This window comes from Bos indicus, chromosome 7 (assembly GCF_029378745.1).
Source record: "Bos indicus isolate NIAB-ARS_2022 breed Sahiwal x Tharparkar chromosome 7, NIAB-ARS_B.indTharparkar_mat_pri_1.0, whole genome shotgun sequence".
In the NCBI taxonomy this organism is placed as follows: Eukaryota; Metazoa; Chordata; class Mammalia; order Artiodactyla; family Bovidae; genus Bos; species Bos indicus.
Genome location: NC_091766.1, coordinates 45,453,049 through 45,741,406, shown reverse-complemented (window position 1 = coordinate 45,741,406; position 288,358 = coordinate 45,453,049). Strand labels below are relative to the sequence as shown.

Sequence of the window (288,358 nt, the reverse complement as noted above, 5' to 3'; positions counted from 1 at the left end):
ACAAAGCGGTTAATGCCTACTCCACCATTTGGTACCTGTTTGAACATGGGCAAGGTACTTGACCTCTCTGTACCTTATTTACTTCACTTATAAAATGGAAATAATGAGGACTTTCCTGGTGGCCCAGTGGTTAGGACTCTGAACCTCCACTGCCAGAGGCCCGGGTTCAACCCTTGGTCGAGGAACTAAGATCCCACGAGCCATGTGGTACGGCCAAAAAGAATAATAAATAAATAAAATGGAAATAATGATAGTCCTTATCTTGAAGGGTCATTGTGAAGATCAAATGAGATCACCCAGGGGCTGGCATTAATAAAGAGCAGGTAGTAGAGGGTATCATTGTTATTACCTGTAGGGCTCCCCAGGCAGCACAGGGGTGAAGAATCTACCTACTAATGCAAGAGATGGTGAGTTCAACCCCTGGGTCAGGAAGATCCCCTGGAGTAGGAAGTGGCAACATGCTCCAGTATTCTTCCTGGGAAACTCCATGGACAGAGGAGCCTGGTGGGCTACTTTGCCCCTCTCTTTCAGCTCCTCAAGTCCAGTCTGGTCACGTTCCTAAAGTCTGAACCGGGGTAAGCTGGTCAGGTCCTGCTTCCAGGTGAATGGGAGACAAGGATGTGTGTCTGAGTATCCTGCATCCCTGGTCATTAAGCTAGAATAACTCTTCCAGAAAACTAGGATGCTGTCTCTTTGGCCACCACACTCCTAATTCAAGGGGATTTCAAGAATCAGCATTTCTGTGGTAGAAGCCAAAGCCAAGAAACAGAGGGTGAGAAAATAATTGAAGGTCACACAGAAAGCTCAGGCCAAAGTTGAGTGAGAGCCCCAATGGACCTGCCACCCAGCTCTCCTCCCCACCTGATGTAAGCTTTCTTTCCTTCAGAAACTTCAATAGAAGCCTCCTTTTGGAGCTTCACTTTCAGAAAAAGCAGAAAACAAAGTGTGGAGTCAGTCCCCCTGGGCCTGGACCCACAGGATGACGGAGACGTTACCAGAGCTGATGATTCAACTTCCTGCCTTTTGAGAGCACCCAGACCACAGAAGTCTTCTTGCTTGGAGGAGGGGGTGTCTCACTGCTGAGGGCCAAGCAGGGTGGGACAAGGCCCCACCACAAACCACAAGACAAGGCAGTGCATGGGGCAGGCTCTAAGGGGCCATTCTGGAACCCTGGCCAGCTGCTTCCTGCTACCATCTCTTTGGGTGATTGATTACTACCTAGGGTGACCAACTGTCCTGGTTTTAGCACCCAAAATCCCACATCCTGGGAAACCCCTCAGTTCTGGGCAAATCAGAAGGGTTGGTCACTTTATTACCACCCACATTTCTACAGGACGTGACTGCCTCAGTGACTCTGGGAGTCTGGGCCCAGGACAGGGCATTCTAGAACAGGGAATTAGCAAACTACGACTGGAGGGATCTGGCCCTCTGGCTATTTTGAATAGCCCATCAGCTAAGAATAGTTTTTACATTTTTTAATGCTTCAAAACAAAATTAAAGAAGAATAATATTTCATGACAAGTAGAAATTAAATGAAATTCGAATTTCAGTGTTCATATAGGAACACAGCCAAGCCCATTAATTTACATATTGTTTCTGGCTATTTTCACATTACAAGGCAGAGTTGAACAGCTGCAAGAGACCATATGGACCTACGGACCACAATGTCTAAAATATTCAGTCTGACCCTGTAGACAAACAGTTTACAGACCCCTGTTCTAGAGGCAGGCCAAAGGTATGGTGCCTGATCTGGGCTGCATGTGAGTAGCGTGTCAGTGGGCAGTGATGCTTGTGTGCAGAAGCTCAGACCTGGAGGAGAGAGAGATTCAAGGCAATATCTCAACTTATTTCTTAGACTGCAAATACTTGCCAACCCAATTCCAAAAGTGATTCAGGAATGACATCCCCATCCATTGCTAACAATTCTGCTGAGCTTGGGTTTGTAGGGGGCACCAGGGTCTGCAAGGTATATGCAATACCAGACCCTTGGCCCTACAGGCAACAGAGTCTTGCCCAGGCATCAGTGGGCCCTACTATCTCAGAAACCCAAATGTGAACATGGAGCCTGACAACTGGACAGCGTATTTGAATCTGGGACCATTCTAGGAAACCCATTGTTCTGACTGTGGGTAAAAACAGTGAGATTCCATGTAGGGTGAGGCATCCCACGGTTGTCATATGGTGCCATAAATACAACAGGGGCTCCATGTGCCTGAGCAAGTCTCTCCACTTGTGCCATGATTATCCACCTGTGTAGCTGACTTAGCAGCTCAGGACTGATAGAGGGCTTGCAAGCTGTTCTCAGAGTCTATTGGGGAATGATCCCATCTGCTCTGTCTCTGAGCAGTTTCTAATTCACGTGACCCTGAGTCATTGTTACTGTTAACACCTTCAAGTAGGATTTCTCAGAATTGGATCCTGCCCTCAAGTCATTCTCTCTGGTCTAGGTCTTCAATCCTTGGAATGACAGAACTGACTGCATCTCTGAAAGAAACCCCCTCCATATCTTGGGAAAGAAGGTAGCTCCATTTAAGTTTGAGTCATGCTTTCTACACTTTGAAGCCTAGTCAAGAGCAAGGACCATCATTAGGATGCCAGGAAGAATTTTATAATAGACCGAGGTTAGTTTCTCGAACTCTATATAGACAATGTATGTTCTTGGTTGAGTTGCCTCAGCCACGTGATCAGTTTGTTTCTAGCTATACATCCTCAAACTGGCTTCTATGGACTTAAGACTGAGATTTGGTTCAGGATGGGGAACACATGTATAATTTTTTTTAATTAAAATTGAAAAAAAAAAAAAAAGAAATACAATTGAGAGCAGCAGTATTGCAAGTAAGAATATTAAATATATCTTGTCAAATAAGAAAAAAAAAAAAAAAACACTGTTTCCAAGGGTCCTGCCCACTTTCCTATTTCTATTTCTAATTAAAGAAAGTTTAAGCACAGCATTCTAAATTCCTGATTTAGTAATTTCATTAAATGATAAAAATGAAAAAAAAAAAAAAAGACTGAGATTTGGGGAGATTAGGGAGTCCCCTCATAATAGGTGTCTAGGTCTATGCTGTGTATTCTGAGCTGTTGGTTAGTTGTCCCTCTGGGTCACCATCTGTAAAATGAATGATTTGGGAGACTTGCCTTCTCATGGGACTCTGAAGAACTGTTATACCAGAGAGAAGGCCCTCTGTTGACTTCATTGTGGATATTCCTAAGGAGTTGGCTCAAGGCTGGTACTTTGGCAGAGTGTGTGTGTGTGTGTGTGTGTGTGTGTGTGTGTGTGTGTTGTGGTGGGGGGTGGGGGTGGGGATCAATTAGAACTCTTTTAGCTTTAAGTAATATGAAATTCACCTAAACCTGCTTAAGCAAAAGGGATCTATTTATTTGTTTGGTGGGTTTACATAAGGGAAAAGTTCAGGGGCTTCAGGTACAGCTTGGTCCAGAGCCTCAAAAATGTCAACAAGATCAGGTTATTCTTTTTTTTTTTTAAAGCATAGTTGATTTATAATGTTGTATTAGTTAGGTGTACAGCAAAGTGATTCAGTTTTATATATATATATATATATATATATATATATATATATATATATATATGCTGTGCTGTGCTTAGTTGCTCAGTCATGTCCAACTCTTTGCAATTTCAAGATCTGCAGCTCGCCAGACTCCTCTGTCCATGGGGATTCTCCAGGCAAGAATACTGGAATGGGTTGCCATGCCTTCCTTCAGGGGATCTTCCCGACCCAGGGTTCAAACTTAGGTCTCCTGCATTGCAGGTGGATTCTTTACCATCTGAGCCACCAGGGAAGCCTTATATATATCAGATCAGATCAGTCGCTCAGTCGTGTCCGACTCTTTGTGACCCCATGAATCGCAGCACACCAGGCCTCCCCTCCCTGTCCTACACCAACTCCCGGAGTTCACTCAGACTCACGTCCATCGAGTCAGTGATGCCATCCAGCCATCTCATCCTCTGTTGTCCCCTTCTCCTCCTGCCCCCAATCCCTCCCAGCATCAGGGTCTTTTCCAATGAGTCAACTCTTTGCATGAGGTGGCCAAAGTACTGGAGTTTCAACTTTAGCGTCATTCCTTCCAAAGAAATCCCAGGGCTGATCTTCAGAATGGACTGGTTGGATCTCCTTGCAGTCCAAGGGACTCTCAAGAGTCTTCTCCAACACCACAGTTCAAAAGCATCAATTCTTCGGCGCTCAGCCTTCTTCATAGTCCAACTCTCACATCCATACATGATCACAGGAAAAACCATAGCCTTGACTAGACGGACCTTTGGGGCAAAGTAATGTCTCTGCTTTTGAATATGCTATCTAGGTTGGTCATAACTTTCCTTCCAAGGAGTAAGCATCTTTTAATTTCATGGCTGCAGTCACCAGCTGTAGTGATTTTAGAGCCCAGAAAAATAAAGTTTGACACTGTTTCCACTGTTTCCCCATCTATTTCCCATGAAGTGATGGGACAGGATGCCATGATCTTCGTTTTCTGAATGTTGAGCTTTAAGCCAACTTTTTCACTCTCCTCTTTCACTTTCATCAAGAGGCTTTTGAGTTCCTCTTCACTTTCTGCCATAAGGGTGGTGTCATCTGCATATCTGAGGTTATTGATATTTCTCCCGGCAATCTTGATTCCAGCTTGTGTTTCTTCCAGTCCAGCATTTCTCATGATGTACTCTGCACAGAAGTTAAATAAACAGGGTGACAATATACAGCCTTGATGAACTCCTTTTCCTATTTGGAACCAGTCTGTTGTTCCATGTCCAGTTATATGTATATAATATATATTCTTTTTAGAATTCTGTCTCCTTATAGGTTATTACAAAATATTGAGTATAGTTCCCTGTGCTGTACAATAGGACCAGGCTTGTCTTCATTTCTGCTTTCTTTAGCATTGACTCTGTTCTTAGGCTGTGATGCCAAGACAGCTGGAAACAGCTTCAAGATGACACCCTCACATCTCCAAATGCAGATGAAAGGATGGCATATTTTTCTAGGCCACTCAAACACCTGGTATTTGTTCCAATAGACCTCATGGCTTGGCTTATGTCACATGCCCATCCCTAAACCAATTATTATGCAACTATGAATAGCATACAATGCATTATGCTACTCTGATTGGCCAGGCCTGATTCACATGTGACTCTCAAGACAAGGAATCAACCACCTGAAGTACCTGTGCTGAAAATGACAAGAGGAGTAGTTCCTAGGTGAAAGTAGGTGGCTGTTACCAGAAGAGGCGGGATGGACACTAAGCAGGAAAACTACAACAGTTCTCAGCAGGGAACAGACATGTATAGGCAGGAATCCTTGTGCATCAGTGGATGGATGCATAGCTCTAGCATACAAAATGAGAATATGAGATACCTCCCACCTCCAAGAAAATGTTGGACTGCCTCAGAAACCCCCAAAATATTGCCCACTCCACTGGACTTTGTGCCTCATAGTGAATCAGAGTATGATTGGGGCACCCTGAAATCTGCAAGAGTTACCAGCCCGTGCCTGGAGCAGGGGTCATCTGGCCCGTGCCTGGAGCAGGGGTCATCTGGCCCATGCCTGCTTAATTTCCTGATTGTATTGTGCTCTCTTTGAGGGCAGGGGCCACAGATTTCTTCCTTCTGTATCTGCAGAAGTATTTTTAGAATGAATAATCATCTTCAGCAGGTGTGTGGAGCTTGGTAATTTTTCAAACCCCTTTGACATCTACTATCATATTTGATTGTTCTTCTCTTTGGCTACCCAGGATCAGAACCCTCTTCCTGTGATGGGGAATTCCCCTCATTCTGAGGCTGAGTCTACTTCCCACCAGAGAGGCTGAAAGTACCATGTGCATGTGTTTCCCAGCCTGCCTGTGACTGGGCAAGGGCCCCTGACTTAGGCTCTGACAATCAGATATACAGGCTCCAGATTGCGACCCAGGAACTACTGGCCTGAAGTAGCACTTGCTGGTTATCACGGGTGCAGCAGACCCACGTTCTGGGGCGGTGGAGGCTGTGATACCCGAGGGCAAGGGCAGGAGGCTACAGGCCAGCCGCACAGCCTGATGCATGATGGTGGCGGTGGTGCAGTGACAGCAGGATGGCTCTGCCTGAGTTCTGCACTGCGACTGGGGGCCTTGTGCGAAGCTGTGGAGTCTTTGGGGCTGCTTCTCTGCCCGGAGATTCTCTGAGCTGCTCAATATTCTTATTCTTTTTCAGCTTAAATCAATTTAACTTGAGTCAACTACGTCAATCTGTTTAAGAATCGACTTCTGTTGCTTACAGCTAAAAACTCTGTTATAAATCCTTGAGACAAGACAACCGCATAATTCCCTTTCCCCAGATGGATAAATTGAGGCTGAGATTGGCCCAAGCTCATGCAACAGTTTCTACGGTGAGACCAGAACTCTGGACTAGGTGAGACAGACATACAACTAGCAGGTGGGAGCCCAGGCAAGGAAGAAATTTCTCACAAGTAGAGCAGCCTCACCTGGTAGGAAGCCCCCTGTTACTGGAGGCATACAAGCAGATCTGAGAGTGAGGGAGAAGCCAAACAAAGTAACTCCAGTTCACTTATTCCTCGCATGTAATTATCTGCCCAACTCAGATTCCTCTTTGTGAACACAAATGTATTAAAGTAAAAATACAACTCCTGGTGCTACAGTTTCAAATCCCCACAATCTCTTTACCAGCTTGCCTGTTTCTGGCCCAAAATACAACAGCTGCTAGTCCCATATCCCAGAGCAAAGTCATGGTGTTTATTGGCCTCCGTCACTTTAATGAAAAAGCCCCTACACCAAACAAATACAAGCACAGACATTTGCAACTAATTATGGTATTGCTGATCAGTCAAATTTCATTGCAAATTGCATGTTGAAATTGATAGTGGGCGAGTCATGAATAAACTGGTTGTCTGGAAAAGTGACATGGGCACACCGGACTAGATTAATAATTCAATTTAGACTCAGCCAGACACTCTGAAGAAAAGGAAAAAGCAGATTAGCATTGCCCCAAGATTGCTTGTTTACCCGTGTACCTCCTGCCAATGTGCCTTCTAAGGGAAGCTGATCCTCCTTTAGGATCCTCCCACTTTGGGAGACCGCAGGGCGTTGAGTATTCCAGCCTTTAATTCTTGGTTTGCAAAATTGCAGCCTTGAGTGGTGTGGGGAGGGGAAGATGGCTCTACGTTTCATCTGCTGCTAAGAAGCCCACTTAGGAGGCTTCTTGGAGGATGGATGCCTCCTGCTGCAGTGAACAGCTCTCTTGGTCTTCCATCTGTGGGTACTGGGCTAGGGGAACATAACCCACCTTGGAAGTCCAGGTGGGTTTCCCAGGTTAGGTATGGATCCAGAAGAGTAACCCCAGAGAAGGTAGGAAAGGAGCCAGAGGGGTGTTACAAAGCTCCCCACTTGGCCTGGGCACTGCAGGGTCCCAGAGACCTACGGAGTCCAAAGGAGAGACAATGCATCAAGTCCACAAGATGGAAGGGCAGTGTCCTCAGGATTGGGTCTTCCTGGAAAGTCACTATGTCTCTGCACTTGGGGAGGAAGCAGGAAGGAGACACAGAGCAGGCAGAGTGCACAGGTGTGGAGGGGTAGGCTCCTGTATGCATGTAAGATGCAGCCACAGGAGTGCTTAACCCACCCAGGAGTGCTTCCCTCTGAGCTTCTCAGCTATTCCAGATGCCCTGGCTCCAAAGACCCATGTAGAAGGAAAGTCTTAATTTTTATCTTCTAATTGGGGTTTAAAACTCAAATGTCTCCATGGAAGTGGGCGAGCTCTGGACTGGGCAGACTTGGTAAGATTGGGCCTGACTTGGGGGGAGCCATGATTCAGCTTCAGGAGACTGCCTGGAGACAATATGAGTGGGAATACAGAAAAAGATTTAGGCCAGGGATATAAATTTGGAAGTCGTCAACAACTGAATTATATTTAAAGCCAGGACACTGGAGAAGATTAGCAACGGAGTGAGTGGAGATAAGAGGTCCGGGGACTGAGTCTTAAAGATGAGGAAATGTCAGCAAAGGGGCACTTAGTGAAGGAGCAGCCAGAGAGACAGGAGGGAAACCAGGAGAGGGGGGTGATGATCCAGGCACCAAGGAGGGAAAGATGAACTCTCATGTTCTATGAAGAGGCAAGGAAAGTGAGGCTTGAGATTTAACAACATGGAGAGTCCTTGACAGAGGCAGTCTTGGCGTAGTGGTGAGGGCTGATGGGAGTGGATGGGAGAAAGCAAGGGAAGAAAGGACTTGAAGGTAGCAAGAAGAGTCAATTCCTTTCAGGAGTTGTGCCATAAATAGGAGCAGAGAAATAGGGTGACAGTTTGAAGGGGATATAAAGCCAAGAGAAGGTTTTTCTTTAAGATGGAAAAATTACAGTATTTTTGTGTTTTTTGGGGGAATAATTCTGGAGAGAGGGGAATTTTGATGATGCAGGTGAGAAACGGATAAATGTTGGACTGAAGTCCTTGAATAAACAGGTGGAGATGGCATCTGCTGCACAAAAAAAGGGGGCTGTCCTTAAAAAGGAGCATGGGAAGGTTCACCCATATTAGCGAAAGGAAAGGCAGAGTTGAGGAGCACAGATGCAGGTGGGCGGAGGAAGTAGTGGTGGCGCCCATGGAACTTCTCTTCTATTTTCTTAAACTAGGAAGAGGTTGTTAGCTGTGAGTGAGGTGGAGGAGGTGTGAAGTGATAGGCTGGAAGAGTGTGTGAGTAGACCTGGGGATGAAGTATGAATCCTGGGTAAGCCTTTAGGGCTCACTTAGGAAGGGTTGTGGTCATTGATTTAAAGTAAGGCTGTGTAACAAAAAAAGAAGGAGACTCACAAATACAGAGAACAAACTAGTGGTTACCAATGGTGGGGAAGGGCAACATAGGGGTTGGGAGGTACAAACTGCTGACTGTAAGGTAGGCTCAAGGATGTATCCTCAACATGAGGATAAAAAAGCGTGACATCAGTATAAAGACAGAAACAGATGCACACAACACCCGATCAAGTGGTTTTCAATAGTACCAAGGCAATTCAGTAGGGAATAATCTTTCCCCTGGAATTACTGGCAACCCACTCCAGTATCCTTGCTTGGAGAATCCCATAGACAGAGGAGCCTGGTGGGCTGCAGTCTATAGGGGGTCGCAAAGAGTCAGACACAACTGAAGTGACCTAGCACGCAGCATACAAGATAATGAATTTTGACCCTTACTCACATCATGGACCACATACAAAAATTAACTGGATGTGAATTAAAGGCCTATAAGTATGAGCCATATACAAAACTACACATACAAATATAATACAAAAATGAGCAAAAGACCAACTGAAGAAGACTTTAGCCAAACTGATATTTAGATAACAAACACATGAGAAGATGCACAACATCATTTGTCATTAGGGAAATACTAATTAAAACTACATGCTAAAAGGACTGGAATTTTTAAGACTGCCCATATTAAGTATTGGCAAGGATAGGATCATTCATTGCCCTGGAACAGATGGGTCTCAGAGGTAAATGAAGAAACACTTGGGAATTATGGGTATGTTGTTTTGCCAAGAAAATGCACTGGTCATAGCAAACACCCTCTTCCAACAACACAAGAGAAGACTCTACACATGGACATCACCAGATGGTCAACACCAAAATCAGATTGATTATATTCTTTGCAGCCAAAGATGGAGAAGCTCTGTACAGTCAACAAAAACAAGACCAGGAGCTGACTGTGGCTCAGATCATGAACTCCTTGTTACCAAATTCAGACTTAAATTGAAGAAAGTAGGGAAAACCACTAGACCATTCAGATATATCCCTTATGATTATACAGTGGAAGTGAGAAATAGATTTAAGGGTCTAGATCTGATAGATAGAGTACCTGATGAACTATGGAATGAGGTTCGTGACATTGTACAGGAGACAGGGATCAAGACCATCCCCATGGAAAAGAAATGCAAAAAAGCAAAATGGCTGTCTGGGGAGGCCTTACAAATAGCTGTGAAAAGAAGAGAAGTGAAAAGCAAAGGAGAAAAGGAAAGATATAAACATCTGAATGCAGAGTCCAAAGAATAGCAAGGAGAGATAAGAAAGCCTTCCTCAGCAATCAATGCAAAGAAATAGAGGGAAACAACAGAATGGGAAAGACTAGAGATCTCTTCAAGAAAATTAGAGATACCAAGGGAACATTTCATGCAAAGATGGGCTCGATAAAGGACAGAAATGGTATGGACCTAACACAAGCAGAAGATATTAAGAAGAGGTGGCAAGAATACACAGAAGAACTGTACAAAAAAGATCTTCACGACCCAGATAATCATGATGGTGTGATCACTGACCTAGAGCCAGACATCCTGGAATGTGAAGTCAAGTGGGCCTTAGAAAGCATCACTATGAACAAAGCTAGTGGAGGTGATGGAATTCCAGTTGAGCAATTTCAAATCCTGAAAGATGATGCTGTGAAAGTGCTGCACTCAATATGCCAGCAAATTTGGAAAACCCAGCAGTGGCCACAGGACTGGAAAAGGTCAGTTTTCATTCCAATCCCAAAGAAAGGCAATGCCAAACAATGCTCAAACTACCGCACAATTGCACTCATCTCACATGCTAGTAAAGTAATGCTCAAAATTCTCCAAGCCAGGCTTCAGTAATATGTGAACCGTGAACTTCCTGATGTTCAAGCTGGTTTTAGAAAAGGCAGAGGAACCAGAGATCAAATTGCCAACATCCGCTGGATCATGGAAAAAGCAAGAGAGTTCCAGAAAAACATCTATTTCTGCTTTATTGACTATGCCAAAGCCTTTGACTGTGTGGATCACAATAAACTGTGGAAAATTCTTGAAGAGATAGGAATACCAGACCAACTGACCTGCCTCTTGAGAAATCTGTATGCAGGTCAGGAGGCAACAGTTAGAACTGGACATGGAACAACAGACTGGTTCCAAATAGGAAAAGGAGTATGTCAAGGCTGTATATTGTCACCCTGCTTATTTAACTTCTATGCAGAGTACATCATGAGAAATGCTGGACTGGAAGAAGCACAAGGTGGAATCAAGATTGCCGGGAGAAATATCAATAACCTCAGATATGCAGATGACACCACCCGTATGGCAGAAAGTGAAGAGGAACTCAAAAGCCTCTTGATGAAAGTGAAAGTGGAGAGTGAAAAAGTTGGCTTAAAGCTCAACATTCAGAAAACGAAGATCATGGCATCCGGTCCCATCACTTCATGGGAAATAGGTGGGGAAACAGTGGAAACAGTGTCAGACTTTCTTTTTTTGGGCTCCAAAATCACTGCAGATGGTGACTGCAGCCATGAAATTAAAAGATGCTTACTCCTTGGAAGGAAAGTTATGACCAACCTAGATAGCACATTCAAAAGCAGAGACATTACTTTGCCAACAAAGGTCTGTCTAGTCAAGGCTATGGTTTTTCCTGTGGTCATGTATGGATGTGAGAGTTGGACTTTGAAGAAGGCTGAGCGCTGAAGAATTGATGCTTTTGAACTGTGGTGTTGGAGAAGACTCTTGAGAATCCCTTGGACTGCAAGGAGATCCATCCAGTCCATTCTGAAGATCAGCCCTGGGATTTCTTTGGAAGGAATGACGCTAAAGTTGAAACTCCAGTACTTTGGCCACCTCATGCGAAGAGTTGACTCATTGGAAAAGACTCTGATGCTGGGAGGGATTGGGGGCAGGAGGAGAAGGGGACGACAGAGGATGAGATGGCTGGATGGCATCACTGACTCGATGGACGTGAGTCTGAGTGAACTCCGGGAGTTGGTGATGGACAGGGAGGCCTGGCGTACTGCGATTCATGGGGTCGCAAAGAGTCGGACACGACTGAGCGGCTGAACTGAACTGAACTGAACTATAAGAACATAGCAGAGTTTAACCTCTCTGCAGTTGACAGACATTTAGGTTGTTGCCAGTTTGGCCTTTGGCAGTTGCAAAGATTGCCACTCAGATTCTTCCTCAAGGAAGAATTTGCTCTCCAGTTGCTGGCAGTGTGATTAGCAGAAACCTGCAAGCTTCTTTGGGGTTCACTGGAGCTGCAGATGGTGCCTGTCTCTTCCCAGAGCAGCTTGTATTGTGTGAGTGAACAAAGGAAGGATATGAAGGCTGGGCCATTTTTATCTGCTATAGGAGTGTTCAGATGAAAAATATTTGCTTCAGAGTTCCCTACCAAGATGGCCTAGACTTTGTTGAACCTGTATTAGAGTTTGACTTCTTCCACTCAATTCCGCTTTTCTCCCTTCCTTTCACAGATGCTGATCCCTAATATTCTTAATAAATTTCTTGTACCCTAAACTCCATCTCAGCATCTGTTTCCTGGGAACCTGACAGGGCAATTAGAACAAAGCTTCTGTGATCATTCTTATCCATGTTTCCTGTCCTATAAACACTTTCTGTAGGATATTAACATAAGCATGGAATTACTGGGTCACTGCTGCTGCTGCTGCTGCTGCTGCTGCTAAGTTGCTTCAGTCATGTCCGACTCTGTGCGACCCCATAGACGGCAGCCCACCAGGCTCCCCCATCCCTGGGATTCTCCAGGCAAGAACACTGGAGTGGGTTGCCATTTCCTTCTCCATTGCATGAAAGTGAAAAGTGAAAGTGAAGTCACTCAGTCGTGTCTGACTCTTGAGTATGCAATTTTCAGCCTAATTGAAATAAAGCTGAAGTGTTTTCCAAAGTGAGTGTACAAGTTTATGTAGATTGATGTGGATGAATATTTTTGCTAATCCTTGGTATTGTGACTTTTAAATTTTATTCAACTTGATTAGTGTGTAATATCATGATTTTAACTTGCATTTCCCTGATTACCAAAGAAGTTGAGCACTTTTTAAAATGTTAGTGGCCTTTGTGTTTCTCATTTTTCAAAGTGCCTATCTTTTGCCCATTTTTCCTTTTCTTTCTGCCAAGTTATTTTTAAATTATTACTTATTTATTTCTTTTAAGACCACTTTTTTTGAGGTATGATTGACATTTTAAAAAGCTTTACATATTTCACCTATACAACAGGATGAATTCGAATTGCACATTTTTTTATTTGGTTGTCTTTTATCATTAATTCTAATGAGTCTGTATATATTTTAGATAAAAGCCCTTTGTTAATCTTATCTCTTGCAATAATTTCTGCTATTCTATAGCTTGCCTTTTAACTCTCTTAGTGTCTTTGATGAAGAGTGATTCTTCATTTTATTAGTATTTCTCTTATAGTATTGCTTTTTGTACTTTGTTTAAGAAAATTTTCCTTACCCAAGATTATGAAGATATCCTTCTACATTATTGTTTTAAAATTACGGTTTTGTCTTTTATACTTATATGCCATTTGCTCCTGGAGTCGATTTTGGTGTATGGTGTGAGATGGGGTCCAATTTAATTCTTTTTTTTTTCCTCCTATTTTTGGCCATGCTGTGAAGCATGCAGGATCCTAGTTCACTCACCAGGGATAGAAGTCCTGCCTCCTGCAGTGTAAGCCTGGTGTCTCAACCACTGGACCACTACGGAAGTTCCAATTTAATTCTTTTTTGATATGGATATCTAGTTGTTCCAGCCAAGTCTATTTGAGAGTCCATCTTTTTGCCACTGCTACACATGCCATCTCTGTTACAAATCAAGCATGTGGATTTGTGCAGGTCTGTTTCCATAATGTCCTCTCTATTCCATGGAATTGTGTGTGTGTGGGTGTGTGCGCGCTCAGTTGCTCAGTTGTATCTGACTCTTTGCCACCCTATGGACTGTAGTCCATAGCCCGCCAGGTTCCTCTATCCATGTAATTTCTCAGGCAAGAATACTGGAGCAGGTTGCCATTTCCTTCTCCAGGGGATCTTCCCGACCCAGGAATCGAACCTACTTCTCCTGCATCTCCTACACTGGAAGAAGGATTCTTTACCACTGCACCACCTGGGAAGCATTCCATTAAAACTGTCTATACCTGGGGCTTCCCAGGTGGTGCAGTGGTAAAGAATTTGCCTGCCATTGCAGGAGACACAGCAGACTCGGGTTTGATCTCTGGGTTGGGAAGATCCCCTGGAGAAGGGAATGGCAACCTACTCCAGTATTCTTGGCTGGAAAATCCCATGGACAGAAGGGCCTGGTGGGCTACAGTCCATGGCATCACAGAAGAGTAGGACACAACTGAGTGACTGAGCGTGCACGCGATTCAATGCCACACTCTCTTAATCACTCTAACTGTATAGTAATCTGGCAGAGCAATTCATCTAGTCTTGTTCTTTCCTCCAGAATGACTTAGCTATTCTTGGCCTTTTGCATGTCCATATAAAGATAAGTTTGTGTCATGGTTCACAAAAAAAATCCTGATGAGTTTTTATTAGAAATAAAATTGGATCTGTAGATTACTTTGGGAAGAACTGACAATCTTCATAATATTGAGTCTTCTAAGCCATGAACATCATATCTCCACTTAATAAGATCTTTAATTTCTGTCCAAAAAATGCTTTCATTTTTTCTGCATTGGAGATTTACCTAACTTTCATTAGATTTATTCCTAGTGATTTGCCATTTTTAATTGATATCACAAATGCTATCCTTCAAAGCTTTTCTCTTTGTTGCTGCTATTAAGTACATTGATTTTTAAAGTCCAGGACACTGGCTGAGCTCTCTTAATAATTCTAATTACTGATAGGTTATTTTTTAATTTCTCTGTACACTATCCTATAATCTATAAATAATGGCAGTTTTGTTTCTTTTCCCAGTCTTTATTCCTTTTCTTTCTTCACTGTGCTGGCCATAACCTCCAGTATAATTTTGAAAAAAAGTGGTAGTAATGGATATCTTTGTTTTGTTCCAATTTTCAAAAGGAAAAACTTTCACTCTTTCACCACTAAGTACGATGCTTGCTTTAGTTATTTTTCAAAAGACAGCTTTTAGAAAATTAAGGAATTTTCTTTCCAATTCCAGTTTGGCAAAAATTTTTTAACTATTCTCATCCGTTTGATTTAATGGATGTTGAGTTTTATCAAATACTTTTTCTTTATCTACTGAGATAACCATAAAACTTTTCCCTTTAATCTGTTAATATGATAAATTATATGTTTTTTAATATTAAACAAAACTTATATTCATAGAGTTAATTATAACTTGGTCATATGATCCTAATTTTTCTAATAATACTTTTTTTAAAGTTTTTTTTTCTTTATGGCCATGCCACACAGCATGAGGAATCTTAGTTCCCTGACCAGGGATTGAACCCATACCCCTGCATTGAAAGCTCAGAGTCTCAACCTCCACACTGCCAGGGAAGTCCAATAATATTTTTATATGATCCTAAATTTTGTTCAATAATACTTTAGTTAGCGTTTTTATATCTATGTCATAAGTGAACATAAGTTCATAAATGCATGCATTCATGCATACATGTATGCATGCATGCCCAATTGTGTCCAACTCTTTGTGACCTCATAGACTGCAGCCTACCAGCCTCCTCTGCCCATGGAATTTTCCAGGCAAGAATACTGGAGTGGGTTGTCATTTCTTCCTCCAGGGGATTTTTGCGACGCTGGAATTGAACCTGCATCTCCTGTGTTTCCTGCAGGCAGATTCTTTACTGAGCTATTGCCCTTTAGTTTTCCTATATTGATCCTGTCAGATTTGGGAGTTAGGGTCATATTAGTTCCATGAAATGAGTTGAGGAGTGTAACTTTGATTTTAGGGGAATAGAAACTTCTAAACTTCCAGAAGTTTTTGTATGAATGAAATTTTATTTTCCTTGAATGTTCACTATAATTCACAGGTAAAGCTATCTGGATTTGAAGTTTTCTTCGGGGAAGATTTTAATTACTGATTCAATAAAATATATCAGAATACATGCCTAAGGAGGTAAAAGACTTGTACTTGGAAACCTATAAACTACTGATGAAAGAAACTGAAGACAATACACAACAGATGAAGAGATAGACTGTGTTCATGGATTGGAAAAATTAACATTTAATATGGTTAAAATGACCATATTATCAAAGGCAATCTATAGATTCAATGCAATTTCTATCAGAATACCAAGGACAAAAAAAATACCAAGGGCATTTTTCATAGAATTAGAAAAACTAATGTTAAAATTTGTATAGAAACACAGAAGACTCTAAAGAGCCAAATTAATTTTGAGGAAGAAGAACAGAGAAGGAAGAATCACACTCCCTGACTTCAGACTATACTACAAAGCGATAGTAATCAAACAGTATGTAACTGGCATAAAAACAGACACATAGATCAATGGGAGAGAGTAGAGTCCAGAAATAAAGCCATGCTCTTATGATCAATTAATCTATGACACAGGATGGAAGAATATACAATGGAGAAAAGAGAGTCTCTAATAAGTGGTGCTGGGGAAAGTGGACGCCTACATACAAAACAATGAAATAAAACATTCTGTAATACCATATACAAAAATAAACTCAAAATGGATTAGAGACCTAAATATAAGACCAGAAACCATAAAACCCCTAGAAAAAAAACAAAGGCAGAACACTTTTTGATATAAATTATAGCAATAATTTTTTTGATCAGTCTCCTAAAGCAAAGGAAATGAAAACAAAATTAAACCGATGGGACCTAATTAAACTTAAAAGTTTTTGCACAGTAAAGGAAACCATTAACAAAACAAAAAGAAAAGTTACTGAATGGCAGAAAATATTTGCAAATGATATGACCGATAAGGGGTTAATATTTAAAATATATAAATAGCTTATACAACTCAACATCAAAAAACAACTTGATCAAAAAATGGACAGAAGACATGAATAGACATTTTTTCCATAGAGGACATGCAGATGGTCAACCGGCACATAAAAAGATGCTCAACATTATTAATCATCACAGACACACTAATCAAAACTACAGTGAGACGTCACCTTCCATATGTCAGAAGGGCTACCATCAGAAAGAACACAAATAACAATACTGGTGAAGATGTGGAGAAAAAGGAACTCTTGTAACTGTTGGTGGGGATGCAAATTAGTGCAGCCACTGTGGAAAACAGTACAGAGGTTTCTCAAAAGACTAAAAATAGAATATCATATGACCCAGCAATTCCACTCCTGAGTGGAATCCACAAAAAACCACAAAAACACTACATAAAAAAGATACATGCACCTCCCCCAATGTTCATAGCACATTATTTACAGTTGTCAAGACATAATAGCAACCTAAGTGTCCGTCAACAGAATGGATAAAGAAGATGTGATACATATATGTGTGTGTATATGTACACATGTATGTAACACATTGGAGAAGGAAATGGCAACCCACTCCAGTGCTCTGGCCTGGAAAATTCCATGTATGGAGGAGCCTGGGAGGCTACAGTCCATGGGATCGCAAAGAGTTGGACACAACTGAGCGACTTCACTTTCACTGTCATGTACACATATATATACACATAGACAAATGTCTAAATGTACATATACAGTGAAATACCAGTCATAAAAAGAATGAAATTTTGCCATTTGCAATGACACGATGGACTTGGAGAATATTATGCTAAGTGAAATGTCAGAGAAAGACAAACATTGTATGATACTGAATTGGCCAAAAAATTCATTTGGGGTTTTCCATCATATCTATGGTAAAAACTGAAAAACCCGAACAAATTTTTGGCCAACCCAATATTTCTTATTTGTGGAATCTAAAAAATAAAACAAGCTAGTGAATATAACAAAAAAGAAACATTCACAGACATAGAGAATAAGTTAGTGTTTACCACAGGGAAGCCTGGTTGCGTTGCAATCCATGGGATAGAAAAGAGCCAGACACAATTTAGCGACTGAACAACAACAACCAGGGGGAAGAGGGAACGGGGTCGGGGCAAGGTAGCGGTAGTGGATTAAGACCTACAAAGTATTATGTATAAAATAAATAAGCTACAAGGTTATACTGTACAACACAAGGAATATAGTCAGTATTTTGTAGTAACTACAAATGGAATATAACCTTTAAAATTGTGAATCATGTAAGATGTAAAACTGTGCATCAACTATACTTCAATTTTACATCAATAGATAGATATTGATTCAATCTCTTTAATATTTAAGGAACTATTCAGATTTTCCATTTCTTCATGAGTCACTTTTTCTAAATTATTATTTCTATAGATTTTTTCCATTTTATTTTAACTTTTTACATTTATTGGCATTAAGTTGTTTTTTAATATCTTCCCAGTATCTTCTAAATGTGTATGGTTCTCTAGTAAAATCCTCTTCTTCATTCTTACTATTATTTGTTTATTCTCTTTTTTGTCTTTATTAGTCTCATAATAAAGAGTTATTTAAATTTTCTTATTTTTTTGAAAAACAAAGTTTAGTATTAAAATATTCTATTGTATGTTTGGTTTCTATTTCATTGATTTCTCATCTTCCATTTATTATTTCATTCTTCTACTTTCTTTGAATATAACTTCCTGAAATACATCTTTGGTTGATATACTCAACAATTCTTTTCAAATATATATATTTAATGCTATAGATTTTCCTCTAAATACTACTTTAGATACACTCAAAAATTTTTATACACAATATTTTTGCAATTACTCAGTTATTTTTCTTATGAATTTATAGGAGGTCTTGATAAAATCTGGATACAAGCCATTTACTAGTTATATGATTTGTCAGTATTTTCTCTGAATCTGTATCTTTCTAGTTAACTTGTAATAATACTTCAATGAACAGGAAACTTTAATATGAGAATAATTCAATTTACATATTAATTTTGTGTTTCTTTGAGTGAGTCTAGCTTAAATTTTTCTCTCTTCTGTAATTGTGAAGATATTCTCCTACAGTATATTATAAAACTTTATTTTTTGCCTTTTTCAGCAAAGATTTATTTAAAATATAATAATTGCTGAAGCTGTGTAAAAAAATTGGCAGTGAATTTAAAGAATCTTATAAATGTTGATTCCTCCCTTTTGACCCACTCACTTACAGGATTCAATCCTAAGTAAATGATAATTGGTTTAGGAAATAATAACTTGGGAAATAATTCACTTCTAATAAACAGTGTTATGGCTAAAGCATGATACATGACAATAATTTTAAAAGAGCTATATATATAACAAAATAAAGCATATCTCTAATGAAATATTCTATAGTTCCTTAGAAATTATTATGAGATTCTGAGATTTGCACATAAACCTTAACTATTATTTTACTTCATAACAAAATATGCACATATTATAATTTTTAAAATCTAATAAAATATTTTAAAATCATACTTTTAAAGAGTTTTATCACATACACTAAAGCTCAAAAATGTATTTTTGTATTGAGGTAAAATTCACTTAACATAATCACTTTAAAATGAACAATTCAGTGGCATTTAGTACATTCTCAACGTTGTGCAACCACCACCTCTGAATAGTTCCAAACATTACCCTCACCTCGAAAAGAAACCCTGCACTCACTAAGCATCCATTCCACAGTCCTCCCACCTCCCAAACACACACAGTCTCTAGCCCCTGGCAACCACTAATCTGCATTCTGTTTCTGCGGATTTACCTTAATTTATGGCTATCTTACAGAAATGGAACCATATAATATGTGACTTTTATGTTTGACTTTTTCACATAGTATTATATTTTTAAAGTTCATTCATGTTGTAGAATGTGTCGGTACTTCATTACTTCTTATGGGTGAATAACACTGGGCTTTCCTAGTGGCTCAGTGGTAAAGAATCCACCTGCCAATGCAGGAGTCACAGGTTCAATCCCTGGATTGGGAAGATCCCCTGGAGAAGGAAAAGAAAACTCAGAGGAAGAAGCCTAGTGGGCCCCAGTTCCATGGGGTTACAAAGAGTCAGACATGACTTAGGAACTAAATAATAACAAGAACAACATTTCATTGTAGCTCAGAAATGTAATTTTAACATTTAAAAAAAGCACAGCATTCCAAACTGCATACAGAGCATGATGCCAATTTCTTATTTTAATATGTATAAGCATAGGAAAAATGGGAAGGAAATACTTTTAAATATTAACAATGGTACTCTACTTAGTGAGATTAAGAGTAATTTTAATTTTAGTTATACTTTTCTGTATTTTCTTGTTTTTGCAATATGAAAACCAAGTCATTTAAAAATATAAATAGTAGGAGGTCAGTATTACTCTGGTATCAAAATCAGAAAACTACAGACCAATATATTTAATGAATATATCTATCTATATATATATATATATAAATCAACAAAATATTAGAAAACCAAATCCAACAACATACAAAAAATTTATAAACCATGACCAAGTGTGATTTATTTCAGGAACACAATTTGTTTTGTTAACATCTGAAACTAATATATATATATATATATATATATATATATATATATATCATAGCAACAGAATAAAAAAGAAAAACCACATGATAATATCAACAGCTTTTGACAAAATTCAACAGCTCTTCATGCTAAAAACACTCACAAACTAGGAATAGATAGGAACTTCCTCAGCCTGATAAAGAAAATCTACCAAAAAACTTTAAGAAATGAGGAGAGGCTGAATGCTTTCCCCTGAAGATCAGAAATAAGACAGAATGTCCACTCTTGTCACTTCTATTTAATACTGTAATGAAATTTCTAGTCAGAGTAATTAGGCAAGTAAAAGAAATAAATGGCATCTGGACCAGAAAGAAAGGAAGAAGAAAAACCATCTTTTGTTCACAGATGACATGGTCTAGTATATAGAAAATCCCAAGAAATCCACTAAACAACTATTAGAACTAATAAATAAGATCAACAAGTTTGCAGAATACAAAATCAATACACAAACATCCACTGTATTTCTATATACAAGCAATATAATCCAAAAATGAATTAAGAAAAATTCAAAGAATAAAATACTTAGGAATAAATTTGACAAGGTACTATAAGATACATACTGAAAACTACAAAATATTTTTTAAAGAAATTAAAAAAAAACATAAATAAATAGAAAGACATCCCATGACCATGGATCAGAAGACTTAATGTTGTTGAGATGGTAATTTATAGATTGAATGCAATCTCCATGAAATTCCAATGGACTTCTTTGCAGAAAGTGACAAGCTGATCCTAAAATTCATGTGGCAATGCAAGGGAGCAAGAACAACCAAAACAGCCTGGGGGAAAAAAGAACTCACTCACACATTCTGCTTTCAAAACTTATTACACAAAGCTACAGGAATCAAGACTGTGATTCTGGCATAAGGATCAGACATACAGATCAACAGAATAGAACTGAAAATTCAGAAATAAACCCTTCCTTACATTTAAGGTCAACTGTTTTTTTTTTCTTTGCCCATAGTGTCACATGGCTTGTAGGATCTTAGTTCTCCATACTGGGATTGAACCTGGATCCTCAGCAGCAAAAGCACAGAGTCCCAACCTCAGGACTGCCAGGAAATTCCCTAATGTCAACAGATTTTTTACAAGGGTAGCAGGACAATTCAACAGGGGAAGAATAGTCTTCAACAAATAGTGCTGGAACAATGAAATATTCACACACGAAAGTCAGAACCCTATCTCACTCCATCTGGAAAAATCAATTCAAAACAGATCAAAGACCTACATGTCACATGTAAAACTCTAAAATTCTTAAGAGAAACCACAGGAATAAATATTTGTTACTTGGATTAGGCAATGGCTTCGTAGCTATGAAATCAAAAGCACGAGCAATCAAAGAAAAAAGAGATAAATTGGACTGTGTCAAAATTTAAAAAAATGTGTGCTGCAGACAGCATCATCAAGAAAGTAAAAAGAACAACCCAGATGATGGAAGAAAATTTTTACAAATCATGTATCTGACAAGAGACTTATATTTAGAATATATAAATGACTCCTACAATTCAATAATAGAAAGACAAATAGTTTAAATAAATGGGTAAAGGATCTGAATATACATTTCTTCAAAGAACAGATAGTGAAATGGCCAATAAGCACATGAAAAAACATTCAACATCATTAGCCATCAGGGAAAAGCAAAGCAAACTATAATGAGATACTATGTCATATTACTATGATAACTTGTAATCAAAAGGACATACACAGAATTAGAGTTTGGGGTTAGCAGATGAAAATTATTATATATAGAATAGATAAATAATAAGGTCCTATTATATAACACAGGGAACTATATTCAATATCTTGTGATAAACCATGATGGAAAAGAATATAAAAAAGAATGTATATATATATGTATAACTGAATCAGTTTGCCATACTGCAGAAGTTAACACAATACTGTAAATCAACTATACTTCTATCTTTAAAAAAAGAAAGGACAGATAATAATAAATGCTGGGAAGAATGTGGAAAAATTGGAACCCCCACACACTGCTGATGGGAACATTAAACAATACAGCTGCTTTGGAAAAACAATCTGACAGTTCCTCAAAACACTAGAGTCACCATATAACCTAGCAATTACTCCCAGCAATATACCCAAGGAAATGAAAATATATTTCCACACAAAAATTCATATGTGAATGTCCATAGTAGCATTATTCACTTATCCAAAATGTAGAAACCACCTAAATGTCCATGGACAGATGAATGGATAAATCAAATGTAGTACATCCATACAATGGAATATTATCCAGCCATAAAAAGTAATGAAATTCTAATACATGATACAACATGGGTGAACCTTGAAAACATTATGTAAGTGAAAGAAGCCACATATTATATATGAGCCCATTTAGATGAAATATCCAGAACAGGCAAATCCATAAAGACAGAAAGTAGACTAGTGGTAATCTAGGTCTAGAAGTGGAGCATGAGGGGACAAGTAAAATGATTCCTAATGGGCATGGTTTTTTGAGGAGGGTGATGAAGTGTTCTGAAATTGATTGTGGTGATCACTGCACTACTCTGAATATCCTAAAAACCACTGAATTGTATACTTTAAATAGGTGAATTGTATGATGTCTGAATTAGATCCCAATCAAGTTGCTTATTTTTTAAAACATCAATGGGCCTGACAGTTAGGAGGACTCTGGTAACACCCAGCCAAAGCCATTGCAGTGCCATGTCGGGGTATTGGAAAGCAACAGGCTAGGGAGTAACGTCGGAGAAGGCAGTGGCACCCCACTCCAGTACTCTTGCCTGGAAAATACCATGGACGGAGGAGCCTGGAAGGCTGCAGTCCATGGGGTCGCTGAGGGTTGGGCGACTTCACTTTCACTTTTCACTTTCATGCATTGGAGAAGGAAATGGCAACCCACTCCAGTGTTCTTGCCTGGAGAATCCCAGGGACGGGGGAGCCTGGTGGGCTGCCGTCTATGGGGTCGCACAGAGTTGGACACGACTGAAGTGATTTAGCAGCAGCAGGGAGTAACGTGAGCAAGGAAGAAAGGAAAATACATGGAGAAGACTTGGGAGGCGCATTGGCTCATGAGGAGCAGGAGTGAGGTCTGGTGCAGGGGAGGGCTTGAGGATTTGCAAGAAATATAGTGAGACACACTATATTTCTAAGCCTAAGATCCAGCTCCTCAAAGAAGTTGGTGATGATGACTCTCTGGGCCTCTCCAGCCTTCTATCCTGATGCTGGCTGGAGTGGCCAAGCCAGTCCACTCTTTTCTATACCACTATTACTTAGCCATCTGAAGAGACTTGCCTCACCCTGCCTCATCTTGGAGCTCCCTTCCCTGGAGGTGCTAGCTCCCACGGACCTCTTGCTTCTCAGCATGCTCTCACACTACACATAAGATGTCATCACCATACTATATCTTAACAGTTATCGGAGAAACCTGCAGGTATGGCAAGGATACAGGTACACACACAGCTTCCCCAGCCTGTGAGGACAAAGGGGACCCAAGTGTGGTTCCAGCTTATATATCCCTGATTCTCACCTGCTCAATCAAGGTTTCTGCAGCCCTCTACTTGGTGCCCCTAGGATTTCTGGGAGCCCCAAGAAATGCTCTGAAATGTCCAGGAAGGTCTCATGCAGGGTCCACTATCTCTTCTAGTGACCCTCTACCTTCCAGTGAGGATGCAGGTATTGGTGTTGGTTATACTTTGTCAAAGGGGTCCCTGAGCAGCATAGCTTAGATGCCACTGCTTTACTAAAGCCTAATTTTTTAGGACTACCTTTGCTCCTTTGCTTTATGTGGAGTCAGACAGTTGGCCATATAATGCTCAGCTCAGGATATGTCTTAATGGAGGAACTACAATGAATGCAGCCACAGTCAGCCTTAAGGCCACAACCTATAAACTCTAGTCAGTACGTTTTCTGCCTAGGCCATGGGATTCCCTAACCATGACCAGGTATCCCTGATTCACCCAAGTTAACCTGGGACCTGATTTTGGTAACAGGATATTGCCTGGAGCCTGTAACCCAGATCTGTGAATCTGCCAGACTCAAAGATTTCTCTTATGACCACGGTCCCTTGCCTGGGGCATCCCTACAGGCTCACCTCCCTTGAGGAAATGGTCATTGAATCTGGGTTTCTAGGAAAACCAGGATTTCCTTGGTGATTACATGTGCCATCCATTTCACCTGGGCTAGAGCCAGCAAGGAAGATACACTTGTTAACCCAGTGTGTATCAGAAGAGCACCAAGTCCCATGGGGCTGGGCTTAAGGTGGCAGAGGGTCTTCTGCATACTTTGTCCCTTTCTTGAAGAACAAAGATGCTCATTAACTAGTATATGAAAAAAAGGCTCTGGTAAAGTCTGCAGTGAATGGTGTTTAGGTTTTCTGAAAACACTGCTTCCTAAACACACTTGTCCATGGGACTCGTTTTTTGACCACTCCACTCATTATCATCCAGGGACACATCGCCCTAACGATAAAGTCCAGAATTTATGACTGGCGTTTGGAGCCTACAGATTTCATTGGTCAACCTCTCTCCTCTCCTGCCACCAGGACTCCTCTTCACATCTTGCGTGTGCTTCTCCTCCAAGGCACAGCCCACAGCTGTCTCCACCTGTTGGGGTGCCAGTATCCCTCAGCCAGTGTTTCCTTAAACACTCGAAGACCCCGCCCCCACCTTCCCACAAATCCACTGCTGGCTATTACTTCCATCCTCAAGTATGCCTACCCCTGGATGCCTGTCCTTTCCCTCTCCTCTTTTCCAGGTCATTTCTTGCTGCTCTCTGGGTGCTCTTGTGAGATCAAAGGCATGGGATACTACACTTAACAACAAGGCAAGGGGGCAGGACTGGGTCTTGAACCATTCTCAGAACCTGAGCCTCCTCTCTCAGCCTCCTAACAGAGATTCTGCTTCAGGCAGTGGAACTGTGCGGGGTAGGATCAGAGGTGGAGAGGGTGGGTGGAGGAAAACCCAGTACCAGCTCCTTCCCTGGGCAGGGACCAGAGGCTGTCTCCATGCCTCAATCTGGCACTTGGTGAATGAACAGTGACAGTTCTGAGAGAAGCCCCTACCCACAGTTCAGGACACATTTCCCAAGTGGGAATTTGCCAACTTCCCCAAACTCAAGACACATCCTGGCTGGAGCTGCCTGTGGGCTGGGCACCTCCGGGGCAGCCGGGCAGGGCGGGGTGGCCTGCAGAGCCGCGGATGGGCCTCACACCCAGCAAGGGCCAGGACACCCAGTCCTTGGCGGAGGCCCAAACAGGCTCTGTTTACAGAATCTGTCAGCTCTATTTCCCCCTCCCCCTCCCACCACTTCCCCTTGAGTCCTGGGGGCTGGGAGCCCGGCAGGCGGGGCCTGAGGGAGCCTAGGAGGCAGCCTAATCCCAGGCGGGCCCCTCAGTTCTCCTCCCCTCCTTGGCTCCCAGGGTCCAGCCGTCCCGCTGTTCCAATCTTCTGGTTTTCCCTTTAAAGCACTGAGTGGGAATGCGCATTTTAAAAAGAGAAGCCTGAAGTAGTCAATGCTTACAATCCCAAGAAAAGTTTAGACAAAGGTGGAAAGATAGGCGCTGTGCCAGGAGGCACAGGGAGATTTTTCTAAGCCGGGGGCTTCCTGGATACCTCCAGACAGTCAGAAAGGTGGGTCCCTCTTTCCTAAGAACCCCAAACCGATGGGCCCCGGGGAATTTTTCCAGAAGTGCCGGAGGGACTTGGCGCAAATTAGCTGTAGCCGGGCAGGCCGGCCGGGGGCTTTCATGGGGTAGACCAGTCTTGAGATAAGGCCAACGGCCAGCCAGGCCGCAGTGACTCAGCTGCGGCAGCAGCAAGGAGCTGCTCCGCCGGCCCCCGAGGAACGGGACAGCAGAGGCGGGGCCCAACCTGGGACGCCCCGCCCCGCCCCGGGGCTCCGGGAAGACCGGCCCACCGCCCCCAACTTCCCAGATGCGCCCGGATTTCCCACGGGTTTCCCCGTCTGCTGCAAATAGTAACAAAAGCTGGCACTCTCAGAGCGCTCACTATATGTTCGGCACTTCGCCTGCATCCTGTCATGTTATCTCCATCAAAGCTCTGAAGCAGGCGGTATTATTACCTCCATTCAAAGACAGGGAATCTGAGGCTCAGAGATGCAAGAGACTTGCTCAAGGTCACACAGCTACTGAATGATAAGGGCCAGTTTCCAACCCCCCAGACACCTTTTGCTCCTTCCCAGCTCCCATGTCTCTCATGTCCTGCCCTTCCAGGTGCTAGCAGGTTCCCTAAGGGTGCTTTCCTACGCAAAACCAGAAACCTGGACATCCCCTGGCCTGGGGGCTAACTCAATACAAATATTTATCATTTTTGAGGCAAATGCAGCGGTCTTGATTATGCATCTGCTGAACTCCCAGCTTGGTTTCAGGTGGCGGCAAAGTTCCCCAGCCCTAAGTTTCCCTTCGACCTCCATTCTGAGGGGAAACTCCTAGGCACAGGGCTAGGTCCCCAGGGAACACTGGGCTGCCAGCACCCAGCCCTTTCCTCTGGAGAGATGTGGTCTCCGGAAAGGCCCTGCCTTGCTCACAGATTAGCTCCCCAAACGTTGGGCCTTGCCAAATGAGAAGCAGGCGACACACAGCACCCCACTGCTGCTGGCTGGCTCCTGCCTGTGTGGGGTCATGGCTGGGCTGTGCCACAGAAAGCCAAGTGAGAGCCCCACCAGGGGTGGAGGAGCACAGAGCACCCCAGGGCTGGCCCTGGGAGGAAGTGAGCTCCCTGTTATCTAGGGTGGGGGAGCACCTGTGGAAGACATGATTCAAAAAGAGGGTGGGATGAGATGACCTTTAAAACTCAGAACTCCTCTATTCTGTGAGTCAGGCAGTGTCCAAGTGAATGGCTTGTTCTGACAGCTGCTCAAATGGAAACTTTCCCAGACTCTCCCACTTCCTTCCCCTTTGACCTCTTTCTGCTGGGGCCTGTGATCTTCCTCATGGAGACTCAGAGAATATTGGAAAGAAAATGACTCCCACGTATCCCTGCCTCAGTTTGCCACTGTGCCTCAGTGGCCATTGTGTGGGCTCTGGGAGGCAATGATTCATGGGGAAAAGGAAGGAAGAGAAGGAAGGAAAGATGAATTTTAAGATGAATATGCCTAGTCCTCTGTGGTTGAACTGGTTTGACATGGGCCCCAGTCCCAGCTCCAACCTCTTCTCCCAGATATGTGACCTTGAACAATGTCACTTTACCTCCCAGCGCCTTTGCCAAATGAGAGAATTTTAATACCAACCAACCTTCCTGTGAGGGTAGTTAGTAGCAACAATGAATGACCACTCGTAGGTAAAGTGTTCCCAAGCATGACGGTATGATAGTGCCCAGCAGGTAGCTCAGCTTTACAGGCAAACATCATTCTTCGTGGTTCTGTTTGAGGAGGTAAGTCCTCAGGGACCTGGAGAAGGAAATGGCAACCTACTCCAGTATTCCTTTTTTTTTTTTTACTCCAGTATTGTTGCTCGAAGAATCCCATGAACAGAGGAACTTGACAGGCTACAGTCCATGGGGTCGCAAAGAGTCGGATACGACTGAGCGACTAGCACGTCCTTAGGAATAGGCAAGGTTTGGTGGGAGAGAAGGGAGAAGGGGGCCTAAGTAAAGGGCTGCAGGAGATGGATTTCCTGCAGTGGGAAAGACTGTCCTAAAGATACTATTAATCCTAAGTATCCCTGCTGTGTGCCAAGCATGCATTGTCACATTTAGTTCTATCTGTAAAGTAGGTACTAGTATTACCCCATTTTACAGGTACCAAAATCAAGGCATAGAGAGGTTAAGAGACTTTCCAGTGGAGGAGCCAGAATTCACAGCCAGGCAGACTGACTTTGAAGCCCTGTCCTGCCCAAGTCCTGACTCTGGTCCCTTGCCCCTCACCCATAGGTGCTTGGAGGCTGGCACCCCATGGCCTGTCTGATTGTGCCTAGTCCTCCAAGATCCCTGCCCTTTCCTGGCACCCTCCTCTGCCAGCTGCCTTGTCCAGCCAGAGTGGCTCTGGCCAACCAGAGACAGTCTGGCATCTTAACTGTATTGGATCTTGTGCAGAGAGATCAGGGTTTGACAGGGGCTAGGATCAAAGCCCCCAATTACAGGAGATAAATAAGATATGGGGGTAGGGTCCTGGTTTGTGCTTACTCTTGCACAGCAAAGGAGAAAAGGAAGACGGGGAGGCAGGTAGCCACCTCTGCCAGCCCTGCACCCAGAACTAAGAAGTGACCTTGGATCCTACTGTACAGCACATGGAATTCTGCTCGATGTTATGTGGCAGCCTGAATGGGAGGGCAGTCTGGGGAAGAATATGTATATGTATGACTGAGTCCCTTGTGATAGGTTCACCTGAACCTATCACAACATTGTTAGTTGGCTATACTCCAATATAAAATTAAAAAGTTTAAAAAAAAAAGTGACCTTGGGCACCTGAGATCAGCTTTGGTTCCATAAGGGTTGAGGACAGTTTTAGACAGTTATTTAGGAAAGCCGTAAGACTGAGGCTGCCCCAACTATAAGATGATATTGGAGGACCCCAGGAGCTTCCCAAAACACCCCCCGACCCCATATACATACACTCTCCCGTCAGAGTCATGTCTGGCCTGGGGCATGCCCTAGTCAAGCCCTACACTGAAGTCTTCCTGGCCATTATGAATAATCTCTGTCCAGTGGCGTGGAACCCCCAAAGGGCCCCCCCCTTCCTTTTTAGTAAAAGAGCCCCCTCTTTGCCCTCTCACCTCCACTCCCAGTTGACTCTTAATCTTTTCTTGGAAACAAATCACTCCCAACTTCAAAGTATCATAATTCCCCCCAAAGAGCAATCTCGAGAATGTCAAGGGGAAATTATTGAATTATCCTGGTTGGCAGAAAAATCTAATTTATAGCAAAACATTTCTCCTGAAGTTTTAATAGATTTTTTTTCCTTTCAATGGATTTTAATGCACAATTGTTTCCTGGGCTTGGAAATTTAGTTTGATGCACTGACATTGCTTTTCAGTTCTTGATTTATTGCCAGCTCTCTGCTTTTGGGCCTGATACCATACCCAACATCCTATTTTCCCTTAAATGTGAGAGGACTGCTCTCTCTGTTCAGCCTGCTGTACCAGATACCTGATGGCACTGCCACCTCATTAAGGGTGTGAGGAGGCCTGGAGACCTGGCTCAACCCTCCCTGCCCTCCTTGACTCGCTCTCCAGGGAAAGTTCCTTATTTGAGGATTTTGCTAGACTTGAACCTCAATGCCATGTGTATGAGGATACCGCTGGTCTCTGGGCACCCATCGAAGCATGGCTAACCTTCCTTTCTGCCCACTCCCTGCCTTCTAGCCTATCAAGTTGGCTGGTGCAAAATAGGAGCTCAGCCAACAGGTGTCAGTGATATCAAGCATGGCATGGCTGAGAGTCAGAGGCCTGCTTGGGCCAGTGAAAGCTTAAGCTCCCATTAGCAGAGGAATGTTGTGTTGACATCTTTCCCCAGGCTGCAGTCCCTTGGATTGGAATCATCTGGGCATAGCATAGGGGCAGCAGGCAAGGGTGCTGCCTACAGGTCTTAACTTATGGGGGCATGGCCAGTCTGGGAAAGGGGGCTAGAGGGCCCAGTGGCACCAGAAAAATGCATCCTCCCCCAAAGATGAGAAGCTCATTACGCCCCCAGTCACCTTTCAAGAGTATCTGACTAAGGCAGTGTTTAACCAAAACTTGCTAAGGAGAGTAGGCTTTTGGAATGAATGGCAGGCAGAAAAGGGAAATATTTTTTAAAAAATCAGCTGTTTTGAGCTGTTGGAGTGGTGATACCCATTTTACAGATGCATAAACTGAGGCTCAGAGAGGGGCAGAAACACAGGAAGCTTTGGCAAATAGCCAAAGTGACACTGAGACCCAGATGTTCAACTCCCTGAGGGCTCATCTAAAAGTGTGGGAGGCTGTACCTGGCTTACTAACCTGACCCTGCAGGACCTAGCAAAAATCAGGCTCCTTTGGGAGGGTGAGGGTCCCTCAGACCCTAAGGAGGCTGCCCCCCCATGCAGTTTTAGAGCAAGCTGATAGGCCCATGAGGAATCCTTCCTAGGTCACAGCTGTTCCCTGGGGGTTTCTTCTAGCAATCCTCCTATCCCTGACCCCATCTTCCAAATATCCAGAGTCCCTAGAGATTTCAGCCTCTTTCTTCCAAGAGATTGCTGTGGTGGCAAGTGGGAGAATCACCTGGCCAGAGAGGGGTGGTAAACAACGGGTAAAGGGGAGAGTGTCTTCACCTTCCCATCACTCCTTTTCACAGTAATATGCCCTTCTCCATCTCTCGTCACTGCCTGGCATTTCATCCTCAGGCAACTGGGGTTTCCTGTCTCAGGGCATTACCAGAAACAGAGAAACAAATGGCCTGACCACTGAAAATTCCTGAGGGGTTCCCTAAGCATGGAGGGCACACTGGCCAGGGTCCCTGTATGGACATGGAAATAGAGGGAGCACTAACCTCCCCCAGGAAAGTCACAGGACACAATATTATGAGCAGAGGGGCCTGGCATGTGGGTTGCCTTGTTTACTACACAGAATAGGATGGCATGCAGGGATGGGCACTTCTATCCTATGCCTAGAACCTGGGGCAGAAGGATGGCAGGAAAGGAGGGCACAGTCCTGACTTTGCTAGCTCACCTGCTTGCTCACCCTCAAGAGTCTAGTGCTCTTAGCAGTGGCTGATGCAGGAGACGAAAGTGATTAGGATTTGGGGGAGCCCTTGGAGCCATCAGAGGTGGCTGCTGGGAGAACACAGTGTGGCTGAGTCTCCCCCAGGTGACCTAACCTTATAGCCATCAGTCCTTCTCTTAGCACTCTCGCTGGTCCCTGGCAAGCCTCAATCCCTACAACATTTCTGCACGTGGCCAGGGCCAGCCCCTGCCTGAAGTGGACCCTGGACACTTTGTGGGCCCCTTCTATCCCCATGCAGCCCTCTGGAGCAAATCAAGGACCCCAGCCAGGAGCAGGGTGATTTGAAGGCACTCATAGGATTGTGAACAGGTGGTCAGAGACAGGTGTTTCTATGTGACTTAAGGGCAGAACCAAGCCTAGGGCTGAAGATCCTGGAGACCCCGCTCCTACAAGGAAGGTATCCTCACCACTCAAGCCACAAAAGCATGGAACAGGAGGCATCAGGGGGAAAGAGCACCCTGTTACAGGGTTAGTCCCCTAGAGACCTGCCTCTCACTGACTTGCCATGTATTTGGGGTCTCATTGGGCTGCATCACACAAGCTTCTGCAGGAGAAGCCACGGAATCCACCCTGCTCCTCCACAGTTCATGACTCCCACATCATCTCTCCTGGGACAACTCCCTGGCTCGGCCCCAGCCAGCTGGAGCCCAGGTCACCTCGTCCCTTCCCAATGCTCATCCCTTTACCCTTTGGCAGGCCTGTGACTACACCAGACATGGCCTGTGGCCATGGGCCCTGTGAGCTGGGCCCAGGAGAGCTAAGCGGTGGGTGGATGGACAGGAGAAGGAAACCTAAGTAGGCTGGTCATCTGATCCCAGCTTCTGGGAATGGGAAACTCATGCAAGGCCAGGACTGGGACCCTTCCCTGTGGTTGTCAGGGAGCAGGCTTCCAGGATGGGGGCCATTGCAGCACTGATTAACACTTTCCAGAAGGGCATGATAGGGATTAGGGATGATGAGACCCCAAATACATGGCAAGTCAGTCTTGGGTAGGTCTGTGAGTTTTGAGGGTCCCAGTTGGCCAGCTGGGGGGCAGATCCAAGGGGGCTTCTGCCCATGGCTCCCCAGTCCCCAGTTGCAGTTTGATAAGATGAGGTGTAGGGCAGCCCAGCCCTGGAAGAAGTTATGCCTGGCACAGCCCTGAGAGTCCCCAGTGCCACAGCCCATGTAGACCAGCTATTTGGATCAGACCACGGGACAGGGCCCCTTGCCCGAGTTTCTGAAGCTTTGCCCTCTGGTGAGTAATTTCTTGGAGTTTGTGTCTGGCATTAAGATCAGAGGTTTTGCTCTCCACCCCTACCTCTGAAGGAATCATGAAGTATAACCTTTCTCAAGGGCCCTGGGGGATGCTTCTGATCTGAGAGAGGGCTCCAGAGGCAGGATGAAGGGCATGTGTGGACCTGAAGTGCTTGGGGCAAGAGGCTTTTGTACTGGGTCCTCCGGCCCACGCACCCTGGCAGGGCTCCCTGGGTCTGAGTCTGATGGGCACCGCAGGTTGGCATGCTTGTTAGTGGTCATGCAAGAGGCATGCCTGCCACCCAAGCCCTTGGCCACCAGCCCATGCTTCAGCCCCACTCAGCTCCAAACAGACTCACCAAGGGCAGCCTGGAATGGCTAGAGCTCCAATTGCAACTGGAAGGTCAGGGTTAGACTCAAAGAACTTTCTGAGTATAAGAGTTGTGATGTGTAATCAGCAAAGGTGAACTGATCCCTCAACTCTCAGCAACCAGGTGCCAGCCTTGTCCCTTCAACCTGTCCTTGAAACTGGTTAGATCTCAGTAAGTGGTATTACCATCCACCTAGCCACCCAAGTCCCAGGAGCAGCAAGCCCCTGAGCCCCATGGCCAATCTAGCTGCAGGTCTTGGCAACTCTTCCTCCTGACCCTGTCCAGAATCTGTCCATAGCCCTCCACCTCCATTGGCACCACCCGGGCCAAGCCACCACCATCTCTCTTCTGAATGTCTGCAGCAGCTTCTCACTGCCTGTCTGCTCCCACCCATGCCCCCTGCTGTTCATTCTTCACCCAGTAGCCAGAGTGAGCTTCTCAGAATGTAAGTCAAATGGATCTCTCTCCCACTACAGACTGGCTGTAGTCCTCTTGGGTAAATGTCCTGCCCAATATGACTCCAGCCTCACCTCCTGCTATCTTGACCACAGAATTCTGTTGCCAGGGGCCTTATTCTATGTGCCCCTAGCTTGACTGTGACTCTCCTGTCTCTCTGGCCTCTTGACTGTCACTTACTCATCTTCTAAGACTAGGAAGACTTTTTGATCTGCCAACCACCTCCAAGGCTTTGAGAATCTCTGCTGAACCTGAATCTACCTTCCCAGCACCTGTCACCTCTTACTGTCACACTTCTTTATTCTTGAGTCTACCTACTTCAGAATGACAGTCACAATCGAGACAACACATACATAACAGACATACAAAATGACCACAAGTTAGAGAGGTAGAAATAAAGGGTGGTTGGGGTGGAGGTGGGGAATAGACAGCCCCCTTCCTTTGCCCCCACCCCTCCCACTATCCCCTAGGGTCAGAAGTAAGCTCTCAAAAAAGGACACTTACATATATAGGTGCCTGACTCCCATTCAACTTTTTCTTTTTTTATTGTGGTAAAATATATGTAACATAAAATTTACCATTTTAACTATTTTAAAGTATAGTTTAGTGGCACAAAACTATTGGAAAAGACTCTGATGCTGGAAAAGATTGGAGGAAAAAGGAGAAGTGGGTGGCAGAGGATGAGATGGTTAGATAGCATCACTGGCTCAATGAGCATGAATTTGAGCAAACCCTGGGCAATAGTGAAGGATAGCCTGCCATGCTGCAGTCCATGGGGTCGCAAAGATTTGGACATGATTTAGGGACTGAACAACAATGGTTTAGTGACATTAAGTAAATACACATCAATGTACAACAATCACTACCATCCATCTCCAGGACTTTTTCATCATCCCAAAATGAAACTGTGTACCCATTAAACAATAATTCCGCATACCTTAGCCTCATCCACTAGCCCACAACCACCATTCTACTTTCTGTCTCTATGAACTTGACTACTCCAGGTACCTTATACAAGTGGAATCATACAATATTTGTCTTCTTGTGTCTGGTTTATTTCACCCAGCATACTATCCTCACAGTTCATCCGTATGGTCATATATGTCAGAATTCCCTTCCTTTTTAAGAAGAATAATATTCCATTTTATGTATATACCTCATTTTGTTTATTGATTCATCTATTGATGTGCATTTGAGTTACCACCACTTTTTTGCCTATTGTGAATTATACTGCTGTGAACACAAGTGTACAAACATCTGTTCAAGTTTCTGCTTTCAGTTATTTTAGGAGTATACCCATAATGGAATCACTGGATCATATGGTAATTCTTTGAGGAGCTGCCATGTCATTTCCCACAGCAGCTGCACCATTTTACATTCTCACTGGCAATGCACAACGGTTCCAATTTGTCCACATCCTTACCAACACATGCTATTTTCTGTTCTTTTTTTTTTTTAGTAGTAGTCATCCAAATGGGTGTGAAGTAGTATCTCACAGTGATTTTATTTTTTTTAATTTCCTAATAATTAGTGATATTGAATACCTTTTTCATGTGTTTCTCTTCTTTGGAGAAATGTCTGTTCAAGTCCTTTGCCAATTTTTAAATTTGGTTGTATGCTTGTTTTTTGTTGTTGAGTTGTGGGAGTTGTTTATATATTCTGAATATTAACCCTTTATATGATTTGCAAATATTTCTCCCATTCTGTGGGTTGCCTTTTCACTATATTGGTATCGGTATTGTCCTTTGATGCACAAAAGTTTTTTAACTTCGATGAAACCCTATTTATCTATTTTTCCTTTTGCTCTCTGTGTTCTTGGTGTCATTTGCAAGAAATCATTGCCAAATCCAAATGATATGGAGCTTTTCCCTTATGTTTTCTTTTAAGAGTTTTATAGTTTAGTGTGGTCTCCAGGTCTGAGGTGGGTGCTGCCTGTGTGTGCATGTAGGTGAGAGTGTTGAAGACAGGCGAGTGTAGCACATAGGAGCTCATAGAACAGCAACTTTCTAAGTTGGCAAAAAAAATAAGCTGACAATAGAGACCTATTTTTATATTTTTAAGAAAGGGGCAGAAGGCATGTCAGGTGAGTTCGATCAACGTTTTTGTCCCTGCTTTGCCCCTATAGATTCAGCAGTAAGTGAAACTCTTAGTGAAAAAGAGGGGCACCCTTTGCTAGGAGTCCCTGTAAGCATAAACTATAATTCTTTGTATATAGAAACAAATTACTGTAAAGTTTAATTTTACTCTTAAGAAAAAGTGTTTTATTGTTTACCTCTATGTTTAGGTCTTTGATCCACTATGAGTTAATATTTGTATATGGTGTAAAGTAAGGATCCAACTTCATTCTTTTAAATGTAGATATCCAGTAGTAGTTTTCCCAAAACTATTTGTTGAAAAGACTGTCCTTTCCTTTCAAGGGTGTCTTGGCACCCTTGTCATATACATGCATACATATACATACCTCTGCATATACATGCAAAGATTTATTTCTAGGCTCTCTATTATATGTCATTAGTCTATATGTCTGTCTCTATGCCAGTGCCACACTCTTTTGATTACTATAGCTTTGAAGTAAGTTTTGAGATTAAGTAATACGAGGCATCCAAGTTTGTTCTTTTTCAAGATTGTTTTGGCAATTCAGGGTCCCTTGAGATTCCATATGAATTTTAGTGTGGATTTTTCTATATCTGAAAAAAAGTGTCAGGATTTTGACAGTGATTATATTGACCTTTGTAACTTTAAGTAGGGCCTAGGCTAGCTAGAGGCATCCCAATGTGACCAGGAACCTGCAGTGCAGTAAGAATGAATGGTGGTCTGAGCAGGAGAAGGCACAGACTTAGTATATTGAAGAGTGGGGGCAAGAGGCTACCCTTCTCTAAAATACCAAAATTTCTGGCTCCTCCTGGGCCTCTATCAGAGGCAGGTCTCCATGGCAGCAGTTTTCCCATCTGTATAATGGGCTTTGCATTCCTAAGCCACTGAAATGGCTCCTCTAGAGTCAGATGGCTCCTCCTTTTCCTCCTTTAGGTTTTTCAGCTCCTGAAAAACCTTGTTAATCTGTTAGGACCTCGAACTCCCTATCCTGGCTCTTGGGGATATTAGCGCTAATTTTGATGTAGCTGGGTCACTCTGATCCCTGACCAGTTCATTCCTCTAGTCCAGCCAGCTACCCTTTCCAGGAGGAGCATGTGTCCTCAAGACTGGGGGGAATAAGAATGGGTAGTTCTGAGCCCCTGGGGAGAGGATGGCTGGGCAGAATACCTTTGTGAAGATTATAGAGATGGTCTCCCCATCCTGGTGCATCTTATAAGCAGATCTAGACCTCAGCAGGTGAGGTCCACCTGCAGCAGGGAAAGCAATGGTGGATGCAGGCAGCTTTCTTGTGCAGCCTAGACTTTTGAGAGATGACTCACTGGGCCCAAAGACTTAAATCTGGCTCTGCCTCAGAAAAACTCCTACACTCAGTCCATCGCTAAAGACAAACAGATGGATAAATGAGTAGGGAGCACTCTGAACCCATAATGGGGCTCAATTCTCAGTTCTGAGTTGTGACACTCACTCACCCTGCCTGCCTGGCCATCAGCACATAGAAAAGCCATTACTGCCCTACCTCTAGGAGGCATGGTTGGGTCTTCTGGCAACTCATCCCCTCTGGAAGGGGCTGTGTAACTCCAGCTCTGACAGAGGGCTCTGGGGTTTCTGGCACAGCCTGAATTTCTGTCTCAGGGTTTATATGTGTGTGACTAGGGGCCAGAAAATAAGGTCCTTGAGCCAAATGGGAACCTTTATCCTCGTTGTTTTTAAAGCATCCCAAACTTTATCAGGCTATCTGGAGTCATTTTAGACACAGAAGTAAAGCAGCAAGCAGGGAACGGTCTTCCTGTTTCAGAGATGAAATGATAGAGGCCTAGAAGATTGTCAGTGCTAGGAAGGGTCTCACCCAATTCAGCTTTTCTTTTGCCAAGTGAAATCTATCCATCTCTTCGTTCATGCATTCATGCCTACCACTGGACAGGTCCCTCACCAGGGGCTGGGGATACAACAATGAGTAAGACAGAGCCTCTCTCTTGGAAGGCACAGTCTGCTGGGGGAGGCAGATGGTAGCAAACAACCAAATAAACAAAAACCCCTCATGAAAGAGGCAATAAAACATGACTCCAGGGAAATATTTAACTAAAGAATATGACCTGGATCGAGAAATCAGTGAGGTCTTCCCTGAGAAAGCAGAGACCTGAAGGATGAATCAAACAGACAAAGGGGAAAGGAAGCGTATTTCAGGCAGAGGGAATAGCATGTGCAAAGACCTGGGGACTGGAGGGACAGACCCAAAGAGGAAGGGTCACCTGGGAAGCTGCAGACTATAACCAATGGTTTGGGATTCCTACTTATATTCTTCCACTATTCCCTGCAGGTCAATGCTGCCCAGTTTCACGGCCTCAGGTATACTATCAGCCCCTATTGGGCTGCTCTCCAAGTGCCCAGAAGAACTTAAAGACAGACCACAGAGTGCAGAATATCAGAACTGTGCAAAGAACATATAAGGTATATCCAACTTTGTTGAAGCCTCTTCAGGTCCCTATGGTTGGTGAAAGCCTCTGGTTAAGTCTAGTTAAGACTAGAGGCCAAAGACTGAGTGCAAAATTGAAGAGTTTTACTGCCAGAGACACTGTGCCAGCAGTTTAGGTTGAAGAAGGGGGAGAAATGGAGTTGTTTATGAACTATCTCGTTCTTTATTCAAAGAAAGATTTCTGAGTGTTGCTGATTGATGGGGATATCTAGCTTATAGGTCAGGTGAGCACTGGGTTGGCTGGGAGTGCTCACATGTGGACATGGGGTATCTTCCTCAGGATTATGGTGTCTACAAGCCTCTGTGTGTACACGATATGCCCAAATCAAGATTTGGGGGCCCAATCAGGTTTGCACTGATGTCAGCAGGCTAGATGGCCTGAATGGAGCTTATCACTGGCCACTGGCCATCAATCCTTACATGTGTGTGGGGAGCTCCAGATTCCTTCCTCTCCCTCACCCCCACATGCTGTGTTGAATTCTACTTCCTCTCATGTTCCCCTGTGCCTGCCCTAGTCTAGTCTACTATTATTGCTCACCCAAAGGCATTCATTTCCTCCAAACTTATTACCTCTAGCTCATGGTCCATGAGTCATCGGCCTAAAATGTCACTTATCTTCTTAAAACCCTTCCTTGACTTCCTGTGGCCACTGGGACAAAACCCTAAGCACACCCAAGCAGTTTGCACACCCAAGCAGTTGACTTCTCCAACCACATCCCTCTCACACACTAGGCTCAGCCACAGTGAATTTCTAGTTTCTCGAAAGTCATGCTCCCTCTCACTGGTAGGCCTTGGCTAGTAGTGTTTCTTCTGTATGGAATACTCTTCTCACCTTCACCTGACCACCTCCTGCCTATTTTCCAAGTGTCAGTTTATATGCCAATACCTTGGAGCTTTCCCTGACATCCTTAAATTGAAGTTAGGTAGTCACACTCCAGTACTCTTGCCTGGAAAATCCCATGGATGGAGGAGCCTGGTGGACTACAGTCCTTGGGGTTGCTAAGAGTCAGACACGACTGAGCGACTGCACTTTCACTTTTCACTTTCATGCATTGGAGAAGGAAATGGCAACCCACTCCAGTGTTCTTGCCTGGAGAATCCCAGGGACAGGGGAGCCTGGTGGGCTTCTGTCTATTGGGTCGCACAGAGTCAGACACGACTGAAGCGACTTAGCAGCAGCAGCAGCAGTCACACCTTAGGGTTTCCCAGGTGGCTCAGTGGTAAAGAAACTGCCTGCCAATGCAGGAAATACAAGACTCAGGTTCAATCCCTGGGTTGGGAAGATCCTCTGGAGGAAAAAATGGCAACCCATTCCAGTATTCTTGCCTGGAGAACCCCATGGACAGAGGAGCCTGGCAGGCTACAGTCCATAGGGTCACAAAGAGTCGGACACGACTGAAGCGACTTAGCACGCATACATACACAGTCCTACTTTGGTGAGCCCTAGTCCCTTCTCTTTTTAAAATATTTATTTGAATTGGAGTGTGTTGAGGGGAAATGTGATACCTAGGGTCATTTAGGGAAGACGTCTACCCGCTGTTCCTCAAACTGCCTGGAAACATGGGCTGGAACCCCTGGAGAAGGAGATGCCAGCACAGCTCTGCTTCTTCCTCTAGTTCCTACTCTAAGGAGGACTGAATAGTCCCTTTGGTGGGTTCTTCTCCTGAGCCAGGCTGTCAGGAGAACCACTGCTTTGTGAGCAGGGCCCAGGGTAGGTGGAGGGTTCCAGGCTGACCAGCCAGACCATTGGATGTACAGGGGTCAGGCAAGGGCCCAGGCTGGAGAAAAGAAGGCCAGCGTTCAAACTCAGCTCTCTATCGGACCAAGTAACCATGCCATTAAAACTGCCTGATTTCCTGCTCAGTTCAGTCTGGCCTTGTAGTGGGGGTTGTGCTAGGTCAAGAGGATTCTCCGACAGCCTGTTTGCCTCTGAACTTGAGTTTCTGGCTCTTGGGTGAACAGAATAAATATCCACCAGTGAAAGAGAAATGCTTCCCTGGGGCTCTGTTCTTTTAAAGAAATCAAGGGGTCCCATAGTCGGACCTTGAGGATTTTTTTCCAAAGCCAACACAAGTCACTACTCTCTGAAGACTTCCATCACCTCTGCTCCTCCCCACCACCACCCTGCCACCACCATGTCAAGTGGTGATGGAAGGTTCTCAAAGGCCCCATCTCCTATTGTGCATGCCCGACTGTTGACTGGGGTGAGTTCTAGAGAGAGGAGAGTTGGTCGGACATAAACACTGTACTTTGTATGCTGCTACAATGTGGGAATGTTTTTACAAGCATGGATGACTCCTATAATTAAAGATACAAATCTAGTAAAAAGTTTCATCCCATAGGCTATAGGTTCAGAGAGTGAAAAGGAAGACTTGATAGGTGAGACACCACTGGAGCTGGGCCTGGTCAGGAGGGCAGCAGCAACAAGGGGGCCTTTGGACCAGGGAAAGGCAGGATGCAATGGTCAAAACTGAGAAAGCTTTAGGAGCAGAGGACAAAAAATGATGGGCATACACTGGGCTGGAGGAGGAGTTTATAGAAGACTTCTGAGAGGTGAATTAGCACTCTAGGATGTAGGGCCTTGGATGCCAGACCAAGAATTTATATTAAGGGGCTTCTGAAACAGAAAGATGTGACCTGAGCTAGGCCTTGGGCCTGGAAATGGCAAAAATGAGAGAAAGGCCAGGCCTCTCAGGAGGCTATTTGCACTTCCCAGTGAGAAGAGCAACAATCAGGGGAAAGACGTTCCTGGATTGCTGGGCACTTGCAGCTCTGCATGAGGTTCCTGGTTCACCTGTGGCTAGAGACAAGGTGACATCTCAGTGTACCTTTGGTTCACTCTTACTTGCCCACCCTGACCCAGAAAGAAGGTGGTGCCAACTACACCTCTGGGGGCCTCCAGTTCCTTTTGCCTTCGTAGAACAACTCCAGAGCAGCTGTTTGATTTGGGTCACCTCGTGATTCATTTGCATATCATATTTCCCTGGTTCCCAGAGGAAAAGCAAGCCTGTACACCACCAAAAAACTTACTAGTATGTGCCAACTTGAGCCAGATGACGATTCTCACACTGGAGGGCCACCTGCAAGAGGCAGGTCAGGTGCTTTGGCAATGCTGGGGGTTCCCAAGGGTTCCAGAGAGGCACAGACACCTCGAGGGACTGGGCCTTGACAGTAGGACAGGCAGGCTAGCGACCCCATTCTGCGAACCTCCCAGGCCTGCCTCCCGCCCCATCAGAGGCTGCTGGGGACAGTCGTGCCTAAGGGGCCATCCAGGGGCACTGAAGGACCTACACATAATGAACTGGGCCTTGGGCTGGTTCTTCAAGATCAAAGAACCCTCCCTTCTCCTCTTCATAATTATAGTTCTCCCACTTTTATGACCAGGTACCAAAGATTCAAAGTTCAAAGAAAACCCAATAAGCAGAGAGAGAGCACTTTCTCCCTTCTCTGACACCTCCGAGGTGCTTAATGAAAAGAGATCAAGGCCACTGAACCCAAAAGGGCCCAGACCCTTCAGAGTCTAATGAACACATTAGGCTAGGAAAATCTCTTCCTCTACCTCTGGTCGTCTCAGCTAAGAGCTCTGGGGCCCGCTCTTCCCTTTGCCAGGAGGCCTGTTCTCACCTGGCCCCACGGAGGCTGAGGAACTCCTGCTCTTTTAGGAAGGTATCACCTCTTCTGTGAAGTGAAGCGTTCCATTACCACTCCACTAGCACACTCCCCTCCTCCTTTGTTTCCATGTCTTGTGTTTAGCCTATCACTGCATATTGCACCCTCTGCTGTTTTGCTTTATTTATGGTCTGGTGTGATGTCATGTGAGCCTTCCTCTGCTCTGGGTCCCTAGTGGGTAGCCTAGTGTCTGCCTCATTGAACAGGAACTCAGCAAGCATTGGTACAATAGAGCCATGAAGCACAGTCCTAGATTTCCCAAGCCAATTCCAGGCCATTTGGGGATGCTTTACCCTTCTTCACCACCCACTACCAGTTACCCTTAGCCTCTGACAGCTCTCTACCCCAACCTAAGTTTGGAACTGGATATCAGTCAGTCACACCTAAAGATGACTTTCTTGAAAAGGTCCTCAGACCAGCAGCCTGTAGAGGTCCCCCAAGTTCTCAGTGAACTTCGTACTCAGACCAAGGCAGAGTGGGGAAGGCTGGAGCTGTGGAGGTAGACCCTTATGCAGTAGCAGTGTGGTGATGATGGACAGTCCATGTACAATAAGGAGCATGGGCTGTGACCCAGGGGAAGTGAGCATGCTGTCTACTCAGGGTGTCCTGACACTCCATCTGGAAGTGGACTCTGGACCCAGGACAGTATCCAGCTTGGGAAATAGGCAGGGCAGTTGAAACTCACCAGGCAGGTCGAAGACCACAGCCACCCTCCATGAAACAAAATCCCTGATCCATCTCTTCCACCCTCAAGATAAAGATCCAAGGTCCAGGCAGGCCTTGGCAGTGAGGAAAGAGTCAGCCTTGGCCACAGCCTTGGCAGTACTAGCTGCCCCCTTGGATGTCCCAGCTCTAGGCTTCTTGCTCCAGACTTTGCATTCCTCTAGAATGCCAGTGCCCTCTGTTTCTGGTCACTTGGCCGAGTCAGAGCCTTGCCCTCCTTCTGCCAGGGCAGCTTTTTGTGGGCTTCTCAAGCCTTAGAATTCTCTGGCTGGCTGACGGCTCATCTTCTGCTTAGCCAGGCTCCAATGCTGGGCTTACCCCCAACTTGAGTCAGCACCCAGCTGGCTGCTCAAGCCCTGGCTCTGGTCTCTAAGAGGTCTCTGGGCAAATCTGCAGCTCAGCGCTAAACACATTTGCATTTGGTCTCTTCGGTTCATTGATCAGGAATCATATGATCTTTTAAAAACACAGCTGGTAGAGTTGCCCATCTGTGCTTCTGCATTTGGATCATAAATTGGGCTGCCTAGAATTTATTTAAACCTGCAGGTCTGGGTGCAGAGTAAGGTTGCTCTCACAGTGTCTCCTGTGATGATCTCCTCATTTTCTGGATCATCCTAATTCTTGGGACCACTCTTGGCTGGGTTTCTAGGACTTGGTCTGTTTTTAATGCTCATTTGTCTCCTGAGTTATTCTAAGGACTATTTCCTCTGGACACTGAGATTCTCTAATTGCAGGGTAAAGCACTTATATGCACTCCTCCCCTATCCCTGCACCACACACACACACACGATTCCCAGACAAGATGGGTCAGAAGTCCTTAGCCAGGACAGTAACCTAAGATAGTGATGTTCTATATGTTCCCCTTCCCACTCCATCCTTTGAATTATACACAGGAACATTGCTGATAGACTGCCCTGTGTTCCCTGATATCTGGTTTAGTTGAGCACACTGGCATCCAAAATAAATACTACATTTCCCAGCCTCTTTTCCAGCTACATGACTAAGTTTTGGTCAATGAGATATAAGTAGGGTGGTATATCCAACTTCTAAAGTATCTTTAAAGGGAAAGGCATACCTTACTTTCTTCATACTAGCCACAAATCACCTTTTGTGATGTGATAGCTGGAGTTAGAGCAGCCACATTAGAACATGAGGATAAAACCGTTCTGTGAAGATGGCAGATATGGTAGCCCATCTTCTGAGATGGCCTCCAGTGATTCTCAGCTTCTCATATGTCCTTGTTTCATTCTTTCCCATATTCAACAGGACTGACATGTACCCACTAGGGTATTGCAAAAATGGCAGCGTGACTTCTGAGATTCCTTCATAAAAGACATTGCAGCTTCTGCCTTATTCTCTTTTGGATCACTTGCTCTAGGCTAGCGGAAGCCAGCTGCTCTGTTGTAAGCACACTCAAGCAGCCCTATGGAGGATTATAGGTGGTGAGGAACTGAGGCTTCCTGCCAACAGCCAGAACCAATTTGCCGGCAATGCTGAGGTGCCAGTCAAGCCTTCAAGGGATCACAGCTCCCTTAGACTACAACCTTATGAGAAAGCTTAAGCTGGAACCACCCAGAAAAGTCACTCCTGAATTACTGACACAGAAACTGTGAGATAATAAATGCTTATTGTTGTTTTAAGCCACTGAGTTTTGAGATAATTTGTTTACACAACAATAGGGGAGAGCACCAAAACAGAAGGAGTCTTGACCCTCTGAAACTATGGAGGACCTTGGCAACCCTTAAATTTATCTCTGATGTTTTTTGAAGGGATATAAACTTCTCTTATTTTCACAGCTATTATCTTGAGTTTTCTGTCATTCCTATTCCTAGTTTTATTTTGGAATCACTCATTCAGAGACTCTTTTAAGAATTGCTAACTGAAAGTGCCTTGGGAGGCCATCCCTGTCATTCCTGCTGCTGGTGGCATGTTGAGGCCTAAATCTTCCCAAGATGATGGGTAGTTAATGTCTAAAAATGTCTGTGAAAGAAATTTTATAATGAGAAGCACTGGCCAAGGATGAGGAGACCCTGGCTCAACCCCCTCCTGAGAGCTCTCACTTATTTAACACTTTGGTGACCTTACCTGGCACAGAGAGACACTGTCTTTATATGGGATGTCCATGAGGCTCAAAAATATGTGTAAATAAGCAATGTGGGGAGTGCCAAGCTGCTCTACTGACTGAAGAAAGCACTCTTGCTGTGGGTCTGGCTGTTTCTGGATGGAGCCAGCCTGCCTCAGAATCTACAGGTGTTTCTTTCATGGACCAGCTTTCAGGAGTGCATCTCTGTGACCTACTGAACAAATCCTCACCAGTGATGAGACACCCTTCTCAGATCCACTCAGCCATGGCAGTTGACAGGGCAGAGTGATGGCAGCCCTGTTAGCCTAGTTTTTAACCAAAACACTTCTTCCCATTGCCCTGGTTGCAAGACAATGGTCAGCCCTCTGACACTCCCTCACCACCCCGTGTCCTGCTTCATTAGAGACCACAGTTCCCAAGTGGACTAAGCACCCAACATGATTCCTGACCCGCAGCATCACAGTTCCCAGACCTGCTTAAGACTCCTCACCTTCTCCCATTGGCTCTTGCCACATTGTGGGGTACCTTCTCTCTAAAATCTTAGCTTCCTCTACCAGAGGCCTTCATCTCCAGCTTTCTAGATTTTTCCAGTCTGCTCTCCACTCCTGCTTTGGCACTTTAACAAAGGCCTTCTATCTCAAGGGGCTTCAGTTGATTCTCCAGCCTGGTTTGGAGAATCATCTGAACAACCAACAAATTTCTTAAACCCTATATTAGTTAAGGTAATGCTTAGATGCTACAACAAACAAATTCCAAAATGTATATTGGCTCAGACAATATCACTGATTTCTTGTTCAGCTCACATAAGTGTTTTTAATTGGTGGTGTCTGTCCTCCAAGTGATGATTCAGGGACCAAGATCCTTCCACCTTGTGGCTCTGCTGTCTCCAACATGTGATTTCCAAGGGAACCTCAAACTAAAAGGAGAAAAGAAGGGAAGAGAAGGCACATCTGCTTCTTAACTATCTGGGGCTGGAAAATACACTGATCAACAACCAATCACAGATGTCATCCCTGATCAACATCCCACTGGCAAGAATGTGTCACTTGACTCCTCTCAGATGTAGCAGATGTGAGGGGAGCAGTGTATGCTGGGAAATGCAACCCTTGCTGGGAAGCCCCTTTGTAGCTTCAGCTCTGTTCTATGGAAGGACAAGGGATATACTGGGTTTGTTTTTTTTGTTTTGTTTTGTTTTGTTTTTTTTTGTGAACAGTTAGCTCTCTTGGCTACACACTCAGAAGGAAGTAAACCTTCGTCCACAACTGTCTTGCAAGACTGCAGCCCAGGCACTATGGGCCGACCCAACCTACCTTCCTGGTTTCCATTTCCTGGAGAAAACCCCAAGGAGGATAGGTCAACATCAATGCAGATTTATGACCTTCAAAGCCACCAGGGCCCCTGTACTGCTTGGCTTGGGTCAGATTCTCTGCTATTTCCCCTAACCGATGTTCCAAATATCCTCTCCTTGCCCTCAGCCACTTCCCAACCTGTATTCTCAACAAGTGCAAATTTTAAGGCTGAAGGCATGATGCCTCTCCACTCCTTCCCCTGCTCTCTCCTCCCCAGCCACACTCATATAAATCTGTTTGTGTCCACATTCCCTCCAGCTTCATGGTCCGACCTGCTCCTTAGGTTCCAGACCTCTGTGTGTCCATCTGCCTTTGGATGCCCCTACCCACATGCACATGGGTCCTTCATACTCACCACATCTCAAACTGAACTCACCAATATCCAGCATCCCCCTCTCCCCCAAACCTGCTTCTCCTCCTGTGGTTTCTTTCTTCTGAGATGGCGACACCCTAACCACGTAGTTATCTTTGCTGAAAACATGTCAGTCATCATTGTCTCATTTCTCAGGTTAAATCCTGGCCAAAACATTTCTTGAATCGGTTCCCTCCACTTGTCTCCTCAGTTCAGGTCATCGCTTCTGCTCAGTGCCTGGAGCCACTGCCAAACAGGTATTTATCCTCTAGTCTGTTTCCCTCCAGCCACTCTGCATGGCAGCCAGAGAGACAGTTCTACAGCACAAATCTGCCCACAGCACTCCTCCCAAAGCACTCTGCACAGAGAGGGTGACTCCTCCTGTCCTGGGAGCATTGTGGCTCACTTCCTACCACATGACTGGCCTGGCAGTACACTCACACTCATGTCTGCCACTGGACCTCCATGGGAAAAGGCCAGAAAGAAGCATGGCCTCCCACTTTTAAGATAAGAAAACCTGTCCATAGGAAATGAGGTGATTGCCCAAGGGTATTTGTTCTTTTCTACTGTGAGGCAGGTATTTGTTCTTTTCCACCATGTCATAGACCCACTCTGCTGATGTAATGCCCTGTGGTGCCAACACAGACCCTAGGCTCTGTGAGAAACTGCCTCAGACACCACCCCAGCCCCTTAGGTCATCATATATCTTGCATGTCAGCTATTCCCTTGGGTAAGGAATTATTGGAACAGACACCCACCCAAGCTGACTCCAGCATAAAGAGGACTCTCACAGAATCCAAATGCACAGAGTCATCTCAGGAACTGGAAGCTCGTTAGACAACCATTCCATCTTTAGTGCTGGACTACAGGCCCTTTCTCCCTGCATTTCTAATCTCTTCCCTTTTTCACAAAACCCTTAACCATCTTTTACAAGACCCAACATGATCACCGGTTCTGAGTCAGCCTGACTCACAACTCCAGGGCCCACCCCAAAGAAGCAGTGTCAGGGCTGTGGGAGCACTTGGCTGGCCCAGCCTGGGTGCTTGTTGGTCCTCTCAGGCTAAGTTTTCTGCCCTGACCCATCATCTGGAACACATACAACAACACGTCAGCTGGTACAAACAGGGCAATAGGGATTGTTGGCAGGGGAATTCCAAGGAGGGATGTAGAGAGGGAGCCAATTACAAGTGTAGAGAAAACTGTGAAAGATGTTGAATTTAGTGGGTGTCCTGAATAACTTACCCACCTAGGTTCTTTCTGCTTTTTGTTGTCTTTGACTAGACATTTCTCAGCTCTAAAGATGGAAGTAAAGTTGTAAAACCTTGACAGTAATGCAAATAATTCCTGTTCACAGTAATACAAATTGTGTCTAGTGGAAGACAACTGACTATTGCCTTGTGTATATTGGCCAATTTTGCATCCATTTCTGAAGTGATTTCAGCATTCCTTATCTGACTATCATATGTGATACTGTGAGTTCTCCTTTGAATTGATTATAATGTTTTAGTGGTTCTCTCATTAATTAATGAGTTAAACTAAATCTTTGACATGTTAATTTTATATCATGGGACAGACATGATTATATACTCTTTTAAAATTTATCATTAAATACAGACAAAGTTTGTATGATCACATACTCACTTTAGAACTATTAATGATTAGAGAAAAAAATTTAGGATACACAAGAAACTGTTAGAGTTCACCTGTGGGGAAAATGCAGGGTAGAGGCACTTAACTTTTCATTTTATATTTTTTTGAACTGTTTTAATTTTTAAACTGTTATAAGAATTTCAGTGGATGCTGCCTTGGCCAGGCAAAGGTTTAAGGGTCATCTGTTTTCTTTTTTTAAACTTTTCCCTATTAAAAAAAATAACATTAAGTTTATAGTTATTTGTTAAGCTTACATATGGTTGTTTGGACTTTCCTGATTGTATGTTATGTTTTTAAATTTAAAAATTGGATACTTGTTGGGACTTCCCCGGTGGTCCAGTGGCTAAGCCTCTGTGCTTCCAATGCAGAGGCCCCAGGTTTGATCCCTGGTGGAGGACCTAGATCCCACAAGCCACAGATATGAAAAAAAACAAGAGTCTGCATGCCACAACTCGGCACAGCCAAGAATAAAAAATCCGATACTTCAAAATTTAAAGGGAAAAGCAAATCAAATAAGAAAAACTACATCTTGGCATATTGCTCCAAGCCAGCCCTGGGCAGCCAGTGGTGGTTATGATGTACTGCCTGTCTTCAGGGAAGAGGATAAGGTTCAGGCTACACCCACAGGTCCAAGGGCTCCAGGCACCCTCCCTTCACACACATTCTGTGTTAGGGCTATCCAGGAGAGGGACCTTCCTTGTTGTTCAATACTTGTCGCGAACCCTCCCTCTTGCTCTCTTGGCAGCCCGACGCAAGGAACACTGATGGAAGATCATGCCAGAATGGGAACATTCCTTCTTCCTCCCCTTCCTCCCCTGACAACTGAGAGGCATCCCGCCCTCCCTGGCTGGCCACTGGAAGGCAAGAATCACTGCCAAACCACTGCTTGCACAACAATGTGCTTCTGAGCAGGGTACATACAATTTTTGTCCTTTGAATCCTGTGTTCCTCCTGACTTACATGATGGTCCAGATATACTCTGGCTTCCATGCTCAAGGGAGGCTTATCCGCTAGTAATGGCTTAACATTCTTTTGTCTTCATTAACCAACCTATAAACTGGCATTTAAGTTCATGAGGATAGAGCCTTCCTTCCAGGAATTTCTCCAGGCTTGGATGTTTGTCTCTGCTGTTTTCTTCGTGTGTGTGTGGTGAAGGAGGCAATACCCACAGGCAGTGGGACCATCTCTAAGCCCCTGACCTGGGCATGAGTGTGTGCCATCCCTTGCATTTGGCACATCTGCACACAGGTGCTTTGCTACTAAACTCTGGCCTAGGAAAACTGAGGAAGAAGGCAGGCAGGAGCCTAGTCCTCCTCTCACTTGCTGTGCACTCACAGCTGGCCTGACCAGAGCTGACCCTTCCCACACTACCTACTAAGCACAGCGTCATGGTCACCTCTGAATCCTGGGGCTGCTGCTCCAGGCGCTCCAGAACACTCTCCACTGCCACAGGGAGGGAGAGTTTCACTCCTAGCGCCATTACTTGGGATGTTTGAGCCCAGATACCCAATGTCGTGTGACTACATCGCTCTCTCCCTTCAGCCCTCAGTGGCTCTCCATTGCCTGCAGGATCAAGTCCAAGCTCCATGGCCTGGCCTTCAAGTCCCTAGATGTGCAATCTGGACCCAGGTATACCTCTGCCACTATCTCCCGACACCACATTCAGCCCAGGCACACTGGAGTCCAATTTATGCATAAGTCTAAAGGCTGTTTTCCAAACTTTGTAGCTGCCCCAAATGCCTCATTTCAATGACAGCTTCTCTCTTATTAACTGATGTCATCAGAATTACACTATACAGATGCAGATGCAGGCGTGCCAATGCCTGTTCTAATGCGGGGCCTTACCCTGGTACTCACACCACCCTTGAGGCTGCACCTGGCTGAACATCACACAGACCACTCTCTAGAATGGCTCTCTCGACGTGAGCAGCTGCAGATTCCTCCCACCTCCCCAGAGCTCACTGCTGTGGAGCAGAGGCAGTTGTATTAGGACATATCACAGCATCTTGCTGCCAAAGTGACAACCACAATTATGTTTTGGCCGACAGCTAGAGATGAGAGAATGTACGGCCAAGGCCTCATGGGCCTTCATGACTCAGCAGATTGCGCTGTGTGTCCAACTGATAGGTGAGGTGGGCCCAATCTGCCCACTGCCCAGGCCCTCCCTTGGTAGGCAAACTGCTAGCTACGACCTCGAGTTAATACCTGGGGCCCTCAGGTGAAGTCCTTCACTGGGGTGTGATAGTTAATCCCCCAAGGGACACCCTAGGTCCAGAGGAGAGAAACAGTAGAGTGGTCATGCCTAGGCATGGCCCAAACCAAAGACAGACAATTGATTCCTTGGGAAGGGCAGGGGCAGGCCATACAAAGCCAAGCTGCCTAGGGGTGAGCTCCATCATGCAGGGCAGCCTGATGCAGGGGACGCTTGTGATGGACAGAGTCTCTTGAGGCTCAGGACACCACCTCCATGAGGAATCTTGGTGCCAAAGGCTGTGGGCAGAGGATGGTGTCAGTGTAGGGGCCCAGATGATGCAGCAAGAACAAGCGGCAGCTCCCACTTACTGAGCCCTTCCGAGTGCCTGGCAATGTGCTGACTACTTTGCATATCTTTCTTCTTTGCATCTTCCCCAAACCCAGTGAGGTAGGTTCTGTTATTATCTCCACTTTACCAGGAAGGAAACTGAGTCTAAGGGAGGAATGTGATGGTGGTCGCGAAGCTGGCACGTGTACAGACAGAATTGGAGCCCAGACAGTCTGGCTCCAGAGCTTGATTGGTTTGTGTTCTCATTATCTTGGTTTGACCCTTTCAATCCAGTCTTGGTTGCAGGAAGTTAAGAGACCCCCCCACCCCCAGCACATTCCTCACAGACTGTGAGTTGAGTTGGGGCCTCCAAGTAGACTTTGACCTGTAAGCCAAAATATTACCAAGGAAAATAAACAACAGCTATTTCAGGTAACAGGTACTGGGCTATGGAATTGGGAGGAGAAAAAAAGCTATCAGGATTTCCTCAAAGTCCATATTTGCATGTTCAGCAGAACAAGCATCACCAGGAAGCTGCTCTGTGGCCAGTGTTGCCCCTGGAGACTGGGCAGGAGCAGGAACGGTCCTTCCTCTCTGACCCGCAGGCCTCCTGGTAGCCCAGGGCTTGCCTCTTACTCAGCCCTGACCTGGCTCTGGCTGAGGCCCTGGGAGGTGGGGCTCAGGCTCTTCCAGTACTCTGAGGAGCCCTGCTGCCCTTTTCAGGCCCCTTGTTGAGGCAGAACCTGCTTGTCCGCACACCCTGCCCAAAGGCATGCAGAGTGGAAGCAGTAGACTAGCAACTCTGTTCTACATGCTTCCAAAGTGGGCATCTGAAAGGCTGGCGAGGCTGGGACATGGGAGCATTTGTATTTCAAGTGACTGCTGCCCATGAATCACCAATTTCATTCTGTGCTCTCAGCTCTGTGAAGACATCATTTCCACCCAGCCTCACATGGAGCTGGCGGCCAGAGCCTCTTAGTGGGGCTATAAATAGCAGATCATCAACTCACCTCTTCTGAGCTCATCACAGGCTCCTGGGTTTACTGCGTGTCTTCCTGCTGCCTGCACGTCATCATCACTCAGATTTCCCAGGTGAGGCGTGGCTGAGAAACCCAGGGCATGCTCTGGGGGCTGCAGGGTTTGAATTTTCAGAACTGTTCAGGGTGACAGCAAGGGCAATGGCAGACTTTTGGAGAGCTCGGCATTTAGGGCGTCATAATTATAATCTCGGGTCTCTGAGATCCTCTCCAATTAAACACAGTAGCAAGGGACTGTCATTTCTCCAGAAGTCCTAGAAATAAAAGGCAAAGGACTCACCAAACACACACCCAGAGAAAGCCACCCAGAGTGGGTAGCACGAAACGAGAGGTTTCATGCCTTCCTGTGGACTTGTCTCCTAACACTGAATGAAATACTTTATGGCTCTCCGGCTTTAGAAGTGAGATACACTGAATGAAATATTTTATGGCTCCCTGGCTTCAGAAGTCAGATCACATTTTTTTAGTATTACTCAGAGCTACCATTATGGAGTGCTCCCTGCGTGCCAGGCTCTGTGCCCAGCCTTGGCATGCAGCGTCTCATCAAGTCATCACAACAACCATATTGAGTTAACTGCTAGTGGCGTTGGCTTTCTATTGGTGAGGAGGCTGAGGCTCCCAGTCTCAGGGACAGGGCTGCTGGATTCCAGAGCCCAGTCTCTGAACCACCCTTTCTGCCTCCTGCAGAGAACGACTGTGTGTCTACTTCCGTGTTCATGTGTAGCCATGCATGTGTCCATGCACATGTGCGAACAGAAGGATCTGAACCGTAGTCTCCTTTTCCCAGCTTCACATATTCCACGACTACAGTAGGAGCCAGATGCTCGTAGTCATCTTCCCCCAAGTCCCAGGCCTCTTTAGCATCATGAACGTTCCCCATTGTCATCTTCTCCTAATTGTGATCTTCTTCTAGTTTCTCCTGCAGGAGGGGCCCAGCCTCCATTTGGCTCTTGAGGCCCAACTTGATGGTATTCCTCATGCCTCCCTCCCTTCAGGCCTTAAACAGTCAGAGGTCAGGTGGGACTCCATCTCTCCCCTTTGCTCTCCCCCTACTTCCCACCCTAAGGGCAGCCTCCCTTCAATCTGTGTCCTCCTTCGCCTCCCAGAGTCACAGCCCCATATTTGAGGTCCAGGGCCCTTATTGGCTTGTTTCAGTAGCCTTCCAGCTCAGTGCTGCACCTGATGAATGTACTGAGAACACAGATTCTTAGTCCCCTCTCTACACTACCTGAAACAAAATCTGGCAGGGTAGAGGCTAGGGTACACATTTTTAAAAAGCTCTTCCAGTCATCTATGCAGCCAGGATTAAGAGACCCTTTGTCTAACTAGCCACCTAGACTCCAACCTCTCCCTGCTCCAAACCCTCCCACTCACAGCTATACGCTTAAACTTCTTTTCTTTTTAAAAGGTGTTTATTTATTTATTTGGCTGGGCCCGATCTTAGCACTGGGATCTTCGTTGTAGCATGTGGGATCTTTCCCTGAAGCACATGGGCTTCTATAGTTGTGGGGTGCATGCTTCTCTCTGGTCATGACATGCAGGCTTAGTTGCCCCTTGGTGTGTATCATCTTAGTTCCCTGACCAGGGATTGAACTGGCATCCCCTGAATTAGAAGGTGGATTCTCAACCACTGGACCACTAGGGAAGTCCCATAAGCTTAGTTATCTTAAAGCTCAGTTTATCTCATGTCACTCTCCTGCTCAAGATTCCTTGGGTGGCTCCCACTGCCTGCAGGACAGTGCAAAGTCCTTACTGTGGACTTCAAAAGCCTTTCCATCCTGATCTACTCTTGTCCTGCTAACCTTTGCCCCGTCCACAGAGTCATCCTTCCCTGTAACACCCTCCTGACCCTGCTCTCTCTCCTTGTCTGGACTTTAAGATGTCAGCTGGCACAGCAGAGCACACTGAAACAGCAGTGATCCTTTCCTAAGACTTTGAGCCCTTCAATAAGAGGAATGAAGAATTATTGCTAAAATGCCCTCTTAATTGAAGAGCCATGCCTGCAGCTTTAAATGAAGAGGGTTTTGTATGGCCATGAAAGGAGATCTGCCAGCAGATATAACACAATAGCAGTAATGTATAAACACAAGATAGCAGGAGAGGTGGGGCTCATGATTAATTCAAAGAAGATGGTATTTCAGCATTCTCCCTGGTTTTATTCAAGCCCAAAAGACAGAGCAAGTCTGGAAAGCATTGGTGCCAAGGCCATGTTTCAAACTGCCTCTCATGCTTTTCTGTCCCCATTCCTAGACAAAAGCAGAGAAGAACATTTGGATCTTGTTCAAAAGGTCAAAAATGTCTTACTAACATGATTAAACAATGTGTGTATTTGAACTTTGCTCCATTTCCCACAAAGAAAACACCTAGCTCAAAACAAAATAAAGAATGACTATGCTGGGGAAGGGGGTCAGATGAATTGGGAGATTGGGATTGACATATATATACTACTATATACAGTATTTTTGGTATAGTGCAGGAACTTGGTGCTCTGTGGTGACCTAAATGGGAAGGAAATCCAAAAAAGGGATATATGTATATGTATGGCTAATTCATACTGGAAAAGAAATGCAAAAAAGCAAAATGGCTGTCTGGGGAGGGCTTACAAATAGCTGTGAAAAGAAGAGAAGTGAAAAGCAAAGGAGAAAAGGAAAGATATAAGCATCTGAATGCAGAGTTCCAAAGAATAGCAAGAAGAGATAAGAAAGCCTTCCACAGCGATCAATGCAAAGAAATAGAGGAAAACAACAGAACGGGAAAGACTAGCGATCTCTTCAAGAAAATTAGAGATACCAAAGGAACATTTCATGCAAAGATGGGCTCGATAAAGGACAAAAATGGTATGGACCTAACAGAAGCAGAAGAGGTGGCAAGAACACACAGAAGAACTGTACAAAAAAGATCTTCACGACCCAGATAGTCACGATGGTATGATCACTCGTCTAGAGCCAGACATCCTGGAATGTGAAGTCAAGTGGGCCTTAGAAAGCATCACTATGAACAAAGCTAGTGGAGGTGATGGAATTCCAGTTGAGCTATTTCAAATCCTGAAAGATGATGCTGTGAAAGTGCTGCACTCAATATGCCAGCAAATTTGGAAAACTCAGCAGTGGCCACAAGGCAATGGCAAGGAATGCTCAAACTACCGCACAATTGCACTCATCTCACATGCTAGTAAAGTAATGCTCAAAATTCTCCAAGCCAGGCTTCAGCAATACGTGAACTGTGAACTTCCTGATGTTCAAGCTGGTTTTAGAAAAAGCAGAGGAACCAGAGATCAAATTGCCAACATCTGCTGGATCATCGAAAAAGCAAGAGAGTTCCAGAAAAACATCTATTTCTGCTTTATTGACTATGCCAAAGCCTTTGACTGTGTGGATCACAATAAACTGTGGAAAATTCTTCAAGAGATGGGAATACCAGACCACCTGACCTGCCTCTTGAGAAATCTGTGTGCAGGTCAGGAAGCAACAGTTAGAACTGGACATGGAACAACAGACTGGTTCCAAATAGGAAAAGGAGTACGTCAAGGCTATATATTGTCACCCTGCTTATTTAACTTATATGCAGAGTACATCATGAGAAATGCTGGACTGGAAGAAACTCAAACTGGAATCAAGATTTCCAGGAGAAATATCAATAACCTCAGATATGCAGATGACACCACCCGTATGGCAGAAAGTGAAGAGGAACTCAAAAGCCTCTTGATGAAAGTGAAAGTGGAGAGTGAAAAGTTGACTTAAAGCTCAACATTCAGAAAACGAAGATCATGGCATCCGGTCCCACCACTTCATGGGAAATAGATGGAGAAACAGTGGAAACAGTGTCAGACTTTCTTTTTTTGGGCTCCAAAATCACTGCAGATGGTGACTGCAGCCATGAAATTAAAAGATGCTTACTCCTTGGAAGGAAAGTTATGACCAACCTAGATAGCATATTCAAAAGCAGAGACATTACTTTGCCAACAAAGTTCCGTCTAGTCAAGGCTATGGTTTTTCCTGTGGTCATGTATGGATGTGAGAGTTGGACTATGAAGAAGGCTGAGCGCCAAAGAATTGATGCTTTTGAACTGTGGTGTTGGAGAAGACTCTTGAGAGTCCCTTGGACTGCAAGGAGATCCAACCAGTCCATTCTGAAGGAGATCAGCCCTGGGATTTCTTTGGAAGGAATGATGCTAAAGCTGAAACTCCAGTACTTTGGTCACCTGATGCGAAGAGTTGACTCATTGGAAAAGACTCTGATGCTGGGAGGGATTGGGGGCAGGAGGAGAAGGGGACGACAGAGGATGAGATGGCTGGATGGCATCACTGACTCGATGGATGTGAGTCTGGGTGAACTCCGGGAGTTGGTGTAGGACAGGGAGGCCTGGCGTGCTGCAATTCATGCAGTTGCAAAGAGTCGGACATGACTGAGCAACTGAACTGAACTGATGGCTAATTCACTTTGCTGTACAGCAGAAACAGACTCAGCAATGTAAAGCAACTATACTCCAATTTTTAAAAAGGTAACTGTGTTGACTGACAGCAGAAATTATTTCAGAACATGGCCTGGAAATTTTTCCCCCCAAGTACTTCAAAGTGAAAAGAGACTCTAAAGAACTTCGAACCAAATGTGACAGAAGAACCTCTCAAGAATCTGTCTGCTCCCTCCCAAAGCCCTACTACAAACAACCATAAGGGAATAAAAAGAGTTACACATTGACAAGTCTATGCAAACAGGGGAAGACATGGCAGCAGACTGAGCCACCTCAGCACATTTTTGAAAGGCAGGAAGCAGTGGTGAGCCACATGGCAGCACAGGAGGCTGAAGGCCTCGCGCCTACAGAGAGCTTCCGGATAAGACGTGGGCAGGTTGCTGGGACAGGGAAGGCAGAGCTGCACACAGCAGGGACTGGTGGAGACTGCATGAAAGCACAAATCCCACTGGGTAGTGGGGTCACATCTCGCTTCTTCCTGTAGGAAACATGAAGTGCCCACTGGGGAACTTGGGTCAGCTCCTCAGGCACTGTAGAAGGTGAGTATGGAGTACAAAACTGAAAATATGGAGAGTAAATGGAAACTCTGAAACTAAGAGGTAAACTGCCAGACCCTTTTTCTCATTCTGTTTCTAAGAAGCTTGATAAGCAGGCATCCTCTAGACTGAAGACTCACAAACTCTTTTCTGAAGAAACTGAGCACACTCAAGGGAAAGACCTACAGATACATACATGATACGGATACAGACCCCCAGAAGAAGAGCCAGCTCATGACCAGCCACCCTCTACAGGGACGTCCACTGACAGACAATCCACCCATGCATGCTGACCATCCAATCATCTGTTCAGCACATAGCTCCTAAATATGATCAGAGAGCCAAGATCCCCAGACATTTAATGAAAGCCTTAGACATGAAAGGTAGGTGTAGGAGAGGGAGGAAGAATGCATATGTTTAGAGAGAAGAAGAAAGCTTTACAAATGCTATGAAATATTCAGGGAGAGAAAATAAGATTTCTATTTCAAGACTCACTTTCATGAAATGTCAAAACACCAGGGATAAAGAAAAGGCTCCAAAAGAACTCAGAAAGGAAATACAGGTCAGTTGAAAGGATCAGGGATGAGAACAACACCAGACCTCTCAGTAGCAACACTGGAAGCTGGAGGATAATGGAGTCACAGACTCAGAATTCTGAATGAGAATTATTTTAGCTTAGAAATCTAAACTCAAACCATCAAGAGAAATGGTAGAACAAAAAATACTTGAAAACATGGAAAATCACAAAAAATTTGCCTCTCATGCTCCTTTTCTTAGGAAGCTCTCCACCCAAATAACAGAAGAATGAAATACTTTATACTCTCTCACATAAATAAGAGAACTATGCAAGAATGAGCAAGACATACTCAGGAGAGGGCAGAGGCATTCTCAGGATGATGGTGAAGGATATCTGGTGCCAGATGGGCCAGATGGATTACCTAATAGGTATGAATAGGTGGGAAATTATGTTCAGGGGCTATTAGATGGTTCCAAGAATTAGCAATAAGTTTATGGTGATTGCAGTCATGAAATTAAAAGACGCTTACTCCTTGGAAGGAAAGTTATGACCAACCTAGATAGCATATTCAAAAGCAGAGACATTACTTTGCCAACAAAGTTCCGTCTAGTCAAGGCTATGGTTTTCCCTGTGGTCATGTATGGATGTGAGAGTTGGACTGTGAAGAAGGCTGAGCGCCGAAGAATTGATGTTTTTGAACTGTGGTGTTGGAGAAGACTCTTGAGAGTCCCTTGGACTGCAAGGAGATCCAACCAGTCCATTCTGAAGGAGATCAGCCCTGGGATTTCTTTGGAGGGAATGATGCTAAAGCTGAAACTCCAGTACTTTGGCCACCTGATGCGAAGAGTTGACTTATTGGAAAAGACTCTGATGCTGGGAGGGATTGGGGGCAGGAGGAGAAGGGGATGACAGAGGATGAGATGGCTGGATGGCATCACTGACTCGATGGATGTGAGTCTGGGTGAACTCCGGGAGTTGGTGATGGACAGGGAGGCCTGGCATGCGGTGATTCATGGGGTTGCAAAGAGTCGGACACGACTGAGCAACTGAACTGAACTGAACTTACCAAAAACTGAGTCAATAAAAAAGTCTGAGGCAACTGCTACCTACGGATAACTCCACAACACATAAACTGTAAAAGAAGATAAAGGCAACACAAAACAATTTACAGAGCTATAATAATGTTAACACAGATTACTAATTAATCAGTATCTGTAATGTACAGTACTGGGAAGCTGGAGAAAAGGGAAGGAGGATGTAGGTAGAAGAGAGTAAAAGAAGTCAGTCTTCATATACCATGATTACAAATAAACGGGTAATGTTTAAAATTGACAACTCAACAAATGAACACTATAATATAAGATTTAGAAAGGTTAAAACTGGGAGAAACAGCTGAAAGAGTTTAACTGGGTACCTCTGGGCATCAAGCAGGGAGTTAGGGTTGGGTGGGGTAGGAGGCTACTATTTTTCACCATATGCCTTTTAGTTCTATTTTATATTTTAATTTGGGGGATTGTATGTGTTATTTTTATGAAAATAAAAAAAAATTACCTAGAGGGGTGGGATGGGGAGAGTGGTGGGAGGGAGGTTCAAGAGGGAGGGAACAGGGACATATCATGGCTGATTCAAGTTGATGCTTGGCAGAAACCAACACAATACTATAAAGCAATTATCCTTCAATTGAAAATAAATAAAATTTTAAAATTAAGAAAAATCATTAGAAAATATTTTAAATTTAAATATTTAAAACTCACCCAAGGGCCACATGACTTGAAAAGGTCAGTTTACATTCCAATCTCAAAGAAGGGAAATGCAAAAGAATGTTCAAACTACTGTTCCTGTAGAACAGTTGTGCTCATTTCACATGCTAGCAAGGTAATGCTCAAAATCCTTCAAGCTAGGCTTCAGCAGTACATGATCTGAGAACTTCAAATGTACAAGCTAGGTTTGGAAGAAGCAGAGGAATCAGAGGTCAAATTGCCAACATTCACTAGATCACAGAGAAAGCAAGGGAATTCCAGAAAAATATCTACTTCTGCTTCATTGACTACACTAAAGCCTTTGACTGTGTGGATTATGACAAACTGTGGAAAATTCTTAAAGAGATGGGAATATCAGACTATCTCACCCATCTGCTGAGAAACCTGTATGCAGGTCACAAAGTAACTGTTAGAATTGGACATGGAAAAATGGGCTGGTTCAAAACTGGGAAAGGAGTATGACAGGTTGTATATTGTCACCCTGCTTATTTAACTTATATGCAGAGTACATCATGAGAAATGCGAGGCTGGATGAATCACAAGCTGGAATCAAGATTGCCGGGAGAAATATCAACAATCTCAGATATGCAGATGATATCACTAATGACAGAAAGTGAAACGGAACTAAAAGCTTCTTGATAAAGGTGAAAAAGCTGGCTTGAAACTCAACATTCAAAAAACTAAGATCATGGCAAGCAGTCCCATCACTTCATGGCAAATAGAAGGGAAAAATGTGGAAGCAGTGACAGATTTTATTTTCTTGGGCTTCAAAATCACTGCAGATGGTGACTGTAGCCATGAAATTAAAAGACACTCCTTGGAAGAAAAGCTAAGACAAACTTAGGCAGCATATTAAAAAGCAGAGATATCACTTTGCCGACATAGATCCATATAGTCCAAACTATAGTTTTTCCAGTAATCGTGTATGGATGTGAGAGTTGGACCATAAAGAAGGCTGAGCACTGAAGAATTGACACTTTTGAACTGTGCTGTTAGAGAAGACCCTTGAGTTCCTTGGACAGCAAGGAGATCAAACTAGTCAATCGTAAAGGAAATCAACCCTGAATATTCATTGAAAGGACTGATGCTGAGGCTGATGCTCCAATAATTTGGCCACCTGATGTGAAAAGCCGACTCACTGGAAAAGATCCTGATGCTGAGGAAGACTGAAAGCAAAAAGAGAAGGCAGCAGCAGAGGATGAGATGGTTAGATAGCATCACTGACTTAATGGACATGAATTTGAGCAAATTTGGGGAGACAGTGAAGGCTGGTGTGCTGCAGTGCATGGGGTTGCATAGAGTTGGACACAACTTAGCAATTGAAGAACAGCAACAAAATTTTAAATTGACAAACTATTTTTTTAAGTGTTAAATTTTCATTAATTACACCTCTGTGATTTGTTTCTGTCCTATTGATCTTCCTGACTATTCATTTATTCATTCATTCATTTTTCCTTTCAAAGTCTTAAATACTGATTGGAAAAATGCAGTAGGTTGCTAGAGAGAACACATTTGGGATATACTAATACTAAAAAAAAAAAAAAAAAAAAAAAACGGAGAAGGCAATGGCACCCCACTCCAGTACTCTTGCCTGGAAAATCCCATGGACAGAGGAGCCTGGTAGGCTGCAGTCCATGGGGTCGCTAAGAGTCAGACACGACTGAGCGACTTCACTTTCACTTTTCACTTTCATGCATTGGAGAAGGAAATGGCAAGCCACTCCAGTGTTCTTGCCTGGAGAATCCCAGGGACAGGGGAGCCTGGTGGGCTGCCGTCTCTGGGGTCTCACAGAATCGGACACGACAGAAGCGACTTAGCAGCAGTAGCAGCAGCAATACTAAAAAATTATTTATCTGAAATCCAAATTTAACCAAGCTTCGGAATTTCTCTGTGTGTCCTAAATCTGGCACATTAAAATGTGATTCTTCCATTAGCCCCACAAGTTAATACTGTGGCTAAAGATAGGGCGGAACCAGAAAGTTTGTCTGCACTTAATAGTCACAGTGTGGGAGAGGACACAGCATGTGACAAAACTTCCTGGTTAGATGCTGAAAAGCAATCTGGTATCTAGTTATGGCATGGTGCCAACCAGTCCTTGGCCAGTCTTGGTTAGTCCAAAAGTATTATAAAGTGCAGTTCTTGCCCTGTGACTGGCAGCTGTGTCCACCCCAGGCCCAGCACTTGGCAACCTGCCTCTATCTGTCCCTCAGGACATAAGAGATGAGCCCAGGGCTCTTGCATTCATCACCATTCCTTTGTTGCATTTTCTTTCTTAAGAAGAGACAGGGCAAGATAAAAAACAAACTTATTTTAGCTAAATTCAGGAGTGAAACCACATCCATATCATCCCTTCTTGCCTTTTTTTTTTTTTTTAATAAAAAACCAAAATTGCTAGTTGGTTTTTTTTTTTTTTTTCTGTCAGGCCACTTGACTTACAGGATCTTAGTTCCCCAACCAGAGACTGAACTCAGGCCCCAACAGAGCAAGTGCTGAGTCCTGATCAGTGGACCACCAGGGAATTTCCCCGTCTTGCTTTTTATTGAAAAACTCTCTCCTTTTTTATTGAAGTACAGTTTTTACATAATGAATGACCTCACTCTCTCAGCTTTATTTACTTTTGGTTGTGCTGGGTCTTTGTTGCTGCATGTGAACTTTTCCCTAATTGTGGCAAGAGAAGGCTACTCTTTGTTGTGGTGCATAGAATTCTCACTGTGGTGGCTTCTTTTGTTGCGGAGTGCAGGCTCCAGGGTATGCAGGCTTCAGTAGTTGTGGTGTTTGGGCTCAGCAGTTGTGGCGCATGGGCTTAGCTGCCCTGCAGCATGTGGGATCTTCCTGGACCAGGGATCAAACCTGTGTCCCCTGCATTGGTAGGCAGATTCCTAACCACTGGACTACTAGGGAGGTCCCTGAAGTATACTTGATTTACAATGTTGTGTTAGTTTCAGGTGTACAGCGAAGTGACTCAGTTATAGGTTATTATAAGGTATGGTGGTGGTGGTGGTTTAGTCACTAAGTCATGTCTGACTCTTGTGACCCCATGGACAGAGGAGCCTGGCAGGATACAGTCCATAGGATTCTCCAGGCAAGAATACTGGAGTGGGAAAAAAAAAAGAATACTGGAGGAATGGGTTGCCATTTCCTTCTCCATTATAAGTTATAGGTCCTTGTTTTCTATTATACATTATTATAAAATATAGTCCTTATTATTTATCAATTTAATATATAGCAGTGTGTATCTGTTAATCCCAAACTCCTAATTTATCCCTTCCTCTCCCCTTCCCCCTTTGGTAACCATAAATTTGTTTTCTATATCTGTGAGCCTGTTGCTGTTTTATAAATAAATTCATTTGTATCATTTTTTTAGATTCCACAATGAGTGATATCATATGATATTTGTCTTTCTCCATCTGACTTACTTCACTCAGTATGATAATCTTTAGGTCCACCCATGTTGCTGCAAATGGCATTATTTCATTCTCTTTTATGGCTGAGTAATACTGCATTGTACCATATACCATATACTCATGCATTCATCTGTTGATGGACACTTTGGTTGCTTCCATGTCTTAGCTATTGTAAATTATGCTACTATGAACATTGGGATGCATATATCTTTTTGAATTAGAGTTTTTGTCTTTTCTGAATATATGCCTAAGAGTGGGACTGCTGGATATATTGCAACTTTATTTTTAGTTTAAGGAATCTCCATGCTGTTCTCCATAGTGGCTCCAAGAATTTACATTCCCATCAATAGTGTAGGAGGGTTCCCTTTTCTCCACACCTCCTCTAGCATTTATTATTTGTAGACTTTTTGGTGATGTCCATTCTGACTGGTGTGAGGTGATACCTCACTGTAGTTCTGATTTACATTTCTCTAATAATTAGCAATGTGAGGCATCTTTTCAATCAAGCCTGTTGGCCATCTGAATATCTTCTTTGGAGAAATGTCTATTTAAGTCTTCAGCCCATTTTTTGATGGGTTGTTTGGAAAAACTACCTCTTTCAGCAAATTTCTTACACAAAAACTGTACTATGTGCTTACTTAAGAGTTTCACTCTCACAGAGAATTTTGTTCTTGAACTGTGGGGAAATCCTCTACCGCCACTGACCAACGATAGGAATGTTGGGAAATGGCTCTTTGGGGTTAACAGAATTAATACAAAGGATATGTGAGTCCTCCTGAAAGATAAAATTATCTCTGGAATATATAAATTCATAATTTGGAAATACACATACATAAATGCATATAGAGAAAGAGAAAGAGTTAACATTTGGAAATTTAAAAATGAGGGAGAATGCAAATATAAAGCATTATTGAGTTTTTGCTATTAATTATACCTTATGTGCTGCTGCTAAGTTACTTCAGTCGTGTCTGACTCTGTGCAACCCCATAGTCAAAGGCAACCAGGCAGGCAACAGGTTTCAGAACTCCAACTGGGATTAAGATGATCAGCCACAGTGTCCTGTTCTGCAAAGTTAACAGGTAACAAGAGAGTTTGCTTTTTAAAAGACATTTTGAGCTCTTATCATGTTTTTTTTTAATTGTGAAATATTTAATTATGTATCTGGTTCAATCATGAATTTATTGTAGATGTGCGATGGCTGGGAGCTCGGTTCAAGTCAAGGAAGCTTTTTTTATTTTTCAGACATCTCTAATAAAGTTCTTATATTTAAAGATGAAATCTAACTTTATAGAGTTCTCACTCTTTGGCCCTATGCCTGCCTCAAAAAGCAATTAAGAATGAGCCATCTTTTACAAAACAGCCCTTCAAAGACGGGAAGACAGTCCTAGGGCCTCTCCAACGGTGTCCTTTGCTCCCATGTAACCTGGTCTCCGACTTCCCTCCTCCACCTCCCCTCCTCCACCTCCTTCCATGTGAACACTTCAGTTCATCAGTGCTGTGCTTAAAATGAGGCAAACTCAACTCCTGGTATGCCCTGAGGTGTACAAAATAGCGAGGAACTATAACTTTCTGTGATCTGAGAGCTGAACATCCATTCAGTTAAAGCAGCCACTCAACTGCTGTTTTAAGAATACCAATTTTAACATTTCTAGCAGAGAGAAGACTAATTCAACAGAAAAAAAAGTTAAGCTTACATTTACAACAAGTTCAAGCATTCATGATTTTGATCTTTAAAAAACCCACCATCTTATATGAATATAAATAATGGATTAACGAACTTTTGCACAACAGAAGCTAACCTGATTTTAATCTTTATTACCTGTGCAGAAAGGAGCAGAGTAACTTCCTGCAGTAGGAAGCCTTTGGGGAATGTAATTTTCACTGCCTTGTGATGTTAATTTGAGATAATTATCATAAGCGGACTAAAAAAAGTTGTGCATATTATTTGTCTCTCTGAGAACCTTCTGCTGTTGACTAGGCAGGATACCAAAGAAGCCCTGGGAGAGGAATATTTAGAATTTAGATATTTCTTTAATAGCCGTGGATCCCAGAGTTTCAAAACTTTTAATGTTTCCCAGCTTGAGAAGCCAGATCCAAAAGCTCTCTCCACTCGGTATTTTTAATGCACCCTCATTGTCAACTTTTCCAAAGCAGGATGGGTAAGAATAAAGCCGTTTCTCTAGACCATTTGGCTATTTTGGAATAGTTTTGTCACGTATGGAGGGAAACTACGTATTTTTTTTTTCACTTGGTACCTCCAGGACCATTATGAATTTAGGTTATTTGCTGAGAAAAAGGAAGCCCTGGAGTCCCTGGTTCAGTGCTCTCATCTGACTGCCCACTAGGAGGCCTTGAGCCATTTCCAGGAGCATTTTCACCTGTTGGACTGGCCTCCCTTTTCAAGACCAAAATCAGAACAGAACAGCTGAAAGTGCTGGAAGGTAAATAAGCACTAGCTGTTTTTCCAGTCTCAGGCCTCCATGCCATGGCCTTTAGGCAGGAGGTTCTTCTACAGAGCACCAGCCACAAAGTGGGAGCCTGAACAAAGAGAAGGGAGGTTTTGCTCAACAGAGTCTGGAAACATTAGAATGTGCTGAGCAGTGATTGCAGAAACTGTTCACCAGCTTTAAAGAGAAAGCCTGTGGCTAGTAGATATGGAAACTCAGGTGCAAACTTTCTAGGGGATACTTTGGCATAGTAAAAGTGTGAATGCCCTTCTGAACCAGGAATTTCACTTTTAGGAGTTTGTCAGAAGGAAAAAAATACCCTGATGTCCACAGAGGTTTAGCTGAAAGAATGTCTTAGTGGAAATAACATTTTTTATTATAATTTCAAAATAGGAAAATGTTCCATTTCTGAAGGAACAGTTTAGTTCTGAATGGTCTCATACTTAACAAGGACAACAGCAAACCTGTCAACTACGCAGTTATGAAACCAGGAGAAAAATGCAACCTCCGAAGTGTTTTTAAAGAACTGCAGGGGTGAAAACCTTGAGTAAAGAGGGGATGTATAGCCTTAGAGAGCTCAGAAATCTCAGCAATGATTCTCTTCTGGAAGGAGAGGACCCTACTATGAAAGGGAACTATGAAAACAAGGTCTAAATTGAACATAGCAGAACTGCTGGGGACACTGAAAAATCTTGGAAAGCACTGTAGAAAAAAAAAAAAGAACTTTAAAACGTGGGTCTAATTTTCCTAGAGACAAAGGCTGTGAAGAAATCTGAGAAACAGAAACTCTCCAGGGGACAGGTGCCTTCTCAAGGGGTCCATATCAGAAGTTCATCACTGTGGCAACAGAGAGCTCCCCCAGCCCCACATTTCAACCACTTCTCCAGGGCAACAAGCATTACTGCAAACTGGACCCAAACCTGCAAGACCCTCGAAGGAAGGAAAGTATGAGCCAAGAGTTCTGTCCAGCCAAACTGATCTTCAAGTACACAGCCTGCAGATAAACATTTAAAAATCTGTAAGAAATCAGAGAATACTATTCTCATGAGCCTTTTCAGAGGAACCTGCTAGAACCATAGGACAGCAGTTGCAGCACCCCTGAGCAAGCCTGAGGAAATCAGGATAAAAGGACCTTCCTTGAGCACTGGCTGTATTAAATTGTAGAAATAAAACAAATACAGAGAATAGGGTGACAGATCAGAATGCAGATATTACATACCTTACTTAATATTGTAGACATTTCTCATTATAAATAAAAAATTGAAGAAAGAGAAAATAGGAGTAAGAATAATTTTACTGATCACCTCAAATTACTTGATTCAAAGGATAGTATTTAAAGTTTCCAAATCAAGTAGAAGCTTAATCACATTCAACATAAACACTAATTCTATTGACTGAATGGCAGAGGAGGCATGAGGCAGAGAGGGTGAAATTAAAAGGTAATTTTATTGTTGCTCATAGTAGAGAATCAAGATACAGTCCCCAGAAAGAATGGATCCAGGGTATTTTACAAAGGTAACTTTTAGAGCAAAAATACAAACCTTCCTAAGTATCAAAACTACATTAAGAAAAAGGGCAAATACAAAAGTAAATAATGAAAACACAACATAAAGTAATATGACAGAATTGAAACCAAATATATCTGTCAATTCAATAAATATAAGTGGGTTTAACTCATCTATTTTTAGAATGGTTTTCAAAATAGATTGCAAAGCCTAATCCAGCTCTAGGTTATATACATCTACGACAAAATGACTCAGAAAGGTTAAAATGAAAGGATGGGCAAAAAAAGCATACCAGAAAAATATAAACATTAAAAATCTTAATATCTGACAACACAAAATTCAGGACAAAAAGCTTCAAACAAAATAAAGAGAAGTACATTTAAATGCCAAAGGATATAAAATTTATTATGAACATTTAAACTGTGAATATGTACCAAATAACACAACAGGAACTTTCACATAATACAATATAGAGATGCAAGGACATCTAGACAAAGACACCTTGTGGCAGGGCCCAGCCGTAAGGGCTGGAAGAACACAGGATTGGAGATGTATGAAACACAGCCAATACTCAATGCATAGTCGTTTGGTCTGTTGCACACAATTAACACACAACACAGTTTAGTCAAAGTAGTGAAAATAGAAAAGGGTAATGAACCACTCCAAGGGGAAGTCCCCAGAAGAAGGTATCTCAGCAGTGGTCCCCCGTCACTCAGCAGGTCTCACAACAAGCCTGAGTGAGCAGTCACCCTCTACTCCAACAGTCTCTGGCAGTTTTGGTATGGAACAGCTCTCAGCAGACTGGAATCCAGTCCTCCAGCAAAGAGCTTTCAAGTCACCTGACTCAATGACCTTTTTTAAAAAAAAAAAAATTTTTTTTTATTTATTTGGCTATGTTAGGTCTTAAGTTGCGGCACACGGGATCTTTCATTATGGTGCACAGACTCTCTAGTTGTGGCGTGCGAGCTTAGTTGCTCCACAGCATATGTGATCTCAGTTCTCTGACCAGGATTGAACCTGCGTCCCCTGCTTAGACCATCTATGGTCTTATTTTAAGGAGTCCACCAGTAGGGTATAATGATTACACCACAGGCAGTCTTGTCTCTATCCAATGTTCTTTCTGTTCCAGTGAAGTCTATCTGCAGATTACCAAACAAAATTCTTATCTAAAGTAACACTCTTAATTTCTAACACTAAGACACTCACAATTCTACATCAGACATTTCAAAACAACTAATATGGAAGTTCACATTGGCCACTGTGATTCCATTTTGAACTGTTTAAAAAGCTTAAATTCTATCAGCAGTAAAAGAACTGAATAGAGGTATTCTAGAGTATTTTCTAAAGTATCTTCTAGAATTCTGTTAAAAGTTTCTAGGCCTACAATTAAAAGAATTGGTGAAGAATATTCTAGAAAACAATCTTAGAAGGAGGAGGAGAGAGGAGAGGCAAAAACAGTCAGAAGAGGAAGAAAGAGAAGAAAGAAAAGGAAAAAACAAGAGAAGAGAAAAAAATTTTTTAAATGAAGATGAGAAGGTAATAGCACCCTACTCCAGTACTCTTGCCTGGAAAATCCCATGGATGGAGGAGCCTGGTGGGCTGCAGTCCATGGGGTCGCTAAGAGTCGGACACGACTGAGCGACTTCACTTTCATTTTTCATTTTCATGCATTGGAGAAGGAAATGGCAACCCACTCCAGTGTTCTTGCCTGGAGAATCCCAGGGATGGGGAAGCCTGATGGGTTGCCGTCTATGGGGTCGCACAGAGTTGGACACGACTGAAGTGACTTAGCAGTGGTTTAAAATTCATTCACAAATTCTCTGACACTCTATTTAAAAGGTGGAGCCTAACATATCTTGCCCTCAAATATGCAGTGGACTTAATAATTTACTTCTAAGTTAGAGTGATGGTATGGAACCTCTGAGTCTGTGTCATGTAAGATATTGCAGCTCTCCCTTGCTCCTCCTTGGCTTGCTTACTCTGAAAGCAGGCCTCCACCATGTGAGGACACACAGGCAGCCCTGCAGAGAGTCCGTGTCAGGAGAAACGGAGCCCTGAAACAAACAGCCACGTGACTGGGCCATCTTAGAGGCGGCTCCTGCGCTCCTACCTAAGCCTTCACATAACTAAAGCACTAAACAGCAAATGTATTGAAACCACATCAGAGACCCTGAGCCAGAACCACCCAGTTAAACTACTCTGTGAATTCCTAATTCACAGAAACTGTGAGATAATAAATAGTTATTGTTTTAAGTCACTAAGTTTTGGGGTGATTTTTATTCAGCCAAACAACAAACACAGAAGGAAAATAAAAATTTTAAATTTGACAAAAAGTGAGCTGCCACTAACAGACTAAAGGAAATGTTAACAAATTTTTCAAGTAAAAGAAAAGTAAAAAAGATGGAAAGTAAGAAGCAGAGAATGAATGAAGAATAACAAATAAAGTGGCAAATATGTGTTTAAATCTAATGTTTCAACAGATTTTAAAATATACCATAACAATAAGACCTAAATAAATGGAGATATACCATGTTTATGAATTGGAAGACTCGATATTAAGATGTTAATTCTCCCCCATTGATCCATAGATTCAATGCAATCCCAATTAAAATCCTAGCAGCTTTGTTTTTCTAAAAATTGAGAAACTGATGCTAAAATTTGTATTGAAAAGCAATAGACTAAAATAGCCAAAACAATTTTGTGAAAGAACACAGCTGAATAACTCAAATGACATGATCTAGAGACTTAACATAAAGCTACAGCAGGAGTTGATGAAAAATGATTTTCATGTTTTTAAACAATTGAAAAAAGAAAGAAACAAAAGTATCTAACAGGAATTATATAATAGCCACCCTTTACAGAAAAAGCTTGCTCTTTGTGCTACTATGCTCAAAATTCTTCAAGCCAGGCTTCAGCAATATGTGAACCCTGAACTTCCTGATGTTCAAGCTGGTTTTAGAAAAGGCAGAGGAACCAGAGATCAAATTGCCAACATCTGCTGGATCATGGAAAAAGCAAGAGAGTTCCAGAAAAACATCTATTTCTGCTTTATTGACTATGCCAAAGCCTTTGACTGTATGATCACAATAAACTGTGGGAAATTCTGAAAGAGATGGGCATACCAGACCACCTGATCTGCCTCTTGAGAAATTTGTATGCAGGTCAGGAAGCAACAGTTAGAACTGGACATGGAACAACAGACTGGTTCCAAATAGGAAAAGGAGTACGTCAAGGCTATATATTGTCACCTTGCTTATTTAACTTATATGCAGAGTACATCATGAGAAACGCTGGACTGGAAGAAACACAAGGTGGAATCAAGATTGCCGGGAGAAATATCAATAACCTCAGATATGCAGATGACACCACCCTTATGGCAGAAAGTGAAGAGGAACTCAAAAGCCTCTTGATGAAAGTGAAAGTGGAGAGTGAAAAGTTGGCTTAAAGCTCAACATTCAGAAAACGAAGATCATGGCATCAGGTCCCATCACTTCATGGGAAATAGATGGTGAAACAGTGGAAAGTGTCAGACTTTCTTTTTTTGGGCTCCAAAATCACTGCAGATGGTGACTGCAGCCATGAAATTAAAAGACACTCCTTGGAAGGAAAGTTATGACCAACCTAGATAGCATATTCAAAAGCAGAGACATTACTTTGCCAACAAAGTTCCGTCTAGTCAAGGCTATGGTTTTTCCAGTGGTCATGTATGGATGTGAGACTTGGACTGTGAAGAAGGCTGAGCGCCAAAGAATTGATGCTTTTGAACTGTGGTGTTGGAGAAGACTCTTGAGAGTCCCTTGGACTGCAAGGAGATCCAAACCAGTCCATTCTGAAAGAGAGCAGCCCTGGGATTTCTTTGGAAGGAATGATGCTAAAGCTGAAACTCCAATACTTTGGCCACCTGATGCGAAGAGTTGACTTATTGGAAAAGACTCTGATGCTGGGAGGGATTGGGGGCAGGAGGAGAAGGGGATGACAGAGGATGAGATGGCTGGATGGCATCACTGACTTGATGGACGTGAGTCTGGTTGAATTCCGGGAGTTGGTGATGGACAGGGAGGCCTGGCGTGCTGCAATTCATGGGGTCGCATAGAATTGGACATGACTGAGCGACTGAACTGAACTGAACTGAATCAAGACACTATCGTATTGGTAAAAAGATATACACATAGATCAATGGAGCAGATTAGACTCCAGAAATAGATTCACACATAGATGGTCAATTAATTCTTGACAAAGATATTAAAGTACAATAATTGAATGGAAAAAAGACAGTCTTTTTCAACAAATTGAACTGGACCAATTAGACGACCACATGCAAAAAAAGAAAAAGAAAAAACAACCTATGCTGGGAAACAATTTTCCATGGGTGTCCTATGTATCTGCACATCTTAAGAGTTAGACACTAATTGCCCTTTTGTTCCAGATTGTCTTTTCAAGGATATTTGTCCATGAAGCAGTCTAGGGAGAGTGTCTATCTTCAAAATAAAGGGTCAGTTTGTTTACTGTCCAGATAAAAAAGATAATGTACTCCTCTGGGGCAAAGGTTGAGCAGGTTTGCTTGCAGCCTTTTATGAAAGACTGTGTGTATGCGTGCACTCAGTCATGTCTGACTCTTTGCGACCCCATGGACTGTAGCCCACCGGGCTCCTCTGTCCATGGGATTCTCCAGGCAAGAATACTTGAGCAGGTTGCCATTTCTTCCTCCAAGAGATCTTTCCAATCCAGGGATAGAACCTTCGTCTCTTTTATCTCCTGCATGGCTGGTGGATTCTTTACCACTAGCACCACCTGGGAAGCCCTTATAAAAGACTGATGTTCCCTAAACTTGGGGTTCCTCAGCAGTCATACAAATCCATTGTCTGTACCTGTTTGTACCTCATCCACCGCTGATCTTTTGTCATAACCCCTGTGGGACTTAAGGGACAAGAGGAACCAATGCAAACATAAAGCTTATGCTGTTTGTTGTACTGTGATCACAGTACAGAATTCTTTGTCTCTGTTTTAGGAGTCTTAAATATTTTGCCAGCATCCACTGAACCTATGACAGGAGAAACTTTTAACTTTTAAATGTGGTACATGAATGTTCACAGTAGCATTATTTATACTAGTCAAGGTGTAGAAACAATCCAAATGTCTAGCAACTGATGAAAGGATAAACAAAATGAAGTGTATCCATATGATGGAATGTTACTCAGCCACAAAAATGGAATGGAATACTAACACATGCTACAACATGGATGAATCTTGAAAACATTGTGTAAGTGAAGAGCTAGTCACAAGAGACCACACGTTGTATGAGTCCACTAATGTTAAATGCCCAGAATAGGAAACCTATAGAGATAAAAAGCAGATTAGTTGTTGCCAGGGGCTTGAGTGAGTACAAAGCAATTGCTAATGGGTATGGAGTCTCTTTTAGGGGTGATGAAAATGTTTTATATTTAATTTGTGTTGATGGTTGCACAAATCTGTGAATATATTGAAACCACTAAATTCATCCATTTAAAATACTCAATGGTACCCACTCCAGTATTCTTGCCTGGAGAATTCCATGAACAGAGGAGACTGGCAGGCTATGGTCCATGGAGTTGCAAAGAGTTGAACACGATTGAACAACTTTCACACATACACAACGATGTTTTAAAAAGAAGATAAGGTAGGAAAACTGTACTTGTCTATATAAGTATTTCACTTTAAGAAAATCTGAATCACAGAAACGAGTTAGAAACAATAACCTGGGCAGTGACTGGACTTGCCACAGGGCCCTGTAAAATGTTAATATTAACTAACATTTTTAGGCTACTTTACATTTCGAAAGTATAATGTTAACAAGATCATAGTATAAAAAAGAATACCTATTTGTGTACGTTTGCGTTCTTATGACCTGCATGCATGTATGAATATGTCTATATGTAGGTACACATATGCATATGTCTCATCATTATTAAAGATGATTCTAAATGAGATAGTTGCCAGATGACCTCTTAGCCTTTACACAAGTTAGTTATGTAGCTGCAGTTGTTGGTCACAAAGTCCAGGTTCCTATTTCTGGGCCAACCTCTCCACCATACAATCAGGTGACCAAGAATTTGGTCCCAAGAATCCTCATCAATGTTTTTCAAAGTTTGGTCAGCTGCAGATGGAATCAATTTCCTAGAGCCTTGATGCAAAATCCAGTTATGGGCCTGGGACTCTGCTATTTTTGGCTATGTATCACAGCTTTCATAATTTCAGTTTCTTGACCAGGGACTGAACCTGGGCCATGGCAGCGAAAACACCAAATCCTAACCACTGGACAACCAGGCAACTCTTAAGGAATCTGTTATTTTAACAAGCTCCCTAGGTGATGTAATCTACACTTAATTTCGGGAACCCCAGCTCTGGGTACCTATTGCTGACTGATGCGGAGAAGCTGAGTCTGTCTGATTTCACAGGTCTGCTCACATTCTTCCCAATAACCAGGGTAAAAGTAGCATGCCTCCCTACTGTTAACCACAGTGGATGTCACTGAGCCTGGTACTGGTATTTGCAGGCACAGTCTACTTGTGAGACTGCCTGATATTTCCATTCTATACCTGTTTTCTGCCTGCTAGAGGCCCTGATGTCTCATCACAAGCTGCAGAAGCAGGAGACAGCTCATAGGTTGCTTTGCTCCTAAGCCTCACAATACTGTACCTACATTGAAGCCTTGGATCCTGGATTCTAGGCTCAGTTCTGTACTCCAACCCACATTTGATGGGGGAGGATGGGGAAGCCTATTAGCTCAGTAACTTCCCAAGGTTGAAGGAAGTGCAAGTGGTTTCCCAGGTCCTGAATGAGATGTGAAATTCAGCTTTTATGAGCTCGTTTGTCCATGGGTCTACCTGACCCTAGAACTGACAGCAGAGTCAGGCCAACTCACCTGCTCATTTCCTCCAGACACATCCATTTTGGCCCCTGCCAACATCTTTTGGAAATACCTGGTTAAAATCCTTCAGTGGTTCCCCATTCTTTTTAGGGCCTAGACCACAACTCCTTCCGTGAACCACTGTCCTTTGTGATCTTTGCATCCTTATCTCCTCCACTGTCCCCCTACTCTAGGATTTGTCATACAGATCTTGCAGGGTCTCCTGTGGTGCCCTACTCTTCCGTGCAGTTAACTTCTGTAAATTCCTCAGCTCTCCAGGATCATTTACCTGACCAAGTCTGCATCAGGTCTCTTGCTTATTCATGCTCCTGGCACTCTGGGTCTCTCTTTTATTAAATTTTGTCAATGCTGAAAAGTTTCCCTTGAGCAATTATTAAGTATTCACTAGTAATGTCTATCTCCCCCAGGAGACTAAAGTTCACTAGAGGAGCGCTCTGAGTTTGCTGTCATACCATCCCAGCACCTAGCAAAGAGTCTGGGAAGTACTCAGCTGGATCTCTAATTGGTTCCAGGAAGTCGGGCCACAAGCTGGGTGGAGTGTCAAGGCCTCTGGGAATGGATAAAAGGAGACCCTGAGCAACTACACCTGTAATTCCTTGGAACTGTGGGCAAAGGTCCTGCGGGCCGGGTGCTCGGGGAATTCCCAGGTCAAGGACACTGTAAAAGCCCTGACTGACATCCAGCTGCCGAATGGGAGAGGGCCGTCCTTGCTGTGTGCTTGGGAAGGCCTCCGTTTCCCTACTGGTTTCCCACCGGGTCCAGTGAGAACTGCCCCTGAGGCCCTGAGGTAGAGCCACTCCAGAGGCGCCGGCTGCAAGTCTGAGGTGCCGGTTCCGGCTGGGTGAGGCCGCCGCGCCCGCCGAGGGCGCTCCAGACCAATCCTCCTGCGCAGTCGCGCGCCGCCGGTGCTCCTCTAGCCGCAGAGAGGTGGCGCAGTGCATGTCGGGAAGGCAGTGGGCGGGTCCGGCCCTTAGTTGTGGAGGGCGCCATGGTGGGTGGCGAGGCGGCCGCTGCCGTGGAGGAGCTAATCTCCGGTGTGCGGCGAGCGACTGACTTTGCTGAGCAGTTCCGCTCCTACTCGGAGAGCGAGAAGCAATGGAAGGCCCGCATGGAATTCATCCTGCGCCACCTGCCCGATTACCGCGATCCACCCGACGGTGGCGGCCGCCTGGACCAGCTGCTATCCCTCTCCATGGTCTGGGCCAACCACCTCTTCCTGGGTTGCAGGTGCGGACCCCTGCCGGCTAACTGACCCTGTCCCAACCCGCAGTCCTAACCCCAGGGCTAACCCCTGCCCAAGGCTGACTCCGTCCCCAGTCTCCAACCGTACTAGCCAGGCCTAAGGCAGAGTCCCATCTTAGCCAATTCTTGAAAAGATACTTAACCTCTCAGAGCTTCGACTTTCTCATCTGGAAAATGAATTGTGATGACTACAGTATTAAAGGGTGAAAAACACTTAGCACAGGCTGTCATCTAGCAAGAAGAGCCCTATAATATGCTAGGCGTTCGAGTTTGTATTATTTTGTAATACAAAATACAAATATTTTGTTTGTATTATTACTGTAATTACTTCAAACCATCCTCTTTCTGAGTGCATAATATTAAGTTCATTAGCTCCTTCCACATGGCAAACCTGCAGGGACAGAAACTGAGATCCCCAGTTTACATAAGCAACTGAAGAGAGGGAAAGAGACATACCTAAGGACCATGCAGCTTCTGGCAGGATTGGTGGATTTTACCATTATGGCAGGATGTAGTTTGTGGTCCTTGGCTTTTTCTCTCATATCCTAGTCTGCTGGACCCAGTAGCAAGCAGCACTCTGCCTGTCTGCCTTTCCTTTTATGAAATGCCTTCAAGGAACTGTGTTTGAAATGCTTGAAATATGGCACTCTACCACTCCATGAAGCAGGTGGCAAATCTTTAGGCTCCATCCTTTTATTTAGCATTTCCTGAAATTCTGTTAGGATAATGAAATGACTTAGTTGACTAGTTCTGGTCTCTGTGCTCCTTATGGCTGTGTGGTCACATGGCCCCTGCAGTCCTAAGCCACTTGGTTTTACTTTCAGATTTGGGGAGTTATTGGAACAGGATTTGGGGAAGCAGTGCCTGCTGCATCCCTTCCGTTTCTCTGACTTCCAGGTGCCCCTAGTAAATTCTAGTTAACAAGATGCAAGATTAGGCAAAAGTAAGAATATTGGACAAATGAACAAGTAATGTTATTTTCATTAGACCAGTATTCCACATATTAAAAAAAAAAAAATTTGGCCCTCATACCATATCCATGAATACGTACTGCCAGATGTACAGTGCCTCTGTTTTTGTAAGTCTTGTTTTGTAAATCTTAACAACACCTGCTCTGTTGGCATTCCTAATGCCGCTTCTGTAGCCACATGCGGAAGAACTATTTTCTAACTTGATGTTGCTATCAGTTTCCCCAGTAGTATCAAATTGTTCCTCTGAGAGTTGAGTTTATAGTCCAGCTACCTGCAATTTCTTTTTAGCCCACAGTGACAATAATTCTTCCAGGGTTTTTATCTTACTACTTTTTATTGTGCAGTTACAACAAAGACCTTTTAGACAAGGTGATGGAAATGGCTGATGGGATTGAAGTGGAAGACCTGCCACAGTTTACTACCAGAAGTGAATTAATGAAAAAGGTAAACAGGATTTCCAAGTGCATTTGAAAGGGTATAGAGCTAATGGCCCCTGCCTGTATGGTGATGTACTAGAGTATATTGTCTTCTGAATGCTCTTGTTTACTACCCCAATCTAAGCCCTTTCATTTCTCTGTAACTGGTATAAAGCTTTTCATAACCAGGTAACAACTCAGTAGGTAAATTACACATTGTGGGTGGAGTAACACATAAATTCAACCCCTTTAGTTCCTTTAGGAACATTCTGTTTTGAGCTTTTTGCTTGAATTTTAAGAAAATGTTGGTTAGAGTGCTACAGTTTCCCACTTATTAAAAAATCTTATTGATAACATTAACTTATCCTTACCGCAGTGGTTGAGGACACCACCAGACTTGTTTGGCCTCTCTGACTTGTTGATGGAAATGTGGATGGTGTGATATCCACACATCATGCCTGTTTCCTATTCTGCCAGGCTTGGTCTGATGTGAGGCTGTGAATTTTTTCCATAGTGAGCTGTTGCCTGTCAAGCGTTGCATTTGCCTGTAGGGGCAGGGGCCATAGAGAGTGTGGCAGAAGAAAGCTCAGAGGATACCAACTGCTTTTTACTATCTCCCAAGATAGGGTTTTTCTTATTTGCCCTGGTCTTCTTAGGCAGTGGAATTAATTGTTTCCTCATCCCCCATAGCACTTCACCAAGACCTTTTTAAGGGCACATGGTAAGCTTCTTGAGAGATGAGAGGGTACTTAAGACATTGATCCTGTTAACTCTGAAACCTGGTATAGGCATGCACTAGAGAAGGTGCTCAGAAAATGCTTACAGAATTGACAAAGAGTGAAGGCTGCTAGCCTCTGTTAGTTCTCATCTCAGAAACATAGGCAAACGCTTGCTTCACCCCACTTGGGTCTTGTTTTGGGAAGCAGGGCATAGAAAAAGGTTCCCTTCATTGTGGGTTTTGGGAACTAATCAAATCCTCAGCTGCCCCAAAAGTACTTCAGCCCCAAACAGCAAACCCCACTTGATTGCAGATAGTTTCCTTTTAAAAGTATTGTTTTTTAACTGAATCTGGAATCAAAAGTTTCAGGTTGAGTTCAAGGGGCTATTTTGTTTTTCATATCAGCTGTTAACAGGGCTGCTGTTTGTAGCCAGGGAGCCATTGGGAATTGGGAATTTGTGACTTTTGGAATTCTCCTATGAAATATTAAAAAAAAATCTGGGGTAAGTCCCTTGGTATCCAGGTCGTGAGGTTCCTTGGGCCTAGGCATGGGACAGTTAGATAATTTCTGGCCACCTGGTTGCACCCCATGGGTTAGGGGCAGGCAGGGAGTAGGGTGAGCTTTCATTTCCTGACTGCTCATGGCCAATTCTTTCCTTGACTTTTTGCTCCTAAGAGGTGGTCTGCCCTCTCTAAGATCTGTTTTTTCTCATAAATACTATATTTCTCTCTTTACAGTCATACTGGGATATTGGAGGTCATAACACTTCGTGATTTTTGGGTTTCAGACTCCAGATGAGACTAAGGAGTTTTTGTAATTAACAAGCATGTCCCTAACATTATCCATAGACCAGAGTGAAGAAGTTATGTGTGTGTGGTGAGGGGAAGAATTTCTAAACTGTTAAACATTTTGTAAAGGGGTCTGGAACCTCAAAAATGTAGGGAACCCCTGTCCTGGGTTCATTTTTGAATCCTCTGTTCATTTTTGACACTTACAGTGTCAGCCTCCAGAGTCGAGTCCTCAGAGATGAACTTTGGCATCCCTGAAGCCAGCTCTGCTGTCAGACTAATCACTGGCACCTAGTTACCTGGAAGAAGCCTTCAGGGTGGCTGCATTTCTATAGCACTTTTAGATTATGTGTGTTAGAACTTCCTTCAAATAAAACTTAGGTTTTTTTAGTAACAGAGTTTAATTTTAGATTGTCAGTGTCACTGAAAATGAAGCTAAGTAGATTCTGAAAAGTGAGATACTTGGAGGATGTGTGGTGTTTTGCCAGTTGGTAAAGAGTCTTTTAGATAAGCCTGTCCTGCATATGAGTCATCTTACCTGTTCCATGACAGAATTATGGTGTGTTGAAGGCTGTCCCTTCTCTTCTGAAAGCCACCCTGAGTGCCCCCTGGAAAGAGAGCCCTGGGGGCTTTGCAGCAGTTTGTGTGTGTGTGTGTCTTGCCTGAAGTCTTTGCATGTAATAGAGGTTGGCAAACATTAAGCACCATTCCCAGCCCAGAGATAAAAAAACAAAACAAAGAACCTTGATACTGAGCCATGCACTTGAAAAGGTCAGTTATGGTTCTGCCCAGATTTGATCCTTAGCTCTGAAGAGTTTTTAGTTGGGTTTTGAAGCTAGCTACCAAGTGGAAATGAATAGCCTGGCATCACTGGTATACAGAGACTGGATAGTGAAGATTACTTAGAGACATAAGTTCTTTAAAGATTTTAAAAATACTTTATGGCTATTTGGCACTTTTAAGGCCAGTAAAACTGAGGTCTGTCCAGCTTTTTTGTTTTTAAGCGGGGGGCGGTGTGGGCAAATCTGATAAAAGAAATGAGCATGGGACTCTGACAGGTGGTATTTGTCAGACAGTTGCAGTGTATGATTTTTCTTTGGAAAAAAAGGAGATTCAAACAAATATATTGAACAATCTCAATTATCTAACGGCCCTCCCAAGGTACCTACCAGCAGAACTTTGTGATCGATCATGTTACCCATTAATGAGCAATAATTAACAAAGTGCAGCAGCTCCCTCAGGAATGGTGGTGTTACTGAGACTGTATATTATTTCCAAGGCATCATCTTAAGGAGAAAGAGCAGTGAATGAATGAAGTTATCATTATTGGCCAAAGAAAGAATCTGTCCACTTAATAACTCCGTTTTTCCTGAGAACATTTTTATCCAAGAGGGAAAATGGCAGTATGGAAAGTGACTAAATATGAAATATGGAAGAGAAGTTAGAAAAGTGTTTGCCTTTCAGAGAATTTTTCTTCTTGTACATTATATCCAGTCTTGGCAAGCTCTAAAGTAATGGAGCAGCCACTCCACTGATGGAAGATGTGGTTCTAGTAAGATGGCAAGTATTTGTGAGTATTAAAAAAATTTTTTTCAGCCTGCCAGAGTAGTTAAATCAGGTTTTGTCTTGGATCCTAAGATAAATGCTTTGTGGAGCTACCTTTCTTTTTCCCTTTATCCACAGAAATAGAACCAGCCAGAAGAGCTGTGTCTGATGCTCCGGGCCAGTCTGTTGCCTGGTGCCCAGCATGAGTGAATCACCTACCAATACTAGTGTCAAAGACCAGACCTGAAACAGCCAAAGCCAGGGGCAGCTCTGCTGCTACTGTAGTCTTGGTCTGTCCTGTTGGAAATTGAAGAGAGGGCTTATGGGATTCTCTTTCCCTTTGGAATAAAGGTGGTTTTTTTAGGTGGTAACTGCATTCTTCTCAAAGGAGAAAGACCTCTTATATTTTGCTCTTGCTGAGGAATTTTGCTTCTTCACTTCTCAGAGACTGATATGACAGGCTTAAGCCAGGAAATATGTCATACCTTGGAAACTGATTGCTAAAAAGACTCTGATTGACTCACTTGCACTGCTAAATGTTAAGGAAATCCATTCAAATAGGTGACAGCCAAAATGATTTCTTCACACCCTGCTTAAAAGTTGTCTAAAGCCAAGTTTAAATTTACCAAAGGTGCTAGAGAGTACCCAGAAAGAATGTATCTGCTTCAGTTCATCACTATTTGAAGACATGCATTTACAGTTTCTAATAGTGTGAAATTCAGAAACATAACCTTCACATCTTCTAAATATCCTGAGTCAATGTGAAATGTTGTGAATTACTACCTGGATTCAACTGATTTTAATTTAGAACAATAAAGGGTTTGTGTGATTCTGTTTTTAGAAGCCTTCATTGCAGAGCATGCCATAGAAAAAGTTATTTTTTAAGTATTTCTGTTATCATTGTGAATTGTGAACATTAACAGATCACAAGTGACAAAACAAAAACTCTGGCTTCCAAATGGATGGTATGGTCAGTGTTTTGCTCTATCTTCTGTATATAGTAAAATCTTAATAATTTCTGAGTCTACCTACATACCATCTGGGTAGGACATAAAATTTGTATCACTGCTGTATTTTTACTTATGAATTTGATTCATTAGACTAACACGGCTACTAACTTTTTCTTTTTTTTCCTAGCATCAAAGCTAAGGCAGAAGATTCATCACACTTTCATCATTAGTTACAGGCTTGGAAAGGAGGCTGGCATGAATGCAACATTGACCTCAGCAGCCTCTTAAGATTCTTGGTATTAACAACATGTAGGAAAGAGGCAATTAGAATGAAAGGGAATCTTGTCTAGATTGGCATTTTTAAAGTTCTCATTTTTCTAGTAGCTATCATTGTAAAAGTATGCATGGATATTTATGTGTTTATAAATCATGCCCTCTTTTGTTGGTCGAAATGTTTAAAATGCCTATTTTTTTTATGTTGATGTAATAATGGCAGGTAATGAATTATACACTTTGGATTTTTCAACAGTGTACCTTTAATTGTGATTCTGCTTTATAGTCTTTTTTCTCTGCTGAGGCAAATCATATCCCTTATGTCTACCTGAAGTTTACACCATCCATATACCCTGTTTTCACACACATTTCACCTTTTTTAGAGATGAGTGAAAATCAAAATCATAGGGCTTCAGGTTTATCTACCAGATCATGGAAAGAGGCAGCCTTATTTTTAAAAAAGCCTTATTTTTTTTTAAAAAAGCCTTATTTTAAAGCTCAATGAAACAAGATTCCACAGCTTGGTCTCTAAAAGGCCTTCCAGGCTGCTGAGTAAAAAGCCCATATTCTTTCTTCCTGGAGGGAGCCTGAGGTTTGGTTTTCTAGACTTGAGGAATTGCTTTGTACAGTCCCTCAAGAAATACTTAGTGCAGTGCTGCTTTGCTTTGAAGTTATCATTAATTTCCCTCTTTCAGTTGATGTATGTTTCTTACCCTCTGCCCCTGTTCCTCTTTCTTATTTAGTACCCACTCTTACATGCTTATCTCTAAGCATAAATACTGAGGACTTCATGTGGGGACAGCAGTGTAACAGTCAGTCACGGCAGGATTCCCTATCACTGTGCTTGGTACTGGAGATAGTGGTAAGATAGGATAGTGGGCCTGCCTGAGCTTAATCTGCTGGTGAACTCAGGACACTGAAGTGCTAAAGAGGAGAGTGACTGGGAGCCTGGTGCCTGGGAGCAGAGAAGGGGGACGACTCTCACCCGTGATTCGAGGCTGAGGCCAAATAGCACACCACATCTCTGCAGCTTCTAGCTCTGATCTGTAGTGACCACTAAGGTGGGCCAAGTGAAGACCTTGGGACCTCTGACAAGTCACTTCTCTCTTGTGGCCTTTCCTGGGAAGTGATAATCATAGAAATGGCTACCACAGAGACTTGTTACAAAGATTAAGATTATGGTGCTCAGTTAGCCCCGGCCTCTACAAGATATAATTCCCCAATAAAATGTTCAATAATAATATCCTATCAGGAGTATATCCATTGCAAATTCAGCTTATTTTTGAAGACTTCGCCAGTTAATCAAATTTTCTGATGTCGTTTTCTAGTGGATTTTCTCTCTTTGCTCAGCTTAAACTGCCTTAAAAAAAAAACAACTTTATTTTAGAACAATTTACAGGAAGTCTGTAAAAACAGTTTATAGAGTTCCTGTATACTCTGCAGTTTCCCCTATTATTAGCATCTTATGTTAGTATGGTACATTTTTTACCATTAACAAGCCAATATTGATACACTCTTAACTAATGTCCAGGATGTCCACGCTTCACTGAGACTTCATTTTCACTTGATATCCTTTTTCTGTTTCAGGATCCCATTACTCTCCCCAGGATAAGTTGCCTGTTTTTCATCTTACCTTTACCTCTGTGGCTATCTCTCCTATAAAATTAATCAGTATTTTAGACTTTTATCCTTTGCTTACTTGGAATATAAAGTGGCATAGAAATCTAATATTCTGCATTGCAGCACCCCTTGCAGCGAAAGTAAAATGGCCCACTTTTAGATTTGAAACAGGAGCTCACAGGTAAGATACAAGCTACAAGCCACTGGTCTCCTCATATATACAGTCTTGCCCACAAAATGGAGTGAGGATCAAGTGAGATTATACAAAGGGACATGGTAAAGTATTACCTCGAGTAATGCCTAGGAGAGGCGCTCATCTGTTAAAGGTTAATATTAAGCCTCAAGACCTTTTGAGAAGCAACCACAATTGATAGAGGAACCACCCATGGATTCAATCAACTGCAGATCATGTAGTACTGGAGGTCCTTGTTTATTGGTAACAATTTATGTGTAAGTGGACCTGTGCAGTTCAGACCTGTGTGTGGGTCATCTATACTAACAGTACACTTTAGGGTGCTCACTTAATAGTGATGCCGTTTCATGTTATCCAGAAATTGCTTTTTGAAACATTGCTCAGAGTCTGTGGCCCACCTGATCAATCCCTTTCTACCTGTGCACAGGCAAGGATTCCCTGTAAGCTTTTCCAGGATCCACTTAGATCTGTGGCTTACCTATTCTATGGGCACGGGGTGGAATCACATTAACTGTCACTGCCCATCCTCTGTTGCTCTGCTATCTGTAGTAAATGAGTCAATACACATTGTGGTATCTGATGTGAGATATATTACCGTGTTTCCCAGCTGTCCAGCTCTATCTAACGTCTCTGCCTGGGTACCCTTATGTCTGAAAGGAGACTGAAACCTCAGGGGTCTGAAAGTCACCTTGTCATCTAGCCCTGTCTCTCATTCTTGACTAGGTTAGGGAACCTTTCGGTTCTGTAGTAGTAAGAATAAACATAACCCTTAAGAGGCATGAATTTTAGAACTTAAAGGTTTGGGATCATATGGAAATAGCTTCCTTCAACAAACAAGTACATGCTAAAAAAAAAAACAAAAAACTGCCATCATGCATAGTATACACACACACTCCCTAAGAAACAGAACCTTACCTGGCTTGTTTGTCATTAAAATCAATAAATAGCCAAATAACCTATTTATTTAAATGAAAAGCAAGCCAAGCAAGTTCTGTTTCTTTCCCGAAGTTTACTCTGTCCCTTCAAAGTTAGGACTCCTGGGGCAAGGCACAGCAGTGTTTCACTGCCTTTCTCATTTTGGTTTGGAAGGCTTTTTCACACTGCCAGCAGTAGAGGCAGAGTTCTTCGCATGTGCTCCTACCTGAGATGGAGATGGGCCTGAAGCCTTGCTCATAGATAAGAGTTCCAGCTGAGGAGGTGGAGTAACAAGACTACATCACGTATACAGATTCCCTTGGAAATCAGACTAAAGTTGAGACTATTAAAAGCTCCCATTAGATGGAACTAATTCTTACCTGTTCTAGACCTTGGTACGTGAACCAGTTTTTTCCCCTTGACGTGCTGTCAGACAAGGGTGCTTCTTTAGAACATAACCCAGGCAGTCACAACCCAAGTCCTATCTTTTCCCAACCAAGTAAAAGTAGGTTAGCAAACCAAAAATATTCTTGAATAAGGCCCTTCAACCTGTGTCTCTGGGAGAAAGTTGCTGTTAGGAGCCTGAGACAGGTCTTGGTCCACCTGTGATTTAGTGAAGGGGCAATTAACAGTAAAGTCATCCTTGAACTGCACGGGCCTGGTGACTAAAGCCCTTGCTTTGCTGTCAATGCTAGCACCAAAATCTCATACTGCTAGGGCTGCATTTTTCTTTCCCTTTGACATTTTCATTAAGAATGTTTAATTATCCCTAGTAGTTGTGGACTGGTAGTAATTCCTTCCTCTTGAGTTCCTCGATGTTAGGATGATTCCTACTTTAATGTTTATTGGAGGATTCCATAGAAAAACTGTGTAAGTACCTGGCCCTTAGTGAGCTCCCACTGCTTCATTTCTGCCCTGCTTTTCCTTTGAGACCATGATGGGAAGATATGAAATGTTTCAACTAAAATTTACATTAAGATAAAAATAAACACCCATAATCACCCCTCCATGCCAGGCTTCATCCCCAAAGCTGCAGAAGGGTGGACCTAACATGCTACCTGGCACCCATTAGGTGCCAGCATTATCAGCAGACTTGTGACAGAACAAATGGCAGCAGGCACTGTACAGTACAGCACAAATTAAATACCGGGCAGAAGCAGGATGGGAGGAGAGGGGTTAGCATGTGGCCAGCCTTGGAATCCCTACATCTAGGGGTCTGGGGCCTGTAAAGGCTGAGGACATGTTCCTTTCTCCAGGAATGTGGCCTTTGCCCTAGTAGTGGCTGAAAGGCAGACGTCTTGCCCTAGAGTATCACACTGTAAATTGCCTAGATTCCTTATCACTCTTGGGTGTGAATTTTGGGCCTCAGACAACTGGAAAAATTTGGTCTTAGACCAACACCTACAGTCCTCACTTCCTCTTAAGCCAGCTGTTTTCAGCTGCTCAGGTGGTGAGAATGACTCATGCTTCCTTCTACCTTTGTGCTTACTGAATTCTTTTTTATGACAATGTTCTACTTTTGTAACAAAAAACAGCTGCTAATTAAAGTGTTCCCAGAGGATTCATGGACCCTGGAGGTTCACTGCTGTCCTGCTGGCCTTCTGCCCAGGCCTGTGCATGTACTGCCAGAGTTATCTGGAAAGCAGTTCCGAGTGTTAGCTCCACTCTATGGTACTTACATTATGGCTCACCCTGATACCTCAAACATAGTCTTGAGAGGGTGCCATGGTGATTGTGGTCTGTCCTCAAGCTCCCTTGTGCACAGCGCCCAGCCCCTGTCAAAGAACCAATCTGTAAAGGCTAACAAAAGCTAGAATGGAAACTTCTTCCTAACAGATGGTATCATCAACTCACCACCAGGCCCCAGGGCCACCCTCATATTTCTGACTTGCAAAAGGTTTCTTGTACCTAACCCCTGGGATTGTCTTCATTCTAAAGGCAGTTTTCCAGCTGATATTCCAGAGTCTCAACCTGAAATCACAGCCTTAAGTGCTCATGCAGGTAGTCACTACAATACAGCAAGGTCACTAATCTAGAGTTTTCTTTGGAGGCCACATTCTAAACCTTGAGGAAGATACGGGCTGAAGTCTCTGGATTCTTTCCTCTTCTCTGCCCAGGATGGTTATCCGAACAAGAAGCTTCCCGTTCTCTTTGTATTACCACCAACACAAAAACAGAAAATCTCCCAACTCAGGTTTTGTAGGATGACTTTACACAGAGGCTAGCCAAAGAGCTGCAAATCTCTCTGCACCTGCATTCTTCTGTCCTAGAGTGCCGCTAATCCAATTCAGCTGGTGGGCTGCAGTATTCTTGGCATAAGGCCTTCTTTGTAAACGGGAGAGAGCAAGAGGGGCTTCAGACAGGAAGCAGCATTAAGAAGTCTCCCTTAAGTGTGCTACGTTTGCACTTTGGCAGCGTTCAGCACACCACAGATGCTCTCCTGCCTTCTAGGAAGAATGACAACTAAAGTAGATCAGGCTGATGAGTGGATCCTTTCAGAGAGAGGCTCTGGTCTCCTCTAGACAAAATTCCTAACCCAGTGGTACATGAAAGATCCCAGTCTTGCAGGTAAGACTTTAGATCAGTTAAAATATCCTCCCAAAAGACTACAGAAGCATTACACTTGTAACCAAACCAAGACCATCACCATATAAAGACCTCTCTAGCTAAAAGGTTATTATTTCCTTTTACTCAGCAGAGAACACTATTTAGTCTTCCCAAACACACGATTCCAGAAGTCACTGGTAAACAAAAGCATCTTGTGGCCAAGCCTTAGCACTACGTCAATGGCAGAGCTCCTGACAGTCCATGCAGGCTTCTAACCTAAGTCTGAGTCCCCCATGTGCCAGAGAGGAAGCTTGGAGCCTTTCCTTCCAGAGCTCTTGATTTCAACCAGCTAATGTTGCTGAGCTAAGAAAGATTTGCAAAGGGTGCATCTCATTCAGCTTTTGGACCCAACTAAAAGAAAGCCCAGTCCAGGCTATGAACAGGAAACTCAAAACAGCACACACATCTGTGTATTTTTTCAAAGGACAGAGGAAAAAGTCAATTCTTTCAAACAAAATTTTGTTTCTAATATATCTTTGTGCTCTATATCATATACTAGAATAACAAGATAACTAAAATTTCCCCTTATCAGACAATAGCTTAACTAGATGGTAAATGAAGTGACAGAGCTACCGTCTTTGCACAAGGCCCCTGCCCTACGGATAGTTTCCTTTAACAGCTTTCCACCTAGTCACTTTTCTGTTTACATACACAATCCCCACATACCAGGTTCCTTTGGGACTCGGCAATGCTGAATGAAGCAGAAAGGAATTGTAATAACCACCACCAAAACCTAAACATTTTCTCTCTCTCAAAACCTGGAGGAATTGAGATCAAAATACCTCATACGTAACTTTTGAGCCCCAGGCTTCTCTTTTAAAAGAGTACTAATTCAATAAATTAAGACAGGTACCTTGTTTACTGGACGTAACAACAGACTATTAACTAAATAAGTCACCTTCAGTAACTTTCTTCACTACCTTCCACCGACATGAGAAAGAATCTTAGATCAGTCCCAAAAGTTATTCATATACATGGAATCTTTAAATTTTGGGGGGTGTATGTGACTGTGTCTGTACAGACTCGAGGATATTTCTACAAAGGGGGGAAAATTGGGGTCTTTAAGTCAAGTGCTTTCTATCAGAAACTAGATAGTGTTCCTATATTCAGACTTGTACATTTTTTAAAAATGGTGGAAAATGCTGTAAACCTCTTCACTGGATAGATACAACTCTATATACAAAACTCTTATGAATTTTCACAAGTTGGGATGAATATTTAAATTCAGTACAATTTTTAAAACTAAACTCAATCCCTTAATATTTCTTAAGGAATAGTAGTTACTGGCTAAAAGACCAGACTGCCTGGGTTCAGATGCCAGCTCTATCACATACTGGTTGGTTGGCCTTGAGAAAGTCACTTGATCTGTATCTAAGTTTTCTTATCTGTAATACAATAGTACCCACACCTCATAAGATTACTTGAGTTTGAAATGTGATCATATTAAAGTGCTTAGAATGGTGCCCTGCACAGACAGTACGTGTTAGAAGTATTGTTACAGAGGAATTACACATCACAAATGCACTTAAACATTAACATGAAATCCAACTTTGTACTAAAATGAATAAATCAGTTCTAGCCTCTTGCCATACCATACATTTATAAACTTTTATGTAGTAAATGATAAAAGTAAACATTCTTTGTATGATGTGACTTTGTAAACTGAAGTACATCTGGTATTCAACCAAATAAGCAATCTGTTTCAAGGCTGAAGAAAAAACCTGAGGAATTGAAAGATGGAACGTTCCTAAGAGTTTTCTCCAGTAGGATGGGGACTAGGTATGAGGTTACGCACATGTGTTGAATTTAGGAATTAGAGCTTATTAACCCTTTGTAAAGTAAGATATAATCTCCTTGTAACTATCTAGCAATACTTGAAATTTCTTATTTTTACTTTTTGGCTGTGCTTCATAGCATGTGGGACCTCAGTGACCTCACCAGAAACTGAACCTGCGCCCCCTGTACTGGGAGCACAGAATGAAACGGGAAAGAAAACAGGTTAAGGATGAAAATAGATTTTGAAGCATTATCCAAATAGCATTTAATATATTAAGAGGGGAGACTATCACAGCTACTGCATATTTAATCTAAGAGTCGGTCACTGGATTAAATGTCTAAAGAAACTATAATTTTAGAGCTGAATATAAAAGTATCACACATTTGATATGACGAAAAACTACCTTTAAATACAGCATCTTTTTTTGGGGGGGGGGGCCATAATTCCAGTGAGTGAACTCCCAATTGTATCAAAAGTTCCCTGAGATCATACACTTATCCCCAAATTTCCTAAGCATTAACTTTTAAAGGGAAACATCAGCACTTCTCCTTTCTAAGCTCTGCTTAATAGAAACTATAGAAATTGTCCTTCTAAGTCTTCCAGTAGAAAAGAAAATCCATCTTCTAATAGAAAAGATGCTGTTAGCTAACTAAGCTAGTATGAATGTGCAAGAAACTTTTGGGGTTAATGAAATAGCTGTTTTAACTACTAGAAAGACTACACAGGTGGTTCAACAGAATTTACTTGTATATTTTCCATTTTCTATACTATTTGAAGGCATAGGATAGCTTGGATTAAGCTTTCTACAAATACTGTGTTTTAAGTTTATCCAGTAAACTAAGATGCAGTACAGCTTTTATACAATTTAGGAGATTAAAAAAAAAAATCTCCACAAGAGAAAGCAACTCAACAGGCCCTGGTATTAAAACATTTTTCCAGAACAAACAGATAGGCAATTGCATTAAAAGGCAGTTTTCAAATATTTAAATTACACTAAGATTCCTTCCAAATATCTGCCTTGTTCAAACCAATGCAACAAATTCTTATATTGTTAATTGTAGGGCATGGATTTTTGTTTAACGTTGATCGTTTTACTTTCTTCATTATCAAAAATCTTGTAAAGTATTATCAAGCAGCAAAGTAAGTTGCATAAGCTCTCTGCTCAAGGTAGAGGTGCCAATACCCGATGGTGGAGGTGCAAATTGTGAAATCAAAGGGTGCAGTTTAACAGTAAGTAGTGCATGAAGAAACAGTAATAAGTGGCCTAAATACAGAGTTGGACAGAATCAAACCAGTTATAATTGCTCAACTAAAACTAATAAAGGTACATTCAAAATAAAGTTTGAGATTATAATTGGTATCTAGAATCAAATCTGAATTTCTTGATAAAATATAAATCTGTTCTTTTGAAATTGGAAATGAAACTATCAATTGATAGAGAGCTAGAGACTTATTAACCCCTCCTACTTAGATAAGGAAATAAGTGACAAAGTCTCTTGCACTGAAGTATGTATTTTAACAGCTTTACATGTAATATTCATATATAAAAAACTTTAAGTGCTTTTCTCCAATTTAAAAATCTAAAGAATTCAAAAATAAGGCATTCAATATTTGAAAAAAGTACAGATTTACAAAATGTGTATATTCTGTCATGAAAACTCCACACCAACATTATACACTTGGAAAAAAATACAAACAGGATATATTACAAATTTATGTAAGCAATAACTTAGTTCACACCATGCAATAAAAAGTACATTAATCAAGATACACAAGCTTTTGTAGGTTCTAAACTGAAGGACTTTTTTTCTGCAGAATCCTTAAAACCTGTGGCACTTAAAATTTGTTAGCCTTTCTACTGAGAGGTAAATTATACACAACAATGATGAAAAAGATTAACAGACCAGTTGTCTATTATGAATCATTCCAGCTTTGTTCAACAATGGCCGAAACTCTTTTCTCATATTCTCGTTTGTTTTCCTGATAAAGCTGTGCTGCCTGACTATTGGCTGGACTATTTGGATTCGGTTCATCCAGCAGAGACTAGAAGGAAAGACAAAAGAAAAAACACGTATGTAGAGTTATTTTTTATATTAACATGGTCAGATATGGAGCACAAAAGTGATAGAAAACAAATTACTTAAAGAAGAAAGAAATTAGTATGTCTCATGTATTTTCAGATCTAAACACAGTAAGAAGTTTCCTATTGCTACAAACTTCAGTTTTCAAAACAGATAGCTCTCAATTGCCTTAAGACCTCTAATTTCAAAGAAACTGGAAAAGAACAAATATTCTTCAGCATATTTGATTTGGTTAATATACAATGTCTACAAAATAGCTCAGCAACTAACATTTTCCAAAGTTAAACTCTATTATTGTGATAGGTTTGCAAATTCCTGGCAGTAAGTTGGGTAGTATACCTTATTTCCTTTAATCAACAAAACATATACACCTAGCAGCAAGGGAATATATTAATAACAGGAAGGCTGAAAATACTGTTTATGACTCAAATTAAAGCAGAAGTGTGACAGAAAAAACTTGAAGGCCACAAACCAAAATATCACATCTGCTCCTCTCAAATCCATGTAACTAAAATTTGACTCCACCCCAAACCTTCCTCCTGAACTGTCATTCAAGGTCAACTCTGAAATATTCTGCCAGAGTGCTTTGGTTGGAAGTTACATTACTTTCCTTTGAAATAGCCTTTCTTGGATGGGGCAAAATGATGCTTTTCTGCACTGCAGTTTCTTAAGGTCCCTATGTTTTTACTAAACAATTATCTTTCTCTCTCCCAAGATTTTTTCATCTTTCTCCATAACCTCTGGCTATGCTTTCTGCTGCTGCTGCTGCTAAGTCGCTTCAGTCGTGTTCGACTCTGTGCGACTCCATGACAGCAGCCCATCAGGCTCCACCGTCCCTGGGATTTTCCAGGCAAGAACACTGGAGCGAGTTGCCATTTCCTTCTCCAATGCATGAAAGTGAAAAGTGAAAGTGAAGTCGCTCAGTCGTGTCCAACCCTCAGCGACCCCATGGACTGCAGCCTACCAGGCTCCTCCATCCATGGGATTTTCCAGGCAAGAGTACTGGAGTGGGGTGCCATTGCCTTCTCCGGGCTATACTTTCTAGGCATGAATAATATTTGACTGGTGAGGGAATTTCCTGGTGGTCCAGTGGTTATGACTCTGCACTTGCACCACAGGGGGCACGAGTTCTGTCTTTGGTTGGGGAACTAAGACCCCAAGGCTGCAAGATGCAGCGAAAAATTAAAAAAAAAAAAAAGAACCCCCAAACCAAAGAAACAAAACAAAATCACTTGATCTGTCAGAACAATTTATACTTTAATTTTATCAGGAAAATGATCGTGGATTTGATCCAACATGATCACTAATGAGAAAGCAGATCAGTTGTATGAAAATCCTGAGGAATCTGTATGAGGTCTGCCACTGGTAACCTTAGCGTTGGGAAGGTCAGTTTGCTCACCTGGCCTTTAAACTGATCCTAAAAGAGTCAATTATATGCCACAGAATCTTGAAAAATTAAGATGCATTCTAACATGCTTACCTGAATTGATGTTAAGATAGAAGATACATCGTATGTTGGACTCCATCTATTCTGAAGGATATCTAAACATATGCTACCATCAGCATACACTGCAAAGACAACACTAAAATTGGTTACATGTTAACTTGGTCATATCTAATAATTAAACAGTAATTTTTTTTTTTTTACCACAAACAGAATGCTTGGTTCAGTCATAAGCCTTGAACATTGGTTAATAACTAAAACTTTCTGTCTCACAGGAAAATCAGTCTCAAACTAAGGACTGTTTACAACATATCTTTTGATGAGGAGGCTGAGTGACAGTTAAATTTTTTCAGCACATAACATATAACAAATCTGTTTAAATTCCACACTTCTAAATATTCCTAAATAAAGCTCTTGGCTGGGGGGCTAATTTTTTGAAATAGCAATTCTACTTTAAAAGTGCACATGCAAAGTTTTATTTACAGCATGTTCTCTATAATACTCTTTACAGAAGTGAAAACCTGGAAATGATTTGTGGTCCACAGTGAGGGGACTGGCTAAGTAACAGTACATTATTAATGGCACATACCAATACTGCTGCCAGAAATGATACACGTCTACCATATGTTAATTAACATAGAATGACATCCCTAATATATTACATTAGTAAGTTTCCAATTACTATTATAATTCCATTTCTTATAAAGAATCATTTACAAATACTTTAATTTGAAGTACAGGCAGTCACAGAAACATTTGTAAGACTCAATGCCAAAATGTAGATATCTGTAAATAGTAGGATTATGAAGGATCTTATTTACCTTCACTTGTACTTTGATTTGTTTTTCCAATAAGTATGCATTCCTCTCATAATAAAAATAAGAATCAAGTGATTACTATTTTAAAAGTTTAATATTTGAGAGTGGATTTTTCCCCTTCTTGAATTGGTTATGTGAGAATACAAACAATGAACATAAATTTTTATCCACTTGCCAGATTATGTATATGTACAATAAATTTACAAAAATAGAATCACTGTGTTGACAATGAATACGTGCATTTGAATGTTACTGATACTATCAAATTGTGGAAAGCTTCACAGAACAAGTCTGATCACTCTACATCAAAACAGGAGGAAGTGAGGCCTTTTTGGGGAGAGGAGGTAAATTACACTTAATACTGTCATTCTTCAGGACTCTATCCTTGGTCTTCTTCCATCTTATACCCTTTACACAACCTCTGGGGGCAACTTTATTCATGGCCTCAATTACTGTCTATGTGCTAGGTATTTCCAATTGTTAGCGTCAGACCAGATTTAACTCTCAGCTTTAAAAGCAGCATAGCCAACTGCATACTGTGTACTCCACAGAACATCAAACATAGCAAGTTCAAAGCAAAAATCATCACCTCTGTAAAACCCATAAAAATGCAAAATGATTTTAAAGTTTTGAAGTAGTAACTATTTTTGAGAAGTAATACAAAAGTAAATTAGAAACCGAACATCCATCAACTGATAAACCAAATGTAGTCTATTCATACAATGGATTATAACTCAGCAATAAAATGAAGTACAGTACGTGTTACGAGATGAACCTGAAAACTATGGCAGCTGAAAGAAATCAATTACAAAGGATCACATACATTATATGACACATATATGACTCCATTTATATGTAATGTCCAGAATAAGCAAACCTACATAGAGAAAATAAACCAGTGGTTGCCTATGGCTGGGAGGCAAGGGGATAGGGATGGGGAGGGACTGCTAACAGGAATGGGATTTTTTTGGGAGAGTGATAAAAATGTTCTAAAATTGATTATGGTGATGACTGTACAACTCAGTCAAGGTACTAAAAACCACTGAATTGTACAACTTAAATGGGTGAATAGCAAGTATATGAATCTTTTAATAATAAAGATTAAAAAAAAAAAAGTAAACCAGGAAGTTAACTAAATGAAGTTTTCCACTCATAGTGGGAAAAAAGGGAAACCATGCTATCAATATGGAGGGTTAACAAAAATAACCAAAGGACCTCCCTGGTGATCCAGTGGTTGAGACTCCACCCTCCCTATGCAGGGGGCACAGGTTCCATCCCTGGTTAGGGAACTAAGATCTGACACGCCACACGATCAGCCAAAAAAAAAAGAAAAAGGATATTTCCTTAATTTTACATATAACATGATCTCAATTTTGAACATTTGTTTGTAGTTTTACAGCTAAACTTTAAGCTACAAATTCTTTTTAGTATCTTTCACATTCTGACAAATAAATAGATATTAGATCAGAAGTTAATAAAACTTCCCTCAAATCAGGAACCTTGGTAAGATTCCAGACTAAAAAAGTATGGTTAATACTGACATGGAAGCAACATTGAGAGGTGGGCCCTAATAATGAAAAGCATAGGCAACAGCTAAAAGGATGAAACAACTCTTTCTTCCTCCTATCATTTGCAAAAGCTAATAAAATGCTACTTACCATTTGGATGAAACATTTTGGATAAAAACCTAACAGTTGGCGGCTTATTTGGATATTCTTCAGAAAATTCTATTACTAGTTTAAAAGTACCTAGATAGAAAACAAACCAAAATAATTACAGTAATGACAAGCATAACTTTTCTATCTTGTCACCAATTAATTCCCAACCCCATGCTGGCTTTTGCACAACCACACAAAAATTAATGTTAATTTTGGTTTAGCATATAAAACATACTAAATATATTTCTATTTATGTATTGATAATATACAACACTGGCAAGCATTTGGGGGTACAAGCACTTAACATATACTACTGGTAAGAACATTAACTGTCATATTTTTGGCAGGCAATTTTGCCCTAGTTACCAAACTTTTAAATGCACATTTGAGTAACTACAGTTAATTTACCATAACTTAGAAGGAGGTGCCAAATGATTTTGAGAGGAGCTATATGACAAAGGACTCAGACTGGAGGGTATGACCACTAATGTGAAAAAGTCTTTTTCTGTTCCCAACATTTAAGTCAAGAATCAGTTAAGCATTAGTGTAACTGTCTACTGTTGGTTATAAACCAATATGATACATTTTGGTCAGCCTAAATCATTATTTGCTGGTCAAGAGACAGGCATTAAAAAAAAAATTATGTATTTGTAACAAAGTCAATCTGTTCAGTGTACAAAGAACTCTCAACTCAAATTACAAATCTATTTAAGCAGACACAGCCACCATTAATATATAGTTTTATGTTTGTCATTCTGGACTCCTTTTGTGTTTATACACTATCCAGAGATGTTTCACTTTGAGGAAATATACCTGAAGGCTCCATAGGCGCTCCAATTACCCACTGTGGGCTTACTCAGTAAGTTGAAGCCTATTCCTAATGAAGTCAATAAAAGTTTAAACCATTCAAGATGTCTCCACAAGCTTCTCTCCTTATTTATCAATTCAATTAAAAAAAAAAAAAAACACACTTTCTCAACCTAAATTCTAAACTCATGACTTCAGTCTACCAAGATCAAAGACATGTATTTAGTAAAATATTTAACACTATTTTCATTGCTCATATATTCAATATATAACCTCTACCTCTTTAAATTTTTTGTTGTTTGGAAATTTGGGATTAGGGAGGCCAAAGATACAAACAAAATCAAAGGTGATATTTAACTCACGTTCTGATATATTAAGAGGTTCTATGAAATGTATAGTTCATTAGCAAAGAGAGCCTTATAACCTAATATATTTTTAATACCTAATGTTATATATATTTTACACTTACTTTTAATTTTCCTTCATTACAAAATGTACAATGTAAACATTTCATGTAAACACAAATAAAAAACAGCTTTAAGCTTGCTTTCTTCATATTTATGGGATCTCTGGACCCCTTTATACTCTTACTCCCAATCACACCAAGCTTCGAATGTGAAGTCACTGAACATGAAGATGGGAAGAGATGCATGCAACAGCACACCATTTTATGGCATTTCCACCAAAAATTAATTAAAAAAAAAATTCCCCTAATTTTTAAACAATCCATTCTCATAATTGGTATAAACTGTCTCCAGCACACCTTGTGCTATCACTATTGATATCTGTTGTATTAGAAATGATTACTCAAAGAAATCTTAAAATACTTAACAACTATAAATTCATTACACATTAACCTAAGTAACATTTAATGAAAATAACTATATTTCCTCCACCAAGTTAGTGAGAAGTGTAGCACTGTTTATCTGCAAATCTCTTTAATGATTAGCTTAACAGAAAACAGCTGCATTCTCTCAGCTGCCTCTGCATTCAATCTGTTGCAACATGCTGTTCTGGTTGAGATACATGAAGAAAATCAGGCCTCTTCCATATATGTAAAGGAAAAAGGAAGGAGTATTTTCGTAGCCTTTTCAGATAAAGGTAGATATTCTTTTTTGATATTACATAGAAGAAATGGTAAAGTTTTTAAAGATTAGCTACAACATAAAATTTGAAGCCATATAAACTTTTTGCATCATTTATATTAATGACTAATGCACAATTGCATGTATCTTTTATCCATCCATAATTTCCTAACACAATGGCCATTTGGAAAATACCAGTTCACTGAGTTATCTAAATCATCTAAATGTTGCCATATTTCATTTGATATGTATCTATATACACCAGGGCTTCCCTCATAGCTCAGTCAGTCAAGAATCTGCCTGCAATGCAGGAGACCTAGGTTTAATTCCTGGGTCGGGAAGATCCCTTGGAGAAGGAAATGGCAACCCACTCCAGTATTCTTGCTTGGAGAACACCAAGGACAGAGGAGCCTGGCAGGCTACAGTACATGGGGTCACAAGAGTCGGACATGACTTAGTGACTAGAGAGAAAGATATACACCATCAAAAACAAAGTCACAACCGTAATACCATCTACTAATCTCATCAGAGAAAAAAGTATTGGGAAACCATAATTTTATCAGCAGCAACAAATCCTGTCAGTCACTTTCCTCAACTTAATTTAAAATCTTCCCTGGTGGCTCCGATAGTAAAGAATCTGCCTGCAATGTGGGATACCCAGGTTTGATCCCTGGAAAAGGGAATGGCTATCCATTCCAGTTTTCTTGCCTAGAGAATTCCATGGACAGAGGAGCCTGGCGAGCCATAGTCCATGGAGTCACCAAGAGTCAGACATGACTGAGCAACTAACACTTTCACTAAGAATATGGCAACCAAATACATACTCAAATCTAAATAACCAAAGTTTGCCAGTCATTCTTTCAAGTAAAAATGTTCCATGAAAAAAGCAGTAATTCAAGTTGTAACTCAAACAACCGCAGAAACTGCTTTCCCTCCAACCATCAAACTGGTATGCAAGAGAAGTGCTGTATGCATACTTCCAACTTCATCAAGCAGAATATCAGAAAGCAGCATACTCAATGGTCAGAATTTAGCAATATTAGTAATTCCCACTTTTTCATCAAAACATTTTAAAGTGAAACTGACATCTTGTATTAAAAAAATGCAAAAAATACGACTCCAAGCACAGTTTGGTGCCACTGTCTTGGTATGTGCCAAGGCACTAAATTGCTTAGGGCCAGTTTTAGTCACTAATGCTTTTGTACCATCAGTGCTATGCTAATACAACATAAAAGGTAGGAAAAGAAAAGCCTTACTATTGCTATGAAGACAGTTTTGATCACAGGAAACCCCTGAAAAGGTCTCAGGAAACTTAAAGAGCTTGTGGACCACCCTTGAGAATCCTTGGTACAGAGTAAAAAGCAGAACCCCTTGAGTACCTTTCTTCAACTCCTTACCCCTCCCCCACCATCTAGAGGTAACCACTGATAGCAGTATGGTATACAAGCCTTTAAACACACACACACACACACAGGCATGTATGCTAGTCAGTAAAACTGCGGTATTGTAACATACATTCTACAACTTTTTTGTCTCCTCAGACATACAATCAGATCTACCTTATTCTTTAATAGGTACATAATACTCTACAGTCTAGATATTTAATAATTTGCTTAACCATTTCTCCTACTAAACATTCAGGTTTTCTCCTTAAAAATACTTCTGCAATCATTATTTGTGTAAATAACCTTGATGGGTTAATTCTGGAGCCACTGTGATAAACTAAGACAAATCTATTTAACACATTTTAAAAATTCATGCTGTATTAGGGAAAACTTTAAGTATCTGGTTAAAATCAATTTAATAAGTTCAACTCTAAGTACACATTAGAACAAGTTTTCCATTTTTCTGGCTCTTGGTTAAATACTGAATTTAAGATGCAAAAGATTCTGTAGAATGCTAACTATTTACAGGTGTCAAAAGATAGCTGTTAAGTCAATCTACTGGCAGTTACACACAATTAAGAGCACTGATCAACATATATAAAGTTAAAAATGCATGATAAATACTCCTCTGATGTTTACCTCAGGGACACCTTTAGCATGCTATGAGGTCATTTAAATTTAAAACTATTCTCAATGTAGACCCCACCACGTAGGCCTAGAGTTCAAGAGCCAATACAAAAGTAACAGAAGAACTAGCAATGAAGGTGATCAAGCTGACATGGGAAGAAAGTTCTTTGTAAACTATAAATTCTCAGTAGCATTATTTAGTTTTAATCCGATCTATTAATAGAAAATAGCCTTAACTAGATAGATTGGTGTTATAATTTTCTACTAAAAAGAAGCTTCTTAACACTATAGAAAACATATTGAGAATGACTTACCATCTTCAAAGGGTGTCCCTTCTGGTCTGAAAACAAGAAGATTTATGATTAAAAAAAGTTTTTCTTTCTGCTTTTTCCTGATTTTCAAAGAGTGGAGAGGATAAACTCAAACAAGAGAAAGAGGAGCTCATTCCGATAATTGGTGGATTATTTATTGTTAATATCACCTTAGCCCTGGATTTGTATTTATATACACATAAAAGGGGTTTCCTTGGTGGCTCAGACAGTAAAGAATCTGCCTGCAATGCGGGAGACCCAGGTTGGATACCTGGGTTGGGAAGAGTCCCTGGAGAAGGGAATGGCTAACCACTCCAGTATCCTTGCCTGGAGAATTCCATGGACAGCGGAGCCTGGCGGGCTATAGACTATGGGGTCACAAAGAGTCAGACACAACTGAGCAACTAACAACAACAAACGCAAGACATAAATGGTAACTTTCATTTTCCAAGTTTTCCTTTTAGAATGGTTTCACAAAAAACAAAAGAAACTTGTCATAAATTTAGCACAGAAAAAATTCAGTTCATAAATATCAATCCTTTTGTAAATATATTAACAGAAAAATTCCTATTTTCAATATGTATCAATGAAATGGAAGTCAATACCCTTTAGTTTAAGATAATTATGATACCAAAGTATCCTGCTTTTCAAAAGAGAAATAGCTCTTTGTTCAACCCAACTAAATTTATCTGATGTCACCAAGAATGCCAGTTTCTTTTGTCCACGTCTTTTCATTGTACCATATCCCTATCTCATCTTTCCTAAGCAGCAACCTGAAGTTTACTTTAAAAATTTTTTTTTTAAGTTTGTTTTTTTAATTGCTTTACAAAGCTGGGTTGGTAAGGTTTAATTATTATTTGCAAGGTACATTCAAGATCTCAAAGAAGCATGCTACCGGCCTGATTTAATACGACTTTACTTTCGAAGGGTGAACTACACTCATTTTCCCCACTAATTTTTAATGTAGACTCTTAAAATGGAGTCAATGGCAATTCAGAATTCTGTTTACAGAAGTGTTCCTTTTAAGTTTTAGTGCAAAACCCTAGTATAAAAAGAGCAACAAGAGATTTCCCTGGAGGTCCAGAAGTCAAGAATCCACTTGTCAACGCAGGAGACACAGGTTCGATCCCTGGTCTGGGACGGTCCCACAAGTAGAGGAGCAACTAAGCCCACGGACCACAGCTACTGAACCCGTGCCCTCTAGGGCCCTCATGCCACAACTACTGAGCCCGTGTGCTGCGACTACCGAGCTTGAAGGCCTCGCTCTGCAACAAGAGAAGCCACTGCAATGAGAAGTCAGGGCACTGTAACTAGAGATAGTCCACACACAGCAAAAAATAATAAAGAAAATTAAATTTTTTTAAAGAGTGAAAGAAAATAAAATCCAGCTCAGGAAAACCAAAGAAAGAGCATGAAGAAATAATGCTCTTATGCAAATAAGCCTACATGCAATATATACTATATGTAAAATATAAGACTGCACCTTGAAAGGCTCCATTCAGTTATTTCACATTAAGCTGTGAAACACTTTTTATTTAAATTCTTACTATGGTGGAAGTTATCAATATTTTTGGTTCCTACTCTTTTTACAGTTCTAGTAGAATGCATACTAAGCATTTGCTTGGCACATTTTGTACAAACTAACTTATCATTCTCCTGTAGTCTCAAATGATATTTTTATCAAATAAAACCCATTGATTATAAAATCAAATTTTATATGACTGCCAAAAGTCTTTATCAGAATTTTTTTTAATCTTACAGTTTCTGTAAGATTCCTCATCCCTCAGTTTCCTTTCCTAGCTGTTATACATTCAATTTTCTTAAAAGAATCACCTTACCTACCATTTGTTATTTCTTTCAACTCACCCAAATATAACTGCATTCCACTGCATGATGTTGTTTTCAGATGGTGCGCCACTGACACCCACAGGTGGGTCCTCTTGCAATCTAGAAATCCAGAATAGAAATTTTAAAACTTGAACATTAAGGCCACTAAGAAGGCCAATCAAACATCTTTGAACCATCTACTTTGAGAAACAAACTAAATCCATTTTCTTGCTGTGCTGAGCTGGAATAAACCATACCACTTTAAATGGCTTGGGAGTCATCCCTCTTCAAATATCACCAAGGTTAAGATATCTGTTCAAGAACTACTTTAAACAATAACAACAAAGGAAAAACCTCAAGTGCAAAAAAACACTATTTACTCAACCATCAACTTTGCTACTGTAAACTCTCAAAGGCTGTGTGAGTCCTAACCAAAGCTACTTGGGCAACACGGCCACCAAAAAAACTCTCCCCCAAACAAAATATAAAGACCCCAGCTCAGTGTAAACATTAAATGACTGAAAAACACTTGCATCCAGTTTAATCAGCAAACTAGTTTGGGGGAGTAGAACTACTTTATTCCATTTGCTTTAGTTAGCAGTAGCTTTTAGAGTAAGCAAAGCTCTGGCTAGGTTTTCCCTCAGTCCCTATTTTAAAAGCTCTGCACCAATACTGCATTTTATCTCTCAGATCATGCGCCCATATACAGAGCTATCTTCCAACACCTGTCACAAATTCTTGCAAACGAAGACCCTTGGAAAACTACCGAAGGTGCCAAGCACACAACTCAGAATTAAGCAGAGAACTGCAATGAAAAACCAGGGTACCAAAGGCCAGGAATCTTGAAATTTTATTATTGGAATTTCACTCATGGTTTCAAGCTGTAGAAACCGAGTTTTGCACCAAAAGGAGTATCTCCTTTTAAAACTGTCATCTCGGGGAAAAAAAAAAGTAAACGCGACACTAAATATATATATATATACACACACACATATATACACACACAAATACACCGTCATGTGGTATGATTCTTGGAATTAGCCCCCCCAAAATGGCTTTTAGTCAACCTCAAGCAATACAAGCCATGACGAAGAGAACCCTTGGAAGATACGCTGCGTGTGACATCGCCCACCAAAGATAAAGGCTAAGTTACCAATACACTCAAGGCCAAACTGGGCAAAGCCCGAAACAATGGCCTCCAAGTGCTTCATTTAAAGGTTTACAATGAAGTTGAGAGGTTACTTCCTGATAAGCCAATCCAAGTTTTTACACTGCATTTTTTCTCTTAAGCAGGGCAGGTCTCCCTAGAACACCACCTAAAAATGAGCATGGGAGCGTAACGCTAAGTTTTCTTGGTTATTTTCTTCTCCGTACCTGTAAGCATTCAAAGTAAAACAACTGGGGGGAAAAAAGTCACTTCCTCATCATCAACCCTAACATCTAACAAAACCCTATTTTACAAAGGAGGCTCAGGGAGTATCAGGTTAGCGCCAGCCTCCAGGAAGGCATTTTTCCAGACTTTGGAGGCTATAGATAGGTCTTTATACACTAGGCTACAGAGCTGAGTTCCAGAAAGCATTGGCAGCCGGGTTTGCCAGCCCGAGTCCCAGCCCTCTAAGCCAGTTCTCAAGGTCCTTTCAGGCGGGCGGGGGGGGAGGGGGGGGGAAGAGTCGGGTTTCGGAGGATGGGTTAACAACCTCCGGCCCTCGCGCATCAGACCCCACCCTCACTGCAGAAAGAATGGGGAGGGAGGCGGGGGTTGGCCCCAACCCTGGCAGTCGGAGAAGACTGCAAGGCCATCGAACAAAGCTGATTGGTGTAGCTAGCGGTGGAAAGGCTTCTGCAAGGGCTCGCTCTTAGGGCAGAGAGAAGAGGCACCGCAGGGTGCAGAGGCGAAGGATGAGATTTGAAAGCTAGGGCGAGGTATCAGGCAACTGGCCGCAGTGGGCAGCAAGGAATCGTAGGACAGACCATAGCCATCTTTTTACTTTTTTGTGGGGGTAGGGTGGTGGTGAGGAAGTATCAAAATTTCTTACGTAGGACAAGTGAACAACCAAGGAGAAGAGAGTGCTAAAACGGGGCTAGAACTGGGCTACCGTCTGTCCCCCTGGGCCCACAGCAGCCCTCTTAGGGTCAAGAGGGGAAGGTGTCCCGGATCCCCACCCTAGCCCCGTAGCTTTGGGGAGGAGTCGTCATTCAGGCGAAAATGAAGGCGCTTACCGCTTGAAATCCCGCATAAGCCTCCTCCGGGCCGGGGTCGACATGCTCCCCAGCAGCCCCGCGGTCAGTCTGAAAGAAAAGAGTCCCGCGCAGCCCCCCCACCCCCCGGCGCGGCGGCCGAATCACTGTGGGTCACCGCCGCCGCCGAGGTTGCACAAACAACCCTGCAATGACGTCTCCCTCCGCCGCCTCCAGATCCCTCCGCCCTCCGCCGGTACCATGCAGTGAGGGGTGGGGGAGAAGGGAACGGGACGTAGGAGAGCTAGTTATGGGAGCCCTTCAGCAGGGACCTTATCCCTTTTGTCTCCTTGAACGAATCGACCAATTATTGTTCCCTATGCTCAGACTGGAGGTTGTGATTAAGAAGGACCGAAACTGAAACACCAACCCGTCTCCCCCTCTTTCACTAGTTTAGGCTCAGCCGGGTGGGGAGAGAGGGACACATCCGGGGCCAGAGATTTCAGGGAAAGGAGGTAGGATGACGTAAGATCACGTGACCGCCGGCGGCGTTGTCAACAATCCACCTCCGAGGGGGAGGGGACGAAGTATCTAGAACCACGTGTCCCTATGACGCCATTAGGACCGATCACGTGAGAGCGTCGCCTGGATTTAACTTTCGGCCAAGTCTTTCAGCCCGGTAGTTAAATTTACAGGCTGAGGGCTGGTATGCACTTTTATGTTTTTTCTCCATTTTGTTCTACGAACAGCTATTGATGAGATTGTGTCGGAAGCAGTAGTTTGTTTTGCTTCTTAAATCTCTAAAGCCCCAAATAATTTGGATTTAAAACTCCCCTCTGGTTGGCTCAATGGCTTATCAAATCTGGCACCTGAGGAAAAGTGAAGGGATGTCCGTTTTCCTCAGCTGAATGCTGAGGCCCATACAAAGCGAAATCCCCTGAAATGCTTCCTTAGGGCCACCAGATATTACAGTATGAACATTGCGGGGTTTCCAGGGTTGGCAATGCTGGGCAGAGATGAAAGAACGATGTGCAGATTGTTTAATGTTTGTTTACAATCCCCACAGGATTGTAAACGGAATTTTGTTTTTCCTTTATGAGTCTGCTCTTATTTGAGGCTTTGTGTCAGAGTCCTTGGATTTGTCTACAGTGGGGTACCGTTGTATTTGTCAAGAAATGCGCGGGTTTGATCATAGTGTGTATAAAGAGAGTGTAGATGACTGGTTGTCAAACCTAAAAGTTTGACTCACATGTGGGGGAGAGATCATGCAGACGTGAATAGGGGTTGTGTATCTAGCCTGAGTAACTTATTTCAGATTTTCAACACTAGTAAGTTAATGGCCTGAAATGTCCCCCACCGGGGCTCGGAGATATTGGCCGTTGGAGTTCTGACATTATTTCTAGTCATTGAGTTCCCTTCCTCTATCACCTCCAATTCTGTTCTTAAAGACGTTTTCGGGCTGAATCCTGAGCTCTTTAAGTCCATTTGGGTGATTCCTCAACCCAAGTTGTTACAGGAAGACAGAATTAGGAATATGGCGTTGGGCATACTTTCATTGAACTAGAAAAGGTTAATTTCCCCTACTTTTCTGGTACCTCTCTTTCTTCAATCTCTGAATTCTTTCTCTTGCTTTTATTAACTGCCTTGGTGATCAAGTTAGCCAGATCTAATACTTGATAGATACCCACTGACAAATGTAATTCTGTAAGTCAAAAAGTGATTTTCTTATTTTCATTTTTTTGCCTTCCTGCCATAGCAATTCTTAGCCTCCCTATAGCTAAGGATGGAGACATACTGTTAGGGTTACCTATAGTGAAATGCTAAATTAAAAAAAAAAAATCTGTCATGTCATTTGTTTAGCAATTATAATTGTTTTGGAAATCTACAGGTCATGGTTTTCCAGAATGAAGTAATGCTTTCGATCAAACCAAGTAAGTTTCATTAAAGTCTGAGAGCTTTATTGTATAAGCAAGAATCATACGTTGTCCTGGTTACCAACCCTGTCATAACCTAGTTGTAGAAAGGATAGTTTTAAGGCTATAATTTTATAGTATAGACTCAGTTGCTCTAGATTGTGAGCTCACTGAGAGCAGGGACTGATTCATGCTTTGATCTTTGACAACATAATAAGTCAACAACAAATATTTAATAAGTGTGCTTTACAAGTCTGAGTTCAGTATAAGATTTACTATAATATTCATAGAAAATATAACATAGTTGAATAACTTTTCAAAAGGAAAGACAATTTTGAATATTTTTATCGTGATAAGCAAAAACCATGACCACCTTTCTTTCCCCTCCGTGTCTCAATATAAGCTGTCGCAACATAGAAACACTTAGGAATGTTTTAAAATACCAATTTCTTTATCCTAACTCATTTAAATCAGGATCTCTGGGGGTGGGGCCTTTTAACTAGCTCTCTAGGTGTGATTTTAATGTGCATGTTGGGGTAAGACCAACTGGACTAGAATTTATTGGATAATAATGACACTTTCTCTTATTCATAAGCAAAGTGAGATCTGGCCTCTTACGCTTTTCTTCTTCTTTTTTTTTTAACAGGAAAATGAAAGCCATAACGAAAACAGCACTGCCTGGGCACTTCCAGTGATATTCCTTTTATTCATTGGAGGCTGTCACTCGATCCGAACCCCATGTCTAGTTCTTAGGCAATTAAGATTTCGGGAGGTGGGGTGCCTTATATGTCACTCTATTTTGTGGTGGAGCCCTTTGAATTATTTGTTTTTCCAAAGAGGGCCTTTTACGAGTTTTGACGTGTAGAAAGGGAATTTTTATAAAAGAGGATTACTATGAGTTCAAGAAAAAAATTTTAAGCATATAAGAGGTGTTCAAGAAATGTTCTTATGAATCGTCTTATCCCTGTTTTAAGGATGAATGTCGACAGCTGAGCTCAAACACAGATTATGTAACATTAAGATAACTAGGTAACTTAGAAAACTATAATTTTACAAGACTTCCTTGGAAGTCTCGTTTTACAAGAAGTCTCAACCTGTGACACCAAGCATCCTTTTAGGATCCAGCACAAGCAGCAAGTGTTCTCGGGCTTACGGGCGTCTAAGATGCAGGTCGGATAAACTTCCACCCCGGTTCCCCTTCCCTAGAGGATTTGCAGTCTCTCGAGCTTTTGCCAAAATATGATCCTCCCCTGTCGCGGCTCAGAACCAACCTTATGTAGTGGCCCCAGTTTGATCGACAGCTGCTCGTATTACCGACCTCCACCCGCAGGGAAGTTTCCAGTTAGCCCCCACAGGAACTTGTGTCCGCGCGTTCCCATTTTCCCTTCCAGGTCGGGCCTGGCCGGTTTTCCGGTCTTGCGCAGTAGACCCCAAGCTAGTGACCTGCTGCACCGTTGCTATGGTAGTAGGCAATGGGGAGCTAGCAAGCCAGGTAGGGTGGAAGTCGCTGCGACTGCACTGAGCCAGGCTGGCAGGATCACAGAATGGGCTGAGGCAGCGGTGGCTGCCCGGACGAGGTCGACGGTGGGGAAAGGGGCGCGGCACTGGTCTGGGACCCTAAGACTCCTGGTTTGAGGAGCGGGCGGGACCAAGGTTTTCTTGGGTCCCGGGGCCTGATCTGTTGGTGACTGCAGCTTTGCGGAAAACTTAGATTTGATGGGGCTTGACGAGACGTGTGGGGACCCTACCCATGATGAATAGGTGACATGTAGTGAGAGCATCTTAAATCTTGGTGGGAATGATGGAGACAGTAGGAAGTTCCCCTAAGTTCTGGTGGTGGCCGAAGCCACATAAGGACACCTTGCTGCCGAACTGGCAGAATTCCCAGAGACAAACAGGACTCGTGGAAAAGATTCCTAGTTTACCCTTTTCTGTAATTTAAAGTATTAGTTTATTGTGATATTGCATTATCCACCTTGAATAAATAAAGGTATGAATGTTTAATCTTCTCCCCCCCCACCCCATCCTTTCTTTCCATAAAGAAAAAACCGGGCTTCAAAATGGAGATGTATGAAACCCTTGGAAAAGTGGGAGAGGGAAGTTATGGAACAGTCATGAAGTGTAAACATAAGGATACTGGGCAGATAGTGGCCATTAAGATATTTTATGAAAAACCAGAAAAGTCTGTCAACAAAATTGCAATGAGGGAAATAAAGTTTCTAAAGGTTTGCTTCTTTTACCTTAATTGCTCTCCGTAAGTCAAAAAAGAGATTGTTATGAAATAAAAACTTATATAACAAATACTTGAGTTAACATAGGTATTTGGAATAGAAAAACAAGGGTGATAGCTTACCTTATTGTGTACAGTGATACTAGATAAAAGTGCTTGTGTATAATGTAACAGAGACTGCCAAATGTGAAAGAATTATTCGATTATTTAGTTTGATAACACTTAATAAAAATTTCTGTGTTTGTGCCAGATGTTTTGACTATAATGAGGTAAGAGACAGTACCTGCTCTTCAGAACTTTTATTATTTAATCAGAAAGACAAGAGGGCATATAAAAATAACAGTGAATTTTAAGTGATTCACAATAAAAGCCAGTGATTAACACAAAGTCCTACTAGATAGGGAAGATTTCTTGGAGAAGATGGAACTTGAATTGGGCTTTAAAGGGTACGTAGGATTTAAGAAAGAGGAAGAGACTACTGTTTCCCAGGTTAGGGGAACAGCTTAAGCTCAGAGAGCCTAAAGCAAGACAAAGGACAAAGAGCAGAGCAGAGTGAACAAAGAGCATTTGCCTGTAGAGTTTCTTATACAGAAGTGGAAAGCAGTGAGATTAGAGAAGTAAATTGGAGGTAGGTTTTAAAGTCTTTTAGGCTGAGAAATCAAAACTTGATTTTTCTGAGAGATTTTGAATTCAGAGTAAAGAAATGGTTAATATTAATCTAGCATTATTTTTTAGAATAGATTGGAGGACTGAGAAATTAAAAATAGGGAGATGTGTTGTGGCCTTAATTCAAGAATCCTGTTAAATGTGAGGGACCATGCTAGAATGCAACAATTGAATGGAAAGTAGTAATATATTACTAAAGAAGACATGAAAGTGTAGAAGGCAACAAAGAGGAGGAATCAAAGGTATCTTTGAGGTTCCGTGATTGCTACTATTGATGGAAATATCAGAGACTCAAAAGAGACATGGTTTGGGAACTAGTTCAGTTTTAGAAATGTTGAATTCAAGGTGACAGGAAATCAGTAAAGATGACCAGTAGGCTTTTAGACATGGGGAACAATATGAGGAGAGATCAGGGGACAAGGTAGAATTTCACGTAGGTATGATAGGTCCACCCAAGGGAAAGACTTAAAGAAGTGTAAAGAAAGGAGCATTAACATTCCTAGGGGATTGGGTACAAAACTAGTGATTTAAAAAAAAAAAAAAAAATATATATATATATATATATACATACACATATGTATTTTGTTTATTGGGATTTAGATGCTTTAAGGTTCATAGTCTAGATATTTTATACGTGATGAAAAAAACAGCTTCTCGTTCATTTTTATCTGATACAAAAGTAATATTCTCTTCTTGCTTTGTAAGTCTGTATTAGATATGATGGATCAATTTGCTTTCTAAATAGAAGAAATATATTAGGCATCTGTGGATTGTTGGAACTGCTCTATATCTAGACAATGAAAAGGGAAGTTAAAGTCAGTAGAGATGTTATGATTTTGTCAGAGATACATGTCCTTATCCAGATGACCTAAAACATAATAATACTGGAAGGCAACTTTGTGCACCATAAGTGAAATCTGATTAGGAGACCTTTTCCCAGGCAATATCTTTTGCTCTTTTTTTTTTAGCTTTGTTGCATTTAAGCAGATTTTTTTTTCCTTCTTGATTGTTTTGTAAAAATAACTGATATGTGGCAAGAACACAGAGATGAATTTGACAATTTACTATTATAACTATTCAAGCTATTTTGAGATACCCTAACTTTTTTTCCCATTGGTTTATTTCTTGTAGAATTTTTAGTTTAATCAAATCTAATTCCACAAGAGACATTTCTTGGATTAGTTAACATTCTTAGTCTAAAAACAACTGCCATAATGACTTAATTAGAACTAAATTTTTATCTGCTAGAATTTCATTAAATAAGTTAGAGTAATTAGTGGGAATATCTGTAGAAAAGTTTTCCATTTACAAAAGAAAACAAAAATAACCTGAAAAAGGACAGTGGAGTATTTCTGGGGGTTTCAAGGTTTATCTGAGGAAGTCACTGATCCCTTATCCCTAGATGCTGCTGCTGCTGCTAAGTCGCTTCAGTCATGTCCGACTCTGTGCGACCCCATAGACAGCAGCCCACCAGGCTCCTCTGTCCACGGGATTCTCTAGGCAAGAATAGTGGAATGGGTTGCCATTTCCTTCTCCAGTACCCCTGGATGGATGTTCCTTAATGCTTATTAACTTGTACTCACTCTTCTCTGCTTTAGCCTTTAAAATTACAACTGGACAAGAAAACATTAATTTTCCATAGTTGAAGGATTATATTGTAGTATCCAAAGGCAGTCTTTTTTTTTTCGCTACTACCAGCATGTTGCTATAGCACTCTGGTACCCCACCAACCAAGGAAATTGGAGCAAAAATAGGAAAGGAATCTGGCATTATATTTTGGCATGTTTTTCTGTTAGTCATGTTTTGAGGACTTTAGTTTGTATATTAATACAGATAACTAGAAAAATTGATATTGTGCCATTGGAATAAAGGCAAACGTTTTTCATACAAGTTAACTTTTTGATGAATCCAACATTGAAAATATACCCCTTAATTTTTAACCAAATGAATAAATATTTTTGGTAATTGAAATTACAGTCAATTTGAAAATTGATTGTAATTAAGTCAGTGTGTTAAAAAATAGAATAAGCAGCATAAAATGTTAAACCTCTTTTAGTTTTCTAAGCTGATATATTCCATTATTGACATTTTGAAATTATCTTCAGTGAGTGCTTACCAATGTAAAAACATGTTTCATTGCTTAATAGAATCTTACAATGAGCTAAAATGTACCCACAGATAATTGTATATTTATATAAATTTCCTATGGATATACATTGGTATTTCACATATCTGAAAAGTTTCTAGATATTTTTATATCTTTTTGTTACAGTGTGATGAATTTATAACCTCCACCTGGAACTTACATTTTACTCTTTAGCATTCAGGACCAAACAGCAATTAATTTCTATAAATTCGGATTACATGCTCAGTGGCACTGGAATTCATGCTCATTTGAAATCATAAGGACCTTTTAATCACAGCCAATTTAAAGGATAGGACAATATCTCTTAGCAGAATACAAAGTTACATTTCAGCATGTTAACTCTGAATTATTTTAGTAAGCAACCAAATGTCAACTTAAAGTAAAGCAATATATCTCCCTTTGTTCTATATATATTAACTATGAAATAAATAAACATTTAAAAAAATAGGAATGTAAGTAAATCAACAAATTTTTATTGAAATGCATGGTGCAAAAGAAACAGAATTTTCCTCTTTTTAAAATTATATGAGTCTTATATGTACAAATTATGGTGCATGAGATACTTATTAAAAATCCATTTCTTTTGTTGATAGCAATTTCGTCATGAAAACCTGGTCAATCTGATTGAAGTTTTTAGACAGAAAAAGAAAATTCATTTGGTGTTTGAATTTATTGACCACACAGTTTTAGATGAGTTACAACATTATTGTCACGGATTAGAGAGTAAACGACTTAGAAAATACCTCTTCCAGATTCTTCGAGCAATTGAATATCTTCACAATAATAATGTAAGTGCTTCAAAGTAACCCAAACTATAGGAAAACCATGAATTGTAAGTGCCTTTTAAACATTGTTCTGTTTTTATGAAAGTTGTTAAAATTATTTTTCTGTACAATATCAACATTGTGAAAATGGAAAGAAGGTTGGGGGAATTACTACCTTATAATTCAGTCACAGAACCAAAAAACATATTGAACACACAATAATTGTAAGTATAAAGCAGACCAACTCTGAGATGCTAAGGAGGTATAGAAAAATCAGCAGTCAACTCTGGTGTCTTTTATTAGTGAAAATATATTAAGACATCGAAAGTCAAGCCAGCCCAGATGATGGGAGGTCTGGAAGTAGGAATTGGAAACTAAGCCAGGGGAATGGCAAGAGAATGTGGATGCCTTTAGGGAAAAAAAGGAGAGAAAGTGGCTGAGGAGTAAAGAGCCTTGTCTTTTAAATCAAGAAAGGAAAGAAGATCAACTGTTTTGATTTTTAGTGTTGCCTTTTAACATTGTTTAGTTACTGTTTATTTCAGCAGGTTTTTATGGACATACTTTGTTCCCAACATGAACTCTACTTTCTGTAAAGTTAGACATAGTAAGTGATATTAGGCATAACATCTATATAGCCTAAGCTTTTTCAGATACCTTAATTTCTAATAGTCTGTCTCAGTGCATCTCCTGTTGCAACTTTGTTGTAATGGCATCTAGGACTCAGATTGTAATTTCCTTGCCCAAATGGATTCCTTGCCCAAAGGGGAGGCAGTATAATGTAATATTTAACAGCACACAGTCTTTGGAATCAGACTATGCTAGGTTTTTACCTAGTGGCTTATCTGGAGATAACCACACAACTTGTGTAGCTCACAGTTACATAATGAAAGGTCCCATTACTCTGTGGCCCCAGGAAAATTATCTAACCTTTCTGAGCCTCAGTTTCCTCATCTGTAAAATAATGCTACAGTACCTCACAGATTTTTTTGTAAAGATCAAATTAGGTAATAGCTATGTAGTGTTTAGCACTGTGTCAGGTATATTTTAAGTGCTCAATAAACAGCGCTGATAGGGAGTCAGATATAGTTATCTCTATCCTTATAGTGTCTTGCCTGTAGTAGACTCAAAACATTTCTTGAATAATGGGAGACACCAGTAAAATTAAAGTAAGAATTTTGAACTTAGGTGTTTAAATTCAGGCACATAGGGAAACAACCCAAGGGCTTAACAGACAATTAAGATGTCATTGATACACATATGAATATTACTAAGCCACGGAAAAGAGTGAAACATCACCATTTGCAGCAGCACGGATGGACCTAGTGAATATCAGACTAAGTTAAATCAGACAGAGAAAGATAAATATATCACTTAAATGTGGAATCTAAAAAATAATAGTAATGAATCTATATACAAAACAGAAGCAGATTCACAGACATAGGAAACAGACTTACAGTTACCAAAGGGGAAATGGGAGGGCTAAACTGGGAGTATAGGATTAACAGATACAAACTACTACATGTTGGATACATAAGCAGCAAGGATTTACTTTATAGCACAGGGAAGTATAGTTAATATCTTATAATACCTGTAATGGAAAATAATCTGAAAAATAATGTGTATATAACTGAATCACTTTGCTGTACATCTGAAATTGACACAATATTTTGATTCACCTATAGTTCACTAAAACAAAAATGGCTTAATAGAATCAAAATGGAGTAAAAATGTAAATGATCTTGAAACTAATAAAATGAATCAAAAAATTTCAAGCACATAGAGCTAATAGAACAGAATTATTATCATTGTAATAGGAGTTCTATGCATTGTGGGAGATTTCACTACAAAATAAAGGAGAATCAAACTCACTGTTTGAATCCAAAATGTGATAATTCATATCATATACAAAAAATAACTCTAAATGGATTAATGACCTAAATGTAAGCACCAGAACTATAAAACTCAGAAGAAAACATAGGTGGTAATCTTTGTGGCCATGTGTTAGGCAATAGTTCTTTAGATATGACCTCAAAAGCAAAAGTAATCAAAATAGACAAATTGGACTCCATCAAAATTAAAACCTTTTGTGCATTGAAGGACACCATCAAGAAAGTAAAAAGACAGTTCACAGATGGGAGAAAATATTTGAAAATCAAATATGATAAGCAACTAGTTTCTAGATTATATAAAACACAATTCAACATAAAAAGACAACCCAGTTTAAAAATAGGCAAAGGACTTAGTAGACATTTCTCCAAAGAAGATAAACAAATGGCTAATAGCACATGAAATGATGCTCAATATCTCAAGTCATTATGGTAATGCATATCAAAAATCGCAGTGAGGTACCATTTCACACTCACTAGGCTGGCTGTAATTTAAAAAACAGACAAGAGCGAATGTTGGCAAGGAATTTGAGAAACTGGAACCTTTATACACTGCTGGTGGTAATGTAAAATGGTGCAGCTGCTATGGAAAACAGCTTGGCAGTTCCTCAAAAAGTTAAACAGAATTAGCATATGACCCAGCAATTTTACTCCTAGCTATCTATCCAAGAGAATTGATAGCATATGTTCACATAAAAACCTGCCCAGGAATGTCATATAAGCATTATTCAAAATAGCTGAAAAGTAGAAACAAATATATATTAGCTGATGAATGGATAAACAAAATGAAGTATACCCAATAATGGGATTTATTCAGCCTCAAAAAGGAATAGATTGCTGATGCATCCTACAGAATGAGTGAAACTTGAAAACATGTTGAAAAAAATCAAATGCAAAAAACACGTAAGTATAAATTCCACTTAAATGAAAAATTCAGAAAAGGCATTTTTGTCTCCAGATACGATGGAGTCCAATTTGTCTGGGCTTCCCAGATGGCACTAGTGGTAAAGAATTCGTCTGCCAATGCAGAAGACACAAGAGACCTGGGCTCAGTCCCTGGGTTGTCGGAAAGGTCTCCTGGAGAAGGAAATGGCAACCCACTCCAGTATGCTTGCCTGGGAAATCCCATGGACAGAGGAGCCCGGTGGGCTACAGTCCACAGAGTTGCAGAGTTGCACATGACTGAACATCTTTCTTTGATTGCTTTTGCTTTTGATGTCATATCTAAAGCAAAATAAGTTTATATTTGTTTATTTTTGAAGAAATGTCTATTCAAGTTCTCTGCTCATTTTTAAATTGGGTTATTTGTCTTTCTATTGTCAAGTTGTATTTTCTATATTTTGGATAGTAGATCCTTATCAGATACATGGTTTGCTATTATTTTCTCTTTGGGGTTGCCTTTCTGCTTTCTTAATACTGTTTTTTTCCCACTCTGCTTAGTTTTTTTAAATCATTTCTTTCTCTTTATTGATATCCTTTATTTGGTGAGACATTCTGTTGATACTTTTCTTTAGTTCTTTAGATATGGTTTCCTTTTATCTTGAACATATTTAAGCAATGCAAGAGAAGACTCTACACATGGACATCACCAGATGGCCAACACCGAAATCAGATTGAATATATTCTTTGCAGCCAAAGATGGAGAAGCTGTATACAGTCAGCAAAAACAAGACCTGGGGCTGACTGTGGCTCAGATCATGAGATCTTTAGTGCCAGATTAAGACTTATATTGAAGAAAGTCGGGAAAACCACTAAACCATTCAGGTATGACCTAAATCAAAACCCTTATGATTATACAGTGGAAGTGAGAAATAGATTTAAGGGACTAAATCTGATAGAGTATCTGATGAACTATGGACATGAACAGAGGTTCATGACATTGTACAGGAGACAGGGATCAAGACCATGTCCAAGAAAAATAAATGCAAAAAAGTAAAATGGCTGTCTGAGGAGGCCTTACAAATAGCTGTGAAAAGGAGAGAAGTGAAAAGCAAAGGAGACAAGGAAAGATATACGCATTTGAATGCAGAGTTCCAAACAATAGCAAGGAGAGATAAGAAAGCCTTCCTTAGCGATCAGTGCAAAGAAATGGAGGAAAACAATAAAATGGGAAAGACTAGAGATCTCTTCAAGAAAATTAGAGATATCAAGGGAGCATTTCATGCAAAGATGGGCTCAATAAAGGACAGAAATGGTATGGACCTAACAGAAGCAGAAGATATTAAGAAGAGGTGCCAAGAATATACAGAAGAACTGTACAAAAAAGATCTTCATGACCCAGATAATCATGATGGTGTGATCACTGACCTAGAGCCAGACATCCTGGAATGTGAAGTCAAGTAGGCCTTAGGAAGCATTACTACGAATAAAGCTAGTGGAGGTGATGGAATCCCAGTTGAGCTATTCCAAATCCTAAAAGATGATGCTGTGAAAGTGCTGCACTCAATATGTCAACAAATTTGGAAAACTCAGCAGTGGCCAAAGGACTGGAAAAGGTCAGTTGTCATTCCAATCCCAAAGAAAGGCAATGCCAAAGAATGCTCAAACTACCACACAATTGTACTCATCTCACACACTAGTAAAGTAACACTCAAAATTCTCCAAGCCAGGCTTCAGCAACATGAACCATGAACTTCCAGATGTTCAAGCTGGTTTTAGAAAAGGCAGAGGAACCAGAGAACAAATTGCCAGCATCCATTGGATCGTTGAAAAAGCAAGAGAGTTCCAGAAAAACATCTATTTCTGCTTTATTGACTACGCCAAAGCCTTTGACTGTGTGGATCACAATAAACTGTGGAAAATTCTGAAGGAAATGGGAATACCAGACCACCTAACCTGCCTCTTGAGAAACCTGTATGCAGGTCAGAAAGCAACAGTTAGAACTGGACATGGAACAACAGACTAGTTCCAAATAGGAAAAGGAGTACGTCAAGGCTGTATATTGTTACCCTGCTTATTTATCTTATATGCAGAGTATATCATGAGAAATGCTGGACTGGAAGAAGCACAAGCTGGAATCAAGATTGCCGGGAGAAATATCAATAACCTCAGATATGCTGATGAAACCACCCTTATGGCAGAAAGTGAAGAAGAACTAAAGAGCTTCTTGATAAAAGTGAAAGAGGAGAGTGAAAAAGTTGGCTTAAAGCTCAACATTCAGAAAACTAAGATCATGGCATCCAGTCCCATCACTTCATGGCATCTAGTCCCATCACTTCATGGCAAGTAGATGGGGAAACAGTGGACAGAGTGGCTGACTTTATTTTTGGGGGCTCCAAAATCACTGCAGATGGTGATTGCAGCCATGAAATTAAAAGATGCTTACTCCTTGGAAGGAAAGTTACAACCAACCTAGACAGCATATTAAAAAGCAGAGACATTATTTTGCCAACAAAGGTCCGTCTAGTCAAGGCTGTGATTTTTCCAGTGGTCATGTATGGATGTGAGAGTTGGACTATAAAGAAAGCTGAGCACAGAAGAATTGATGCTTTTGAACTGTGGTGTTGGAGAAGACTCTTGAGAGTCCCTTGGACTGCAAGGAGATCCAACCAGTCCATCCTAAAGGAGATCAGTCCTGGGTGTTCATTGGTAGGGCTCATGTTGAAGCTGAAACTCCAATGCTTTGGCCACCTGATGCGAAGAGCTGACTCATTGGAAAAGATCCAGATGGTGGGAAAGATTGAGGGCAGGAGAAGGGGACGACAGAGGATGAGATGGTTGAATGGCATCACCGACTCGATGGACATAAGTTTGGGTAAACTCCGGGAGTTGGTGACGGACAGGGAGGCCTGGCATGCTGCAGTTCATGGGGTCACAAAGAGTCGAACATGACTGAGCGACTGAACTGAAAAGAACTGAATAGTCTTTTTCTTGCAGGTTATATCTGGGCTTCTTCAGGCAAAGCTTCTTATTGACTGCTTTTTCCCCTTATGAATGGCCATATATCTTTCTTTGCACACCTTTTTTGGGGAATTTTCTTGGAAATTTTGTAATTTTTTGTTGATAACTGGACATGTAAAATAATACATTGTGGCAATCTGGAGATCAGAATTTCCTATGTCTCAAGGTTTTCAGTTGTAACTGTTTGTTAGTTATTTTCCTGAACTAATTTGTGAAGTCTGTATTGTTTGTCATGTATGACCACTGAAATCTCTGCTCAGTTAGCTTACTGGTCAGCTAATGTTTGAACAGAGATTTCCTTAAATTCTTGAAACTAATAAATCTCTCAGCCATATTTACTGGGTATTTACTGAGGGCTCCTTCTCTCTCTGTGTTGGGGCATTTCTTCAGTGTTTAGGCAGAAAGTTTACAACTTAGCCCTTCTTGCTTGTGTAGAACCTAAATTCCACCAGACTTGAGAGCTTAGGGACAATCTCAGGTCTTTCCTAGTGTGTGCACAGCTGGACATGTACCCTTCATGATTCTCAGTAATATGTTGGAACTTTGCAGATCTTTTATGGACATCTCACTCCCAGCCTCTCTTTTTAATTAAGTATTTTGGTCAGCTTGTTGTTTGTCCTGTTATAGCTCCCTCAGGTGGCTATAATGTTATTTGCTGCTGCTGCTAAGTTGCTTCAGTCATGTCCGTCTCTGTGCGACCCCATAGACGGCAGCCTACCAGGCTCCTCTGTCCCTGGGATTCTCCAGGCAAGAACACTGAAGTGGGTTGCCATTGCCTTCTCCAGTAATGTTATTTAGTAGCTGCTAATTGTTTCTGACAAAGGCCCTTTGCCCTGGGCGAGCTCTGAGTTAGGTCAGTGAAGACAAAACTTCTGGTGGAGTTTTCCAGTAATCTGACAGACATGTTAGATAATGACTGTTACCTGGGAATGGGGCTTTGGAGGAGATCCAACGCTATAGCTAGGAGATACAGCTTCCTCTGGTGGCTACTAGGCTGCTAGTTTTCAGCATGATTTGGGGGTGTTGGTCTACCATGCTACCAGGAACTGGGGAGTGGGGAATAGAAATAGGATAACTCAAGAATACCAGTGGATCATATGGTGAGGTTATGTTTTCACTTTTTGAAGAAACTGGCCAAAGTGGCTATACCATTTTATATCTCCACCAACAATGTATCCGTTTTTCTGTGTCCTCCCAGTATTGTTATTGTCTTTTGATTATCACTATTCCAGTGGATGTGAAGTCGTATCTCTCTCTCTCTTTTTTTTTTTTTTTGAGCAGTAAAACTGTCTTTATTCACCAATGACATGATCATTTCTGTAGAAAATTTTATGGAATCTACAGTAAAGTTAAAAGAACTAAGCTGTAAGTTTGGGATTTCCCTGGTGGTCCAGTGGTTAAGATTCCATGCTTCCAATGCAGGGGGCACGGGTTCCATTCCTGGTCTGGAAACAAAATCCCACATACCACAACTAGCCAAATAAATAAATAAAAGTATTTTTTAAAAAAAGAACTAAGCTGTAAGTTTATTAAGATTGTAGGATAGAAGATCAATATACCAAAATTATTTGTATTTCTGTGTATTAGCAAACTCAGAAACTGAATTAAAAATACCATTGTAATAACATCAAAAAAGAAAATACTTAGAGAAAATAAGACCTATACACTGAAAACTATTAAACATTGATGAGAAAAATTAGAGAAAATCTACACACATAGAAATACTGTTTATAGAGGTCTCAGTGTGATTGTCAAAGACCAAAGAGGATGTTGTTAAAACAGAATTTTAGAAGTTGGAATTCAGAGAGTGCTTGATTCTCAAAGATAACAAAATTCTGCATGTAGTCAGGGTGTTAACTGTTAAATAGAGTGAACATATTAGGGTGTCAACTGAGTGTATCTTTATGCATGTTTAGAGTACTGAGGAGGAGAGAGCAATGGCACCCCACTCCAGTACTCTTGCCTGGAGAATCCCATGGATGGAGGAGCCTGGAAGGCTGTGGTCCGTGGGGTTGCTGAGGGTCGGACATGACCGAGCAACTTCAGTTTCACTTTTCACTTTCATGCATTGGAGAAGGAAATGGCAACCCACTCCAGTGTTCTTGCCTGGAGAATCCCAAAGATGGGGCATCTGGTGGGCTGCCGTCCATGGGGTTGCAGAGAGTTGGACACGACTGAAGTGACTCAGCAGCAGCAGAGTACTGAGGAGGAGGGTCACGGCTGTGTAGTAGGCAGAATATGTAAAGTGATATTTTAAAGTGCTTTTCCATGTCTACTTTTGCTCATGTTATATTCTCAGATCTTGGTATAGTACCTGGCATGTAGTAGTCACTCAGTAAAAGTTGTGAAAGTAAAGAGGGACTAACAAAGTTTTACAGATGGTGCCTTTAAGCTGATTCATTACCCTAAGATAATTATTTGGCCAATTAGGAGGAAGACTTGAGGCAGAACAAAAGCTAAACCCAAAAGCTTATAGCAATAAGTTATATAAAAAAGGAAAGATCCCAGAATTCTGTCACCAAGATATTTTCACTTGTGCTATGATACTTTGCTGGTGATGAGAGTATGCTTAATGCATTGATAAAGTTTTTAAACGCCTTCTTTGTTTCAGGCACTGTACTGGGCATGGGGGATATAGCCTCAACAAAACAGATACACATCTTACCCTCATGGAACTTACTGTCCAATGGGAATGACAAGTAAATAGGCAAATAATAATAAAGCACGACAAATAACTGTGAAGGAGGAAATGTAGAATAATATGTAAAAGGAACCTCTATTGCAGACATCTCAGCTGAGACATAAGGAAATAGTTGGCGAGGCAGTGTTCTAGGCGGCTGGAACAGCATTAGCAAATGCAAATGATGACACAAACCTGGAAAATTGGGAAACTAATATTCTATAGGCTAGGGAAGAACAGCTGAGAATGTGAGCAGAGGCCAAATCCTGTAAGTCCTTACCAGCCATTTTATGTAGCTTCAGATTTGTCCTATGGCATGGGGAATCCTTGAAGGAGTGACATAATCATACACATGATTTTAAAATAATACTCAGATTTCATTGTGGGCAATGAATGGGAGGGGATCAGAGGGAATTCAGGGAAACCATTTAGTAAGGTAATTTTGATGAGAGAGCTGAGGGACCTTGAACTAGGGAGAGAAGTGGATGGAGAGAATATGGGACCTGAGGGAGAAATGTGCCTTGATTTCTGGCTTGAGCCTTGAGGTCAATGTTGGTTCCATTCACTGAGCTAAAGGACTCTTAAGAACAAATGGGTTTTGGGGAGAAGATAGTCCATTTAGTTTTTAATTATCTGAGTTTGTGGGAGTGTGTGGGTCAGCCTTATGGGACTTCTTGCAGGCTTCTTCTTCTTATGGAAACCAAGAGAAATATCTTGGTTAGAGATAGAAATATGGAAATCATTAGTATATAGATAGTCACTAAGGCCTGTAAGAGTAGGTGAGATTGAGATGAAACAGCCATAGGTGGGAAGAAGCCCAAAAGAATATGGTATTCCCATAACCAAGTAAAGAAAGTGCTAAAAAAAAAAAAAAAGTAGATGAGATTGTGCAAGAAACAAGATGCATGAGAAGAGAAGCCTAAGACCAGAACCCTACATTTACAGACAGAGAAAAAGAAACTGCCATTGGAGGAAACTGGTCCCAGAAGTCAGGAATGGAGTGGTTGCCTATATTTTTACACTAAGATGTCTAGTGAGGGCTTCCCTGGTGGCTCAGCTGATAAAGAATTGCCTGCAACGCAGGAAACCTGTGTTCGATCCCTGGGTTACAAAGAGCCCCTGGAGAAGGGAACAGGGGCTACCAGCTCCAGTATTCTGGCCTAGAGAATTCCATGGACTATATATAGTCCATGAGGGTCACAAAGAGTAGGTCACGACTGAGCAATTTTCACTTCACATCTGGCAAGATATGTATTGAGGGGTGTCTGTTGGATGTAGCAACAATGAAGTTGTTGATGACTTTGGCCTGGACACTTTTTTAAATTATTTTTTATTGGAATATAGTTGTTTTGCGAGCTTCCCAGGTGGCACAATTGGTAAAGAATCCACCTACCAATGCAGGAGATGTAAGAGATGCGGGTTTGATCCCTGGGTCAGAAAGATCCCCTGGAGTAGAAAATGGCTCCCCACTCCCATATTCTTGCCTGGAAAGTTCCCTGGACAGAGGAACCTGGTGTCCTACAGTCCATTTGGGTCACAGAGAGTTGGACACAACTAGGGGACTAAGCAAATAGTTGTTTTAAATTGTGTTAGTTTCTGCTGCACAGCAAAGTGAGTCATATATATATATATTCCCACATTTTTTGATTTCCTTCCCATTTAGGTTTCTGCAGAGCATTGAATAGAGTTGCTAGGGCAGTTTGAATGGGGGAGCAGAAGACAAGATTGCTCACCTTCCACTTGAGCAGTGAATGAGTGATCAGAAAGTGAATAAGTAAAAATAATGTTTTCAAGAAGTTTAGCTATGAAGGAAATGAGACAAGGGGCAGTACCTGAAGTGTGACATGGGGTTAATGGAAAGTTAAACTTTTTCCATTAAGTTCTTTTTTATTTTTCTTTTAGGAATGTGATTTATCTTTTCAGTATTACCTTCATTATTATCTTTTCAAGGGGTTGGGACGATCCCCTGGAGTAGAAAATGGCAACCCACTACAGTATTCTTGCCTGGAAAATACCGTGCACAGAAGAGCTTAGTGAGCTACAGTCAGTGGGGCACAAAGAGTCAGACACAACTGAGTACACACACACAACTATTTATAGTTACATATTTTTGCACTGTGTAGTTAATCCTTTGCATGTGGTAAGAAAATAACTTTACTATCTTAATTAGCTAGATTTTCTCTTAATTGTTGAGAAATGTTCTAGATAATGAAATCTCATTTCAATGTATTACATCTTCTGTTTGTTTTTTAGATCATTCATCGAGATATAAAACCTGAGAATATTTTAGTATCCCAATCAGGAATTACTAAACTCTGTGATTTTGGTTTTGCACGAACGCTAGCAGCTCCTGGAGATGTTTATACGGACTATGTGGCTACACGCTGGTATAGAGCTCCAGAATTAGTATTAAAAGATACCTCTTATGGAAAGTATGTATACTTGGGGATCCTGCCTGGCCTTTCCTAGCCATCTTTTTTTTCCCTTGGTGTTATTTGTCACCTGAACTACTGACAAACTCTGCCTTCTGCATCTGGGCTTGGGAGAGAAAAGGGACACCCCCAAATAGAGCAGAGAGACCCTAGACATCTATCCTGCTGCTGTTGATGTTGCCACACTTGCCCCTTGGAGCTGAGTGGCCCCAGCCCCAGGAAACTTATGCAGAAATCTCTCAGGCTGCCATCCATGCTTGCCTTAAGCTGTGCCCCACCCTTTACAGAGTGGCCTCCTTGCTTCTCTGTAGACTCTAGATTCTGCAGACATTTTAAAATCTACTCTGGCAGTGTTATCACAAGTTTCCTAGTTCCTGAGTATGGCAAAGTCTTTGCAAACACTGACAAATAATAATTTTTAAATTGTACTAGATATTTCAAAAAGTAGAAAGGCCTCAGTCTGTTGTGAATCAGTAAAAATAGTATAGGAAACAACAATCTAATAAACAAATAATGAATCTTGAAGAATGTAAAGACACCATCAAGAGTGTGAGGGTTACAAATTCCTCTGTATCCTCACCAGCACTTGTTATTATCTGACTTTTGGATTCTAGTTATCCTTATAGGTGTAAAGTGGTATCTCCTTATGGGTTTGATTTCCATTTCCTTGATAACTAATGATTTTTGGACTTCATTGTTGATTTTTTTTATGTGCTTATTGACCATTTATATATCTTCCTTGGAGAAATTTCTATTCAGATCCTTAGCCCTTTCTTAAATTGGACTAGCTTTTTATTATTAAATTGTAAGAATTCTTTGTATATCTAGATATAAATTCTTTATCAGATACTTATTTGCAGATATTTTCTCTTATTTAGTTGTCTCTTGATTTTCTTGATGGTGTGTGTCATTTGAGAAACAGAATTTTTAATTTCGATGAAGTTCATTCTGTCTGTTTTTATGCTTTTGGTTTTGCCAAGTCCAAGACTGTGAAAGGCCTCTGTTTTAAGAGGTTTGTAGTTCTAGTTCTTAGATTTATGTCTTCCATCCATTTTGAGTCAATTTTTATAAGTGGTGTAAGATAAGGTTATGGACATAGGTTCAATCACTGGTTGGGTAACTAAGATCCTGCAAGTTGCACAGCATGGCCAAAAAAAAAAGGGTTTTTAAGAAAAGATGTTTTATATATTTCTCCATGAAAGAGTGATTTATTCTTGTCTGTTTCAGACCTGTGGATATCTGGGCTCTGGGCTGTATGATCATTGAGATGGCCACTGGAAATCCCTATCTTCCTAGCAGCTCTGATTTGGATTTACTTCATAAAATTGTTTTAAAAGTAGGTAGGTATTACTGAAATGTACTGTTAAATGCCTAAATAAGTGTTTTCAGATAAATTCTGCTTGATTTTCAAATTTAGTCTCTCTTTATAAGAATAAGGAAGCATACTGTTTTGATAGATGAAAGTAGATGGATGCTTTGGGCTGATAAAAAAAATGTAGAAAAATTCTGTTTTTGAAAATAATATATTTTTTTGCCTGGATGCAAATAGCTGTACCATGTTGATGGTTGATACTAAGAAAAATAGTAAAATAGGAACCTACTTCAGTTTGTCTGAAAGTTGTTATAAAATTTTGACTTCTACAAATATTTGCTTCTTTCAAAGAGGACTTTTAAATAATAGAATTGATTTTGATTTTGATGCTCTTTTAAAGTGCTTGGAAATAGAAAACCAGTTGTTTACTAAGAAAACTTTTATTAACCACAGTAGATAAGCAGATAGCTAAATATCTTATTCAAAAATATGTTTGATGATAGCTGAATTATTTGATGATCTGCTTTGACTACCCAAACATTTTCATGGTTAGTGTTGCTCATGGAGTTTCAAAGATATATTTCTGATTGAGGAGCTTGAGCAACCTATTTTGTGATGAGAAAGCTATACATAAACATAGAATTACAGGATCATGAGGTAGGTACTTTGAACAACTCTAAAATCTGTGAATCTGGATAAATATTGGTTAAAGATACAGTTCACACCCTTAAAGCATCATACTCTTTTCTGTCATATTTAAAATTCTGGTTATGAGATTAATGGTGAGAGAACTCTAGAGATGATGGGATCAGTTTTGTCGTTTTACAAATGACAAAACCAAGATACAGAAAGGGAAGATTTGCCCAAGGTCACAGAACTAGTTAAGAGCAAAACTAGTGGTAGAACTTAGCTCTTTCCACTCCTATTTATAGTTCTCTACATTCTGCTACTAATCTATAGCCTTGTTTTTTCTTTACAATATTTTTATTTCTATATAATTTTAGTATTTTAGCTGTTTTGAATAAGACTTTGCTGATAAACACTTGCTAGATAAACCATTTTGATACCCTTATAGAAATACGTAAAACTTTGAATGTAAGCATTATATATTATGTCTTGTATTTTGAAAAAAGAAAATGCACCTGTGGTTTTTTATTCTCTACTGCCTATGTCCTATCAACAGATTACTGGGGAACTCACTTTTTTATGCTATATTCAGAAGGTAGTTCCTTATGCTATATTCAGAAGATAGTTTCTTGTTCAACTTTTAAAAATTGAGAGAACTTAATTGTTATTCTTTCTTTTAGTAATTTGATGCAGACCATATAACAATTTGATTATTTTGATTGTAGAATAATATCCCTGTTTTCTTATGTATGTATTTTTTTCTCTTTTCAGGCAATTTGACACCTCACTTGCAGAATATCTTTTCCAAGAGTCCCATTTTTGCTGGGGTGGTCCTTCCTCAAGTTCAACATCCCAAAAGTGCAAGAAAAAAATACCCAAAGCTAAATGGATTGTTGGCTGACATAGTTCATGTATGTTAAGAGATTAAGGACTTATTTCTTGGAAATTTGCATAAATTATAATACAGTTTTAAGATATGACTTTAATGACATTCCAAAAGGATTCATGGAGTAATATTAACTGTTCAAAGTTACTATATTCTTCTGTGTTTATGTCTTTAGTTCAGAGAAGTTAAAAGTCACAGACTGTTAGAACTGAAAGGCCCCTGGGATAATCCGGTCTATTCTTTTTTGTTAATTCCAATTTTATTGATAAACTGGAAATTTTTAAGGATAAACTGGAAAATGTTAAGGACTTACCATGTTGATCAACACCTCTTAACAGCCAGTCTTCCCAGCAGTCTACCCAAGAGATTTCTTCCTTGTACAGTGATATTCTAAGGTATGTCAAGGCATTGGCAGCTATAGTTGTAATGTTGTTTGAGGATATACCAGTGCCAAAATTCAGGTTGAGTTGGAGAAAACAAAAACATATAGCACTTTTAAATTAGTTTAAAATTTAAATTTTATTTTGAACTGCATAATAAATATACCAGCATACTTAGAATAGAATTCAAGAAGTGAGAGAGCTACTTGCTTCTGTTTATTTTCTCTTCCCAGCCAATTTTCTTTCCCAGGGTCAATTAACTTGTCTTACTTCTAATGTACAGCCCTTAAAAAAAGTGGTAATCTAACTTCAAAGCAAGTATAGCATGGTGTTTATGAGAGGGGGCTCTGAATTCACATGAACTTTCTTTAAAACCCAGCTCTGTTACTAATTAGCTCCATAAACTTGAGCAAGTCAATCTCCATGCCTCAGTTTACTGAGTTATAAAAAACATTAACAATATTTATCTTCTGGAGCTGGAGGATAAAATGAGTTAATGGTAGAAACCTTCTTAGCACAGAGCCTTGAATAAGCTGTCAACAAATGTTGTTAATGTTAACTGTTGTTGCTGTCTTTTAGATAAAACAAAACATGACATGTAACATCTAAAGACTTATCAAAGGAAGAAAGTTGTTTCTTTGGTAACTGTAAAGAACTAGAGTTTATTAAAGGATCAGTTTTTTTTTTGCTACACTTTCCACTTTAATTTCTTTTTTTTCATGTCATAGTTTTGATTTTACAAAGAATACATAATGATCATAACAAAATAGAATACTTGATAGAGAAGTTAACATTTTCCCAACCCCCACAATCCAGGAAAAATTACTGTTGATGTTTTGGTTTATATACTTTTCCCAACCAAATACATGCATAACTGTTTATGCTTTTTAAAAGGTGTCATACTTTATTGTGGTTTAGTCACTAAGTTGTGTTTGACTCTTTTGTGACCCCATGGGCTGTAGCCCTCCAGGCTCCTCTGTCTATGGGATTTCCCAGGCAAGAATACAGGAGTGCATTGCCCTTTCCTTCTTGAGGGGATCTTCCCCACTCAGGGATGGAACCCGCATCTGCTGCATTGGCAGGCAGTTTCTTTACCACTGAGCCACCTGGGAAGCCCTGTCTTACTTTACACACTGCTATGTAACCTGTTTATTTTCACTTAGCATTATAGTTTAAGCATACTGCCATGTCAGTAAATATGGAGCTGTGTCATAATTTTAGTGCTTGCATAGTGTTTCATTGTATGACTATACTATAGTTTATCTTGAAATTTTGGACATTAGGTTTCAGGTTTTTTCCCTTGCTGGTAAAGATGCTACAGTAGACATCTTTTATATGTCTGTATGAACTTGTGGTATTATTTGCTTGGGATAAATTCCTAGAAGTGTGACTGGTAGGCCAAAGGGTTTATACTTGTTAGGACTTTTGGCATACCTAGCTATTTTTCCCTCCAGAAAGATTTTATAGATTTATACCCAAGTAGCATTGGGTATAAATCTCTATTCTCAGTCTAACATTGAATATTATATATTAAAAATATTTGCAACTTAATTAACCAGAAATAAAGTATATTTTTAAAAATTGCGCTTTCTTCATTACAGGGAAGTTGGACATGTTACTGACATTAATTGGTCATTTGTAGTTCTTATTTAAGAATCCTTAAACTATTTGTGATTTAAAGTATACTTTTACATTGACTTGCCAAATAATCATATTAGTGTCCTGTTTTATATGTTCTAAATACTTTTTTCAACTTGAATAATCCAGTGATTTGGAATGCCACATTTATCATAGACAGATTGCTTATACATGCTGAGGTATATTTGTATTTCACTGATTTCTCTCCTTATTCTATTACAAGTACAATTTTGAGTATTATAACATTCAAATACATCTTTTTTTTTGGTCACACCATGCAGCTTGTGGGATCTTAGTTCCCCAACCAGTGATTGAACCTGGGCCCTGGTAGTGAAAGCGCTGAGTCCTAACCACTGGACCGCCAAAGAATTTCCTAAAATACATCTTTATACCTGGTGTAGAGCATGTATTTTTTTTCATAGATTTAAAAATTTTAAACAATATTATAATGGTATAATTTCTATACAGTAAGCTACATGATTTCAGATGTACAATTTGATGAGTTTTGGTAAATGTATACACACCTGTGAAACCACCACTACAATCAACATACCTAAAATTTCCATCACTTCCCAAAATGTCCTTGCATCCTTTTGTCATCCATTTTTCCCTTCATTCCTGTCCCTAAATAACCACTGATTTATTTTCCACTATAGTTTGTATTTTCTAGAATAGTCTGTAAATGGAATCAAACAGTGTATATACCCTTTTATGTCAGTCTTTTTTAACTCAGCGTTATAGTCTAGAGATTCAGTTCATGTTTTTGTGTGTATCAGTAGTTTATTCCTTTTGATTGCTGAGTAATATTCCATGTATGAACATATCACAATTTTAAAAAAAAATCTGTTTCCCTGTTTTGGGTTGTTTCCTCTTTTTGGCTACTACAAGTAAAATCGCTGTTGACATTCACTTCTAAGTCTTTGTGTAGGTGTGCGTTTTTATTTTGCAAGGGACAACAGCCAGTCTGTTTCTCAAAGTGTCATATTTTACATTTTCCAAACCAGGGCAAACGTTTAACTTCTGTAAATTATACTGTTTACAGAAGGAATATTTATCTGCTTCCAATTGGCTGTGACCTTTTAGCATTTTTCTTCCTAAGTTTTATTGATGGGTAACTATTAACGTTCTAAAATAAGCACATACTTTTAGCTAGTTTCAGTCTTAAGGATATGACTATTCTCACATCATAAAGACGATAATAGACTTTATGAGTCAATTTTTTTAAATTGTGGTAAAAAAAAAAACCAACCACGTAACATAAGATCTATCCTCTTAACCAAATTTTAAAATGTACAGTATGATATGGTTAACTATATGCAAATTCTTGTATAGCAGATCTCTATAACTTTGTCTGTGAATCAACTTAAACTAGACTTTGTGAAATAATCAGAAGTGTAATGTTCTGTGCAATTACTTTATACATTCTGGATTTTAACTATTGTTTCCATTTATGAGATCTTAGACCAATTACTTGTCCTCTTTGGGCCTTAGTCTCCTCATCTGTACAATGAAGATAGTAGGCGTACCCACCTTGTAGGGTTGTTGCTGGGATCAGGCAATAGGAAAAGACTAGACAGAGTGTTGTATGACAAACACATAATAAGCATAAATAAAAGTTACCTATTATTAGTATGTTTTGCCTTCTTTTGGAGGAAGAATGAAAATTATCAGGCAAATGGCTTTTATTCAAATTATGTCTTTAATATTTGCATTAATGTATTCTAATTATGATTATTTGATTATATGTAGATTCATTATATACAACTTATTTTCTGATACTCTTACTTCACTGTCTCTTTGTTTTGTGGGGGTTTTTTGGTTCTCAGTTGAAGTAATCCCAAGTGAAGGGAAGCAGAAAATAGCTGTTCTGATAATGGGTTATTGAAGGATTTGGGGGCTTGGATATTTGTGAAATTGTTTTATGCCATATAAAAAGCATTGAATTAGGAATCAGACAATATGAGTTAAAATTCTAGTTTGGCAAATTACTAAACATGCTTCTAGCTCTATAAAATGGAAATAAGTTATGAACTTTCTTCCTTACAGAGCTAGATAAGAGGACCAAAATGAGCTAATTAATTCCTACTAATTCCAGCAGAAATAGACTGACTTCTGTTTTGGCTACAAATAGGACATTTAACCTGTAGTACTGCTTTACAAGTACAAATTTCTTACGGAAACAAGTGGTCAGAACTCACTGTCAAAAATTCCTGAGGTCTAAATTCTATCTTTTCAAGAACTCTTTTAGCTCTGGGTAATTAATTATACCTGCATTTGTGAAATTTAACATTTACCTTAAGGAGACATGTTACGAATTTGTTTAACATGGAATCTTTTTTCATTTTCTAGGCTTGCTTACAAATTGATCCTGCTGAGAGGATGTCATCTACCGATCTTTTGCATCATGAGTATTTTACTAGAGATGGATTTATTGAAAAGTAAGCATTTTGAGTGAGTGTGGACTTTTTCGTGTTTTGTATTAGGAAATTTTACTACCATGAAAATTGCTACATAGGTTAATGTTACACAAAAGAATTCAGTTTATCAAAAACTTACTGAGTTTTTGTATTAACTAGATATATGGTAGACTTACAGATGTCATGGTGAAAACTCTAATAATAAAAATAGTGCAGTTAACATTTATTACACAGTTACTATGTCCTATACAGTGAGCTAAGCTCTTCACATGCATTTTTCAATTCTTACTATAGGGCAGAGATAACATTAAATAAACCATCAATACTTTTTAGCCTTGTTTCTACTTAGATCCCTGACTCAGAATAGTCCAGTTTTTCCTCTTGATAGCATCTCTGACCTATATATTATAATTAGCATTCATTTCCCAGATGATTTTTTTCCTCTGCTTTACTTATTATCTGTTGCAGTTCCTGTTGTTTTATTCTCCCCACCAAACTGGAAGTTCCCTGAAGACAGGGACCATGGCTCTTAAAGCCTTTCTCTGTCCCACACTGTATCTAAAATATATGCTAACAATGTGGATTCATAAATCAGCCATGCTTCTTTAAAAAAAGAAAACACCATTTTATATTTGGGCTTTGAAAGAAACAGGAAAAGTTTGTTAATTGCAAAATTATTGTTTGCCTTGGAGTATGAGGCAGAAACATAAATATAAATTTAAAATGTGTTGGAGTTAGGATCAGGCATAGGAAAGTCCAGGACCTCCATCGAAAATAGACTGAAGTAGAAAAAATCAAAGAAAAGGGAACTGTTGAGAGTAAGTAGAACCTGAAGCATTTCAAGAATTTTATTCTAAAACAGAAAATGAGAAGATATATTAAAAGTGCCATTGATGAGAAGTATCAGTTATTGAATAAAAGAGTTGCTTCCTGTCAATTCTATATAGACTCATTTGATTTCTCTTGGATATTTAGCTATTGGGATTTTACTATCACAGGGTGAAAGTTCTTGAGTTCCACAAGGCAAGGAAATTTTAACAGAAATGTACCATTTTCTTATTCAGCCGAACTAATCACACTGGTTTTTTTTTTTCCCTTCATCTCACACTTACCCTTTTATTATAATTCTAGGGAAGATTTCATTCATGGTAGAACTTATTCAGTCTCAAACTGATAGCAGTAGCTGCTTCAAGAAGAGAAACTGTGTAGCTCGGGGAAAAGGGTGGAAAAGGAGACTTTTCAGTATAACCTTTTGAGTTTTGAGCCATACAAACTGGACTTTCTATTTAAAAATAAATAACTTTTATAAAAAGCCAAACTAGGACTTCCATAGTGGTCCAGTGGTTAAGAATCTGCCTGCCAGTGCAGGGGACATGGGTCCAACCCCTGGTCCAGGAAGATTCCACATTCCGCAGGGCAACTGAGCCCATGTTCCAGGCCACAACAGCTGAAGCCTGTGTGCCCAAGAGGCCATGCTCCGCAACGAGAGAAGCAACTACAATGAGAGAAGCCCATACACCACAACTAGAGAGTGGCCCCTCTCTACTAGAAGGGCAACTGGAGAAGCAGTGTGCAGCAATGAAGACCCAGTACAGCCAAAAATAAATAAATAAGTATATATTTTTAAGTCAACCTAAAGCCAAAACAATCTCGCTTCAATATTGATGTATTCTATTATAATTCAAAAATATGTCTCTAGAGTAAGATTTTAGAAACTAGTTCATCTTTAAAGTCCTGTTAAAAGAACAGGATTTAAATGTACTCTTGGGCACACAGGCTTCAGCTGTTGTGGCATGGAACATGGACTCAGTTGCCCTGTTAAAAGAACAGGACTTAAAAGGGACAGAGTGGCCTGAGTCTTCTTTGAAGAGAATAGTACATTTATCAGGATTGAAAGCAGTGTTTTTATTAAGTAAGCTTTACATCACAAAAGAAAACTAATTCATATGTCTATCTTGTGAAAGTTTTATTAATAGTAAATTACCATGGAGAAATTGTTGAAAGATGTATCTTTACCAGGAAACAACCTGTATTAGGTAAATATTGTGCCATCTCTTGGCATGCATTACTGACAACTTGTTTATGCTGTAGCTCAAATGTAAGTTAATTGATTAAAAGGTCTTTTAAAGATAAAACAGTATCTACATAAATAAAATTATTTGATATTGCTTGTTTTATCAGATTCATACCAGAACTGAAAGCTAAATTGCTCCAAGAAGCAAAAGTCAATTCATTCATAAAACCAAAAGAGAATTCTAAAGAAAATGACTTTATGAAAGAAGAAAGAAAAACAATTTATACCAATACACTGCAAAGTACTTCAGTTTGGGGAAAGGTAAAAACTGGTCTTATTTTTAGCTAGTATAACTGTATTATAGTTAGTACTCTAGTGATAAAAATAACTGTTCTCCTGACTCAGATTTTGGATGTATCTATTCTAGGAATTGGAAAAAGAGAAAAAGCCCAAGGAGATCAAAGTCAGAGTTACTAAAGTTAAAGGAGGAAAAGGAGATATCTTAGAACCAAAAAAGATAGTGTGTGAAGGTGGACATTGTCAACAGGTTGCAGCTGAAATTGCTCATACTGTGTCTCAAGATACAAAACCTGTAATCAGTGAGCCCCCAAACCCTGTCAATCCCAGCACTAACGCTATAGGCATGAAAGACGATCCATGTGCTGGAGGTGGTATGGTAATGCCACCCATCAATCTAACTAGCAGTAACTTGATGGCTTCAAATCCCAATTCAAACCTCTCCCACTCCAATTCAAGGTGAGTTTTAACAGAAAATGAACAGAAGGAAATGGACCTAAGTTTTATAATGTTTTTATATAATGGTATTTCAAAGAAGCAAGTTTGTAATGTCTGTATATAAACTGAATTGGAAGGTGTATTGAAATTATAATCATATAATGGGCCATTACTAAATTCTTCTTAAGAATGCTATAGAAGAAATTAACTTTTCTTGGCTATGCTCTAGGTGTGTGGTTTTTCACTAATGCAGTTTGCAAAAACCTCATTTTGAAAAAAAGGCCCTCAGAAAAATTACTTCCCGTTTGAAGAGAAAAATGTAATGTGACCTCACTTTTGGTATTGATGTGCCTTCATATAGCAAAGTAAGCTTTATTTTCCTATTGTAGCAAATTATCTAAATGGAAAAAAGATAGTTGAAAATAATTTTATGTAGTCAGATAGCTTTTCAAGGTCAAATATTTTGGGAGAAAAACAACATACTGGATCAATTTTAGATTCAACTACCAATACAGATTTGAGACACTGGTACCATGAACCTAATTAATCAAGGGCAGTGTGACGGATGGATGGCAAGAGTCTGTCTAGCAAGGCATCAGGGCCAGTTCTAAATTTAGGGAACTGCTATGGCTCTAGATGGAAAAGGAGGCTCGGTTCAGCATCCTAGAAGACTAGTTCAATCCTAGCAGGCTGGTTTGGGCTGTAAGTTGTGAAGCTTAGGGGTCTGCAGAGGTGGCAAGTGGACATGTCTATACAACAGACTACAGACAGCAAGTGTCAGTCGTTCTTGAGGTAACTCCCAAGCCATGGTTGTAATAACCATAATTATAAACTAGCCTTGGTCAAAAGCTCAGAAATTCATGAACCCAGTAGTTAAGAGATCCAGGTTCAGAACAGATAGAAAGGACCAAGTGGGCCAGCTGGAGTAACCCCACCCACAGCATGGTGTCACCACCACGAGTGAGTTGTTCTCTGCTCTGTTTTTACCTCTTAGAGTAGTTGGTACTTAAGGACTAACAATTGCATTTTGGCACATGTTCAAACAGTGGACTACCATGGTATAACTTATCATTATTGAAGCTAAAACAGAAGTATTTCTGAGGAATTTTAATAACTTCTAATTTGTTTTTAAATAATAGGTTAACTGAAAGAGCCAAAAAGAGACGTACGTCTTCACAATCTATTGGACAAGTTATATCTAACAGGCATGAGGATACAGGTTCCACTCAAGTAAGGCAAGAACCTCATCATTAAATTACGTCCTTTTTCAGCATTATTCTCTCACCCTGTGTCCTTGTCTTTGTCTTTAGGGCTCTAACATTTTTTTTTAATGTGCTTTTATTTTTCCCTTTTACCCTGGAGTGAAAATAGGTCATCATTTCCTTAATGCTTTCACAGTTTTAGTTAATTTCTTATAACTTGATTTGTGTATTCAATGAGTGACTTGGGGGAAAAAAGGTAAGATTTTCCTTTAAAAATCACAAGACTCTTTGATTTTTCACTTCAAAAAATGATTTTAATATCTTACTTTATAGATTAAGAGCAATTGCCAAATAAATACATCTTACTTTTCCCAAGAAAACATAATTGGTGTCATTCATTTCCCATTTTTCACATAGGAAAATAGTTTACTTTATAATTGAAACAGTGTTATTTATAATAATAAGACATTGAAAACAACACATCCATCCAAGAACAAGTGACTGGTTAAATATGTTAGAGTTTATCCACATAATGGGATACTGAGCATTACATTGTGGAAGTATTCATTAACCTAAGAAACTTTCTATCATCTGTTGTAAAATAAGCAAAAACAGGTAGCACAAAAGTTTTTCCAGAATGCTGAGTTTACAAGTAATTTTTTCCTTTGGGTTTTCCCAGTGTCCAGAGCACATCATTTTGTAAATTGAAAAATAAGTTATTAATAAAATGAACCAGAGCAGTTTGTTCAAAATCAGAGTGCAATGAATAGGATAAAAAATTAAAAGTTGAGACTGTGACTCTCATGATCAAGACTATTCTCAGAATATTGAGTAAGCTAAAAAAATTTATGAAATTTTTATTGGAGTTTGATCCGTTTATATGTTTGATGATACTCTCTTCTACGTCTTTTTAGAAAAAATGATTTATCTTCGGCTGTGCTCAGACTTTACCGTTGCACAGATTCTCCTCCAGTTGCAGCGAGCAGGGCCTACTGTCTAGCTGTAGTGCCGGGCTTCTCACTGCAGTGGCTTCTCTTGCCGTGCAGCACGGGCTCTAGAGCGTGTGGGCTCAGTAGTTGCGGCTCTCGGGCTCTAGAGCACAGGCTCAGTGGTTGTGGCGCACCAGCTCAGTTGCTCCGTGGCATGTAGGACTCTCCCAGACCAGGGATTGAACCCTTGTCTTCTGCATTGGCAGGCGGATTCTTTACCACTGAGCCACCAGGGAAAGCCCTCTCTTCTACTTCTTAATTATTAAAATAACCTTGCAAAGACTAATTTTATGCCTATCTTACACCATCCAAAAGGCTGGAATTTGTTGGCTCCTCATCCAGTAAGTAGTTACACACCTTTCTTCAAATTAACTCTTGTTTGTTTGTTTTTTTTAGAGCCAAATGGAGAAGTGTGTGTTTAATGAGCGAACCAGCCAAACTGACCAAATGGCAAATGGAAACAAAAGGAAGCTGAATTTTCCCAGATCTGACAGGAAAGAATTCCATTTCCCAGAATTGCCTTTCATAATACAATCAAAGGAGATGAAAGGAATGGAAGGTACACATTTGTTGCATAGTTTTACAAATCTCCAGATAGAATATTTTAAAAAAACTTTTTTGGTAATATAACTTACATTTATGATTTAGGTAGAAAGAAGTATGTGTGTGTGTGTGTGTGTGTGCATGCTCAGTCCCTTCAGTCGTGTCTGACTCCGTGTGAAGCTGTGGACTGTAGCCCTCCAGGCTCCATGGGGTTCTCCAGGCAAGAATACTGGAGTGAGTTTCCATGCCCTTCTCCAGGGGATCTTCCTGATCTAGGGATCGAACCCACATCTCTTACATCTCCTGCACTGGCAGACAGGTTCTTTACCACTAGCGCCACCTGGGAAGCCCCAGAATGGAGTATATTTCTAGGCAAAATATTTTCATTGATGAAAAAAATTATTTTCCATAGTGAAATAAAGGGTAAGACTTAAAGGAGATAATTTTAAAGAAGGGTTAAGAAAATTTTAAAAATAAAAATTTTATTAGCTCAATTTTGTTGAAATGTTAGAATAGTATTTGAGGAAGATGTTTTTGGTTTAGTATATGACCTAGGGTAATTGCAGTTTCCTCTGTTTTTCTGTGATAACTTGCCCATGTAATAGCCGGAATGATGTATGTGTGCTTCAGCCATTCAAGGATTTAGTCAATTAAGATTTTATAACATGTATTGAGCTCATAAAATGAAACTCATTTTTTTTGCAGTCATTTCTTTGAAGAACAGTGACACCTTGTGAAAAGATAATATAATAGCAAGAAAATAGTACTTGCACAGCTCAAGAGGAATTATCTGATCCATTTAACAGTAATACTCAGAATTTTAAAAGTAAATGTCTTCTTTATTTAGAGGACAGACTGGTAGACTATTTGTAAAATTATATAACAAATCATTTATGACTGATATTTTATACCATTACAGCTCATGATTTGTTTAGTTCCTTTATAATAAACTGAGAAACTGACTTTAGTGGATATCAGAATTTCCATTTGAAACTCTTGAAAAGGAAAATAAAATTTCAAGGTAAGAGTAACAAGTTCTCATATATATTTTTGCAAAAGTGAAACAGATAAAAGTGTTGAAGAGGGAATCAAAGAGAACGGATTCATCTAAAATACCAACTTTACTTAATGCAGATCAATATCAAGAAAAACAAGAGGTAAAACTTTTTATTGATAGCTTTTACTAAGTAATGATGTTTAGAACATTTGACTTAGTATATAATTTTAGTTATTACTGTTGGAAAGTTAGATAAAATTTCAAAATTCTGTAATCTTTGACCTCTAGAAACAGAACTATATTTTCCTAGAAAATTATAAAGGTTTTAAAAAATGTCTTATTTTTGAGGGTAGTAAATTTGAACCCTCATTTGAATGTTGAGTGATTGAATATATGCTACCCAGAGAAAATAGTATGTGTGTTATGTATACTACTTGGTGGTAGGTAAACCATGCCAGAGGAAAGGAATAGTGGTATAAACATAGGATTATCCTGGCCACAAGAACATATATATTTTGTCTTTAGCCTTTTTCTTCCTATTTTTTCCTCCAATTTATTCCCCCATCTCTGCTCTCTAACTACTGTCCTATTTTCACAAAGATATGCTCTCAGCTAAGTATCAGATAAGCTTGAATTTCATTTGGGGATCTTGAAGCGATCAGTATCTATTATAAATTAATACTTTTTAAAGTTTTTTTTTTTTAAGGGAAAGGGATTGTGCTGAGCATCCACTGAATTAAATTATATTAACAGCCTTCTATCCTGTACACCTGTGAGGTCATCAACTTTGTTATCTTGGTTTCTTATTTTCTAAATAAAATTGACTACATTTTTATTTGTGATAAAATTAGCACATACTTATTAAGGAAATTTGAGGAACTTATAAAAATAGAAACCATCATCTGAAACTATGTAAGAAGGTATTTTTAACTAAGTCTATTAATTTCTAAAACATTAGGTAAGAATTATCAGACACTGTTAGATATACTTTCACAGTGACATTTAGGCCTTATTCCTGGCCTTGAACTTGTTGACAACTCCACAATCAGTTTTGCAGAGAAGAAATATTGTCTAGATAGAACAAGAAAGGCATTAATGGTTATTTTTTAGTTTGTTATAAAAAAGAATAGGTGACTTCAAACGTTTAAACCTGGGTGACTTACTGATGTCACAGCATGTTGAACAGCACACCATTTGCACATTTTTTGAATAATCGGATGAGGTAAGGGTCTTGAGTTTGGGTGGACTAGTAATGTGCTACATGTGTTTGTCCTACCGTGCTGTGAAAGCCCTCAGAACTAAAATTACATTTTAATTCAGGAAGAAAGGAACTCTTAAGACAGTTCTGACATTTTAAAAATACATAATAGGAAGGGAAAATCCCTTTTTGTGCACATGATGTAGAACTCCTGAAAAGATGATCTTTTTAAGAGTAACAGTGAAACAGTTGTAGTTATTAGAAATATCCAGAAGTCATCAATGATAATTATAGTTTATATGTATCAGATTGGCCAAAAAGTTTGTTTAGGTTTTCCATAAGATGGTAAGGAAAAACCCAACCCAACACTAGTCATTCAAATACAGTTCTGACAAGTGACAGAAATTACATATGAGGCTGATTCAAATGCTTTTAATAAATTAATGTCAGAATTAAGAAAATGTCCTAAATTTCAAGTTGATAGGTTGTTAATTTAGAGCGTGAGAGAATATGATATGTTTTTAAAAACTTAAGACAGGGAATGGCAGCTTATTTGTTCTATTCACGGATTTGTTTCTGACTTACTAAATCACATCCAGGCACTTCCCAGTTAATAGTGTAGGCATGTATTCAATAGATTCTATGACCTAGAGAGAAATTCCAATTACTGCTGAGTGAGTTAGGCAAGAAAGAAGAGTCCACAGAAAAGCCTCCTTCAGTTTTGTCTTATGATGATAATAAGGACTCCTTTGCTAAGTAGTCTCCCTGTGCCGTATAAAATAGCTCCCAGGTGCAAAGTACAAGTACTTATCTGTGGCTGTATTTCCTTAGCCAAAGACTCACCATTTCCTCAATTAAGGTCCTGTTTCTATTTACTTTTTAGAATACAGGAAATGCACAAACTGAAAGGAAGAAGAACCTGCCAGATGTAGAGTAGAAAATGCAGCAGCTGAAAATTCAGGGAACCCCAGAATCACACTGTATGGTTAAAAAAATCCTTTTTATTAATATTACATACACAAAAACGTTGACTAGAGAATTCTACAGATAGATCATAAATCCTCTGTAGTTATGTGTAAATTCAACCTAAATTTGTTTTTAAATTTATTAATCTATAAATGTTTCATGTTTTCTTAATTTGAACATTAATTTATAAAAATTGCCTGACTGGTACATCCTAATAAAACTACAGCTTATGTTTGGTCATATGATTTTATTTGATGACCTGTTATCTCAGTCATGTTTGATTACTGGTCATTCTTAGCTTTGGTTCAGAACTTTATAGATAGAAAGATTTCTAAATGTGTAGTAAAGTGAGATTCCGATGTCTGGGAGCACCAGACATTTCTGAGCAAGCAAGTACACTTGATAGCATGAAACATGGGTTTGGTTTTATGCTGGACATTCTGGAGCAGTATTTAATTGAACATATCATGAAACATGTTTAAAATGATGGAAATTGAGCCAAATATTGAAGGAAATCTTTTGGCTTGACCAGCATGTTTATCATTTAGTAGTTTATATAGAATATATTGTTATGTATAATTTAACATAAACATAGTCAAAGTTTTGACAACATGTATTTATATTCTTATCCCTGGTTCTTACTGGCTTGGTTTCTGATTTTAGGATGGAGATGGCCATTGTAAGGGGAAGAATTTGAAGAGGAACAGACTTTTTTTCTGGTAGTGTCTTCTCTTTTAAATCTTAAAAAATACAAATTAGCAAGTCTTCCCTTTTAATTTTATGTACAACAGAAACATAACATGAGCTGTTACGACAGTAGTTAGTCCACAGTAGCATCATCCAACTTTGTTTTGTTAGCAAACCATTAATAGTTTTCTTCTTTCTTCTAAAAATTCTGTTCATGTGATGTTATGATTTGGAATTATAAAGTCATCTCCTCTCTACGTGCTTTTTTACTTGCCATGATTACTGAGTAGGTAACACATCCTGTCATATGACCCATACTGTATTTCTACTGATCTCTGCCCTCTGCTAGTCATGTAATCTAAGTGTCAGTTCCTCTGCTAGTCATGTAATCTAAGTGTCAGTTTTTTTCTAGACTGCTCTAGCTTCCTGAAGTGAGTTCTTAATGAAATGTCTGACATTTTTAAAAAAAAGTAGTCCATTATATGATTAAAAATATGTTCTGTTAATTAGCTATAAAAATATTTATAATACTTATAAAGTATCAAAACTATATCATATTAAATGTTAATTTTTTTTATTCCTTTAAACAACTGCCAGCACTCTTTCAGGTTCCTAGTTCAATCTGATAGTGCCTTTTATGTAGTACAAACTTTTTCTATTTATGTATGACCCAGAAGAGAAACACTACCAAAATTCTTGGTTGTCATATTATTCAAAACACAAAATGAGATTGCTTGGTATTTTAACAAGACTCTGCCTGATTTTGTATTTACCAAATAGACTTGAAAAACAAAGGAAAACATAATTTCTTTATTATGATATTGTGATCTCTTTTCAACTTATTAAAAGGTTCATTAAAATTTGCAGTGAGAGCTGCTAGCGGCCAAGGGAGGGGGATACCCTCTTTAAAAAAAAAAAAAAAATTTGCAGTGAGTTCTCTGGTGGTCCAGTGGCTAAGACTCCATGCTCCCAATTCAGGGGGCCCGGGTTTGATCCCTGGTTGAGGAACTAGATCCCAGTTCAGTTCAGTTCAGTCACTCAGTCGTGTCTGACTCTTTGTGACCCCTTGGACTGCAGCATGCCAGGCCTCCCTGTCCATCACCAACTCCCAGAGTTTACTCAAACTTATGTCCATTGAGTCAGTAATGCCATCCAACCATCTCATCCTCTGTCGTCCCCTTCTCCTCCCACCTTCAATCTTTCCCAGCATCAGGGTCTTTTCCAATGAGTCAGTTCTTTGCATCAGGTGGCCAAAGTATTGGAGTTTCAGTTTCAGCATGTCCTTCCAATGAACACCCAGGACTTGACTTCACATTCCAGGATGTCTGGCTCTAGATGAGTGATCACACCATTGTGGTTATCTGGGTCATGAAGATCTTTTTTGTATAGTTCTTCTGTGTATTCTTGCCACCTCTTCTTAATATCTTCTGCTTCTGTTAGGTCCATACCATTTCTGTCCTTTATTGTGCCATCTTTACATGAAATGTTCCCTTGATATCTCTGATTTTCTTGAGATCTCCAGTCTTTCCCATTCTATTGTTTTCCTCTATTTCTTTGCATTGATCATGGAGGAAGGCTTTCTTATCTCTCCTTGCTGTTCTTTGGAACTCTGCATTCAAATGGGTATATCTTTCCTTTTCTCTTTTGCGTTTTGCTTTTCTTCTTTTCACAGCTATTTGTAAGGCCTCCTCGACAACCATTTTGCCTTTTTGCATTTCTGTCTCCTGGAGTTTGCTAAGATTCATGTTCATTGAGTCATTGTCCCATCCTCTGCTGCCCCCTTCTTCTTTTGCCTTCAGTCTTTCCCAGCATCAGGGTCTTTTCCAATGAGCTGGCTCTGTGCATCAGGTGCCAAATGCTGGAACTTCAGCTTCAGCAACAGACCTTCCAGTGAATATTCAGGGTTGATTCCATTACAGTTGACTGGTTTGATCTCTGCAGTCCAGAGTTCTTTCAAGAGTCTTCTCCAGCACCACAATTCAAAAGCATCGATTCTTTGGCACTCAGCCTTCTTTATGGTCCAACTTTAACATCCGTGGATGACTACTGGAAAAACCATAGCTTTGACTATACAGATTTTTGTCAGCAAAGTGATGTCTCTGTTTTTTAATACACTATCTAGGTTTGTCATAGGTTTCCTTCCAAGGAGAAAGCATCTTTTAATTCCATGGCTACAGTCATCATCCACAGTGATTTTGGAGTCCAGTCCAAAATCCAAATAAATAAAATCTTCCAATCCAAAATAAAATCTGTCACTGCTTCCATTTTCCCCCATCTATCTGCCATGAAGTGGGACCAGATACCATGATCTTAGTTTTTTGAATGTTGAGTTTCAAGCCAGATTTTTCACTCTCCTCTTTCACCTTCATCAAGAGGCTCTTTAGTTCCTCTTCACTTTCTGCCATTATGAGTGGTATCATTTCCATGTCTGAGGTTGTTGATATTTCTCCCGGCAATCCTGACTCCAGCTCGTGATTCATCCAACCCAGCGTTTCACATGATGTACTCTGTATATATGTTAAATCAGCAGGGTGACAATATACAGCCTTGTTGTACTCCTTTCCCAATTTTGAACCATTTTGTTCCATGTCTAGTTCTGACTACTGCTTCTTGTCCCACATACAGGTTTCTCAGGAGACAGGTAAGGTAGTCTGGTACTTTCATCTCTTTTACGAATTACCCATAATTTGTTGTGATCTAAACAAAGGCTTTAGCATAGTCAGTGAAGCGGAAGTAGATGTTTGATCCTTAAAGGATTGTCCTTTTTTTTTTCTTCAGTTCCTACAAAAATGCCTGCTGGGATTTTGACTGGGATTGTGTTAAAGTCTATACATCAATTTGAGGAGAATAGATATTTTAGAAATACTGAATTTTCCAATCCACAAACATGGTATAAGCACTACATTTAGTTAGATCTTTAAATTTTTTCTGTAGTATTTCTTAGCAGTCTTATACATCATTCATTAAATTTACTCCAGTGTTTTGGATTTTGATGCAATTATAAATGGTATTTTAAAAAATATCTTAGTTGGTTGTTACTAGTAGTACAGAGGTACAATTTGTCTTTCTATATTGATCTTGTGTTTTGAGACCTTGCTGAATTCAAGTTATTCTAGTAGGTTTACTTCATTCCTTCCTTCTTTTCTTTTTTGTCTATTCCTTAGGATTTCCTATATAAACAATTACAACATCTGTAGATAAAGATACTTTTACCTCTTCCTTCCCAGTGTTGCTGTGATGTGTGACAGTGCTGCACAGAGGTGGGGAGAGCGGACATTCTTGCCTTTTTTCCTATACCAGAGAGAAAGCATTCAGCCTTTTCCCATTAAGTATGATGTGAATTGTAGGTTTTATGTAGATAACTTTTATTAGGTTGAAGAAGGTTCCTTCTATTTCTGTTTGTTGAATGTCCTTACCATGAGCAGGTATTAAATTTTATTAAATACTTTTCTTGTATCTTCTGAGATGATTTATGATTTTTCCTCTTTATTTCTGTTAGTATGAATTATATTAATTGATGTTTTAATGCTAAATCAACCCACATTCCTAGGGTTAAAATCCACTTGATCCTTTTTATGTCTTGTATTGAATTTGCTTTGTTAATATTTTATTAAGATATTGGCATCTACATTAATGAGGGATTTTAGTCCATTCCTTTTTCTTGTGTTATCTTTGCCTGCCTTTGATATCAATGTTACAGTGCTTCATAAATGAGTTGGAAAGTTTTCCCTCCTCTTTCCTGAAAGAATTTGTGCAAGATTAATTGTACTTTCTCCTTAAATACTTATTAGAAATCACCAGTGAGGCCAGCAAGACCTACAGTTTCCTTTGTGGAAAGACTTTAAGATGCAAATTCAATTTCCTCAAATTTATTTAATACATATGGAGCTATCTAGATTTGCTATTTCTCCTGTGTCAGTTTTGGTAGTTTGCCTCTTTCAAGGAATTTATCTATTCCACCAAAGTTGTTGATTTTTATTGGCATAACATTGCTTACCACTTTCCCTTGTTACCATTTAAGAAGTGATGTCCCGCTTATCATTTCTTGTATTGGTAATTCGTGGGGGATTTTTTTAGTAAGTCTACCTAGAGGTTTATCAACTTTCCTAATTTTTTTTTTTTTTGAAGAACCAACTTTTGGTTTTATTTCTATTGTTTGTTTCTTATTTTACTGATTTATGCTCTTCTTTTGGGCTTAATTTGCTCTTTGTGATATTGTGATATAGTAACAAATACAAATTTTAGGTCTTTGTCGCCTTTTCCTGACACAGAGCTCCCAAAACATTTATAATTTCCTGGCTGAGGAGTGAGAGGAGTGTCTTTTGTTATTCATAATAAACCCCTTTCACCCATACCTGAGTTCATGCTAATGAGGTATTTAGGTCTCATATCTTTGCTAATCTTCAGTCTGCTAGTTTATTAATTGCTGAGGGAGGATTATTACAATCTTCAACTGCAATGATGGATTTGTCTGTTTATTCTTTCAGTTCTAGTAGCAGTTGGTTTCTGCATGTTAAGCTTTGTTACCAGATGCATGTATATTTAGGGCCATTATATTTCTGGTGAAACTGACCTTATTCTGCTGTCCATTGTGTGAAAACAGTTGTTTTATTTATTTTTTCCAGTTTTATCATTGTTTAAGGTAATGCCAATACCTATTAGTCAATGATGCCTGGAACTAGAAATTTAAAGAATTCTGAAAGTGAAGATCTAGTCAAAGTTGTGAATAAGGAATAACCTTTAGAGTCATTACCAAAATTTCTAGCTCTGTCTTATATAAAATGTCCCTGATTGATCATGTGCTCTTTTAGTTTAAGACTATCCCTAAGGATGTGGATATGTGGATAGGAATTTATAATGGCTTGCCTGATCTTTTTGTTGTTGTTATTCAGTTATTGTAACTCATTTATTCTGTGAATTCTTTGCCAATAATATGAAAGTTTGAAGTATGAGGTTTGCCAATGGAACTTCAGCAGTGGACATAGATAGGATGGATAGTCTATTGGTTGATAATACTTTGTCAAAAGATGTTAGTCAGACAAGTGTGTTTGAGTTGTATTTCTGGCCTGTTTTCATTTTCCATGTGTGAATCTAACTTGTAAATATTTGTTACAAAGCAATTGGTTGAGGTAATGGGCTGCTTCCATCAAAACTGAAAATGTCCCATGGTGGCTAGAACATGAAGACATTAGATGGAGCTCAGAGACGACACAGTACTGATTTCTGTGTTTAATTTCTTTCTATTCCATGCCTGCATCTCTCTCATCAGCTCTGCCCAAGGAGTTGGACAATAGATAATCACTATGAACTTACTTTAATCTCATTGGTTTCTCTTAATTAATAACTTAATGAGTCCTGTAAGCAAAGGGAAAGCGAGGGATATAATAGCTATGTAGTTCAAGTAATCAACAAGCATTTGGTCTCTGTTCTTAGATCTCTTTTCTCTCTACACTCCCTAGGTGAGCTCACCTAGGTGTATGGCCTTAAATATCACTTATGTATTGATGACTCTTAATTCGCTCTCTCTAGACTGGACTTGACTTCTTAACTCCAGATTCAAATTTCCACTTGTCCATTCAGTAGTTCTACTAAAGCATATAATAGATATCTTATGTCCCAAATTAAGGTCTTGATCTCTCCCCCACTCTCGTGTTCCTCTTACCTGCTCCATGTTTCTTCATTTTGGTTAAGGGCAACTCTGTTTCTTCCAGTTGCTCAGTAATCCTTGCTTCTCTCTTCATCTCTATATCTCTAACTTATGCTTTCAGCTCTACCTTTAAAGTATTTCTAAGAAGTGACTGCTTTCCTCCCTCTACTGTTACAACATTTCTTGCCTGGATTTTGTAGTAGTCTTCTGGTACCTGATCTTCCCGCTTTATCACTGTTCCACCTTCAGTTTCTTATCAGCTCAGAATAAAAGCTGCAGACGTCACAGCAACCTCCAGGACCCTGCACAGCCTGCCTCTTCCTTCTCTCTGATGCTGTTCCTCTTCTACTACTTATTTTGTTCCAGGCCCACTGGCTTCCTTGCTGTTCCTGCCTCAGAACCTTTGTTCTTGCTGTTTCCTCTGATGAGAAATATCTTTCCTCAGGTAACGCAAGAGTCCCTCCTTTAACTCTTCCTGTTGTTCAGAACAACCTCCTTACTGACTTACTCATACATGAAGCTTTCTCTATCAGGTTACTTAAGGTGACAACTTTCCCCATTCTCATTCCTGTTTCCTGCTTGACTTCTTCATGTATCATTCCCTATCTGACAAACTTTATTTATTAATGATCTCCCTCCAATAAACTATGAACTACATGAGAACAGGGAAATTAGTGTTTTGTTTGTTGCTATATTCCCCAGCATAGAATAGTGCCTAGCATATATTGACCCTCAGTAACGTTTTCTTGCGAATTAATGAATTTATTAACCACCTACATAGTAATCACTTGAAAAAAACCAAAGAATAAACTATGAGATAATTTTATTGATGTGGTAGAATGTGCTCTCTATATCATGTTAATATTCGTTGTCAAGTAGCTGAATGAGTAGCAGTCATTCAGCATGGAGGTTAAAGGTGAAGGAGATGAGGTAAGCTTACAGCTTGTTAGCATTTTAATGGAGGAATTGAAACGTAGGTACTTTTAGAGATAAAACTTGAAGGATGCTTTTTAGGAATGGAATCCAGAGGAATCTCAGATAAGAAAATTTTTTTCTCGAAATTTAGAAAGAGACAAGGAAATTCAGGTAAGATAGGTGAAAGGGTAAAAAGAAATAATGCTCTACAATATATGGGTCAGAATTACGCATATGAGTTACAGTATATGGGTCAGAATTTTAGATTTTCCACCTAAAGTGACCACATTTCTGTTTCTTTAGTAACTACGTATCAGGAGACCTAAGTTAATATACTTAGTGCTTGCCACAGAGTGAGAAATTGTGTGAGTACTGTCTCAGTGTTATGCACGTCTCTCAAGTAACTCTTGGCTTAGAACAAGCAAAGTGATTTATTTGCTTAATTGCATGGTATTGAAAGTATAAACAAAATGTATAATGTAAAGAGATAAGTAAAACAAAATTTGCTTCAGATTTACTTGCTTTTATTTTTAAATACTTATTTATTTGGCTGTATTAGCTCTTCCTTGGGGCCCACAGGCTCTTGAGTTGCGGCATGCAGGTTTTCTTGCCCTGTGGCACATGGGACCTTAGTTCCTCAACCAGGGATCAAACCTGTGTCCCCTGCACTGGAGGGCGGATTCCCATCCACCAGGGAAGTCCCTCAGATTGATTTTCAGACTAACTTTGGGTTAAGATTCTTGCTCTTTACAACTGGTGTTTTATTTAATGGATAGCAGAATAGAGACTACAGGCATCCAATGGCTATTATGTAGTCTCTGTGCCTGGCTTGCCAAAGCATAAAGATGATTCCAAAGTTCTCTTTCAAGTCAGTTAGTCCTAACCTCCTCCAGAGGGAGCCCAATAGCCATCATTTTCAGGACCAGGAGCTCTTGTCTACCCTGATCTAACAGGACAAGTCATTCAGCTCCGTGTTCGACTGAATCTAGTGTATGAAGATGGGGTCCTAATGAGGCAGTGGTTTTTGCCCTTAAATCAGTTGTTTTTGCTCCCTAGGATGAGAAATGCAAGAAACAATGCATGCTAGGATTTGAGTTTCCTCAGATGAATGACTCCAAAGTCTTAAGACTTTTCAGATCAAACCTGATTATTTATATACATTTCAGGCAGCTTCTCTTGGACGTCTCTGAGTAATTTCTTTGTAGTTACTAATATTACATTTATCAGTATTATTAAACTGTTTAAAGCATCTGATGCCTCATGAAAAACCTTTGTTGTTGTTCAGTCACTAAGTCGTACATGACTCTTTTCAACCCAATGGACTGCAGCACACCAGGCTTCCCTGTCCCTCACCATCTCTTGGAGCTTGCTCAAACTCATGTCCATTGAGTTGGTGATGCCATCCAACCATCTCATCCTCTGTCGTTCCCTTCTCCTCCTGCCCCCAATCTTTCCCAGCATCAACCTTAAAAAAGTTCTGCCACCAGTAGTCTCCCTTGATTTGTTGTTTGATAGATTTGAATTTGGAAAAAGGGTTCCTTTAATTACTGTCCTTCAAACAATATCTAGTGGTAACAGAATATTTATTGAAACTATATCTATGAACTCCTGGGGCTTTTCTCTCTTTAAAAATATTTGTTGAAAAGATTAATCTCCAAAATATACAATCTGCTCATGCACCTCAATATTAGAAAAACAACCCAATCAAAAAATGGACAGAAGACCTAAACAGACATTTCTCCAACGAAGAAATACAAATGGGCAAAAAGCACATGAAAAGATGCCCAACATCACTCATTGTTAGAAAAATAATCAAATTGAAACTACAATGAGTTATCACCTCACCGTGGTCAGAATCGCCATTATCAAAAAACCTACAAACAATAAATGCTGGAGAGGATGTGGAGAAAAGGGAGTCCTCCTGCACTGTGGCTAGGAATGTAAACTGATACAGTCACTGTGGGGAACAGTATGGAGACTATTCAAAAAACTAGGAATAAAACTACCGTATGACCCAGAAATCTCATTATTTGGCATATACGGCAAAACCATAATTCAAAAGACACATTGTTCATTGCAACAATATTTATGATAGCCAGGATATGAAAGCAACCTAGATGTCCATTGACAGATAAGTGGATAAAGAAGTTGTGATACATATATAAATGGAATATTACTCAGCCATAAAAAGAAATGAATTTTTAGTCAGTGAAGTAAGTCAGAAAGAGAAAAACAAACATTGTATATTAATGCATATATTTCAAGTTTTAAAAGAGAATTGTGTAACGGATCTCCTTTTGAAGTTAGGAAGAAAGTCAGTCTCTGCTGATTCAGTAGCACTTTTTTTAGAGTTGTGCCATGTCAGGGGAGAGACTAGTATCATTGTTTAGTCTCTAAGTCATGTCTGACTCTTCTGAGACCCAGTGGACTGTAGCCTGCCAGGCTCCTCTGTCCGTGGGATTTCCCAGGCAAGAGTATTGGAATGAGTTGTTATTTCCTTCTCCAGGGGATCTTCCTGACCCAGGAATCTGCATTGGCAGGCAGATTCTTTACCACTGAGCCACCTGGGGTATTGTATCTGTTCTGTCCTGGGAAAACCAAGTCAAGACCTGCAGTTTCTAGTGTTTCTCCTTTGAGCCTACATTGGATTTTCTCAGAGTGTTTGTGCATTACAAGGGTAGGTAAGTTGATGTTACAAATGTGGCTGTGGTAGGGTGCTGAGTAGATGAGTTACGCGTTAATATAAGGAGATGAAGGTTTTATGAAGCCTGAAGCTTTTAGATTTGAAGGCCCCTCTGAGGAAAAAAACAATACAAATTTTTAATTATGAAATTGTTAGGGCTGTTCTCATGGCCTTGGAAGGCACCTATACAAGGGAGAGGACTTTATTGACTTCTTGGCATATATGCCTCTGCAGATAGGGTTGCCATTACTTGGTTCTGTGGCCACCAAAAGTCACTGAGAAGTGGGAGAGGCAGAGGCAGTCGCAGCTGAATTGGCAGTCAACCAGGTCAGGTTTTGAAATCTATCGAGTATATACTCATGTGATGATTAGAATCCTGGTTCTAGTCCTTTGGCCAAGTGGAGTTGTTATAAGTGGAAGGGTTTACAACCGGTAGCTCAGCAGGTTGCTGCTGTGTGGCACTCATCTCCCTTCATTTGGAAGAAGGAACACAGGATACCATTCCAGTGATAGGACGCACCCTGATATATTTATCACCTTGAAGAATAGACTTCCATTTTTACTGCTTATACCATATATGTAAATAAATTTATATGTTTCACATCCTGCTTTATAATGCTAGTTACCTCTTTATTTTATCTTTGTTCCTTAACACCCTACCCCCAGTACCTTCATATAATTATGTACCTTGATATGTATGGAACAAATCATTTAAATTCAAAATGACCTTGGTAGTTTGGAGACTTGCTGAAGAATCAATGGATGATGTCAAAACTGAGCAGTAAGAATCTGAGACATGGATGTCACAGACCAAGCTTGTCAGAAGAAGTTTTGGGATGGTTGTTAGTGATGTCATGTTGCAGTTCTTCCTTAAAATTTCAGAACACTCACAGTTCCATGTGCTTTTAGGAGCATTTAGTTGAATTTTTTCTCAGGTTTCAGTTTGAGCACATGAATGCCAGAAATAAAAATGAGTTTTCCCAGCTTTCCTTACATATAGTTAGCACTATCAGAGAAATAGTGATAGTAGCAATTTGTATGGAGAAGGCAATGGCACCCCACTCCAGTACTGTTGCCCGGAAAATCCCATGGATGGAGGAGCCTGGTAGGCTGCAGTCCATGGGGTCACTAAGAGTCAGACACGACTGAGCGATTTTACTTTCACGTTCCACTTTCATGCATTGAAGGAAATGGCAACCCACTCCAGTGTTCTTGCCTGGAGAATCCCATGGACGGAGAAGCCTGGTAGGCTGCAGTCCATGGGGTCGCACAGAGTTGGACATGACTGAAGCGACTTAGCAGCAGCAACAGCAGCAATTTGTATTAATCTCTGATAAGTCAAAGATTTTGCTTTATTGCTGTCAAGGCCCTGGGCAACAGGCAGCCCAGGACTGTGATCTCTGAGAGAAGAAAAATTATTGAAACAATCATTGTGATCACACAGGCTTTCTACAATTTCTGGATCACTGAACAGGGAGGTGGTGATTCAGTGAGAGACTGGCACATTTGGTGAGTTTATGAGGTGGGGATATAAGCTTAGGGAGGTCAAGATGGCTGGAGTTGGTAAGGCAGAATACTAGAGAAGGAAAAACTATGTAGAGAAGGAACTTAGAAATCTGCATGGATTCCTCTCCAATATCTGGCTGGGTAGTAATCAGAGAATGTGTGACAGTCATGAAAATGCACCTCCTAGAGCTCCAACTGCAGGGAGTGCAAATTACCTTACACCAAAAGAATTACAAGAATTAGCTAGCTTACTGGGAAGATTCAGGAAAATATCCCTGGTATTAGATTTGGGGCATTTAATCAAGGGGACTGGAATATATGCCTAGATAAGCAAGAGTTCACTGACTTGGGGGAAACCTGTCAGGACATGAGATTTAACACTCTAGCAAGGACCTTACGGAATGTAGGAAGCACACTGCTGTGTTTGCTCTTAAAAGCCTGGGAATAACTATGGCCAACATCCAGGGAAGTAGAAGTGCCTGAATTGCCTTTACAGTGAGAAAGGAAGAGAGAAATAGGATAGAGAATAGAATAAATGTATTATATAAGACCAGGAGACAACCAGAGAATAATGTTCCATGGGAGGGCCCAAGGGACACAAGTTCATTAGGAATACCCTGGTGAAAGGAAGTGCAAGTCTTATATACTGAGAACTACAGTGAAGAGACTGATGCTGAGCCCCTGATATGGCATCATTCCTTGAGGAGACTAACTGGCTAATTGGTGGCAAGTCAAATATATCAGGCTGTTTCATCCTTCCCAAACTTCCTTAGAGATATAGTGCAGTGTAAATGTTTTCCACTCAATCTTAATTTCATCCCTCTCTCCTTCATAAGTGTCAGCACTGCCTTGCAGTCTTATGACACCCTTAGCTACCCCTGGCTGTCTTCCAATTTTTCCTTATGGGTATTTACTTCCGTAAATCTCTTTCATGTCACATCCTCTTCTTGGCATCTGCTTCTTGCAGTAACCAGACTGACAAGGTATGCATAGAGGAAATTTACAAAGCCAGCCGAAGAGTATCTGCCAGGGAGCTATAAGCTGAATACTTCTTAGAGATCACACAGAGTTAGGAGAGACTCAAGTTTCTGACAGCCAAGTGCAGGGGGTGGCGGGGAGTAGATGATGAACCTGAGACATATTATTGTAACAGTAAGTTCCTTTAAAAGAGATGCTGAAAGGACACAGACACCAACTAGAAGGAACTCCTAATGGTCAAATCTGAGACAATAGGAACAACAAAACAGCTGAATGCAGAGTTCTAGAGAAAGCCTTCTTAAATGAACAATGCAAAGAAATAGAAAACAATGTAATGGGAAAGACTAGAGATCTCTCCAAGAAAACTGGAGATACCAAGGGAACATTTCATGCAAAGACTGGCTCAGTAAAGGACAGAAACAGCAAGGACCTAACAGAAGCAGAAGAGATTAAGAAGAGATTAAGAAGAGGTAGCAAAAATACATAGAACTATACAAAAAAGGTCTCAATGACCCTGATAACCATGATGGTGTGATCACTTACCTAGGCCAGACATCCTGGAGTATGAAGTCAAGTGGGCCTTAGGAAACATCAGTACGAACAAAGCTAGTGGAGGTGATGAAATTCCAGTTGAGCTATTTAAAATCCTAAAAGATGATGCTATTAAAATGCTTCACTCAGTGAAGCAAATTTGAAAAATTCAGCAAATTTGGAAAATTCAGCAATGGCCACAGGACTGTAAAAGATCAGTTTTCATTCCAATCCCAAAGAAAAGCAATGCCAAAGAATGTTAAACTACCGACAATTGCACTCATCTCACATGCTAGCAAGGTAATCCTCAAAATCCTTCAAGCTATAGGCTTCAACAGTACGTGAACTGAGAACTTCCAGATGTTCAAGCTGGATTTAGAAAAGGCAGAGGAACCAGAGATCAAATTGCCAACATACGTTGGATCATAGAAAAAGCAAGGGAATTCCAAAAATACATCTATTTCTGCTTTATTGACTATGCTAAAGACTTTGTGTGAATCACAACAAACTGTGGAAAATTCTTCAAAAGATGGGAATACCAGATCCCTTTACCTGCCTCCTCAGAAACCTGTATGCAGGTCAAGAAGCAACAGTTTGAACTGGGCCTGGAACAACAGACTGGTTCAAAATTGGGAAAGGAGTACGTCAAGGCTGTATATTGTCACCCTGCTTATTTCACTTATATGCAGAGTACATCATGCAAAATACTGGGCTGGATGAATCACAATCTGGAATAAAGATTGCCAGAAGAAATATCAACAACCTCAGATATACAGATGATACCACTTTAATGGCAGAAAGTGAAGAGGAACTAAGGACCCTCCTGATGAGGGTGAAAGAGGAGAGTGAAAAAGCTAGCTTAAAACTCAACATTAAAAAAAACTAAGATCGTGGCATCCCATCACTTTGTGGCAAATAGAATGGGAAAAAGTAAGAACAGTGGCAGATTTTATCTTTTTGGGCTCCAAGATCACTGCCGATAGTGACTGCAGCCATGAAATTAAAAGACGCTTGTTCTTTGGAAGAAAAGCTATGACAAATCTAGACAGTGTATTAAAAAGCAGAGACATCACTTTGCCGACAAAGTTCTGTCTAGTCAAAGCTATGGTTTTTCCAGTAGTCATGTATGGATGTGAGAGTTGGACCATAAAGAAGGCTGAGCACTGAAGAATTGATGCTTTTGAACTGTGGTGCTAGAGAAGACTTGGACAGCAAGGAGATCAAACCAGTCAATCCTAAAGGAAGTCAACCTTGAATATTCATTGGAAGGACTGATGCTGAACCTCCAATACTCTGACTACCTGATGTGAAGAGCTGACTCATTGGAAAAGCCCCTGATGCTAGCAAAGATTGAGGGAAGAGGAGAAAGGGGCGACAGAGGATGAGATGGTTGGATGGCATCACAAACTCAATGGACATGAATTTGAGCAAACCCCGGGAGATAGTGAAGGATAGAGAAGCCTGGCCTGCTGCAGTCCACGGGGTCGCAAAGAATAGGACACGACTTAGGGACTGAACAATAACAATGGTCGTATAAATAAAAATGAGTATGATTCTATGAACATATAAATGAATAATTCAAAAAATAAGTAAATAGGGGAGAAGACACAGCTCTTTCTTGCAGTAGAGCTGCATTTAATAAATGTAGAAGGAATGATGGAAAAAGAAAATCATCATTTACCAGCACACTAATAATTGATGCTGGCAAAAATCACTGAAGGGTGCTAAAACTAAAGAGGATATTGCATAGTGTCTCCCCATAGATAAATTATTCATTACAAAGGGGAAAGTAATTTTATAGAGGAGTAATCTTAGTAAATTGGTTAAAGTGAACATTTTCAGTAATGGCACAAATTGATATAATTTACCACTTGACAGGATGCAATGAGAAGAACAACATTATTTCTCTGATAGTCCTGCCAAAAATGCATGACCTGAATCTAAACTTGAGGAAATATCAGGAAAACAAAATCTGAAGCCCTATAGAAAAACAACTGGCCCGCAGTACTCAAAAGGATCAAGGCCATGGCAGTCAAGGAGAGACGGAAGAACTTTTCCATACTGAAAGAGAAGAAGAGAGATGAAAGCTAAATAAAACATGTGATCCTGGACTAGCATGCTTTGCTATTAAAAACATACTGGAAAAACCTTGAATGAGGACTCTGGATTAACACCATACTATTATATTAGTGTTAATTTCCTACTTTTGATTGTTGTACTGAGGTTGAGTAAGAAAATAACATTTGGCAAAAATTGTCAATTCCAAGTAGGGTGTATTATACAGTGCTAGTGGGAATGCACATTGGCACAACCACTTTGGAAAATCTGGCATTACATCTACTCAAGTTGCAGATGAGCCTGCACTAACTCAACTGTTCCTCTCCTTGGTGTTTACCCTAGAGAAAGTCTTGCACGTGGACTTCAGGAGTTAAGTAGTATAAGGATGTTTCTAGCAGTGTGGTTTATTGTAGCAAAAGTTGGAAACAAACCAGAAGTCCTTCAACAATAGACTGGATAAACAATGATATATTTAATACACACACACACACACACACACAGAGTCTTTAAGTGACTGAACTACAGCTCCAGTGCATCAGCATCAATAAATCTCACCAACATCTTTCATCAAAAAAGCAAGTCACAGTATGATTCCACGTGTAAATTAAAAACATGCAAAACTGTATCTTAAAATATACAGTATATGATTAGATTATTTTATTTTTATTTAAAAAAAATTTTTTTTTTTTATTTGGCTGCACCGGGTCTTAGTTGCAGCATGTGGGACCTAATTCCCTGACCAGGGATGGAACCTGTGGCCCACCGCTTTGGGACTACAGGCAGAGTCTTAGCCACCTGACCACCGGGGAACTCCCTAGATTATTTTAAAAGGTGGTACTAACAAACACAAAATTCAGGATAGCAACTCTATCTGCTGGGAATGTGATCAGAGAGTGTACCTGGAACTTCTATGGGACTAGCAATGTTGAGTTTCTTGAGTTACTATACTTCAACAGTGTCTGTTTTATTACTATTCTTTAAATATGCTAGTTACATTTTTGTATTTTTATAATAAAAATATTTTAACCAAAGAAAACAACCCAATTCTTACAAACTGAGATAGAAATTGATATTATTCTTCAAAGTCAGTACAGGAAGTGCAGGACTCTTCAGACATCCCTACAGATGATTGTCCACTTTCTATTTCATTTTTTATTTTTAATTTATATGTTTTTATTGTGAAACATTTTAGAAATATAAAGATGCTTAGAGAATAATACAGTAATCACTTATGTGTCCATGACCACATGTTAAAACTTAACAAAAAATAGTTGAAGCTCCTTGTGTAACCATCAATTACATTTCCTTTCCTGCATTCCAATAACTATAGTTCTGAAATTTGTATCTGGAATTACCATTCTTATCTTACTGACTTTATGCAGGTACCCTTAAAATCTGTATTGTACTGTTTGGCATGTTTGACATTTTATTAAATGTTATCATCCTGTACATACACTCTTGCAACTTATTTTTCCCCAGTTAAAAAAACAACTTTGTCCATGGCAGGATTCTTTGCATCTAGTTTTAATTTATGTTTCCAATGCTCCAAAATTAAAAAAAAAATTTATTATGAGAAGTTTCAAATATATACAAGAGTATATATCCATCTCAGAGAAGGCAATGGTACCCCTTTCCAGTACTCTTGCCTGGAAAATCCCATGGACTGAGGAGCCTGGTAGGCTGAAGTCCATGGAGTCGCTAAGGGTCGGACACGACTGAGCGACTTCACTTTCACTTTTCACTTTCATGCATTGGAGAAGGCAATGGCAACCCACGCCAGTGTTCTTGCCTGGAGAATCCCAGGGACGGGGGAGCCTAATGGGCTGCCGTCTATGGAGTCGCACAGAGTCGGACACGACTGAAGCAACTTAGCAGCAGCATATATCCATCTACATCTAAAAGAGTAGATGGAGTATCATTTTGATACATGCACAATGAACCCCTATGTACTCATCACCCAGATTTAACAATTATCAACACATGGTCAGTTATATTTCATTCATTCCCCTACTTATTTCCTCCCCTCTTCTATTATTTTGAAGCAAATACTGACATCAGTATAATTCTTCCCTAAATACTTCAATGTGTATATCTAAAAGCTAAGTCCTCTTTTTATAAAGACATAATTGTCTTTACAACAGTTTTGAAGTTTAATATTATCAATACCCAATCAGTGTTCAAATTCCATATTTCTCCTGTTTTTACATTTTATTTGAATCAGGTCTTTCTTTTACTTTTTTTTTAAACTGCTGGTGGACTACCCTGTGTAAGGCATTAAGTATAAAGTTCTACTGAAAATGTGTGGGGCTGAAGATCTCAGTCTGAGTGAAGAGCAGCTCACTCCCTCCATCAATGGGGTCAGAATCTAGACTTCTTCAGGTGGCTTGTGGAAACCAGCAACCATTTCCACAGAAGCCTGGTTTGTTCATCACTGATAATCATCTAACTCTGTGAGAATGTTGTTTTTTGTTCTTCTTACAGAATGTGTAAAAAGTTCCTGTAACATATCTTTTTTCTTAACACCCCATTAGATGGTTATGCTATTATTCAATATTTACCATGTCAAGTAAAGACATAAATAATACTTTTCTGTTTACTAATAATCCATGCTAAACAAATACTTATTTCCATCATCCTACTATCCTTGTTCTTTCTTGAGACTGAAGAAGGGTGTGGGATGAGATGAGAGTGAGGTGAGAGCCCCTTGAAAGTATTGATCTTAACCGATTGAAACCCATCACGTGCTCTCCGTACACAGGTTGCTTTAATAGAACAAGCAGCCTCCTCTCTCAGACATTTTAAATTTGTATTCACTGTAATTCCAGTTTCTCCTTAGTTGACCTGTCTTACTTTCAGGCTCTCAGCCATCATTTGGGCTATTGAAGTCTAATACGCCCTGCCAAGTCCATGGTGCAGTCTTGAAAGTGTTGCTCTTGTTGTTAGCATAATGGTGCTTATGGGACAATTTAAATATTTTACTCTTTCTGGGGTAAAAATAAAAATTATTTGCAGTGGAAAAATGAGACTGCTGATGCTAGTGATTAGAAGCGTCACTCTGCACACACATGTACACATGTGCACATGCACACACACAAACACGAAAGCAGCCCACTCTCATGAATGTGATTGAATTAAGACAAAGATGAGCTCCTTCGGGGTGCTTAGAGGGTGCTAACGAATCTTAAGCCTCAGCTGAACTCTTACATGCCAGATGTCACATGGCAGATGACATACTCAGTTGTGAAGAAAAAAAATACATATATATGTGTGTATGTGTGCTGGAAACATGTTGTTTGACACTGATTAAACTGTGAGACATGTTTTTAACTATTTTGGAATGAACTGTCCTTAAAAACATTTAAACAAGATGCATGTTTGAAATACACTTGACTTTTGAAGATGTTTTCAAAAAACACAAAGCTGCCTATAGTTGAATAAGGCTTCCTTTCCCACAGTTACCCACAGAGCTAGAACTCAGGAGGAAGAGGGAAGAAACCAGCTTAGCTCTGCTCCTGGTCACAGTGCTCAGGCAGCCTGGAGGGGAGGACAGCAGGAGAAAGGGGTGGTGAGCTCCGCCCAGGACGACGAGCCACTCCTCTTTCTTTGGCAGCCCCGAGCAATTATTTCATGAGAAGCCATCTTGATGACATGTGTCCCATTCACATGCCCCAAATATGCTGTCCAGCTGCACTGTTTCCTGTGTGGAAGCATTGTATGAGTAATCTACTGGTATTTGGGTGAAGCAGGAACCTGAGCAGATCTCACTTGAAGTTTCGTTGACCCTGAGAACCTGGCACTGATTTAGAGCATCACTTAGTACAGGTAGGGGATTCTGCAGCAGTTAGGACTGCCAGCTTTCCACAGCCAAAATTCAGTGGTAGTCACTGACCTCACGGTCTTGACAGTCTCTAGGCAGGGTTAGAGGATGCAGCATGGACATGCAGCGTTCACCATCTGCTCTGCCCTCGAATTACAGATACACCAACAATACACATCACAACGACATCAGCAGGAAAAGGAGGATAGAAGCGCTTCTAGCCCTGTGCCATGTTTTAGATCCAACACTTTGTGCACTTATTGTGGAAAAAGCTTTGGGAACAGAGGAAGTCATAGTTTGATGGCATTGTTTGAATTTGGCAACATCACTGGTACAACTTTTCCTTCAATAGTTTCCTAAATTCAGCTATGTTCACTATATATGTTCTTAAGAGGTAAATTCTGTTTAGTAGTAGGGGAAATGGTCATGATCCTTGGGTTAAAATCTAGGTCATACTTTGAGATTATTCTGTACAAGAGAACCTCAGGAAAAACAGAGTTTCATAATGATAATGAGCCACAGCTTTATTCAACAAACATTGTTTTTGAGTGAATTGTATTGAGTTATCAATGTTTGGTAACTAGAGTGTGAATACTTGTATGGCAAAAAACCAAGTTTTCTTCATCTTTTATTCGCTATGGCAGTTAGTAGATGGCAGAGATTCAGTAAAATAGAGCAGAGTAGCAATGTGTCTGAATAATAATAATACTGAGTTGACCAAAATGTTCCTTCAGGGTTTCCATAACATCATACAGAAAAACCCAAAAGAACATCTTGGCCAACCCTGTAGTTAGTATTGAGAAAGAGATTATTAATGATCTGTGGGATCCTAGAGGGAGAGATGAGACTGGGGGAACTAAAAATGCTTCAAGGGGTAGTGTTTTCTGACAGGTAGATGGACCTTAATAGACTGAAATAAGGGCCATGATATATTGGGTATTTAATGTGTGCCAGGCACTGTGCTAAGCATTTTGCATGCATAATCCAACAGAATCCTCCAAGCAACCCTATGAGAAAAGCACAATCAACATCCCCATTTTAGTGCTGAAGAAACTTGTGGCTCAGGCAGATTAAGTCATCAAAGTCACATAGCTGCAAGGTGACAGAGTCAGAACTGAATCTAGTCAAACATGAAGGGTATGCTCTTTAACACTGGGCTATATTGTTCTCTATTCTAGGAAGTGAGACAAGTGGTTTAGTGTTTGGGACCACATTCTAAAAGCATCTATTAGTTGATGTGACTGGAGAGTAGAATATGTGGATTGGAGAACAGTGGGAAACAAGGTTGTTCCAATAAGTCAGGACACATCTCAGAGAACTTGAAATGATGCTATCCTAAGGAATTGGGGGTTTTTGGAAGGTGATGGAAACATTCAATGCCTATTATTGAAGTGGCAGGATCAGATACGTGCTTCAGGAAGACAGCTCGGTGTGAAGGGGCAGAATGAGAAGCAGAAAAACCAGTAAGGTGGCTATGGCAGTCGTGGCGCAGGAGTGGCAAGGCGTGCTGTAACACCGAGAATAGGTGGTTTCCTCTTGCAAGTCTAACTGGGGTTGTTTCATTTTAAGAAAAACAAAAACACATCTAAAAATCTAGACTCAAAAGGAACATAATTGAGGAAATAATTATTAGCTTTATAAAATGTGTTCTACTTGTGAGCTTTTAAATAGGATTCAAGAACTGATGCCTTCAAATTGTGGTGTTGGAGAAGGCCCTTGAGAGTCCCTTGGACTGTGAGGAGATCAGTCAATCCTAAAGGAAATCAACCCCAATCAATGAATATTGGAAGGATTGATTGATGCTGAAGCTGAAGCTTCAATACTTTGGCCTCCTGATGCAAAGGGCTGACTCATTGGAAAAGACCCTGATGCTGGGAAAGACTGAGAGCAGGAGAAGGGAACGACAGAGGATGAGATGGTTGGGTGGCATCACTGACTCAATGAACATGAGTTTGAACAAACTCCAGGAGATAGTGAAGGACAGGGAAGCCTGGGGTGCCACAGTCCATGGGGTCACAGTCTGGCATGACTTAGTGACTGAACAACAACAAAACAGAATTTAGGGGATTTTTGCACATCTCTGGGAACTATGTAAACCAGCCTGTATTTCTGTAACATTCTGTGTATATATATTGTCTTTATTTTTGGTTTACTGGCTCTTCGTTGCTTCTCAGGCTTTTCTGTAGTTGTGGAGAGCAGGGGCTTCTCTAGTGGTGGTGCACAGGCTCTCACTGTGGTGGCTTCTCTTGTTTAGAGCACAGGCTCTAGGGCACGTGGGCTTCAGGAGTCGTGGCGCATGGACTCAGTAGTTGCGGTCCCTGGGCTCTAGAGCACAGGCTCAGTAGTTGTGGCGCACGGGCTTAGTTGTACTGTGGCACGTGGCATCTTCCCAGACCAAGGATTGAACCTGTGTCCCCTGCATTGGCAGTGAATTCTTTACCACTGAGCCACCAGGGAAGCCCTTGTGTGACATTCTTAAAGGAACATTTGTTGATCAATCATCACAAAGTAATATAGGGAATGTGTATAAGTCCCTTAAAACAAAACCCCCTTTTCTACATGACTCTACTTTCTCTTCTAACCCTTATGAATGCCACTTATATGTCATTACATCTTCAATAAATTCCTGAAATATTTCCAAAGAAATAGAAATCAGTAGAATTAAGCACTGGAAAACTCTCAGACAATTGCTCCTGGACTGTGCTCTGGATCTACAAGTAATTCCCTGGCTTACAATGCTCACTCATATTCCCGAGCTGTGTGTGGAGAACTGAGGCAAGCGAGACACCACGACAGGGACTGAATACACAGACTCTCCCCTTGTCCAAAGGGAATCACTCATGAGAAGGCAGGCTCTCTCATCTTCCTTTCAGAGGGATTTCATCCCGTGATTCTCACCCAGAAATGCAGAATAAACAAATAACAACAATTAGGTTGACTGTGAGATCTCATCACCCACTTTCTGAGGTCTTAACAGGCAACCTAGAAGCATGTCCTGTTGAACCACAGTGATGGAATGACAGTTTCATATCTCTATGGCCGTGGGGATATTTTGCCTGTCTCCACAGGTCAGCATTTTTCATTTGTTCCCTAAAACACGATCACATGGATGCTGTGGAATTATTAATTTCAAATGTGGGAGCAATTATGTTAAAATGAGTTTTTTGTCTTTTAGAGATACATAATGAATATGTATAGATGAAATTATATGATGCTGGGACTTCCCAGGTGGCCCAAAGGCTAAGACTCCATGCTCCCAGTGCAGGGGGGCCGGGTTTGATCTTTGGTCAGGCAACTAGATCCCACTTACTGCAGCTAAGACTTGTCATGCACAACTAAGGATCCTGTATGCTGCAACTAAGACCCAGTGCTGCCAAATAAATATTTTATAATAAAAAATTTTTTAAAAAGGAATTCTACAGTGCCTAGAATTTGCTTCACAATGGCACAGGAGGACTTCCCTCGTGGCTCAATGGGAATGAATCTGCCTGCCAACGCAGGGGACATGGGTTTGATCCCTGATCCGAGAAGATCTCACCTGCCATGGAACACCTAAGTCCTCATGCTCCAACTACTGAGCCTGTGCTCTAGAGCCCAGGAACCACGACTATCGAAACCAAGTGCCCTAGAGCCTGTGCTCCGCAGCAAGAGAAGCCACCCCAGGGAGAAGCCACACACCGAAACTAGAGAGGAACCCCCACTCGCCACAGCTAGAGAAAAAGCGTGCGCAGCAATGAAGACCCAGCACAGCCAAAAGTAAAACAAACAAACAAAATTTTTAAATGGCACAGGATGGAGGGGAATTAGTGTGAGGGGGTGTGCAGACAAAATAATAATGGCCAGGAGTTGATGATTGTTAATGCTGGAGAATGGGTGCATGAGGAATCATTATATTATTCACTATATAAGTTAGTGAATAATTACTATCTTTATAAAAAGCCTACTATTTATATGTTTTAAATTATACATAATTTTAAAATGAGCACTCTTTATGTAGAGGGCAGAATTAGCAATGTTTAGATTTGGGGTTGAGCATTGTAGTGAAAAAGAAATGGTGATGAATTATTTCTAGAAAAATGTGTATGTCCAGTAATTTCTCTTTGTTGTGCATTATACACTATTCTGTCCACCACCTGCCTCTAAGGCTACACTAACTCTACAGAGCTGTGCTTAGTTTCTTATGCATGTACCTGAGTCTTTTATCTTTATTTCTAGAGTTTTTTCACCTCTGGTTTGTCTCTTTCATTGGATTAATAATCTCATCATGGCAGGACATTCCATGTAACCAGCCCCTCACTCCATAGCCCTGAGTGCTATGATTTTCCAAGAATGATAAAATTTTTAAAAGATGGGAGATCAGAGTGTAAGCCAATATTTTTCAAAAGACTTGCAATGGGATGGTTAATTATCTAAATGTTGGTTTATGCATCAGAAACTGCTGAGTTTGCTTCAGTCACCAACACTGATTCTGAAGTTAAGGGGGAGACATACTTTTTCTTCCTGTAAAACAGAAATAGGGCTTTCCTGGTTGCTCAGACAGTAAAGACTTTGCCTGTAATGCAGGAGATGTGGGTTCGATTCCTGGGTCAAGAAGATCCTCTGGAGAAGGGAATGACAACCTGCTCCAGTATTCTTGCCTGGAGAATCCCATGAACAGAGGAGCCTGGTGGGCTACAGTCCATGGGGTTGCAAAGACACGACTGAGCAACTAAGCACACACACAGGAAACAGAAATAATCTAGTCTCAGAATGATTCTGAGAAGGGAGAGGAGGCGGGAAAGGAGGGAAACAGGGGTGGGACTGGCAGCAGTTCTTCTGTTAACCAATGGTTGTCCCGAAATTCATTCCTAAGTGGCGAAAGTGAAAGGAAGTCATTCAGTCATCACTCAGTCGTGTCCTGACTCTTTGCGACCCCATGGACTGTAGCCTACCAGGCTCCTCCCTCCATGGGATTTTCCAGGCAAGAGTACTGGAGTGGGTTGCCATTTCCTTCTCCAGGGGATCTTCCCAACCCAGGGATCGAACCCGGGTCTCCCGCATTGCAGGCAGATGCTTTAACATCTGAGCCACCAGGGAAGCCCTCCTAAGTGGTAGAGACCACAAACCTGTCCCCAGGTGGCTGTGCCCACAACCCTGAGTCTTGTTTCTTATTTGTGTGGCTACAACACGGTTCTGACTCTTCTGAGTAGGTAAAGTTGCTTCCAGAAGTCTTCTGTAGCCACTGTAGCCCCTTTACCTCTTTTTAGCATAGAGTTCTAGAAAATGTTATTGCTGAAAACGGTCAGAGCATCATCATAAAGGTTACCAAAGGCCCTGAACGTGCAGGGCTCACAGCATATGCCAGGTCTCAGTTCCACCAGCCAGCTCCCTACCTCCACCCAGGTCCTAGAGATGCACCTTGGAGGTTTGTTTAGAAAGTTTTAGTCTGATAGGAATCAAGGGATAGATTGAGTACCCCGTTTGAGAACTATAATCTCTAGTTTTGGCTTTCAAAAGGAAGTTCAAAGAAAGTGACTTACCTCTTAAGCAACTGCTAAGATGACGGAGCGAACTGCTGTGAGAAAGTCATGACGTCGTCAGTCTTTTCTGGCCTCCACACAGAAACTGCAACTCTTGGTTAGAAAATAAAGGAGGAAGTGAAGCAGATTTATCATTGCTTAAGGAGCTTGGTATGCAGAGCTAGGATTTCCTAGCTGTTGGCTGAGGCAACAGGGGGATACTTTCTCGTGTGTGTGCTGGGCCCCCGCTGAGAACTGGGGAGCTGCTGGTTACTAGGCTGGACCTGCTTATCTGTGTTCTCCTAGAAGCTCACTGGGTACTACTGTGATCTCCTTTCTTCTATGTCCAACATTGTTCAATACCTCCAGGAAGTTTTCTTTAGTAGAAACCTTTCATAGCAGTTCTGCATGGATAATTGGCAAACATGGTTGTGACACAACAGGTAAGACTGGATGATTCGAAAGTTTCTTCTGCTAAATGGACATTAATATTTTAAGATTCCCCTTCCCTTGGCCCCGTGAGTGGTTAAGAAAGTGAGTAGTGAACAGGCCCACACTCCAGGGCTTCCAGACAGCAGACGGAACAGGTAGTCTGAGCTCCTGGAATCCTAGCCAGGCTCTCAGCTCTCCTTTTTCCTCTAGGAAGAGGTTCTTGTTCAGTTATTAAAAATGAAAAATCCTGCTCCCTAGAGCATCTAGCCACTCTGCAGTGGTGTTACCTGATCTGAAAGGCACCTTGGCCTTCCCCTGATTGCAGACAGCATGCGTCCTGTCTAGACTACACAAGGTCTCCTGCTCTGTCTGTTGCTTGAAGGGCTTTGGAATGAGTTGACGTCCTCATCCTCCTGCCCATGGCTAGTCCAATCTGTGTTTCCTCTTTTATAAAATACTTCATCAGGACCCAAATTAAATCTCCCTTGCCTTAATTTGGGTCCATTTCTTCTTGATTAGTCATCTCAGATGACATTATAATTTCTTGTTTTTAGTGTATTTTATTGAAGTATAGTTGATTTATTTATTTGGGCATACAATGCAGTGTGTGGGAATCTTAGTTCCCCAACCAGAGAACCCACAGCCCCTGCATTGGAAACACAGAGTCTCCTGGAAAGCCGGGGAAGTCCCATGGCATCTTTGTTTTGGAGGGTGGGAAGCTGTAAGCTCTGGGAGTGCCCGTTTAATGGGGAGCAGAGAGGCCACGTGCAGTGTATGTGTGTGGTAGAGTGTCTGCAGCAATCAGGAATGGCAGACTGGAGTGGGCATGGCAGTGTGGATGGGCCTCAAAAATGAAGTGCAAAGTGGAAAAAGTAAGATACGATAAGATCTATATCACAAAGTCAATGATGTAAATTAAAATGCATGCAAACCAGACAACACACACTCCCTTGAACACATACAAGCCAAAAATAGAATTAAAGATATTAAAATGGTTGCATGGGGCTTTCCTGGGGGTCCAGTAGTTAAGACTCTGTTCTTCCACTGTAGAGGGCATGGTTTGATCCTTGGTCGGAATCCTGCATGCCACACAGCAGGGTCAATAAAGAAATATAGCAGTTGCTTGTGGGAAGAACAGGAGTGAGAAATGGGCATAAGAGGAAATAAATGTGTGTATACTTAAAAGTGCAGCCTTGTATGGACCAGTTAAGAGTATAATGTCCTGTGAACTGAAAAGTGTGATTAACACTCAGCACCAAAGGCCTAATAAGTTAAAAAAAAAAAAATGAAATGAAGTGCCCTGAGCCTTGCCAAATCCTCAGTTCTGTTTGGTCTGGTTTCTCATAAATCCTGCATCCACTTTTTGCATCCAGCCAAGGGTGGCAGTGGATGGGTCGGACTGGGCCCTCAGTCATGGGAAAACAGCGTCTTGACTTCTTCAGATATAGGTCTAGATCATCCTAGACCAATGCAGTCATAAAGTACCTAGCACTAAAAACTTTCACCATTTAAAAAAACTAACTTGGGGACTTCCCTGGTGGTACAGTGGATAAGAAATCTGCCTGCCAATGCAGGGGCACAGGTTCAATCCCTGATTCCAGGAAGATCCCATATGCCGAGGAGGAATTAAGTACATGTGCCACAACTACTGAGCCCACTTGCCCTAGAGCCCATGCTTGGCAACAAAAGAAGCCACCTCAATGAGAAGCCTGTGCATGGCAATGAAGACCCAGCACAACCAATATATAAATAAATAAATAATATATAATTTTTATTTTTTTGAGATATTTCTTGGTCAACAGTGTGTACAACTTAAACCAAAAAAAAAAAAAAAAAAAGACCTAACATTCTCCAAATTAGCATGTGTTCAATAAGTACTCTGGTGGCTCAGAAGGTAAAGAATCTGCTTGCAGTACAGGAGACCCGGATTTGGTCCTGGGGTCAGAAAGATCCCCTAGAGAAGGGTATGGCTGCCCACTCCAGTATTCTTGCTTGGAGAAACCCATGGACAGAGGAATCTAGTAGGTCACAAAGAGCCAAACATGACTAAGCAACTAACACGTTCACTTTTTTTTCAAGCTTAAGTTAAACTGATCTTTTTTGGGGGTGGGGCGGGGCCAAGCCTCAAGGCTTGTGGGATCTTAGTTCCTTGACCAAGGATCAAACCAGTGCCCTCTGCAGTGAAAGTGCAGGGTTCTAACCACTGAATTGCCAGGGAATTCCCAGGTTGAGTGATCTACCATCCATTCAGACAGCTCTTCCCCATACGACATCTTATGTGTATTAGAAATGCGCCTCTTCCTGAAGGTACAGCCCCACAGTCAGGCGCAGGTGTGGGAAGTGGAGCTGGGTTACAGTCCCCCTGGCCCTCTCTGTTGTTCAGGGCACAGTCCACACAACTGTAGCACACAGCCCTGTGAACAAATAGACTTCTCTCTGTCTCTCTGCTGCGTTTCTCCACTGTTTGCTGGTCGGTCTAGGAAAGGCAGGCTTGACTGGCCATCCTAATCACCAAGTAGAGCAACATATCTCCCATCCCACATGCTCTTCTGGAACTCTGCCCCTGCCTCTCTAAAGGTGGAGACTGATTTCACGCTCCTCAAGTCTGGGTGAGCTAGTGACTCATTCCAAAAACCAACAGGACACAGCAAAAGTGACACTGATTTCTGGGGTTTAGGTCATAAAAAGTGATACAGCATCCACCCTGTTGGCCGGAACACTTCCTTGCACTCAGAGCCTTCAACTGCTGTGTAAGAAGTCTGACAATGCTGAGGAAAGCCATGCCATGTGGAGAGGCTGAGTGTGGGTACTGGGGCCAGCGGTCCTAGTTTTTGAGTGCTCCAGGCTCTGACATCAGACATGTGCAAGAACAAGCCTTCGATGCTTCTAGCTCCCACTTGTGAAGTCATCACCAGACTTCGAATCTCCCCAGCTGAGGCCCACACAGCTAAAAGCAGAGAGAAGCCACTGTGATGGTCCCCTTGATGAATTCCTGACACATAGAATTCATGAACACAAATTGGTGGTGGTTTGATGCCACTAAGTTTGGGGTGAGTTGTTACACAGCTGCTGCTGCTGCCGCCGCTAAGTCGCTTCAGTCGCGTCCGACTCTGTGAGACCCCATAGACAGCAGCCCACCAGGCTCCCCCGTCCCTGGGATTCTCCAGGCAAGAGTACTGGAGTGGGGTGCCATTGCCTTCTCTGTGTTACATAGCAATAGTAACTAAAAGACCCATTATCTTCAACAATCCCAAAGAGTAGAGCAATAAGAAAGGGAAACTGTTATAAATTAAATTTTTTAGAAGTATCAAGTGACATATCAACAAACACAAATGACATGGTTTGGTTCCTGACTAGAATAAAGCATTACAGGAAGATTCTTAGGAAAATTAGGGTAATAGGACTTTTGACTGGATACCAGATAACAGTAAGGAATTACTGCTTTAAAAAAAAAAGGAATTGATAAAAGTGTGATACAGTAGTTATTGAAAAAAGTCTTATTTCTTACAGATAAATACAGAAGTATTTAACTATGAAAGTATCTCTGACTTGCTTTAAATTGATTTTAAAATAGAGGTTGGTATTGATGCAACAAGAGTGCCATACGTTGATAATCACTGAAGCCAAGTGATAGGTGTGTGTGTATGCAGGCTAAGTTGCTTCAGTTGTGTCTGACTCTGTGTGACCCTATGGACTGTAGCCCCCCTGGACTGTCCAGGGGGTTCTCCAGGCAAGAACGCTAGAGTGGGCTGCCATGCCCTTCTCCAGGGTATCTTCCCCACCCAGGGGTTGAAACTGTGTCTGTCTTGTCTCCTGAATTGACAGGCAGGTTCTTTACCACTAGTGCCACCTGGGAAGCCCCAGGTGATAGGTACATGAGAATTTATTAGATTATTATTTCTCCTCTTGTACATATTTGAAAATTCCCATAAGAAACAGTTCGACAAAAGAGAGGATGTTAGGTCATCTGTCCTAGTCTTCCAGGCTGTGGTTTTGTGCTAACAGATGCCAGTGGTTTAAATAGATTGCTTCTCTTGCAAACATGATCTCTGTGTACTTCTGGAGACCCAGGATCCTACACTCATGTGGAGATCTCAGACAGAGAAGTGGACTAGCAGAGGAAAGCATATTTTTAGGTAAATGTTTATACTCAAATTAGTATAATTTTTGGTGGCTAGAATTCCCCTTAAAGACAAAATTCTCCTCCCTGACAATACCCAGTATTAGGTACACAGAGGGGATCCTGATAAATTGGTGTGACTTAAGAAACCTGATTGTTCAGGATTCATTCATCAGCTTACTCTGAAGGTTAGATAATGTTTGATTTCAAACCTTGAAATGTATCTGTCAGCAGAAAACACGCTGCATGTTGCTATGCAGATGACATTTTTTTGCAAGGTCCTTCTGTTTGCATGTGAGTTCTCTCCTTGAAGGAAGACTATTAACTCATGCTACAGCCTGCTGCTCTCTGCTTGGTTCTGGCTATGCCACTAAGCCCAAAATAGAAAGTTCTTTTTACTGCAGAGCAGGGAAAGAGGTTTAAATTTCTCAATTCAAATAACAAAGGGTAGCACTATCTTGGCATTTCTTGGGAGGGGGTGGGGAGAGATACTGCCTGCTTCATCAAGGAGGAGTCATGTGACGCTGGCAGAGGCCAGGACCAAGAGACAAACACACACTGTGGTAAACTGGGCTCGTTTCCCATCCTGGCCCCCCTCATCCCCTCTGTGCCACTGTGTCACCTCTTTTAGGACATGGGAAAGCAGCTGAGCCACTGGGGATTCAGTCCCAGAAATGTCACTGAAGTTATCAGGCTGGAAACAGTTCTCTGAGCCAAACCCCTTCTCTCTCAGCTTTTAGTGGAATCAGTACCTTGCCACAGAGTTAAACAGTAGGGAGATTTTCTTTTCTTTTCTTCCTGTTAAATGGTCAAAAACTTGATCTCTAGGGTCAGAAAGAGTTTGGGGAAATGGCATTCTTATATATTACTAGAAGGAGGTAGATTGACCCAGCCAACTGGAAAGCAATCTGACAAGACGGATCCATGATATAGCAAAGGATGTAGATCCAGAGGCTCTCTCATCTACAGCTGGAGGCAGTATAAACTGGTTCCACAGACAAACTCTTGTACAAGTACCGCAGGGGACATTTACAGTTATGTTCACAGCAGCAATGTGAACAAGACCTAAATCTTAGCAACAATGTACTTGCCCATGAGCAGGAGAGTGAGTGGTGAACTCTGGTGTATTTATGCACTGGGGTATTTTACACCAGCCAAAATGAACTACAGTGGAATGTAATGATACAGATGGATTTTTTAGCAAAGTAATATTAAGTGGAGAAAAAAGTCCTGAAAGATTACATACAACATGACATCCTTTTTATAAAGCTAGGAACAGGACTTCCGCAGTGGTTAAAAGTCTGCCTGCCAGTGCAGGAGACACGGGTTCAGTCCCTGCTGCGGGAAGACGCTATATGCCACAGGCAACTAAGCCCATGTGCCGCAGCTACCGAAGCCTGCCTGTGCTCTAGAGCCTGTGCGCCACAGTAAGAGAAGCCCGCACACCACAGTTAGAGAGTAGCCCCAGCTCGCTGCAACTAGAGAAAGCCCATGCGCAGCATCCAAGACTGAGCACAGCCAAAAATAAATAAACAAAAATTAAAAAAAAATAAAGCTAAGAACAATTTTTTAAAATTACAAAATACAGTAAACCCAGGTAACACGAACATCTGCAGCAGGATGGTCCTCTTGGTTGGGGAGCACAGGGAAATGAGGGGGAAGGCCTTATGAGTTAAATACTGGTTATTGTTGAAGTCCTAGTTTTTGTTTTGGGTTGTCAATTGACAGGTACTGATTACATTATTAAGATGAATTTACCACCTAAATTAACAAAATCATGCCATCCAGTAACAATTATCATAATGTCACAAACCAAGGGTTGTGGTTAATCCAATTCTGTGTACCTGACATTAGCATAAAACAAAAACAGTTCCAGAAATGTCACTGGAGCTATTAATAATTGGCACAGTTATTCTGTTTCTAAATATTTATCTTAAGGAATAGACAGAGATGCACATAAAAATTTATGAACAAGAATTTATCATTGTATTTATAAATATAAAAATAGGAAACTACCAAACTAAGTGATTCGTTGGATAAATTTGGTTACATCCCTATGCTTGAAAAAAGGTAGTCTTTTCAAAATATTCTAAGAGTATTTAAATATGTGAGAAAATACTATGTATCAGATGAATAAAACAGGTTACAGAACAGACAAATATAAACCCAGTTTTTTAAAATTTCCTGTTGGTATATATATGTACACACACACACACACAGAAAACTGGGAAGATTATACATCAAAATGATTTATTGTTCCCCAGGTGTCACAATTATTTTTTCCTAAACACTTAAGTAGTTCACAAATTTTCTACAGTGATCATTAATTCCTTTACAATCATAATTTTACTATAAAAATGGATTTTAATAATAGTAGCTAATGTAGATGGAATACTTGTCATCTGCTAAGAGCTTTACATGGGCTAATTTATTTAAAGCTTAAAATAACCCTATGAGAATGGCAGTATTATGATCCCTGTCTTACAGATGAAGATACTGAAGTTTAGGGGGTTAAATAACTTGAGGATACAGAGGTTCTAAGAAGTAGTGCCTTGAATCAGGCTTCTAGCGGGCTCTTCAAAGAGTGGGCTTGACAGAAGGATTGTGATCTTCCTGGCAGAGGGATGGCTCCAGCAGAGAGAATGATCTTCCTGAGAACAGCACTGGGAACTAAGCAGTCTGATGTGGACCTGAAATCCATATAGAGAAAAGACCCCAAAGGGTGCCTAAGTCAGAGCCAACACAAGGGAGCCAACTGTTGAACCTGGGGAGGGCAGGCATGGGGGAGCCAGGGCACCCACCCCTGAGGATTTCTGATGAGCCCTTGTGGAAAAGGAGGTCCCACTGATTGGAGAAATGGTTGGAGAGCAGAGATGTTTTGCTCGTGGCTCTGGCCAACTCTGATTCCCACCAGCCACTGCACTAGGATTGGCGTCCAAAGCCTTTGGTAGAGAGGAAGAGGGTGCTCTAGACATGGGACAGGGCCGAGGATTTAGCTGCGGTCTCTTATCATCACTCATGCTTTAAATATAAGCTCTGATGTGATCGTGGCGTCAGAGATAAAATGCCTTTCTCAAACTAAGTCAGCAGGATCTGGTATCCAATTTGGACAAGACAGTGGAAAATAGGCTCAGGGGGAAAAAATCCATTGGCTCCAACACCAACACACAGGAGTTGAAGAATCTGACACCTTAATATTGTAGAATAAACAAATGTAGGCATGTTTTCTTATGTTTTCTCCAAAATATCTAGAATAGATATGATTTAAGAAGGAATGAATTTTTAAAACGAGAGAGAATGGATTTTAACAGTTCTCTGCTGAAGAATTCTGGACTATTTTTTTAACATGTAGCTCAAGCATCAGCTTCATGGAAATACTTACCAAGCTGCCTCAAGCAACAAGGCCATCTCTCTTCTATAAATGTCTAATGAATGACTTGTTTACCTGTCGGACTGTCTTCCCTGCTGGAGCATAGCTCAGTGACCTGTGTTCTACACCTCTCGGTTTTCCTGCTCTCCCTGCGTCTCTTTCTGTCAACTCTCCCCCACATACATTCCTATTCGTGCCATGTGGTAAGTCCTAATTAAGTGTTGCTGTTGGAACAGAGAGCTATAGAGGTCTGGGGTGTGGTCTTCTAGAATTCCCAGAGCTGGGAACCAATCCCCCTTTTGCATCTCTGTTACTGGAGAGCCCTTCCCCAGAAAACACATGAAAAAGAAAATTCCCAACTGTATAGCAGTAAATACACAAACACTCACCAACAACTACACAAATGAATGCATGTAAAACTGGGAAAATCTGAATAAGATAGATACATTTTATGAATATCAATATCCCCATTGTGGGGTAGCTCCTCCCGGCCGCCACCCCAGGCTTCAGCAATACGTGAACCGTGAAATTCCAGATGTTCAAGCTGGTTTTAGAAAAGGCAGAGGAACCAGAGATCAAATTGCCAACATCTGCTGGATCATCGAAAAAGCAAGAGAGTTCCAGAAAAACATCTATTTCTGCTTTATTGACTATGCCAAAGCCTTTGACTGTGTGGATCACAATAAACTGTGGGAAATTCTGAAAGAGATGGGAATACCAGACCACCTGACCTGCCTCTTGAGAAACCTATATGCAGGTCAGGAAGCAACAGTTTAGAACTGGACATGGAACAACAGACTGGTTCCAAATAGGAAAAGGAGTATGTCAAGGCTGTATATTGTCACCCTGCTTATTTAACTTCTATGCAGAGTACATCATGAGAAATGCTGGACTGGAAGAAGCACAAGGTGGAATCAAGATTGCTGGGAGAAATATCAATAACCTCAGATATGCAGATGACACCACCCTTAGGGCAGAAAGTGAAGAGGAACTAAAGAGCCTCTTGATGAAAGTGAAAGAGGAGAGTGAAAAAGTTGGCTTAAAGCTCAACATTCAGAAAACGAAGATCATGGCATCTGGTCCCATCAGTACATGGGAAATAGATGAGGAAACAGTGGAAACAGTGTCAGACTATTTTTTTGGGCTCCAAAATCACTGCAGATGGTGACTGCAGCCATGAAATTAAAAAATGCTTACTCCTTGGAAGAATAGTTATGACCAACCTAGATAGCATATTGAAAAGCAGAGACATTACTTTGCCAACAAAGGTCCATCTCGTCAAGGCTATGGTTTTTCCAGTGGTCATGTATGGATGTGAGAGTTGGACTGTGAAGAAAGCTGAGCGCCAAAGAATTGATGCTTTTGAACTGTGGTGTTGGAGAAGACTCTTGAGAGTCCCTTGGATTGCAAGGAGATCCAACCAGTCCATTCTAAAGGAGATCAGCCCTGGGATTTCTTTGGAAGGAATGATGCTAAAGCTGAAACTCCAGTACTTTGGCCACCTCATGTGAAGAGTTGACTCATTGGAAAAGACTCTGATGCTGGGAGGGATTGGGGCCAGGAGGAAAAGGGGACAACAGAGGATGAGATGGCTGGATGGCATCACCGACTTGATGGACTGAGTTTGAGTGAACTCCGGGAGATGGTGATGGACAGGGAGGCCTGGCGTGCTGTGATTCATGGGGTCGCAAAGAGTCAGACATGACTGAGCGACTGAACTGAACTGAACTGAACAGTACAAGATGTTACCACTGGGAAACTGGGATCTCTAGTATTTCTTACAACTGCATATGAATCTAAAATTATCAATAAAAATTTTAATTAAAAAAATTCCTATACATTATCCTTTAGGAATTGATGGGGCCCCCTGAATTCACCCACAAATAATTTGAGAACTCGCCAGTATAGTCTAATCTCTACCTTGTTGAATGGGGAAACCAGTAGGAAAGGATGTACTCAGTCATACAGACTGTTGATGGCAGAAGTGGAGATGAGCCCAGCTTTCCTTGCACTTCAGTTGGCTCCTGGGAGGAGGACAGTGCAGTCCACATTGTGTTTTTTACTTGACTTAAAGGCAGGACAAACCAATCTGGGCAACTAATACTCCCTGACATGGGGAATGAGCTGGGCAATTTGTTTGCAGAATAATTTAGTCTTTTTTTCTTCTCATTGCTTTTTAGGCTGCCAGTGCTCAGCCTAAGAATGGAAAGGACTTTATTCCCAAAGAAGATGGCTTGAAAAGGTGTAGCTCAGGGACCAGAAGCCTATTTGACTCTGATTGCCATTTGTTGTTACTATTGAGTTACTAAGTCACGTCTGACTCTGCAACCCCAGAGACTGTAGCCCTCCAGGCTCCTTTGTCCATGGGATTTCCCAGGCAAGAATACTGGAGTGGGTTGCCATTTCCTTCTTCAGGGGATCTTCCTGACCCAGGGATCGACCACATTGGCAGGCAGATTCTTTACCACTGAGCCTCCAAGGAAGCCCCTGACTGCCATAAGAGCAGCCAGACGGTGCCTACGGGTTATCCCAACAGGCTGGAAATGAAGGAACAGTAGAGAAAGAAAGAGAACAAGAGGGTACATCAGAAGGAAGGAGAGCAGAAGGGCATAGTACAAGGAGACAGTGGAGGAGGAGATGGGATGGACGTATTTAGGGAGTAGGATTGATGTGGTGGGTTGAACCACAGGCCACTCCCTGCAGTCTTTAAGGACTCTATTCTTGGAGACAGTTAGGCATTGAAAATGTCAGGTGGTTGAGTGGTCAAGTTCTTCCTTTTGTGAAAATTACTCATGATCTGATGCTAAAGGCTCTCCAGGAGTTAAGAGTTTGGGTACTTAATACCAGTTATTTTACATTATACAAGTTACTTAATCCCTTTGTGCCTCAGTTTCATCATCTGTAAAAAGAGGATATTATATAATAGTACCTGCCTCATGAGTGGTGCGGAGAAGGCAATGGCACCCCACTCCAGTACTCTTGCCTGGAAAATCCCATGGACGGAGGAGCCTAGTAGGTTGCAGTCCATGGGGTCGCTAGGAGTCCGACATGACTGAGCGACTTCACTTTCACTTTTCACTTTCATGCATTGGAGAAGGAAATGGCAACCCACTCCAGTGTTCTTGCCTGGAGAATCCCAGGGACGGGGGAGCCTGGTGGGCTGCCGTCTATGGGGTCACACAGAGTTGGACACGACTGAAGCGACTTAGCAGCAGCAGCAGCAGCATGAGTGGTGAGGAATAAATTATATAATACATATAAAACATTTAGAAGAGTACCTGACACATAGTAAGTGCTTAATTAATGCTGGCTTTATAATTGTTGGGCTTCCCTGATAGTTCAGTTGATAAACAACCTGCCTGTAATGCAGGAGACCCCGGTTTGATTCCTGGGTTGGGAAGATTCGCTACCCACTCCTGTATTCTTAGAATTCCCTTGTGGCATAGCTGGTAAAGAATCTGCCTGCAATGCAGGAGACCTGGGTTTGATCCCTGGGTTGGGAAGATCCCCTGGAGAAGGGAAAGGTTACCCACTCCAGTTTTATGGCCTGGAGAATTCCATGGACTGTATAGTACATGGGGGCACAAAGAATCGGACACAACTGAACAACTTTCACTTAATAATTGTTACTACAGGACAGCAGTTCATTTCCTCTTGCTTGTTCCTCCAAAGATAGAGACAGCTGATAAGCATCCTTCCTCTAAGAAACAACCGTCAACATGCTGGCACTACATTATCCATCAGTTTTCTCTTTTCTGCACACACTGGTCATTCTCCTGTTTGTGGAACCAATTCCACTACCATACACCACAATGAGAACTTAAAGAGGAGCACATAAGTTCATGGTAATCAAGGGGTCTCCTTACCTGGTGTTTAGAGCACAAACACTCTGTAAGGGGAAAGTTTGTTTCTTTCCATCAGACAGGAGAGCAGTATGGTCCTATTCTATTTTTGCAAATTAACTTGAAAGCCCTGTTTAGATGCCTCTATGCTTGCCGTCTATGGGGTTGCACAGAGTCGGACACGACTGAAGCAACTTAGCAGCAGCAGCAGCAGCATGCTTGCAAATCCACTTTCTTTGGGGAATCTGATTTCTAAATTTTGCCTAGCATGAAGCTAGAGCCCTGATGAACTGTTAATCTGGAAAACAAAGAACAAGATTTTTTTACTCTGGCCTCCCGCAAAATGTCCCCCTCCTTGGCAGTGTTTGCAGGAGGCTTTAGGGAACACCTCCCGTGGGCTCACCAATAAGTCCTCTATTCATACATCTCTACTCTGACAAGTGCCAGGTCTCTCTGAGGTTCCACTAGATTCTGGGGCTAGGAACTCCCAATCAAGAGAAATCTAGAGTCCTCAGAGAAGACTCCTCAGAGGACGCAGGGCTTGAGTAGGGTTCATATAGCTACAAGGGGCTATCTGGAGAGCAAGGACAGGCTGAACAAAGAGGTCAAAGTAGGAATGGAATGGATGAGCACAGCATTGGTCTGGGGGAAGAAGGGGTCCACAGAGCTGAGGAGAAGAGCTTTGAGTGAGAGGTAAGGCAGGAAAAAGGCCATATTGAAATACTTTGTGAGAACTTTTGAGAAGGTCACAGGAGAGACAAGACTTCTTTTCACAAGAAAGTGGGGGCCCTTGAGTAGTATTCCAGGGCACAGTGGAATATTTACTAGAACTGTTGGCTACACGTACTTTGGGCTTGCAGTTCCCCTAAAAGGTGCTTTGTCATGTTTACTCAGATAATATGATTTTCTTTTCACAATTATAAAAGCAATGTTTTCATTACAGGAGAATGAAGTAAAAAGAAAATAAAAGGGAGTTCCCTGATGGTTGAATGGTTAGGACTCTGTGCCTCCACTGCAAGGAGGCCTGGAGCTGCTGGAATGGCCAAAATAAATAAATAAAAAAACAATTCTGCTCACTAGAAGCAACTGCTGTTATTAATACTTCACTGTATATCTTTCTAAAGCCTCTTATAATCAGATATTTATAGTATATATTTAATAAAATTAGGACTAGATCATACATGCTATTTTATAAAGGCACTTTTTTCACTTAAAATATCTTGCAAATAATGTTCTGTCAATAAACATACTTCTATGATAAGATTTTTAATAACTGCAAAGTTGATGACAGTATTCTTCAGGTTTACCCAGCCTTTCAGAGTGATGACATTTTCTTTTCATTTCAGATTTTTTTTTTTTCCCTTTAACAGAAAAAAATATTTTCTCTGTAACTGAGAATGGTATCTGGATGTCATGGACATTCCTGGGGGACATGGTCATTTCTCTTTTTTCTTTAGCCAAACTGCAGTAGCTAAGGAAAATGGCTGATTTATTTCTATGGCAAAGTTCCTGGTCACAAAATTTGGGCCACATCTATCGAATTCTAATTTCAGGTGAAATGGCAATATAAATTTAATTTTGGGGGGAAACCAGGAAGGAGAGGAATAGGGATAGATGCGAAAGCATCATTGCATATCCTAGGTGCAGAAATCCTTGGGCAGGCCCAGTCAATCAGAGCTTGGCAGGCTTCTCACAGGCAGAGCCACTAAGCTGTTGACTTCCTGGGTCTGTTTTGAGGTTTCTGGGGCATAGAAGGCCTTGCTGCAAAGAGCGTGTTGTCAGATATGGCACCTTTTTCAGGTAGAAGATTCTAGCTGAGAGGAGCATAGGACTGACGAACTGAATTAATTCCTGGATTCATTCCTAAGTGACTTACTCTTTGTACAACAAACTTTCTGATCATTTGCTTGCTGGCAGGGAAAGAGAGAGGATGTAGTTTTTGTTCCATCTCTACTCTCTTTCCTTGGACTTCCTCCCACTTCCTCATTTTCCACAATGGTATTGTGTGGAAAAACCTATAAGACACACAGCTTGCGGGATCTTAGTTTCCAACTAGGGATTGAAGCTGTGCCCCCCACAGTGGAAGCGTAGAGTCCTAAGTACTGGACCACCGGGGAATCCCTATCTGGTGTTTTTGATAGTTATGTTCTGTTTCCAAAGACCAGAATGTATTTCATGGCAGGCATTGAAGGGCTCCAACTGACACTAAAGGATATTTAGAATCAGAGACCACTTAGAAATAATACTTACTGGATATTTATTATATACTTTCTGGTGTATTACGTCTATAATTTCATTTAATTCTCAGGAAAATCCTCTTATTTGGCTATTAAAATGATTCCCACTTTATGGATTAGAAAACTCAGAAAAGTTAGATAGCTTACCTAACCTTACACATTTAGGCAGTTGCAGAACCAGAATTCAAAGCTGATCCATCTGATGCCAGATGCTATTTCTTACCTATACAGCTCAACTTTCTGTCTTAGTAAATTCAGACGTCAGAGAACTGAAAGAAACAACAAAATAAACCTAACCCAAGGCCAGGAGAAGTACCAACAAATAAAATACGTCTCATTTCTTCTCCATAGGAAGAAAGAAAGAAATGTAGTCGCTCAGTCATGTCCAACTCTTTGCGACCCCGTGGACTGTAGCTTGCCAGGCTCTTCCAGCCATGGGACTTTCCAGGCAAGAATAGTGTAGTGGGTTGCCATTTCCTCTTCCAGGGGATCTTCCCAACCCAGGGATTGAACCCAGGTCTCCTGCATTGCAGGTGGACTCCTTACCATCTGAGTCACCAGGGAAGTTTAATGTCAATTTTTATACCTTGACTAAGAGTGCCTTTTATAAAGCTATTTGCTCAAGGTTATCTTCCTCATACCCTGCCCCTGTCATCAGATGATTTTTATTTGTAGCTATGTTTAGGCAACACTCAGACTCACTGTATACTGAATTTGCCATCTTGGCAAAGATCTTTTTAGCATATTTGCTTTATTCATCCTCTGGTTTTTGCCAAGAAATAAAAAGGACAGTTCTTTTCAGCTTGCTTTTAATTTTTTGTTTCAGGTATTCCTCAGCTCTAGAATTGAGACAGGTCTAATTAGCCAAGATCAGATAAATCAAGCTGAATTTTCAGATCCATTGGCTATTTTCAATTCTACAGAGCAAAAAAAAAATTCTTCTAAGAAAATGATATTCTGATTTAGTTCTGTACTGTTTATAATCATATATGCTTTACTTCACTGCTTGAATGCTAATAAGAGCTTCCTAGAATTCATTCCTTAAGATGTTAAGTCATGGCATCTAATTATTTGGCAGGATGTTTTAAGTATATATAATTATATCTTCCCTTTTTGTGGTGGTGGTGAGCCAGGTCATATGCGTCAAGAGAAAATAATACCTACATTAATGCTACCAACAAGGAGCTCACAGCATTTTGGAAAAACCCACTTATTATAATTTTAGCACATATTGGGCACTCAGTACTTTTTAATCTGCCAAACTAACATCACCCCCATCTTTTTAGATAAGAAAAGTCAGGCAAAGGGTAATTATACTGACCTTGCTCCATATTTCAATCTTTAGAGGTCAGTTGTGTGAGTGTGGCTGACACCTTGCACTTGGAAGTATGAAGTTTTAAATCCTGAGCAGTACCTTGGGCAAGTCCCTTCTCTTTTTTGAGTGCCAGTCTGCTTCTTGCCTTATGAGACAGGACCACTTTTCACACAAATACAGGGCAGTGGTGAATAAGATAGCACACTGGGCATGTCTTTATAATTATGGACACCAAGTGATGCTCTTTTTCCCTCCGTTCATTCCACATGATCTTAACTCTTACTCCTCTGTGTTTGAGGATGTTAATTGCAAAACATAGTCAGAAACTGGGAAAGCGAAATTGCAATTTCCAGCTCCGGGGTAGACCAAGTCAGTCAGCTTCGCCAAACAGGCTGTCTTTGGATGAAGAATTTTTAGTCCCATATTGACTGATCTACCCTCCGCGGTCTTCTACAGCCTTGTCTGTCGTCCGGAGGTCGGCCTGACGTTCTCAGGGCTGCTGAGTGAGAGCTCTCCTCCAGCACTTTGCTGCGTGCTTGGGTCAGCTGCTATGGGGGGGTAAGCAGTCTAGAAGACAGGGACTAGGTCCAGCTCTGGCCTTGCCCTTTGAGGTTTAATGTCCTTTAGAAAGCTGTCTCTCAGGTGCTGTGGACACCATAATAGCTCTTCTGCCTATCTGTCCCCAGACCATTCTAGGAAATACTGTTGGGAGAATACATGTGCCACCAGGGTAAGATATTTTGTCTGTCTGGGTGATCCTTCTGTCTCCCAGGCATGGATCTAGCACATAGTTGGCACTCTACGGAGCCAAGTATTTCTGTGAATGCAGGGACAACGAAATGTGAAAACATTTAATAAATCTCAAAGAGATTCATAGCCAGACGGAGGTCCGATCCTAAGGTATCTGAGCTTTCTTTAAAGCGGGGATCTTAGCTGCTTCTAACAGGGTCGCGGGCAGGACGGGTGCGTTCACCTCCTCGCAGCTTTCCCTTGAGAATGAAGGCCAGAGTGGGCGGAGCGTTTACCCACTCTGAGAGAGAGTTTGGGGGGAGCGTTTCTCGTTCCCTGGAATAATTGGAGTCGGAGGGAGACGCACACCTGGGGAGAGACGCTACAAGGGGAGAGGCTTCGCGGTGCGTGCGGAGCCAGGAGTGCTACGAGGCCCCAGCTGTTGGGCCGGAATCTAGGCCTGGGGACAGGTGTGTGCGGGGGGCGGAATCAGGTGCACCGCGCGGCCTTCCCCCAACAGGTACACCCTCCTCCGCCTACGAGTGACCTAATTACAAGGTGCCGACCGCGCCCGGAGGAGCAAGTGGCTACTCCAACCACGCTACCATTCGGCGCCCATTCTTGCCCCCAAGATGCAAGAATTCCACGCAATTTCAGTACTGTTGTATCATGCAGGAACCATGCGGTCGCATTTCTAGTTTCCTTAATTTGACTTTAGTCGCCAGGTGAAAAGCCGAAGGGTATCACCTTAGGGAAGAAGTCTCCAGCTGCAAGGAGCCATCCTCGCACCCCAACCGCGCCTGCGCCATGTTCACGCCCGCGCAGCGCAGGATTTAGTGCTCCAGGATTAGCCTACATCCCAGCAGCAAGCCAGGCCCCTACTCGGTCTCGGACTTCCCTTCCCTCGGCCCCTCCCTGCTAGAGGACCACGCCCTAAAGGCCAAGGTGCCTCAGTAACCAGCGGGCTGCTTTGCGCCTGCGCGTCGAGCCCTACCTCGCGAGTCTGGCGGCGGATCGTGGCTGGCGCTGCAGTTGCGCAGCTCCGGTCCCGGCCCTTCTACCCCTCCGCACCCTGCCGCCTCCTGACGCCGGGCGTGACGTCACCACGCCGGCGGCCGCCATTACAGAGAGCAGAGCTTCGGGGCTAGAGCGAGTGGAGGAGGGCAGCGGCCGGTGGCCGAGCACAGAGGGGCGAGCCAGAGGGCCAGCGCTAGCGCCGAGCAACCGCCAGTACCCTCACAAATACCCCGGGAACCGGCGGCGGCGTGTGCGTGTGGCCCGTGTGCGGGCGGCGGCGCGGGAGGAGCGCGGAGCGGCAGCCGGTTCGGGCGGGTGGCATCATGGACGAGAAGGTGTTCACCAAGGAGCTGGACCAGTGGATCGAGCAGCTGAACGAGTGCAAGCAGCTGTCTGAGTCCCAGGTTAAGAGCCTCTGCGAGAAGGTGAGCTACATCTCGGATGGGGGAGCCGCGGCGGGCAGAGCCTTCTCGAGAAAGAGGGCGCTCTGGGGAGGGTGCAACATGGCGGAGGCCCCGGCCCCCCGAGCCTCCCGGACCCGCGCCCGGCACGGCCCGGAGGCGGCTCCCGGGCGACCCGGCGCCCCCTGCCTCCCGCGCAGGGATTGGTTGTCGCTGCCACGGCCGCCTAAAATGGCGCCGTTCACTCAACTCCGGGGCTTTAGAGCTTCCCGGCCTTGGCGCGGGGAGAGATGGCTGGGGGGAGCTAGACCCTGTGGGTCGGAGTTGGGGAAGGTTTAGGTAAGAGAACTTGGGTTCTATGGGTTGGGAAGGTTTAAGTAAGAGAACTTGGGTTCTATGGGTTGGGAATGGGGCATGGAACTCTTCTCTGAGGTGAGTAAGAGGCTTTTTTTTTTACTGGTTCTCTGGCCTAATTCTCAGGTCCAGAGCTGTCCAGAGGCTCCCCGAAAGGCAAGCTTGTAGACCAGATCCCAGGTCCTACCTAAAGGCCCCACAGCTTTAAGTACTCTCTCTCTCTTCTGGAGACTTAAGGTGTGTTTTCAAAGAATTTTAAGATGGATCTCGAACCTACGAGTATCAGAGGTGGTAGTTATAGGGAGGAGTGTAACTTCTTTTTCATAGTTGGAAGAAATGGAGAATTTGGTGAGTCATACTCCATAAGGAACTTTGGATTGGAAATCAAGTGTCAGTTTATGATTTATATGCTGACTCAAATTGGGTAGTGTGAAACCCTTCTCTAATCCTAACGTACTTGGCATTTTGCCATTTATTTTTTAAATGAGCACCATGAACTGAAAGAGCAGCAAATATTGTGTCCTAGCTCCTTGTTGGAAAAGTTGTGTATTTGTGACTTTAAATAGTGATAGTAATAATAATATATCTTGATTGAGCTTTTACTGTATTCCAGACATTGTGCTTAGTGTTAAAATAATTTATCTCACAGATGTTGAGATTGGAATGTTGTAGTCTGTTTCAGCAAATGCATTTTAAGTTACCTAATTCCAATTTCTTTTTCCCATGGAGTTGGGGAAACAGGTAGCCTGTTGGATTTAAGTCCTATAATTCAGTTTTCTAAAGTAGAGAAAATGATGAGCTCCACCATGAATGCTTCAGCTTAACCTTCTCAAAATTACCTTTGTAGCATCTCATTTTAGTTTCACAGAATTGTGGAATGTCAGCCTTTCTGGAATAGTGAAGGTAATTATTAGACAGCAATTATGCTGACTTGCGGTTTAATGTGAGTTTGATGTATATGCTCCTAAAACAGGCTGTTTCAGATACTATTCTGTGAGTAATTGCAATTTAAGTGAGTCTAATTCAGATATGTTTATTCCCAAGCTTCGACAGAAACTGCTAGTTGATGAGGTGGCACATCATCTCACTGAGCTGAATTTTAATAGGAACAGTGTAGTCTTCTGTTGCTTCTTGATCCTTAATTCATGTGGATGACATTTGTTTTAAAGGGTTAGAAATAGACTTTTAAGGATCACTTAATGTATAATGTTAGGTCTTAGTGTTTAGGTACTACTGTAAGTGATGATTTTAATGACTTCTAGGGTTGAGTTCTTACTCTGTATAATGACTTTGAGTCAGCAGTTGGCTCGGTGACTAGTCATTTGCGTAGAAAACATTGCAAGAGAGCAAGGATGTAATTAGAAGCCCACTGAAATGTGCGATAGACCTGGACACTAGTCCTCTTTCTGCCACCAAGTAATTGTGTCTGACCTTGAGGCAGCCACTTCACTTGGGCCTCCTGCCTATAAGCTAGAATTAAAACAGATGTCCCAAGGTTCTTGCTAATCTGAGATAGTACGGTTCTATTTTAAATTAGTACTGTATTTAAATACTGAAAACTTACTAGATATCCATGACTGCTTGCTTTTATGAGAAGAATGAAAAATAATCATGCTTGTCCTCAAGGAGACTGAATCTAGTTGGAAATCAGTTGTAGGTGGACCACGAGGTAGAGTGTTCTTGTTGGAGACAACAGAAGATACTACTGGAGTTAACAGTGGGGTGCTGAAGCTTGATCTATTTGGTAAATGGCCATTGTTTCCCACCTTTGTAAAATTTAGATGTGGTGAGATTAATCAATTTATGCTTAATTCTCCATTGCTCATTTACTGCATCAAGATTTTAATTCTTAGAGCCAAAAAAAACGAAAAAATACTTGAAGCTAGATTTCTAAGTCTTGGATCCTTTCAGGGAGATAACCACACAGCTTTCAAAATGTTTTTAACTTGTTAAGTATTCCAAGTCTTAGAGTTCTATTAATCTTTCAAGCTAAGTTAATTTGAAGGCAGTTTTTTAGGTAGACGAGACAAGTTAAAGTACATGACTTACCATCTTTTGTTCAACTCTCTTTAGTGAAAGAGAAAAGTTCTCTTTTCACCATTAATATTTGTATGACTAGTAGTGCATCTAGTGAAGGCTACAGATTTTGAAAACCTTGAAGGAAAAACTTTGATTAGTATTATAGTTTTTTTCTTTTTTCCCTTTTTGTTTTTAAAGAAAAGATACTTGGTGGAGATGGCTAATTCATAATTTCTTTAGTTATGAGAAGAAAAGTGTGTATTTATAAACAAGAGTGAATATGGTTTTTATGCTTTTAACTAGTTAAGATTTTCTCCCCCCAGGATGTGATCTATATCAAAGCCAAGGATGATGTTGTGTGCCTAGTGCTAGTAAACAGTCTTGTTTTGTTCAGCAGTGGTTTCATTTAGGTATGGTTTTTGGCCTTGTGCTTTCATGTCTTACCAAACTTGTGGAGAATGTTGTTTGTATCCAGAGGAGTTCTTTACCTAGGCATGCTATTTTCTATTGCTGTACAAGCACTATAAATAAAATGCAGTATTAGTCTTCCTTCTGGTTGGATGACCTGCAAAATACTTGACCAAGGTTAAATTCCTATATGAAATGGGTAATATATTTTTGTGAGTCTGTGTGTGTGTGTTTAATTTAAAAGGTTGTTTGACTCATTTCCATAAAGGTAATTTGAATATCAAGAACAAGCAGTTGTGGGGCCAGCATGGTACAACATACTGTTTTCATCATACTGTCACGTACACAGTTCTCTTAACAAGCTTATGAAACAGTTATCCTCATAGATAGAAACCACACCTCAGAAAGGTAAAGAGACTTGGCTACAGTGACTGAATTCAGATTGCCTAGTTGTATAGACTTTAAGCCCAGTGTTCTAGTCTTACTGCACAGCCTCCCTCTCTTCTGAGGTAGTGTTAGTAATGAAAGATGCAGATGAATTGAGGCCAGACTGAATTGCAGAATCCTCAGCTGTGTAAAAGAAAGTATAATTTTTGTTCTGATTGCTTGAAAGCTTCCTATTCATGTCACATACTGTTGTCTCACTCTGTCCTGGAGGAGGAAACAGTAATTATTCTTCAATATTGGATGTGGCTAACTGCATTTGCCTCTCAAATAAGATTAGTGAGGTGAAAACCCCAGTTCATTTTCTGTGTATTCTAAGATAGTGTAAATCATGATCCAGAGAACGAGCTCTAAAATATTCTAATAAAGCGTAACTGACATTTATATTGTTCATTACAGCTTGTTAAAATGCCTTTCTTTTTATCCTCATAGCTACCTTGATCAAGGCTGTCTGCCTGGGTGTATTTTGTGATCTTCCAGGCATGAATCAGTAGTGCAGTTGTCTTTGAGTTGACTTAATGAGGAAACACTAAAAAGGTGAACAGATCTTTTTGGACACACAAATTTCCCCCCTCCCCCAACTCTGCCTTTGTTTCTCTGTCAGAATCAAGAGTTCTGTGTCTGCAAATACGGGCAGTAGAACTAAGGTGAAACTCATGCTATAAAAAGAATGACGGGCACTGGAAGAGCACTTGAGATAACTCTTGTTCGGTGTTCTTTTTCCTGGTTTTATTGTAAGTCAGGTTTGTCAGTTACTTGTTGAGGAGTATTTATTTAGTTTTGAGGAGATAAACTTTAAGGAAAACCAGGAGACATTGGGTTTGGATTAATGTATGGTGGAGAGGTGGTCTCTCTTGAGGGTGCTGAGAAGTAGGAGAAGTTACGTTTGGCATAGAATCAACCCCCCTCCTTTTACTATTTTCTTTATATTTAGAGCTGTTTCTCTTATTTGCACCTTTTTTCCTTACCATTTCTCATTATCATCCTTTTGTGAAAAAACCTCAACCTGCAGTCCACTGGACAAGTGAAATTTGAAATAGAATATAACTGTGAAGGGGATTTCAACTTCTGGAGCAAAAGTTGTAGCAGAGACTGAAGTAGAGAGAGGTCTGGTAGCCAGTAAATGGCTGGGGTGAGTGAGGTCTGAAAGGACTGGAAAAAGCAATCTAGGACTGACTGCTTAATTTTTTCACAGTACAAAGTTGCTGTTGCCCATTGATTTATTGGTATTGTGATTTGGAATGGATGAATAAAGCAGTGACAGATATATCTGCATCTGGGTATTTTCTAAACTATACATGACCAGCTGACCAGTCACTCTGGCACACCCTGTCCCCACCTCTGCCTTAGTCATTTAGTTACTACCACCAATGGGAACTTTTACCTTTCTGTTGTCGAGAGGCCTGAAAGAAGATTGACAACCTTTTTTCTAGAGTGCCTCTGAAAGATAAACAGTAGATAACGTAGTCATGCAAAGTGTAGTTCACACAAGTTATGGAGTGTCAGTAATACTGGTAACTGTGACAGTGTACATTTGTCTTTGGAATACATTCAACCAAAAATTTTTATACTCTCCTTATATGTGCTATTTTCACTATTTAAGTTTGTCTAAATAGTGTTGTTGTTGTAGGGATTTGTTATTGCTCTGTAGCAGGGTTTTGGATTAGTCAGGAGATTGAACTTGTAAGCTCCAGATAGGGAAGATTTTAGAATTTTTGTGCTAGTGGCTATCAGGTTAATTGTCTTTCTCTGCTGCCCATCATCTGTAAACTAGCAATGTTGCCTGCTATCTGTTGGGGGGCTTTGACTTCCAATAAAAAAGCTTTTTAGTGGTGAAAGTGAAAGTCACTCCAGTTGTGTCCGACTCTTTGCAATCCCATGGCTTGTACAGTCCATGGAATTCTCCAGGCCAGAATACTGGAGTGGGTAGCCTTCCCCTTCTTCAGGGGATCTTCTCAACCTAGGATCGAACCCAGGTCTCCTGCATTGCAGGCAGATTCTTTACCAGCTGAACCACAAGGGAAGCCCAAGAATACTGGAGTGGGTAGCCTATCCCTTCTCCAGTGGGTCTTCCCTACCCAGGAATCCAACAGGGGTCTGTCTCCTGCATTGCAGGCGGATTCTTACCAACTGAGCTATGAGGGAAGCCCTTTTAAGTGATGAAAAGAACTTTAAAGGTCCTCAAGGCTAAGTCACCTTTCACAGATGAGAGAAGAGATCAGACTCAGTGAGGATGAATCTCATTCAGGATGGATTCTTGTGAAAAATTTTTAACTGTGTATATAGCAACATTTCTCAGTTTAGTAGATTAACATTTTTTTTCCTACGCAGAAACAATTGGGACTGTTTAATTCATGCACATGGGTATGTTTGTTGGTAGAGATGTAGGCCAGCCTGTTGCAAGTGAGGCATACTGCTTTAAAGAAAAGGTCAGGACTTCCCTGGTAGTCCAGAGACTGGGAATCTGCTTGCCAGTGCAGGGAACACAGGTTCAGTTCCTGATCTGGGAAGATCCCACACGCATGAGGCAACTACTGAGCCCACGTGCCACAACTGCTGAAGTCTGGGCGCCCTAGTGCCTGTGCTACCCAACAAGAGAAGCCACTGCAATAGAAGCTCACACATACCAACAAAGAGTAGTTATTTCTCTAGTTGCTTGGGGCAGCTAGAGAAAGCTCGTGAACGGTCATAAATAAATAATTTAAAATATAAGTTTTTTAATGTTCATTTTGGTCAGAAGTAAGATGGTTATTTGACAGAAACAGATGGGAAAACATCACATATTCTCTTGATAGAATTTTAGGATTCCCCTCATCCCTGATCTTTTTCTTTCCATTAGACCCTAAATCAAAAAGCAAAGTGTGAAAGTGAAAGTTGCTCAGTCGTGTCCAAATCTTTTTGACCCCATGGGCTGTACAGTCCACAGAATTCTCCAGGCCAGAATACTGGAGTGGGTAGCCTTTCCCTTCTCCAGGGGACTTTTGAATACAGAATTTAAATAAAAAATGACTGAAATATTTCATAAAATATTAGCGGCATCTGATCAGTATAATTAATGAAAGACTAAGTTTATGAAGAAAGATTTGGTAGTTGGAGATAATTAATTCAAGATTCATTTGCTTCTAGAGCTTAGTAATATGTCCTACCTTATGTATGACACCAAAATAAAAATCTGGTCACATATTTATCACGAACTTAAAAAACTTTTCTATCCATAAAGGCAGTATGAAGCAAAATGAATGTCTTAGGTTATTGAAAAACTTCATTATTGCAAACTTACTGTGCTTTTTATTTTATATTTTGAAATATCTTTCCATGCCTAACCAGGATACCTAACGTGGTTGTTTGACCCTACAGGCATTTTATTTATTTTTACTTCTTATTTTTTTGGTCACACTGAGCAGTATGCAAAATTCCTTGCAGTAGAAGCATGGAGTCTTAAAAAACTTTTCAGATGTCTTTAATTTTTCACTTAAACTGAGAAGTAAAATGCAAAAATTACTTTTTTGTTTGCTTCTCATGTCTTTATGGCTATATTGGTAGAAGATGTATTCATATTCAACTGATTAAAATATGAAATGTTAAATTTACTTGAACTAGAGTTCTAATGAACACTAGAATTACCAGATTTTTAATAGAAAGATATCTAGTTTGTGTGGACACATTGTATAGGAGAAGAAATACCTGATGCTATATAAACATGGAATAAAAAGTCTGAACTCTAAATGAAAAGTGTCAGTTAAATCAGAAGATAACACTTCATACCTGAAAGAGCTGAGAATGGGTACAATCTTCCCATTTATTACTGCATAACAAGTTGGGCAGTAGTTGGTCCAGTAGTATGTAGAAAACAAAAAATGTTAACACTGTAATGACAATTGAAAATTTCCTGAAAGAAAATGATTCAAATAAATAATAATACATGGATAGATCGTTCAGGAGCATATTATACAACAGTTTACATTGATATAGGAAACTGGATCAGTATTCGGAACTTTAGGACACAGATTGAGATGGTGGCCACTTGTAAACTGGAAGGGAATACAAAGAAATGAAAATAGCTTTTGTTGGTATGGTAAAATTGAGAAGGCCATATTCTTACAGGTTAACCATGTTTTCCTTGATTTAATAATAAAATGCATAAATACATTGCCTGTTTTTTATTTAAAATGTAAAAATGCATAAATGTGTTGCATAGCTTTTTCTGCTGTGTAAATTACATAGAAATGATATCACTATTGCATATCCTTAAGGAAATTCAGAATGGCTGAAGAATCTCTTGTTCATGTTTTGTTTTATTTGCTTTCCTTGAAAAATATTGGCTTTGTTGATCTATTGATCTGTTTTCAGTCTGATTTGTTTGCAATTTCACACTGTTATGGAGAAGGCAATGGCAACCCACTCTAGTACTCTTGCCTGGAAAATCCCATGGATGGAGGAGCCTGGTAGGCTGCAGTCCATGGGGTCTCTAAGAGTCAGAAATGACTGAGTGACTTCACTTTCACTCTTCACTTTCATGCATTGGAGAAGGAAATGGCAACCCACTCCAGTGTTCTTGCCTGGATGATCCCAGGGACGGGGGAGGCTGGTGGGCTGCCGTCCATGGGGTCGCACGGAGTTGGACACGACTGAAGCGACTTAGCGGCAGTAGCAGTCACATTGTTATGGTGGTTAGGGATAGTCCATATCTAAGAATATAAAACTATAAAAAATATTAAAGTCTATAGGTCACTGACCTTATTACCTGATGGTTTTATAGTAGGTTGAAAATAAAATGAGATTTCTGAATCTGAACTCAGAATGCTGAGAGGATGTTTATAATAAGTTATTGTTTCTGAAGGTTACTGTCCTTTGGGTGAATCTTTAAGTTTTAAAATTTTAGGACATGTAAAAAATTTTAACTTTCCACAGTTACTTGTGATAAGCTCTTATTAAATGGAATAACTTGTTTCAGTTTTGACTTTGTTCTGGGAAGGTACTACCTTGATTTAATTCATATCAATCTGTATCATTTGACTGAATTTCAGTAGGGGTCCAATAAAGCAATATGGTGCTAGTTACACTAATTTTTAGAACTTGATCTTCATTCTTTTTTCAAATATTAATTATATTAGCTGAGACTTTGAAGTCCTTGAGAAGTGTTTTAGGGGAAATAGAAGTTTGGGAGGGGTGTTGCTTTTGCTTCTGTGAATAATTCAGATGACCTGAGGCTTTCAGTTTTGGGAGTTAGAATACCATGAGAGTGAAAAGGTAGTTACTAAATTTTTTTTTAATGTTTAATGTTAATTAAGTTACCTTGAAAGTCTGGTTCTGCCATTTACTTTGAGTATTAAACCAGAGAGTTGAAGTTGTATACCTGTCTTTGAAACTGGTGGTTGGTAGAGGCTTGGACACTAAAGGTGGTGACTCATTAGCGGTCCCTTTGGGTGACCCGTAGAGGGGGCTTCTGTTAGGTGCTTCTGGGATTTATAAGGCCTGACTCCTTGTGATAGCACAGCTTCTCTCAGACATTTCTATGATTAGTTTTCCTGACTGTAGAATAATCTTTAACAAGACGTCTGCAGTCTTTTTTGTTATGCTCTTCTGGGAATTTCATCTTTTTGTGTAGTGATCATCTGAGCGCTGGTAAATTGAGAGAATTTTTTTCTTAAGTGTGTTTTAAACTGGTCCTTTATAAGCTTGACTATTTATAACAATATACTTAATAGTTGGCTGGATTGCATCTGATACATACTACTGATTTCTTCGGGATTTAATTATAATTTTTCTGGTCTAAAATTTGCTGGGAAGGGAGGAGCAAGCTTTGACTTTCCCAGGGTGAGAGTGTTCACTTTATCTTTTACAGTGGCCTTTCCTTTTCGGAGGACAGTGTGGTAGTGTCAACATAAAAATAGTACAAACTGCTGTATATGCTCATAGGTCCACTTCATGGAATCTTCTTTCAGGAAACACGCCTGCATACGGATACAAGGGAGCAGGTACTGGGATATACATTTCAGTACGCACTCCTTGTATCCTAATCCTTCAGGAAGTACTTTTACTTCCAGTGTGAGAAATTGACCTGGTCTGTATGTATATGCATTATGAACTCTGAGGAGGCTGCTTTTCCCTTAATATTGCTTCTAGTTTAAAAATGCAAAGAAAACTATTACGTTTCTGTGGGAATATAATATGTATATAAAGTTTTAAAATGAGACTTCGGAAGGATATACCTCAGAATGCTATGGTTGGTTATTTTTCCCAAGAAAAGTAGAATTCTGGAGAGTGGTCAGAAGGGATATTTAGTTTTATCTGCTAAAATTTTTTTTACAAGAATGTATTACTGTTGGGACTTCCCTGGCAGTCCAGTGGTTAAAGACTTCGCTTTCCAGTGCAGGGGGGTGTGGGTTGGATTCTAGTCAGAAAGCTAGGTTCCCACATGCCTGCTGCTAAGTCACTTCAGTCGCGTCCGACTCTGTGTGACCCCAGAGATGGCAGCCCACCAGGCTCCCCCATCCCTGGGATTCTCCAGGAAAGAACACTGGAGTGGGTTGCCATTTCCTTCTCCAATGCATGAAAGTGAAAAGGAAGTCGCTCAGTCGTGTCTGACTCTTGGTGACCCCATGGACTGCAGCCTACCAGGCTCCTCCATCCCTGGGATTTTCCAGGCAAGAAAATCTGGAGTGGGGTGCCATTGGTATAAAAAAAAAAAGACAAACTGAAACATAGAACACAAGCAATATTGTAACAAGTTAAAGACTAAAAAATAAAATTGAAGGTAGATAGTGTTTATCATTGTGATTTATCTAAATTTGAAATACCTAAAAGGAACAAATAGCATTTAGACTTTTCTTTTATGATTTGAATAGAAATTTTGAGTAGATTATAAGGGATTTAAGGCAGTTACAAGCTCAGCTCCATGCTCTCTGATGACCTAGATAGGTAAGATGGGGAGTGGGGTGAGAGGAAGGGGATTTATGTATACATATAGTTGATTCCCTGGTGGCTCAGACAGTAAAGAATCCGCCTGCAGTGCTGGAGACCTGGGTAGATCCCTGGGTTGGGAAGATCCCCTGGAGGGAGGACATGGCCACCCACTCCAGTATTCTTGTCTGGAGAATCACCATGGACAGAGGAGCCTGGCGGGCTACAGTCCAAGGGGTCACAAAGAGTTGAACATAACTGAGTGACTAAGCACAGCACACATAGCTGATTCACTTCACTGTATGACAGGAACTACACAACATTGTAAAGCAATTATACTCCAGTTTAGAAACAGTAATCACAGGAAATAATATTTTTAAAAAGGCAGTCATTAATGACAACTTTTTATCATTCATATAGACTATAATCTTGCAGGTACTCAAGTGTCCAGATGTATTTTAAAATTTAACTTCTGGTGGAAGTAAGTGTGGTAGCATCAAGGCAAGATTTACATGGGTTTAAGTAGAACCTATCATTTCATTCATAGTATGTACTGAGGACCTCCCAGGTGGCTCAGTGGTAAAGAATCCACCTGCAATGCAGGAGACCCAGGTTCAGTCCCTGGGTGGGAAAGATCCCCTGGAGGAGAGCAGGGCAACCCAGTCTAGTATTCTTGTCTCGAAAATCCTATAGACAGAGGAGCCTAGCAGACTTGAGACCATGAGGTTGCCAGGAGTCAGACGCAACTTGGCGACTGAGCACACATGTATATACTAGGTGCTGATAACATTAGGCCCAGTATTAGTTCCAAATAGACTTAGTAATGGAATATTTAATAATAGAATATTCTGCTTTTCAGTAATAATGAACTGGGAAGTTGGAATTACTGTAGAGAGATAGAGTATATGTATTTCTTAAGAAATGCCTCTTTTTGAAACAGAATTTTTTTCTAAATTTAAAAATGTTAGATCAAACTAATTAACATTTCTATGTCAGTGGTTGATAAGTGTCCTGAAATAGTCTCCCCAGAATGTTCAGGGACTTCAAAATAGTTCTTCTTAAGCTTGACTGCACCCAAGAAAGCATAGGGTAAGGAAGGAAGACTTATTTATGCTTGGATCCCACCCACGAAGATTCTGACTTAATTGGGAGAAGTAGTAGTTGGGCATCTGAATATTTTTAAAGGTTTTCTAAGTGATTTTTTAATGTGCTGCTAAGGTTGCGTACCACTTCCTTAAAACCAGTCTGTAGGGGATTTACCTGGTGGTCTAGCAGTTAAAAATACCCCTGCCACTGCAGGGGATGTGGGTTCCCTGGTCCGGGAAAGTTGTACATGCTGCAGGGCAACTAAGCCCATGCTCCAACAAGAGAAGCCACTGCAATGAGATGCCCTCGCACTGCATCAGGAGAGTAGCCCCCACTCACCACAACTGGAGAAAGCCCATGCACAGCAACCCAGTGCAGCAATAAGTAAATCAGTCCTTGACATCCATGGTTGTTGCTCACACTGTAGTGAGCCACAGTGCTCTCCCTGAGAAAGTCTTGTACCTTCTGTAGTAGCTCCCCCAGGTGGATGTGTTCTGCCTTCTTTTACTTGAGAATAAAATCCCTTGTTTGTCAGGCTTCTGTCCTCAACCTAGATACTTGGGCTTTTTTCTTCACAGCTATTACCTGTTGTTTCTTCATTATCCGGAGAACTTGGGTACCATTTTCTAAGCCTGTACTTGTGCCATTGTCCTGGGAGACATTCAGGGCTTTCCCTAAAGACGCCAGTACCTATCTAGTATCTCAAAATAGTTCTTGATCCTCTGAAAATAAGAAATGCCTTCAACATCTGGGGCATTGTTCTAGCGAGGTGCTGTGTGGTCAAGCAGTCCCCAACCTTTTGACATCAGGGACCGGTTTTATGGAGGACTATTTTTCCATAGAGGAGGCTAGTTTGAGGGTGATCCAAGCATGTTACATTTATTGTGCACTTCATTTTTGTTATCATTACATCAGCTCCACCTCAGATCATTAGGCATTAGATCCCAGAGGTTGGGGACCCCTGGTTTAGACAGTGGTGGATAAAGTGAATCTGGTGATAATTTTTAAGCTGTTACTTTGCTTGTTACATGGCAAGTAAATTGGAGGAGGAAGACTAGAAAGAGGGAGATCATTGTGGAGGCTAACAGTAATCCAGGTGAAATGATGGTCATTTGGATCAGGATGTTGACAAAATATGTAGAAGCATACGGATTGAGATATGTTTTGGAAGGAGTCAGGCAAGACTTGTTGGTCGTTTGGTCCCTCAGTACTGGTGGGTGACCTTTAAGCTCTACTCCACCTCAGGTATCCACAGTCATACCTCTACTTCTGAAATCCTAAATTCACTCATCAGATCTTCCGTCTGTTGGATCTTTGTTTTGCTACTACTTTAGACTTGTTTTCAGTCCATATCCATGCTCTGTTCTCCCCCTATATTTCCTACCTGGATGACCAGCTGTCATTGTGGTTTGCCTGGATGCAACTGACGTATTTCCTGGGATTTAGGACTACCAGTGCTAAAATCAGGTGGCTTGTTGCCCTCACCTTAGTCTGCCCTTGTCTGTTTTTCCATACTGTGCTATAACCATGTTAACCTTTCCTGGTTAATTCCTTGGACTTTAATACTGCATCTATTAATTGTAATCATTCCCCAAATCCCCCTCACCAACCCTGGCTTGAGAATGATCTGTCTTACTCACTATACCTCCAGGGACTAGCATGGGGTCTTGCACAAAGTATCACTCATAGTCTAGCAAATGAGTGGTTATCTCCCAGTCAATCCACAGTTTTTAGCATACAGTAACAGGAAGATCCCTTGAGGAAGGGAATGGCAACCCACTCCAGTATTCTTGCCTGTAACATTCCATGGACAGACCATGGGGTTGCAAAGAGTTGGACATGACTGAGAAACTAACACAAGTGATTAATAAATGTGTGTTGGAAATAAATGAAAGAGTTTCTACTGAGTGGAATATTATGTTACTCTTAAAACTAACGTTTGGAACTTCCCTGGTTGTCCAGTGGTTAAAATTCTGCCTGGCAGTGCAGGGGACATAGGTTTGACCCTGGTCCTGGAAGATCCCACATGCTGAGGAGCAATTAAGCCCCTGTGCCACAACTACTGAGCCTACACGTTCTAGGTCCCTCACGCCCCAACTGCCAAGCCTGTGTTCCGCAACAAGAGAAGCCAACACAGTGAGAAGCCCGCACACTGGAATGAAGAGAAAGCCCATGCGTGGCAAGGAAGACCCAGCACAGCCAAAAAGATAATAATTAATCAGCAAGAAATAAAGATAAAAATTGAGTTTCCTGTCTTTTTTTAAAGTAATGTTGGAATTTGTGGTTAATGGGGAAATGCATAGGATGCTAGTTTTCTAAAAGCAGCATAAAAACCATGTATATTGAATAGTCACAGTTGTAAAACAGTAAGTTTGTACTTTGATATTAAGAGGGTAAAAACAAAATACTAAGTTTTAATATCTTCCCCATAATCTTTTTTAAATAAAGTAGGCCTAAGAAACCTCTCCACATAGCCGGAAATCCTAGAGTATATTGTAGTTAGAACTCTAAAGCTGAGGAACTAGGTACCTGAGTGTCTTGTTCCATGTGACTGCTAATAATGATCTCTTTAGCATTTAGTTAGATGTCAACTGGTAGGCCTAAAACTTGGGGTACTGATGGGAAGAATGGGACTGTGCACCTTGATGCATGTTTTTCCTGAGATCAGGGATGAGATAGCTGTTGAATAGATTTTAGGCGTGTCTTGCCTTTTTGTTTTGATGGGGTCATAATTATCTGCTTTTTCATCTTATGCTGAGCCTGCCCTTTAAAGCTGTATTAAGTGCAGCTTGTATCTTAAGTGTAGCTAAACATATCTTTGTTTATGTTGTTTAATGCTAAGTGTCTTGGTTTATTTTTTCCATCTGTAGGCTAAAGAAATCCTGACAAAAGAATCCAATGTGCAAGAAGTTCGATGTCCAGTCACTGTCTGTGGAGATGTGCATGGGCAATTTCATGATCTCATGGAACTGTTTAGAATTGGTGGCAAATCACCAGATACAAATTACTTGTTTATGGGCGATTATGTTGACAGAGGATATTATTCAGTGGAAACAGTTACTCTGCTTGTAGCTCTTAAGGTAATTTCAATTTTATATTTGAGCATTTTGAACTGGATATGACAGCCCTCTTAAATGTCCTTTTTCCCCTCCAGCAGTGATTTGTGGTCTTCTCTATCTGCATGTTAGATTTTAGAATAAATCTCCACATTTAGGAATCTAGATATTCAGGTTTTGGACTTAATAAATCATGTCTATATCTTCATTCTGAATGTGAGGGAATGGTACAGAATATAAAAATGAGTTATTTTCTAAGGAAAAGAATGCCTCAGATGATTTAAAAATGCTAGAGGGCTGGTTAAATAGAAGTTTTATTTAATAAATTGGAGTTAGAACAGGTAATATAATTAACCTTTCTAGATATTTTTGAAGCATATTCACTAACAGAGCAGCACATTTCCAATATTGGCATGTTTATATCCTCTGACTCAACAACCATGTAACTAAATTGTACTGAGGAAGAAGTTTTAAGAGGAAAGAAGCTTTGCCTATATGAAAACGTAAATTGTAGCATTATCTTTAATTCAGAGAAGGAATTGATATAAATAACAGTAAGTGAATATCTAAAGTATGGCTTATCTCAGTGGAATAGTTTGCAGCTGTTAGACATGACATGATAATCTAGTACAATAGAAATGATAGAGAAATCAAGCTGTTTTATACCAGTTGTAGCTTTGGGAAATATACAGAGATTTGAAGGTAAAACACAAAATGGTAGAAAATATTTTAGGATAACCTTTCGCTTAAATTATTAGACTTTTCTTTTGGGTAGATAATTTTTATTAATATGTAAAAATGGTATGATGACTGACAGCATTTTCTAGTACTGGAGAAGCACTGAGATGTAGTTTTGGCAAAAACTGAATTTTGAGCAATTGACAGAAATGGTAGTGTTGATGAAGCAACTAGTCTGAATCATGTCAAGTGCTGCAAAACATTTTCCGAGGTCATTATATTCTGTATCTGTAAATTGAAGGAGTGGAATTAAATGATGGAAAGTTTCTGCAGTGACTGTAGATGGTATGAAAGCAATCTTGCAAGCTAACCTATACTTAAAGCCCAGGATGAGTCCTAATGCTCAGAGGAAGAATAAATACACTGCCTTTTAAGAATTCATGTTTGGGTCTTCTCTGGTGGCTCACTGGTAAAGAATCTGCTTGCCAGTGGTGCAGGGGACACAGATTTGATCCCTGGTCCATGAAGATCCTGTGTGCTGCGGGACAGCTTTCTCGGTGTGCCAAAAGTACTGAGTCAGTGCCCTAGAGCCTGTGAGCCACAACTCCTGAAGTCCGAGCACCCTAGATCCCATTCTCTGCAACAAGAGAAACTGCTGTAATGAGAAACCCATGGGCCTAGAGAGTAGTTCCTGCTCGCTGCAACTGGAGAAGGCCTGTGTGTGCAGCAACAAGACCCAGTGCAGCCATAAATAAATAAAAAAATTTTTAATAGTAAACACCATTATGTTCATTATGTTCATAAAATAACATAACCATCAGTTACGAACTGAATTTGCCACTACCACCTCTTCCCCAAATTCATGCTGCATCCTAACTCCCAGTACCTCAGAATACCTAGCTGTATTGGAGATGGGACCTTTGAAGAGGTAATTAAGGTAAAATGAGATCATATGGGTCACCCCTAATCCAGTATGACTGGTGTCCTTGTAAGAGGAGATAGAGCACAAAAACAGTGGAAAGAAACGTGGAGAAGATGGCCATTTCCTAGCCATGGAAGAGAGACCTCAGAAGAAACCAGCCCTGCTGACACCTTGATCTTGGACTTCTAGCCTCTAGAATTGTGAGGAAATAAATTTCTGTTGCTTAAATTCAGACTTAAATTGAAGAAAGTAGGGAAAACCACTAGACCATTCAGGTATGACCTAAATCAAATCCCTTATGATTATACAGTGGAAGTGAGAAATAGATTTAAGGGACTAGATCTGATAGAGTGCCTGATGAACTATGGACAGAGGTTCATGACATTGTACAGGAGACAGGGATCAAGACCATCCCCATGGAAAAGAAATGCGAAAAAGCAAAATGGCTGTCTGGGGAGGCGTTACAAATAACTGTGAAAAGAAGAGATGTGAAAAGGAAAGATACAAGCATCTGAATGCAGAATTCCAAAGAAGAGCAAGGAGAGATAAAGTCTTCCTCAGTGATCAGTGCAAAGAAATAGAGGAAAACAACAGAATGGAAAAGACTAGAGATCTCTTCAAGAAAATTAGATACCAAGGGAACATTTCATGCAAAGATGGGCTCGATAAAGGACAGAAATGGTATGGACCTAACAGAAGCAGAAGATATTAAGAAGAGATGGCAAGAGTACACAGAAGAACTGTACAAAAAAGATCTTCACGACCCAGATACTCAATGATGGTGTGATCACTGACCTACAGCCAGACATCCTGGAGTGTGAAGTCAAGTGGGCCTTAGAAAGCATCACTACGAACAAAGCTAGTGGAGGTGATGGAATTCCAGTTGAGCTATTCCAAATCCTGAAAGATGATGCTGTGAAAGTGCTGCACTCAATATGCCAGCAAATTTGGAAAACTCAGCAGTGGCCACAGGACTGGAAAAGGTCAGTTTTCATTCCAATCCCAAAGAAAGGCAATGCCAAAGAATGCTCAAACTACTGCACAGTTGCACTCATCTCACACGTTAGTAAAGTAATGCTCAAAATTCTCCAAGCCAGGCTTCAGCAGTACGTGAACCGTGAAATTCCAGATGTTCAAGCTGGTTTTAGAAAAGGCAGAGGAACCAGAGATCAAATTGCCAAAATCTGGATCATTGAAAAAGCAAGAGAGTTCCAGAAAAAACATCTATTTCTGCTTTATTGACTATGCCAAAGCCTTTGACTGTATGGATCACAATAAACTGTGGAAAATTCTGAAAGAGATGGGAATACCAGACCACCTGACCTGCCTCTTGAGAAATCTGTATGCAGGTCAGGAAGCAACAGTTAGAACTGGACATGGAACAACAGACTGGTTCCAAATAGGAAAAGGAGTATGTCAAGGCTGCATATCGTTACCCTGCTTATTTCACTTCTATGAAGAGTACATCATGAGAAATGCTGGGCTGGCAGAAGCACAGGCTGGAATCAAGATTGCTGGGAGAAATATCAATAACCTCAGATATGCAGATGACACCACCCTTATGGCAGAAAGTGAAGAGGAACTAAAGAGCCTCTTGATGAAAGTGAAAGAGGAGACTGAAAAAGTTGACTTAAAGCTCAACAATTCAGAAAACTAAGATCATGGCATCTGGTCCCATCAGTTCATGGGAAATAGAAGGGGAAACAGTGTCAGACTATTTTTTTGGGCTCCAAAATCACTGCAGATGGTGACTGCAGCCATGAAATTAAAAGACGCTTACTCCTTGGAAGGAAAGTTATGACCAACCTAGATAATATATTCAGAGAAGGCAATGGCACCCCACTCCAGTACTCTTGCCTGGAAAATCCCATGGACAGAGGAGCCTGGTAGGCTGCAGTCCATGGGGTCGCTGAGGGCACGACTGAACGACTTCACTTTCACTTTTCACTTTTCACTTTCATGCATTGGAGAAGGAAATGGCAACCCACTCCAGTGTTCTTGCCTGGAGAATCCCAGGGACGGGGGAGCCTGGTGGGCTGCCGTCTATGGGGTTGCACAGAGTCAGACACGAATGAAGCGACTTAGCAGCAGTAGCAGATAACATATTAAAAAGCAGAGACATTACTTTGCCAACAAAGGTCCGTCTAGTCAAGGCTACGGTTTTTCCAGTGATCACGTATCGATGTGAGAGTTGGACTGTGAAGAAAGCTGAGTACCAAAGAATTGGTGCTTTTGAACTGTGGTGTTGGAGAAGACTTGAGAGTCCCTTGGACTGCAAGGAGATCCAACCAGTCCATCCTAAAGGAGATCGTTCCTGGGTGTTCATTGGAAGGACTGTTGCTGAAGCTGAGACTCCCAATACTTTGGCCACCTCGTGCGAAGAGTTGACTCATTGGAAAAGACTCTAATGCTGGGAGGGATTGGGGGCAGGAGGAAAAGGGGACGACAGAGGATGAGATGGCTGGATGGAATCACCGACTTGATGGACGTGAGTCTGAGTGAACTCCGGGAGTTGGTGATGGACAGGGAGGCTTGGCGTGCTGCGATTCCCGGGGTCGCAAAGAGTCAGACACGACTGAGCAACTGAACTGAACTAAGCTTTCTAATCTCTGTTATCTTGTATGGTAGTCCTAGCAGACTTAATACAGGGGAAAGGAAACTTCAGCAAATAATGCTGGAACTGTTGGGTATCCGTATGCAAAAAGGTAACTTAAGCTCCTCATACTCTACAGATGGGTCAAAATTAATGAGAGGTCTCAATCTGAATTACTAAAACTGAAACTTCTGAAATAATACATAGGAGAAAATTAGTTTTGTATCCTTGGGTTTGACAAAGATGATTTAGGTATGCTACCAAAAGCACAATCCATTAAAATGCCAATAAATTAGACTTCCATCAAATTGATTTTTTGTTCTTCAAGAGACACCACTAAAAAAAATTTGTATTCATATATATTTTTAAAACCTAACTCAATAAGAGAACAAATAATTTTTAAGTGGACAAAATATTTGAATAGATGTTTCACCCATGAAGGTGTATGAATCGTCATTAAGTACATGAAAAGATGGTCAAACCTTAGTTATCAGGGAAATGCAAATTAAAGTCAAAATTAGGGCCAGGGACTTCCCTGGTGGTCCAGGGGGTACGACTGCTCCCAGTAAAGGGGTTTCAGGTTCAGTCCCTGATTGGGGAACTGAGATCCCACAGGCCATGTGTGGCACAGCCCGAAATAAATAAGACCCTTTAGAATAGTTTTCATGGGTAAGGCTAGTCATACCAAGTATTAATTTGTTGAAGATACATTAGAACCATAGGAATCCACCCAAGAGAATTGAGAGTGTATATGCATACAAAAATTTCTTACATGGCAGTAGGATCATAGAAACATTGACAATAGCCTTAAACTGCAAACAGTCCAAATGTTCAGCCAGCTGATGAATAAAAAGCCAAAACAGTGTAGTCATATAATGGAATGCTGTGCAGCAGTAAGAGACAAACCACTAATCAATATACAGATGAGTCTCAAAAATACTCCGCTAAGTTAAAGAAGCCAAACACAAAAAAAACTACATTTTGCATGGTTTCATTTGTATGAAATTTCTAGAGAAAGCAAATCTCAAGAGAGTATTAATAGTTGCCGAGAGTGGGAATTGGAAATGATTGCAAACAGGCATGAGGGATCTTTGGGTTAATGGAAAGGTTCTAGAACTGGATTGTAATGGTTGTATAACTAATAAAAAAAAAACTCATGGATGGAGCTTTGCAGCTGATGATTATGCTTGACATAAAGTCGGTGGTAGTGAGATGGGGTTGGCAGATATCCCGTGGGATAAATATCTGTAGGTGTGATTTCACTTTTGTGTGATGTGGGAGTGTGAGATATTTTTTCCAATAAAATTGAAATTCTGTATTTTCCTGTAGAATGTTTGCTGGGTTGTTAACTTGGTTTTGGAAGGAGCCAGCTGTTCATGTTTTCCATTTTTTTGTTTCAGGTTCGTTACCGTGAACGTATCACCATTCTTCGAGGAAATCATGAGAGCAGACAGATCACACAAGTATATGGTTTCTACGATGAGTGTTTAAGGAAATACGGAAATGCAAATGTTTGGAAGTATTTTACAGACCTTTTTGACTATCTTCCTCTCACTGCCTTGGTGGATGGGCAGGTATGTAAGTCTTCTTAAAGCTTATGTTGCCAGTTATTTTCAGACTTCTGCTTTCTTAACATTTAGGCGCCAGTAACTTATTTTTCCATCCTCATGTCCTTCTGGGCCCTTATTTTGTGAGTGGCACTGAACCACGGAGTAGGGTGGGAGATATAGCCCATCCATCCTCTTAGGCTGTTTCTGGATGTGTTGGGGAGATGTAATTAACTATTTTCTGGTCCCAGTAGACAAGTGCACAGAGAAATTTCAAGAAAATTCTATGAGAAGGAAAATAATAGTCTATGATGAGGGTAAAGTCAAGATCTGATTGGAGTTTGGGTGCAATAGGGATGGTTTATCATCAGTCAGAAAAAGTATATTCCATAGTTAACAGTGGGATGAAAGAAAGATCCTGCAGAAACAAGCCCAGTTCTGGGAGAACACAGAAACACCAAGGGGCTGAGTGATGTGGGCTACTGTTTGCAGCTTAGTGTGTAGTGTTTATTTTAAATGAAGGTAATGTTGGAAACCATTCTTTTCAGATCTTCTGTCTACATGGTGGCCTCTCACCATCCATAGATACACTGGATCACATCAGAGCACTTGATCGCCTACAAGAAGTTCCTCATGAGGTATTACTCTTTTTGATAATAAAATTTTTTCTTTTCAGAAAACTTTAGAAAGAGGAACTGTTCTTAATTGTAACTTAGTTCATTTTATGTATTTTCTTGTTAATTCTCAAAAATCATCCCATGTGGTGTGAGCACTCTCATTGACCCTATTCTTCAGAAGCTAACATTAAGAAACCTGCCAAGATCATGACAGCTCTGGGACTGGGTTTAGGACCGAGGTGATGACTGTTTTCAGAGCATCTACTTTAATTACTAAACTATACTATTAATTAGTTAGGGCTTGTTGCTGTTGGAACTCATTGGTGTAGGCCGTGCTTCTTAAAGACATCTGGAAATAGTTTCTTACTTATTTGACACAGATACTTTACTATCTGCAAAACCTTTTACTGGTTTTGGCAAACACCGTTCAACAAGTGACTTAGTAGGGTGCTTCTGATTAAATTACTAAGATCACATATTAACCAGTTTTCCAAGAGGTAGTCTAAAACTTAACTTGCTTTTTAGGGTCCAATGTGTGACTTGCTGTGGTCAGATCCAGATGACCGTGGAGGTTGGGGTATATCTCCTCGAGGAGCTGGTTACACCTTTGGGCAGGATATTTCTGAGACATTTAATCATGCCAATGGCCTCACGTTGGTGTCTAGAGCTCATCAGCTGGTGATGGAGGTACGTTTGTTCTTTGACATTGACTTGCTTTTTAAATAAACTTAAGATCTTAGGAAATTTTAAATTATATGGTATTAGTGAGAATATGCATGTATTTTTCTGATTATACCGTTCTGAGTGTACCATTATAGCCTGAGCCTTTTTGATGGAGGTACACTAGAATTAAAATCCCAAGCTTTTGGGGCTTCCCTGGTGATCCAGTGGTTAAGAATCTACTTTGCAATGCAAGGAACACCAATTTGATCCCTGGACCAGGAAGATCCCACATGGGGCAGAGCTAACAAAGCATTTCAGCTGCGACTACTAAAGCCAGAGCGCCTAGAGCCTGTGCTTCAGAACAAGGGGAGCCGCTGCAGTGAGAGCCTGCGTACCACAGCAGAGAGTGGTCCCAACCTGCAATGACTGAGCAGTGCTTGGGAGTTAAGGCTGGGAAAGTAAGGTGGAGGAGATGGAAATACACCACTTTTTAATCTCAATTTTATTACATATATTTAACATGCATATATATGGAGGAGAGTTTGGCAAGAAATACACCCAAAATGTTTAAGTGATCCTTTGGATAGTAGGATTACAGGTGATTTAAAAGAAGAAACTAAAGGGAAAGGGGCTAAATTCTTAGCGTAAAACATTGATTAAGCATACTTATAAAATTAAGATTCAATTTAGATTAATACTGACACAGCTCTGTGATTATCCATAAAGTCTGACTTTGCTTGGGATAGGGAAAGAAATTTGTGAACAGTACTTTAAAAGTTACTCATACGTTCAGGTGAACTTTGGGGGGATGAGGTTGGGGTTCCTAGAGTCATCTCTCCTTCGTATCTGGGCAGTTCAAGTAATGCCTGTAATGAGGACAGAATCAATAAGGTTCTGGTCTCCAGGAGTGTGTATCTGCCTGTACAAGGAATGGCCATATACTCATTCTTATATCATGTTTAGGGCCTTTATAATAAGAAATGTGAGAGAAGTAGTTTATCCTTTTGAGATTGGTGGTTTTGTTTTTTTGTTGTTGTTTTTAGGACTTCTTGAGTTCTGCATAGGGAGTTCCTGGTGGTCTAGTGGTTAGGATTCAGTGTTTTTGCTGCTGTGGCCTGGGTTCATTCCCTGAATGGGGAACTGAGATCCCACAAGCTGTGCAGCATGGCCAGAAGGTGGGGAGGGGTCATTCTGCAGAGTATAGGAAATTATTAAATCATCCAAAAACAAAGCAGTACTTTTTAAAAAACCTTTTGGGGAAAAGGGCAGATCTATTTTCCTTCTTGAAGGGAGTCACCTTTAGTTGTGTAAATAAAGGAGTAAAATAGAGTTGTTGTTGTTTTTCCTGTTCTTTTTCCTTGTAGGGATATAACTGGTGCCATGACCGAAATGTAGTAACGATTTTCAGTGCTCCAAACTATTGTTATCGTTGTGGTAACCAAGCTGCAATCATGGAACTTGATGATACTCTAAAATACTCTTTGTAAGTATTCACACCTGAGTAGTTGGTTACCATTACTTGAATATTAGTTTTAATGGGAGGTTTAATAGTTCAAGAGTTTATGCTAAATCCAGATTCCAAACAGATTTTTAGGTTTCCTTTGAAATACATCAACAGAAACCTAGACCTTAATATGAATTATTAGGATCTTAACTTTTAAACCTATACTTTTATTGTAGAGTAGATAAATCCTGAGGATGAAATGATTATATATACAGTAGGCTCTTTAAAATTTGTTCAGTAGAATCTTTTCAAATGGTCTCAGAAGGAACCACAATGTATAGAAGCATATCCTCTGGCTGATGTTGCCTTGGCTCTTTTGAGGAGGCATACAGCTAGAAAACGCATGTAAAACGCATGATAAAGCTATAATTAGGGTCCTATTATGCAAGTCATTGGATAGAAAAAAGTGTAAAAATGTGCATAAGAATGAAATGTACAGCATGTGGAATACAGTCGAATAATACAGTAATAACTTTGGTGACAGGTGGTGGTTAGACTTACATAGGTGACTCTTGCTGTAATTAATGTATAGAAATTTCAAAACAACATGTTATACTGCCGCTGCTGCTGCTGCTAAGTCGCTTCAGTCGTGTCCAACCCTGTGCAACCCCATAGACGGCAGCCCACCAGGCTCCCCCGTCCTTGGGATTCTCCAGGAAGAAGGCTGTATGGGTTGCCATTTCCTTCTCCAATGAATGAAAGTGAAAAGTGAAAGGGAAGTCGTTCAGTCGTGTCCAACTCTTAGCGACCCCATGGACTGCAGCCTACCAGGCTCCTCTGTCCATGGGATTTTCCAGGCAAGAGTACTGGAGTGGGTTGCCATTGCCTTTTCTACTATGTTGTACATCTGGAACTAAAACCGAGACTAATATTGATATAAATTATCAGTACATTGATGTCTTAGAGCAAATATGTCTTTGTTTTTCAGCTTGCAGTTTGACCCAGCACCTCGCAGAGGCGAGCCACATGTTACTCGTCGTACCCCAGACTACTTCCTGTAATGAAATTTTAAACTTGTACAGTATTGCCATGAACCATATATTGACCTAATGGATATGGGAAGAGCAACAGTAACTCCACAAGTGTCAGAGAATAGTTAACATTCAAAAAAACTTGTTTTCACACGGACCAAAAAGATGTGCCATATAAAAATACAAAGCCTGTCATCAACAGCCGTGACCACTTTAGAATGAACCAGTTCATTGCATGCTGAAGCGACATTGTTGGTCAAGAAACCAGTTTCTGGCATAGCGCTATTTGTAGTTACTTTGCTTTCTCTGAGAGACTGCAGATAAGATGTAAACATTAACACCTCGTGAATACAATTTAACTTCCATTTAGCTATAGCTTTACTCAGCATGACTGTAGATAAGAATAGCAGCAAACAATCATTGGAGCTTAATGAACATTTTTAAAAATAAGTACCAAGGCCTCCCCTCTACTTGTGAGTTTTAAAATCGTTTTTGTTTATTTTCAGGGATACCGTTTAATTTAATTGTATGATTTGTCTGCACTCAGTTTATTTTCCCTTCTCAAATCTCAGCCTCATGTTGTTCTTTGTTACTGTCAGAACCTGGTGAGTTGTTTTGAATGGAACTGTTTTTTTTTCTCCCTGCTGTAAGATGATGTTACTGCACAAGAGCACTGCAGTGTTTTTCATAATAAACTTGTGAACTAAGAGATGAAAAAGTCAAATTTTAATTGTATCAATGGGCAAGACTGGTGCTGTTTATTTAAAAGATACATCAATTGATAAATTTTAGAATCTGTAGAATTCTAGGAAAAAATAAAAATCAAGGCCACAACATAATCTCTCTCGTAACTCCTTGACATTCTTTAAATGAATTGCAGGACTTGTAGTCCAGATAGTATGATTTGTCAGATTGCCCACATGCTCTTTGTGGATTCTTCCTGCATATTGTCTGCAAGAAAGGAAGTGAAATCTGTGTGCTCCTTCAGTAAGACCTGATTGTAAAACCATATGAATCAAGATACAACATGTTCACATTTTGTTGAAAGCATGTTTTCAGGTAGAGCTTAACAAACTAATGTGTCTACTTATCAGTCACTGCAGTTTCTGGTAGTAAATATTGCTGTGTAAAATGGACATTTTAAGACAATTGAGAGATTGGTAAGTTTTTAACAAATACTTGTACATTGCTTGTCACATGACCTTACAGTTAAATTGTCTCCGATAAGATATAGCTCTTAAAATATTTTCCTCTATTAATTTTAAGTTCTTTAAATGATACTAAATCAAATGAAAAACTATTACTGGATCATGGTTTAGTGTTATGCACATTCACCCAAGGATAAAAATGGCATTTGAAATGAAGTGGCAGCGATAAACACATAATGAGTTCCCCCCCCAGCCTGTCTTTTATCCTTTGAATAGTATTAGGAAGTTGAAATAGATACTAATACTTGATTGTTTTAAGCTACCAGGATAAATAAACTTCAGGACACTTAATTGTGTAGGTGTAGTAATAAAAGTTTTGCTTTGTACTGTGGTGAATTTGGAACTGATGAGGAAATTTCTCTAAGATCCTTGAAGAAAATACACACATACACAGTATATTTTTTTAAGTGGTCCATTCTCTTCTCTGTTCTAATTGACAATATTTTTGGTAGCTCGTGGAGTTGATTGTCCAGAAGACCTTAGTTTTTCCATGTCTCCGTTTCATTTTGTTCTTAAATGCTTTCATGAGAAATACATCCTTCTCTCTCTCTGTCTCTCTTTTAATCATTTTATGCCTTTTATTTCTGACTGGACAAATAGTTTATTAATGTGCAGTACTGATGATCCAGTGTCCAAGTGATCTAGATACAAGCAGTGGTTTTACAAGTCCTGTGGTTAAAATTTACTCCAAAGGAACTCACGTCTTGTAATTGAGTTTTTATTGTCATCCAGGTACAAATTCTCTAAAGTAAACTTTGTGGTTAACAGAAAAGGGCTTGTGGGGACTTCCTGGAGGTAAAGTGATTAAGACTCCAAGCTTCCACTACAGGGGTTTAGGGGATCGATCCCTGCTGGAGCAGTTAAGATCCCACCATCCTTTCTGTGTGGCTCAAAAAACCCTACCTGATTATGAACTGGATAAAGAAAATGCATTGTTAAAACGTTGTAAATCAATAATACTTCAGTTTTAAAAAGTTTTTAAAAAATAAAATGCATTGTTAAGTATAGTAAATTTCCTTTAAAGAAATATAATTGCTGTTGGTGATTTCTCAGTAACGGATTAAAATACGATTTTCAGTTTTACAAAGCTGCTTGTTCAAAAAAGGGAGTGTGTGTCTTGAGTATTCTAGACTGAAGAATTGGAGAAATTTGCTTTGGAACTTACTTTGTAAGGGTGAAATGAATCAATAAAATGATGTACTCATTTCTTAGGTTGAATATCCTAAGCAGACACGGTGACTTTTTCTTGATTGCAGTAGGTGTGTTTTGAATGGAAGTGTAGTATGTCAATATTGGATAATTTTTCAGAAAGATCTTCCTGTGGCTTAATAAGGGAAGGATGTTTTTTCCTATTGTTCTTAACATTGATGCCCATAGAGATTTTATATCTAGATTTAAGAGCCACTGCTCAGTTTTCCAACTACAAATTGAAGAATACTGGATTTTGTGGTGATTGATGGTGATCATGGGTTTTAGTAAATAATTAAAATATACCATGTGACTGTTCTTTCAGTAGTGACTTAACCTGTCCTGTGTGCTAAGTAGTCCTTCATTTTCAACTGTAATGTGTCCCTAGGGATGGACCTTAAAATTGAGTAATAGGCTTGTTTGTTACGAGGTAGATTGTGTTCTCAAGAGCTAAGATGTTTTTTCATTAAAGCCTTAATCTCTTCTCACATGTTCTTTGATGTATTACTAGCTTTCATGAACTTTTTTTTGGCCACACCACACTACCACACATGTGAGATCTTAATTCCCAGATCAGAGATGGAGCAGACAAGAGTAATGGGAGGAGAAGCTATATGGTGTATTTGGCCTTGAGTAGTCTTTGTTTCTTGGAAGGAAAGTTATGACCAACCTAGATAGCATATTAAAAAGCAGAGACATTACTTTGCCAACAAAGGTCCGTCTAGTCAAGGCTATGGTTTTTCCATAGCCTAGTCATGTATGGATGTGAGAGTTGGACTGTGAAGAAAGCTGAGTGCCGAAGAATTGATGCTTTTGAACTGTGGTGTTCAATACTCCTCAGACTCCCATAGACTGCAAGGAGATCCAACCAGTCCATCCTAAAGGAGATCATTCCTGGGTGTTCTTTGGAAGGAATGATGCTAAAGCTGAAACTCCAGTACTTTGGCCACCTCATGCAAAAAGTTGACTCATTGGAAAAGACTCTGGTGCTGGGAGGGATTAGGGCCAGGAGGAAAAGGGGATGACAGAGGATGAGATGGCTGGATGGCATCACCGACTTGATGGACGTGAGTTTGAGTGAACTCCGGTAGTTGGTGATGGACAGGGAGGCCTGGCATGCTGCAATTCATGGGGTCGCAAAGAGTTGGACATGACTGAGCGACTGAACTGAATCTTTGTTTCCTGGAATCAGATGGAAAAGAATAATCTCTGTTGTATAGTTACAAAGTTGTGCCTGACTCTGCAGCCTCATGGACTGTGGCTTGCCAGGCTTCCCTGTTCTTCACTATCTCCTGGAGTTGGTGGTGCCAGCCAACCATCTTTTCTGTTACCCCCTTTTCCTCCTGCCCTCAATCTTTCCCAGCATCATGGTCTTTTCCAGTGAGTTGGCTCTTCGTATCATGTGGTCAAAGTATTAGAGCTTCAGTATCAGTCCTTCCAATGAATATTCAGGGTTCCTTGGTCCAAATAAAACGACCTCTTTAATTTTCATTCTTCTAATATGTGACTGAAAGTAGACCATGAAGACAATAAGCCCTAGCTCACCACTCCCTCCCTGTAGCCACACCAGAGCCGATTGTCCAGAAAAGGGCTAGAAAGGACAATCAAGGACATATCAAGATATTTTTAATAGTGGTATAATAGCTTTCATGTCCTCTGCAAAGCTCAGGGTGATAGGAAATATGGTTACGGCCTCTGGTACCACAGCAGGATATTTTATCCTTGGCTGAGTTTTATTTCTTTAGATTAAAGTATGGTTGATTTACAATATTGCATTAGTTTTAAGTGTTGGGTTTCCTTAAAGCAGAAGCTTTTTTTCTGACTGTGCTGTCAGGCATGTGGGATCTTACTTCCCAACCAGGGATCAAACCTATGCCCCTTGCATTGGAAGTGTGGAGTCTTAACCACTGGGAGTCAGGAAGGTCTCTAAAGCAGGATCTTAATGATTGCACTGTAGGTCATTTGTAGTGTTTTTCCAGCTTTTCCTCAGATGCTAGGGAAAATACCCAACACCAGAAATTAGAATCCAGGATGGCTAGATGACTTGAGTGAGGATATTTGTTTAAGCCACCTTTTAGAAGCACATTGACATTTCTGCTTTCATCTTGAGTGGTAGATAGCCTACAACATTAGGTGTGTTTGAATGCAGAAGGAGTGATTTGTGGCTTCTGAAGTACATGAATTTGATACTGCAATCCTAAAAGCAGTTGCTGATGTTCTAAACTAGGTTAGTTCTGGTGGTGTCGTCATTTGTGAATGAGGAGAGGGGAGTGCTGAAATGACCATTACTGTGAAGGGGTTAATTGAATTCAGAATGGTCAGGAGAGCATTAAGCATTGGACGTTCAGGTCTTGAAATGGCAGAAATAGCTAATAGTGAATAATGTCAAATATTGAGCATTTCCCATCTGCCAGACATTTTACATGGATTATTTTATTGAGTTGTCTTAACAGTTTAAAAGGGGTGGGAAGGTGAAGGTGTTTTGGCAGTGTTACCCAATTCCTTGAATTTCAGAAGGCATTAGAATGTGCTTTCCTTTGCTGAGATTTGTATTCAGTGGCCTTTAGGTAAGAGCTACACAGCTTTTGGCTCTAGGTATGTGCCTGATCCTGCTTCAGATAAGCCACATAATGCAGTAGGCCCTTTGGGAAGCATGGTCGAGGAGGTTTTTACACTGGCCCTCTTGAGTGTTGGCGCGAGTCAAGTATACTGGTCACTGCACTACTAAACTTCTGAAGCTTGTGTAATAACTTCACTGTGTGTCTAAAGGACATTTATATGAGTTAGATTCTGAGAATTGACTCTGATTAAGAAAAATTATTTTTCACTTTTGCTATCTACCACCATAGCCTTGTTATTCCTGAAGATAAAGGAACATTCACAGGGGACTTAGATTGACAAATGTATTAAAGACAAAAAGGAAAACCTATGATTTATTTTAAGGAGGTATGTGTGGAATCGGATATCCCATCCTCCAGTTTTTTTTTTTTTTTTTTTTTTTTTTTTTGAGAGAGAGAAAATGTGGGTTCACAGCAAAATTGAGATGGGACAGAGGTTTCCCATATGTCCTCTACCCCAGCATATGCATAACCTCCCCTACTGTGAACATCCCCTATCAGAGTGGTAAATTTGTTAAAGTTGATGAACCTACATTGACATAATCTCCTGGAATTTACAGTTTACATTAGGGTCCATCCAGTCTTAGTGTACATTCTCTGGTTTTGAAACCATTCACCTCAGATTGGAAGCTGAACCCATGTGCTGGGACTCAAGCCCAGCCAAAATCCACAACCAAGATCACACATCTAGTTTCAGGACTTAATTACGCTTTGGTTCTTGATGTCTCATGCCAGAAAGAATTCAGTGAGAAAGTGATAGGAAGTGGATTTATATAGAGAAACACTCCACAGAGCGTGGGTCATCTCAGAAGCTGAGAGTGGCCTCGAAATGTGATGAGGTTAGCTTTTATGGGCTGGGAAATTTCATAGAGAAATCTGCATGCAGGTCAAGAAGCAACGGTTAGAATTGGACATGGAACAACACATTGGTTCCAAATCAGGAAAGGAGTACGTCAAGGCTGTATATTGTCACCCTGCTTATTTAACTTATATGCAGAGTCCATCATGTGAAATGCAGGGCTGGATAAAGCACAAGCTGGAGTCAAGATTGCTGGGAGAAATATCAATAACCTCAGATAGGTAGATGACACCACCCTTATGGCAGAAAGCAAAGAAGAACTAAAGAGCCTCTTGATGAAAGTGAAAGGAGAATAAAAATTTGGCTTAAAACTCAACATTCAGAAAACTAAGATCGTGACATCTGGTCCCATCACTTTATGGCAAATAGATAGGGAAACAGTGGAAACAGACTTTATTTTGGGAGGCTCCAAAATCGCTGCAGATGGTGACTGCAGCCATGAAATTAAGACACTTGCTCCTTGGAAGAAAAGCTATGACCAACCTAGACAGCATATTAAAAAGCAGAGACATCACTTTGCCAACAAAGGACCATCTACAAAGCTATGGTTTTTCCAGTGGTCATGTATGGATGGGAAAGCTGGGACTATAAAGAAAGCTCAGTGCCAAAGAATTGATGCTTTTGAACTGTGGTGTTGGAGAAGACTCTTGAAAGTCCCTTGTACAGCAAGGAGATCCAAACAGTCCATCCTAAAGGAAATTAGTCCTGAGTATTCATTGTAAGGACTGAAGCTGAAGCTCCAATACTTTAGCCACCTGATTCCAAGAAGTGACTCATAGGAAAAGACTTTGATGCTGGGAAAGATTGAAGGTAGGAGGAGGAGAGGACAGGATGAGATGGTTGGATCGCTCGTTGGAAAAGACCCTGATGCTGGGAAAGATTGAAGGTGGGAGGAGAAGGAGAGGACAGGATGAGATGGTTGGATGGCATCCATGGACATGAGTTTGAGTAAACTCTGGGAGTTGGTGATGGACAGGGAAGTCTGGTGTGCTGCAGTCCATGGGGTCACAAAAAGTCAGACACCAATGTGCAACTGAACTGAATTTCACAGGCTAATGAGTTGGAGAATTATTTCAACTCTTTTGGAGAAGGGACAAACTTCCAGGAATTGGACCACTGCCTACTTTTTGGTTGATGGTTGGCCTTGTTCTGATCAGTTTATATTCTGTCCTTGGGCTGTGTCATTCATTCAAAGGTTGTGCCCTCCTACCCTTTCCTTCCTATTTTGGTTTTGGACATGTATGACTTAACATGGCTTCCTTGGTATCTCAGCTTGTGCAGAATCCACCTGCAATGAAGGATTCTGTCCAATAAAGGACAGAAATGGTATGGACTTAACAGAAGCAGAAGATATTAAGAAGAGGTGGCAAAAATACACAGAAGAACTATACAAAAAATATCTTAATGATCCAGATAGCCATGATACTGTGATTACTCACCTAGAGCCAGACATCCTGGAATGTGAAGTCAAGTGGGCCTTAGAAAGCATCACTACGAACGAACCTAGTGGAGGTGATGGAATTCCAGCTTAGCTATTTCAAATCCTAAAAGATGATGCTATGAAAGTGCTGCAGTCAATATGCCAGCAAATTTGGAAACCTCAGCAGTGGCCACAGGACTGGAAAAGGTCAGTTTTCATTCCAGTCCCAAAGAAAGGCAATGCCAAAGAACATTCAAACTACCACACAATTGCACTCATCTCACACACTAGCAAAGTAATGGTCAAGTCTCCAAGCTAGGCTTCAACAGTTTGTGAACCAAGAATTTCCAGATGTTCAAGCTGGATTTAGAAAAGGCAGAGGAACCAGAGATCAAATTGTCAACATCCATTGGATCATAGAAAAAGCAAGAGAATTCCAGAAAAACATTTGTTTCATTGACTACTCTAAAGGCTTTGACTGTGTGGATCACAACAAACTGGAAAATTCTGAAAGAGATGGGAATACCAGACCACCTTACCTGTTCCCTGAGAAACCTGTATGCAGGTCAAGAAGCAACAGTTAGAACTGGACATGGAACAATGGACTGGTTCCAAATTGGGAAAGAAGTACGTCAAGGCTATATATTGTCACCTTACTTACTTATACACAGAGTACATCATGTGAAATGCTCGGCTGAAAGAAGCACAAAATGGAATCAAGATTGACAGGAGAAATATCAATAACCTCAGATACGCAGATGACAGCACCCTATAGGAGAAAGTGAAACCAAAGAGCCTCCTGAAAGTGAAAGAGGCGAGTAAAAAGCTGGCTTAAAATTCAACATTCAGAAAACCTAAGATCATGGCAAACGGTCCCATCACTTCATGGCAAATAGATAGGGAAACAATGGGAACAGTGAGAGACTTCTTTTCTTGGGCTCCAGAATCATTGCAGTTGTGACTGCAGCCATGAAATTAAAAGATGCTTGCTCCTTGGAAGAAAAAATATGACCAATCTAGACAGCATATTAAAAAGCATAGACATTACTTTGCCAACAAAGGTCCATCTAGTCAAAGCTAAGGTTTTTCCAGTGGTCACGTATGGATGTGAGACTTGGACTATAAAGAAAGCTGAATGCCAAAGAATTGCTGCTTTTGAACTGTGGTGCTGGAGAAGACTCTTGAGTCCCTTGGACAGCAAGGATCCAACTAGTCCATCCTAAAGGAAATTAGTCCTGAATATTCATTGTAAGGACTGATGCTGAAGCTAAAACTCCAATACTTTGGCCACCTGACGTGAAAATTGACTCATTGGGAAAGACCCTGATGTTGGGAAAGATTGAAGGCAGGAGGAGAAGGGGATGACAGAGGATGAGATGGTTGGATGGCATCACCAACTCAATGGACATGAGTTTGCGCAAGCTCCGGAAGTTGGTGATGAACAGGGAAGCCTGGCGTGCAACAGGGGATCACAACGAGTTGGACAGGACTGAGCAACTGAACTGAATGGCTTAATTTTTGTTATTCAGTCGCTGAGTCATGTCCGACTTTTTGTGACCCCAGGGTGGTGCTAGTGGTAAACTTTTGGGGTCCTTCAATGGACTGGGACCTGGCGGTCCAGAGGCAGCGGTAAGAAAGTGAAGGAGAGAGTCCTGGTTTACGCAGAAAACCAATAAAGCCCTTGACACACGACTTGCGTCTCTCACAAAGGCACCGGGCGCCTTCTTGAGAGAGTCTTAGAAGCCCAGGCAGGAAAGTGAGCAAGACGGGTTTCTGTGCTCCAAAGAATCAGCTGAGGAGAGAGAGAGAGAGATAAAGAAAGACAGACAGACACGGGGACCCAAACTCTGATGGAGCAAAGGTGCTTTAATGATTTCTCTGTGAGTATATAAAGGCTGTGGTACAAGAAGTTTCTTTCGACAATGATAAAGATCAGAAAACCAAATGTACAGCACTGTCACCAAGGGAACAAGGGATTAATAATGGTCACAAGGTCAGGAGACAATCCATATCTCAAGAAAGGGGATTGAGACTAAGCAGTTTTGTCATAAAGAGAATGTTTACTAACAGATTCAAGCTTGTCTCACACAATGATCTCAGTTCCTGGGAGCAGCATGCTGTTCTGCTTAAAAAGAAATGAAGGACTTGTGAGAAACAGCACATAGGAATCCTCCTGTTAAACATTCCCTGACAGTAAACCCACCTGCCAATGCAGGAGGCATAAGAGACACAAGTTCAATCCCTGGGTCAGGAAGATCCCCTGGAGGAGGCCATAGCAACCCACTCCAATATTGTCTGGAGAATCCCATAGACAGAGGAGCCTGGAGGCCTCATACAGTTCATGGGCTCACAAAGAGTCAGACATGCTTGAAGCGACTTAGCATGCATGGACTATAGCATGCCAGGCTTCCCTGTCCTTCACTATCTCCTGGAGTTTGCTGAAGTTCATGTCCATTGAGTTAATGATGCTATCTAACTATCTCATCCTCTGTCATCCCCTTCTTGTCCTGTCTTCTATCTTTTCCAGCATCAGGGTCTTTTCCAATGAGTCATCTCTTTGCATCAGTGGCCAAAGTATTGGAGCTTCAGCTTTAGCATCAGTCCTTCTAATGAGTATTCAGGATTGGTTTCCTTTAGGATGGACTGGTTTGATCTCCTTGCTGTCCAAGGAACTCTCAAGAGTCTTCTCCCACGCCACAGTTCGAATACATCAGTTCTTCAGTGTTCAGCCTTCTTTATGGTCCAACTCTCATGTCCATACATAACTACTGGAAAAATGATAGCTTTGACTAGATGGACCTTTGTCAGCAAAGTGATGTGTCTGCTTTTTACTTTTTTATTAATATTTTGTCTAAGTTTGTCATAGCTTTCCTTCCAAGGAGCAAGCATCTTTTCATGGCTGTAGTCACCATCTGCAGTGATTTTGCATCCACTATTGTAGTATGCAGTGCTCTCACTGCCCCAAATATGTTCTGTGCTCCACCTGTTCACAACTTCCTCACCCCACCCCATTCTGTTGCATTCTATCTAAGTGTGATAATTTACTTTTCTCTCTGTTAGCCCAAATTCATTTTTGATCATACCGAAATGATCCTGGTATTCTATACTCTTTAATTAAACATCTGGTATTTTGTACAGGACCGTTGGAAACTAGTCAGTTGTTTAGGCTTTAACAAGGAGAGTAAGTGGAAGCTTCTGCTTGCTTTTCATCACTTAACAACCTCTCCTTTCTGAAGACCATTAACTTAGTTGATATTTTAATACTCATAGTAAATTCAAGCAGTAAAGATGTATACAAAAATCTCGCCCACCTTACATCCTGTGAGGTTCTTTTAATGATTCTAGATACCTCCACAAGCATACATACCAGCATGTGCCTTTTGTATGATGGTCATGCTATATCCCTCATGATAATCATGAAAAGTAAATTGCTTCCCTGGGAGTAACTTGGGTTTGCTTTACAATTGTCCTTCATCATCTCCTGGAGTTTGCACATAGTATTCTGTGTTACTCCTGGCCCTTTTCAAACAAATGGTCACGGACACTTCGGTACACTGCTTTGGTTTAGCACATTATCCAGGTTTTAACATCTTGGATATTGTGCCAACTGCATGCACTTCCAGTTATTTCACAAGTAACAATAGTGAGCTGGTGAACGTATGCTGGGCCTTTGATGTAGCTAAGTTTTAAACAGGGAGGCAAAATTAAGTTAATTCACAAGGTGTTTGTTCTGTTGTTTTTTTAAAATATTTATTTTAAGATGTTTGAATATGGTAATAGTTGGGCACAGTTCCAACATAGGGTGTTTGTGAAGCCCTTGAGAATTTCCCAGGAAGCAGAGCTTTCAGTTTGAGAACTGGGACAGTTGGGCACCCCAGTATGGGGTTCTGTACCTACCTCTTGTGCATACATAAAATCTCTCCTGCTCTTAGCAGAATCAAGGCTCTGCTTTGGCTGTCATCTGGGTTTCTGGTGGAGGAGTGCAGGAGGGGAGATGGTAGCTGGATGGATACATTCACACCTGAATCCTAAGTCCTATTATTGGACTGGTCAGCAGGAACCAACTTATATTTAAAAGCCTATGTCTCTAGGGTTTACTGACTCCCAGCATTGCAAGCCTTGTTCTTTATTAATGCTCTTGTTTATAAGAGAATTTCAAGGCTCCCCAAGTCTTGAAGCACAGGAAAGAGATACTTGTCCAAAGGGGAGATGAGAAGTAGGAGTATCACAGACAAGTGACAGGATGGCCTGGGGATGGGGGACTTGGGAACCATTTTGATGTCATTGCAGCACAAGGCTGTGTCCTTTCCTCATAAGACAACTGGATGGTGAAGAAAGTGGAGAGTATACTGAGGCAGGCCTCCTGATTGCTGGTGTGTTGTCCTGCATAACTGTAGCTTTGAAGTTTCTTCATTAGATACTTCTCTTTTGTTAGCCAGGAGCTTCTTAAAATATAACAGACTTTGAAAGGGCAAAGAGATTTAAACACTCATTCAGCAACTACTTACTGAGCCACCTGTTAGGTGCCAGGTATTATTCATTTCCGTTCAGTTCAGTAGCTCAGTCGTGTCTGACTCTTTGCGACCCCATGGGCTGCAGCATGCCAGGCTTCCCTGTCTATCACCAACTCCTGGAGCCTACTCAAACTCAGGTCCATTGCCTCGGTGATGCCGTCCAACCATCTCATCCTCTGTCGTCCCCTTCTCCTCCTGCCTTCAATCTTTCCCAGCATCAGGGTCTTTTCCATTGAGTTGGTTCTTCGCATCAGGTGGTCAAAGTATTGGAGTTTCAGCTTTAGCTTCAGTCCTTCTGATGAATATTCAGAACTGATTTCCTTTAGGATTGACTGGTTGATCTCCTTGCAGTCCAAGAGACTCTCAAGAGTCTTCCCCAACACCAAAGTTCAAAAGCATCAATTCTTTGGCGCTCAGCTTTCTTTACAGTCCAACTCTCACATCCATACATGACCACTGGAAAAACCATAGTCTTGACTAGACGGACCACTATGCACCTGCCTTTTTATCCCCTATTTCTTATAGGCAAGACTCCAGCCTGCATGATATTCCCTGAGTTCCAAAGAGCAGATTCAAACAGTTCCTAATCAAGGGAGGTGGTTGTTATTTAATCGCTCAGTTGTGACCAACTCTTTATGACCACATGGACTGCAGCATGCCAGGCTTCCCTGTCCTTCACCATCTCCCAGAGCTTGCTCAAACTCATGTCCACTGAGTTGGTGATGCCATCCAACCATCTCATCCTCTGTTGTCCCCTTCTCCTTCTGCATTCAATCTTCCCCAGCATCAGGGTCTTTTCTAATGAGTCAGCTCTTAGCATCGGGTGGCCAAAGAATTGGAGCTTCAGCACCAGTCCTTCCAATGAATATTCAGGATAGATTTCCTTTAGGATTGACTGGTTTGATCTCCTTGCTGTCCAAGGGACTCTCAAGAGTCTTCTCCAACACCACAGTTCAAAAGCATAAATTCTTTGATGCTCAGCTTTCTTTATGGTCCCACTCTCAAATCCACATACATGACTACTGGAAAACCCAAGAAAGTGAAAAGTCACTCAGTCGTGTCTGACTCTTTGTGACCCCATGGTCTGTAGCCTGCCAGGCTTCTCTGTCCATGGGGATTCTCCAGACAAGAATACTGGAGTGGGTTTCCACGCCATCCTCCAGGGGATCTTCCCAACCCAGGGATGGAACCCAGGTCTCCCACATTACAGGCAGCTTCTTTACCATCTGAGCCACCAGGGAAAACCCATAGATTTGACTATAGGGACTTTTGTCCATATAGGCAAAGATCAAGAGAGGAGCAGCCACAAAACCACCTGATTAGGAGACCTGACCAGCTAAAACCCTCCACCCTAACACCCCAGTCTTGTCAGAAACCCCACCCACCCTTTTAAATTTTGTAGAAGAGAATGCCAGACTGTTATTCCCTTGATCCTTATCACATAACCCTACCAGACTATGTAACCTTTCCTTATTCCTGGGGTGGGGGTTTGGGATGGCACAGTTCTTGAGGTTCTACCCTAGTGTTTTCCCCTTTGCCTGGCAAATAAATAAATCCACTTTTTCCTTCTCCTCCAAGACTCTGTCTCTCTATTTCTGTGCACCAAGAGCCAAGATTTGGGTAGCAGCAACATCCCCATCTGCAAGGAGATTAAACCAGTCAGTCCTAAAGGAAATCAGTCCTGAATATTCACTGGAAGGACTAATGCTGAAGCTGAAGCTCCAATACTTTAACCACCTGATGTGTAGAACTACTCATTGAAAAGGACCCTGATGCTGGGAAAGATTGAAGGCGGGAGGAGAAGGGGGACTACAGAGGATGAGATGGCTGGATGGCATCATCACCTCGATGGACATGAGTTTGAGCAAGCTCCAGGAGTTGGTGATGGGCAGAGAAGCCTGGCATGCTGCAGTCCATGGGGTTGCAAAGACTCGGACATGGCTGAGTGGCTGAACTGAACTGAATATCCCCAGAGATTTTTGTCTTCACCTGCTGGGACAGAGAGGTTGGGGGCAGCAGGACAGAAGCTGCTGAATGATAACCTGTTATAATCTAGCATGGGATTTTCTGACCAGAGCCTGTGGCTGAACCTGACCAAGCAGAACATGGCTAGGGAAACTGACACAACTATACTGTAGGGACTCATACAGATGTCAAAGGGACTGTAGTTACCGCCAGAGGATCCCCTTCACTTCCTGAGATTTCTTCTCAGTCATCAGGACTGACACAGATTGCCAGCACCTTCCCTCCAGAACTCTGATGACCTTGCCTGTTAACACCAGCACAGTATAATCAGACAAGATCTCTTTCCTTCCTCCTGCCACCAGCTCCATCAGCTTATCTCTAATTTTAATTTCCTCAATTGGATTATTCTCAGCAGCATAAACAAACATGGCCCATTATCTTCAATCCTAAAAGCAAACTCCTTTCACCTCATAGCCCCCATAAGTGTCTACTCTTTTTCTCTACTCTTCTTAGCAAAGCTCCTTGAAAGAAATGTTATCTATTATTTTCATATTATATTCTCTTCTCAGTACACCACTTTGCTGAAATGATTAACTTTATTAAGATTACTTACATACTGCCAAGAACAGCAGATATTTTTCTGAATATTAAATTCCAGTTTCTTACATTTGAAGCAAGTGATCTAAACAGTTTCCTGGAAATAATTTATTCTTCCACCTTTACTCAGTTGGAGAAGGAAATGGCAACCCACTCTAGTACCCTTGCTTGGAAAATCCCATGGACAGAGGAGCCTAATGGGCTACAGTCCATGGGGTCGAAAAGAATCAGACACGACTGAGCGACTTCACTTTCACTTTACTCAATTCAGTTCAGTCACTCAGTCGTGTCTGACTCTTTGCAACCCCATGGACTGCAGCACGCCAGGCCTCCCTGTCCATCACCAACTCCCAGAGTTTACTCAAACTCGTGTCCATTGACTCAGTGATGCCATCCAACCATCTCATCCACCTTCAATCTTTCCCAGCATCAGGGTCTTTTCAAATGAGTCAACATCAGGTGGCCAAAATATTAGAGTTTCAGCTTCAACATCAGTCCTTCCAATGAATATTCAGGACTGATCTCCTTTAGGATGGACTGGTTGGATCTCCTTGCAGTCCAAGGGACTCTCAAGAGTCTTCTCCCACACCACAGTTCAAAAGCATCAATTCCACCCCCTCTCCCCTACTTCAGCTCTTATTTTCTTCATGGTGCTTATCTGCTTAACAGTCCCTTATTTGTGCTTGTCACATTAGAAGATAGACTCCCTGGTGTCAGAAGTCTTCTTGTTTACCACTGCCTCTAACATGGTGGGGTACAGCAGAAGCTACAGAGTATGAGATAAATACTCATTGAAGAACTGACACAGTCCATACACTGGCAGTTTTCTGGGCCAGTTAGTGGGTCACTAGTCACAGATTCTCTTGCGGAAATCCTTGACACTCAGTGGCCTCTTGGCTGATTGGCCTTTCTGCCTGGGCATTCAGTAGTCACAAACTGACACCTGCCTTGTAGGACCTAATCAAACCACACTTGCCTTCACTTCACTGATGTCTTCCTGAGTCTGGCTCATAGAATGCTCAGCATCTCAGGGCCTGGGCTGGAGCTCCACAGGCCAACAGCTAGCAGGCTAGGCTGCAAGCCTTTCAGACAGATTGCTCTGTCTGGTAGTCTCTGTCCCAGTCAGCTGGCTCCAGATTCTATGCTGGTACTGGGGTCTTCTGATCCCCCACATAGGCAAACAATGGGAAGACACAGCTGGAGTCTGTAGGTCATGCCTGTCATAGTTTTGTCATTTGCATAAGAAACTTTGATGCCCTGCACTGCCCTGCTCCTGACTGAGCCTAGTTGACTCCTGCTGCCAGGACTTGCTGTGTGTGAATTCGATTTCACAGACTGACACTGTGGTCCACAGGACTGGAACAACCACAGTGTGTGTGAAAAAGCTGTCCCAGCATTCATGCTCTAGTAGTCAGACCAGGGATCTGGACAGGATTCTGGGTCCAGAGGGGAGAGAGGGCAGGGCAAAGAGGACAAAACTTGGAGGGGAAAGGCTCAGTAAAGATGCTCCCCTTGGACAGCCATCTGGGCCCTCAGGCACTATCTGCTGCCTAAATCTAGTCGGTGTTGGCAGTTCTTGGGGATTCAAGACCAGCCTGTTGTTGTTGTTCAGTTGCTCAGTTGTGTCCAACTCTTTGTGACACCATGGACTGCAGCACGCCAGGCTTCCCTGTCCTTCACCATCTCCCAGAACTCATGTCCACTGAGTCGCTAATGACATCCAACCATTTGGTCCTCTGGCGTCCACTTCTTCTCCTGCCTTCAATCTTTCCCGGCATCAGGTTCTTTTCTACTGTATCAGCTCTTTGCATCAGATGGTCAAAGTATCAGAGCTTCAGCTTCAGCATCTGTCCTTCCAATGAGTTTTCAGGATTGATTTCCTTTAGGATTGATTGGTTTGATCTCCTTACTGTCCAAGGAACTCTCAAGAGTCTTCTCCAGCACTACAGTTCAAATACATCAATTCTTCGGTGCTCAGCCTTCTTTACGGTCCAACTCTCACATCCATACATAACTACTGGTAAAATCATAGCTTTAACTATATAGACTTTTGTTGGCAAAGTAATGTCTCTGCTTTTGAACATGCTATCTAGGTTGGTCATAACTTTCCTTCCAAGGAGTAAGCGTCTTTTAATTTCATGGCTGCAGTCACCATCTGCAGTGATTTTGGAGCCCAGAAAAATAAAGTCTGACACTGTTTCCACTGTTTCCCCATCTATTTCCCATGAAGTGGTGGGACCGGATGCCATGATCTTCATTTTCTGAATGTTGAGCTTTAAGCCAACTTTTTCACTCTCCACTTTCACTTTCATCAAGAGGCTTTTGAGTTCCTCTTCACTTTCTGCCAGGGAAAACCACTAGACCATTCAGGTATGACCTAAATCAAATCCCTTATGATTATACAGTGGAAATGAGAAATAGATTTAAGGGCCTAGATCTGATAGAGTGCCTGATGAACTATGGAATGAGGTTCGTGACACTGTACAGGAGACAGGGATCAAGACCATTCCCATGGAAAAGAAATGCAAAAAAGCAAAATGGCTGTCTGGGGAGGCCTTACAAATAGCTGTGAAAAGAAGAGAAGCAAAAAGCAAAGGAGAAAAGGAAAGATATAAACATCTGAATGCAGAGTTCCAAAGAATAGCAAGAAGAGATAAGAAAGCCTTCTTCAGCGATCACTGCAAAGAAATAGAGGAAAACAACAGAATGGGAAAGACTAGGGATCTCTTCAAGAAAATCAGAGATACCAAAGGAACATTTCATGCAAAGATGAGCTCGATAAAGGACAGAAATGGTATGGACCTAACAAAAGCAGAAGATATTAAGAAGAGATGGCAAGAATACAGAGAAGAACTGTACAAAAAAGATCTTCACGACCCAGACAATCACGATGATGTGATCACTGACCTACAGCCAGACATCCTGGAATGTGAAGTCAAGTGGGCCTTAGAAAGCATCACTACGAACAAAGCTAGTGGAGGTGATGGAATTCCAGTTGAGCTATTCCAAATCCTGAAAGATGATGCTGTGAAAGTGCTGCACTCAATATGCCAGCAAATTTGGAAAACTCAGCAGTGGCCACAGGACTGGAAAAGGTCAGTTTTCATTCCAATCCCAAAGAAAGGCAATGCCAAAGAATGCTCAAACTACCGCACAATTGCACTCATCTCACACGCTAGTAAAGTAACACTCAAAATTCTCCAAGCCAGGCTTCAGCAATATGTGAACTGTGAACTTCCTGATGTTCAAGCTGGTTTTAGAAAAGGCAGAGGAACCAGAGATCAAATTGCCAACATCTGCTGGATCATGGAAAAAGCAAGAGAGTTCCAGAAAAACATCTATTTCTGCTTTATTGACTATGCCAAAGCCTTTGACTGTGTGGATCACAATAAACTGTGGAAAATTCTTAGAGATGGGAATACCAGACCACCTGACCTGCCTCTTGAGAAATCTGTATGCAGGTCAGGAAGCAACAGTTAGAACTGGACATGGAATAACAGACTGGTTCCAAATAGGAAAAGGACTTCGTCAAGATTGTATATTGTCACCCTGTTTATTTAACTTATATGCAGAGTACATCATGAGAAACGCTGGACTGGAAGAAACACAAGCTGGAATCAAGATTGCCGGGAGAAATATCAATAACCTCAGATATGCAGATGACACCACCATTATGGCAGAGAGTGAAGAGGAACTCAAAAGCCTCTTGATGAAAGTGAAAGTGGAGAGTGAAAAAGTTGGCTTAAAGCTCAACATTCAGAAAATGAAGATCACGGCATCCGGTCCCACCACTTCATGGGAAATAGATGGGGAAACAGTGGAAACAGTGTCAGACTTTATTTTTCTGGGCTCCAAAATCACTGCAGATGGTGACTGCAGCCATGAAATTAAAAGACACTTACTCCTTGGAAGGAAAGTTATGACCAACCTAGATAGCATGTTCAAAAGCAGAGACATTACTTGGCCAACAAAGGTCCATCTAGTCAAGGCTATGGTTTTTCCTGTGGTCATGTATGGATGTGAGAGTTGGACTGTGAAGAAGGCTGAGCACTGAAGAATTGATGCTTTTGAACTGTGGTGTTGGAGAAGACTCTTGAGAGTCTTGGACTGCAAGAAGATCCAACCAGTCCATTCTGAAGGAGATCAGCCCTGGGATATCTTTGGAAGAAATGATGCTAAAGCTGAAACTCCAGTACTTTGGCCACCTCATGCGAAGAGTTGACTCATTGGAAAAGACTCTGATGCTGGGAGGGATTGGGGGCAGGAGGAGAAGGGGATGACAGAGGATGAGATGGCTGGATGGCATCACTGACTCGATGGACGTGAGTCTGAGTGAACTCTGGGAGTTGGTGATGGACAGGGAGGCCTGGCGTGCTACGATTCCTGGGGTTGCAAAGAGTCGGACACGACTGAGCGACTGATCTGATCTGATCTCACTTTCTGCCATAAGGGTGGTGTCATCTGCATATCTGAGGTTGTTGATATTTCTCCTGGCAATCTTGATTCCAGCTTGTGTTTCTTCCAGTCCAGCGTTTCTCATGATGTACTCTGCATATAAGTTAAATAAACAGGGTGACAATATACAATCTTGACGAAGTCCTTTTCCTATTTGGAACCAGTCTGTTCTTCCATGTCCAGTTCTAACTGTTGCTTCCTGACCTGCATACAGATTTCTCAAGAGGCAGGTCAGGTGGTCTGGTATTCCCATCTCTTGAAGAATTTTCCACAGTTTATTGTGATCCACACAGTCAAAGGCTTTGGCATAGTCAATAAAGCAGAAATAGATGTTTTTCTGGAACTCTCTTGCTTTTTCCATGATCCAGCAGATGTTGGCAATTTGATCTCTGGTTCCTCTGCCTTTTCTAAAACCAGCTTGAACATCAGGAAGTTCACAGTTCACATATTGCTGAAGCCTGGCTTGGAGAATTTTGAGTGTTACTTTACTAGCGTGTGAGATGAGTGCAATTGTGCGGTAGTTTGAGCATTCTTTGGCATTGCCTTTCTTTGGGATTGGAATGAAAACTGACCTTTTCCAGTCCTGTGGCCACTGCTGAGTTTTCCAAATTTGCTGGCATATTGAGTGCAGCACTTTCACAGCATCATCTTTCAGGATTTGGAATAGCTCAACTGGAATTCCATCACCTCCACTAGCTTTGTTCGTAGTGATGCTTTCTAAGGCCCACTTGACTTCACATTCCAGGATGTCTGGCTGTAGGTCAGTGATCACACCATCGTGATTATCTGGGTCGTGATACAATGGATGTTGACAATTTGATTTCTCGTTCTTTGACCTTTTCTGAATCCAGCTTCAACATCTGGAAGTTCTCTGTTCACGTACTTTTGAAGCCTAGGTTGGAGAATTTTGAGTATTACTTTGCTAGAGTGTGAGATGAGTGCAATTGTGCGGTAGTGTGAACATTTTTTGGCATTGCCTTTCTTTGGGATTGGCATGAAAACTGACCTTTCTAGTCCTATGGCCACTGCTGAGTTTTCTGAATTTGGTGGCATACTGAATGCACCACTTTCACAGCATCATCTTTTAGGATTTGAAATAGATCAGCTGGAATTCCATCACCTCCACAAGCTTTGTTCGTAGTGATGCTTCCCAAGGACCACTTGACTTCTTGCTCCAGGATGTGTGGCTCTAGGTGAGTGATCACACTATCATTGTTATCTGGGTCATTAAGATCTTTCTTATATAGTTCTTCTGTATATTCTTGCCACCTCTTCTTAATATCTTCTGCTTCTGTTAGGTCCATACATTTTCTGTCCTTTATTGTACCCATCTTCACATGAAATGCAAGACCAGCCTGTAGGGCAACCCTATACCTGTCCCTGCCTTCACAGGGTACAGTCTGCCCACTCTGAGCCCACAGGGGCACCTACATGTTCCCATAAACTTTCCTTCCGGGAGAGAGAGTGGAACAGAGAAGAACCTGTGTTCTTCTGGGAAACCTTGATTTTTCTGCAGTGAGTCAGCCAAACCTAGGTTCAAATCTCACCTCCCCGCTTGTCTGCTGAGTGGCTGGGACAATTTTCATAATCCATCTCAGTCTTATGGGCAGGCCCACTCTGGCTTGATAGTCCTCCAGTCGAGCCTGTGCCCACAGCTCTGTGATGGTACTTGGTACAAATATGGATCAGGACATTTTCTCCTGTACCGTTTAAGTTGGATGCCCTTCTACTGAGAGCTTCCACGGCAACTTCCAGCGGGTGGGTCCATAGCCCTCCAGGGGAGACCCAGCGCATGGATTGGCTGTAATAGAATCAAGGAAGCCGACTAGTGGCCGTTCCCATAGTGTTGCCTAAGGCCTCAGTTAGATACTTCCACCCTGGGCAGATGAGACACAGGGGCCTTGCAAAACTTCCCACTTTCCTTCCCATTGTTTTTCAGTACTTTTGCAGACTGGGTTGTGGAAGGTTGGGTACCACGTGAAGGACAGGCTGTGGGCATGTGTGCTCAGTCACTCAGTCATGTCCGACTTTTACTCCATGGACTGTAGCCCACTAGGCTCCTCTGTCCATGGAATTTTCCAGGCAGGAATACTGGAATGGGTTGCCACTTCCTGCTTCAGGCAGTCTTCCTGACCCAGGGGTGGAACCCACATCTTCTGAGTCTCCTGTACTCTTTATGCAGATTCTTTACCACTTGAGCGATCTGGGAAGCCCTGAAGGGGAGGCTACAGGGGCTTGAAGTTCCATTTGGACTTGACTCTGGATCCATGCTAAGCACACAACATCCATTTTCATATACCGCCCCCCCCCCAACTTTTAAATTGTTATGACTTGTATACAATACACAAATATGATTATAGCTCAGTAAATTTTTATATGTGCATACACCTATGAAACTACCACCTGAATCAAGTTAGGTAACTGCCAGCATCCCAGAGCTTCCCTCATCAGTACCTGCTTTTCCTGGCAAAGGGAACTATTATTCTATCTTCTCTCACCAACGTTAGTGTTTGCCTGTTTTTGGTCTTAATTTCAGTGGACTCATAAAATAAGTACTCCTGTGTCTACCTTCTTTTGGTCAACATTGTGAGATACATCCATGGTTATATAAGAGGTTTCTTTTTCATTGCTGTTTAGTGTTCCATTGTACAAAGATATAACAATTTATTTTTTCATTTAACAGTTGTTGGATTTATTATTTCTATTTTTTTCCTCTTAAAAGTTACTGGGAACATTCCTAAACATATCTTTTGATGGACATGAGGACTTATTCGTGTTGCAGATTAGTCCAGAATTGGGATTACTGAGCCACTAGGTATATGCATGTTTAGTTTTAGTAGATGTTGTCAATTTTCTGAAATATAGCAATTGGTACTCCCACCAGCAATGTGTGAGAGTTCCATTTGTTCCACATCCTTGGTAATACTTGGTATTATCATTCATGCTTAGCCATTCTAGTGATTGAAATAAGTTTCATAAAAATTCTGTGAGGTAGGTATTACCAAAAGCCCCATTCTACAGACATCGAAACTGAGGCTAGAAGGGAAGCCACATAGCCCACCCAGATCACACAGAATGTGAAGAGCAAGTGGGCAGCAGCGGATCTATATGATTCCTGTGCACCCTGGCTGTATGAGATTTTGTCAGAAAATTTGGGTGTGCCAAAATGATAGGTCTCTTTTTTACATATAATTTTATTTATTTATTTATTTTTGGCTGCGCTGGGTCTTTGTTGCTGCTCTGGATTTTCTCTAGTTGTGGCGAATGGGGGCTACTCTCTAGTTTTAGTGTGTGGGTTCCTCATTGAAGTGACTTTTTTGTGGAGCATGGGCTCTAGGCCACTCTGGCTTCAGTAATTGTGGCTAATGAGCTCAGTAGTTGCGGCTCTCGGGCTCTAGAGCACAGGCCTAATAGTTGTGGTGCATGGGCTTTTTTGTTCTGCAGCATGTGGCATCTTCCTGTACCAGGGATTGAACCCACGTCTCCTGCATTGGCAAGAGAATTCTTTGCCACTGAGCCACCAGGGAAGGCTGATGGCTCTCATTACTTTCTATAGTACCTACTTCCATTTGACAGCAAAAATATAACCTGTTCATTTCAGACGGTTGTATGATCATTCAGTCATTTCAGGGGTGTGCTCAGTCAAGTTGAGGGTTTTGTCCCTCTTCTTCTATCCAGGGTCACAACTATATCCTGAGCTTATGTGATCATGGCATGGAGTGGGAGTTGAGGGGGCTGGAGATTGCCTGGTCCTTGGTCAACATCCATCTTCAACTGCTCATCGAGGCAGGTAGACTTGACCTCTACTAGCTGTGAACTGTCATCCTTGATTTCTACTGTGCCCACAGATGTCTATGTTTGTCCATGGTCTCTGGCTTGGATTGTCCAGATTCTTCTAGGTTCATTTGGTTCTGTTTATTACATCCCACAACCTACTGTCTGCCTATCTAGGCCCTCTTTGAGCAACTTACAGACCAAGCACAGATTCTCTTCACTCTCAGAGCTCCCAAAACTTTTTTGGGGGTCCTATTCTCCCCTTATCCCTGGGTAGAGGGGATTGGGGGAGGAAATGAGAGAGTCTCTTCTCAGAGACCCACCCCAGTAGCTAACTGTAATGCTCTCTTTGATATAATTTTTCCCCACCCCCATTCTTTTGGAAAACTGACTCTGGTATTATCATACCTTCTTCCTGACTCTGCTATTGCTGATGTAAAATATGAGTCCTTCAGCCTCTTGGATTTTCACTGCTCTAAAAGAATTTTCTTGCTCTAAACAGCTTTGGGTTTCAAGAGTCCATTTTGCAAATCAAGATCCAAGAATTTCACTCTTTTTTTCTTTGCATTCAGCACTCTCTCCACAGGAGTAATAAGGAAGTCTTATTTTAGGTGATTTTAGATGGAAGACTTAAGAGTTTGACAACAGGGAAGAAGGAGGGGCTAAGCAGAGGAATGTGAGGCTTAGAGAGGTGAAATAACTTGCCTAAGGTTACATAACAGTCAACAGTGGCTGTGCTCACCACTCTATCAGGAGAGCAAGACTGAGAAAGTTGACACAGCAGGAGAGTACAGCCAGTGGATCTCTGACCATGAAGACTGTGTTACTTCTTAGCTTACATGCTGTCCTATGGGCTATAGGTAGTTGTCTGAGAAAGGGAATGTGATTGAATTCTGGGCAGGAAAATCTGATTTTAGATCCACTGAGAGGGCAGGTCTTCATAGGAATGCTGTCAACCCTTTTCAGCAGTGAAACTCTATTTACAAAAGGAGATCATCTCTAGAAATGAATTCACCATAAAAACCAGATTTTCCCACCTGGACTGTTTGAATCCCAGGGCTTTAGCTTCCCTGGAGGTATAATATGCTGGGTATGGTTAATCAGAAAATATTCCTGGCATTTGAGGATGGGGCTAAAATTCAATATCTGGTTACAGAAGCATAGCTGGTGCTGGAACCTCAGCCCTGCTCTGCAGTAGCTTTGTGACACTGGAAAAGTCCTTTCTCCTTCAAAGATCCTTTTTGATCACATGGTGTGTGGAGTAATTGAAGTAAGCATGAGACTTCAGCCTTCTCGATGCCACTGTGGAATCAGCAGAACTCCGCCTCACACCCCCATATTCCAAGGGGACTGTGTGGAGGCCAGTCCTTTCTGATCTGGTGATTATGTATATGTGCTAAGTTGCTTTAGTCGTGTCCGACTCTATGCAACCCTATGGACTGCAGCTCATCAGGCTTCTCTGTCCATGGGATTCTCCAGGCAAGAATACTGGAGTGGACTGTCATTTCCTTCTCCAGTGATTATGTATAAATGAGTGGAAATTCGTGTTCCCCAGCCTGTAGCTCACAGTCCTGCAACTGTCTTATCTCTCCTGAGTGGAGGGTAAGGTTGATTCAGAAAATGTGAAGCTAAATGAGTCACCCTTGACAGACACTGCTGGCCCCTTCTTAGCAGTGCTTCATCACTGAGTTCCTACCATAGTGGTTTCTCAACTTACCCTTTAAGAATCACTTGAGAGAACTTGTTCAAAGGCAGAAAAACCTGCCCCCAGGGAGTCTGATTCATTAGATCAAGACTGGACCCAGGAATCCTCATTTTTCTTGACCTGATGCCAATTTTTTTGAAGTAAAGAAAATTTTGAATATGTCATACATTTATATGGATTTATATGGATCTTCTCTCTTCACCTAGTTCCCCTCCCCTGAGGCAAACAACTACTTGTTTATCTTTCCTGAGATAATCTATGCAAGGATAGCTGTAAGAGTAATAAGATCTGCATTTAAAAAACAAGACTTTCAGGGAGTTCCCTGGTTAAGACTTCACCTTCCAATGCAAAGGGAGCGTCCCTGGTCAGGGAGCTAAAATACCACATGTCTCCGGCCAAAAAGCCAAAATAGAAACAATACTGTAACAAATTCAATAAAGACTTTAACAATGGTGTACATCACAAAAAATTTAAAAAAAAAGATTCTCTTTGTGATTCTAATGCTGAGGGAGCACAGACATACTTGGAAAAAGCATACTCTTACTTTATGCCAGGCCCTGTGTGGGATCTTCAGATTAGATGTGTGATTGGCACTGATTAGTATGCTCAACAAGACTAGCCGGTGCCACCTGGTATGCCGTAAGCAGGGGAGCAAAGGGACTCCAGTGGGCCTTGACTAGGAGACCAGAAACTGGAGCTAGTGAGGGCAGGGTTGTGCTGTGATAAAAAAAGTATGAGGCCTGCAGGTCCTTTGATCTTCCTGTCATCAGCTGTGGCACCTGGCAGACACTGGATACCACAGCTTGCAGACAAAGACCTGGTAACCCAAGGAGCTGCTTGGCCTCCCTGCCCAGTCCCATCCCACAAGAGCTGTGGGCCTCTGCTTTCTTTAGGGGCCCCTGTGTGGAAGTGTCTTTTGTCTCTTTGGCGTCAAGAATACCAGTCACGTGCTTGTTGGTTAGGTGAGCTGGCGCCTTGTCTCCTGGGGTGGGGTGGCTGTTGTTCCCTAGGCAGAGCAGGGTAGGGTCAAAGTCCCTGACTGGCGAGGGTGGGTGTGGGAATTTTCAGACTTATCCCTTTCCCTTATGGGTTCAGTTCAGTTCAGTTCAGTCGCTCAGTCGTGTCTTAAGGGTTGGGTTCATCCAAAGCAAAATTATCAGGGAGCATCCCACACAAGTGTTCAGAGCGGGTTGGACTCTGGCTGCCTAGTTTGCTGCAGAGCTCTTCCCCAGTCCTCGCCCCCACCCCCCAACTCCCGCCCCAGGCTCAATACACTTATGCAGAACGGATGTTCACCGGTTGAGACCTCCACTCTAGACTTGGGCTCTCCCTGGTTATTTTGGACTAGAGGCCTCTTCAGAAGTCCTTGGCAGGAAATACGGGTTAAGAGTATCAAAAACTCCTTGCACTGCCTCGTTCTGAACCTGTTCCCTCACAAATAAAAAAGGGAATAACGATATTTCACCATATGGATTATTGTGAAGAGTGAGGTAACTCATGTTAGGTTCAGGGGAGGGCACGGAGGCCCTAAGCAGAATCTCACAACGCTGCCTGCCAGCTCCATTCTGAGTCCCAGTTTCCCTACCCTGAAAGGGAGTCACAGCCCCTCCCAAACATCACCCACCCAAGAACACCTCTTCCTCCCTCAAACCCCCCTTCCCCACCTCTATCCCCACCCTTCTCCTCCCAGTTCACTCCCTTCCCCCTCCTTCCCCTACGCCCGTGGCTTTTAGGCTTTTCAAGACCTGGGTCTTTAATTCAGTTTAGGACACCCCCGCCTGAAGGACCCCTGCAGACCGTGATTTACCGCAGCCAGTTCGCCGTTCCTGTTTTGAGGAGTGCGAGCCGAGCTTTCGAGGAAGTGGGTGAGAATCAAGGCCCGCCGGACCTCGCCCAGCCGCGTCTCCACCTTGCCCGTCCCGTTGGCCTCCGCCTGCCGTCAGGCGATCTCGCCGGCCAGCCCCGCCGGTTCTGTGACGTCACGGGCCCCAGGGTCCTCGGCGCCTGCGCCCGCTCCTATAAAGGCCGACGCCGCGCCGCCCCACCGCGCTGTAGTGGCCTTGTTCTCCGCTTTTCAGTGTTGCTGTTTGACGACGTTGCCCTGCTCACTTCAGCCTCCGGCCCGCCATCTCCTTGAGCCCTACCACCGTAAGTGGACGCCGACGGGGCTGGAAGGGGCGGGTTGCGAGCTGGTGGTCATACCGTTAGGGCTTTGGCCAGGAGGAGGCGGGAGGCACCTGGGCCTGGCCTCACCTCAGGCCTGGTGGAACAGTTGTCGACCCCCATTCTCCGGGAGGTGCCAGCGGGCCCAGTTCTCCCACCCCTCGGTTCGACTCGAGGAGGCGGCCTCTAGTCGCGCGTCTTCACGGCGCCCCGGTGAGTGCCCGGCGGGCGGGAGGGAGAAGGTGCGAGTCGAGCCTGGGATTGGGCCTCCTCTCCACGGGGCGACCATCAGCCGCCGCGGTGTTCGGCTGCAGGCCCAGTCTGGGGCCGGGGGCCTCCCTTGTCCGTAAACCTGCCGGCCCCAGGACCCAGGGCGAGGGTGGCGGTGGGGCTTTTAATGGAGTTCCAGGGGTTGTCGTGAGTGTGGGCGTGTGTCCATGTTTATTGTTTTGGTGTCCGGAGCGAGCGTGGCAGTGGTAGTCCGGGAACGCTGGATTCTTGGTTCACATCCTTTCTCGCCTGTGTATCTGGCGTCACTAGTCACCGGTCCTACCTAACTGCTGGGACCGAATCTTGACAGAGAGCCGCCTGCTCCTTCAGAATATTTCTGTTTTACCACAGCTAGGGATTGCTGAAACGGTTGTTGTAATAGCAGATGCCATCGTCATAGTGGTGTGGTTTTTTAGGTGCGTTAACTCCAGGTGCCTGGCTTTTTTTTGAAAGGATATTCATTCCCTGCTTTGGTTCACTTTTTAATGGAGACTTCACGCTTAGATTTGGGGTCATGAATTTTTTTCATCAGAGCCTTATTATAGTAGAAGGTTTCTGTGTTATAGAGCAATGCAGGTTTCATTCTACCCCCTAAAAGGTGTTAGAATTTCGAGTCACTTAAAACAGGCTTTTCCCTCTTTTTCCTCTATAAAACCTACCTCATAGAGGGTGATTTAATTTACAAATACCGGAGCATAAGGAATTGAAGGAATAGTCTTGAAAGCATTTCAAACAAAATTTCATCCATTATTAAATTTTGCTCTGAATTCCAGATGTTTGACCCTAAAAAAATTTATTTGAGTATCAAGTTTAGTGTTACAAAGGGCATCGAATTACAGATTAAGCGATTGCTTCCTTGCTGTTGAGTAAGATCTCAACTCCTTTAAAAGTAACCTAATACACGAATTTGACTGTGAGTAAGCAGATCTTGCTGTTTATCGAAAGTCATTTGAAATATGCTTAAACGTAATTTTATCAGCTGTTTTGCCGGACTTGGGGTTGTCTAATAATTTTCACTCCAGTACATGGAAAGTAAAAAAAAACAACAAAGAATGTTTCATAATTAGAAATTGAACTCACATTAAAATACTTCTTTTGGGGATACCTTTTGTTAGCACCTTGTTACAGAGAAGGTCCTCTGCTCTGGGTCTTTACCCATGGAACTTGACAACTGCATTATTGGCAGGTACTGAGCAACATGGAGAAAACAGACATATTTGTGAAATGAAAAATGAAATCTGATTCTCTCCAACCATGGATGAGGGAGAGCTGGGTATTTCAATGGCTTGTTTTAAAACAACTTTACCTTTTTGCTTCCTTGTGCTAATTTGTCTCTTTGGGAAATGGGGATACTTATCTGGGGAAAGCAGAATGAATATTTTAACTGTTTTAATGGGTTTTAAGTCTTGGGACCCTAACAAAGGTTCAATCGGTGTTTTCAGTGTCAAATTCTATGTTTTTAAGTTGTAATGATGTCACAGGATTGAAAAATTTATACTTGAAATTGAAAGAGGTCTTGAATTTTTAGGGTCAGGTATTGCTGCCATTACCCTCTTCCCTGAACCACTCACCCAAAAATCTGAAGATGGTAAGAAATTGCTGGCTTAGACGCTTAGAACGTTTCAATTTTAAAGAGGTTTTTTTTAAAAAAAATTTTTGTCAGAATTCAGCTCTTTTGAATTGTTTAATTTTATGTAAGAGGTGTCCTTTTCCTAATGACTCATAATTAACGTTGAGTTAATAAATTTTTTTTGGAGCAAATAATAGGTTATTACTCTGAGGATTTTGGAAGATCTTAAACTGGGGATACCTGGACAGTCAGTAATAATGAAAGATAAAAAGAAAATTTAAGTTAATTATGTTTAAGTCATTAGGACAACATCTTCTCATTAAATATTATATTCACTTGTATATGGTCTTGCATTGATCCAAACATAAGTATATCCTGATCTACTCTTTAGATCTGAACTCATTTTTCACTGACAAGTCTCACTGCTGGGAAAATTACTATCTTATTTGGTAGCTTTGGGAGGGATTGGGGGCAGGAGGAGAAGGGGATGACAGAGGATGAGATGGCTGGATGGCATCACTGACTCGATGGACTTGAGTCTCAGTGAACTCCGGGAGTTGGTGATGGACAGGGAGGCCTGGCGTGCTGCGATTCATGGGGTCGCAAAGAGTCGGACATGACTGAGTGACTGATCTGATCTGATCTGATCTCAGGTGTGCAGGTGGTTAATAGTGGCAGTTAACTATTCAAATAGGGGTAGTCAGTGAGAGCAGAAAGGCAGAGTCAGTAAGTCCATTTTAGATGTATTTTGCATCAGAATTATAAATTATTTATTCTAAATCTTAAACCAGTGAGAGCAGGTGTGAAAAGCTTCTGTACCTAGGAGTTATACTTAGAAAAAAGGTTTCTACCTTTGTGTGCTAGCCTGTGAATAATCAGAGTGTTTACAGTGTTATATACTATAGGTCCTTAGGATTTTATGGTTAATGAGTTGGAAGGGCTCTAACAGGCTACAGTTGATGAAATGCCATATAGAAGTATTACCTCTTTTTCAAATTCGGTATGATACCTTTTTTTTAGATGCCTTCAATTAAGTTGCAGAGCTCTGATGGAGAGATATTCGAAGTTGATGTTGAAATTGCAAAACAATCTGTGACCATCAAGACTATGTTGGAAGGTAAGTTTATTAGAAAACCTGGGTCAGGGGAAAGGGGAAGAAATATGTAGTTTGATATAACCTGTAAACATAGTCTGGAAGTAACATTCTGTCAAAATTGCTCAAGGGTATGAAGAGGTAAAGTTTTTTCTTTAAAGTATTAACTACATCTATCTGATAGAGGTCATTTTTTCAGCATTTTCTGAGTTAGTTTTTTCTCTTATTAAGTAGATAATATTGTAGGCTATTAATAATATGGAAATGATTTCCAAGACTCAGATAATGGCTCATTTCTCTTCCAAGTAAATTTGCATTTACATTTCTAATGGCAAAAACTAAAGCCTTTGTAAAAAGATACCTTATATATGGTAGTTAAATAGAACACCTTGTTTCAACAGAGGGAGTAAACTGAGTAGATTGTAAACCAAGTAAAAAAAAACCAAGGTGTTTTTTTTAAACCAAGTTTTCCCTTTTATTTTGTCATTCCTTTGAAACTGCAGAGCATGAACACTACATAAAGAAGGCAAGAAAACAAATCCTGAAGCGTTTTAAAACTTTTACTATTAACATGGATCTCTTACTAATATCATTGGGTTGGTAGACATCAATAATATATGGAGATACACAAATCAGTTTCTAGAACTGGTGGAGAAAAATACTTAGAGTGGTAAAAATGTTCTTTAGTACAGTTGTCCCCATATCTGCAAGGGATTGGTTTCAGGACCCTCTGTGAATACCAAAATTTATGGATACTCAACGGTCACATGATATAATTAATGCATTAGTCCAAGCGGTGCTATGGAAACATCTTGGCTGCTGTTATTCTTTAGGCTTGTGGAGAGAGTATAGTGTGTAGTCCTAGTGAGGTGATACTTCAAACTAGTAAAGATGTTTTGGCAGAGCATTCTGAGGTAAACTGAGACAGGATGTGTTTAAAATTTGAGGTTTTTTTGTTGGGGTTGTGATTGTGATGCTGTACTTGATAGAGCTGAGTAACAAGTTTGAGGGGAATGGAAAGTAAATGACTTTGAGCTTGAACATGTTGTGTAAGAGATTCCCTCAAAAGATCTTTGTAATAACCTACTGGTCAATTGACTGTTGGCTCTTGGTCCCTGAGTTATAGATCACTGGAGATCGACTTACTTTGTATGGGGTGTGTGTGTGTGTGTGTAAGTAAATGAGATTGGCAAGTGGCCATATTGAGGCAGGGTGGGGTGTTAGGAGTGGAAAAGTCAGAAGTGGAGAACCTGGAGTAGGATTTGTGAAAGCCAAGGGAAAAGGGAGGATTATCAGATTGAAGACTGATCAGTTAGGATTTCAGAGATAATTTAGACTTCTAACAAGTCAGATACTAGGTGTGGTAGAGATGGAAGCTGAGAGGCAGAAGGTTTGTCTTCTGTTTTTTTTAAAAGAAAATAAAATCTGAACATACTTTGAGATTTTTCAGTTTTTTAGTTTGGCAATTGACGACAGTAATGTGGCACTTAACTATGTGGTTAACCAGTCCTGTACACTGGTTAACTTACATGGATTACTTCAGTTAAGTTGTAAACCCCTTGATACATCCCACAATCACTGTTCACCAAGTACGTGTTGAATGAATGAACTGTGGTATGGTCACATAGGAATGTGAAAGCTAACCAAGTATTCCTAAAGGCAGATGAGTAAGGCTTTATCTAGAAGATGGAGAAACTGATACCAGAATTACTGCCTAAATACTTGGCTTTGGCAATGAAAGTGTTCTTTACTTCATCTTAGTTGGTGCCTGGCACCCTAATCGGTCCTTTGCTGCTTCAAAGAAGTATTTGCCAGTTAGAACGAACATAGGACTTCTTGGGTTTTCCATGTCAACTTTGATCACTGAAGCAAGTGAATAGTAGACAGCAACAGTTCATTTCTTCCCATAGTCTTTGGGCTTTGGAGGTGAATGGCTTCATCTAAAGTACCAGTGGTTTATGTAGAAATCTAGTCTCTTGAGGACTGGAGTGAATTGAAATGAAATCTAATCACTGTAAAATCAGAAGTAAAAGTGTCATGTGTACACATGAATTGACTGATTTCTTCAGGTCCAGGGTGTGGTATCAGGATACAAGTGTTTTTCAGACATTCTTGAAACTAAATAGCTTAAAGGAATGACTGTTGGTACTTGAGCCTTCTGTTAGCAAAAAAACATTGCAAATTCTTGGTTTAAGTGCTAGAGAAGTGGATCATTACAACTATAAGGCCCTTATTTCTAACATGAGTTAAGGCTTCCAAATAACATTTGTATCTTCTAAACAAGCTGGTTTTCTGCATTTCCTGTAATATGTTCACTTCCAAAACCACATGTATATTACATAGTAGAACTTCTTTCTCTCGCCTCTGATTTAAAACTATTTCATACTAGTTCAAGAAAAGGGTAAGTGGTTTGATCCAAATTGAAATATTGTCATTTTGTAGTTTTACTCTCAGATGGGATCAGGGAAAGGCATTGGTGGAGAGCAGAGGGGAGATGAATGAATGCATGCATACAGGAAAATAGGATTCTTTTTGAATCTACTCTCATCTTTACCACTTGATTGGAGAAAGCTCATTGAGCTCCATGTTGTCAGGTGCATCATTTCAGTTCTCATCTATACTTACTGAGAGCTTCTGCCATTTGATCAGTCCCTTCTAGATTTGACATTCAGCATACTTACTACTTTCCTCACTCACATCCTAACTCCCCATTTTTAAAGCCTTCAGTTCTCCAGGATTTGCTTAATCATTGTACCTCTTCACTACATCAATACTCATTCATTCCTTGGTTACCTCAGCTAGTCTTATAGTGTTAAGAATGATTTACGCATCAATTCCCACCTACAGTTCTGATTTCTTTGGATATTTGTAGCTAATTCTTCACTGCCTAGGATAGCTGTAAATTAGGGACCCAGAAGTTTGAGCCGTGTCAGCATAACTGATCCTGTGAAACAACCAGTATAGCAATGCAGTAACTTTTGACTTAATCTTGGCACTGTTACACGTTTCTTTGGCAACTCTGGAAGACAGACCCATTTGGTTTGAAAAACATTCTTTCTTAGAATCTGAGTAACATAACAGACTTTAAGTTTTTTCTTTGGAGCTCAGCATCCACTTTGGTAATCTGAAAGTTATGATGACATCTGGAAGCCTGTGTCCCCAACGTGCCATATGATGTTTAGTTGATACATTCAGAGAAACTTTTCGTCCAAAGAAATACCAAACAACTATTCTACCAAGAAACTGAGACACTGCTGTTCTTTGGAATAAAGTTTCATACTGAGATAATTCTGATATAAGATGCCACAAAAGAATGCTTTAAAGCTTGGGAATAGGAATAACATAATTTGGGAAAATCATTCACTTCCTGAGTCATTCCAGAAAAACCCTATCTTTTTAAAATTTTTGCCTTACAGAAATGATGAAAGACTTTTTTGTTACAGCAACCTGTATATTACTTTAATATTGAATCATACCAGTAAGTGTGGAGCTGCCTGCATTGTTTTTGTCAGTGGCTGCATAATCTGTTGTGTGTATGTGTGTGTATGTACATATTTGGGCTTCAAATTTTAACATAACATTCTGAGAAATAAAACAATAATTCACATTGTTTTATTTTCCTAAATGATCTCCATCTAGAGAGTTTGGTATCAAGAGTAAGGGTAGGAGTCTGGCTTTTATTTTTTCCCAAGTGGTTGCCAGTTATCCCACTTATTAAATCACTTTTCCTAATTAAGAACTCTACTTATATAATATTCCTGTATTTGTTAACTCACACATTTTTATATAGTTTTGGGTAAACTTGTTTTAATAAGTAAAATACTTTTTTGAGTCTTTCAGATAAACTGGTCTTGCAAATTACTTTTTTGAAACAGCCTGATTGTTATAATGGAATTAGATAATAATGGCAACTCCCCACTTGTTTTCTTAGATTTGGGAATGGATGATGAAGGAGATGATGATCCAGTCCCCTTGCCAAATGTTAATGCAGCAATATTGAAAAAGGTAAGGAAGCAAACTATACACGTGAATACATACGTATCCTTTTTTTAATTAGCAATATCTTGGTGATCTTTTTATAGAGATATATAGTGTCCTTAAAAAAAAGCTATAGTAAGATTATGACTAAGGTATTTGTTTTGTTAACCAACCCTGTGAATATTTAAGACGTGTTTTTCATTAGCAGATTTGAATTATTGATATATGATAGTATAATGTTAGCAAAAAGGAAAATATTTTTGATTGCTTGTCTACTGAGTGGGTGTGCCTCAAAAGGAGTTTGAGAACATGATACGTGCTTTTTTTTGGTTTGTTTTTTTCTCAGTTGATCACCTTATCCTATGCATAAACATCCATCTACATATTAGTGTTTCAGGGAGTGTGGCTTCTTAATAGAGCCTGCTGTGTAATTAAATGCTCTTCTGAAGAAACGGCATCCAGTTTCCATATTAGGGGGAAAACTGGCTAGGTTTAGAGATGGGAATAGTTGGTTCCAATTGGTCCCTTCTTAAGGAGTTTTCAGAGTCATTAACCATACACAGTTGGATTTTATGTATTCTCTTGAGCTTGGCATGAGATGCAGCTATACTGCATATTTTTCCATATTCTCACTGTGATTGGCTGTTACCATTCTTTTTAATGTCCCTAGTGTAGGTAAAAAGTGTCTTAAAATCACTATTCTGTGTTCTGTGTATGAATTTGACTGTACTGGGTATCTTTTAAAAATGGGATCATAGAATATTCTTTGTGTCTGGCTTATTTCACTTAGCATAATGTTTTCCAGGTTAATGCGTTTTATAGTCTAATAGACTTTGTAGGAGTTCTTAATGAATTTTTTTGACCACATGCTTTTTGTTCAGTCACAAAGTCGTGTCTACTCATTGCAACCTCTTGGAGCCTCCAGGCTCCTCTGTCCTACACTGTCTCTTGGAAAGAGAAAGAGTTCGTTGCTCAGTCATGTCCAACTGTTTACAACTTTGTGAACTGTAGCCTGCCAGGCTCTTCTGTCCATGGAATTTTCCAGGCAAGAATACTGAAATGGGTTGCCATTCCCTTCTCCAGAGACCTTCCCGACTCAGGAATTGAACCCAGATCTCCTGCACTGCAAACAGATTCTTTACTGAGCCATCTGGGAAGCCCACTATCTCCTGGAGTTTGCTCAAATTCATGAGTCAGTGATACTATCTAACCATCTCATCCTCTGCCGCCCCATCCTCCTTTTGCCTCTTTAATCTTTCCCAGCATCAGGGTCTTTTCCAGTGAGTCAGCTCTTCCGCATCAGGTGGCCACAGTATTGGAGCTTCAGTTTCAGCATCAGTCCTTCTAATGAGTATTCAGGATTTATTTTCTTTAGCTAATGAATATTCAGGGTTGATTTCCTTTAGGATTGACTGGTTTGATCTCCTCTCAAGAGTCTTCTCCAGCATCACAATTCAAAAGCAGCAGTTTTGCTGGCAAAGTGATGTCTCTGATTTTTAATACGCTGTCTGGGTTTGTCATAGCTTTTCTTCCAAGGAGCAAGCATCTTTTAATTTCATGGCTGCAGTGATTTTGGAGCCCAAGAAAATAAAATCTGTCACTGCTTCCACATTTTTCCCTTTTATTTGCCACGAAGTGATGGGACCAGATGCCATGATCTTAGTTTTTTGAGTATTGAGTTTCAAGCCAGTTTTTTCACTCTCCTCTTTCACCCTCACCAAGAGACTGTCTGTCATTAGAGTGGTATCATGTGCATATCTGAGGTTGTTGATATTTCTCCCAGCAATCTTTATTCCAGATTGTGATTCATCTAGCCTGACATTTCACATGATGTTCTTTGCATATAAGTTAAATAAGCAGGGTGGCAATATACAGCCTTATTCTACTCCTTTTCCATTTTTGAACCAGTTGCTCCATATCTGGTTCTAACTGTTGCTTCTTGACCCGCATACAGGTTTCTCAAGAGACAGGTAAGGGGATCTGGTACTCCCATCGCTCTAAGAATTTTCCAGTTTGTTACAATCCACATTCTCAAAGGCTTTAGTGTAGTTATTGAAGCAGCAGTAGATGTTTTTCTGGAATTCTCTTGCTTTCTCCATAAGGCAGCGAACGTTGGCAGTTTGGTTCTTCTGCCTTTTCTAAATTCAACTTGTATTTCTGGAAGTTCTCAGTTCACATACTGCCGAAGCCTAGCCTGAAGGATTTTGAGCACAACCTTGCTAGCCTGTGAAATGAATGCAATTGTACAGTAGTTTGAACATTTCTTTGTCATTTCCTTTCTTTGGGATTGGAATGAAAATTGACCTTTTCTGGTCCTGTGGGCTTTGCTGAGTTTTATAGATTTGCTGGTTGAGTGCAGCACTTTAACAACATCATCTTTTAGAATTTGAAATAGCTCAGCTTGAATTCAATCACCCCCACTAGCTTTGTTCATAGTAATTGTTCCTAAGGCCCACTTGACTTTCAGATTCCAGGATGTCTAACTCTAACCACACCACCGTGGTTATCTGGGTAATTAAGACCTTTTTTGTACAATTCTTCTGTGTGTTCTTGCCACCTTTTCTTAATCTCTTCTGCTTCTGTTAGGTCCTTACTGGTTTGCTGTTATATAAGATCTTCCATCCTCTAGGGTTGTGATTGTCAAGCTTGGCTACTAACTATTCAAGCTGACGTATAGCCAGTCCCTGTGTAGGAATGAACTTGCCCCAGCAGTTGGAAGTACCTTGTTATAAAATGCCACATAAGAATAAACTTTTTATGTTGTAGGTCATTCAGTGGTGCACTCACCACAAGGATGATCCTCCTCCTCCTGAGGATGATGAGAACAAAGAAAAACGAACAGATGATATACCTGTTTGGGATCAAGAATTCCTGAAAGTTGACCAAGGGACACTCTTTGAACTTATATTGGTATGTTTTTAATGCATAGTATAGGATATTTTTGGCATAACCTTTAGCACTTTTCATTTGTTACATTCATTGATACTGAATTTTAACTTTAAACTTGTGCAGTGCTATATTTAAACCTACGTATCAATAACCACGTTAAATGTAAATGGTCTACGGAGAGGGAGAATGGAGAATTAAATGTTTAATGAGGACAGAGTTTCAGTTTAGGAAAGTGAAAAATTCAGGAAATAGAAGACGGTGAGAGTTGCACAGCAGGGTGAATGTAGTTAGTGCCCTTGAACTGTGCAGTTAAATATGGTTAAAGTAATATGTTTTGTATTATGTGACTTTTTACCAGAATAAAAAGATGTAAATGGTCACCACAAGTAATTGGATAGAAAAATAAGACTTAGCTATTTTTACCAGAAAAACTCACTTTGAATATAAAGACACAATTAAGTTTATAAACGGTGGAAAAAATATGCTAACAGTAATAACCAAAAGAAAACTAGAGTGACTATATTAGATTTCAGGGTGAAGAATGAAAGGATTAAAGAGGTTCACTATATAATGATAAAGGATCTGTTCATTATTAAGAGGACATAGGAATCCTAAATGTTTTTGTACTTTTAAGAGCAGAATTTCTAGAAAGTGAAACAAAACCAGTAGAAGGATAAGTATGTAAATCCACAATCATAATTGTAATCTCAGTTGAGATCTCAACATCTGTCTCTGGTGAAACAGATAGACAGAATCCACAAGGATGTAGAAGATTAATGACAGCAGAATATGCTTTGAAGTGTATACTTCCAAGATAGACCTGTTTTGGGCTTTAAGATTTAACAAAGTCTTTAATTTCTTAAAATTGACTAGCTTTTTAAGCTGAATTAGATGTTCATTTTAGTCACTAACTTTGGATTTGATTTAAAGCATCAAGTATATAGTAAAAATGACAATTACTTTACAGGCAGCAAACTATTTAGACATCAAAGGTTTGCTTGATGTTACCTGCAAGACTGTTGCTAATATGATCAAGGGCAAAACTCCTGAGGAGATTCGAAAGACATTCAATATCAAAAATGATTTTACTGAAGAAGAGGAAGCCCAGGTAGGTAGCTAACAGCTTGTTCTTAATCAAATGCTTTTAAAGAAACTAAAAACCCATAGCATGCTAGGAATAGAGGTGTTTATATCAAGAAGTCTTTACCTTACTTGAGGGAAAATAGGTCCCTTTGGTATGCTAAAAATATACTGGTGTCTTAGCCTAAGCACTTAGATGATACTGATCTTTTATAAGCATAACAACAATTAGTTCTTATAGTGCAGTTTGATGTTTGTTCCTTAGCAGTTACTAGTTTTGGACCTGGGACCTTACATGTAAACCATCAGTATTTTACTTCAGAGGAGCAGGCCCTATGGATTGTATGCCAGGATAACTAGTGTACTGAGAAGAAATGAATAGATCAGAATGATTTTGTTGACACAGGTCATGACTAAAGCTGTAATTGCCAATTGTCTTTGCTTTTTTTGATAATTTCAGCAGGGCACAATAAAAAAACTCAGGAAGGAAAGAATGGCAACCTGAAAGTATACTCTTAATCTGTGTTTTTTTTTTTTTTTTTTTTTACTAGTTTTCAGTCTGTCTTTCTAACCTACCTCACAGGCTATTGATGAATCATTAGGTAGTGGTTTTAGTAAAGACTACTTAAGGTACTTCCTTATATGTGTCTCTTCTAGGTACGCAAAGAGAACCAGTGGTGTGAGGAGAAGTGAAATTTCGTGTCTAATGCTGTAACACTGTAAGGATTATTCCAAATACTAGTTGCACTGCTTTGTTTATAATTGTTAATATTAGAAAAAGAGTCAACAAATGCAGCAGCAAGTCAATTGTATCAGCAGAATGTTGTCCTCATTGCATGTGTAGTTTCAGTACAGTTCCCAAACTTAAGGCCCAGTTTCTTCTAGTGTGATTGAAAGTTTCTTTTCTTTGCTCTGAATAAAATTGAACTGTGGGTTCCCTATAGAAAGTGGCATTTTGGGCTTTCCCTTTTTGTAAAGCAATTTCTGCCTAGTTTATTGTCCAGTTAATTTTAGTTCAGTGACTTTTAAAGTTGGCGTTGTAAATAAAGCAACTTGCAAAAAACCTTCTGAAATAGAATTTAACAACGTATTATCTTTATTCAACTGGAAACTGGATAAAGGCTACTTGAGGTAAATGCTTTGAGTGGGGTTATCAGAGTGTCTTTAATCTTCCTGGAGGAGTAAGTACCCCTGGTATTCATTAGCCTGTATGTAGCAGGGCTTCCTTAATTGGGTCTGAGGGCTTATTTTTGCATTTTTAACCCTCTCAGCTTTGAAGGCTCAGTTACTACTCAGTTAGTGGTTTGGGAGGAGATATAATAATTAGTTTGCTAGCTTTTCAGTTAAAAAAGATAGCCTATATGGTGTGTCATCTTTTTATAATCAGTGATCCCATGTGGGGGAAACTATTCATACTACTTGCATGTAGAAAATAATTTAACCTTTAATGTTAAAATGTGTGGCATAACCCAGAAAGCATCCATCATGAATGCAAGATACTTTCAATAAAGTTACCTAGTAGGTAGTAAATGGTTTGCTTTTTGTGTATTTAAATGTTTCTCTTTACTTAATATTGAAAGAGTTAAATTTGTGTGTGGTTGTTTAGTTGGAAAAGACTTGGAGGCAGTTCTTGTCCTAGTTCTCTGGAGGCTGCTTACATAACTAAGGTTCTGATAGACTTCTGCCTCTTCTAATTGTCATTGATACCATTCAGGGGAACCACTGGCTCAGTTTTTTACTGGTGTACTCCAAACTGCTCTGCTCTGGTTTCCAGCCTCTCACCTACAGTTGAATTAAGTTTTTCTTGGTAGTTTGAGATAGCTCACAAATTTTTAATTTTCTTTCTTCCTTGTGCTCCCTGTTCTTCTTACTTTAGAATTATCTGTATTCACATGTAGTTTTAATGTGTTCCCTTCGTGTAGCTCTTGTGGCTCAGATCATTACTAAACAGTAGTTTGCCTTTATTTCATCTCTTATTTGTCTCATATCTACCTCTACAATAGTGTGTGTGTGCTCAGTCATATCTGACTCTTTGTGACTCTATATAGCCTGCCAGGCTCCTCCGTCCATGGGATTCTCCAGGCAAGAATACTGCAGTGGGGTGCCATTTCCTTCTCCAGAGGAATAATTGACACACCAAAGACAATACCTGACCAAAAAGCCTAAAATATTTACTCTATGGCCCTTCACAGAAAAAGAATGCCAACCCTTTGATTACTTCTGGATCCCTGATTCCCTTTACTCAGGAATTAAGCTATTTTTCCATTTGTGCTGGTTTTAGTGGGGAAGGTAGCAGCATTCAGTCTAGCTAGAGTATCTCATTTCTATTTCCCAGAAGAGAAAGGTCTTTCTGAATATGTAAGATTGAGTGGACAGACAATATGATTGTTCCCTTCCTGACTTTCTGTAGACCTTGACCACAGTCTTTAAATCATGATTAATAGAGATCTAACAGCTCATCTAAGAAAACAGGCAATTTACGGACACTATTAAGAGGCCCTTCAGTTGAAGAGGCCCTTCAACTGGCTGCAGCACTTCCCTAACCTTTTCCCTCTTTCTGCTGTATACTCATTATTTCTTGAATGTGTCTACCAGTTTTCCAGCCTCTCATTTTTATCCAAAGAAAGTGAGGGGCCCTTTCCCACAGCATAACAGCAAACCTGTCAACCTGTCTGCCTTCTCATTTCCGAGTTATTCTGAGCAAATACTGTAGTATGAAGTCAAGCTGTGAGGCTGGAGTCCTGCCTCTTAGGACCTATATGGTTTTGGATAAGTTGAAAACAGTAGCTCCCTGCAGTGTAATGCTGTTGGTGAGTTGTTGGTTAAGGATATATGCCCTCTAAGAATTCTTAACCTCTTTTGAAGTGCTATTATTAGCTTGCCTTCATAAGTCCATCTTTAATATACAAAATAGATATTACTTAGTTTTGATATTTTTCCAAAGATTCACAGAGGGTATCCCTTATAAAAGTTAGAGATCCCAGAGTGGCATTATACTGTGATTTGTTTATTCTACAGTTGTTCCTACATACCTGCTGCTGGAATTAAGCAAAATCTATATTGTAACTTGTTGGACCGCATGATGTCATGCTAATTCTTAGTCTGGAACTAGCTGGAGAAGGATGGTGGCAGTGAGTCACTGGGCATGTGACTCAGGGCATATGAAGTTTTCTTGGTAGTTTGAGATAGCTCACAAATTTAATTTTCTCCTCCCCTTTTTTTTCTCTAATTCATGGGGACCACTAGGCATAGACTCATTCTTACCCCTTGGACAGAATTTGCCCTTTCCAGTTAACTCCATTCTATACAATCCCATACTATTCTTCAATATCTCTTTGGACCTAGGCTGGGCTTTTATTAGTGGGACTGTCCCCATCTCTGTTGTACCTCTCCCTGCTGTACTCGTTGAATATATTCAGTTATGGCTCCTCTGAGACCCCCACTGCCCATTGTGGACAAGCAGACCAATATAGAGAGCCTGAGGTCCATGGTAATTTGAGGTCTGAAATAGGTGATTAGAATAGTTGGGATTGGGGAGGTGACACAACCTAGGAACCTGTTCTGCTTTGGTGACTGGCTCTGTTTCAAGAACCCATGTGTGTGTGAGCGTGCTCAGTTTTGTCTGAGTCTTTGTGACCCCATAGACTGTAGCCCTCCAGGCTCCTCTGTCCAAAGGGTTCTCTAGGCATTTGCCGTGCCCTCAGGGGATAGGCATCAAACCCCAGTATCCTGCATAGGCAGGCGGGTTCTTTACCACTTGCACCACCTGGGAAGCCCCTATGGTGAACTCTTAAAGCTCTCTGGAGACTTGACAGTTACACTAAAACAGCTTTTCTAACCTGACAGAAAAGGCAGTTTAGCTTTTTTAATATAATGAATTAGTTTTTGGTTTCACATCTTATAGGCCTGGCAAGTCTGTGTTACCCTTGCCCACTCTTTGTGCAGTTTTTTCCCCCTAGAATTGCATGCAGGAACTAATAGCCTTTCTTTTTTAGAACAGTGTAGAGAACCATTCTGGCCTTCTTTAGCCAGGCTTACTAAACACTGAATAAGGCTGGGCAGCATAGCTTCTGGGCTGTTCAAAGTGTAGTTACAGTTCTGAAGTTAAGCCACAGGGCTTCCTATAGAGGGGGAAATGTCAATTTGGGAGACTTGGGGAGATTCTGCTAGCTTGCTGGGCGGAGCCCTCACCGAGTGTTCTAAGCCCAGGAGGGCAGGGGAGCAGCTTTAGCAGGGGATGGAACAAAGCTCTGTATTTCAAGCAAATCTGCCGGTTGTCTAGGAATCTGTAAGGGAAGTTCGGGTGTCTCAGAAATATCTCAGAAAATGACTAGTTCTTGGCTGGAAATGAGGTGGGACTGCTGTGGTATTTGAAATTGAATTTGAGGCTACACTCTCAAGTCACCCTGTGGCCTCACAAGAATGTGCTGGTATGATCTCTGAGGATTTGAGTTTCCTCTTTGAAGTCAGGTTTTTTTTTAAATTTTTATTTTTAAGGCTGGTTCAATTTTAAGAATGTTGCCAAAGCTCTCCTCTTTACCCTCACATACACAAAGAGTGCATTGTTATGTGTCCCGTGTGCTCTTAAATAAGACACCAGATCAGATGCAGCAGCCCGGTCTTGCATAAGCCTTGGTTAAAATGCAGTTTTTTGAAACAACTAGGCCAGTAGCCAGAGAGGATTTCTTTAAATGGGACAGATGTCAAGAGAATGGCTGGTCTCCTCTAGCACCCAGAAAAAAGCAAGTCTAGGATTACAACTTCCAGTGGCCTACTTCAATGATACTACCCTGGAAGATGACTTTATATTTTTAAACATAAAGTCCAAAAAATTAACTGCATTAAGTGAAAATTGTAAAACATGATGGTGGCCCAGCCGCTGGCTATTGTGATACACTTCTTGGTCAACATTTGTATCTAATGGTTGACTGACCTTTTGAGCTGGCTCTGTAACTTCAGAGGTTTTGTATAAAATGAATACTTCAGGAAATACATCACGCATCTTGTCGGTCTTTGGGAGGAAAGGGTGCTTAAAATATCCGTCTTTTGGATTTTACGAGAATACCAACTTATAAAAGATTGCTTTGTGTTCATGTTTTCCTTAGAATAGGATATGCACTTGTCTTCTCTTTGCCTTCAGAGGGAAATTAAGCCCAGTGATGTGTGCCTGTTTCTGGTTGGGTTGACTTAGGGGCTGTGGGTGGCAGTTTCCAATCCATCCCCGTATAAGCAATGGATGCAGGTTGGCCTGTGCCTGCATCAGTGTGAGGTCAGAGGACTAGCGGGGTTAAGATCGCAGCTTGGAATAGGGGCTGTACACCTAGCATGAGCTCTCTAGGTTGGAGCAGGCCCCAAGTCCCTTAAGGAGAGGTGACCAGAGTAAATCCCTGGCTCAAGGTCTTGAACATGTGTAACATAATAGAGAAGAAACCCACAGTTTTGTGACTGTGGAAAAGAAACAAGTGGCATACTGTCAGTGAAACAGCTTATTGTTCAGAGGCAGGATTTGAAAAAGAAACCCAGTAAAAAGTATCTTTATTCTCATATCAAAGTTTTTCTGTGATATGCATTAACAATACAAAAATATCTTGAATATTACAGTGGTCATTTTTCTCTCAAGACTTTTTGAAGCACTACACTAGAACATACGATCTTTGGATTCTGAGAAGTCAGTGGCTAAAGTAGGAACTAGGCTTTTGTTGAGGGGTGTGTGTGGGTACAAGGATAGCCCTTTATCTTTGGATTCAGGCTACGTACAGTGAAGTGGAGGCAAGAAGAAAACAAAACTAAATTAAATTAAAACATGTTTGTTTTTTAAGGCTCAGGGTTGAAGCTTGGCTCAGAAATGGGTTAAAGTAGGCTGTGGTGAAAACCCGATGTTCACCACTAGAGGTTTTCTGGGCTCCTGCTTTAGTTATATGGTCTTCCTTCCTGCAGCCCCATAGGGAAACTGAAGCTGGCCTGCTTACAACGCTGGAAAATAGGTACTGGCTGTCCTGAGGTTTGGTTTGCCCTTTCTTACAACTGTCTAAAGAGCTGGCTAGACTGATGTGGATAAGCTGGAATTGGATCGGACAAGGCTCTCAGAAGTGGGGAAGGATGCACACTGGTTTTGAGCCACAGCTGACTTGAACCAGTGACTAGGGCATTAGGTATCAGGGCTTCTTAGGTGGTTGAATTTCTCAGGAAACGTTTCCAAGTAATTTGAACTATAGCCACAAACGCTCACCACCCACACTTGCCTGTAAGGTAGTGTCAGGTTATTCCTGTTGCCGGGCTGATAGGCCTAAATCTAACCTATTCCATTCACTTATTGAAAGCTGCTAAAAAGAATGTGGGTAGAAGCTTCCCTTGGTTCAGCTTACAGATAGCAGATGGTTTTCTGTAAACAGGGCTTCTCCAGGCCCTTAAGAGAGAAGTACTGTCATCTTGAGCTTTGTGGTTGTGACCATGCTTACATGTTGTTTGGTAAACCAGCTGGTTCTTGGTCCATGAAGTATCTGGTACAGGGAAGGTGGGGCAGTGGTGGAGGGGAGAGTACGGAAAGCAGCTGGGCTCAGTCCAGTCCACCTATGACCTATGGAGGAAAAGCAAGGGGGGCAGGGGCACCTGGCTGTCAAGACAGGGAGGGAGCCTGCCACAGGCATGGGGGATGCCCCTGACGAAATGACACAACACAGATCTGCTTCCCATCACTTGGAGCAGTTTGGATTGATGGCCCCAGGTTTAGGCAGAAGTTGTGCAGACTCTGAAATCTCCAGGGCCTGAGCTGTGAGAGGGAGCCAACAGGCCCCCTGGCCGGTTTCCACCTGCTTTGGGACTCTGTCGTCTCCTCTCAGAGGGTGAGCCCCTGGAGGAAGCCATGTGTCCTGTGCATGCTAGGATGCCTGTCTCTGAGATTCCTGTTGCTGTACCTGTGTACTCTGCTGGTCGCTCTGAGGGGGCTGAGAGGCTGAGAGTGGCTGAGAGGCCTGGTGATGTAGGCGCCGGTTCTGCAGGGCTAGCAAGCAGTTCTGTGGGGAGGTGGGGCAGCAGGAGGTACGAGGGCGAATCCTGGGGAGTTGGGGACCTGGGGCAGCCTAGAGCACTGTCATCGGAAGGAACGGGGCTGGGGCAGCGGCCTTCTCCGGGTAAGTACCGAATGCATTTCTTTTTCCTCCTAGGAATAGTGAAGAGAGTTATCTGTAAACAGAGGGTGAATTCATAGTCATACACCACAACCAAAAAATGCTGTCCTTGCACAGGCCTATTTCCCCATGACTTACATACATATGCCTATGCCTTAGGACTTAGCCTGACAACTGCTGGGCCTGGCCCAGACCATGGACAGGTGCAGTTCCCAACAGAGCCACTAGATGGCACAGGGACCTTTTGTAGCTCCGTGTGTGGGCTGCCTGCTATCTTCCAGGACAGCTGTCTCCTAATCTAGGCTGTTGCAGCTCTGCTTCACGTGTCTGTGAAGCTCAGATCTGATTAATGTGTGCTTGTGGCTTCTAGCCCTGAGCATTCCAAATACTTAGAGCTATGCTAGGAGCAGAGAAGGGGAAGAAAGGGAATTGTCTCACCCATTCCTACCATCTTATTTTCTGTTTGAGGACAGGGCTGCCTCCCATCATGTGTACATATGTACACACACTTACTCCCCCAAATTCCTCTTTGTTCTTAGACAGGGAATGTAGGGGTACCCTTCGGGGCTGAACAAGTATTCCCTAGAGTCAGTGAACTTAATGCCTGGAGCAGCCTCAGCCTTGGCCCCGGCAGGCCTGGCCTGAGCCTAATATATATAGGCCAGGCCTGAGCCATTTGGTAGGTATATTTTCTTTTCCCATATACAAATATTGTATGGTGAAACACAGGTTTAATGCCATAGGATCTGAGTATGGGTGCCAGGGGTACCTGTGTTCACCTCTCCCTACCTCTGGTCTCAGTAGGTCACATGCCTATTGGGCATTTACCTTATTCAGGTTATTCTCTACTACAGTACTACTTTGTTGTTCTTAGATGTGAGGCTCAGTGTGGTACAACAGGGATCCCAATTTGACGTGAAGGAGCTGGTGGTCCACAATGACGCTGAGGCCTGGGGACAGGGGTTTGAGCCACTTAAATGCTGTGTGTGAGATTTGTCTAATATGGACCTGCTCGGCCTGATTAGCACATCCATTACCAGGGAACCCTGGGCACCGGGCACCAGGCACCAGAGATGCCTTTTAAGCCTGCCTTTCCTTCCATCTAGGATATTCTCTATTCCTTCCACTTAGACCCAAGTGATCTTCCTCACAAGCTGTGTTCATTCTCACTCTCAGGAGGCATTGGCTTCCCAGTCTGTGGGTATGTTGGGGGGCTAGAGGCCAAAGGAGAACAGCAGGCCCAGCAGAATCTGTGCAGAGTCAGGGAAGCAGCTTGAAGCAAAGGGAGGGTGGTGGTGGGGACAAACCCACCTGCACGGACCACACCAATCCGTCTGCTGGTTGAGGCCAAAGCGAGCACGGCATTTCTTAGGCGAGCCAGGGTCTGCTCACAGCCATGCCAGAGGGGCAGAGCAGGGCAGAGGGCGGGCAGGCAGGCAGCAGGGCAGAGCAGGGCCCAGAAAGAAGAGGTAATATCAGTGTTAGCCAGTCACAGATACCCCACAGTCCCTACAGGCAAGGGCCTCTCCATGGCCTGTCCAGTCTTAGTGGGAGGCCAAGGGCCCAAAGCCAAGGTATCAGGAAAGGCTGGCACCCAGCTGGCAGTAGAGAGGCAGGGGAAGAATAGTGGGGGTGGGAGGGAGGAGACCCTATCAGGCTGGCTCCTCTCTGCCTTGTGGGGCCCCTTGCAGCAAAGGGGCTGAGAGAAGGGCCTGAGGGGCCCATGGGGATCAAGCTTCTTCTGCCTTAGGCCTTCCCATCCCCTCCCCCAAGGCCTTGCCCATTTTGTCCATCTATTTTAGCCATCAGTTTTTCTTCATCTTTGCCAGTGCCCAGTCTTGCTTGACTCATTTCCCCTTGTGTTGTCACTTAAAGCCTATGCTATACATGATTGAACATTGTCCAATCTTAGAGAAAAGACTGAGGACTCTGCTGAGCCCCAGTACTAGCCCCCTGTGTGGATATGGATATATTCATGGATATGGAGTGTGAATTACCAGACTTGGGACAGGAATTCACCCACAGTAAGATTACCTGGAGCAGGGTGTGGCTTTCCTGGGTCCTCTATACACTGCACTTGGCACCTCCATGAGAAAGAGGGGCTGGGGCGATAGAGAAACTACTAGGCACCAGCCAACAGGCTGTGTGACTATAGAGCTCGGGCCTGGAGCGTGGCTCGCACTCCACCCAGACAGCCTGATGCTCACCTCTGCAGAACTAATCTGGATGCAGTGTTTGGGTTTAGTCTTGATTCAAACACTCAGTTCCTCACTAGGTTCTCTGGCAGAGGGTGGCTGTTAGGAGGGCTTACAAAGGAGTGTATGTTTGTGGTGGGTCACAAACCATTGCTACAAGAATTGGCTTCGGGCTTCCCTCGTGGCTCAGTGATAAAGAATTCACTGGCAATGCAGGAGACACAGGTTCGGTCCCTGTCCTGGGATCCCACATGCTGCAGGGCAACTAAGCCTGTGCGCCACAACTGTTGAGCCGGTGCTCGCAAGCTGGGAGCCACAACTACTGAACCCTGCATGCCGTAGAGCCTCTGCCCCACAACTAGAGTAAGCCCTTAGGCGGAAATGAAGACCCAGCCCAGCCGAAAATAAAATTCTGCTGGTCTTCCCTGAGACTTAAAATAGTAAAGAGTCATGTCCAACTCTTTGTGTCCACTCATGATGCCAGTCTCCTCTGTCCACGGGGTTCTCCAGGCAAGAATACTGGAGTGGGTTGCTGTTCCCTTCTCCAGGGGATCGTCCCGACCCAGGGTTCAAACCTGGGTCTCCTGCATGGAAGGCAGATTCTTGACCATCTGAACTCCCTGGGATTTAATACAGCTCTTATTCTGGTGGGGCTTTGATTTGTGAGATGCAGGCCTAGCTCTGAGGGAAGGCCTCACCTGAGTTGGATTCTTGGTGCTTTTCCCTCGACCGTCTCTTCTTCTTCCCCTGCAGGGAACAAAGTGGAAGATGCTCAGGACTCTGGGTGTGAGTGGTTGGGACACCTGCAGCCTACTGCCTAGTCAGGCTGCCCCTGGGGTTCCTGGCCCACCGTCCCCTCTGACCTGACCTGGGGCCCTGGTGTTTTCTTGACACCAGTTTTTGCTAGGTAACCACAGGGAAATTAGGGGCTCCTCCTCCCTTCCCCACACTGGCCTCCATTTTGAAGGAGGAGGTGACTTCAGGCTCATTTACTTCTTTGTGCTGACCTAATCAAATACTGCACAACGGCCCTGTGTGGAAGCACATCCTGGGGAGGGGATGGGATGCGAGCCTGCCTTCACAGCCAGCTCCCCTCATCTGAGCCTTCCTGAGCTAGCCATCAAAGGTCTTGAGCCTCTCCTCCACCCTGTCCCCTCCTCCTGTGTGCCTTCAGGACAGCAGTCCTGACTTCCTCTGGGGTATGGCATGCAGAAGGCTCCCCTACTGCGTGTGTTTGGCCACTCACATAGTTGTCCCGCGCCGACCAGCCTGGGTATAGCTGCATGTGCAGCTGCCTCTCCTTGCGGGCCAGCTCATAATACTTGGCCTGCTCTTCCCGGGACAGTGCATGCCACTGCAGTGGGGAAGGGGGGCAGATGGAGGATGCATCAGAGAGTTGGCAGGCTGCTCAGGGTGAAGGTAGTCAGGGTAGTCACCCCTACCAGCCCACTTGCCCCTGTGGCCTCACCCGACGGCCCAGGATCTGGTTGATGGCTGCACTCTCCTTGAGCGTGCACTCCGCAATGACTTTGGCTCTCATCTCCTTCATGTATAGCATGAAGGCGTTGAGTGGCTTCTTGATGGTTGGCTTCTTGGCTTCCTTCTCTGCCTTGGAGTCTGCTTGTGCTTTCCTGAGGGACAGATGAACACTCAGGAGCCCTCACGGTGTGCACCTAATGCGCCCCTCTCCCGTGTCCTGTGCGTCTGTCTGTCTCTGTGTATGTGTGGTTGGATAGATATACTAGGGTTTTGTAAATGGTATCTTATTTTAGCTGCCCCAAAGTAGGTGAGCAGAGCTCACTATTGTTCCTTATAGGAATTTTGTAGCTAAGTAAGGAAAGCCCCTCCTCTCTGGGCTCAACCTAAATCCTCGTCCCCCATTCTGTCCACCCCACTCCTGCTTCTGAGGGTCAAAAAAACTGGTCAGTGGTAGTGGTAAACTGCCACAAGATGGCTTGACAGGGGATCTCCTGGCAGTCCCTGGAGGGAGGGCTTGGCCCTGGTGAGAGGAATGTGTCCTGGGGTCTGCTTATTTTCCCTGCCCCCCCGCCAAGTGTTTGTTCCACTCACAGGCTGCGGTCATAGGGCTGTAGCTCCTGCTTCCCTGAAGAGGGCACAATGGCTGGGTGGGGGATGGCTGCGGGGTGACCAGGGACACCAGAACCTAGCATCAGGGGTGGATGGGTGAACCTAGAGGCAAAAGAAGAGTTAACACTGAGCCAGGCATGTACGGCCCAGATCTATGGACACACAGAGGCCCCTGCACAGCACACGAGGACAGGCGAACGGTCACCCAACCCCACTGGCTGAACAAGTACACAGAAATACAGACACCTGCTCCCAACACTGCACAGACACTGCGAGAATCTACATGTGCAGCAGATTCAGGTGCTTCCTGGAGTCCTGAATAACTTCTGAATCAGTCCCCTTCTCATCTCCTGCTCTCACCAGCTCAGCCTCAACCTGTAGCTGCCCTGTGGGCTTCCTTACTTTCCTCACTGACCCCTCCAGGTCTCCCTCCATATAACAGCACTTGAGTGCTGTTCCCCCCATTGCTCATAGAATAAAACCCAGGCTGCTTCTTAGGGATTGCACACCCATTCCCCACCCCATTTCCCATCACTTCCTGCCCCTCAGCCATCTCCAGCTGGTTGCTGTTATCTTTGTCCCCCTCGCTCAAGAGCTGTCCTCACGAAGCTTGTCCTGACCCATCAGACATGGCTGGGTCTCCTTGGGGCTCCCCCTTCACCCAGATAGCTGCTGTATCTCTCCCTCCCCCGCTGGGCTGGCAGCTCCAGTAGGTCTAGAAGTGTCTGCTGACAAACCCGTTCCATACGCGGACAGGTCTGTCCCCAGGGAGGTGAGCTAAGCGAGAGGACACGCAGGGACACAGTCCCCACTTGAACAGTGTGGAGTCACTGAGCAGGTGGCCCCTGAGACGTGTAAGAGATGCTGCCTGAGTTTGGACAGAGCTCCAGGAGTGTCCAAGAGAGGTGTCCTGACTTGCCTTTTCAGGATGCACAAGAGGTGAGTGCACACACACCTGCACACGTGTGCCTGCACTCTCTGGCTGCTCTCTGGTGCTTTGCACAATACAGCTTGGGCTTAAGCCTCCTACACTCCCACTGGCTTCATTCTCAGTCACAGGGCAGCTCGGGGCTGGAGAATGACAGACGGACGGATGGACAGACGACTAACAGAGGGCAAGCACTGGCCTGGGCATAGCCTCTTGTGGGCACTGAAGCCTGGGCAACAGGAAGCAGGAGCCTGGCTGCAGGGTGGGGGACTCACCTGGGGTAGGGGGCGCCAGGGGCTGCGGTGGGGGCAGGGAAGTGCTGTCTATATCCGCAGGAAGGGGACAGGGGGTAGAGAGGAGGGCTGGGCCTGTGGTTGGGAGAGATAGCTGTTAGCAGTCTGGCTACTGGCCAAATGTTAGTCTGACTACTGGCCAGATGTGGGGAAGGACTTCCCCCCTGTGCTCAGGCCTGACCCCTAGTGTAATAAGGTAAACTGGCTTCCGTTTGGACCGCTCTAGTGTATGTTTTAAACATCTGCCACCAGAGGGCAACCTTTCTCTCTGCAGCCTAACCTCCTTTCTACTGGTGTATAAGGGCCAGAAATGGCAGCACTCTCCTGGCACTGAGCTTAGTAGATCCCTGGGTCCCCTCCAGTCTCATCTTGTGAAATCTGGGCTTATTTCCATACCTGCCATAGGACCTTTATGCCCACTGTTAACACTTGGGATTGTTCTGTCCCACTTTGCTTCAAACTCCTGGTCATCTGTCAAGGTCTTACTTGGCCAAAACAGCCTTTCTTCTGAAACAGCCGTGGGAATCCCAAACTGGATGAGGTGTCCCCCCAGGCTTCTACAGCCCTCAATCAAAGCACTGCTACCCATGCTTTGTAACTGGCCTCTTGTCTAATTTGTACACTAGGTGGACTGAGAGATGGGAGGCAGGGACCTGAGGATCAACCCACTGGAGCAGTGCTTCTCTGGTGCCCAGAACTTGCCTGCCACACGTCAATCCTGGGGATAGTCCTGATTTGTATTCAAGGTGAACCTTTATCCAAGGTGAATCTGGACATGGAAGAGTGAGCTGAATGTGGATAAAGGACAAGTAGAAAGAGGCAGGCAGGCCCAGGGAAGCCAAGCTTTCCTACTTTTGGGTGACTGTCGCAACCTGGAGAGGCCTGAGACCTGCCTTGGTCAAACTGTGGTTGATGAGCAAAAGGTCACATACCCTGCCAAGACCCTGCTCCAGCCAGAGACAGGCCCTTTGGCTCATGGTTGGATTTGCTGCATAGGATCCAGGTTGGCTTTTCCTGGCCCAGCATTAGTGGACTCTACAAGCAGGCTGCCAGGAGTTTGGACTGAAGCGGGCACCATACGGGCAAGACAGACCCTGAACTTCGAGCAACTCTGCCAAGGAGGGGACCAGCCGGCAGTAGACACAGAGGCGAGTGGGTAGCATCCCCCTGTCCGCCAGGCCACTGAGAAACAGCGACCTCTCCTGTGTCCTGCAAGCTGCCACCTCCCTGCTCAGGCCTGCCTTTCTATCTCACACACTCATATGACCCTAAACAGCCCAGGGTTCCCCCATTCAAGTCTCCTAGACATTAAGGTGGAGCGTGACAGGGCTGGGTCTCCTGCCTTTCCAAAGGGAGTTTGTGTGGCTGGCTGAGGCAAGGCTAGAGTGGCTGGCCAGCCCATTACTTGTATAGAGCTGGCAGCAAGGTGCTCCGCACAGAAGAGTGGAGGAGGAAAGTGGAAGGGCGGGTATGGGTCCAGCCAGCACAAGGGGCCCCTTTCCCATTGAGCCCTCACTTACCAGCTCACAGTGTGGGGGAGCTGTCCCATGCTGCCTGAGGTCAGAGAGTAGAAGCCAGAGAGGTCAGGGGTCTGCAGAGGCCTGTGAACTCCTGCAGGGGAGAGGGCAGAGTAAGTGAGCTAGCCTGACCCAGAAGCTGCTCCAGCTGGTTCCTGCATCCTAGAGCCTCCTGTGGGGCCCTCAAGATCCCGTGTCCCTGTGCTAGAGGACCAGACATACTGGTCTTTTCAGGATTAGCCTGGTGTGATCAGAGTGCCCCATTTGCAGACTGTGGGCATCAAGGGCAGATGGTTGGTGTGACTTGCTTGTGGACAGTGGCTGGGTAGTGGCAGAGCTGGAGTCATGAAGGAGTGGAAGACCAAACCTTGCCGCACCCTGGCTCATTGCTGGTCTACAACTGGGGCCTCTCTGCTGGGGACTCTAGCCTGGCTTTCTGGGCAGGAGGCAGACCCCCTGGCCCAGGAGCCCAGGGATCCAGGGCTCCACCCATTCCTCTTGCCCCCTCCTCCCCTGGGTTGAGTCAGCAGGTTTCCCACAGCCGACAGTGGCTGATTTCAGAATGACTTTGCCCGAGGCTGAGGTGAATCAGCCATCACAACCACCACTTTCCATTTTCTCACTGTGGGGAGGGAAAGACTACAAGTTCTCTATCATCTTCACACAGAGGCCTACTCCCATACTGGCACTGGTTAGCCACTCAGGATTCAGTCTCCTACCTAAACCTCAAACTTTCACATTTTGACCTGGTACCACCTTGCCCACCCCTTTGGTGCCTTCAAAAACTATCTAGCCTCTTGCTCTCAGAAGGCAGGGACTTGATCCCCTTTCCCCGCCACTCCCCAGCTCTGGGTCTTGTTGGGCCCTTCCCATCCAGGATCCATACCTTGCTTCTGGCTGATGTCGGCTGGTGCAGGTGTGGGGTGTGGGCTGCTGAAATGGTCATAGAGAGGAGAAAGTTGGGGGACGCCATGGGAAGGCTGACTGGCCTTGTTGTGCTGAAAAATGAGGAGGGTGGGTGGGTGAATGTGGGGGACCTGAGGGAGGAAGGCACAGGACTGGGGTGCACATATAAGAAAAGTCGCAATTTGCTGTGTGGGGGTAGCCCAGTCATCAGAGGAAAGTGGACGTGGTCAAAACCACAGGCTTCACTGGACAGGACCCCACTCAAGCTACCCTGTGTCCAGTGGCTCTCCACCAGCCTCACCCCAGACTTTGCCCAAAGAGTCCAGTCTCCCAGAGAGTCAGTCTTTCTTTGCCCTCAGCTCTAGGAGGCATTTTCCCCCTGCCCAGGAAATTCTTCCTGTCTCTTGGTTTCAGAGATCCCCCAGTTTCTCTGAGGCCCAATGGCTTGCCTGGTGAGTTGCTCATGCCTTCAGCCTTAGGACAGCCTGGAGCTTGCTTTTCTCCTCTGGCCCCCAGACTGAGGGGCTTGTGTCTGACCCTCTGGAGCCACCGCTTAAGAGGATTTGATGACATAGTGGAGGGAGCCTTTTCTTCTTCAAGGGAGGTGGAGCAAGCTGGCTCCAGGTGTGGCTAGGCTCCCTCCAGAGCCAACCCACCCAGCCTCCACACTTCCTGTTTCCTCGGCACCACAGGACTCTTACTTTTCACACTGGTCACATGGATTTGTCATGAGATGACTCATTCAGGCTGGGACGGGGGCTCCCCATCAGAACCAGCCACAGGGAGTGTGCTGCTCAGGGCCACGGCTCAGCTCTGCATATCCTCAGTGCACACCTTTGCTGGCCGGGGCCCTGGAGACATCATCTAAAGCTCAAGGTTAGCACCACTTGTAAAAGCCCACCTATGGGGATGCTGCTGGCTGGGCTCACAGATGAGCGACCACTAACCCATGGCACAGAAGTATCTTTGGGACGTATCTGGGGCAAGACACTAATGATTATAGAGGTTGTGGTCTGGGCTTCTTCCCAGCCCATAGGTGAAATTTCTCACTGGATGAATGTAGCCAGTATAATGGCTGGGGCTCATGACCCTTCATCACCAGCTTTGGGGAAGGTTAGGGTCGCTCTTGGTGAGAAGACTTGGCTTAGGTCCTTTGGCACTGGCTCTTGGCAGTCCAGGTGAGGCTAAAGGGACGGGCAGGTATGAATCACACTAGCCGTGGCAGGAGGCTCCCAGGTGGGCACAGGATCCCATGCGTGTCTGCAGCAGTCCTGGCCACCATCTCCCCCACATTCCTGCCTCCAGGGAAGCTTCAGGCTGGGCTACAAGCTGCACCCTTCCCCCCAGATGTTGGTAAGTTGCCGACATGACCACCTGTCAGCCTCCCTCTCATCCCTCTGCCGTCCACCAGGAGGAGTCTTAGATCCCAGGGCTAATCAGTGTCTCAGGAAGACAGGAGTTACTGTTAATAGTGCTGGCTCCTTTGTGACTGGCATGGATTTGACACTACACCTACTTCCTGAGGCCAATGCCTCACCTCCGACCAGAGCCTGCTCCTGACCGCAGGCAGGAGAGCTTCCTGAGGGCTCTCCACTTGAAGCCTGAGAGTCTGCCAACCAGGTTCAGTTCCTGGAGCTAACTTTATTACCATACCCGCGCACCCGTTGCCTTGTCGGAAATGGCTGTCATGACGACATGTAAGAAGCCCCTCATTCACCCTGAAGGGTAAGGATGAAACACTACTCATAGTGCCTCCCTTTCCCTGTGGTGCCTGGTTCCACAGGGGCCAGACCCTTTGGTCTTATTATGCCAAAGGAGGCCTGCCTGGAGATGGCAGACATGCCTGGCAGCATCGCCTGGGGAGACTGATGACAGGGCCATGTCATTTCCAGGTTTTGGTTGCTGTGACCTTCCTGTTGCTATTTGAAGGCCAGGCTTTCTGAGCAAGCTGGGGAAAGGAAGGTCCTGTCACTCTCAGCTCCTCTTTTATTCCCAGCACAGACCCAAACGACAGTAACAGGTTGGGATTGTGTAGGGGAGTGGAAGGTAGGTTTCTTAGGCCCGCAGGTGTCTGGCAGGAGAGAGAGGAGACTGGGACAGATATGGGATATGTGGGGAATGTGATTTCTTCATGTACTGAGTTTTAGCCCTGTGCTAGACCACTCTTTATTCCCACTCAGGGGACCAGCAGATTGCCATGTCTCCAAGCTGTCAATGTTCCGGGTGTCACCTCTTTTCTTGCTTCCCTTTATTGCACATCTCAGCAGAGCAGTCCTTGTCCTCTACCTCCAGTCCTCAGCCCTTGTTATCCCTTCATCCAAGCCAGCCTCTTGCCCCCATCACTTCACCAGATGACTTGTCAAGGTCCCCAGGGACTTGCACGTTGCCGAACTCAAAAGTCAGTTCTCAGTCTTCATTGTACTTGGCTTCTCGGCACATTGAACACAACTAACTTCTCCCTCCTCCTCGCAATAGGTTCTTCACTTTGATTCCAGAATGCCACACTTCCCGATTTTCCTCTAACCTCTGAGGCCACTCCTCCTTGGCCTTGTTTCTGGCTCTTCATTGTTTTCCTGCCCTGACCCAAGTCTGGCCCTCAGTTCTTCTGTATCAATCCTCACCTCCCAAGGGTGCTCTCATCCAGGCTCACAGCTTTAAACGTCTTCATCTGATGACTGCTACATCTGTATCTCCGCAGCCTCTACCTCTCCCCGGAACGCTACTCTCCAAATGCTCCCAAATGCAACATGTCCAAAGTAGAACCTTTGACTTTTTGCCCCAAACATTCCTCTCCATCTTCCTCAGTTAATATCAACTCCCTCCTTCCGGTTGCTGAGACCAAACAGCTTGGAGTCATCTCTGATGCTCCTTTTTCTCACACTCCACCTCTAGTGTGTCAGCAAATCCTAATGGCTCTACTTTCAAAATATATCAGAACCCAACCATTTCTTCCTTTCTCCCTGTCCCCACCCAGTCTAAGCCACAGTCACTTCCCACCTGGCAGACACAACAGTCTCCTGCTCTTCCATCCAGCAGCCATATAAACCAGATCATGTCAGCCTGGAGCCTGCACCAAACTTCCCCAGGCATATACAGCCCTAGGATCAGACCCTAATCACCTCTCTAACCCCATTACCTTCCTCTCTCCTTGCTCATTATGCCCAGGACTTAACCTCGTTGCTTTAGCCTTCAGCCACCTCTTCCATTTACTCCAGTGGTCATCTCTTAAGTGTGCCTAGGATATGAAGTGGGCTGGGAAGCACAGCTACTAGGCTTGCTGACCTTTTCGGTAACCTTACCTCTGTAGGATCCCAGGCCAGTTTGCTCCTTGTAAAATAAGCATGAGCCTATTCAACCCTGCTACCTAATTGGTCACAGATGCAAAAATCCTGTTATACCCTAGAATTTTGGAGGCAGGAGCCCAGGGCCTATGAAGGTAGAAAGCTTTCTGGAAACCTCAGGGGCCTCCTTAACCTGATAAATTCCTAGGACAGGGATTAGCCAGATCCGAGGCCTCGTGGCACACAGGGAAGACTAGCCTCAGGGACTCCCTCAAGAAGCTGGGACCTTAGTGGGGGCATCCCACCATTTGCCGTCTTAAGGGCACAAATGCCTGGAGCCCAGCGCAGGTGGTGGAGTGAACAGGTCCCTCCAGGCCATAGGGCTTTCAAGTTTAAACCGCTTCAGAGAAGGCCCTGCCATCCCACCTTGGCGCTGGCTTTTCAGCCCTCAGGGGTAAAAGCCTGGCTGGTGGAGTGGGCAGCTCTGAGCTTGGGAAATCTTAGGAGCAGAGCCTGGGGTCCAAGGTGCCAGCTCTAGGAGGACAGTCCCAGAGTCCCACCCTTCCCGGAGTGGGAGGTTGAGAGGGGGTATCTGCTCCAAGGAAAGGAGAGGATGGCTCCACAGTGGATTTCTCAGCAAACCACCTTCCCTGTAGACGGCTAGCATGGGCCAGAAGTCCTAGAGAGCTCTCTCACCTGACAGTTGGCTAGAGCCAACCCTCCTTGGCCAGGCTAGTTAAGCTCCACGTTGTATGTAGCACAGCTCACTCTAAGCCGAGGAACCCTCAGAATCTAGCTCAGCCTCAAGCCCGGTATGTACGTGTGCAACAGCGGCAGGTGCACTGAGGCCTCATCCTGTCCACCAGCCTTCCCTGGGAACTGGGGAAAAGCCTCATTAAACAGGAGTCTACTGCCAAACCACAGGAGAGGTGCCAGGTGGGCAGAGGGGGCACTGAGAACCTGCTGGCAGCTGGAGGACCCGAGGTGCCAGGGCTCCAGGGCAGAGCACCGAGGGCCTGGCCGGTCCTTCCCACGTTCATGCAGGCTGCCTCTGAGTTCACTCCCCAGCCCCCTCCACGCCTGGTGGTGGTAGCTGGGGTGGGGGGTGGGGAACTGTCTGGCGCGGGACCTGGTGCCCCATGCCCCCCTCAGCCAACAGAACGTCCCGCTCCACGGCCTCAGCACAAGGCTGTCCCAGGGCTAGGCTGCCCAGACAGCAGGGTGGAGTTGCCTGGGGCCTGCCTGCGTCTGGGGAACTTAGTGACTGGAGCTTCTCTCCTCCCCTGATGGTGACTGTCCCGTTCCTAGGGAAGGAGGCAGGCCTTGATGGATTGTCTGCCACCCCTCATCCCCGAATATCTGGACGGCACAGCCTCTTCTAACCTCTGCAAGCAGAGAGCTGGGCACTCATGGTGGGATGTATAAGCCAATGACAGACGGGACAGCAGACTGTATTCCTTGACCAGCACACTCCCACACCCTTGTTTTGACCTCTGCATACAGCCCTTTCCCGTTTCCCTCCAGACTGCAGCACTCAGGACGAGTCCAGGACTCTGAGACCCCTGGGCTGGGAGGCCATGCCTGCTGAGGCCTTAGCACAGGCGGACCTTCCTGCCTTGGCATTGCTCTTACTGTTCGTCCCACGCCACTTCAAAATCCATCATCCCAAAGCGGGTCCTCATCCTTCTGGGCTTAGCCCATGTCTGGAGATTCCTCACTCTGGTGCCCCCACATGCCCTCCTCTTGTTGAGCAGGCTGGAGCCAGGAAGAGGCCCTAGGGCAGGGCCAGGCAGGAGGAGGTGGAAATAAGGGACTCCTGAGGTCGGTCTCCCCTGCTCTGAAGGCGAGCTTGGGCCTGGCTGCTCCCGCCTCCCTCTCCCCACCCCCACTTCCTGCAGGCTCAGGTGAAAAATAAACACAGTCGGCATTTTCCCTGCAGACCGCAGAGGTCCGCTTACAGGCTGTGTGCACCCTGAGAGCCCTTGCCACCGCCAGCAGAGAAACTCCCTCGCCTCTGACGGTTGACTCTGAAAACCCCCAAACGCTTGAGCCCCACAACACTTTCCCAGCGAAGAAAGTTGCTGCTTCCTCTGGTCTCAAGCCTGGGGGGGTGGGGAGCGTGTCAAGCCTGACAAGGTCCTCCCAAGAAGGCCTCCCCTTGGCAGGGGACTGTGCCAGGAGAAGCACCCCCACCCTCCCTGCCCCCACCCAAACACACACATAAACACACTGTACCAGAATTCACAGTTGATCATTATCAGCAGAGACATTCAGTCAGGGTGTATTTACTATGCTCCTACTATGTATCAGGCAAAAGAACTTTCTCGGCTAGAAGAAAGCATCTGCTAATGGCAGATGATTATGAGAGGCACAGCTGTACCCTGTGCCAGGCATAGTTCTGAGCGCCTTGCAGATTTTAACTCACAGACTCCTAAAACAAACCTGTGATACAGGTGTAATTATTATCCCCATTTGATAGATGAGGAAATTTGAGGCAGAGACATCACATAGCTTGCCCAAGGTCACACAGCTTGTAAGCGGCAAAGCTGAGCTTCCTTCCACCCATGGTGCTGCAGAGGCCCTCTGGTCGTGGACCAACAAGGGGGAGCAGGGGAAGGAGCCCTAGTCCTCAAATGTCTCCCTGCTTCAGCCTAGTTGGTCAGTCACCTAAGTCAGTGCTTCCCTGACCCTAAAAAATGCTCCTGTAAGTTCTGAGACCCCACGCTGGGAGCTTCCGTGACGGCAGTATTTAGACACGACCCCCAGGTCCCCAGCTCACATCACTCCTCACCCTCTCACAGCCACACCCCAGCCTTGTCCAGCCTCACAGGCCTGCTTTTCTCTTACCCAGGCACCCAGCTCAACTTCACCTCAACACCTTGCCTACCCCTTGCGCGCTGCGCTCTCCTGCTAGCTTTCCATATTTCCTTCTCCTCTTTGCCAGATTCCTTCTCATCCTGACCTCAGTCTAAGGGCCACTTCCTTAGAAAGGGCTGTAACCTGGGAGGGGCTCCAGCAGCCCAGCAGGTGGAGGTGCCTACTTGCTGCAGGAGTGGCTGGGGGTCCCGGAGGGCAGAAGGGGCTTGTTGGTCCTCTCTGCCTCTCCAGGGTCTGTACTTGGCTTACTCACTAAGACTTTTAAACAAAGGCCTCTAGAAGTTCTGGTGCCCCAGAACTTCTGCACGCCCATCCACTCATCCACCATGGACCTGACTCCAGTCTCTTGGCTCCTAGAAGGCAGGGGAGGGTATTCCTGATGCCTGCTTTGAAGCTGGGGAAAGGCCTTTGGGGACAAGTCCACAGCAGGAGTCGGATCCACACCTTGAACACAAGGCGGCCTACTGAGAGTGACGGCTCTCTGGGCCAAGGGCACACACATGAAGTTGAGGACTGTAAACGCCACACTTGACAGCTCATTTGAGGCCAGCATTATCCTTCCCATTTTACACATGAGGGAAGTGAGGCTCAGGGACACTGAGAAAGTTGCTCAAACATACTCCCTCGAGTCAGTGCTGGGGACCCCTTTAGAACTCTCGGGGTCTTCGGCGATGTCAAACAGTCACAGTCTCATCTCTCCCCTCCTCTCCCTCTGCTCCAGCCACTGAGGGCTGCTGGCTCAAGGGCAAGGCTGTTCCCTCTGCCTGGGGAGCCATCGTCCACAACTTGCTGGGTCCTCTGGCAGTGTATGCGGGCAGGGCCCAATACAAGTCAGTGTTTGGGGAGAATGCGGCAGCACTGGACAAAGCACCCTGGCTGGACACAGCAGCACACAGGAGGCTGGGAGGAGCTGGGCGACTGCTGGGACTTCGGGACATCTTGCCTGGCACCTGGGAACCCATGCTGCCTTCCATCGCATCTCCTCCTTTCTCCAGACGGTCAAAGCCAGGGTTGCCAACTTCATACGGTACCTTTGTGCTAATTGGAAAAAGTACCCCCTCTGGAGAGACACCTGGGTCCATACCAGGGCACACGGCTTGGGGAGCATAGTGCAGGCTGGATCTCAACTCCTTGGCCCAGATCCCCTGCGTAATCCCACAGAGTGGCCCTGCTCATAAGGCCCTCTCCAGTTCTCACTTCTCTTCCCTGCATTGCCAGAAACTACGCGTGTCAACTCTGAGAGTGCTCCTGAGCATCCACTCTGGTCTTGATCAGTTCCTCTGGATGCCTCCCAACTCCAGGGTCCCTTAGTGCCTACCACAGCTCCCCCAGACCTCTCTATCACCGATGGTGTGTAAATGCCAAGGAGTCTGGCCAGTTGCTGAGTGGGAACCCCCCCTACCCCTACACACACACATAAGGCCTGGGACAATGAGAATGAACTTCCCAGAAGGAAGCAGGTCCCCTTTCCAAAGGGGAATTCACCTGCGTATCAGCCAAGCCTTGAAGTGTGGGCTCCCACAGATCCCACCTCTGCAGATACACCCTAGCTGGGCTCATGCCCCTTTATCCCCACCCCTACTCTGGGCCCTTCTGCCCAGGACATGGCGCTCTCCAGGGGATGGCCCTCCAGCTCCCCGCCCCTCACAAAGCATGGAGCGGTGGCACTGTGGCCCGCCGAGCTGGGGGACTGGGGGATGGCTGGGCCACCCGCTAGTAGACCAGGAGGCTTCAGTCCTCCCGCCAGCACGGGACTGTTGTCAGGGATGCACAGAGCCCCACCAGGCCCCTGTGGCCAGTCCACCAGCTGCCTGGTCCTGACATCAGATAGTGGGGCCCTGCCACAGCAGAGGTGAGGACCAGAGAGCCACAGGCAGCCTTGGCAAACCACAGGCCTGCTCTAGACCCAGCCCAGCCCTGAGGCGCCCTCAGAGCTAGCGGAACCTCACTGAGTTGAGTGGCCTGGCCCACAGCCTCCAGCGGTTTCTATGCATTCGTTTACTTTTGTTTTCCTTCTTCCTCTTTGAGGTAAACGCCCCTCAGGACAGGATGTTTTTAGAGGAAAATATAAGCTTCCGGGAGCTGCTGCAGCGGAGCTGCTAGTTGATACACCGACACATTTTTGAGGACTCTGCAGCAGCCCTGGGGCTGGGCATCCCCCGGTCCAGGGAGTCACTCTCCCAGCTCCTCGATCTCAGTGCCCAGCCACCTGGGACCCCGCGTGGACTGAGGCAGGCCAGGGGCACAGCATCAGCTCAGGCTGTCTGAGGCAGTAGGAAAAGCTGGGCTCTGGGAGGACAGCATCTGAGGAAGTCAGAGGTTTTGTTACCCTAGGAGTGAAACCAAGAGGCTTTGTGGAAAAGTCCTGAAGAAGGTGAACATGCAGGTTTAGAGATGGCAGCCCCTACTAGTGACAGCCTCCTGTATGCCGGGCACCCCGAAGAGTCCCACCCTGCAGAGTCTTCCCAGCCACTGCGTGATCTGTGTGTACAGACTGTACAGACGAGGAACGGAAGACAGGAGAGGGAAAATGACTTGCCCAAGGTCTCAGAACAAGTAGTGATAGATCTGGATTTGAATCCAGCCTCTTGGGTTCCCGGCCAGAGATCTTTACCACTCAGTGACAGGCCCCACAGGCCAGCTGGTGGTAGCCAGCGAGGACACCACACGTGTTAGGCCTGGGGGCCGAGTGGTTGCCAGATTCTCCCTTGCCCACACCGGGTCTCCTCACTGAGACCTCCACCCACCCAGGACCCCAGGGATCACCGACTTCGCCAGCAACACCCTGCCAGTAATCTCTCTTGGAAAAAACTGACCAGCTGTGTGACTCTGACCCCCATCTCGTTCTGTGTGAAGGGCGTTTTCACCCTGCCCTCTAGGTGGTGATTTTGGTCCTCAATTATAAATGACTAAAGGAACCATGAGAAATTCTTCCTATGGGGTCTGGCCTCTGTTTTCCCAGTCCGCGTGCAGCATTTGCCGGGGTGGGGATGGCAGGCAGGGATGGCCACTGGCAGAAGAGTGAGTGTTCTGCATAGGAGCAGGAGCCAGGCAGGCCCTGGAGAGGTGGGGGCTGATGGTTAGCAATGGCTTGAGGCTGGGAGGTGGAGACTTGGAGATCTCATCCCCAACCTTGGCACTGCACTCCTGCCCCAGTTAATTCCAGCCAGCTTCTGAGGACCAAAGATAAGAGAGGGGTCTGTGAATCCCTCGGTCTGTTCAGCTGCCTGTACCAGCCCCGGTAGGACAATTCTGCCATGGGGCCACAGTCAGGAAGCTCACTTGGGTCTGACCCTGGCAGCTAAGGCCCTTGGGGCTCTGCCTAGACTTGGTCCAGCTAAAGGTTTATCCCCTGTGAACAAGGAGTGAAAAGGAGTGGCTGGAGGCTTCGGGGCCCAGGATGCTCCCCTCCCCAAACCCTCACACCCAGTGTAAGCTGACAGAGGAGGGCAGGGCTGCTCCAACTGCCACAGAGGCCCTCGTGAGGTGGAGCACTCTAAAGAGGTTGAGTCAGGGGGTTCTGAAAAAAGCCACACCAAACAGCTTTTACAGACACGCACCTGCGTCTAACAGTATAAAAACAGAGGAGAGGGTGAAATACTACATTCTTGGGGGGTGGGGAGCCAAGGGGACCCAACTGTAGCTAAAAAACCCAATTTTTAAAAGAATGAGTGGATAGCTATGTTGCCTAAGAGGCAGAGTGGCATGTGATAAGGGCAGGGAACAGAGAGGTAGATGTTGGAGATCATGTTTCTCCTCCAACACGGGCAAGGTACATGTCTCCATGCTTTGGCTTCCCCGTCTGTACCATGTCCATATCTCATAGGGATGAAATGAAGTAATATTTGTGTCTGGTAATTATTTTTTTAATTAATGAAGAAGAAAACAGAGGACAAAGGAGAGCATGTTCCCAGACCAAGGCTTTTCAGGAAAGCTGGCCTTTGTATCAGGCTGGGGCTGCTGGCCCTTGATCTCCTTTGGACTGCTGCCAGATTGCTGTTGGGCCAGACTGCTGAGCTCCTGCCTAGCCTTCAGTGACAAGAGCCGGGGTGGAACTAGGGTGGGAGGTGCAGAGGAGGGCAGCAGTAGAAGCAGAAACTCTCAAAATGTCCTAGCAAGGTTGGCAGGTGGATCTGGTTCCCAAGCAACTTTCCCAAGGGGTTTGGCAAGGGGACACCCACGCCCAGGGATGCCCTCAGATTCCTCAGTCCAGCCAGTCCCACTGTCTTAGAACAGAGGATACCCTCTAGTCCATTCCTGGACCCACAGAGGAGGGCCCCTGGGCCAGAGAAGTCTAGCAATGAGCTTCCAGCTGAGCCCAGACCAAAGTTAGAAAGAGGGAATCCACTGATACATAATCCTAAACTGTCCTTGCATCATGCATCAGAACCTGATGCAATCTTGTTTTTTATTTGGCCCCGCTTAGTGGCTTGAGGAACCTTAGTTCTCTGACTAGGGATTGAACCCGTGCCATTGACAGTGAAAGTGCAAAATCCTAGCCACTGGACCGCCAGGGAATTCCCAAACCTAATGTAATCTTGAATGTCATTTATAAACACTTTTCCAGGTAAAACACTTTTCCAGGTAATATTTATTCTGGAAGCCCCGAGGTCCTGCTTTCAACCAAGAAACACAGCTCTTGGCCCTGGTAGCCCTGACCTTGCCAGGCATTGGTCCAGCCCTGACCCAAGTCCAGAACTTTGAGGTCATGCCCAAGGGGGGCAGGAAAGCACCAAATCTTTCCTTGAGGCCAGAGGAATCCAGCTCATAAACTCAGCGGGAGTGGGGGTAACATTCAGCTTTGCAGCCTACAGTGACCCCAACTAACTGCACAGATTTGAGAGCAGAGGGACAGAGCAGAGTCTGGGCTCTGGGGGAAAAGAGTCCACGTCCTGACGCTGCCAGGTACTAGCACATTCTTAACCTCTCTGAGCCTGAGTTTCCCCATCTGTAAAATGAGAGCTATATAGCGACTACTTTCTTGGCTTCTGGTAAGGATCTTGATATCGGGATTAAAGGTCCCTGGCACAGGTCTGGCACTTGGGAGGCTCTTGACACATGCACTATTACCGTGGCTGTTGTTACTCTCTCAACAGCTGTTTACGAGCACCTACTATGTGTCATGCTCTCTGCTGGCCACTGAGAGAGTCTAGCAGTGAAGAGGACAGATGTGGTCCTGGCCCTGTAGATCCTCTCTCGCCCTTTTGATCCAAACCACCATCCCTAAACCCCTATCCCAACATGGTCATCAATCCCTACGGCCTCTGTAGTCCCAGCTTCATCTGTCCCACACCCTTTGGTCTATGTTCATGCCCCAGCCCCACCCAGGGGATTGCCCACCACAGCTGGGAGGTTCCTGGGCTGCAGACTGCTTCAGAGCCTGCCTTCGAGCTCTGGGCTGGCTGCTGCAGCACAGCATATACTCAGGGCTGCCCTGCCTGGACCCCAGCTACAGCCAGCAGAGACCTCACTGTAAAACTCTCCAGAGGCTGCTGCTCAGCGTCCCTAAGGGCCCACCCACCCTCTGCCTGCCTGGCCACCGGGCCAGCCACAGAGCCATCTGATTTGAATGAAACTTAAAACTTAATGACTTTCATGCTGGTTATTTAAAACGCAATGTAATTTTCTTAAACACCCTATTATTTCCTTTGATAGCTACAAAGCTTCCCCCAATCCCATAAGCATGTTTATTTTTAGGGAAAAGAGTGGTTTTGCAGTTGGTCATAGAGACCAGAGGGAAAGGAGCCCACAGAAAGTAGGGCAAAGAGTCAACCTTGGCAGCCTGGAGACCCACAGCTGCCCTGCCTTTGTGCTGGGACAGATTCCCCACTGACACCATGGGGTCCAGGGCAGGACCCTGCCCTTCTCATACCAGCACATCCACCAGTGGCCCTCCTGTCCACCATCTGACGGCAGTCAAGTCCCCCTTCCCATGCTTCACCTCCACAGGGCCCCAGTGTCCCTCCTGTGAGACAGTTCCACTGGCTTCCACAGACATGCCAGCCATATACAGGTCTGGGGAAGGGGGCCTGCGGTTACTGACACACTCTGGGCAGCCTCCTCCTGGCTCCTCCAGACATTGTGCCCTAGGTAAGGCCTTGAGGCCTGAAGCATTGACCAGCTGGATGAGATCTGTGCTCAGATAAAGTGGCCTCAGGCAGTGGCTGCCCACACTGGGAGGGTGGGTGGGTGTGGCCCTGCCAGTCGGGGCTCCCTGGCAAAAGGGACAGCCTAGTGGTGGGTGTGCGTGCGGAGGTCAGCTGAGCCCCGCCAATGCGGGGCGTCCTCTGGGAGTGGCTATTTTTAGATCCCAAGCTTTCATGTGGCCGAGTGATGTGCAGTTTACAAAGCATTGGTAATGTGTTTCAGATGGCGGCCCAGCAGACCGGGAGGCTGGGCCTGCTGCCACCAGAGCCAGGTCAGAGTTAGTCAGAATACCCTCAGCTGGACTCCTGTCACCTGTCCCTCCCGCCCTCCAATTCCCTCTTGCCTGATGGGGAGGCTGGGTCAGGAGCAGTTCTTGCAGTGCCCAGCAAAAAGCCCCAGCTGAGGCCCACCAGAGCAGCAGGCCTCTCCCACTAATGCTTATCTGACCTTCAGGAATCCTCATGGCCAGGGCTCCCACCCCCGTTTACAGAGGGAAACTGAGACCTAGAGAGGTTGACAGATTTACTTGAGGTTACACGCCAGGGAGGAGGTGGCCTTGGCTCCTGGCTTCCTTGCCCATCAGAGCCTCCTCCCATCATGGGCAAATTGGGCTCCCTGGGAGGGGGTGATCTGCCCTCCCTGGCCAGGCTGCCCTGGTGGTGGGCTAGGGCAGCTCTAACCACGTGAACCCCCAGAACCCACTGTTCCCTGGGGCCACATCCTGCCCATCCATGCCTGCAGCCCTAGCCACACATTCGTCGTTATTTGCAAGCAGACAGTGTGGGGCCCAGACAGCCTCGTGTCCTTGGAGAGAAGAGATGGTTGTTTCAGTGGGAGGGGTAAAGGGGTTGGCAAAGCATCTGCTTTCTCTGATCTCCAAGGAGCTCTGGCTGTGTAGTTGGCTGTGACATGAAGGCCGTGTGTCACCATCTCCCTCTACACTCTAAAGCCATATCTGCTGGTACAGCCCAGGCAGGCAGGCTCCATGGGTGGGACAGGCTACAAGGCAGCCTCCCCCAAGAGAGGGCCACACTCAGGCCCACCTTGGCCAGGGACCCTATCCAGTAAGGGACAGTCCCTTTTCCCCCCAGGGAATGGGAGCCCCATGTCCTACAGGACCCTCTGACCAAGACAAACCTTCCAGGCTGCAGCTTAGAGACTACATGTGCCAAGGCTGATGAGGACCACTCCTCTTTAAGGGGAGGGAGGTGGCACCCACGTCCAAACCCCAAGTATCACAGGTCTGTGAGCTGAGGCAGCAGACTACCTGAAGGAAGGAGATAATAATGTCCTGGGTTCTCAGAGACCTTCCACAGACTCCTGGGGCCTTGGAGTCCTGCTAGAGACAGAGCTGATGAGGGGGGCTCTCCAAACCCTGGCCGGGGTTCAGTCCCCTCAGGGACAGGAGGCGAGGCCCTGGCCTCGTGATCCTGGAGACAGACTGAGAGTCCAATGAAGTAACACGAAACTTCCACCTCTGAGGCACTCCTTCCTGGCATGTGCCAGCTTGCTCGGGTCTCCCCTGCCCAAAGCCCACCCCCTCCCTGGCCCTGCCCGCCTCCTCCAGTCACCCTGTGCCTCCCAGCATCCGCCTGCCAGCCTTACCCTCTCTGTCCAAGTCAGACCATTTCCCGTGGGCACCATGCTGCCCTTCATGCTGCCAACTCCTGGGCTGTGGCACCAGCACCACCTGGGCACATGCTAGGCCTTCCATGCTGGCCCTTCTCCAGCCTCACAGACCCTGGGCTTTGGCGGGCCCTTCCAGTGGCCAAGAACATACTCATTTCTGCCCCTCCTCCTCTGTTCCAGCTGTCCCCCAACCTAGAGTGTTCCCCCACTCCCGCCTTCACAGGTTCTGGGCCTGCCAGAACAGCCCCCTGCCAGGAAACCTTCCTAGCTGCCCCACCAGCCCCTCTCCTCAGCGTGCTTTATCCAACACGGCCGGCACTGAGCCCCCAGGAGAGTCTCTCGGCCTTGCCAGAACTGAGCCCTGGAGCGGGCAGAGGCAGCCGTCCCCTCTGTGCTGAGCCAAGGCCAAGTACCCGGGGCGGGGGGGGTGGGGCTCAGTGAATACCAGTTAGGGGTCTGGACCAGGATTCTAGATATAGCGGGCACCACGTCGTTGACCAGCTGAGAGCCCTCGGGTTGGCCAGGTAGACAGCTGTCCTCTTTGCTCTGCCCCAGGGGAGCCGGCTGAGGGGCTGAGGATGGAGAGCGTCAGGGGCTTCAGTCCAGCCCCCTTCAGGGGTAGTTACTGCACCTCCTGGCATGGCGTCCTTTACAAAGGCCATTCCCCACAGTGTTAACAACCCCTCCCAGGCTGGCACCGACTGTGTGGCAAGAACTCCACATACATGAGCTCGTTCCATTCCACAGCAACCCAGGGAGCTAGGAACCTTCACTATCCTTGTTTTTAGGTGAGACAATAAAGCCCAGAAGAGTTAACTTACCCAGAGCCACTCAGCCAAGGAGTGGAAGGTAAGGCGTCTGAGGGTAGAGCTTCCCAACTCAGGCCTTCCACCTCCACTCCTCTAAGGGGCCATGGATAAGTCCCTTCCCTGACACGACCTGCTGTCCCCACCTGCAGAGGAGGGCTGGCACCCCAGGACCCATGCACTGTACCATGGGGGAGGGGGAGCCCTGTGACCTGATAAAACACCTGTTTCCTCCACCGGAGTCTTGTTTGTCCACAGTGGCAGGAAGCAGCCAGTCACAAGGCATGAGGGAGCGTGACTGTATGGCTTCGGGACCGCAGCTGCTCCCCCTGCCCCTCCACGCGGCTCTGTGCCCACCCTGCTCCACCCGGACCTCAGCTGTTGTGTGACTTGAAACCACTGCCCCCAGAGCTCATTCTCACAGCTCAGCTAAACCTCCCTTCATGCGGGGACAGGGGGTGGGAAGTGATCTCAAGAGGACCCAGGAGGGCATGGGCTGCCAACTGCCCATGAGAAGGGACCACCAAGACCCCGCCTCCCACTCCAACCCCACTCATATCTAAGTCTCAGGGCACCTGGGGAGGTGGGCAGAGCTGGTATGGACAGCCCTGTTTACTGCCTGTGACAGCTGGTTCGGGAAACCCTGTTCAGGCCCGGGGAGGAACACCTGGGTGCTAGCGGCCGACACAGGGCTCGCCATCAGCCCCTCCCTCTGCTCCTGAGCTGGAGGCACGGATGGGCAGTCCTAAGCTGCGGCCGAGGTGGCAGGTGGGGCAGGTCTGCAGGACGGGCGGGCCTCCTTCAGGGTGACTTCCTAGGCCTGAAAGGCATCACGGAGGCCCCCCTGAAAGTTTCCACCCTGGGGGTATGCGGGTGTGGGGGCTGCAGATTTTCCAAATACCACACAGCCCTCCAAGTCAGGAAGGAATCCAAGTCAAAATTACTTTTAAGTCTCACTGCCCAGCTCGAACCTATAAAATGAACAACAAAAGAGGGGAAACGCCATGTGGGCTGGGCTTGGGCTCTGCCAGGAACCCTCTGTGAACTGGGGCCATGGGGAAGCAAAGCCGCGATTCCTTCCTACCTCTTGAGCCCACAGTTCTCACACTTCGCTCCAGGAAAACAATCAGTGAGCATCATTCCCACTGGTAAAGAAGGCAACCCGTGTGAAAACTAGAAGTCACATGAGGGAGAAGCGAATAATAAACATGAGGGGAGACAAGCAAAGAAGCCACACGTGGGCACTGCCCGGGGGGCACCCCACACCCTGGAAGCACTGGGACGAGACACAGGAGGTTGTGCACAGGGGGACCGTGTGAGAAGAGCTCGGAATGGTTCAGAGGCTAATGGCCACAAGGGTCTTTCCCCTTTTTTCCCTTACAAAATAGCTTCAGCCCCTAACATATGTAAAGGGCTTCTGTATGGCTAGGGAAGGAGGGGCCTCTTTCAGACAAATCTCTAGGGTGGTAGGAGAGGATTCTCAGGATAGAATGAGTGGCTGTGGCTGTGGCTCCCAGCCTGGTCCCAGGATTCACACTTTTCCTCCCAAGAATCCCTGGGTGAGGAAGGCATCGAGGAGGGGCCCATATACCCAAGTCCCCACTCCAGCGTTCAGACCCCAAACTCTGTGGCCCAAAGTAGAGTTAGTACCACTGAGCCACAACTGGTCCCAGAGGGGCCAGGGCAGCAAAGGAAAAGGGATCAGTTGTGGCCAAATCCTGACCCCCAAGCCCACGCACACTGGCACCTTCCTGGGCACGTCCCTGATACCCCTGCCTCTAGTCCTCACTCCAACTCTGGGAGGAGGGCTTACTACTCTCGTTGTGCTGAGGAGGAAACTAAGGCTCAAAGATATTTCTGACACATGGGCCGCCTCTGGCCTGAGCATGGCAACTGCATCATAAACCAGTGCCAACCTCCTTGGCCTGAAATGCTGCTAGGGTGGGCAAGGCAGCTGAGGCCTGGGGCGGGGTGTGATGGAGGGCCCCACTTGGATGGTCAGAGCCAAGTATCTCTGAAGAGGTAACATCTGAATACGCCCTGGGTGAGGAATGAGAAAGTGGCAGTGAGGTGAAGAGCTGAAGAGAATGCCAAGCTGAAGGAATGAGTGTGAAGGTTTTGAGGTACAAAGAACTCAGTGTCCTGTCAGGGCACTAGGGGGCTGCTTTTTAGGGAGAGAGGAAGAGTGTGGTGCAGATGAGGAGGGGCGGTCAGCAGGGGCTGGCCACCTAGGCACTAAGGCTGTGCTGAGTGGCTCAGATTTTACTCCAAGACCAATGGGAGCCTCTACAGGGTTTAATCCGGCAAGAGGTGCGATCTGACTTTTGTTCAGCTCCTTGGGGATCCTGGATTGAGGGTGAGGGTTAGGGTGGGGACCCAGGTCTGTCAGAGGGACTATAGAGGCGGCTGCCCTCCTAGGGGAGGGATGGTGATGGTTTGGGCTTGGGGGTGGCAAATTCAATAGAGAAGTAGATGATCTGGGATGTCTGGAGAGAAGCCCAGATGCCTGCCAGTCCCCGGTGTCTTTATTTGGCAGACTACTCCTTCAAGGAGCTGCTCAGCAGACCCTCTCCCACAGCCCAGGAGGGGCCAGGTATGCCCAGGACACTGCCAGCTGGCCCTTTTGTAACAGGACTCTTCTGGCCAGGGATCTAAGTCTATTCATCTGTCTCCTCCGCTCAGCTGGGCACTCTCAGAGAGGCTGCTTCTGGTCCATCTGGTACCCAGCCTGGTGCCAAACTCATTCACCCCAACCAGGGCTAGTGACCAACCATCACTAACCCTCCCCCGCAAGGCCTCAATGCTTGTCTTCTGAGGGGTGTGGAGGGCTGGGTGGGTGCATCTCTGCAGAGCTCCCCAGGACAGGCTGGCCATGCGTCAGCAGCACTTCCTTCCTCTGCTCAAGTCTTGCTATTACCCTCACCTCCTGCTCCCCCAGGCTCGCTTGCACGATCCTCACTTGGACTTCAGACCTTGGAGTCAGAGAATGTGAGCCCAATGGCCAGGAGCCCAAGCATGAATCCACTGCTTCAAGTGGGCACCTCCACCTCAGAGGTCTCGGGGCATGCCCAGACACCAGGATGGCACAGGGAAACAGCCCCAAGTCCCTGCAAGAGCCAAAAGGCTCAGCTCAACTATTTTTTTTGGGAATTGAGATGTAATTTACATACCTTGAAATTGACCATTTTAAAGTACACAATTCAGTGGCTTTTAATATGCTCACAAGGTTGTGCAACCATCCCCATGATCTAATTCCAGAACATATTCATCACCCCAAAAAGAAATCCCATACCCATTAGCAGTCACTCCCTATTCTCTTCTTCCCTGAGCCCCAGCAAACATTCCCCTACTTTCTGTCTCTGGATTAGCCTATTCTGGGCATTTCATCTAAATGGTGAAAGGCCCACCAGCCTTCTGGGCCACAGACAGCAAGCGGAGCCCCTGGAAGGGGCCAGAAGAGTGACGAGGCCTCATATCCTTTCTGAGATGAGAATTTGCACCAAACTGTCAGTTCTGCACATCCTGGAGTCTGAGTTTCCCTAAGGAGTGATGCCTCACTCATCCCAGAAATCCCTCAAAGTCTGGCCCAGGACCAGGTCATTGCCCTCCCCACTACAATCCCAGAGCGGAGCAAACAAAACAAAACAAGCAGTGGCTACGGGGCTAGGTTTGTCTGCAAACCTACATGAGGCTCCTGAAAGACATTAGCTGTGAAATTAACTTTGACCTAATTTCCACTTCCAAAAACAGAGTTTGCGAGGAGCCAAGTACCAAAAAGAAGAAAAATCTCCCTCTACACCCCTCTGGTAGCTCCTGACAAGATTCCAGTCTGCCTACTTTGAGGTATCCAGCGTAGTAGCCACATGGGCGTTCCATCCAGACAAGGGCAGAGGAGGTCCCTGGCATGGGTTTTCCCTACTGTCAGGGAAGGTCAAGCGATCGGCCTTAAGCTCCCCAGCACAATTGTTGACCAGTTGATTCTCTCAGAGAGGGCAAAGAGCAAGAGGGGCCTAGTTCCAAAGCCCATGGGCAGGGGCTGGGCAGTGTGTCCTCTGTTCCCTGAAGATGGCCTCAGGAAAACACAGCATTGGGGGAAAAAACCTCCAAAGGCAATCCTTCCTGAGGACCTCACAAGGGGCTCCTAACCCACTGTAAGAGTATCTTTCCTCATTCTAGACACAGGAACCTTGAATCACATGATAAATGGGTTCCCAAAACACAGGGTCAATTAATTTTGCCTTTTAAAAGCTCACCATATTTTAAATGTCCACATAACTCTTCTAGTAACACAAACACCTACTACTCTTCTAGCTGTTCCTTTGTAACAGGTTTGCTTAAAGGAGGGCCCCCCATATTCACGTACATCTTCCTCACCCAGCGTCTCCCCAGTGCAGGCCCTCCTGTGCCTCTGTTCTTGTCTCCGGCCCTACGGAGCAGCCAATGCCAGGGCACAGAAAGTCAGCTCCAGAGCCTGCCCTCTTCCTGTGAGCCCAGAAGCCAGGCTGTGGGAGGCAACGGCAGGCTGGGGAGGAGGACAAAAGGATTCGCCCCTATAAGAGAGAGTGTGACGCACAGAAACGCATCTGCTGCAGCTTGAGAAGGATCTCAAAGTTTAAAAGATAGCTGATCCAGGCAAGGGGAGTGGTGGTGTGCCTGTTCCAGCCCCCGCTCCCCCGAGTCCTGACTGCTGGAGGCAGCCGGCCATCTGCGACACTCTGATCAGTATAAGCTAAAGGACACCAAATGGTTCCATCACCACACCCTTGTGGAGAACAAGGCACTCCCACTCTGGGCACTCCCCTACCACTTGCCCAGACTGTGAAAGGAACTCAGAAACACCGCCTTTTCCCTGCACCTCTGTGGCATCACAAGACGCTGGAGGGAACCTGCCTGCGAGGTCTGTTTTGAGCCTTTTCTTTAGTTTTGATTATCAGCAACCCCAGCCTCCCGTCAGCAACTCAGCTACTGGTGTTTAGGCAGTGGTGGGTTATGTCCCACCACCTGGGCCCAAGTCTAAGAGTTTATACCTTGTAGGGAGCCCCCAAAGTATATTTGTTAATCGCAGGCTCATGGAAGGTAGAGGTCTCTGGGGAGAGAGCTACTGTGTCAGGTGGCAAGGTCGGAAGGCAAGCAAGCCCCTTCCCCCACAGACTTGGAAGGAAGCAAATACCTCACAGACAGGAGCCAGAAAGCGACAGACCACTCAACCAACCAACGTGTTCCTTTACAGATGAAGGAACGGGGGTCCAAAGGGCAAGGAGCTTATTTCCAGTCAGCTGTTTACCAGGTTTTCCATCTTGGGTTTCTGGAGAGAAGCCCCAGTCTACTTTTTCACGCCCCACCAGCTTCAGCATGAAACTGCTTTCAGAACCTACCCTCCTCGCTCTTGATCGGAAAGAGCCTGGCAGTCACTCTCCACCCTCTGGGTGACGGGTGACCCCCCACCACTAGCATATGAGCTTCCCCCTGCTGGCCTGACCTGCATGAGGGTCTATGTTTGCACCCAACACCCACCCACCACAGACCCCAGGGCCCTTTCAATGTACTCTCGAAGCTCTAATCTCACCCCTGACTTGGGCCAGCTGAGCAGTCTGGAACTCTAATCTGAGTTTATCGTTAAGCACAGCTTTACTGCTGCCCCGAAGCACTCAGAAAAGGCTCTTCACACTTTAGGTCATCTGCACCAATGGGCAGAAAAGCACGGTTTGTAATGATCTTGCAGTCTTCTCAAAGCACTGAGTTCTTAGTTCAATTTGCAGATTGATTAAACAGGCCCCTAACTGACACTACTGATTTGAAACACCTTTGCAAGCCCTTCCTGGTGCATTTGAGACCAAGCCAGCTTCTTAAAAACCTAATTTCCCCACATTGTGGTCGGGTTCTTTCTCTGGGAAGGCCACATTCATGCCAACAAGGACAGAACGAGTAGGAGATGTTTCTCCTGTACAACCAGAAGACCTGAAGCAGCCCAGCTTTTCTACCCATTCCCCCCACCTTGGGACTTAGTGGGAGAAGGCTAACAGCAAAACTCAAAACTCCATGCCACTTACACCACCCTGAGGAGGGGTGGGTGATCTCAGCTTAAAAGTTCTTCAAGAAGATGCCACCCCAGCATCACCAAGCTCCAAGACAGAGCCAGCACCTGCTAGTGACCAAGCTGGGAAGACAAAAGCCAACCGCTGGAGGTAAGTGGGGGTGCTTGCGGCTGTCCTCTTTCCTTCAGGAACGATCTCTTTCTGGTTCAGATCCCACTGGGTGTGTATGGGGAAAAGGACGAGAACAGCGTTCTCCTGTATCTATTTTGTTCTAGTAAAAGTCACTTCTTGCCCATGCCTCACATACCTGATGAAGGAGGTAGCAGGCACAAGGCGGGATGGGCTGCTGGGGCCACTTACCAGCGGGGGCTGCGGCTGGGGGTGCTGCCCTGCTCCCGAGGGGGGCGGGTAGTGCATGAGCAGATTGAAGGCGGAGTAGACGGTGTCTTTGTACATGCCGCTGGTGCACTCCGGGGCCTTCAGGCCTGGAAAAACCACAGCTGGTCAGAAGCGCCAGCCCGGGGCGGCTGGGGCTGAAGGCTGTCTGCTCGATGGAGAGAAGATCAGAATTGCCAAGGGGTCCCCTTCAAGTTCCTGACTTGAAGGGCTGGGGCGGGGGGGTCCCCGCAGTGCCAAGGTTTGACGAAGGACCCCGAGTTCGGGCCTCCCTTCCTCGACCCCAACTCTGCCCTCCGGCCAAGGAACCTTGGCCAGCGCTTCCTCCTCAAGACGGGGGATTAGTCAAGTCACCTGGACAGGAGGGGAGGCGGAGATGGCGGGGGTCTGTTTACTCCTATAAAGGTCAGGGCACCGGAAGTGACTCGAGCCTGGCGGCGCCCGGGAAACCCGCCCCCCACTCCCCCACCCCCTCGGTTTTACCGCCTCCTCGAGCTGCCGTGGGGGGCGGAGGGAGGCACCCCCTCGGCTCCCTCCCGTACTCGGCGGCCCGGCTCTCCCACCGAGGCCGGGCCTTAGCGGGAGGAGGGGAGCTGGGCCGGGCAGAAACTCACCGTCTTCCAGAGACTCTGGAAGTTTGTCGGGGAAAAGTCTCTGCGAAGTGTGTTCCCGCCCGAGAGCCTGCGGGGAGATCCAAAGGGGCCTTGAGAGGGCTGGGAAAGCTCGGGGCTCGGGGCCCGGGGCCCGGGAGGGGTCTGAGGGATGGGGACCCCTGAGAGCCGCGGGAGGGAGGGGCGGGGCAGCGCGAGCCGAGCGCCAGGGGCGATGGAGCGACGCGGCTTCTTAGGAGCAACGGGGCGCGGGCCAGCGCTCACCTCCGCCCCGACCTCGGCCTCGCCACGGGCACCGGCGCCCGCCCCCGGGACCCCCGCGTCGCCGGCCGCGCCCTCGGACTCATTGACGAGCGACGACTTGAGCTCAGCCAGGTCGCGCTCGGGGCCCGCGGCGCTGTCGCGGCTCTTGTCGTCCTGCTCCTCGCCCTCGTCCTGGAAGGCCAGCAGCTCATCCGGCGCGCCGAGGTCGTCGCCGCCGCCCGCGCCACCCCCGCCCGAGTCCAGCTGCGGCATGGTGCGCTCAGCCTGCGGGGGCGCGGGGCTCGGGGGTGCGGGGCGCGGAGCCGGCCCGGGAGGCGGCGAGCCCGGAGACCGGACCTCCGAGCCCGGATCGCAGCGGGCGGAGCGCGGGCTGACTCCGCCTGGGCGGGCTGCGGGCGCGGGGCGCGGGGCGCGGGCGCGGGGTTGAGAGGCTCCGGGAGCTGGCGGGTCAGAACATCAAAGGCGCCGCCGGCGGAGTGCCGGGGGCGGGGCGGGGACGCCGGGGGGCGGGCCCGGTCGGGGGCGGGACCAAAGTGCCCCCGCCCCTCCTCTCCTGGGAGAGGCCAGGACGCGCCCAGTGGGCGTAGTCTTAAAGGGCTAGCTCTCCCATGAGTAAATCGAATGGTGCGTCGGAGGAGCCTGAAAAGCATCACCCGTCTCCTGAAATGCGGGGAATCTAAAGGGGGTTCTTAACCCCGATTCCTCACCTACAACCAGGGATTCCCTTCCTGCGCCCAGGTTTCTTCCTCAGCTGTGTAGTGCTCTGGTCCCCCAGGCCTTTGGGGTTTGGGAGTGCCTTGGATAGGGAGCCAAGTTGTAAACAGTGTCTGTACCTGGGCTCAGTATAGTGTGTCCTGGGCTTGGAACTGGGGTCTTCCTTGAGCTTAGGGGCTGCTCGAGGCTATGCTCGAACACCGGGCCGGCAGAGTTAGGACTCCTCAAAACTCCATTCTCTGGGTGCATCTTCCAGCCCTCTGCCAATCTGGGACCTCCTTCCAGGTTGCCCTCACACAGCGCCAGCGCAGGCAGTATACTCTCTCACATATTTATTGAGTGCCTCTTATATGAGGGACTCATACATCGCATAACTGTGACGGGCCTCTCAGCCACGTGGCGGCTCAGAGGCGCGAACGCAGCCGAGAGGGCAAGAAAGAAGTATCCCTCCAGGGCCCATGCCAATCCTCCAGACCCGACCCACCCCCCACCCCCCACCCCCCACCCCCTACAACAACTCGTCCAACTGAGTTCCATGTCCGGAACCTGTGGCCCGGCCCGGAAGGCGAGGCTTTGGGCAGCTCCGTGGGCTGCCGGATTGTGATGAGGGGTTGGCGGTCCCAAGCAACTTAACCGGGAAGTGTCATTCGCGGAGAGTCCATTGACTCCGAGACTGGCGCAGGCCGGCCCTCAAAAGATCTAGGCTTCAGGGTCTATACGCAGAGGAGCGCCGGAACGTGAGCCAACTTCCATCTGAACTACCAGGCCCCTTGGGTCATGTCCATGCGGGCCTCCTCAGCACACTTGACTTCAGCTCAGCCACTGTATCTAGGCAAGATACAGGCCCTTTAGAATCGCGGTGCAGTAAACCGCAGACCCGGCAGGTTTCCGTGCGGGATTCAGTGTTGACCTTACCACGTCTCCCGAAAACAACCGGTGCAGAGGGTATTTGGGAGGAGAGAGCGTCTTAGACGCTTGTCCGGTTCAGAGTCCCAGAGGACTCCTGCAGCGGCGCAAAGCCTGGCCGGAAGAGGGCCGAGCCGCCCCTGCGTGTTCAGGCCCAGCCGGGCTGGCTGCGGATCAAAGAGCCGCCCTTCTCTGCGTTCAGATCCTATCTGCACCCGCCCAGCGGGGCGCCTCGGCCCCTCACTTCGGGGCTAGAGTGCCCATTTTTCCTCCCTTCCTGTTGCTGCGGGTGGAGTGGGGGGGGGGGGGCTTTTGGGCACTAGTACTCAGTTTGGTGATGGAGATGTGGGAAGACCCTGCCCATTAGGTTTCCCCAGACTCCTATTTTGGGTGTGAGCTGTCTGCTCAATCTCACTCATCCCCTCCAGAGAGAGAGAGAGAGAGCGAGAGCGAGAGAGAGAGACAGTGTGTGTGTGTGTGTGTGTGTGTGTGTGTGTGTGTGTGAGCTCACTCATCCCCTCTAGAGTGTGTGTTGGGGGCGGGGGTTGCTTCAGCCTAACTCAGCCCAGTTGGGAGGGGAGAAGGTACTGGAGGAGGGGCTCGCAGCTTCCCCCACCTCCCCTGCCCCTGAGGTCGCTGGGTCTGGCCTTTGACTGAGCTTCCTCTGGGAAGCTGAATGGGAGTATAAATCTGCCCAACCCAAAATCTTTGGAGGTCCTCCTCCGTTTTCGGGTGGCCCCAGCTTGGCAGGAGCCTCCTCTGGCACAAAGGTCTGCAAACCCATGCGGTCTCAGCGGACGTAGACCAGTGGGGATTGAAGATTTCTCCATGGAGAAAGGAGAGAAGTCAGGGCAACAGTGAAGTGGCTGGTTTGTTTTTCCCAATAAGGGTAAATTTTTTTTCAGCTTAAAGTATTAGCCTTTAGTCAGAGCTTATGAGCTTTCTATTCTATTGGTGTGAAAACAGCCTTTCTTTACTAAAATGATGGTAAGAATTGATTTTTAAAATATTTTTATTTATCAAAAGAAAAACTTGGCCACTTTCTATTCCCTGTCCCACCCCAAATTTCTCTGGACATTTTACAGGGCTGTGAAATCCCACCATCTGGGAACTGCTGTGCTGTGGGGTGATGGCCCCAACCTCTTGCTCTGTTGGGTGGAACAAGGGAGCGGGTAGGTGAGTAGGGAGAAAAAGGTGTGAGATAGGGTAAGGTAGGGAGAGAGAGATTGAGGCTCAGACTTCCACAGCCACACTGGAATCAGCCTGAAGGTGTACTGAGGGAGCATCTATCCTGTACCTAACCCTGGACTCAGGCTGTGGCGAAGGGAGGGGCCAAGGAGGGGACCTGCCCTCCAGGAGGCATTGACTGCTAGAGAAGCTGAAAAATTACTAGAGCTGAGTTTGTTACTTCATTAATCTATTCTGATGATGGGCAGAAGGAGCGCAGATATGGGGAGATCAATGTGGCTGGACTGGTCAGGCTGGCTTCCTGAAGGAGATGGACATACTTCATCTGGGCCTGGAAAGCTCTGTAAGGCTTAGGGAAGGAGAGAGGAAAAGATATTCGGGCTTGTCCCCATAAGACAGACCACCTGTGCAGCAGCCCCTTGTCTGGTCAGCACTGATTCCAGCAGCATCATCCACACAGAGATGTCATAGTACTGCCTGATTACTATGTGCCAGGCATCAGGTCAAGAGCTCCACACACATTATCTCTTTTAATCACCATACCAATTCTATAACATAGGGACAGTTATCCCCATTTATGGATGAGGAAACTAAGCCTCAGAGAGTTTAAGTAAGTTATCCCAGGTCTCACAGCTTAGAAGTAAGAGTATTAGTATTCTGAACCCTGGCAGTCTAACTTCTGAGCTCCCCTAACTACCGCATTCTAGTGTTTCATTATGACTTCTAAAATTCCAGAGGGTTCTTATCTGCTTTGTGATCTTTGAAGATAAATGGGGATGAATGAGCTGTCACTGGGGACTTCCCCAGTGGCTAAGACTCCACGCTCCCAATGTGGGGGCCTGGGTTCGATTCCTGATTAGGGAACTAGATCCCACATGCTACAAGTCAGGGTTTGCATGCCTCAGCTAAAGATGGAAGATTTTATGCTACGACTGACTTGGCCCAGCCAAATACATTTTTTTCTAAAAAAGAAAGAACTGTCATTAATAGAACCTCAGCTTTCTGGGTGGCTCACGTTGCATACAGGGGCCACCCGAAGGATTGGGGACACTTCCTGACCGGTCTGTATAAAGTAGTTCAAGCCATTTGCTGGCTGAGAGGGCCCAACCAGTCTCATCTCCCTTGAGTCAGATGGACCTTTGCCTGTACCATCTCTCCCATGATGTGCCATCTCTCATCCCACTCTAGACACCTGCTCTGGGCACTGATTCAGATCCCAAACAGAGATGGTAGGCTCTGGGGTATTTCTAAGGGGTGGTGAGTAGAATCTGTGGCTGCTCCCCTGAAGGTAACCAGGGAGTTTGGGGACCAAGGTCAGCTGCAGGGAGGCCCCAGAATCTTCTGGGTTCTTGCAGCCCAGGATTTTAATGAGGCTTCATCTTCACGCTAATGAACATGGTGGACTGTGCTGTCATCAGAATCTGAATGCAGGACAAAGTCAGAGCTCTTAAGAGTTGAGGGATGGAACAAGAGCTCTGGGTTTGAATTTAGACAGACCTGGTTTCTATCCCTGCCCTGTCATTTGTTAGCTGGGGGACCCCAGACAAATCACTGACCCTCTCTGAGCCTCAGCTTCCTCCTGGGTAAAATGGGTATCACCCTGAGCCTGCCTTGCTCTGTGGGAGCGAGGTTGAGATGACTCATGTTTCCTAGGAAAAAGCTTAGCATGACACCCAGCACATTCCAAGCGCTCTAATAAATGGCTGCTCTTGAGCTAGATATTTTTCGGAAGTTGTTAGGCTAATTGGCTCTTCATGTAACGTCATGTAAATCATCTAAATGTTCTCATAGCCCAAGCCCACTTAATCACAACTATAAGGCTGAAAATATACATTTCCTTTCCTTTTCTTTCAAGTTGCTTTAACATGAAAGGATCACATGAACTCTCTGACCTTTTCTAACAGGGAGACCCTTGAGATGTGGCGTTTCCAGAAAAAAGCTCAAAGGAGCCCCAGATGGATTTGGTAAATTACAATGAGGAGAGGTTCAGAGTGGGTCTCTTCCTGCCTGCCAGCCGCCTGGCATCCTGTTAGGGCTTGCTGAATACTGCCTGGAGGCTGGGCTGTTGGCTCTAGGCAGGAACGCTTCCCGTGGAGCTTTCTTTCTCAGGGCAAAGCCTGGTCACACATCCTAGAGGCAGACTGTGGTTTGTTACTAGAAACACAGTTTGCTCTCTGAAAACTCTGTGTAGTTTCACTGCATGTCTGTGCATGTGTGTCTGTGTGTGTACATGTGGGAGGTTGTGGCCTGCAGAATGGTAAAGATACACGGTTGCTGGAGGCAACAGCTCTGGCAGCTGCCTTTAAAATAAAGCAAGAGGGGACTTCCCTGGTGATCCAGTGGCTAAGACTCCTTGCTCCCAATGCAGGGGCTCTGGGTTCAATTTCCTGGTCAAGGAACTAGATCTGGCCTGTCACAACTAAAAGATGCTGTGTGCCGCAACTAAGACCCGGTACAGTCAAATAAAAAAATAAAAATAAGTAAATGTTTAGAAAATAATAATAAAATGAAGCAAGAGGGTTTGCTTTATAATCTTCTGTGTGTTCTCCCCTAAACTGCACCCCCCCCATGAATAGAATAACCAAGAATTACTTAAAAAAAATATTTTATTTATTTGGCTGTGCGGGGTCTTAGTTGCAGCATGTGGGATCTAGTTCCCTGACCAGAGATCAAACCCAAGACCCCTGCACTGGGAGCTCAGAGTCTTAGCCACTGGACCACCAGGGCCAAGAATTACTTTTAAAGTAGAAATTTAATAATGAAGCTCCATGTTAACTTTCCCTGAAGATAACCCAAGGAAGTTTGACCAAATTGGCTTGAGGGGCTGTGGTGGTGAGAGTATAAAGAGAGCTGCCCCACAAGTTTCGAGGGCTCCTAGGACAATTTCCCAGGACTAATTTACCATATATGGGCCAGCTATTGTTCTCAGTCAATGCGGCTGGAATCCACTCACCCACCCACGTGCAGGAATAAATAGCCCTGGGTTTCCACTTGAAGGGGTCTGCAGTCACAGGCGCTAGGGTGTCAGCAGCAAAGGCAAGCTGGGAGTGGCTGCTGTGTGCCAAGCACGGTGTGCCAAGCACCCTGTGTGCCACCAGGATGCACTGATCTCCGAAGAGCTCAGTGGCAGGTGGCTGGGTCCCAAACCCTGCTCCACCACTGGACTGCTGGGTGAACTGCCTTCTCCAGGCCCAGGACTCCTTACCTAGTTTCAGGGATGCAGTGAGGAGCCTCCGGCAATGAGTCCAGAGGTGAGAGACAAGAGGCACCAGAAATGCCACAGGAAGTGGGCCCAGGGTCCATGGAAGACACACCTTCAGCTTCACAGAGGGTGTGTCCACATTCGCTTCTGTCTGGGGTGTGGGAACAACCCTGGACATACTGACATATGAATGTGTTACTAGGGCAGTACCATTCGATGTCTCTTTTTGAGACAGGGATGTCAAGGCTTTGCTGCTTATCGCTAGGGTCTGACACAGAGCTGGCCAACTGCAATGCTCAGAAATTTGTAGATGGATGATTTACTTGCTGGATGGATGTGTGACTAGATGGATAGATGGATGGGTGAATCATTCACAGTGGTGATCACTTAGAATTCAGGGAGAAAGTAGCAAGCCCAATACCTGCTTTCAAGGAACTTGTCATCTTGTGGGGGACATCAGGGCACTAGAGTTCCCAGGAGTCAGGCGTTTGGAAACATCACTGTTATATGCGTGGTATGGTAGACGGGAAGGGCTTCCTGGAGGAAGAAGGTCAGTCCAGGAGGCAAGTAGAATTTAGGAGGTAGGGCAGTAGCCCACACTCTGGGTTGTGATGAAGTTTGACCCCATAGGGTCTCTGGGGCCTAGGTGAGCCAGGATCTTGGGGGAGAGTTTGGTTATCTGTTGAGCCTTGCTCAGCATGGTACATCTTCGTAGCCTAGTTCCTACAGTCCTCTCTAGAGTCTCCTCATCCCTCCCCTCTACCAACTGGGACAATTTCTCCCAAGAACCCCCTCTCCAGACACTGGCTTTCCCTGTTTGCCCACATCCTAGGACAGACTACCTCCTGGGTGCACAATCCACCATCTTGTACTGGGCCTCAAGGCTTTCCTGGCTCCGTGCCCCATGTGGAATACCCCCTCTTTTCCAGCAGCTAGAGGTAGGGGTGGAGAAACAGGACGTGGAAGGCAGGGGGGATTAAAGCAGATCTTTATCGGATCCTGGAGTCACTGCCAGTCCCAATGTACATGGCCAGTAAAGATTCTGAGAAGTCCTGCACCAGAGAGCTCCTGTCTAGCCCCCTTTGGTTAAGTGCCTTCCAAGTTTATTTGACCATAAAACTATTTTTCCACATATGTATGATTTTCCAAAGAACATGGCTCCCCTGAAAGTCTTTTGGGGAATGCTCTTATCTCCGGTTTTAGGAGGCAGGGATGGGCACTCCTTATCCAACACACATTCCAATTTTGTCCCTGATGTGGAGGAAATTAGCAACACTTGCACTTCAAATTGGTCTTCACAGCTTTAACCAGGCTTCACTCGAGCCCTACTGGGTTCTTGGCTTCTTGGGATCATAGAACTTTCATCTGTGTCCTTGCTGAGCACTAACGTGACCAAGCATACTGTGGCATCTAATAAATGCCTGCTGACCATAGGATGGGGCTGTTGTGTAAAAGTCCAACCCAACTCGGTTGCTCAAACTCCCGGGGCTGTTTCCATTGGTTTGTTAGCATCTGAGAGGCTGTGCTTTTACAAGGTTCATCTCTGGTCTCTCTCTCATCCAGGAAGCCTTCTTGGCTACTTGGCTCCACAGGGATCTCTCTCCTATCCAAAAGCAAGATTCTCATTGCTTTTAGAATTGGAGCCCCTCAACTGCTCCTGAGCTGTTCGGTCTCTGTTTCCTGTGAATGAGTCCTCCTGATCTTTGACTACAGCCTGCGTTGTCTGGTGGTCAAGAGCAGGGCTTGGAGCTCACAGCCTGTGTGTGAACTAGGGCTTCTCCACCTATGCACTGTGGGAGGGACCTTGGGCGAGTCACCTCCTTATAGGAGCCTTTGGTTCCTCATCTGTTAAGAGGGAGCTTTAATAGTATAGTCTAGGACTTCCCTGGTGGTCCAGTGGCTAAGACTCTGTGCTTCCAGTGCAGGGGCCTAGGGTTTCGATCCCTGGTCGGGCAGGGACCTGGATCCCACCTGTTGCAAGTAAGAGTTTGCAAGCTGCAACTAAGACCCTGTGCAGCTAAATAAATACATAAAAATTTAAAAATATTTAAAATAATAATATTGTCTCAAGAGCTGGGAAGATGAGTTCTTGCTTGTAAAGTCCTTGGCACAGTGTCAAGTGTGGAGTAGGTTCTTGCTAAGTGGCGACCAGTTTCAATTATTATTGTTGCTCCTAGCCAGCAGGGCTGCGCTCAGGCCCAGCTCTTTGAAGTGCTTCACAGAGACTATCCTGGCCAGCCTGCAGTCCTGCTAGTCACGGGTGGGGAGTGGGGACCAGAGTGGGGAAGGCACCAGGAACCCTATCTTCTGAGACCAGGTCGAGGCCACCGAGTGTTCAGCCTGAGTGGGAACTCCTCATGCCAAGAGATGGCCATTTCCAGATGTCTGCAGGCCGGAGGGAGCCAGCTGGCCTGTGGGGCCCGAGGGCAGAGACTGGACTAATGGGAGGAAATTACACGGAGAGATTTCATCTCGGCTTGAGGAAGCACATCTACCAGGCAGAGCTGGCCAACCATGGCCTGCCCAGGCCACCAACAAGAGGCAGCGAGCTCCCTGTCACCAGAGGTGTGTGAGCAGAGGCTGGGGGCTTCCAAGGGAGGGGAGCCACTGAGCAAGTTTCTACCCCTGAGGCCCCTCCAAAGCTGTGGACAGTCTCTTGTACTTCCTGAGTGGGTCTGTCCTTTGCTGGCTCATCTGAGTCCACAGCAGGTGTCTAAGAGTGAGGGCAAAAGCGTGGATACCTCTGACTCTAACCTGGGCCTGGAGGCTGGAGAGGAAAGGGTACTGTTCCAAAAGGCTGATCTCAAGGGGGTTAATAACCACAATGTCACCTTCCAGAGGTAGCGACTCAGTGTAGCTGCTGACATAATGTATCCTTTCTGTGCCTAGGCACCCACCTTAGGCCTGCTGGGGTCAGGGGGGACAGAGATTGGTGGTGGGAGGGGGCTTATTCTTAAATCAGCCTCCCCCAGCTTGCTTCAACTTCTAAAACTAGGGGCTAAGGAGAAAGATGGGAAAGAGCAGGAGAGCAGAGAGCCTGAGTTTCAATATCAGTTCTGCCACTTGGTAGCTGTATGACTTTGGACCAGTCACTTAACCGCTCTGTGCTTCAGTTTTCTCTGTAAGACAAAAAGACAATAACACTTACTTCACTGGGTTCTTGTGATGATTAAGTGAGTGTTTATTTGTGGTCCATAGTAAGTACCATGCAAATATTTGTTAAATAGATAAAAATTATTCGATAAACTCATCTATGCCTAGCCTATTACCATGCAAGTTTTTTTTTTTTTTTAAGGTATCAGTGACTTCTGATTTTCTTTACTTGGCCACACCCTGCACCATGCAGGATCTTAGTTCCCCAACCAGGGATTGAACCTATGCCCCCTGCACTTGTGGAGTCTTAACCACTGGACCGCCAGGGAAGTCCCCAAGGGTATTTATATCGTTCACTTTGTTTAGTCTCCACAACAACCTAATGAGGTTGAAACTACTATTAGTAGTACTATTAGTAGAAAGTGAATCTGAGAAAGTCAAGTTCCTTGCTCAAGGTCCCACTGCTGGTGGGAGGCACAGTGAAGGTTTAAATTTAGGAGGGTCTGACTCTCAGTCTGGAGAAGGCAATGGCAACCCACTCCAGTACTCTTGCCTGGAGAATCCCATGGACAGAGGAGCCTGGTGGGCTGCAGTCCATGGGTCTCGGAGAGTCGGACACGACTGAGCGACTTCACTTTTCACTTTCATGCCTTGGGGAAGGAAATGGCAACCCACCCCAGTGTTCTTGCCTGGAGAATCCCAGGGACGGGGGAGCCTGGTGGGCTGCCGTCTATGGGGTCACACAGAGTCGGACACGACTGAAGCGACTTAGCAGCAGCAGCAGATTCTCAGTCCCCCACAGGTCTGCAGCCCCTCTAGGGAGGTAGAGTGCCAACGAGAACAGGGTAACAACAGATGAGTTGGCAGGAAGGGGTCAGAGGTGTCCCCCCACCCCCATCCACCTTGCTCAGGCAGGAAGCCCCCTCTCGTGGCTGCTGCCTGGGAGAGATTTATCTGACTAATTTGTGGAAACATTGCTGGGTGACTTTGATGACAAATTACAGCCTTGCTTCCTTCAGCCGAGTAATCTCCATGGTGGGTGGGGGGGATGGTCTTGGAAGTAGCTGGAGTTTTGGGCTGGCAGTGTTTGCCTTGGGGATAACAATGCCAAGGGAGCCATGCCACACCAGACAAGCTCCAGGGACAAGGGACAGGAGCTGGGCAAGAACACAGCCTCTCTGGGTGGTGCAGGGCTATGGGCCCAAGGTGTCCTGCTCACTCCTACTTTCTCTTGTCCCAGCTGGACTCCTCTCTCTTGCTCATGACTGTGTGCCCTGGACTGAGCCAGGGCCTAGCAGAGAGCTGAAGTCCAATAAATATGTGTTAGATTCCAGAATATCTCCAGACATGGTACTTCACTGTTTACAAAACTCTTTCCCCTCTATTATCTCATCTGATCCTTACAACAACCCTGAGAGGTAGCTCTTTTAACCCCATTTTACAGATGAGGAAACTGTGGCCCAGAGAGAGGAAGTGACTCGCCCAAGGTCACACAGCTCAAACCCCATCTCTGAGGCTCTTAAATTAACTGTAGCTCCATAGTCCACAGAGATGTCTCCCCTGTCCTTGTGTGAGAATGGTGGGAGGGCAGAGGGAACCCCTTGTGGATGGAGGCCCCCCATGGCCTCCTTCGGCACAGAAGTACTGCTCAGAAATGGTCAGGAAAGCTGTTCTTATTTGTCTACTGTGGCACGGAGCCCCTCTGGGGCTTTAGACTGGGGAGTGGGGGCTCTAGCATGCCAAGTTCTTTCCCAGCCTCTCTTGGATGTCAGATGGACAGGTCCAGGCCCTCAGAAGCTGCGGGAGTTTTGTCCTAGCCCCCGGCCCAGAGGCCAGCCTCCATGCTGCAGCGGTGAAAGTACATCGCTTCACCTCCGGGTCACAGGTGGGCCTCTGCTGACAACTGCGGTTTTCTTTGTCAGCTCTGCTGTTTTTACTTTTTGTTCACTGCTCTATTATTACTGATATTTTAAAGGGTTTCCCCTTCTGGTCAAGCTTTGTCTTTTGTTTTTATAATTTGGGAGCTACTCTCCTCTTTTCTTTCTCCTCTCAGCCTGGTTTTGGAAGATGCTGAAGCAGGAGGTGGGTGGGAGGCAGTTTAAAAGCATCATCCTCCTGCATCCTTCCTCTCCATGTCCCCGGCCCCCAGCAGGCCTGAGGAGCCTCCCTGGTGGACCCAGCTTTGAGGGCAGCACTCAGGGTAGAAGGCATCCCTTTGAACTAGGAATTATTTTTCTTATTCTAAGTGGGGCTTTGGTTCTTTGAGCCCTGCACATACAAGCCCCCTTGGTGCCATGAACCCACCCCTTCTCCTTCCTTCCAACATTCTCCCCCCACTCAAGGCTGTCCCCACTGCTAGGGGAAGCTTCTAGCACAGATAAGACCATGGACCATAAACAAGTCACCTTACTTCTTAGCATCTGTAGTGCCTGGGAAAATAGCCCATGGCAGATTCTGATGAGATGGGGGTTGGGAAAAAGCTTCTGTGGGGCCTCTCTGCACATCCTGATTCATTGTGGGACTAGATCTAGGCCAAAATCTTCCCTTCTGAAATCTGCAGCCCTCTCCCTGGGGCGGGGGTTTCTGCCGCTGCCACACTTGGGCCACAGCCACCGGCCCATTGCAGTGGATTCAGGGCCTTAGGCAAGGGCTGCGATGGCCCTTTCGTCCTGACTGTGGGGCTGCTGCTTGGCAGTTGGTATTTGGGAGGGCAGGACTGCAGAGCTCTCAGAGATTAACTTGAATTCCTTCCTCCTCCACCTTGGAGCCAGAGAAACGCTCCTGGCTTCCTGGTCAGCCCTGTACCCAGAATCCCCAACTGAAGGGACAGAGATGAAGGCTTTTTGCCTCAGCTCTTCCCCCTCCAAAATAGTACGGTCAAGACTTGGCTGATTCTCGAACGACTTGCTTTTGTGACTGAGCTCTAACTTTTCATTTTATGATCGAAGGTGAGATTCAGATCTGCAGGGGGAAAGTACTTCACAACCCTTTGGTTGCTGAGTCCTGTACCTGGGACAGACCCACAGCACACCAGGGTGGTAAATGCTGGCCTGGCCTTTCCTTTACACCCACAGAAATTCCCAAAGGTGCCTGGGGCACCAGCTCACAGGCTGGTTGGGGAGCTGAGCCATGATGATTGCATAGGGAGGATAAGACCTGTCTTGCTGACTGCTGGTGCCAGAGCCCCCAGAGAATGGGGGCTTGCTGGTGGGAAGTTAGAGGGTTCCACTACATGGACAAGAGCCTGGTGTAGCTCCAGGCCCCCAGATGGCGGGATCTAGCTGTGTTGGCCTCAGAGGGAAGAGAGCAGTGAGGATCAGAGCAGTCAGGGAGGGTCCCTCATGGAGGGGCCAGAGCTGCACTAGAGGGTGAGTGAGATGGAATGCAGGAAGGCCAGCCCTAAGCACCAAGGAAAGCCAGCTGGTTAGAGCTCAGAGACACTCAGGAGATGGCCAGGACCCCCAGTTGTGCAGACAGGGGAAAGTGAGGCCCAGAGAGGAGGTCTCACAGGCCATTGGAACTCCTTTGTTTATTCCATTGCCCAGAGAATTCAGGAGCCCCTTACCCCAAGTTCAGGACATTGTGAAACATGCAGCAAAGTAAACAAAATTCAAAGCACCCCTTTAGGACACTGAGCATGAACTGCTTTTGCAATAACAAATAAACCACTGAATGTTATTATTTTTTTTAAATGCAGGTGGAAATAAACACTTTGGGGATCGGGTAGGGCTTGGGAGCTTGCAGCATTATACTTAGTTCACACCCTCACTGCCCTGGCCCAGGGTGACCAGCCTGGAAGGCTGGGTCCTTTTCGCAGCCTCCTCCCTACCCATCTTGGGAAGGCCTGAACTTGCGGGGGAGCAGTCGGGTCTGCGTACAGCGACCCCTGGTGGCTATCTCTGGAAGAGGCTCTGTGTGAAGGACAGTTCAGTTCAGTTCAGTTCGGTGGCTCGATTGGGTCTGACTCTGCCATCCGATGGACTGCA

At 43.1% G+C, this 288,358-nt stretch overlaps 6 protein-coding genes and 1 long non-coding RNA gene across 17 annotated transcripts; 4 read left to right on the top strand and 3 right to left on the bottom strand.

Moving 5' to 3' along the window:
* Positions 1 to 73,466: 73,466 nt before the first annotated feature.
* Positions 73,467 to 79,674, top strand: CDKN2AIPNL (CDKN2A interacting protein N-terminal like). 3 transcript variants are annotated; one of them, XM_019964923.2, is made up of 3 exons: positions 73,467 to 73,744; positions 75,075 to 75,174; positions 79,336 to 79,674. In XM_019964923.2, exons 1-3 carry the CDS (start codon positions 73,506 to 73,508, stop codon positions 79,345 to 79,347), a joined length of 351 nt encoding a protein of 116 aa, XP_019820482.2. In that variant the 5' UTR covers positions 73,467 to 73,505; the 3' UTR covers positions 79,348 to 79,674. The 3 variants fall into 3 exon arrangements, with proteins under 3 accessions (XP_019820482.2, XP_019820483.2, XP_019820481.2); XM_019964924.2 differs by lacking the exon at positions 79,336 to 79,674 and adding an exon at positions 78,337 to 79,030; XM_019964922.2 differs by lacking the exon at positions 79,336 to 79,674 and adding an exon at positions 76,863 to 77,057.
* A 7,588-nt stretch (positions 79,675 to 87,262) lies between these two features.
* On the bottom strand, positions 87,263 to 100,961 carry UBE2B (ubiquitin conjugating enzyme E2 B). The gene is made up of 6 exons (XM_019964925.2): positions 100,797 to 100,961; positions 98,616 to 98,696; positions 96,753 to 96,778; positions 92,535 to 92,624; positions 90,095 to 90,183; positions 87,263 to 88,576 (listed from the first exon to the last, which is right to left on the bottom strand). The coding sequence occupies exons 1-6, from the start codon at positions 100,838 to 100,840 to the stop codon at positions 88,448 to 88,450; spliced, it is 459 nt and encodes a 152-aa protein (XP_019820484.2). The 5' UTR covers positions 100,841 to 100,961; the 3' UTR covers positions 87,263 to 88,447.
* Positions 100,962 to 101,129: 168 nt separating this feature from the next.
* On the top strand, positions 101,130 to 150,212 carry CDKL3 (cyclin dependent kinase like 3). Of its 6 annotated transcripts, XR_011567679.1 has the most exons (17): positions 101,130 to 101,460; positions 102,643 to 102,685; positions 103,314 to 103,837; positions 104,710 to 104,892; positions 108,303 to 108,497; positions 119,193 to 119,371; positions 120,599 to 120,711; positions 122,082 to 122,221; positions 126,564 to 126,652; positions 128,813 to 128,966; positions 129,073 to 129,401; positions 130,520 to 130,610; positions 131,968 to 132,130; positions 133,174 to 133,271; positions 135,193 to 135,289; positions 135,939 to 135,994; positions 150,101 to 150,158. XR_011567679.1 is itself a non-coding variant. In XM_070793590.1 (16 exons), exons 4-16 carry the CDS (start codon positions 104,728 to 104,730, stop codon positions 150,108 to 150,110), a joined length of 1,782 nt encoding a protein of 593 aa, XP_070649691.1. In that variant the 5' UTR covers positions 101,130 to 101,460; positions 102,643 to 102,685; positions 103,314 to 103,439; positions 104,710 to 104,727; the 3' UTR covers positions 150,111 to 150,212. The 6 variants fall into 6 exon arrangements, 4 of the variants coding, with proteins under 4 accessions (XP_070649691.1, XP_070649688.1, XP_070649690.1 ...); XM_070793590.1 differs by lacking the exon at positions 135,193 to 135,289 and having other exon boundaries at positions 103,314 to 103,439; positions 150,101 to 150,212; XM_070793587.1 differs by lacking the exon at positions 135,193 to 135,289 and having other exon boundaries at positions 150,101 to 150,212.
* On the bottom strand, positions 150,100 to 176,625 carry LOC139184162 (uncharacterized). Its single transcript, XR_011567681.1, has 2 exons — positions 174,918 to 176,625; positions 150,100 to 166,837 (listed from the first exon to the last, which is right to left on the bottom strand). It is a non-coding gene; the product is annotated as an uncharacterized lncRNA (long non-coding RNA).
* A 119-nt stretch (positions 176,626 to 176,744) lies between these two features.
* Positions 176,745 to 201,541, top strand: PPP2CA (protein phosphatase 2 catalytic subunit alpha). Its single transcript, XM_019964920.2, has 7 exons — positions 176,745 to 177,082; positions 191,143 to 191,352; positions 196,922 to 197,095; positions 197,617 to 197,706; positions 198,211 to 198,372; positions 199,713 to 199,831; positions 200,781 to 201,541. Exons 1-7 carry the CDS (start codon positions 176,981 to 176,983, stop codon positions 200,851 to 200,853), a joined length of 930 nt encoding a protein of 309 aa, XP_019820479.1. The 5' UTR covers positions 176,745 to 176,980; the 3' UTR covers positions 200,854 to 201,541.
* A 25,575-nt stretch (positions 201,542 to 227,116) lies between these two features.
* Positions 227,117 to 239,699, top strand: SKP1 (S-phase kinase associated protein 1). Its single transcript, XM_019964919.2, has 6 exons — positions 227,117 to 227,274; positions 230,150 to 230,246; positions 234,154 to 234,227; positions 236,967 to 237,110; positions 238,057 to 238,197; positions 238,827 to 239,699. The coding sequence occupies exons 2-6, from the start codon at positions 230,150 to 230,152 to the stop codon at positions 238,860 to 238,862; spliced, it is 492 nt and encodes a 163-aa protein (XP_019820478.1). The 5' UTR covers positions 227,117 to 227,274; the 3' UTR covers positions 238,863 to 239,699.
* A 3,975-nt stretch (positions 239,700 to 243,674) lies between these two features.
* On the bottom strand, positions 243,675 to 275,742 carry TCF7 (transcription factor 7). Of its 4 annotated transcripts, none has more exons than XM_019964916.2 (11): positions 275,270 to 275,734; positions 275,009 to 275,075; positions 274,359 to 274,483; positions 253,204 to 253,315; positions 252,321 to 252,411; positions 250,783 to 250,875; positions 249,562 to 249,681; positions 248,960 to 249,122; positions 248,738 to 248,845; positions 248,190 to 248,238; positions 243,675 to 245,351 (listed from the first exon to the last, which is right to left on the bottom strand). In XM_019964916.2, the coding sequence occupies exons 1-11, from the start codon at positions 275,519 to 275,521 to the stop codon at positions 245,329 to 245,331; spliced, it is 1,203 nt and encodes a 400-aa protein (XP_019820475.2). In that variant the 5' UTR covers positions 275,522 to 275,734; the 3' UTR covers positions 243,675 to 245,328. The 4 variants fall into 4 exon arrangements, with proteins under 4 accessions (XP_019820475.2, XP_070649692.1, XP_070649693.1 ...); XM_070793591.1 differs by having other exon boundaries at positions 243,675 to 245,328; positions 275,270 to 275,733; XM_070793592.1 differs by lacking the exon at positions 275,009 to 275,075 and having other exon boundaries at positions 243,675 to 245,328; positions 274,306 to 274,483; positions 275,270 to 275,742.
* Between the last annotated feature and the right edge of the window lie 12,616 nt (positions 275,743 to 288,358).

Excerpts from the sequence above, each read along its gene's own strand:
- CDKN2AIPNL (XM_019964922.2), top strand. The coding sequence starts at position 73,506 with ATGGTGGGTGGCGAGGCGGCCGCTGCCGTGGAGGAGCTAATCTCCGGT. Across the intron at positions 73,745-75,074 it reads CACCTCTTCCTGGGTTGCAG|TTACAACAAAGACCTTTTAG; the intron begins GTGCGGACCCCT and ends TTTATTGTGCAG. Across the intron at positions 75,175-76,862 it reads GAAGTGAATTAATGAAAAAG|TGTCAGCCTCCAGAGTCGAG; the intron begins GTAAACAGGATT and ends TGACACTTACAG.
- UBE2B (XM_019964925.2), bottom strand. The coding sequence starts at position 100,840 with ATGTCGACCCCGGCCCGGAGGAGGCTTATGCGGGATTTCAAGCG. Across the intron at positions 92,625-96,752 it reads AGGGACACCCTTTGAAGATG|GTACTTTTAAACTAGTAATA; the intron begins GTAAGTCATTCT and ends TTTTCTATCTAG. Across the intron at positions 88,577-90,094 it reads CTATCTTAACATCAATTCAG|TCTCTGCTGGATGAACCGAA; the intron begins GTAAGCATGTTA and ends CTTTCCTTCTAG.
- CDKL3 (XM_070793587.1), top strand. Across the intron at positions 104,893-108,302 it reads GGGAAATAAAGTTTCTAAAG|CAATTTCGTCATGAAAACCT; the intron begins GTTTGCTTCTTT and ends TTTTGTTGATAG. Across the intron at positions 128,967-129,072 it reads GTACTTCAGTTTGGGGAAAG|GAATTGGAAAAAGAGAAAAA; the intron begins GTAAAAACTGGT and ends TATCTATTCTAG.
- PPP2CA (XM_019964920.2), top strand. The coding sequence starts at position 176,981 with ATGGACGAGAAGGTGTTCACCAAGGAGCTGGACCAGTGGATCGAGCAG. Across the intron at positions 198,373-199,712 it reads CTCATCAGCTGGTGATGGAG|GGATATAACTGGTGCCATGA; the intron begins GTACGTTTGTTC and ends TTTTCCTTGTAG. Across the intron at positions 199,832-200,780 it reads GATACTCTAAAATACTCTTT|CTTGCAGTTTGACCCAGCAC; the intron begins GTAAGTATTCAC and ends TTTGTTTTTCAG.
- SKP1 (XM_019964919.2), top strand. The coding sequence starts at position 230,150 with ATGCCTTCAATTAAGTTGCAGAGCTCTGATGGAGAGATATTCGAAGTT. Across the intron at positions 230,247-234,153 it reads CATCAAGACTATGTTGGAAG|ATTTGGGAATGGATGATGAA; the intron begins GTAAGTTTATTA and ends TTGTTTTCTTAG. Across the intron at positions 238,198-238,826 it reads CTGAAGAAGAGGAAGCCCAG|GTACGCAAAGAGAACCAGTG; the intron begins GTAGGTAGCTAA and ends TGTCTCTTCTAG.
- TCF7 (XM_070793591.1), bottom strand. The coding sequence starts at position 275,521 with ATGCCGCAGCTGGACTCGGGCGGGGGTGGCGCGGGCGGCGGCGACGAC. Across the intron at positions 248,239-248,737 it reads GGTCGGCGCGGGACAACTAT|GGGAAGAAGAAGAGACGGTC; the intron begins GTGAGTGGCCAA and ends TGTTCCCTGCAG. Across the intron at positions 245,329-248,189 it reads GCACCAAGAATCCAACTCAG|GAGGAAAAAGAAATGCATTC; the intron begins GTGAGGCCTTCC and ends CACTATTCCTAG.